A 208950-nucleotide genomic window follows, 5' to 3' on the forward strand; every position below is an offset into this window, starting at 1 on the left:
TCAGAGAATCTTACAGGACTAAAGCCAAAGCATCTGCAGGACGGGTTTATTCAGAAGGCTGTAGATATAAATCCATTTGTTACCTTTTCCTAGTGTACTTCCTCATTTAAGGCCAAATCAATTTTTGTATTTTGTCAAACTGTTCTCTCCTTTTTCTGCCCGAGGCCCTCTCTTTTGTAAGAACCTTTGTGATTATATCAGGCCCACCTGGCTAATCCAGTATATTTATCCTGTCTCAAGATTCTGACCTCAATCACATGTGTGAAGTTTCTTTGAACATAGTCACAGATCCTGGCAATTAAGGTGCAGACTGGTTTGAGGGGGGTCACATAATTCGGCTTGCCACATTCAACAATACATATTTTATTTTATTTATTTTTTAATTCTATTTTTGCTGTTTTGGTGCTAAACTTGGGGCTTGAACTCAGGGCCTGGGCACTGTCCCTAACATTTTGTGCTCAGGAGTAGCACTGTACCCTTTGAACTACAGCTCCACTTCCAGCCTCTTATGGTTTACTGGAGATAGGAGTCTCACAAACGTTCCTGCCTCGGGGAATCTCTGCCTCTTGAGTAGCCAAGATTACAAGGATGAGCCAATGGCACCCAGTGATAATAGACATTTTAAAAATATGACCCTAAATCAATTTGGGGGAATAGAGAAGAACATGCTATAATCACACCAACCAGTCATTGCTTGTCAAGATTATCTTCTTTATTATTATTTTTTATTATTTGTATTAGTACTTTCTCTGTCTTGTCACTTAAATATCTATCCAATCCGGAGAAGGCATGAACTTTAAAAACAACAACAACAATGGGTTCATTTCCATAACTGAACTTGTGTTGATTCATGATATCAAATCAAACTGTGTTTGGGACTTGTTAAAAAAAGAAGAAAGTAGAATTTAATCTGGAGTCCAGCATTTGCCAGAAAGAATGCCTGGATTATCCAGAGTGACAAGGTAAAACCACCTGTTACAGGCGACCCCAAGTCATAGCTGTATGGCGTTCCTCAGAATCCGAGATAGGATTGAGATTATTACGTAAAGATTTAAAATTTTTACTGCATTCTTTTCTTGTAAGAAAATTATAAGTTTCCATACAGTATTCAGAAATCATTTCTGTGTGCCTTTTACTCTATTTTCCCAACAGTGCTGCTTGCGAAACTATAGGGCAACATTACAGCCAGGATACAGATGGTGATTCAGATGAGATAAAGGACATTTTCATCACCAACAAGAGTCCTCGCATTGCCCTTTTGTAGCCATATCTGCTTCTTTCTCACATTCTTCACCTCTGGCCAACAGAGATCTTTTCTCCCCTTTGCATAATTTTCACATTTCAAGAGTGTAACATAAATGGTATAATACAGTCTGTAATGTTCTGGTATTGGGTTCATTCACACAACCTAATTATATGGAGGGTCACCAGGTTGTTACATATATTCTTTATTAGTTCTCTTTTTTTTAATTGTGGAGTAGTGTTCTGTTACATGGACATACCAGGGTTTATTTAACCATTTGTCTGCTGACAGACATCTAGGTTGTTTCCCTCCGGGGCCTATTGCAAATAGAGCTCACATATTTCTGTGTGAACTTAAGTCCTCTGGGGTAAATACTCAGGAGTGCAATCTTTAGGTTTTGTAGCAGTTGCAAGTTTAGTGATTTAAGAAATTGCCAAATTGGGCTGGGAATGTGGCTCAGTAGTAGGGTGCTTGTCTCATATGCATGAAATCCTGGGTTTGATTCCTCAGTACCATATAAACAGGAAAAGCTGGAAGTGGGGGGGAAGAAGGGAAAGGGGAGAGGAAGGGGGAAGGGGAGGAGGGGAAGGAGAAGAAATCTTAACTTGCTGGGAACTGGTGGCTCACGCCTGTAATCCTAGCTACTCAGGAGGCTGAGATCTGAGGATCATGGTTCAAAGCCAGCCTGGGCAGGAAAGTCCGTGAGATTCTCATCTCCAATTAACCACTAGAAAACTGGAAGTGGTGCTGTGGCTCAAGTGGCTTGCCTTGAAAGAACTCAAGAGCACTCAAGAATGCTTGCCTTGAGCTGACAGAGCTAAGGGATAGTACCCAGAGTTCAAGCCCCACGACCAACAAAAAAAAGAGAAGAAAAGAAATTGCCAAACCATTTCCCCAACAGAGGCCCCATTTTGCATTCCTACCAGCAGGGCATGAGTGATCTGGTTTCTCACTATTCTTATCAGAATGTGGTGTTCTCATTCATCTTTTGTCTTAGTTACTTCTAGTGGGTGGGCAGTAATATCTAACCTTCTGGCTTTAATTTGATTATTCCCCAAACCTAATGACTGTGGGGACATCCTGGCCTTTGCCATTTGCCTATTTAAACTGCTGTCTCCAGAGTCCCTTTGGTGTCATGATGAAGTGAAGCTGACACTGAAGAGGGGAGAGAGCAGACTTTAACTTCTACTTCCACCAGGGGTGCCCATTAATACCCATTTTACACCATTAATACCCACTTTACATGTTGAACTTCTGAACAACTTTATGTAAATGGTTTCCTTCGTTCAAAAACAAATGCCTGAAATCCACTTACTTTATCTACTTCACTTTTGTTTTGTTTTGTTTTTAGGAAATGAGTTCCTACAACCCTAGCAACGAGTTATGCCAAGGGTCCTTTTTCTTCCTTTACTTCTTGATAGTGGACAACATCAGCTGCCACTAATTTCTGAAAACAGGCATTGTATCATTTACTAATTTAAAAGTGGATCAAACATCTCTCATAAATTATGCATAATACTTTATAGGCAAGGCCAGCATTCCAATTATTCTTCCACATATCAGGCAGGGGAGGTATAACAATATGCCAATATTGAAGAGATACTCATAATTTCATTGTGATCCCTTACGGTAACAAAGGTAGTACACTTGTAACATGTAACATGGATAAGAAATGTATGCAAAATGCTTGCATGCACCTAGATTCTGTAGGTTGAATATCAGAATAGACGCTTTTCTTGGGGCACCTAAGTCCCCCTCAAATCTCGTCTTTTTGGAGGAGAGTTCTCATAAGGATACTAATATTTCAGATTTACCTTCCTATACTCAGATCTTCTGGCCTTCATCCCTTCCTACCTCCCCGCCCCCGCTTAAGAAGTAATGTTTTATGAGCAAGTCTGAAAAATGTGTCACCATTTTAAATTGATGTCCTGCTACATTTTTGCAGTCCCACCAGTGTGGTGGGACTTCCAGAATCTCGGTATTCCTGGAGGGGAGAGAGAAACGACACTATGTAGCCAAACCCTTGCTAACGTGCTAGTAACTCATCTGCTCCAGTGAGGCCATGTGAGGTGAGCCAGCAGCAGCAGGAGAGCCAATGGGAGTGACCAACCTCCCAGAGGGCCAAAAGACAGAGGTCACTCTGTCTCAGCTCCCAGGGAGCATCAAGACCCCCCTACTGGCTTCCTAAGTCAAGCAGGGCTCTCAATTGCTCCAGTACGTGCGTACACACAGCTCTCTGGAGGCCGCACGCTGGCCCTAGTGGAACATTTTTCTCCCATGCTATCATCTACCCAATTCTTCTGCTGGGAAATCTGTGAGAAGTTAAGGCTGGGTCTGGTGGAAAGAGAATCAAAACAAAATATTTATGTGCTTATTCCTGCACGTGGACTTTCCCCACATATTGCTCTCTCCAAAGCTATGCAGGGGAGCTTCCTATATGGTGGTCAGAAGATTCTGGAGAGATTTCGTGGCTTTCTTTCACTCTATGTGTGGTAGCAGGAATGAATGGGGACCATTCTCCTTTGGAATGTAATACTTTATGTCCTCATTGGGCTTTGAGTTGGAAAGGGTAAGTCAATGGGTAGAAGGCACATTTGTCTTGAGGTAGAGCCAGGGCTGCAGGCTGCCTGGACCCTAAGAAGGGTTTGGGTGATCTCAGTTCAGGCAGAGCCAGGACCCCAGCAAAACTAAAGGAAGAAACAGTGTGGTTTCAGAGTTAGTCCTGGCTGATTCCACTTTTCCCAAGTATCCTCACTAACTTGAACTTTGACATCAGTAAGGGTATAAAAGCACTCTCACACCCCAGGGCTGGCAAAGCATCCGCTCTCTTTGCTAATGGAAGTAAAAGGCCCTAGCACCTGAAGAAATGCAAGTCTTGAACCTGTCCCCAAAGAAGTACAGAATCAAGACAATTCTGGTATCCATCTACTTCTGCCTTCTGGCTTTACAAAATTTTCAACAATTTTCTTGCAAATGTATTTGGATAGGGTTAGTTTTTTCTTAGGATAGAACACTATTTTAAGACTTGTACTCACTACAAATCTATAAGTCACTGTTTTCCTTTAATGTTGGCATGCAGTGATTTATTTTAGCAAATGTGCAGAACTCAGTTGGCATGCTTTACTGTGTTTGTATTTTCCTACCACTAATGAGGCTCTGTGTAGGCCTGAAAATGCATGAATACTATTAAATTCATAAATTAATTTATGTATGTTCTTAGTTTATCTTACTTTATCATATGCTTTACACAACATGGCTGTTATTTTTGCATTATTCACAAGCAATTAAACGTACATTGTTAAACTAGTTTCTACTTTTCCATAAGTACATTTCTAAATACTTTCAAATTTGTCTCTTCCATTTTGGCAATCTTGATTGCAAAATATCCTTTATGTCATAAGTCATATATAACAATTTCAAAGGTATTATGTAGACTTACCTTGTTGTGGATGTGGAATTCATTTGAACCCTTCTTCCATCCCAGGTATGTCTAGGAAGTGCCAAGAAAAAAAAATAGTTAAATGGAATAAGATAGAGAATCATTTGAAGGGTAGGCGGAAAAACACACGTGATTGTGAATGGAGCCTAAAGGGTATGTTGGGGGTGGGCGGGGTGGGAAACAAGGGGACATGACGCATTCTGCTATGAGTCACAGTTTCTCCATCAGTGTGCATCTGCGCCATTAAGAGAGACATGGTGCTAAACGTCACTAGAATCTTCACAATCCAACAAAGGCCAAAGAATTTATGTAGTAGAAACATACTGCAGCTACACTAGTAGAGGCTCAGCTTATAACTCAGACACGTACTGGATTTTGAACTCATCAGCTTAACTTTTTTTTTGGGGTGGGGGCCTGAACTCTGGGCCTGGGTGCTGTCCCTCAGCTCTTCAGCTCAAGGCTAGCGCTCTACCACTTGAGCCACAGCGCCACCTCCAGCTTTTTTCTTTTTGCTTATGTGGTGCTGAGGAATCAAACCCAGGGCCTCATGCATGCAAGGCAAGCACTCTACCACTGAGCCACCTTCCCAGCCCCCAGCTTAACTTTTTTAATTCAGTTTCCTTGTCTTAAAGTTAAAACAATTACTTCTGAGGCCCTTTTTGAGACACTAATGGGATTAAGTGGAGATATCCAGGGAGTTTGATACATCTGGGCCTTCCTCTAGAGTTAGCTTCAGGCCCACTCCCAAATGACTATCAGAGGAGATATCAAACAAGATTTTTGTAGACCTTAAAGGGCCAGTGTCACAAACAGGTCCCCTTCCTTTGAAGATGAGAAACTTTATATTATATTATAGTTATAACATAAACTTCCTTTGATTATAAACTTTAAGATGCAGAACAATTGCTGCTTTAAAGACTTGAGGCAAAAATATATAAAGGAGAAAAACATATTCCCAAAGTGGCTTCCATCAAAGCAGAGGACAGCAGATGGCACCTTCAATTCCTGTACCAACTGCCTTCTAGAGATAGCCCCGCTGATCACACTGAATTTGGAGAGAAAAAAAATGGCTGAAAATACAGACTCAAAATACAGTTGGAACCATCAAGAAAGTGTGAATGAATTTTGAAGAGCAATTTTTTTTATTATGACAAAAGCTTGATTTTTGATTCCTCTCCAAACTCTAGCTTTATGTATCAGAACTGTCACAGGCTCACGTCTGTCCCATTGGTGTAGAGAAGGCTGCCGTGGCCCCTTCCACGCAGCTGTTATTTTCCTCTGGTCTCATCGATTTCAGGCTCAGCAGTATGTGACAGATGATGACAGATTTTCCTACTGGGAACCGAGTTAGACTTGCAGGAGGGTCTGACTGACTTATCAGTTCACGTTTCTCTTCTTCTTTATGATCATCTCAAATCTCCTGTGAAGATCTTTGTTTCCCAGTAATTCTTGGCAGGTGATTTAGCATCATTTGCCTGGACCTCTCTTCCATGCCATATTTGTCATTTTTGTCCGCTGGACAGCTTCACACAGGTGTGGCTCTTATCTCATTCTTCCAGATTAATGGCATTACTACTCTCTCAGCTACACAGGCTCAAAAGCTTTGCTGTCCCTTGCCCCCGAAATGTAAGCAGTTGCTATATGTTCTTAGTAGGCCACCTTTACAAAACCTTCAAATTAACTCCTTTCAATGTCCACTTTCTGCCCTACCTCGGGTACCCATTTTCTTTCAATAGGACTGTTACAATGACCTCTTAAAGATGACAGTTCCATATCATCTTACACAGTCTGCCAAAGCACAGTTCGAATGAGCTTTCAACTCTTCATTGCATACCAAAGTTCCAACCAACTCCCTATCCCACATCAAAGTTTTCTGCACTAGGAGTTCAATCTTGTCGCTCCTTATATTACAATCCAAACCCTTATTGTTTTGAGGGTTGCTTGGCTTGCTTGCTTGCTTAGTCTGGCACTCTACCACTTAAGTCATACTTTTTGCTTACTTACTCTATAGAGGAAGGCTCATGAACATGTTTTGTTTAACCTGGCTTTAAACTGTTTTCCTCCAGATCTCAGCCTCCTAAGTAGCTAGGATTACAGGTGTGAGCCACTGGCGCCCAGCTAGGGATTCTTTTCTGATGTCCCCCAAATGATGATGTTTGTCATTGTCCTGAATAGCCACCTGTCTGGCATTTGTCGTGAGTGGCTTCGTTATTGGCTTGAGGAGTGCTTACATCTTTGTCATACTTTTATCCCCTGCCTGAGCCCCAGATGTGGATCATTCTAGATGCTTAATGTTAGAATGAGTTGTCTTTCAGAGAAAATACAGCATCAGTGTCCCCCAAACAAGAGCACAGATTCCTTGCATTAAACCACCTAAAAATCATGGTGGTCTATCCGTCTATTGAAAAATCAAATGGGATACAAACAAGGAAAGGTGTTTTCCTACACATCACCTTCTGATGTTTAATTCCTTGTTTAGATTATACATTTGAATAAGATAGATGCTTCATTAGATCCGGAGTGCAGTTACTGACTACTTGATGTTTGTTCTAGAGCAATTACTCATTTCTTGTTTTGTGCAAAAGGATCATGATGGACTGGGTGCTTGTGGCTCACACCTGTAATCCTAGCCACTCAGGAAGTTGAGATCTGAGGATCATGGTTCAAAGCCAGCCCCGGCAGGAAAAGCTGTGAAACTCTTATCTCCAATAAACCACCAGAAAACCAGAAGGGGTGCTGTGGCTCAAGTGGAGCACTAGCCTTGAGATGAAGAGGTAAGGAACAGCACCCAGGCCCAGAGTTCAATGCCCATGACCAACAGAAAAAAAAAAAAAAAAAAAAAGAAGCATGCTAGGATACTGGCAATAAAATGGATACTTTTCTAAGTCCATGAGAAGCCAGTCACCAATACCTTGCCTGAGTTTATAAAAAATGGAAGTTGGAGTATTATTATACAACAGTGAAAAATTAAAATGGAACCAATAGTACCTAGCAATTCTATCTCATGTGAAATATACACAAGTATATATATCCACAAAAAATGTGTGTAGGGCTGGGAAGGTGGCTCAGTGGTAGAGTGCTTGCTTTGCACGCATGAGGCCCTGGGTTCGATTCCTCAGCACCACATAAGCAGAAAAAAAAAGCCGGAAGTGGTGCTATGGCTCAAGTGGTAGAGCGCTAGCCTTGAGCTGAAGAGCTGAGGGACAGCGCTCAGGCCCAGAGTTCAGGCCCCACAACTGGACCCCAAAAAAAAAATGTGTGTAGTATTACTCATAATAGTCAAACAGTGGAAGTAACACAAAAGTCCATTAACTGACAATAAATGAACCAAAGTAGTATAAACATACAATGGGGTATTATTTGGCAATAAAAAGGAGTAAAGTACTGATGTATATGGATACATCATGGATCAGCTGTGAAAATATTATGCTAAATGAGGGGTGGAGATGTGACTTAGCCATCAAGTGCCTTCCTAGAAAGGTTAGGGCCCTGAGTTCAAACCTCAGAGTGGACAAAAACATACTAGGTGAAAGAAGCCAATCACAGCTCGGCGCCTGTGGCTCATGCCTGTAATCCTAGCTACTGGAGAGGCTGAGATCTGAGGACCATGGTTTAAAGCCAGCCTGGGCAGGAAAGGCTGTGAGGCTCTAGAAAACAGGCAGTGGCACTGTGGTTCAAGCAGTAGAGCACTAGCTTTGAGCTGAAGAGCTCAGGGACGGCACCGTCAGGCTCAGAGTTCAAGCCCCACAACCACCACCAACAACAACAAAAAGCCAGTCACAAAAGATCAGATATTGTCTGATTCCATTTATGTGAAAAGTCCAAAGCAGGCAAATCTATAAACACAGAAAGCAGTTAGTGACAGCCTAGGGCTTCAGGAGATGAGGATGGGGAAACTGCAGAGTGACTGCTAATGGATATGAAAATGTTCTAAAATTAATTGTGATGATGCTGGCACAATGCCAAGGACATAACTAAAAGCTACAACTGTATACTGTTTAAAAGTTAACTCTATGATGGAGCGGTGATTCTGAACAAGACACATTATATACATAAATGGATATGTTAAGTAGAACTTCCCTTTTGCAACTTGTTGGAGATAATAAAAAAATAAACCTGATTGTATGTACATTATATCTCAATAAAGTTATTCAATTAAATTAATTTATTGACTGTCATTGGGCTTGAATTGAACCACGATGCCACATCTGGTTTTCTAGTGCTAAGTTGGAGATAAGAGTCTCCTGGACTTTCCTTTCAGGGCTAGCTCTGAACTGCAATCCTCAGATCTCATCCTCTTGGGTTGCTAGGATTACAGGTGTGAGCCACCAGTGCCTGGCTCAATAAAATTATTTTAAAAAGCTACCAAAAAGGATATCCAAAGCTTATTAAGGGATGGAGTCAAGCTTGTCAAAGGCCACACAAGCTGCAAAAAGCTCTGTTTGAAGGAGGAAATACACTTGAACAGTCACCTACCAAAAGTTCTCTTTCCAGAAACAGGCAATCCAGAAGCAGAAGAGATGACTTGGAAAAGGCCTTTCCCACTTTGCTCAGTCCCTGGGAAATCTTACTTTTATCTGAGATTAAACTTTGGTTTCTATCAGTCAGGAAATACTTCTTCCAGCATATTTCTATCTCTTAAGACAAAAATGAGTATGTTTATCCTTTGGCTAATAGGGAAGTTTTATTTTTAGCTCTGATATTAATTTTGAAAGGCACTTAATATGCATGAGTATCCCCCCCCCAGCCCCGCCGCTAGATATATGTGTTTTTAACACAAACAATTTAAGACTTATCTAAGCACAGTGAACAACTGGGCTGTATGTGTAGGCTATAAAAAAGCATCTGTGGTGCTCATGACCGCTCCACTCGGCCAGCCAGCTGCAAGCTGACTGACAGAGCTGGACCACAGAAACCCTGACAGTGAATACCACGGGAAACAGTCTATAAATAGGAAGAAAATCAATTATTTGCCAAAACACACAGATTCTGGGGTGACCACACAGAAAGGAGTAGGAGCACCCCTCAGGATTTCTGACAAGTGGAATGAACCCTGGACACAAAGACAGCAATAAAGATATTATGTTCTCCTGAGCAGATGTGAACAACTAACTTAAACCCCATCACTCCATTTGGTTACTTTCCAGCTCTCCAGAGGGAAAAGCTAGGCCTGGGAAAGTGGGAGGTGTGTGTGGGCCTTGGCATTGAGCTGTTTTTCCTTGTGCTTCTTTAAACCAGTGCACAGGAACAGGGCTGGTTTGCAGAAACCATCTGCTGACTTCAGAGATGCTGGAAGAGTCTTTGGGAGCAAGAGGGTCCTGCTTGTCCAATGAGCATTTTGCCCTTCTTAGTCATTTGTTTCTGAGTGTGGTGCCCCAGGCCCTTTGAACACCTCCTTCACTGAAGTTCTTTCTCATCATTTCAAACTTTACTTGGTACTCCTATATTTTGGCACACACTAGTCTTTTAGTCAGAATTTCCCTCTTGTTTGCCTACCAAATTCCTACTCATCCTTTCAAATTCACCTTTTCTCCTTGGCCTCCCTCAGGCAAAATTAGTCATTTCCACCTTGGTACTCCAAAAGCTAACCCTGTCTTAGCTCTTAAAGAACTCATGATTTGCTCTCCCCAGGGAGTGAGTGTCTCCCTCACAAGGATTATAGCTGATACTTTAAAATCTCCATCACTAAGCGTGTCTGGTATAAAATAAGTACTTAATAAATGTTTGTTGAATTCCACTAGATGAGATCCTGAGATGTGGGCTGAGGATATGAAGTTGAGCCAGCCAGCTTCTTGGCCTAGAAAGAGCAACAAGAATGTGTGTGTGTGAACAATGTGTGTCTTACATGGTAAAAACTACTAAACTGAATAGTTATAGCCAAAGGACCAGCAGTCTCTACTGGAAGTATTTTGGGCACAGAGGTAGGAGGGGGGGTATAAGTGTAAGTGTGTGTGTGTTCATGGGTGTGAGTGCATGTGTGTATGTACACACATGTAAACCACATGCATTTATGAGTGCATGTGTGTTTGTGCTCCCCTGTGTAAGTACAAGTGAATGTGTGTTCACATCTGTGTATAAATGCATTGTAGGTATAGGTCTGTTCATGTCTTTGTGTGAGTGCATTGCAAGGGTTCACATACATGTGTGCACATGTGAGTTCACACATGTGTGGACACATGTATATTCATACATGAGTCATGTGTGCATATATGTGAGTGCCTTGTGTGCCTGTGTACTTGTGTCTGTGTGTGAATGCACCATGTACACATGTGTTCATGTCTCTGAGTGAGTTCATATATGTGCACATGTCTCTGTGTGTGTGCATGTGTGTGTAAGGGGTAATCGTCAACCATCCTGCAGTGGATGTATTAGCTTGCTATAACCATAACAAAGTACCACAGACAATTGACTAGTTTAAACAACAGAACTGCATTGACCTTGATCTTTAGATCTAAGCAATGTTGACAGGGTCCCTTTAAGCACCGTTAGATGGTGATTGGAACTGGCAAATGTAAAACCTGAATGCTAACACAGACTCTAGCTCTTCTCAGCACTGCACTTGATGGAGAGACCTAGCTTTGGGGTCATCTCACAGGATGACAAAGGGTCATGTCTCTGTCTGTAATTGCTGGGCTGCTTCGTAGCATAGAGAAGAAGGCCATTGGAAATGCTCTTCCAGCCTTAGCTATAGCTGCATTCTGGGTTAGCAACACAGAACAGCAAATTAGATTAGAACCCACGCAGGAGGGTAAAGAGGGAAATATAGGCAACTCTGCACCTTCCTCACAAACCGGGGCAGCCAAAGATGTCCATCCCTGGGCTGACTGGAAGTCAGTGTGCTTGTAACAGTATAGAATTTGGCAAGTTTCACTTCAGAGAACAAGGACTCATCATACTCTTCTCAAACTCCTGGAACGAGCAACAGGGGAATCATTTCCCACAACAAACTGTGTTTAAAGTTTACCAGGTTGGCACTCCGTTGATGTTCTTCTTTTTTCTAGTTTCATTCTTTTCTGCAACTGAAGCCCTAGTGCTCTTAGGTTCATAATCAGAATATTCAATCAGATGCCCTACGTTGTGCCAGTTGAGTCAGAATCTCTGGGTAAGCCAGGAATTCTTTATGTATGCCACTGACTTAGTGACTTCTTGGAAATGTAGGAGAGGCACCCTAGTTCTGCAGGTGTGTGGCTTCGCAAAGTACTCAGCCTCAGCTTGGGTGTGGTGAGGCTCAGAGACCAAGACCAGGCCTGGTGTGGGAGGGTCAGGTTCCATTCAAGCAACTCATGATTCACCCTCCAGGGATCTTCCCACTGTTCCATTCACGCTCTCTCTATTCCTTTGTTCTCTGAAGTCACAGCTTGAATCAATCCTCATTTTTTTAAGTGCCAAAAAGTTTTAGCTCTTGATATTGCTCAACACTGATGGTAGCCAGGTTAGAAAATAACTCTTGTAACCAGCTGCTGGGGTATAAATTGGCATGATCCTTTCCAGACAGCTTTTATGGTAATCTGTAGCAAGAAAATTCTGAATTCTATTTCCAGAAATGAACCCCAAAGGAAAAATGAGAGTTTCTGTCAAAGATTTGTATTTAGAATATTCATTAGAGCCTTGTTTATGATGTGATAATGTTCAACAGAGGCGTAAGTCATCAAATCCACGAAGTTTAAATGTTAGATAGTCATTTAAGATTCTGTTGTTACAAAATGCCTAATGGGTTGGAAAATGTACTAAATGTACTGAGCTTAAGTAAGTCAGGCCTAGGGAGACAAAGGATGCATATTTTCCCTTAGATGTGGAAACTTAATTTAGCTTATAAACTTAGAAGTAAATATGTTGGATGGTATGCAAATAGATACAAACATATTAACAGAAATACAGTATATTCAAGAGAGAACTCAAATAGTGTCATTCCTTAGAAAGGCAAAGGCAAAGTTCAGCAAAATCAAACACCAGGAGTGGATACTGGGAAGGACTGAGGTGAAGTCAAGGGGAAAAGGGGCAGTAAATGAAGAAGAAAAGGGAGGGCAAATACAGTCAAGAATTCTATGTACAGCCTACAAAATTAAGAAGAAAGGGAAAGAGGTAGGTAGGTAGGGGAGAGATGGGTAAGAATGTTGAAAGGGGTGACATTGATTAAGATATATTCACTAACTGCTTTGTTAAATGGCAACTCCTTTGTACAACTACTTAAAGATAATTATAAAATATTTCTATATGAAGATGACAATGAGTCGATTGACATAGCAAGTTAGTTAGAATTAAAACCTTCACAGGAAACAAACAAAAAAATCTTTCTATATGCCTATTTTCAAAACATGCTATCTAATGAAATATACTTTGTTGTTTTAGGGGGATGGGAAAGGCACAAACACTGAGTTGCCATCACTAAAATTTTCAGAAAAGTTTCACTAAGTCATGGCTTTCTTCCCTTAAGCTGAGGACAGCCAGTTTGGGTAGTTTTAGAAATCCACATTTGAGCTGAGCTAAAAGTTAACAATAAAAAAAATTAGCAGTTCTGATGAGCCCTGTTAGAATTAATTTTGACTTTTTTTGATTTTTTTTTTTTTTTTGGTGCTGGTCCTTGGGCTTGAACTCAAGGCCTGGGTGCTGTCCCTGAGTCTTTGTGCTCAAGACTAGTACCTAGGCCAGAGCTCCACTTGCAGTTTCTTTTTAATTTGGTAGTTAATTGGAGATAAGAGTCATGGACTTTCTTGCTCAGGCTTGCTTTGAACCACAATCTTCAGATCTCAGCCTCCTGAGTAGCTAGAATTATAGGCATGACCTACCTTGTTTTGAGTTTTGATTGGTCTCTTAGTATTTTACAAATTTATATTAAACAGACTTCCTTTGGAAGGCACAGAGTAGTGAATAATAAGAACTGCTAATAATAAATATGTCCATAAACAAATAAGCCATGTTTCAGTTAATTGAGTGATACTACTAAGCTTTTTAAAGCTCAGATGTGATTCTTCAGAGCCAAGCTTTTACAAAGTTGTCAACAGGGTATGAATTAGGATGGCAGTGAATTTCCAAGTCTGTCTCTTAACTGTTAATTGGTTCCAAATTGTCATGCAATTAAAGGGACTCCTGAGGTGTCACCTTCTCTTTACATTTTCATTTTCAGAACACATTAATATGAAAATCAAAGCTAACGGCTCTAAGAGCTGGTGGGTTTATCACAATTTAGAGTGCTTACATTAGATTAAGTGATGCTTCAATATTTTTCTTTAAAACAGAACCTTGTATGCTTAGCCAAAAATAGATGGTTAACATTCATTTATCTCGTATTAGAGCTCCACAAAGACACCAGGTTACATGTTGACATCAACTGGCACTCTTCACTTGAAACTTACAGTATCTGACTTCTGGTTTTCAGAATGAATGAGAAAAATGAAAACCAAAACAAACAAAACAAGAACCCTAGGTTCTGGGTAGCACGGCTAAGAGCACAGTCTCTTCAAGGATTGTCCGCAGGACCAGATTTGGTGTCCTTAACTCTGTTGGCTTTTCTTGGGACAAATATCCACCTTAGATCTGGGGATTAGTGACTGACCATCTTATGACATTTTGAAGGGCGCTAACAGACAAAGAGACATGGACATCAGGAACCCAAATTTGTTCACTGCCATATCCTTAAGGTCCTGGGAGTTCCAGTACCATTCCATTATTGGACAATTCTTATAGAACTAGCCACAGGCTCGGTTCTTATTTCCAGACTGACTTTGCTGCAAGGGAACAACATAACGTGGAAGACAAAACAAAACAAGTTGGGAAAATAGCAGTATCTTTTGTGGATTCTTACACGTTAAAAGCCTAGTTTTTAATTTTTTTAAATTAAAATTAATTTTTAAAAATTATCTGTAAGTAGTTGCACAAAGGAGTTTCAGTTCAACCAATCAATGAGTATAATGCATCTTGATGAATATCACCCCTTCTATCCATCTCCCCCATCTCTCCCAACCCAGCCATCTCCTCAAGTTCCTTGGTTCCATTTTTACATAAGTATGTTGAATATTATGACTATATTTGTCCACTCTTCCTCTCTTCAAAGCCTAGTGTCAGTCAAATCTTGATTGAATCTGTGTGATCTTGATTCCATTTCTAACTTTCCCTGAGCCTCAGTTTTCTCATTTGTAAAATATAACCAAAAATATTTCAGTAGGCTTCTGTTATTTTTGTAGAGAATGCTTATTGTAGAGCCTGGCCTTAAGAAATGGTGGTTGGAATTATTAGTCTAAAAGCAAATTCTCAAGTGCTAATGATGGGAATTTATAAGGTCATATTTCATTAAAGCTTAAAGACATAGCAACCATATGTATATTCTTGGGCTCTAAACAACCAAACCAAGTAACAAGGTGAGTGATGGAAATTCACTGGTACTACCGACCGGTACTCCCTGTCCACAGGTGTGCACGGGGCCTTGTCCACACAGGTAGCTAGGGTTTACATTTGATAGCAATTGGGCATCAAGGCAACATGCTCATGATGAAGATTCACTCTGGCTTTTTCTTTTTTAACAAAAAGATTTTCTCCCTGGTGACTTGAACACAATGCTATAAAACATCACATTTCTTCAGAATTTCAATGATATCCAATTTATCTTGTGTCTATCTTTTAACAAACTGGGGCAGTTGCTATAGCTCTAGGGTACATCCTTGTGATGACGTAAGTACAAACGAGTTTCAGGCCAACATTGTGTGCTGGGAATTAGGAAATCAAATGCTTCTGGTAGCAACTCTCTAAAGAAGGATTTTTATCAGGAAGAATGACTGAAGTCCGGGGAGAGGATCCCACTCACTTAGTTCATCACAAGCACTTAATTAGGAATGGGAAATGGGGGAAGGAACTGTTTCTAATTCAGATTTACCAATTATCCTGGTGTGACCAGAGTTATATCTGGGGGTAGGGTGGGGGGAGGCACCCAGAACATTTCCTTCCTGTGGAAATTGCCAGTTGCAAAGTTTATCCTTCCTTAACTACCAGCAACAAATGCCAGCTTTCAAAAGACTCAGCGTCAACCCTCAAAACAAAACAAAAAAAAAAGCAACAAAAAATGAACAACTCTCCCAACTTAGAATTTGTAATAATGAAGGAAACAGAAAGCATTTGGTGTTCACTGACCTAATTTTTGTTTTCATTACCTTGCAGAACCGATTTGAGGTCCAGGATGAAATGGGTAATTCCAGCCCTGAGACACTGTACATTTGATGTTGGAAGACATGATGTAAACACACAAAATCCTAAGGCCAAGAAGAAAATCAGTTCGCAATGAAAACTCATTCCTGTGAATCACAGGCTTGTTGGAGTGGGAGAGCTAGGGGTGGTTAAAAAAAAAAAAAAATCCCTGCTCTGCTCAGCTGGAGATTTCAATCAGTGAGTTGATTCTCACTTAAAGGAACAGGGTCCACATTTGTCACCAGGCCATGTTTGAAGGAACACACACACACACAATTTGTTGAAGTCATTTCGGATGCAGGAAATCCTGTGTTTATTACTCTAGGAAATACTATATAATATTGTGGATTTCCACCCCCCCCCCCAATCCCTCCCTGGAATGCCCTTTTGAATTGCAACTTGGCAAGGGAGTCACTACTGATAAGAATGTTGCTCAGGAAATGACAGTGAGACCATAGCAGCTCTTACAACACCAGCCCCTCTCTCTTTGCTTTTCCCTCAGGTTCTCTCCAAGTTAGAGACAGGCAGCCCAGCGACTCCCAGGTCCATCCTGAGCCTTGTCCTGTCCCCATGTTAATGCTTTCAGACTGTTGCCATCTTGTTGGAACATCTCAAAGGAACAGGAGATATATGCTTTGAAAATGATTCTAGCCGTTAGAATGTAAGGTGGAAGACGGACAGTGTGCTGCTGTACACTGCAGGCTGGGCTGCCTAAGGAAGTCAAGGAAATGGGTATAAAATAGGCATTGCCTAAATACCACACCAAGTAAGCAACAACGCCTGAGGTGGTGATTAGGCTGCTCCCTCTAGTCAAAAAATCAGGAGTTGAACCGTTGGGCTGGCCTTACACAGCATGACAAAGATGTGCAAGAAGAGTATATCTAATGGAGAGCCATCTCAGCAGAAGATGGTGACGGATACCTGCAGGTGAGTGGAGGCTGAGCTTTATGTAATGCCGCCAGCACTGCCCAGCAGTCAGAAGACTTCAAGTGTGATAGTCCTATGTGTTATTACTAGACAGAGCAAGCGTCCTCTTTCAAATCATGTTAGTTGGGAGAAATTCCTTCATATTCTAGTTGTCTTTGTTTTTTGAATTTTTAAGTTAAACATTCATTCACTTTTAGTATTTCCCTCACACCCTTCCTTCCTTCCTTCCTTCCTTCCTTCCTTCCTTTTTCTTTCTTTCTTTCTTTCTTTCTTTCTTTCTTTCTTTCTTTCTTTCTTTCTTTCCTTCCTTTCTTTCTTTCTTTCTTTTCTTTCTTTCTTTCTTTCTTTCTTTCTTTCTTTCTTTCTTTCTTTCTTTCTTTCTTTCTTTCTTTCTTTCTTTCTTCCCTTTCCTTTTTTCTTCCTCTTCTTCCTCTTCTTTTTTTTCCTTCCTTACTTGTTTTCTCTTTTTCTTTCTTTCATGCCTTTTTCTTCTCTCTTTCTGGTACTGGGGCTTAAATTCAAGTACTGTTCCATAACTTTGTTTAAAGCTGGCACTCTACCATTCCAGGTCTGGTCCACCAGAGAAGAATGTCATGAATTTTCTGAGATCCTTAGATCTCAGCCTCCTGAGTAGCTAGGGTTATAGCTGTCAACCAGTGGCTCCTGACTTATTTCTCTTTTAAAGAAATGAAGTCAAGTTCTAGGCCAGCCTGAGCTATATTGCAACTGTTCTACCTCAAAAGAAAAAGAAGTGATAAAAAAAATACCTTTAGCTAGGCACTTGTGTAATCCCAGCTACTCAGGAGGCTGAGATCTGAGAATCGTGGTTCAAAGCCAGCCCAGGCAGGCAAGTATGTGAGACTTTTATCTCCAATTAACTACCGGAAAACCAGAAGTGGGGCTGTGGCTCAAAGTGGTAGAATGCTAGCCTTGAGCAGAAGAGCTCAATCACAGTGCCCAGGCTTTGGGTTCAAGCCCCACAACCAACAAACAACAGCAACAACAACAACAACAAAAAACCTTTGGCCTATGTTTTCTATGTATACAGTTGACTGTATTCTATGTATAATAGCTTTCTTTTCACATGCTATAAACTTATATCCATTATTTTATAAGTTAAAACAGTCAAATTTAGGATATAAAACGTAAGAGCTTCAGTCAAAATACAATTTGAGGTAGACAAAAATACATTTTTTAGTTTAAGTTTGGTTCACTTATTTTATTGGGCATACTTAGACTAAAGAAATAATATTTTCTTTTTATCTGAAGTATAACTAGGATCTTCAACTGGAAGCCCCATAAAAGTGGACACAAAATTGTTTTGGGTTAACTTTTTTAGAGAATTGTACTCTCAAATGATGACAGTATTTTGTTGTTGTTGTTGTTTAAACTCTTACCTTTTCTTTTTGTCGGTTGTGGGGCTTGAAGTCAGGGCCTGGGCGCTGTGCTTGAACTCTTCTGCTCAAGGCTAGCACTTTACCACTTTAAGCCACAGCCCCACTTCCTGTTTTCTGCTGGTTAATTGCAGCTGAGTCTCATGGACTTTCCTGCCCAGGCTGCCTTTGAAGTGTGATTCTCAGATCTGAGCCTCTTGTGTAGCTAGGATTGCAGGCGTGAGCCACCGGTGCCCACTTAACTCATATTCTTTCTGTGTATGTGGTTTGAGGAAAAACCACACCTGAGGGGTCTCAGATGGGGTGATTTTGCTACTTGGTTGTCACAATGGGCAAGGGGATGTTGATCTAACATCTAAGTGGCAGAGGCTGCTGAGACTGCTGAACACCATCTCCCCAGCGAAGACTTACTCCGTGGGAAATGCTGTAGTGGCTGCTGAGAATTCTGTCCATAAATATTTGAAGAGTGAAACCCCTCTTTTCAATTCTACCTTTGTCTAAATGAATATATTAAACCAACACCATCAATTGTATTAGTCACATGCTCTCTTTTTTTCCATATTCAGTCTATGATAGAAAGAGACTCACAGGTTGCAATCATTTAATTCAAAGTCAACACACACTGACCGAGATTCTCCAGTATGTCAGCTATTGTTCCAAATGCTGGGAAGGAATACTCAGGGAACAAAACAAACATTTTGTTCTTCATGTATTTTAAATGGAGTAGGATGTATGGGGTAGGATCAGGAGATTTAACTAACACGATGCAAAATATGCCATCAGTGTTACACGCAAATACCACAGGACTGAGAACAGGGCTTGGTTCTGAGATGGACAGGAGTTGTGGTTATCATTTGGGTAGTGGAAAAGTTGGTACTGAGCAGGGTGCATTAGAACCAAAGCCTGGAAGGAGATGACAGAGAAAGTTCTATGGTATCTGAGAGAATCATTTTAGGCAAAGGAAATAGAGGTGCAACTCCCAAGTGGGTCCGTGCTTGGTGCTGAAGGAAGAAGATGAAGCCAGTGTAGCTGGAGCAAAGGGAGAAAGAGGGCAAGAGGTGAGGAGGAGTGGGGGTTGGAGGGGGGCAATGGTGCTGGGCCAGTGTCCAAATCATTAGGAGCAAGGAGGTCATTGTGAGAACTAGGACATTTCTAAGTGAACTCAGAAGACTCTGGAGAGTTTAGGCAGAGGAACATGTATTCACATGTATTTAAAAAGCATATGTTGCTGTTAGAATTAAGAATCATGTGTCAGGTCCAAGACCAGAGAGGTCAGTTTGGAGGCCACAGCAAATAGTCCAGGAAAGAGATGGTGATACTTTGTCCAGAGTGGAGATATGGGAACAGAACACCTTTGTACAAATTCTGAAGGCAATAATTTGTATAGGAGTGGGTCTGGCTTATGTGAGAAGGGAAGAGGGGGACTGGCTATTATTTTTGCTATAGTAAACCACAGTAGGAACGAGTTTGAGGCAGTGGATTGGTTCACTTGGGGAGGTGTTGAGTTTGAGATATCTAGTAGACTTCCAAGGGAAGAGCCTGAATAGGATGCCAAACACAAGATTCAGGAGGCCTGGACTTCAGATACACCAGAATGTGAGCTGAGCATCTGGCTATCTCTCTTGGTCCCTTCCTCCCTCCCTCCTTTCTCCCCCCCCATCTCTCTACACATACATATCTATGATGGAAAACCTCATATGTGTAATTTTAGCTCTACTAATATAGAAACCTTAAATTAGAAAAAAATCTTAGAATCTCTAATTTTTAAATTTAAAATTAGGAGCCAGGTGCCAGTGGCTCACACCTGTAATCCTAGTTACTCAGGAGGCTGAATCTGAGAATCATGGTTCAAAGCCAATCCAGGCAGGAATGTCGTGAGACATTTCCAATTAACCACCAGAAAACTGGAAGTGGTGCTGTGGCTTAAGTGGTAGCACGCTTGCCTTGAGCTGAAGAGCTCAGTGACAGAACCCAGGCCAAGAGTTCAAGCCCCATGACTGACAAAAAAATCAAATAAATCATGATTTTCCAAATATTAAATATGCCAGTGAAGAAAATAGATAAAAATCCCTGTCCTTGAAGATCTTGAACTCTACTACAGAGAATGGCAGACAACTCACAAGATATGTAAATCAATGACATTAGCGTACAACAAAGTAAATTAGTATAGCAAACTGTAAGGTAAATATGAGATTGGGCCTCCCTGAAAAAGTGTCATCCAGAGGAAGTTATCCAGAGTTAACCAGAGGAATACTGCAGCCCTGGGGACTCATCAGTGCAGAGACTTTGAGGAACACACATTTGAGTGACAGCAAGCAAGCCCTGTGGCTAGCGTCAACTGCCTGAGGAGAAAAGGCACAAGTATGTCTTGCGGTGTGTATGAAGCAGGAGGCTAGCTCATGGAGGGGCTTGTCATTCATTGTAAAGCCTTTGGCTTTTACTCTGAATGAGTGGGGGCCTGTTAATTGATGAGACGGGAGCCATGGATCACTATATCAATGCATTTATAAAGACAAAGCCTCTTAGCTGTACAAGTCTCTCCCTTTGCATCTCTTCAGTAGGCCTCATTACATATGTGAATGATGACATCATCTCTGCTTAAAAGTGGATCAGATTCCAGGAGATGGTAAAATGATCATACCTGTGTATGCTGGGATGCTTAGGGTACAAAGAACGTCGTATGATCTGATTGCTGATATTCTTTTAACCTTTAAGAACCAAGAAGGTTCATCAAAATAGGTAGGCTTTTTTATTTTTAACCATTTTACCTTTACTAAATAAATGCCTTAGTTCTACTTGATTTTGCTTTTCCTCAAGGATGCTAATTACTACCATGTTGGATTTCCACTCTGTGCCATTCATTCCTATACTCACACACCAACACACACCAACACACACACATACACACCAACACACACACACACACACCTCCTTTCATGTCACATTTACCTATTCAGATTTTCCTAACCCTTTGTTAAAGCCACTTTAATATGTACTGCTCTTACTTGCTTAGTTTTGTTTCTTACCACTTGTAAAGAATTTAATTCCATTATTTAGATTATATGCATACGGATACATGCATGTGATACACACATATACATTTTTCTGTAGAAACGGTCTGAAGCAAAGATTGTCTGTTTCTACATTTCATACTAAAATGAATAATAAATTCCTTGAAACAGCAGCAGCTGACTTCACAGTCGAGTCAGAATAAATAGAAGATAAACCTGGTACCTTCTGTTGTGCCAAAAAGTTGCTAATTATTATTTTTTTATTATTATTTGGAGCATCTTACAAGGACATAGAAGCATGCTTGAGGGATCTCCTTGCCACAATTTTATGCACAATTTGTGCATAAAAATAAGTAGTAAGTTATAAACTAACACAAAATGGGAATTTGTGAGCTCATACTGATAACAGTAAACTAATAGAGGGAGTGGGAAGGTTCTTGCTTAGAACCAACTGGGAATTCCTAATCTCAGTCTAATAAAAAAAAACATCAGGCAAACAAGGAAAATTGAATTAAATCTCTGTGTCTATGTGTGTGTATGTGCGTGTAGTAGGGCGTACTTGCATTAAATGACTCCTGTATCTACTTCCATCTTCAAAGACAGAATAAAAAGAAATTCTATGACTCCCATCTCTGTTCCTGTCCTCGTCTCTGACTTGGATTCTCCTCATTCCCTATAAGGCCCTTTAGATTAGATAGGCCATCTTGGCTAATCCAGAATAATTAATATATCTCAAGATCATTAATTTAATTAGATCTGCACTGTTTCTTTGCCTCATGAAATAACTGACTTCTTCTAGTGATTATTAGGACCTAGAAGTCCTTGAAGGCCATTATTCCACCTACCAAAGGACTATTCCTAGAAAATATCAGTATCATAAAAAGTAATACTAGAGGTGGATATGATACTAAAGAAATAGGATGCTGAGAGTTGGTGGCTCATGCTTGTAATCCTTGCTTGTCAGGAGGCTGAGATCTAGGGATCACAGTTTGAAGCCAAATGATTAGACTTTTATTTCCAATTGTCATGCACTTTCAGAATTGTCCTGTTACTTTTCCTTTTCCAAACACAGTGAGGAGTGTTTTTCTGTGGTGGGCACTTTAATGAGTGTTAAGTAGTCAGGGGGATAGGTCAGTCAGGGTCTTTTTCCAGTCTAGTGAAGGAAAAGTCAATGGCAGTTGAATTTAGTAACATCATTTTTTCAGGAAGATCCTTCCAGTATGTCAATAGTCTTGGGGCGGGGGGGGGGGGGGGGGGGGGGGGAGGGGCGGTGCAGTGGGATAGATCCCTCACTCCTAGCAATGCCTCTTGCTCACACTGAAAGGCTCAACCTTTAGTGTGAACTCACTAGCCATAAAAAAATGTCAGGTCACTAAGCAGCTGCTGCCTTTCAGGGTCAAATAGCTCACAATTAAGGCAGTAGAAAACCATTTTCTGCAAAAGGCATTTTGAGAGAATCCCTAATAATGAGGTCTTTTGATGTAGACTCACTAATGAAGCTGGGAAGGAAGAGAGGGGGAGGAGGGGAGGAAGAAGGAGGGGAAGAAGGAGGAGGGAAGAGGGAGGAAGGGAAAGGTCTTCTCGAGAGCCTTCTAATACTTCAACTTGCAAAACCTGTTTTGAACTTCCTAAGAGTGACTGGCTCATTAGTCCTTTTAGTTTGCCCTCTGGCTTCTAAGGAGCTAAAACATGGACAGGAGAGAGGAGAGGAGAATGTCTGAGCTCTCTATTCCAAACCGAATACATTTTGGTGATTATTATAGTATGTCTTGTGGTTAGTATCAGTTCTCCAACTTTAGTCTTCTTTAAAATTATATTAGTTTTGTTGGGCATTTTGCCTCTCTACAGAGACTTCAGAAACACTTTTTTGGTAAACACAAAATAATTTTGTTTGGATTTCATTGAATCTTTTGATCAAATGGGTAGGAAGTAACATCCTAACAATATTGAGTCTTCCTATCTGTGAACATGAATATCCTGTTTGCTATTTCTTTGGTTCTTTGATTTCGGTCACCAGATCTATGTAGTATTCCTCCAGTAAATTTTAATTTCATTAGATTTATACCTATGTACAGCATTCATCTGTGAATGACATTGTACTTTTAAGCCATGGGCAGAAGAACCTCTGTACCTCCCCTCTTTACAGAAACATGGTCCAGTATCCTCTCTGGTTACACCTTCTTATCCTGAAAAACCAAACAAATGAACAAAAAACCCTGACAGAAAACAGTATCCAACCTGATCAGACTTAGAATGAACTGTCATAGATGAAGATGAGACATTAACAAGAAATATTTATCACCACTTGAGGGACTGTAGGGTTTTTTTTGTTTTTGTTTTTGTTTTTGTTTTTTACCACAAAATGTCTCTACATGGCCATAAGTGGGTGTAAATAAGACAAGCAAATAGTACTGAAAGTTAGCACATAAAATTATTGCCTTTCTTCCTTTTCTTGGAACTATAGGCTGAGAAGCAGAGAGAAGACATACTTTATCCAAATGTCATAAAGAAATCAAACTTAGGGATTCCTAAGGCATTCTTCCCCCTGAAGAACCAAAACATATTAGGGCATGATAATAAAGGTCTCCTTCTCTCAGGAGGTCCAGGCAGGTGAATTCCTCCTGGTTTGAGGCCAGTCTAGTTACATAGTGAAGTCCAGACCAGCCTCAGCTACATGGTGAGACTCTGTCTCAAAAACTAATACAACAAAACCAAAGCCCCCAAAAAGCCCTTATGTCTGAAATTTCTGGTGTGCAGTCTTGTGTTCATGTGGGAAATGTAGTTGATTGCAGTCGGTAAATGCACACCAGGAAGGAGACCAAATAGATCTGATGTTTTCCTCACAAGGTAGATACAAAATCATTGATTGACATGTGCTTTGGAAATTAAACTCATACACAATAAACTCTTCCCTCTAAGAGTTCTATACTTTTTTCATGATAAAGAATTCATAGATTTAAAGTCATTCCTTAATTACAAACTTACTAGGTCTGTAGATTTGAGTTTAGATGATCAAGGTGGAATAGGGCTACAAGACACGAAACAACGTACAGACCACATGGAAAAACAGAAATGCTCAATAGTGTGGTAGTCTAGAAATGACCTGACGCAGGAAGCCCTTGGCCCCTGACTTTAAATCTGTCTGCACAGAATGCAGCGAGTCTCAAAGCTAGTGTTTATGGAACTAAATGATACCAGGAGGTTGTTAAGTCTTGGGAGTTCATAGTTTTATGGTTTCTACTTGATAGGAAACAGCTGATGTTATTTTTTCCAAAAAAGTCTCAGAAAGTTTTCCCTTCTAGAACTCTTTCTGAATAAGTGTCTAAACTTGTTAAATAAAGGTTATCAGTTCACCTCATATAAACTCACTACAGGTTAAAGAATAGGGGGAAAATTCTGGATGGGTCACATAACTTACTTTGCTGACAGAAGCACATTTTCTCCATTGATGACACACTGGGGTTAATGGAAGACACTAATCCTAAGTGTAATAATCTGCAAGTTCCATACTTTCCTATATTGCTATCAATAATCAAGGTCAGCTGAGGATCGACATGGTGCTGTATATAACTGCGTTTAAATCTACAAATAGGCAATGGTGCATTCAGTTTATGGGATGGAATAAACATCTGTCTGACATGTAAAAGAATCTCCTCTCTGAATGTCAGCTGCAGAGAATAATTTTAGATGCTTTAGATGCTATGCAGTTATCAAGTGACTTGATGGAAATCAAGATGGTTAGCAATTAAAAGAACATTCTAGTTCCTGTGTCCATGCCAAAGATAGAAAGGATTAGTCTGTGGGCTGTTTAGACAGTTTGTTTATAACTTGACCTCAAATTAGGTTGAAGGTGGCTAGGCAGCCAAAGTATAGAATCAATGGGAAACCCCTAAATTTCAGGGTGTTTATAAAACATAGATCTTGATCTAAGTGATACTGCCCATATTATTTATTATTATTTATTTTCTAATTGATTGATCTCATCTATGATGGGAAAGTGTTAGGGTCAACACTGACTTACAGTCTTAAAACTTTATTTTTATTGTTTGTGCTGGACCTGGGGCTTGAACTCAGGGCCTATGCAATGTCCCTTAGCTCTTTTTGTTCAAGGCTAGCACTCTGCCACTTGAGCCACAGCTGTACTTCCAGTTATGGAGATAAGAGTTTCACAGACTTTTCTGCCCCACTGGCTTTGAATCATGATTATCAGATCTCAGCCTCCTGAGTAGCTAGGATGACAAATGTAAGCCACTGTTGCCTGGCTTTAAAACTTAATTTTAAAAAAGGAAATCATTCAAAATGAAAAAAGGTTCTTTTCTATACTCCAGCTGAATAATTTCACCAGTACCTCTACCACATGTAACACAGAATTATAATAACTCAAACATAAACCAAAGTACAGAAAGAAGTCCTTTATCTTGGCCTAGACATAGTAAATGCTGACATAACAGAAAATGAAACCCATCTAGATGTGTTTTGCACAAAATCTGTATTTAGTGATTTAGGGGACAATTTTCAGTATTCAAATTCAATAATGGAATGAACAAAGAAGTTTAATGATGCTATTTTAATAATTCATAGAAAGCACATATGTACACCCAATGAAGTCATCTTTATTGCATATTGCTATTTTCTTTTAAAAAATGTACAGTCTCATAACACATCTTTTTTTTTTTTTTCTCTTGGTACTATACCAATAGTCTTGCACCTAAAGACTAAGTGGTTCCAACTACTAAGCTAAGAAGATAACAAGACATATAATTAAGTTTACAAATTATAATGCATTTTCTTTTTGGCATTAATTTAAAAAACAAACAAACAAACAAATTTAAAATACACACCCAAGAGAGAAAAGTGGCTACTTACACCAGCACCAGTCTAAAAAGTAGTTTATAATTTTGTTTTCCTCCAACAATGGCACATGGAATTACCTGCACACAGTTTTCAGGGAAAGAACCAAAAGTGGAAATGGCAAAAGAGGCCTACCAGGATGGCCGTATCAAAATGACGGTGATTAAAAAAGGGCAAGAGGGACATATGACACAAACTTGCTCCTTATTGTGACTCTCCTTCCACTGGTCCATTCCTTATGCTGTAAGACAAAGTCATTTTCAAAATACAGTTCCAAAATGGAGCCAGACCAAATTTCTCCTGCTATAAATAGAAAAGAATATATATAGAGGCACTTTAGTTCAGGAACAGAGAAAACCATCATTCTATCCCAGTCTTTCTCCTCTCCAGTCCTGTTTTGGAACCAAGTCTCCATCTGCACCTGAACAAGGTGAAGATGCAGACTTTGGTTCACTCGGGGTTGGGAGAGTATCACCTCTGCTTTGTATTTATAACTACTTTATTTGCAAGAGTCCTTTACTTCTATATAATGAATAGAAAGTCGCTAAGTTTGCAACGAGGGGAAACAAATGTAAAAACCACAGCTCTTGACAACTCTTAGAGCACGATTTCACAGCTTTCACACAGCACAGATACCCTGCCATCTGTACCACGCATTAGAGTTTATACAAATTACTTCTAAATATGAAGATTCCTGTATAGCACAAACATTGATATTACTCTATTCATACCTGAAAAACCCCATCAGAATGAAAGCTCCTTGGGGGACAGGAAGTCTTGTCTTGCTTACCACTGTAGCTCTACTGTGCCTGGTAAACAGTAGATTCTTAATAAATATGAGTTGATTGAGAAACTCAATTTAGTGAGTAAATAATGTTTGAGTGCAACAGGAAAAACTACTCTCTCCACAGGAAACCCAACCACAACAGTATAGATGGAAAGAGAAGAGAAAAATGATAGCCCCTCCCCCCACTACAAATAAATAAAGCCAAAGGAAAAAAAAAGTAACAGTCCTCTTTATATATCATATAATTTAAGGATATTAGGAGTTGGTAGGTTAATGGTAAGTATCTATATCTTTATTTTCTAATGTTCATTGTTTTTATTCATTTTTCCCTGAGAGCTTTATTTTTTTTTTTTGGACTGAAAATTTACAGGTAGCTTTACTGACACACAATTTAAAATGACAACATATAACAGCAAGCAAACCACTTCAATATTCTTTGAGATAAATAGATGTAGGCATCTCTGAGGACATGGTTGACACTTTGTGTACATTCTTGAGTGTCTTTTTCAGTCCAGACCTGTATTTACAGAAGATTCAGCTTGTCCTATAAAACTGAAAATAGAAAAAAAAAAAAGGCACCCCATAAAAAAATCTTAATTAAAAAAAATAATGTTTATCCCTTCAGGGAATCTTTCCTCTAAGTCTTGGGTGGGGAATCTTATTTTGAAGATCTATATATCTATATTGTTAGCGCCAACAAGCACATTCTGGCATGGGTTGCATTTAGAAAGTGTCTTGTTTTCTTTTTCCTAAATTGTTTTTCTTTCCAAAAGCAATTTAAAGAAATCATCAAGAGCACTTGGCAGAAAACTTGATGAAATTAGAGTGAACAAATTGATGTTCAAATTTTAACTATATAAAAGAATTCTGATTGACATTCTACATAATACAAATCGTGTGCAAGATGTTCTCAATAAACATTTACGGACACTATCCCTACATCAACCTCAGGGATGCTCAGCTTGTTCTGTTAATTTAATTAATGTGATGTCCCAAGCATCAACTGTTGGCCATTTAAGACCATTTTAAATCTATAATTTACCAACTCCATTTTCATTGATAAAAATAATTTTGAACTATATCAAGCTTGGGAAATCATAAAATATTTCACAAGCCTTTGTTTTTTTTTTTTTTCTATCCTTTTTTCTCCCTCTCCCCCCATTTTTGTAAGCTAGGGAATGTCTGTTTATCTCTTTTAGGAGATAGTATTGTGCTTCTGAACAAATATGGTGTTCAGGGAAAGAAAATGAGCCACACTCAATATGAATGAATACATGAAAGGTTTGTGAGCACATACATTAACATAAACATTTTAACCATACATATAGGTCTCTAGACGACACTCAGACTTCTATATACATTTTATATATATATATATATATGTACACATACATTTACATCCACACACATTCACACGTTCACTCACAGACGAGGGAAGAAATTGCCACTGTTTGGATTGCAAGGCAGTGTAATGAAACAGTCTAGTCACTTCAAAGGGCTGCTACTGAGCTTTCCAGGAAAGGATTTTAAGGAAAATTAAAAATTCAGTTTCGTGATTGGTCTTTCTCTGCTGCTGTCCGTCACCTGGTTGGAAATGCGTTTCCGGTTCCGTTTCAGTTTAGAAAGGTCTTTGTCAAACACTTCTCCTGAGCGCAAAGCTGAAACAAGGTCATCAAACTCTCCGCTTTCTTCACTGTTCTCTTTTGCTTTTCTCATTCTCCTTTCCCGTTCCCGTTGCTCTTTGAGCTGCAAATAGAAAAGGAACCTCTGAGACAAGGGTTAAAATGCTGTGCTTGTCTACCAGGGAGAAGACTTGTGAGACATGATAATGACTCAGTCACGCTAAAGTATGTTCACCTGGGGCTGCTAACTTCTTCAGATGACACAAAAAAGGGCTAACTGGGCAGTGACCATCATTGTCACTTGGTAAATCTAGTTATATTCTCATTGGAAAAAAAAAGAACAATTGAGGCAATTTATGTTTCTTTAAGAGATAAAAGAAAGTATGGCTAAGAGAGATTAAATGGTCATTAGGCCACTCCCTTGGTATCAAAGGCTTACCCAGGCCGGAACAGCAAAATAATGCACATACATTAGTGAAAACTGACAATTCAGATAAAAAGGGGGGAAAATCCTTAATTCTAGTATCAAGAGATGACCATTTTGAAGCTTTGTTGATTTATCCACTCTTACTATTATTTTTCTCACTAATTTTTTTAACAAACTTTCACACAGAAATCAATTTTATAAATTTTGACAAATGACTAAATATTCTAAGACCTGTCTTTTGACAACCAAATAAATATCCTATTGTGCAGCGATTACATTATTTAGAACTGTTATTTTCAAGATTGGTTTTAATAAAAAAAAATGCTGCTGGCTTTGTGCAAATGTGTAATTAGTTCTGTAGAATAACTTCTAAGAAATGGAGCTCTAGATCAAAAGGTCATGGATTATATCTTTCAAGTCTTCAGAGACACACTGTCAAATTACCCAAGAGAAACTTGATGCTAATTTAAACTCACAGCAACATTCTAGAAAGCATGGCTGTGTCCTCCTTTTGCCAGCACGTAAGAGTGCTGTCACTGGGGCTGGGGCTTTAGCTCAGTGATAGGACGTTTAGGCTAGCATGCCCAAGGTCTTGGGGTCCTGTCCAGACAGCTGCTGAGGCAGAACTGCCCCGTGACTGTGTCGTACCTGTGCTTCCATGCGGGCCCGCCGCTCCTCCTCCTCCTTCTTCCTTCTCATGTTCTCATTCTCTTGTTTGGCTTCTGACACAGCTTGAAGAAACTGGTCAAAGATGCCAAAGAACTCATCTGGCTGTATTTTGCCAGCCTCTTCCCCAAAGTGCTTCACTGCTTTAGTAAACTAGAAAAACAAGATTTTAAGAAGTTCAATGTTCTGAGAGAATTTCAACGAAGTTCTTTCTAAGAAGGACTAAAGCTCAAATGTAGTCAAGTATAACTTGACGGATTTTACTGAACCTATATTTATCTTCAGCTGCTGAAAACATCTATCAATCATTTCTAAAGTAAGAATTTTAATATTCATCCACTTTTAAGACCATTTATTCCTGTCTACTTTGTTTCAGCTTAACATCTATGATTACCTCCTGTGGCTTTTTATTAACGAAACAATAGTAAAAACAAGAAAGCAAGTATCATAGAGCAGAACACCCAACACACAAAAACTAATAGCAAACTCAGCAGGGGTAGGAAACCTTGTACTTTTAACTTTGCTTTGAAGTAGTTTGACATCGTTTATTGGTGCCATATGGTAAATATCAAAAGCAAATGGGATTCAGTACTTTTTTTAGCCTCTTAATCATAAGGATTGTTCTATTTCTCAGGCCCTAATTAGAAAACAATAAGTAGTTATGGAATCATTACTGCAATCCAAAATTTTGACTGACCGTTTCTGTGTTTCAGAAACCCTTTCAATACCTACCTTAAATATAAAGTATATGATATACCCAATCTAGGTTGTGTGTGTGTGTGTGCGTGCGTGTGTGTGTGTGTGCGTGCGTGTGTGTGATATGTGTGATGTTTGTGCCAATCCTGGAGCTTGAACTCAGGGCCTAGATGATGTCCTTGAACTTCTTTTGCTCAAGGCTAGCACTCTACCCCTTGAGCCATGGCACCACTTTTCAGTAGTTAATTGGAGATAAGAATCTTATAATCTTTCCTGCTCAGGCTTGCTTCTAAATGTGATGCTCAGATCTCAGCCTCCTGAATAGCTAGGATTACAGGTGTGAGCCTTGGTTGGTTGGCTGTCTCTCTCTCTCTCTCTCTCTCTCTCTCTCTCTCTCTCTCTCTCTCTCTCTCTCTCTCTCTCTCTCTTCCTTTTTCTCTCTCTCTCAAGTTGTGTTTTGACTGGGAAAATTGAAGGGAGGGGCTGGTTTCAGAAGGATGGGAAAAAATTATGAAAAGTATTGTCAATCAAGATGTACTGTATTTATAAACTGAATGGTGATCCCCTTTGTACAACTAAAGGTAATAAAAATATAATTAACAACAATAATGGTCTGATTTTAGTTCTTCCAGTGGTTATCAAGTCAAGATAGCACATATTCAATCATATGTGACTACCCAAACAATGATCAGTGTTGATCAGGTAGTGGTCAGCATTAAGCTTCCTTTCTAATGCTGTTACTCCTCAACGATGTATCACTAGATTCAGAGTCAACTACTCAACATTTTCCAGACTTATTTTCTTCATATTTAGGCCATGACAAAGTCTCATATTCCTCCTTCAACACCATAACTTCTAACTGATTTTTATCTTACACTGCTTTCATTTATTATGTGGTTAAGTTGTTCTGATAGTTCAGTAGTACAATATATTTTAAATAATATTTTCTATATTCACTAATACAATAATTTTGGGCCAGTTGTCAGTAGCTCATGCTTGTAATCCTACCTGGAAGACTGAGAGATAGGGGGGATTATGGTTCAAGGCTGGTCTGGGCAGAAAAGTTTGTAAGGTCCTTTGTTAACCAACAGCTGGACCTAGGGGCATATGCTTGTCATTCCAGTTACTGGGAAGCTGAAATAGGTGGAACTCAGTCCAAGTGTGCTTCTGGGCAGGAAATTAAGCCTCTATCTCAAAAATAATCAGGGCAAAGCACAGCTGAAGGTATGCTTAGCAACAGAGCACCTGTCTAACAAAATCAAGACCCTGAGCTCAGTTCTACTTCCACCAAAGAAGAAAAAAAAAACGGGGGGGAGGAGGCTGAGAAGGTGGCTCAGTGGTAGAGCGCTTGCCTCGCATGCATGAGGCCATGGGTTCGATTCCTCAGCACCACATGAGAAAAAAGAGAAAAGCTGGAAGTGGCGCTGTGGCTCAAGCGGTAGAGTGCTAGCCTTGAGCTGAAGAGCTGAAGTGCCCAGGCCCAGAGTTCAGGCCCACAACCGGACCCAAAAAAAAAGAAAAAAAATGACATAATGTGTGTGAAGGATATTTTATTGTTATTTTATAATTGTTAGTTCATATTTTAAAGATTATAGTAAAAAGGTTACTGTCATTTTTCTCTTAGTAAAAAGGTTACTGTCATTTTTCTCTTAGTATGGAGTTGTTCTCAATGCTATACTTACTTGGAAATCTTCTTTTACAAAAGAGAATTCTTTAGAAAAGAGCAGAACATTTTTCACACACCACATTATAGTCTTCAAGCCTGCTCCATGCTTTTATGAGCTAATTTCTAAAAGTTTTGGTATGAACAAAATAGCAATAAACAGTCTACAACTGAATTTCTAAAATATACAAGTTCATGCACTTCAAACCATCCCAAATGATCTTTTTATCTAGGAATCCTAGTGATGATGAAGTCATGTATATTTTAGTCTTGGAAATCTGCTGCAAATGAGTGCCAGATTAAAGTTCTCACACAAAATATACAAAAAGTAGATTTTATATATGTCTGTTTAAATGACAAATAACTGCTCAGTGGAATCCTTAAAAATATCTGCGCTCCACGGTGAGGTAGTTACTGGGGGTGGGGAAATCCACATAGGGAGGATCTCTTCTTTGCAAAGTGATGGGGCCTACCAAAGACATGGATGGGGCATGCAGGGTAGATGTTTGGACTATGGCTGTTGAAATCGCTCGACTGATATCTCTTGTGGGATTTCAGAGGCTGGACCTCTAATGGCGGTCATTTGGACATATATTGCCTATCATTTGTTTAGTAAGGCTGGAGAGGGAGTTTAATATTGAGATTAGCTAATGCTAACACAGTCTACTTCTGTAGACTTAAACTAGTGTGTGCATAGTTTTACATGACTATAACTGAACTATGTACGTAACTATAATCAAACAGGCAACACAGAAAAAATGATATTAATTACTCAATTTTGGAAAAAGACAAGAACAGTGTGGTGGCAATTTGGAGATGGAGATTGTGGAAGCAGGGTACAGGCTTCATAGTATTTATAAACAGAAGGGAAGGAGAGAGAATGCTTGCATATATATATATATATATATGTATACATGCATATATATATATATATATGAAATATATATGAAAGAAGATGTAACAAAAGAAGAGAGTGTTTAAAAGCCTCGGTCATCTGACAGCCAAAACTTTACCTCCCAAGGAAAATGAAGTTTTAAATAGCAAAATTTGTAAAACAACAACAAAAAAGAAATCTCTTACTAAAAAACAGACTATTTTTAAAGAGGCTGTGAAGTAAAATATATGTCATTTAATAACTTTTGCTGGAGATTTACAGAGCTACTATCCTGATTCCCTAAGGCTCTGTCTCAGCCAAGCAGATTACATATGTGGTCTTACTACACCTTCTGGCTTTCGTAATCTACTGAAGTTCCTTGAGATGAACACTTCAACCCAATAGTAACTAAAGAGAAACTTCATGGTCTTATTAACAGTCCAGTTAGACAACAAGAGTGTTTTGATTAATCACAGTCCTTTCATGGGTGAATATATAATTATGGTGTATAAAGTAACAATTTAGAAAACAATTATATGCAACTTTATTTCCTGACTATGATGTTTGGATCCCATTCCTGCCATTTTCTGAAGAGTATAATATTGGCTCCAAAGGGAAAGTATCAAATAAAAACCCAGCCTACTCAAACAATAGTGTTAGGGGAAATTTACCAAGTCTTTAGCTTCTGCTAGAAGGTCTTCAACATCAGAGAAGCTGAAGCTGGCAACGGTGATGAACTGGCTCACAACAGATACAAACTTATCTCCGGGCTGTGGGGGCTGAGACTTCTGATACTCTAACTCCTGAAACACAGGAAATGGTTAATGGCAGTGTAGGCTTCAAATACAGGCACATGGTGTCTCATTCCATAGGCCTCAAATAGAATCATTCAGATGGCAAACATATCTACAACATCTCTAGCAAGAGCCATGCTCACAGGTACAACATATCTGAACATAGCAAGTCAATTAATTATCTGAGTAAATATGACTTCTCATTCCAGCTTTAGAAGGTAAGCAAATTAACATTTGGCTAAAATTAATAGAAGTCAAATAAACAGGAGGAAACTGGATTGAAAGAATTTGTGAGTAAAAGACGTTGATGGTATATATTCTGATCTCAGAATTTTGGTGTTTTGAATTTTTTTCCCCAGCTCTGCTAAGTCTATGGACATCCCAAATCATGGATTTCAACTACAACATTTGTCCAGCAGAATCACCTACTCTTTTTCTTCTTATCCATGCCCATACGTTTTGGTGACTAGATAAGTAGTAGAATTCATTTGTTATTAATGTCTCATAATTTCCATGGTGATGACACACATAGTTCAAGTAAAAATTCAATAATTATTTTCAACTTTTGCCAATGTACTTTCTGATTCAACATTTAACACCTCTGACTGAAGCATCACTATCTCCATGGCACAGACATAGATGAGGGTTAGAGAGATTGAATTTCTTCACCCAAAGATTTCTGGAAGCTCAGTAAGTGATAGAGGCAGAATCTGAACTCATGTCTGCCTACCTGCAGAATATCAGTAAAAATTATGCACTGTACCACCTGACTTCAACAGATCACCTCATTTTCCTCTACACATGCTTTGGCAAACATAACTAATGAGCCGGAGTATAGCAGTCACAGGTTGTGGCTTCTGACCCAGATCTACTGCTGACTTGTTTTTTAGTCCCTGGTAAATCAGTCTGGGCCTTCACGTCCTCACATTTGTAAAGGAGATCAACATTCACATCACTATGACGATCGAATTAACACAGATGAAAACTCCTATTAATGAAGTTGGCTCTGATGAGAAGAAATTGCCCACTTCTAACATTTATGAGTGTTTGTGTGGTTTGGATGCAGGGAGAAGAAAGTTATTTTACAGTGCTTCTTGAAGGTATTATTTCATAAGAATTCTCTTTTTGACATTTCATTCCATATAATCAATTTGGGCAAAGCACAATTACAACACATGTATATTTGTACAGACCAAGCTTTGTCTCCCGTTAATTTCTTACAAGGCTACTGTGTGTGTGTGTGTGTGTGTGTGTGTGTGTGTGTGTGTGTGTGTGTGTGTGTGTGTGTGTGTGTGTGTGTGTGTGTGTGTGTGTGTGTGTGTGTGTGTGTGTGTGTGTGTGTGTGTGTGTGTGTGTGTGTGTGTGTGTGTGTGGCGCGCACTAGGCCTGGGGCTTGAACTCAAGACGCTATCCCTCAGCTACTTCTGCTCAAAGCTAGTGTTCTACAACTTGAGCCACAGTGCCACTTCTGTTTTTTTTTTTCTAAGTAGTTTATTGGAGATAAGGGTCCTATATACGTTCCTACCTGAGCTGGCCTCAAACTGTGATCCTCAGGCCTCAGTCTCCTGAGTAGCTAGGATCACAGATGTTAGCCACCAGTGCCAAGCTTGTTTTATAAAGCTAGTATTCGGGCTTGCACTCAGGGCCTTGGACTCACTTTACTTGCATGCTCATGGCTGATGCTCTACCAACCTGGCTTTTCGCTTATTGATGGAGATGGAATCTTTTGGATATTCTACCTTGGCTGGCTTTGAACTGTGGACTTCTGGTTCTCAAACTCCTGAGTAGCTAGGATTATAAGCATGAGCCCCTGATACCCAGCTTACAGTGATGTATCTTGACATGTCAGCTGCTGGGGGCCTGGGAGGAGGAAAAGCATTTTTGTAGGCCTTTCTCTGATGAAAAGCATGCATGATTCAGAAGCACATTTTATGACCCAGCAAAACTACTCTTTAATAAACCAAAAATACAAGATGTCTTAGAACATGGGCCTCCCAGGCCCTGTCTGGCCTTGATCTGAGCTGACTCAGATGGAGGGGTCAGAGTATCCATTACTAGGCTTAGAGATGTCACAATCCCCATGCTAGTGTGAAAGGAGCTACCCTGGGAAACAGGATGTAGTGGAGGTTACCAATCCGGCCTTGTCCAAAGTGCCCTGGTCCAGCCTGGGTTCTCTGAGAGCTGTGGAGGAACATACAGGTGTTCTAGGCCTGTACGTCCACTAGGGCTGGGAGAAAGAGAATTTATACAGTGACTTCCTCGCCTATCCGGCCAGTGTCCCAGGTGAAAAAATAACCTTCACATGCTCCTAAATGTACAAGACACTGGGATTTAAATTTCATTACGAATATGTCTTTAAAGAATTTAACATGCTATATGGTATAGTTTTGTGATTAAAAAAGAAAAAAGAAGGCAGTGTCTGTGGTCCTACTGATATATGCTCTGTGAGGACAAACTGCCTGAGCATTAGGCTCCTCCACCAAGCTCACCGCAAAGCTAAGCCTCCACTCCCAAGCAAGGCTGACCACAGTTTCTGTGCCTGCCAGCTGTGGCTCATTCCTGGTCCTCCTCTGCCCGGTTGCAGCGTTCCTGAAGTCCCCAAGGGCACCGCATGGCACAGTTGTGCTTCATTATTCCGGCCCCTCTATCTGTACTGATCAGGGGCCACCCTCTTTCCCGGGCACCTAAGTTTGTCCCATTTTACTTCCAAGTTCTTCTCCAGAAGAGGTGCTGCCTCTTGGACATGCCCATCATTCCAAAACCTCCAGGCCACCCTTCCTCAAGGCATCTCTGTAATCACTGTGCTGATTTTCACACGGCCATGCTGAAGATCTGGCTACTCTTGACTATTTCAAAACTGGAGGGCAAGGAGTCTGAATTATCATGACCCACTCTTCTGGAGCATAGCTTGTGTATCCCAGTGCTTGCTGGTAAATTGTCCTCAAAAGACTGACTCAAAGGCAGCGGAGAAATTTACTTTAGTGAAAGTAAAACAAACATTAGTACACCAAAGATACTGAGGGGGTTCTTGAGAACTAGGAAGCCCCTCCCACTCACTGAAACCAGGTCTGACGCCCAGGTAAACAGGTGACACTCCAGATCTAGCTCCCACTCTGGATGCAATGACCCACGTATGATGTCTGGCTGCTTGCAACTGAGTTGCCAGGCTAAACACAACATGCCCTTGCGTATTGGTGGTTGGGTTTTTTTTTGAATCAACAGATGTCTGACCACATGCCAAAGTGACCAGTGACTCATGGCTAGAAGTTACCAGTACTAGAGATAGTGAAGAGACTAGGAATTAGAATAGGAAGCCAATACTCACTGTCTCCACTGCTTTCAAGCCACTTCTCAAGGTACTTATTTCTTTGTCCAGCTCAGTCATGCTGTTGTAAATAGCAACATGTTAGCACATCAGCACATGACTTACATGCATTAAATACATGATAGTTTTAAATAGTTCATGCTTGGAAGTCTATACAGTTTTGTGTGTGTGTGAGTCCTGGGCCTTGCACTCGGGGGTGGGGGGAGGCATGATTTTTTGCTCAAGGCTAGTGCTCTACCACTTCAGCTAAAGCTCTACTTCCAGCTTTTTGGTGGTTAATAGATCAGAGTCTCATGGACTTTCTTGCCCAAGCTGGCTTCAAATGGTAATCTTCAGATCTTAGTCTCCTGAGTAGCTAAGAGTACAGGTGTGATCTAACTGGCTGCCAGTTAACTTTAAAGATTAAAAAAAAAATCTTCCCCATGCTCAGAAATCACAGACAATTATGGCATTTTAAAGTCATGGAATTTAGGTTTAGAATTACGTTTTTTTTTCCCCCCACAGTCAATAGGTATATTTTCCAGCTTAAAAACAACAGAAATGTCTCCCATGTGTACAAGTATTTTGTTTCAATCTCATACAAACTTCACTTCAGTAAGTTACTATATACAGAAATACACTTCTTGTCCTACATGGTTCTCTGAGAAAGTAAACAAACAAACAAAAAAAGAGCCGATCTATAATCACATTCACATAGCACTCTTCCTAAGTAGTATATTGCTTTTTACTCAGACTCTAATATATGAATATTACAAAGTAAGAAGTCATTACTTTGAATCATCAACCATTTTTCTTAACGTTGAACAAAACGAGTCTTGGCTGTACAACATTACAGATTAAAACATAGTTCTCACAGATAGATCATAACATATAAAGAACTTTTGTGCTGATGGCTCATTCTTGTAATCCTAGCTACTAAGGAGGCTGAGATCTGAGGATCACGGTTTGAAACCAGTCCCAGTAGGAAAGTCTGTGAGACTCTTATCTCCAATAGACCACTCAAAAACCAGAAGTGGACCTGTGACTCAAAGTTTTAGAGCGCTAGCCTTGAGTGAAAAAGCTCAGGGACAGTACCCAGGCCCTGAGTTCAAGCCCCTATTCCCTCCTCATCCTACCCCCCAAAAAAGAAAGAAAAATAATATATAAAGAAACTCACCAGTTTCTTTATTTCAGTTAGTTTATTTTTTTAATGCAGCACTGGGCTTGAACTCAAGTCTAGCACTCTACTACTGAAGCCACAGTTCCACTTTTGGCTTTTTGAGTAAGAGTCTCATGGACTTTCCTGCCTGGCCTGGCTTTGCCCTATGATCCTCATATCTCAGCTACCTGAATAGCTAGGATTTATTATAGGCATAAGCCATCTGTGCCTGGATCTTTTAACTTCACATTTTTCATTGTAGATTTCTACTAAATTCTACAGAGGGAAACATTAGCTGCTCATCATACTTTTCACCCTTACTGCAAAAAGCTTACATACATTCATAATATATACACAAAGACACTGTCAAAGGAGGAGGAGAAGACCAGCAAGGAAAAGTGCCTGTTCCCTAGTCCTGAAATGCAGTGTTAAGTCTGTGGTAAACGTTTGGCAACTTTCCATTTTATTTTTAGTTTCTTAATTTGCATAAGGACTGCTTTTCATTAAAGGGTTGCCTTGGTTTTAGGGAGAGTGTGCACATGTGGAAATTATAAGCAACATTTTACATTTAAACCTTGTATTTATTTTCTTAACCATGTATCCTCACTTAACTCAAGGTGCTCTTTTCAACCTGTATTTGATAGAATTCAAAAGCATTAATGGGACAACTTTTCTTTCCTAGTCTCTTAATAACTCAGAACACATTAGGTTTTGTGAAAGTTGCATGTAGTAGTAAGAATTCTAAAGGAATTCAAATACGTTCAAAACCTTGTAACACTTTTAAATGACTGAGATGTAATTCACACTTTATTTCATATAATGTTCAGAGGAAAACCAATCGAAGGACCCACTTTATGCACTGCACTTCATAAAATGCCAGCTAACAACTTCAACGGCTAACCTCTAGTTCAAGTGATCTGACAAACTCAAACAATTCACGGTGAGTACTTACTTTACTTTTGCTGCTTGAGGAATATCCCTCAATTCTTCATTTAGGTTGAGAACCTTGGGGTATTTATTTTCCACGATGGTGATAAGATAGTGCAATAGGGTAATGTTCCTATAAAGTAGAAGGGAAAAATATTCAACCTGAGCAATCTGAAAGCACCTAACAAGCAGACCCAGGTGGAATAGGAAAGGAGTGAGAGATGTTTAACCCCCTAAGGGAGAAGCTATTTTCAAACCTAAAAGTAGTTGCAATGCTTTTCAAATCTAAAAGTGCTTAAAATACTTTTCAAGTTGAAAAAGCAACTCACTGATGACAAGTATTGATAGTTCTTGAAGATGAATCTGAAGGGTGGGCAGAAAGCAGAAGGTCCCATGCTTCAGGGCTGACGCTGGAACTGAGCCATAACTGAACCAGTATGTATATGGTGTGCTTGCAGCTGTGAATAAACTTCTAATTTTAGGAACACTTCAGCTCTTAACTTCATGACCCTTCGCAGTTACAACAGTTGGCTGTGCTACTCCCTCTCGGGTGGTGACAGGGCTGAACCCTGACTGACCTGGCTTGGAAAGTGGGGGTGTCTGATAATACCATCAGGCAAAGCTGTGTTAGTCTAGTCTTGTTGTCACCATCTCAGCCGCAGAATGTAATCACCTGGACTCCAGATGCCTGAACCAGCCCCTGAGATTCATGTAAGTGGAATGGGGTGCGGCGGGGGTACTTGTTAAAATTTCCTGGTGATTCAGACATTCAGCCACAGGTCAACAACTACTAATCTATTAAACTTACCCAAATCAGAAGATACAAATGTGTTTCTCAAAAAAAAAAATTCCGTAATTTAGGAAGTATGCTACAAGGTTAAACTATAAGACAAAAAAATTTTCCTTTTTCTTCTCAATAATTAGAACATGATAGCCTAGCAAAGAAAATCAGTGGGCAATATGTATGTTCCTCTGCGTTCAGTTCCACCCTTCCATTTCGAATTTTGCTATTCACAGAACCTTTCTGTCTTTCCACATCTTAGCTAAAGGGTAGAGGGAAGGAACAAAATACCAGCTACCATCATAAGAAATTGCCTCAAAAATCTTATTTCCTTTGTCATTTTAGAGAAACGCTTTGCTGTTTAGAGAGAATTCCACTAACTTAACTATATGTGCCTTTCTTACTGTACAAAGGCTTAAAGCCAGGTCAGCCACTGCACATTTGTTTGCTATCCAAATAACACCTCATTTGGCTAAACACAAATTTTTGAAGAATGAACAACTGAATGCCACATATTTGGTTGGTCCTGTCCCTGGTGGTTACCAGGAACTTGCATCTATCTTCTTGCTGAGTGAAAGCCCTTGTGTGCTGACTAATCCAACATTTATGCAGTTTGATTGAACAAGGGTTGAGTGAATGATGAGGTATTGGCAAGGCACTCAGCTAGGCACTGTGGGTTTATATGCATTTGAGGACCCAACATTCTCAGGAAGAAATGAAGAGGGAAAAGAAAGATCAGAAATAGTTTAGATTTACTCTTTTGGAGAAGTACTGAGATCTGCAGTGACCTCAATAAGTAGATAATCATGTGAATACTAGGTTATCAGTATAGGGAGTAGGGATTTACCTTTGTGTTTGTGTACTGCAGATGAAGCTAAAGAGGACATACTCTCTTTAAAATGGGGCAGTTCTTTATATGCAAAGAAGAGGCTGAAGTCCCATTACAACCTCTAGATAAAATCCACTGTTGGCAGGTGTAGCTGTGAACTGGCCAACAGAACAGGTGTTAATATACCTATGAGGCCAAATGCTTTGCTTGTGACCTAAGAGGAGCTAAATGAATGAGTTACTTAACAGTGTCTCAGTTTCCTTCTGTTGACAACAGGTGATAATAGATTTGGCTTGTGTCCTTCACAAGCTGCTGTGACAATCAAATGTAGAGGTGTTCTGCATTTCAAGGTTCAAGTTCAAGGGCTTGCATTAAAAGTATGATGGTGAGCCTATACAGCTGCTCTGCATCACTCTTCCTTTCCAGGGAGCAAAACTAACGGCTCAGCACATCGCTCATTTCTTCTAACCCTGTAGAAAATACAGGGTTACAAAGCCTCATTAGCTAGGAATAATTAGAGTGAACTTCCAGAAGGAATTTAGGTGCAGAGTTTACCTTAGAAACAACTGCACAAGTTCTTTTGAAGCCAGTGAGAACCCTGGGAAAATAAAGCTCCCAGGGAAACCAGGGTCAGCATGCCTCGTGACCCTACCTGTTAACGACATGGGAGCATTTTCACATTCTTACCAGAATCTTTTCACCTAAGCTCTACTTTGTATACTTTCTAGGAAGCATTTTAATGAGTCTTAAAGTGAATAGCTGAATACCAACTGCCAAATGCAAGGATCTAGGTGTTAGCTCTAACGTGTGAAGAAAAAGGAAATCTAAAAACCTAGCAAGCTTAACACTGAGGCATCAGTTCAGTTTTTCCTTGTCCTTTGAGCACAGAAAGGAAGTGACTAGGAGGTTGCTGAGTAGACTTCCAGAGAGCTGGTTCTTGATCTTGGTCATACAACAGGGAGTTTAACTTGTCAACATTGCTCAATCTGTACACTTATGGTTAATGGCTTCACTTTGGGATATTTTACAATTAAAGCTTATTTCTCTCCCTCCCCACCCCCCCCCCCACCCGAAAGAAAACCTCACAAAGGCAGGACCAATAAAAGAAAACTTGAAATAGATGGTATCCTGATGCATTTAAAATGGGAAATAGCTACAGGGGCCTTGTGGATAACTGTGGTGGTGACAGAGAAAAGAAGAGTCGGTGTAGGAGTGTACTGAGACAGAAAGCTAAGTTCAGCCCAGAGATTGCAGTGTTATGGAGGCTGAGGGGTGAGGGGAAGAGGGACAAGTCAAGCTCATATGAGCAGCAGATGCTCTAAGAGTTGGAAGATTCCACACTTACTTGTCAATACTAGATTTTGTGTCTGCAATCTTGTTGAGGCTGGAGATCTTGAATCCATAGGCATTGCCTCTTTGGCCTTTATTCATGTAATTTCCAAATGCCAAAACCACCTCTAACAACTGTTTGAGAGCACCACTCCTAAATACTTCCTCTGAGCCGGAACGAATTGCTTCAAAGCAAAAAATACAAAAACACTACTATTAGGACCAAGAATTTCAGTGATACCCATCCTAAATTCAAGTACTTCACAGCTATTGGAGATATGATTGGGTCATTACACTTCCATAGAGCACTTTCAAAACATCAAAAGTATATGCCTTTAGTTTAGGCGTTTGTGGTTGAAGATTTCATCGATGTTGGCAGATTCCTCTCCCTTCTCAGCCCTTTTCTGGGCTGACTCACTAACACTAAGCATTTAGGAATACACAGAATGGCAATTTCATGTCCAGCATTCCTTTGTCAACACTCCCTTTCCTGGTGTGTGTCAGATGAACAGAATTACTGATCAATTGTACTGATAGAGAGCTGGTCAAATTTATTACATGTTATAGCTTGAAGGTCTATCAGGGATCAGAGGTCAAGCACTCTGATCCTAGTCAACATTCAGATCAGAGATCAAGCACTCTGATTCTAGCCAATATTCAACAATGATGTTCTTTGCTGGCTTCACCTACATTTCAAACATGAAAAAAATTAACAGCCTTAAGTCCACTCCTTGAAATATCCAGTCAGCCCTTGTTGTAAGAAATCTAATTATAGGTTAAATGCTAGTAGCAGCAAAATTCATTCCTTGGCTACACCCATATGGTCAAAAGGCCAGCCTTGAAGAGTCTAGCCCAGGCCTGTGCCAGGTGCTGACCTTAAATAAACATTCATCAGTATTTCAAAAAGATTTCAAGTAAAAACATCACCAAAGGGATCCTGTTTAGTCTGTGTACTTAGAACAAACTCCTACACTAGCACTTAAGACAAACACCATTTCCAAGCTAGGCGGCTTGACTTTACCTTCTACTTTGGGCTTCACTTCTGCCACACGCTCTGCAAACTTCTTTTTGAAGTACAGCGATTGCAATCTTTGCTGATAATGATTAATTCTGTAAAAAGCAAGCACGGACTGATGAACATTAACTTACTGTGAAAGCCTATTTTGGTCTGGCCTGCATGGGGTATTTGGATAATTGCTCCAGAGCCCTTAGAAACCCCTAAATCATACAGCTGCTAAAGAGAGAGCCAGTTTCTGTTGACTAACGTCCCCTTCCTTCCCATGGGCTAGTAGCTCTTGTGAACAGAGAGATGAAAATGAATAAAGATGTAAACTCCACAGGCTTCTGGCAAAACTGCACAGACTTGATATCCAGCATCTTCTACCCACATCATCCCCTCTTCCTTGCTGTCCCCAAATCTTCCTTTATCTTCAGTGAGCTCTGTCGTCTCTTCCCCTCAGGGCTGGCAAGCATTGCCTTCCCCATAGTGACTGGAGAAAATGGATACACGCTGGCCTCTGGTCAGCATTAAGCCATGCTGGTTTTGTTGCTGGGGATTACAGTGGCCATTCCCACCCAAGCTCCTGAAATCAATGTTTAAGCTGCTCACTGTGCATGCGTCAGTTCAGTGGGACACTAAATGTATACCACGTAATCAACCAGACCTGGGTTTGCAAAGCAGATGCTCCCCTTATTGGATAGATATCTGTGAACAAGTGTCATATGGAAGAGAATAACCTGCTCCTTATAGTTCCTGCAGGCAGGGCTGACTGGGGGTTAAGTTGGAAGGCACATACAATGATCTAGACACTTAGGAAGTGGCAGCTACTTCAGATGGCCATTTCTCTTGTCTACATGGAAGGCGACTGGGTATTCCTGTGAAACTTTCAAAGCCATTCTTTGTTCAACAGTCGTATACAGAATGTTAAGTTGTGAGGGAATAACAACAAAAAAGTTAACCTAGATGCTGTGAGTGGAGAGTGAGAGGCCTGTTCTTCTTGGCTGCACCAGCAGGTTTTTGGCACTGAGGAAGAGAAAGCTCTGCCCTGAGGGTCATTTAGAGTTTTGGGACCACTGGTCCTTCTCTAATGAGAATCAATTCACTAGGCCTGGAATGGCAAACAGGCTCAGCTCACATGCCAAATTCAATTATGGAGCAGTGGCTGCCCCAGGGCTTTCTGGAGAAAGGCTGAAAGAGCCAGCCAAGACTGTGACACAGGTGCCACTATTGATTAATGATGTCTGCAGGTGTCACAATTTGACATCCAGACCAGTTCTGTTCAGTTATGAGGGCTCAAGGCTCACATGAGCAGTCTACCTTTTACAAATATTTTTTTCTTTTCTTTTTCCACTTTTGCAGTATTGGGGTTTGAACTCAGGGCCTTAAGCTTGCTAGACTGGCATTCTATCACTTGAGCCATATCTCCAGCCCTGTTTTATGCAAGTTATTTTTGAGATAGAGTTTTGTGAACTTTTTCTACCTGAGCTGACATTGAACCATGATCCTTCTGCTTTCTGCCTGCCATGCAGCTAGTATTACAGGCTGCCCTGACCTGGCTTATTGGTGACAGGAACTCACACGAACAAAATAAACAAATCCACACAGCTTAGACTTATTCAGATTTTAGAATCTAATGATGCTTTAGGTCAAGCTAGGTTAATTGGCCCAGCAATTTAACATAGACAAAGTTAAACTTTTTTAGTAAGCAAAGGGCATCTTGTATTTTTTTTTTAAGCATTTTTTAGTATTTTTCAACTTACCGGCTCATCTCAAAAAGGAATCGATCTGCTTTGGCCATCCGATCCAATTCATGCTTATGCTCCTCCAACAGGTCAATATCACTTTTTTCAGGAACAAATTTCAAAAGCTAAAAGGTACACACAAATATTAAAAGTGAATTTATAACTTACATATTCCAGTTTGTGCTTTCCAGCTAGTTGACATAAGATAAAAATTTTAACTTCAATTTATAAGCTCTGCTCACAGCTGACTAAGTCAATACAGAAATACTGAAAGATTTACATTTTAACTAAAAAGTAGCTATCCTATAGACCATTATTAGATGGACTTTAGAGATCTGAGCCTCTCGAGAGATGATAGTATGACCGAGGTTCAGAAAGATTAAGTAACTCACCCAGGATTGCAAAGTACATATAATCAATCATCAGAAATAGAACTCAGGTGTCTTATGCCCTTTGTCTATTACATCCTGATGGAATAAAATAATTTTATTCTATTTATAGTTCATATTCAATTTCCTTCCTTCCTTCCTTCTTTCCTTCCTTCCTTCCTTCCTTTCCTTCCTTCCTTCTTTCCTCTTTTCCTTCCTTCCCTCCTTCCACTTCACATAGTGTTAAATGAGAGGAACACAGTGAGATCTAATATATTTGATTCTACATCATATTTCAGAGGAAGAAATTAGTCATAGAATAAATATGAATATTTAAAACTGAGAAAGTACTTTTGTATGTGTCTGAGTGCCTTTCAAGGTATATACATTCATATGTATATACACAGGGCTATATATGAATGCTAAGTTCTGGATTAAGTAACCTTGAATTTTTTTTTTAGACTATACTAACCCTTTGAACTTTGACAGCCTCTTTATAACTTGGTCTATCGATGACACCAGCAGAAAAAGAGAACTGGAATTATGGGGAAGGAACTCTGGGAAATTATCGGGAAGTATGATAAAGTTGGCAATATATTCTAGGCAGACTGTGAACAATGTGCTGGACCTGGAACAGACTGCACATTTATGCAGACAAAAGTGTGAATGTAATGACAGTCAGAGGGAGAGGGTGGGGTGGATAATAGCAGGGAGTGGCAATAGTTTTATGAGAAATTTAGACTAGCTGGGCACCAGTGGCTCACGCCTATAATCCTAGCTACTCAGGAAGCTGTGATCTGAGGATTGCGGTTCAAAGCCAGCCCAGGCTGGACAACCAGAAGTGGCGCTGTGGCTCAAGTGGTAGAGCACTAGTTTTGAGCTGAAGAGCTGAGTAATAGCTCCCAGGCCCAGAGTAAGAAAGAAAGAAAGAAAAGAAAGAAAAGAAAGAAAGAAAGAAAGAAAGAAAGAAAGAAAGAAAGAAAGAAAGAAAGAAAGAAAGAAAGAAAGAAAGAAAGAAAGAAATTTCCGTCTTTATTTTAAGAACATTGGGATATGCCTTCAGAATCTTACGTAGTAGAGTGTGAATTTGAATTTTTCTTTTTTTTAAATTAATTAATTTTGGTCGGTCGTGGGGCCTGAACTCTGGGCCTGGGCGCTGTCCCTCAGCTCTTTACTTCAAGGCTAGCGCTCTACCACTTGAGCCACAGTGCCACTTCTGGCTTTTTCTGCTTCGAACACAGGGCCTCAGATATGCAAGGCAAGCACTCTACCACTGAGTCACCTTCCCAGCCGTGAATTTGAATTTTAAATGATCATGTCTTTATAGACTAGAGAGTCAGGAATCAAAACTGATAAGGAGATCATAAATTAATATAGTTGGAATAGTAATCCAATTGGAACAGAGGATGGTGGCGTGGATTAAGTTGGAAGAGGGATGGGAAAGAAGTGGAATGACTTTAGTATTTGAAATAATTGCAAGAGAACCAAGTAGAAATCTCTAGTAGCAGTTGAACAAATGGGTCTAAAATCTAGAGATTTATTTGGAACATGAAGTACTGGACATGGGTGTGAGTGAGATACCAGGAGAACTGCTGAGAGAAGAAAGAAGTAGGGCTAGAGAGAACTGATATTCTAGGAAAAAGGCCAAGAAGAAGAGGAACCTTCAAAGGAGGAAATGGAAATATAGCCAGAGATGCATATGACATTGCAAGACCAAGAGAAGAATGTGGCTACGGGTGTCAAACACCACCAAGAAATCAAGGAAGATAAGGACTGCCAAGTGTCCCCTGGCTTTGGTCACAGGGAAGGTATGTGTGTCCTCAGTGAGAACAGCTCTAGGGAGATGAGGGTGACAGGCTGCAGTAGATTGATGAAGAGTGAATAGAATGGAAGTGTGGACAACCTTTCAAGAACCTCGGCTGTATTAGAGAGAGAGAAAACAGTAACTGTGTGTGTGTGTGTGTGTGTGTGTGTGTGTGTGTGTATGTGTGTGTGTGTGTGTGTGAGAGAGAGAGAGAGAGAGAGAGACAGACAGACAGACAGACAGACAGACAGACAGACAGACAGAGACAGAAGCTGAGCTGATGAGGTGAGGTAAGATCTAGGGAAGGGGCAGGCAATCCAGATGGGCCCCTACTAGAAGAAAGGGATGAGGCCAGAGCAGGTATAAGAGACAGGTTCCCTTTCCTAAGTGGATGGATTGGAGAGCAGAGAAGCAGACACAGGGCAGTTCATCAAGTCTACTGTCTGGGTAGCTCCTAGGTGTTTCATAGTCAAAATGCATCACTGCATAGGACATGTATCTTTTTGTTTTTCCTCAGTACAGGAAGGGAAGGAAAGGAAGCTGGTAGGGCAAAGAGAAAGAAGAAAGAAGTGGAAAAAATGATCTGTTTTACCCTCACTTTGTTTGAATTTTTACCTACTGGGCCAAGAAAGGCAGTTCTAGTCTCAGGGATCCTTTTGCCAATTTGTACAGCCACCACCTCCAGCTAGTCTTTGTTAAAGCAAACACAGTCATCTTTTCAAAAAATTTTAAGAGCTCAAGTCCTTCTAAAAGGAGAGTTGAGTAACAATGAGCATGGATGGTTTTTAGAAAGGAAGGGGGAGTTAGGTAAACACCTGGGAATAGGAGAAAGATATGCATCCCAAGGATGAGGAGGAGTTTATAAATCTCATCTCAGATCTGAGCCCGGCAGCCAAAAGCAGCAGGACAGGAAGGAAGGAAGGAAGGAAAGTAGGCCACAGGCAAATCACATAAGGAGAAAAGAGACACTAGTATCACACTTGCCTGGGAAGAGCAGTGCACAGAGGAGGAACAGTACAACAGGGAAGAAAAGTAAGAGCGTGGGAGCTGACCGTAGAGCAAGATGCCCACCGAATTATCAGGAGAGGCAGGTCAAAAATATCCTTCTTGGCTAGATTCTGCATCAGTAGACGGATTTTCTTACTTGTGTTTATTTGAAGTACATTCTATTTGCACTGCAAGCCCTTTTTGGCAAGATTTTGGAATCCTTTCCCTCAAGGAGGAATTTTGCTGGATGCAATTTCACAGTAAACAGATCTTGTGGAATGTTAAACATACGACCTTGTCGATAGGGGCTGAAGACAGAAGGACTAACACAGCTTTGCACATAGTTCTTCACTCTAGGTTAGTGAAGAATTAGAAGGCAAGATCACCTGGGAGTTGAGGGGGACTGAGGGAGCTGGTTCCACTCTCCTAGCACACATTCTAGTTTTGGCTGGCTTATTGTGAGGAAGAGAAAAGTGTATGGAGAATCAGAAACACTCTAAAAAAGATCTTAAACGATCCCATCATGGCAGACTTGAAGACAGTGTCACGGAACTATCCTGATAATTAAATCAAACCTTCAAGGACAGCACGAGGAGCTTTTCTACTAGTAAGTATGCAAGTCCTCACCCAGGACAACTCCAGCAATAAGTCCACTTAGCTGATGATGCTGCCCACTTAATTCCTCCTTACCCAATGTTTGAGATCTTCTAGGACATCAATAGGAAGCCTGGAAAATGTGCATGTAGATAGACAGAAAAGCAGAGAACCTTCACTATCCAGGCCCACAGAATACCTTTGTCCATGTTTTTGGCGCTGAGCAAACATACACTGATGAAACCTGAGTCTAGCTTGGGATCATGGTTAATCATGACAAATATCAACCTTAACTGGATCTAGCTCTGACAACCCTCTTGACCTGAATCACTCATGTCTGATTCTGCCTCAAGGATGTGAGACAAAAAGATGGGATAACTTAGAGCATTCCGAGACTATTACTGTAATGTTTAGGAAAATGTAGGTCCCACACCAAGGGGCAAGAGAAAAGCATGTGTGCTAGCTCAACAACACTGTTTTGGGGGATAACTGGAAAAAGTTGCTAAACACGTGGCATGGATGGAATGCCTAAGCAGAAAGGTAGAGAAATATTGCTGAACAGGAGTGGTACTCAGTGGGCACAAGGTTAAAAAGAAAATGAGCACCGGTGGCTCACACCTGCAATTCTAGCTACTTAGGAGGCTGAGATCTGAGGATCACAGTTTGAAGCCAGCCTGGGTAGAAAAGTCTGTGCGAATCTTATCACCAATAAACTATGCAGAAAAAGCTGAAAGTAGCACTGTGGATCAGTAGTAGAACACTAGCCTTAAGGACAAAGAGGCTCAGTGACAGTGCCCAGGCCCTGAGTTCAAGCCCCAGGACCAGCAAAACAAACAAACAGAAAATGAACTATACAACTTGTGAGTGGGAATGAGAAGGAAAAACTGGGAGAGAACAAAGGAAGGGGTAAAATCCCCTCCCCCCACAATGATTTCCTTAATAATAACATCACCTTAATAATAACAATTTTTGAAAAAAGGAATATTGCATGAAGACAGAGCAGGTCAGTAGATTAGACCAGCTGCTTGGCTGTATTATATGTATTATATGTAGATACCACTATTAGCCCTGGAATTGAAATGGACTGCCATTTATGAAGAAGATAGTACCATGGACAAACAGAGATCAGACTTGGCCCACCCTCCATCCCCCCGCCAAAAAAAAAATTGATCAGTCACCTAAGAACATGGTGATGATTCTGAGGTTTTACAGTGGCTTTTATAATAAGCCAGGACCAAAGACAAAAGTTGTACTAAGAATTTAGCAATGAGTCAGTTTATGTAATACAGTTTATAATCTCTTAGTGCTGGTGAGATTCTCAACATTCCTACAAAATGTAGATTTGTTTTCTACTAAACCCAGCATATATATATATATATATATATATAATGAAGATATAGTCATTTAACTGCAGCTTGAGGAACAGAATCTGGCACCGTGCGTGCCCAGAATTTGGCTAATTTGTGGTCTGTCATCTTACTCATCATTTTGAGAAACTATGAGAGAATAAAATCATTGTCTCCTAAGGAGCAGCATGGAACCTTGGCTCAAGTTTTTCAATTGAGACATGTAGAAATTATCTATTAGCAACAACCAGAGTTTCTTAATATCCTCCTCCTGTGAAAAGTCAGCTGTCACTTAGGCTGTGAGAAACGTCTGGCAGTTTACCTGTTCCAACATGTCTTTGGGCAGATCTTCCTGTTCATCCATGGTTAGAATTGCCCGCTTGATTTCATCATTGGATAATTTCAACCTGGAGAAAGATTTTTTTTTTTGTCATTAACAATATTGGCATTAACATTTTATGTAAGATAACTCCTTTTACTACTCTAGCTGCTGACTTTCAAGTATGGTTCTACTCAAAACTCTCAGTGAAAGCTTATTTCCTGACAATATAGGATTTGGGGTCTAAAAACAGGAATTCGAAACTGCTTTAACATTCTTTCATGGCTTTGTAATGCACTGCTAATGCAGAGAACAAGGCTGCTATGTTCTATCATTTAATTTCCTAAAGCAAGGGTCTGGAATATTAGAAATAAGGGAAAACACATGTAATTGTTTTCTTTTACACACAGTACCCATGAATTGTAAGTGAGATGAGAAAAATTAAATTCCTGGCCTGATTATGTTAGGAGTATTCCAAGTTTGCTGTCAGGCTAAAAATGACCTTGAGAAGGTCAAAAATCACAAGTTACTGTTAAACAGTTTAACAACAGTTAATATACAAAATAAAGTTCAAGCTTCAGGCTCTCTCTTTTGATTGTTCTTCTGGATCTCAGCTTCCTGAGTAGTAAGTAGCTAGGATTCCTGAGAGGAGCCACTGGTGCCTGACTCCAAAGGATTTTTTAAACACAAACATTGCTTATCTAGCTAATATCTTAAAAGGTAGAATTTATTTAAAAATACTAACCTGTTTTGTTTGCCATAAAGTTAAATGATTTTTTAATTTAATTAAGGTTTGTTGTGTAAAGTCAGAACAAAATGGTGTTCATTGTAAAATATAAAGGTCATGAAAGAAAATAGACTTGTAAAATGTGTTTTTATTAGTTACAACAATAATGATAAAGGAAATGATCTGAATCATATTTTCAGCTATGACAATGAAATCCCTTTTTATCTGTAAGGTACGCATACTTACTTTTTTTTTTTTTTACATCTTTATTCCTTAACAACTTACCACTCTAATAATATGGCATATTAACATTATCTAGCCTGTTCTTTAGTCTATGCTTTTTAAGAAGAATCACATCTAGGACTTGGGATAAACACACAAATATAGGGCAAGAGGTCTACAAGACACATGCAATGTTTGAAGGTAAGAGCATTAGTATCAGACAGGCTAGCCCTCAGATACTGGTCAGTAAGATTTTAAAATTTATCAAACCTCAGTTCCTCATGTGTAAAACAGGGGCAATAATAACTATATAGAATATTGTGTGTGTGTGTGTGTGTGTGCGCGTGCGCACACACGCGCGTGCACATGGATTAAATGGAAGTGCTTTGCATAATTCCTGGCCATAGAGAGGGCCCAATAAACTGTACATAAAGTAGTATTTTTTAGACCTCAATATTCACATGCTGCTGACAAGTCATTATAAACACTGCTTGATATGGTCATCGTGAACATGTGGCAAGGTACTCAGACCCATCATCACACCAGACTCTTTCTTGTGTAGGACATTAAGACTGGGAGAATCAGAAGAAGCATCCTTATTTTTAAAGGTTGCATCTCTTCAAAGCATAGTTTCCTAAATCTTTGGGAGAATTAGGTGATCAGCAATATTCAAGACCCAGACACGTACCCAGCATGTCATAGAGGTGAGTGCAAGTCCTGAATGAGTGGACCGGACAACTCAAAGGCGATGGAAGGAGAAAGAGCTATACCCTAGGTACAGTTGAACGAGACCCACTCCACTGTGGACACAGCAGCTTTCCTCTTCTCCACACTTTGACATGATTTTGTTTAAATCATTCACCTTACTATTTAAACTACATGTCGTTTCATGTGTGAATAAGGAGGAAAGAGAAGGAACAGATTTGAGGATCCTATTGTACTAACACCATTTTCATCTAGTTCATGTTCTCAAATTCAAAGGTAGTATCCAGGCAAAATGCCAAGCTTTCTGTGTTAACAATGAAGCCTCTCCTATTCGCTCACCTCATCTGTGGAGTCATGATAACCTCTATGCTGGGTAGGGAGACCCTGGCCCTGGAAAATTACGATACAGAAGCCCCATAATTAAATGGAACAAGTTAGCTAAGTTGGCCTGGGTATACAACAGGAGGAAAATGGTGTCACAGCTTGTGATCTCAACTGTCCAGACTCTGAGTACCCCTAGTCCAGATTCTTGAGTCAATTTAAGTGCCAACACCTTGGTGTAGCCATGCAAATCCAAGAAACAGCAACACTAGCTGTGACTGAAACTGCCACTAATGAGAACTAACCAGCTGTGATCAACCCAAGAAGAGCTCTGTTTATAAGGGGGAAAAAATTAGTTCTGTGTCCTTTTCATACCAAGTTAAAGAAACCATATTATATGGTGTAGTTCTGCTGAGTCCCTCTGTTTTACATTTAAAAGAAAAGGAATTGAAAATCAGAGTGAGAACAATACTTGAAGTATCAGATTTGCATTTCATTAGCTTCCCATATGGAATGCAGAACTCCTTGCTTTTGAAATTGTATATATTTATGTTCCTCACTCCCCAGAGGCTGTCTGGATAAAACACCAGCTCTAATTTGTAGCAATTCTGGTTTCTCTTAATGTGACACAAAGAGACTGGAGACTTTAATGGATAGTACTTAAGAAAATCTACCTGTCAACATAACGCCCTGCACCCGCCTGTTGGATCAGACAAAGAAACCCTACCTTAGAGGAAAGAAGAGAAGGGTAATTCACCCTCTAGGGCTATTCTATAGGTTGCACAGTTCTTAGTATCATCTATCATCCACAGAATGAGCTTCTAATCTCTGTAATTTAAGGACCCTACAGATTCTAGCCGTTTAATTGCTTTTAAAGGTTGGCAGTACTTTGGTGTGCAGAAAGGTGGGAACTTTTGACACATGACTTCAAATTTATTTATAAGGCAGGAAACAAAGCAGTCATCTTTTTTTTTTTTTTTTTTAGCTCTATCATGCTGCACTCAAGTATTTAAAAAAATTGCTAACAGAATTGCCACATCCAGGTATTAATTAAAATAAGCTAAAGATGGATAGGTAGACCAGCCTTAGCTCTTGCCTCAAAGGATTTAATGACAAATCTCCTTTTTGTAACACAACTTTTAGTAGTTTATAACACCCAAGCTGCCATGTCAAGTGAATATCTGAAAAAGGAAGGCAAAACACTTAGGAAGAATGTATTTTAGATGGGACCATCTTGCAGTATAAACTTGCTTCCAAGTTCCTTCTTTTCTTAGTTTTCTCTTCCTTCCTCTCCTCCATCCCTTCTTTTTCTTTGGAAGGGAGAACTTTCAAAAGTTCTGTATCTCTTTTGGGGAAAAAAACCCCTCAATTTTAGATCGCTATATTTCACTTATATTCAAGCAATAGAAAATGTTACTTGCTCTGTGAAAGGCCTGGTTTTTAAGAACTCGGATTAAGTTGAACTTTAATAGATAATATAATCTAACAGATATAAGGCAGATATTAATGGCTTCTGGAGCCCACTGTGTCCAAGTTTGCAATAGGAATGGTCTTGCTGCCATCAAGTTTCCCATTCAAACCCATGTCTTCAATTCTGTCTGAGAGCTTAAAGTGAACTTGACTGTTCAAGCTATAAACATCCATTTACTAAGCATGAGGAAAACTGACTGCTTGGCTCCAGACTGAGGCCAAAGCAGGTTCCCCTAACCAAAGCATCCCATAACTTCTATAGTATGTGAAGAACAGCTTTAAAGAATAACCAAACACTGTGGACATATATGGAATATGCCACAGGCTTTCATCATGGTAGACTTTTGCATAATAAATGATTTCTGGGTAGTAAGCCCCCCTACTCATCAAATAAGAAAGTAATTAGTCAACCTTTAAGAATGAAATAGCAGGAAAGAAGGAAGATAACTTTGAAAAGGTCAGAAATCTTGATATCACCTTTGGAACATTTCTATTCTTTGTCCCCAAGCACTAAATCAGATGTCAAGTCCAATCAAGGCTTCTTCATTCCTGTCAGTTCCATTCCTTATCAGGTCTCACTTAACCAGAGAAAGATACTCCTATCTGATGGCTGGCCCTTTATTCAGTTCTTGACTCCTTCCACCTTATTCTGCAAACCCAAGACTAAACTTAAAACTAATTAAAACAAACACATCTGAACAAACTGTATAGTTCCCTGATACATATCCCATGATACATACACATAGCCTATACTCTGAGCAGCTACCATGGATAGGTACCTTGCTAGGGGCTTTGTGTGAATTAGGCTAATTTTCACAAGCCCCTACAGAACCTCTACTTTTTTGTTTTTGTTTTTAAATACATTTTTTATTATGAAAATACTGTACAGAGGGGTTACAGTTACATGAGCAAGGCAATGAGTACATTTCTTATCAAGCGTTGTTGTTACCTCCTTTGTTTTTCCCCAGAACCTCTACTTTTATGCCCTTATAAAAGCCAAAAACATGCTAAGTTTCATTCATTGCAACTGACAAATTGTGAGACTGCTGTAACAGCAGGTCTCATGCAGCAGGCTTTATTGGCTTCTCCAAGCCTCCTTGGAAATGCCTCCCTGCTCCTCTAAACTTGTCACAGTGCTTGTTTGCCCTTGGTGGCCCTCTTTCTCCAGCAACCCCTGTTGGAGCAGCCTTGCTCCAGCATGAGCTCACACAGCTGAGGAAGGCAATAAACAGAGTTCCATGTGTCCTTCCAGTAAGACTAATGTAGTCCCTGAGTTCTTCATGTGTCTTCTCATGTACTACATTGCTTATTCTTTTTCAGTTAGCCTTGATCTTTCAAAGGCAGCAAAAATGTGTTAGTTTGCTTTACTTCCTTGTAACAAAGTACCTGACATAAGCACCTTAGAAAAGGATCAATGTTGGGCAGGAAATGTGGTTCAGTGGTAGCATGCATGAAGACCTGGGTTCCATTCCCCAGCACTATATACACAGAAAAAGCCAGTGGCACTGTGACACTGTGACTGAAGTGATAGAGTGCTAGCTAGCCTTGAGCAAAAAGCTCAGGGACAGTGCCCTGGACAGTCCCAGGACTGGCTAAACAAAACAAAACAAACAAAAAACCCAACCAAACAAAACCCCACCAAAAGGAAACCCAAACAAACAACAAAAAAAAGGATCAATATATTTTTGGTTCATGGCTTCAGTTCATGATCCCATTGCCATGGTGAGGCACAGCATCATGGTACAGAGGGCTAGCAGGTCAGAACTATTCACCTTATGGCAGCCAGGAAGCAGAGAGACAGACAGGAAGGGACCAGAAACAAGGTATAATCTTCAAAGGCCTACTTCCTCACCTATGCTGCCCACCTTCCAGTTTCTACCACCTTCCAACAGTCCATTGAATTATGAATCCATCACTTCTAATCCATTGATTAGATCCAAGATTTCATGTTACAATCAGTTTCCAAAAGACTTTCCTTTAAGCACTGAACTGGGACCAAGTCTTCAATACAGGAGCCTTTGGAGGACATTTCCTATCCAAATGACAATACCATTTTAAGTTCTGGTATAGCCTATGGCACCTAGCACAGTGATAGGCAAATAAATGCTCCAAAATGATGACTAAGAAAAAAGCACTACACACTTTCATAATCTCTTCCCCACTTAAACCCTTACTTCCTTTTGTATGTAATAACTGTCTGTGAAATTAAGAGAATCAAAGAATGCTAATAGGCTTAAAAATTAAGTAAAATACAAATTAAAATTAAGTCAAGCTGGGTGTGCTGGTGCACACCTATGATTGTAGTTACTCCAGAGGTGTAGGTAGAAAGATTCCAGTCCAAGACTAGCCTGGGAAGAGATCCACATGACCTTACATGAAAAAGCAAACTAAAAGAAAACAGAAAGACTAGGGTTGTAGTTTAAGTGGTAGATAGCTTACCTAATAAACATGAAGCTTTGAGTTCAATCTCTAGTACTGAAGATGAAATAAAATACATAAAATAAATCAAGTTTCCCATTTACTACAACACATTTAATTTGTCAATATGTGCTGTCCTAATGGAAGCGTGGAACAATTGATTACCAGGCAGAGTACCATATGATACTGAATCTTCTGTGAGACTGAGGGTTTTAAACCCTCACATTGGGTCAACTGGTATTCCAAAGTCTTTTGTTATTTACCATATACTTTCAATTGTGATTACTGAAGTCATACCTATTCATTACATTGTATTTTAATAGACAATCTAACAGATATAAGCCAACTTCTCAAAACTGTCTCCAAGACAGTTTAGACACATATAAATTCTATGACATTTTTGAGACAACAAGGCAATTACATACCACAAAGATGAAATCATTCCTTCAATAATGGAATGCTAAATTTGCCAGAAAAGAGTTTTAGCTGTATCTATAACTACCTAAAATACCCTGACTGGCACTTAATATTGAGAAAAATCTGTCTATAAAGGAACTAGGTCACAGTTTTAGCTAGACATAAATTTTAACACTATAGAAATTAAAATACTTCTTTCACCAAATTGTTTTAATGGTTCTCATCTAGACTGCAAAAGCACATAATATAGGGATTCTGAAATTTTATTATTTATTTATTTATTTTTATTGTGAAAATACTGTACAGAGGAGTTACAATTACATGGGCAAGGTAATGAGTACATTTCTTATCAAGCATTGTTGCCTCCTCCTTTGTTTCCTCTTCCCATCCCTTCACATCTCCCACCCCCCACCCCAGCCAAAGTTGTAAAGTTCGTTTTTTGACATAATGACTTGTACATCTCATTGCTGCAATGGGTCCACCTGTATCACTATTTAAACGATTTGTTTTTTCCCTTCCCCTCCACAAATTATACCAACATCAAATACAGTGAAAGCAGGGATTCTGAAATTTTAAAATTCCCCTAATCTTCATTATTTTTGAAATTAAGAATGTTATTTGTATGCCAGGGAATGGTGACTTATGCCTGTAATCCTAATTAGGAAGCTAAGATCTCAGAATTGTGTTTGGAAGCCTGCTTGGACAGGAAAGTTCATCAGACTCTTATCTTCAATGAAGCAGGGGGGGAAAAACAGTTGATAGTTGAGCTGTGGCTCAAGTAGTAGAGTGGTATACCACCTTGAGCAAAAATGTTCAGGGACAGGCTCTGAGTTCAAACCCAGAACCAGAAAAAAAAAAAAAGGTATTTCTAAAAAGAAAACAAAACAAACAGTGTACATTGTAGAAGAAAATTGAGTGGCTCTTCAAGTTATTTTCGTTGGTATTTTCTCAAGGCAGATAGATATTTTATCTAACCTATGCATGGTACCTGAAGCAAATATGACAAGAAATAAAGTCAGGTGCCGGTAATTCACACCTGCAATACTAGTTTACTCAGGAGGCTGAGATCTGAGGATGTCAATTTGAAATCAGCCGAGGCAGAAAAGTCCATGAAACTTTTACTAAAATTAACCAGCAAAAAGCCAGAAGTAGAGCTGTGGCTCAAGTGGTAGAGTGCTGGCCTTGAGCAAGAAAAGCTAAGGGACAGCACCCATACCCTAAGTTCAAGTCCTAGTACCAACAATAAACAGTAAACAATAAAGAAACAAAAACCTACTCCCCCCCTTCAAAAGAGAAACACAAAGCCTGCCCATTCACATAACCTCTAGATAGAACAGAAATAAAATGTTAACAGAGTGTATAAACTGTATTCAAATATAAGGACTTCACTACAGTTCTATTATCTCTTTCATGAAAAGAAACATCTGCTCCTCAAAGTAATAGCTATCTGGTCAAAAATCAGGCTTCCATGCTGAAAACCAAGTACCAGCATTTTGTGTTAAACAAATCACAAGTGTAAGCTCCAGTACGTAATGGGGACCACTACTTTTCATCTTTACCCTCCCCAAAGGAGAGTCACCTTATACCAACCTCAAAGCAAATACAACTTTCCTTCTAGAACACTGCAGCTAATCTCTAATGCTCCACTCTCAGCATTCTTTGCATCTTCACACACTTCGTAAGTATTAGGTGGAAATCTCTTTTAGAGAAAAGAAACTAGATACAGAAAAGCTACTTGAAATGCTCGGGAACAACCTGACATTATCTGGAGTACAATCAGATCCCTGGCTCCCAAACTTCCCTTCAGGTTTCTGTGAAGGTACCCTAATTATGAAAAAGACTGCTCAACAGAGCCAACCCTGGATAAATTAACATGTCATTGAGGTTTGAGATTTATATATAATTTAACCATAAAAATGCTCAAAAAGACCATGATATCATATGAACTTGAAATGTAAAAAAAAAAAAAGACATCCGAGAGCAGAAAATAGAACCATCAGAGCCAGGAGCTGGTGGCTCACACCTATAATCCTAACTACTAGTAGGCTGAGATCTGAGGACCATGGTTCAAAGCCAGCCCAGGCAAGAAAGTCTATCAGATTCTTATCTCCAATTAATGACCAGAAAGTGGAGCTATGGCTCAAAGTGGTAGAGTTGCTAGCCTTGAGCAAAAGAGCTCAGGGACAGCACCAAGGCCCTGAGGTCAAGCCCTACAACCAACAACAAGAACAAAAAGAATCATCAGCCAAGTTCTGATTCTGTGACAGCATTACTCAAAGATTAAAGTTCATCTGCAGCTAAGAAATACAAACATAAAAAATCAAGTCTATTTTACAAGTTTTTAAGGAAGAAAAATCAACTTAATAGTTGATTTGGCATCAAACTGATTCATTTCTAGGGGAAAATGACACCCAAAGTCATTCTTCATGGTAAACAGAAGGGGAAAGGCCCGTACCTAATGAAATAACAAGCATGTAGTTTGAAGCCACATAAGGGAAAAACTGATCCTGTTAGAAATGTTTATTCAACACCAACAGTACCTTGACAGAAGGATGTTGCAGTTTTGAGCTCTCCGGCCATCAATCACTGACAGCTCTTTGACTTTAAGTTTGGAACTCAGTGTGTCATCAATAGCATCTGCTTCTTTCTGTAAAGAGTACGAAAGAAATCCATCAAAGTCAAGCAGGGACCCTCAGACTTCAGCCATTTTCTTTCACCCACCCCCACACAGCACACACAATGTGTACATACACACATGGGCCAAGCTGAGCTGAGAGGTGGTGGAGCCCAGGGAAGGTGGTGGGACTGAAACAAAGGGTACGATCTAGTTGGCAACAAGAAATAATAAGAAAAGCTGACCACCCACATTTGAGAAAGCTTTATTTGGAAGAACAAAGTACTTCCAAGTGAAGATGCTAAGTGTGAATAAATTATCAATAGTGATGCTATTCTTTTGTCCCTGAAATCCCTATGGACAGCAGACAGAAGAACTGTCACCATGAATCAAGCTCAGTAGAGGCTTGCCATTGCTGGTCTAGCCATTTGCAGAGCCTGTTCACCTCAGAACCATTTACATCATTGGCACTCAAGAAAGCTGAACAATAAGACCTCTCAGATGTCTTCCGTGCAATAGGAAGTTCCCAAGGCTGATGCTACCTTTCATTACCCCGGAGCCTGACTACTCAATACATTTTTTCAGTTACCCGAATTGACAATTAAATGCTACCTGCATATTTTATTTGCATATTCATTCCTGGTGGCCAGCCATAATTATGTAACACACATAAAACAATAGCAGACAAAATAAAATTTGAGTAAACTGTACATCAGAGGTTCTGACAGTAATAAAAAGCTCGAGATTAAAAATAGAAAAACTTGAGTAACAAGTTTGATTTCATGAGGAGGCTGAAGAGGTCTGGAACTGTATCATGGTTTAGAAAACAAAGGCACTATGGAATGTATAATATTAATTCTGTGAGATTAAAGCCAAATGATTTGTGTTGGGTTGGTAGATTTTCCTGTAGGTACTCTATTAGAATTGAAACCCAAGGAGGAATTATCTAGGCTTTTCATGAGACTAGCTAAAAACCAGTAACAGCATAATCAAGAAAGGAGGCAAGAAGCTGTGTCAAGCACCGTTTAGGTAGTAGTTCACTTACCTGTTTGGAGTTACTGTTCACAAAGAAATCCTACAGCCATGGCAGAGGCATGGGAAAGGCAAATCAGATACATGCAGTTCAGAAATCATAGCAACAAGCAAGAGAAAGTCAAAGTAGCTAAGGAAGTCAATGGTGCAGGTTAAGACATGATTTGTGTGTTTCGGTAAACATGATGATGTGAGACTGGCTGAAAGTACATTGAAGGGCATGGAACAAAGCATTTTGGATAGAGCAAGGCAATGATATTTGTTGCACATAATTTTTAAATGGTAGCAAGTAAAACTCAGAGAAAGGGTTTAGAAATGCCCAAGCTAGAAAAGGAACAAAATCTCTTTGAAATAAGTACTAGACTTCCACTTATTCAATGTGTTGATTTTTCTTGTTTCTTCCTGACCCGTCCTGTCTGCCCCAATTCCCCATACTGGGCCTTGACTTCTCTGCCAACTCCTTGCCAATTTTTACTTGATGTTGGAAGATTAACAATCACATTTATAAACTTATGGATGCCATTATCACTGTTATGTACTGCAAAAATTATGGACGCCATTATCACTGTTATGTACTGCAAAAATATGTTTTTTTTGTGGAAATAATTTTCCTGTCTTCTTATATTGTAAGGAAGGTTTTTAAAAAGTCATGTGGAAGAAACTAAATCAGTACTATTAACCCTCATTCTGTCTAGAGGGTCCAAATCATGCCTGTAGGTGTAATGGGTAGGAATAAGGGAAATCAGGAGGCAGACAGTGGCTCACAGGCTATGTAGCCACAGGTGGCCCTATCCCAACTACCTTGGGCCTGTTCAAGAATATATAAGGTCTACTGCGTTTTAGTGAAATAGCATTTTAAAGAAGGTGTGGAATGAAGAAGGGAAAAAAAAAAGAGTTGACACTTTGGAAGCTGCTAGGAGTAGTGGCTCATGCCTGTAATCCTAGCTACTCAGGAGGCTGAGCTCTGAAGATCACAGTTCAAAGCCAGCTCTGGCATGAAAGTCCCTGAGATTCTTATCTCCAGTTAACCACCAGAAAACTGGAAGTGGCACTGTAGCTCAAAGTGGTAGAGTTCTAGCCTTGAGCGAAAAAGTTCAGGGACAGTGCCCAGGCTCAAGTTCATGTCCATGACCACCACCACCAACAAAATGAAAACAGAAAAGAAGAAAAGTGATAGCTTTCCTTGCATATTTCTTGCAATGCTACAGTGAGAAAAGCACTGGAGTAAACAAAGCTTTGGTGTGCAAAGCACGCTCCAGCAACATGTACAACTAGCATTTGCTCAGCAGATTCCTTAAGATCTCGCTGGTCTCCACAGCACTGGCAAGGCCAATTTTACACAGATGAGCTGTTTCACACAATTCTTTTAGCGAGAAACAGAGCATGTCCTCCTTTTGCTCTCTTTTCAAGAATGACATTTAAAAATAAGTTGATAACCACAAGAAACTTTTCTTCCTCTTTCATACCAAGTTTTCATTTGCCCTTTTGCCCTTGTTAGAACCATGAACTTTTCTACTCTGAGGCTTCTTAAGACTCCTCTAAAAAGTAGTTTCAAGCACAGAAAAGACTTTGGTATAATATTCTATGAAGTCACTGTAACCTATTTTTATCATTATTGTTTTGTTTTACAGAGAAAACTGATACTTGACTTTAGCTCCTGCTTATGACTTCCTTTAGCAACTCATTCCACATCTTAAGTTCTATTGTCAGGAAATTTATTTCTAAGATAGTAGCAAGTGGAATCAGCCAGCTGTCTTTTACTGGCTATGTGGTTTGTGGCTCAGTTTCCTTATCTGTAAAATGGGTTTAACAAATGAGTTATTATGGGATGATGCATATAACACATTTTATACAGTACCTGATACATATTTTGTGAGATCAATATTGGATGGTATTACAACTGTTTTATCTTTCAAACTGACAATCAAATCTACTTTTGTTCTTTTCTCTGCCAAACTGTAGACCAGCTAGCTGCTAAGGACCTTCTACTTGTAATCACCAGGAGCAGTAATAGTGAATAGTTAATAACAGCTAAGTAGTATATGTTATCTTTCCAGAGGTGCGAGTGAGAAATGCCACGGGAAAGTATTGCATTGTTCATCTCAAGACGGTACTTCTTTAAAGACCCAGTACTTAGCACATTACAAATAAAATTACAAAACAAAAAACCAACAAAAAATAAAATTACAAAAATGAGTTGGGGGGGGGTATGCTAGAGATTAACAAACTTCTAAGCTTATTTCAAAGAAGATTCTTTCTAAAATCTTGAATTAGCCACTCAAAAAATGGAGGGAAGGGGCTGAGTAAAGTGGTAAACACCCACAATTCCAACTCACAGAGAAGCATAGGGAAAAGGAGGATCACAGTCCAAAGATGGTTCCAGGTAAAAACATGAGAGATTATCTGAAAAATAACTGAAGCAAATATGGCCCGGCAGCATGTTACAAGTGATAGAATGCCTGCCTAGCAATTAGGAGACCCCTTTAAACTCCAAATAAAAATCAGAAGGAAATATAAAAAGATATTTCTAGTTGGCTTGAATCAAATATAATAGAATTTCCTATATTTGGCTTCACTTAACCAGATGTCTGATTTTTCCAGATAATTTCTAGTGTAGGGCTTAGGATTTTGAACATAAAGTTGGTACTTGCATTTTCTTGAACCAGTACTAATAAATTGCTATGAAAAAATAATGACTCAATACTTCATATGAAAAAATAATGACTCAACACTTCATAGATATGATCATCCTTATAGAAATGATTTGTAACCTCTCTGAGGCTGAAATACCTTGGTAAATTTGACAAAAGCTGGAGACCCCTCTCCAGAAAAATGCACACACCAATATTTACATAAAAGCCTTCATTTGATTAACTCTTACCATGAAACCCAGTTATCAACCTTTAACTTTGCACTTCAGCCCATACTTTTCCCTCCTGCCTCCTGCCTTCATGTGCTCAGGCAATGGACTAAGATTAGTGAATAAATTCATTAAGTTATACACATTTTCAAGGTTACAATTAGATGTACAGAATAATGGCAATGGTGAGAAGAATAAGAAAGGAAAATTTGTTGGTCACTTGTAAAAAGCCAAAATATACTACTGAATGTTCCAAATGGACTCCAGAAATAACTTCCATACTGCATATTAATAGTAGAGGTCAGATAGATTCTAGAGCCCAAGACAATAGTTTGCCTTTGTCACTTACGTCAGAAAATAGAGGCTTTGAAGTGTTATTTTATACACTGATCATAAGATCCTAAAAGAAGGGCTGTTCTCAAGCAAAGGGCAGAAAGGAAGAAGAAACTGGTCTGTGAGATGCCGTTATAAAGCTGTGACTCCCTTTAGGTAAATGTAGTCTCTCATGCTCATTTTTAACTCTGTTCAATTGCATGGATAGGGAGAAATGAATTTATAGCATGTCCAGATGGAATTTCTCTTAAAACAGACATGAATACTGTTTTATTGTATCTGAAATAATTCTGATATACAAGGTGCTATATTAGGTATTAAAGTAAATCTTTGTGGCTGACCTAGAAATTGTGTCTAATGTTGTTTCCATGAGGAAAAGAGTGCTGAGATTCAAGAAACTGACTTTCAAATGAACTCTTGGAATGTGAATGGAGGTTTAACTACATGCTATTAAATTCCATTTCATGTAGCACATAAGCTTACATAATCTCCTCTGCACACCTTTGATATATGCACCGAACAAAACCCAAATAGGAGTGGTTATGCTCAGACAACCGAGTTAAAGAAAATCCTCTACAAAGTCTGGTGGTGAAAATGAATAAAACCAGGGATTAGGAACAACAACAAAAATAAACACCCTAAGAAGTATTCTGCTTTAAAGTCCTTATTGTGCCACCTGTTTGGCTAGCAAATGCACACTATGCTATATTTTTTAAATTATGCTATATTTTTAAAATATCTTTATAGCATTGGGGTGAGTATTAAGAAACTAAAGCTGTATGTTGGGGCTCACACTTGTAATAGTCAGTTAAGAGGCTGAGATCTGGAGGATGGCAATTTAAAGCCAGCCTGGATGGAAAAGCCCATGAGACTCCTTCTTTAAAAAACAAAACAAAACAAACAAAAAACCCCACAGGCTTGAAGCATAGTTCTAGTGGTAGAGAGCCAGCTAAGCAAGCCAGCAAAGTGACCATGAGGCCCTGAATTAAATATCCATGATAAAAAGAGAAAAGGAGTAAAAGCTTTGAAGGAATTAAATTTTAAGGTCAATAAGATTAGGAACTGAGTATATCATACTCAACAGCAGAAACGTTATTTTAGTTCATATTATACTTATTTACAGATTTTTCATCTCTGCTTTTTGGTGAGCATATGTAAAAATTGAATGCATTCACATCTTTTGAAATATCTCACACATAAAGCATAGCGTAGGCTGGCCTTAAATAGTGCAATCTGGTCTTAGGCTTGCAATCCTCCTGCCTCGGCCTCCTGAGTGCTAGGACTATAAGTGTGTGCCACCACACCTGGCTAAATATTTTATTTTACTAAAGTATAAAATTGATAAATGTAAGTGTGTATAAGTAAATGAGTGTGCTTATGTATATATGTATGTATATAGGTACATATATATGTGTATGTATCACCTAAGTGCCATTTTATTCATCTAAATTATTCTTCTTAGATATTTCTAAGCTATCTCAAAAATCTTACTCTATGTAGGGTTCCAGCAATAGTATTCATGTTTTTCTTTGCCTCTGAAAAATTTATTTAGCCAAACAACTGGCCAGGATTTTATAGGTCTGGAGGGAGGAAAGAAGAGACACCACGGGGGGTGGGGGGAAAGTTCCCAGTACATTCTGGGATAGAGAATAGGGCAGCTCAAATGTGGTGAAAATTATATAATATACTGCCAAGACAAATGGAAATGCCATGGTCTCTTTGATGTTGCCACTAAGAGATGAGGGTCATTCAATGACAGGCATTCATTTCCTTCATTCTGTTCTACATGTTCCAATTAGAATGTCTCCATCTTTTGATTTTCTGGCTCTCAGCATTCAGTAAATTCAATAAAATGGCATAGATTGCCTTCATTTGGAAAATATACTAACGGTTTAAAAATGCTCATCTTCAACTCTTACACCAAAAGGGGAAACATGTTTGAATTACTCAAGCTGAGCAGGTGTGTTGAAACTTTTCTTCAGGAAATATTGCTGAAAATATGATCACAACTCATTCTACTTACTAGTCTACTTAGTGTTAAGTAGAACCAAAATGTTCCGGTCTAGCCTGCCTGGAATGACTACTGATTACTTAAACAGTGTTTGTTGCTAGGAGACAATTGCCCAATTGCTGGGCTTTCTGCAATCTTGTCTCCCAGAGCTCTTGAGAACTGTCCACATATTTGTCCCAGAGCATTTTGGCAGCATCCTTCTGCACCTTCTGCTGAAAGCAAGTTAATTATGAGTCTTGTAAACTTGGGTCTTTCAACCACCTGCCTTCACAATAAACGCAACCCACATGCTCAGGCTTGAATAGCATCATTTGCTGTTTTCTGTTCATTTAATACACTTCTCCAAGTTCCCAAACCTTCATCTCAGACAGCCAGCATTAGCAATTAAAACTGAAGTGGAAAGCAATAAGATTTGTAATCAGGTCAGAAGATGACCTTACTAGGATATCTGCTTTAATGGTCTATGAGTTTGTGTCAATGTCCAGAGGACATTTTCTTGGGACAGCAGAGAGAATAGAGACATAATGTAGTTAATAATGAGAATCTACACGGTATGACTCTAAATGCACCTTTTGTCCCCATGAAGCTAAGGTATCTTTCTACTGGACAATGTTTTACCTTTCTCTTAATTTTTCTTGATTTGGTATGCATAACATTGTACAATTTGCCTTTTTGCTAATGGAGGGGTGTATATGTAGGCTTGTGTGAACACAGCAGGCAATTACTGTTATTTTTGTACTTTTTAAACTACCACAAAAGGCATATTTTTGCTGAGCTTTTCCCCCTTTTACACCAAAATATTCTCGCTATAACTGGGCACTAGTGGTTCGCACTTGTAACACTAGCTACACAAGAGGCTGTGATCCAAATATTATAGTTCAAAGCCAGCCCTGGCAGAGAAATTTGTAAGTTCCTTATCTCCACTTAGCAAAAAGCCAGAAGTGGAGGTGTGGCTCAAGTGTTAAGAGTGCCAGCTTGGAGCAAAGAAGCTAAGCAAGAACACAAGGCCGTGAGTTCAAGACCCGTACTGGCACACACACAAACTATTCCATGACTACACTGGCTAAGTAACGCCACTCCCCTGCCCTATTTCAGATGGATCCCTGACTAGCTTGAAAAAATCTCTTTGGCTTTCATTTCTCCCAGCCTCAACCCATCTTCTGCTATGGTGCTTAGCGTTTGTACTCTGAGACATTTTTTCTCAGGAAACAAGCCAAGGAAACTGACTAGCTGCTTGTGGAGGATACTCCGCCCTGGACATGATTCATGCAGGAGGTGAAGAGCCTTCCAAGACACTCCAAGGGAAGCCCCCTGTACAGATGCCAGCACGCATGTCCTCCAGTTTAAGATACAATACACTCACGTCGCCATTCCTCTCCGTTAACAATCTTTAACAATCTTACTTCTCACTCTCATGGACTCTATTTTTTCCATGCCTGGGGCGCTAATAGATTGTTTGGGCATCACCTTTTCTTTCTTCTTTTGGACTCTCCACATGTCCACCTACCTTCCTGTGCCTAAGAGAGCCCTACCAAGAAGTCCTCCAGCCGGGCGCTGGTGGCTCACCTCTATAATCCTAGCCACTCAGGAGGCTGAGATCTGAGGATTGCAGTTCAAAGCCAGCCTGGGCAGGAAAGTCTGTGAGACTTTTATCTCCAATTAACCACCAGAAAACCAGAGGTGGCACTGTGGCTCAAAGTGGTAGAGTGCTCACCTTGAGCTGAAGAGCTCAGGGACAGTGCCCAGGCCCAGAGTTCAAGCCCCACAATCAACCAAAAAAAAAAAAAAAAGACAGAAAGAAAAAGAAAAGAAAAGAAAAGAAGTCCTCTAGAGGTACAAGAGGTATCATGGTGTGGACAGGCCTCACACAGTGATGTTGTCTGGCCTCATCAATATGAATTGGTAGCAAGGGCCAAATCACATGTTCAGTTCACTTCAATAGATTCTGTAGTTCTATATGCATCATTGCCACCTTTACTTCCAGCTTGTACAGCCCCACTACTGAGCCTATCATGTTTATCACATATGGTGGCATTTTCTCTTTAGGTTCTGGTTATCACCAATCTTCATACTTCTAAAAAGTTTATCACCAAGCACTGGTGGGCTCATGCCTATAAATCCTAGCTACTAAGGAGGCTTACATCTGAGGATCATGGTTAAAAGCCAGCCTTGGCATGAAAATCCATGAGATCCAATTAACTAGCAAAAAGCCAGAAGCAGACCTGTGGGTTAAGTGGTAAGAGTACTAGCCTTGAGCATAAAAGCTCAGGGACAAGAAAAAGAGAAAAAAAAAAGAAAAAAAAAAGTTCATCTATTCCAAAAGGCTTGCTTCTGATAGTAACTTCTCGATATGTACTTTTTCAACTCAGATAAACAAAATGGCATATATTATATATATATATATATATATATATGAGTTATTTAAATATATATATGAATTATTTTATGTAACTGTATTTTTTTCCCCTACTGATCCATTTTGACTATAGCGGTGATGAAAAGATACAGAGCTCTTTACAACAATGGAGACATGGTATGATGCTCCCTAACAAAGAGCTCCATTAGCTTCAACACATATACACTAACAAGTACTCACGTGGACACAAACTCTGTATTTCTTTGCAGTAACATACCAGGGGGTACCAAAGAGCCTAGTATTAAAACAGCTATCATATCACACGATAGCAGATGGTCCAGGGATCATGCACAAACATATGATTTATTTACTATTTTGGTATCTTAAGGTCACATGTTGTTTACCTGCTGTCTTTGGTAGGCAGAGAATGTTCTTTCCAGGTCTTCAAGGTCTAGAATTTTGAAGACTTTTGTATCATCAATTTCAGTCCATACTGTTCCTTCCAGTTTGTTCTAGAAACATCAAGTCAACAAGTCCTGTGGTTTATAGTTATACATAAAAAGAACAAGTATTTTTTTTAATGCTGCTATTCCAAATTTTTCATTCTATAAGGCCCTCAAAGTGAGCTGGCCTCATGTGTCATTATTTCACAAGTCTTATCACTTAATAGATGAACTGGTGAGAATCCTGAATCCCCACAATAAAATGAAATAATTTAGCGGTGGAGGCTGCTTCCCCTTCCATGATCTACACAATGAGCTGCTGCTGCTATCCACTGATGGATCAGTGGGAAAGGAAACACAAATGTCTTACCTCAGGCAGCTTAGACCAATTGAAGGATTTCAGGGCATTTGTGGGCTGAGGAATGTTTTTCTTCTTGAGTGCCAGACCCACTGGAGCACCAGGAGGTGGCATGATGCCCCCTAAGGGAGGAGGCCCTGGGGGAGGAGGAGGACCACCAGGAGGAAGGGGTGGGGGTGGGGGAGGAAGCATTCCACCTGGCAGGGGTGGGGGTGGTGGAGGGAGAAGTGACCCAAGCCCAGAGGAAGGAAAGGGACCCCCTGGGGCTCCAGGTGAGGGTCCTCCTGGGATGGAAGCACAGACGGCTCTCTGAAAAGAGAAAAACAGGAAAAGTGAAGATTAATGGGAGAAGAAAATTAACTGGATGATTCCGAGAATCTACAATTACTTTGCCTAAAGCATAGGTTACAGAGAAATCCACACTTCAGAGAATGTAGATTTGTGGGGCAGGCAAATCAAATCGTCTTTTCAGGGCCTTTATGGACTTGGTTTAGTCATCCCTCTGTATTTTGACACTAGAATGTTTGTCTGCCAAGCATTTATAGGTCTTTTGCTTCTTCCACCATCATATAGTTTGGTTTCCATGAAGTCAGTTTTCATGTTAACAGGTGAACTTAATCTGCTTGGATCTTAGCACAAACAAGGTTGGTGCTAAATACCCCTTGCCCAACCCCACTACACAACCACTGTTGCTGCCAAACCTACATGATGGCAGACAGAGCAGGTCATAAATACGGCAATCAACTGTGACATCTTGGATTTGTGTCTCACATCAGAAATTGTCTACTCTTAGGGATGAGGGAGTGAGGCCTTGACAGCAGACAGACAGTGTGGACAGAAGACACAATGAATGGCCCTCACCCTATTGAGCTCGTGGAGCTGTGCCGTGAGATCTGCCACCTGCTGCTTGACTTGCTTATGCTCAGTAGTCTCCTTTTCAAGTTTCTCTTTCATTTTATTTAAGGTCTGCATCATTTCTTCCTTCTCTTGAGTTTTGGCATCACATTCTCGCTCTTTCTTCTCCAATTTCTGTTGTAGCTCATTGTGCTCTACACAAGGAAACAAGTGGATATGGAAACAGGAGATGCTTCAAGGGTGAAATATTTTTCTCTATAAAGTAAATCAACTGAAGATGATGAGAGAGGTTGAGATTCTTCATTACGGGGAAGGATCATGCATTACTGCTGTCCACTAAAGGGCTAAACAGTGCTCATGCTGGGAAGGGACTTCAGATGAACAACTTCATTAATTATATCCTATAAAGACCAAAGACGGAACCCTCTAAGGCATAGTTCAGAAAGTGAAACAAAAGTTTGAGCAACTATCCATGTAGGAAAATGGTGACTGTTTGGTAAGGTAATTTAGAACACTTTCTTATAAATGGACAATTTACTCCACTAAGGAAAATGGGAATTAACAGAACCTCTTCTCATACATTCGAAATGGGATGGAGAGAAGTCCAGTTTGGCTTGTGTCCACAATTAGAAGGGCTGAAAGGGGAGGTCTCATGCTGTGAGGAAGCTCTGCTGGCAGATCCAACATGCATCCCAATACTGAATCATGTTTTCAGTTACCCTTGGAAAGCTATCTTAAGTATTTCATGCTTCCAGCGAGCAATTATTAACAATTGTGGAAGCAAATCTCTTATATTAAATATCTTAAGAGCAGTAATGTGGATGAGCATGAGAATCAGAGTAATATGGGAGAAAAATATTAGTTCTCAGTTGTGTTTTTAATGACTTCTCCAGTCCTGCTATAGGGAATAGGGCATCCAACTTAGCAATTTAGTCACTGTGTCAACGAATATAAGCTTGCTGACAGGAGTGATGAGCTTTGGAAACAGAAACAATGATGTAGATTTTTAATTCAAATATGTGACCCCAATTCCTATTTTTTATATTAATAAATTCACTAGAGATATAACCCACTGGGTCTGAGCTATACAGAGCTGGTCTCTATTTCTGAATTTGTTAACATACTTAAATTCTTTGTCTCTGACCTCTCTTCTGTGTTCACCCTACTCTCACCCCAAATTAGGATTTCTAGGAGGAGTCTGAGCAATTAGCTTTTGGGTTTTTTAACCAGGCTTGGAGTTAAGGTAACTTCTATCTCACTTCTATCATTTTGTGGATGCCTCTCTGATATCTACAGATCTATATTGAAGAACTATTCTATTGCATTCCATTTTGCTGCTTCTTCTGTTTTTCATTTTTTGGTCTGAGGCTCAAACATGGTATCTGATGCTTTTGCTGATGCTCCACCACCTGAGCCAGGCCTCCAACCCCTATTTTGCTTCTTTTATATCCATTCAATTCCTTATGCAAAATTAAAAAATGAGGAATGGGGGAGAATGAAAGGGGCTAAGAGAATAATAGAGGTGTGCATCTATGGAATTATCACAATAAAACTCCCTGAAGAAAGCACACAGGTCACTTAGCGTTACACATATTTACCTAGCTATGTCTCAGAATCATCTAAGAAGGCTTAACCAGCTCCTCCCAGAAATACACTCAAAAGAATCTATTCTATAGGGTCTGGGCAGAGCTTAGGAAACTGATTTGCAAACACTCCTTATGCAATCCAGATGTAGTGCCAGGTTTGGAAAGCTCTAGCCTAAACACTCTCCATACATGACAACCATTCATTACCAGCCATTCACTAAGCGTTTACTGAATACTTCCTAGGAGTGATATACTCCAAAGAGAATTACCCCACAACTATTCTACAGTTTTCATGTCCACAGAAGCTGTTTCCTCACAGCCTCCACCTGCTGACTATTTAGCCAAAATGTGCTCTCTCAAATGTAACCATTGAAATGTCCAAAGAAGAATTCACTTTATCTACAGTTTCTCTTTATACCATGCTCATGACTTCACTTCCAACAATTCTGTCCCTCCCATCAGCCTAGAGATTTTATTCTATACTACATCACTCACCAGAACGCTGTTAAAGTTATTTTTAATAAGTGTATAACTCATCCGTGTTCGTGCCATGCTAGTATTATTCTACTTGTTTTTGACTCCAAACCTGATGTCCCACATATCCTCCTCAACATGCACACTTGAGTCTCCATGCTGTAGAATGTAGTGCTAAAACACTGACCATTTTCTCCTTAATCTCCTTCCTCCAAGTTTTAGCTAAGGTATCTATTCTTTCCATTGTAGTCTCTGGAATTTATTTATCAAAATACACATTTAGCCTCACTTATATCAAAGGAACATGGATATATATGAGGGGCTTGCAATAGATTAATATTTCACATTGGTAATTTTCCCATGTAAGGCCCTTCTTTTCTCTCCATGGCAATGGACAAATGAGTGAAAAGGAAATGATTACACCTTTCTATGTTTAAATACTGAGATGAGGATGAGTGTTACTGTATTTCAGTTCACAAGTGTGGTAAGAAAATGTTGGCAGGGAATATGAGTGTCCTCACAGAGAGGCCAACTTAAGGTGCTAATATTCTGGAGGAGAAAGAAGGCTATACACTTCTGTGACTGGCTGGTACCACAAGGAACATCAATGTCTGTCACGGATATTGAGTGATAATATCAAAGACACATTCAAATATTGACTAATTGCTGGCCTGTTAATGTTTAACAACATCTATCTCTACAATGGTCACTGATTTTCTGCATGGTTTCTCTTTTTTTATGACTGGTGCTAAATTAAGGTCAGGAATAAAACTGGACTGGCATAAACCAAATAGCTTGCTCTACTCTTAAAATTTTGGTAAGCCCTGGAATCCTTTGTTCTATTTCTTAAGACCTAGTGTGATTTAAAGTTATGGTGCATAAGAAGAGTTCAGCTGCTTAGTATTGTAAAACCTTGGAATTAATGAATACTGAACAGCAAATGTTACAAGTTTTTTAAAAAAATTATTGTAATAAAAGGATTAAATAATTGGGACTTAGAATGACAAACTAAAATAGCTTAATTTTTTAAAAGCCAGTGAAAAATGTCTACAACGCATGGAAAAAGAAAGGCTGCTTGATGTTCATAAGTCAACAAGAAACACCGGTGCAAATTTCCAAGAGGTACAAAGAGCAGGACCATTCAATAACCAATCACAAAGTGTCTTCTCTTGTCAGCACTTGATCATTTACCTTTTCTCATTTTTTCTGCTTGTTCTTTCCATTGCTTAACTTCGTTTTCATTAACCAACCTATAAAACAGTAAAAGGAGATCTCATTACAAAATCCAACAACCATGAAAAGCCCACTGCTAGATGCATGCTTGAAGCCTGTTTAAACCGGTGTTACTTAGATATATTGCATGTGCTTTTATAGAAACTCATATATGTCCAGTCGAACATGTCAGTTCTTCCAGATGTTACTTTGAAGTAGTATAAAATATCTTACATGATCATTTTTCATAGGTAATGAAAAAAGAAGAGACTTACATTCGTACAACATTCTTAATATTAAAGTTCTCCAAGGGTGTAGAGTCAGGGTCTTGTCCTTTGTCATTTTGGATAACTATTTGCTGCACGATTCTATCCAGCAGTAGCCAGTACTGAACAGTGTTCCCGCTCCTCTTATCTAAAAAGAAAAGGAATGGCAGAAAAAAGAATCTTCAAGTTCTTTGCAAACTAGGATGAATGTTTTTTTCAACAGTAGTCACCCTTGAAAGCCACAGAACCCAAGAAATGTTTGTCATCTGTACCAATCCAAATGCACTTGAATTTTGACACATGATGATCACTTTTTTGTTTGAGAGGCATTTTGTCAGCTCTTTCTAAGTGCATTGTAAGTCATGTGTTTATTTTTCAAATCAAAGTGAATTAGCTGAGACTTGGGATCCATGATGTGAATCCAATCTAGTCATGCCGTTCCAAAGACAGAGCTGTTCCAAAGACAGAGCCCTTCGGAACAATGTTCAAACACTCAGCCACACCTGTGTAGGGCACACTCACAAGGCATCTGGAGGCAGTGGTGCAGGATGGACATAAAGTGAGGGTAAGCTTCACTGTGAGTCAGCCTCTTCCTGGTCAGCTCAAACATCTGAGTTGCGCTTTTTGTGTCTATGTGAACCTATTTTACAGAAAACACAAATCTAAGTCCAACATCCAAGTTCCTAAATTCCCCAATGGAAGGAGGGGAAATCCAAGGCAAACAGAAACTAATCCTGCCACTTAGGTAACAAAACAGAACTTTGACTTCACTCATGGGTTACATTGGTCCATGTCAATTCTATAACATACATTTCCAGAGGAAAATCTATGAGCTAATGCATCAAGTCAGAATAATTGTGAGAATACATACCAGTTCAAATCTTTTAGCAAATTCTAGTTCATCTTCATTTCGGAGCATTTCAAAAAAATCTAAATGTCTAAAAGGTAATTGAAGAAAAGTTACCAAAAGCAAATTATCCTCCAAACAAAATACATGAGATTTGGGACATTAACATGGACTTTCTTGACTATTTAGAGATAGCTCTAAAAGAAACCAGGTAATGAAATCAAACGCCTTGTTTAACTATCTTCTTTCTAAAGAAAAAAAAATACCATCTGTGTTAACAAGCCCATATAACCACACTTGACTTGCAATTCCATTAAAGATCATGAAAGAAATGACCATGTCATTCATTTATTCATTCAAATGCTTATTAACCACCTACCATGCATGCATTCTACAGTCTAGGGATGATACAGTTCTATGAAGTCAAGTGTAACAGGGTAAAGGGAAGGAGAGTGAATCTCATAGTAATTGGAACAGCCTCTCTGCAGGGAATAAGGACACAAGTAATCTGGACATCTGTGAAAGATTGTTTGATGTTGAGGAAATAGTAAGTGCCTAGGCTTGTAGGTCCCAAAACAGAAGACCATGCTGAGTTCGTGAATGAGGGAGAAGGGTGGTAGGGGGACATAGACAGGCCTAACGCCAAACCATGTTAAGTTTTCTATACAACACTTTGTTTCCTTCATCAGCAAAGTTCTTACAATAAGAACATAATTAGCTGAATTAACATGCTGCTGTTAGCTCTTTAGGTTATAGATATGTTAAGGCTGACATGTGATATGGTATGCACTACACAAATGGAAAAACAGCACAGACTATCTCAAATTGATAGCAATCTTACTTACCTATCTAATGTTGAATTTTCATGTTCCCGTAATTTGTCTATAACAGGTTGGATTCCTAACATTAGAAATTCATAGCGAAGATGAAGTCTAAAGTCCAAACTCTCCTGAAAATGAAAGGATAATAAAAGATGTATTCATATTTTTCATTTCTCCTTCCACCCCCCTCTCTTTTTGTGGTGGTGGGAACTGAACCCAGGGCTTCATGAATGCTAGACATGCTAGACATATCCCTAACTTTTTTGTTTTTGAGATAGAATCTCACTAACATTGACTAAGCTACCCTTGAACTCACTACTCTTCTTGGTTCTACCTCTCCAGTAGTTGGATTATAGGCAGGGACCACTAGGCCCATGTTAAAAGTATTTTTAATGACACATTTTTTGAAACTAGTTTTCTTACCACTCCTGCGCCTTGGCTTAGCACTGCATTGATGAAGGACATGATGGCAGTCTTGAGACTCACTTCATCTCGGTATCGTCCAGTGCTTTTGTCCAAGTCATTAATTAATGTCTGTCAGAGAAACAAATATAAAAACAAAGGACAAATCAGGACTAATCTTTTTTTTTTTTTTTTTTGGCCAGTCCTGGGGCTTGAACTCAGGGCCTGGGCACTGTCCCTGAGCTTCTTTTGCTCAAGGCTAGCACTCTACCACTTTAGCCACAGTGCCACTTCTGCCTTTTTCCATTTATGTGGTACTGAGGAATCGAACCCAGGGCTTTGTGCATACTAGGCAAGCACTCTACCACTAAGCCACATCCCCAGCCCATAATAACTAATCTTACATTCATCTTACATTTTTATAATCGGAAATTAACTTTTAAAATCTTGTGATTAGGTAAAAATTATATTGATCCATGGAAAGTCACCTTTTTTCTTTTTATTAGTACTAAAAATCTCTATTTTTAAGGTTCTTACATCATTTTATATGCATGTTTATATACACATGTATACAAAATATAAAAGATTTTTGCTTTGTTTCTTCTGCTTACTTGTTACATTTGAGCAAAAATATAGTGGCATCATCTCAGTATTCACACTGATCCTAACTCAAGAATGGCAACCTGTAAAATTTTCAGGGAACACTCCATTTAGTGAATTCTACAGACATTCTATATAACATACAAGATGCAGGACTACATTTGTGAGCTTGTAAATCTAAGGCCCTGCATTGACCAATTATAGAAAGCATATTCTATTTTTAAAAATTTATTGATTTTTCCTTTGCCAGTTCTGGGGTTTGAATTGAGGACCTGGGTGCTGTCCCTGATTTTTTTTTGTGCTCAAGGCTAGTGTTCTACTATTTGAACCACAGTTCCACTTCCAGCTTTTTGGGTAGTTAATTGTAGATAAGAATCTCCTGGACTCTCCTGTCGATGCTGGCCTTGAAATGAACGCTCAGATCTTCTCAGCCTTTGGAGCAGCCAGCATTACAGGTGTGAGATACCAGCTCCAAGCTCCTATTTTCTGGTTTTTATACTTAAGAGCAAGGGAATGTTGGAAGTCACAGTGTGAGTTAATCACCACAGGAAGAAATCTCAAGTGATATGCTGGAAATGGCACCTGCTTATCCCATGTCAAGGGTGGGGTGAGTAAAGAAGGTGAGGGAGTGCCCACCTGGAATCGAGTTCTCTCACTGGCGTATTTCTGGTAGTGCAGCATGGCCTGCAGAACTTTCTTGTGGCCCCCGGGAACCAGGCACACGGCGCCCAAGATTTCCAGCACGGCCACCTTCGTTTTAATGTTCTCTGTGCTCAGACTCTGAGCAATTACATTAATACTCTCAGAATGAGCCAGGACATGAGCCCGGCCTTGAGAGTTGTTCATTAGTGCCTTTATACAACCAATAAGAGAGGTATGTATTCGAGACTCAGAGGTCTCATAGTCCATAGTCTTCAGAAAGTTAAGAATACATGACAGGCCATCCAAGTCGATGAATCTGGTTACAAACCTGTCAAGAAGAGAAATGCATCCAATTTAGAAAAGTCTGAAGGGCAAGAGAAGGGAAGACTTAGTTCCTGAAGTACAAGGCTTACACTGACGAAGTCTTTACGGTCATTGACTCGTCCATGACACAGACCTAATGGTCAGTACTATAAAGAAATCTCCACTTGAGATAAACATCTCAACTGATACAACCAACTGATATTAACAGGTCATATATTCATAAAGGCCAGGAATAAGAAGACATTCAAAATACTTATCTTAGGGCAAAGTCATCTGCCAGTGTGAGTTACAGTAGTACCCAGTTCCTATGTACTTCTGTGTTAGCCACTGACCCTTGCCCCCATCAAGAGAAGTCAAAGAGCATCCTTCAACTTTAGGATTTGTTCATAAAATGATTATCCAAGGTTTCACAGTGAAACCCTTCTTTTTTTAAATGGTGTGTTAATGGAATCCCAATATACAAAAGACAAAAGCAATACTTTATTACTCTAGTTTTTGTTAATATTTATAATGCTTATCATAAAGTCACTGAGATTCATGAACAATGCGCACGTGCATGTCAAAACCTATGTAGAGATGATATGAGCTGTCTGACTAAGCCAGTGACTGCCAAATTTATTTTCTATTGATCATTAGCATTTGAGTGTAGAACACACTATAAAACACAGTTCTAATTAGCATAAGCTAAAAGTACTCTTTCAACTGTACTATATTTTTTGATAATTCAATAGATTTTTCCTTAACTATTTATTTATTTAATCTGTTGTGCGGCTTGAACTCGGGACCTTAGGCACTGTCCCTGAGCTCTTTTGCTCAAGGCTAGTGCTCTATCACTTGAAGGAACAGCTCCACTTGTGTTTTTTGAGTGGTTAATTGGTGATAAGAGTCTCACAGGGACTTTTCTGCCCTGGGTTGGCTTTGAACCACAATCTTCAGTCCTCAGCTCTGAGTAGTAAAGATTATAGGCAACTTTCAATCAAAGAATCATTATTATTAATCATTATTATTGGGTTATTCTACTTAATCATAAGATTCAGATTTATCCAAACTCATTGAACCAACTGGCATAAGTCATAGCACCTGCACTAATAAACTGTGCCTGTGAGAAACTGAACACCTCACCAAATCCTGGAGGGCCCAAAGAAAACTGAACTGGAGGAGACACATTATGGAAGCTGGTAACTAGAGAGGAGTCACTGTTGCCTAAAAAAGACTGTCCTTTCCTTTTTTTAAAAAAAAAATTGCCCTTTTATTTTTAATAAATCTTATTGACATACAATCCAATTGTGATGAAATTCATCATTTTAATGCGTATTCAATCAGTGGTCAAGCTATTTAATCGATTATGTGACTATGCCACTTTTTATCCATTCATCATTGGATGGACATGGGTTATTTCTACTTTTTCAACTGTTTTGGAACAATGCTGAGATGAACATTTGTACACAAGTTTCTTTGAGTGGCATGTCATCAATATAATATCCTTGGGTAAGTTTATTCCTTGGCTATATAACTAGGAGTAAACTGTTGGTAGGCCACAAGACAATACTATGTTTAACATAGTATTGAGAAGCTGCCCAAATATTTTTCGAAATGATGGCACCATTTTCCATTCCTAAGAACAATGCACAAGGATCTCAATGTGTCCACGGTCTTGCTGTCTCTCATGCTGGTTATCCTAGTGGCTGCCAGCATGTCTTAGTTGAAGATAATCAATACATTAGGTGTTTAATGACCAAAAGTAGCTTATTCATGGCTCAGCTGCATGTTTTAAACTGAAAACTTCTGGGGAAGGTTTGACAATGACAGAAAAAAAAAAGAAGAAGAAAAAAAAAGTATAGAAGAAAAAGAAAGATGCTACCCAGGGAGAAATTACCTCATTGGCTTTGTTCTTAGTGCTGTTTTTAGACTCTCTATAGTTTTACTTCTTTCTTCTTCTTCTTCTTTTTCTAGAGCCAGCAGAGATTTTCTCTATACAAAGAAAACAGAAGTTTTATGTCTTTAAATTCTTTTTTTAGCCGTGCAGAGATTTGAATTCAGGCAGGGCTGTTGAGGTTGGAGCCAGCTCTTCAGCCCCTTTATGCATTAGTTATTTTCCAGATACGGTTTCACATTTTTGCCCAGGGTTGTCTTCAGTCATGGTATGTAGCAACATGCCTGACCTCTACTTCAAGTTCTATTTTTAAATTATTGAATAAGGCAAGCCCACAGATTGCATGCTATTTTAACTTTTAATAGAAATAATCAATAAACCTATGGGATTAAGATTTACTAAAAGTAAAAACATAAAGCAATATCATCAAGAATTCTATAAAATTATTTGTCTCTAAGCCAAGCCTTTCAAATTTTAAATACTAGGAAGTGTCTAGAAATTTTAGTTGAGATTATGTTGCTAAAATTTTCGTATAACTATTCTATTACTAGACCTTGATGTAGATATTACTATCTACATTTAATGTGAGTTGAGAAAAACATTCTGACAAATGAACACTATCAAAGAAAAACAGCAGCAATTTTCCCACACTATTTCTCTCATTTCTCAGTTAAAAAGTATAATTGAGATCAAAGGGATTACATTATATCAAATTATGTTTTAAGAGGAACACTTAAATTGGTCCTGATACTAAGAGGGATACTTCTTTCAGAAGTGATTCGACATGATTTAGAAATCATGGAACATGCTGAGTATGTGTATGCGTGCGTATGTGTGTGTTATGTGTGGGTTTTTCTTACCCAGGAAGAAGCTAGAGCAGTGCTTCTCAAGACTTTAATGTGGATATGAAAAACAGCTGGGGATCTTGTTAAAATGAAGGCTCTGGTATGGTGAGTCTGAGATGAGGCCAGAGACACTGCATCAAAATCTCCCAGGTAATAGGCTGCTGCAGGAACAAGGCTCTAAGTAAGCACATTTCCACTGATCATAAAAATAATGTAACATAGGGCTGGGAAGGTGGCTCAGAGGTAGAGAGCTTGCCTTGCATGCCTGAGGCCCTGGGTTCGATTCCTCAGCACCACATAAGCAAAAAGAAAAAAGCTGGAAGTGGTGCTGTGGCTCAAGTGGTACAACGCTAGCCTTGAGCTGAAAGGTTGAGGGACAGTGCCCAGGCCCAGAGTTCAGGCCCCATGACCGGACCCCCCCCAAAAATAATGTAATATAAAGTTATGAATGTAATACAGTCTTTTCACCCATCTCACTCCATGATCACCTCGTTGTACTAAAGTGTTCCCAGTCTTATATCAGGAGCCTATATCCTTGGAGCTAATGGTCCTTTCTTTTATCATATTCTAAGTCATGCTTGTTTACTCTCCTTCAGTTTATTAGCTATCCAGTCTGGTTTTAAGACATGGGTGGAAAACAGACAGTGGTGACTACATTGGGTGGGGGGGCTGGGGGAGGCTGGGAAGGGATGGGAAGGGGAAACAAAGGAGGAGGCTACAATGCTTGATAAGAAATGTACTCATTATCTTGCCCATGTAATTGTAACCCCTCTGTACAGTATTTTCACAATAAAAAAAAAAAAAAAAGGAAGAAAAGCTAGATTCTTAAACATCAGCTTCTATGGTCAAGTTTCTCCCTTTGTTTCAAAACCACAATGATCAAAAGAAGGTTTTCTTTAAATAACATCAGCATGAAGTAATTAAATGTTAATTAAAACTTATATATAACTTCATAATGCAAGGCAAGGCCCAAAGCAAATGAATGCATCAGTAGGATCACGTAGAGCAACCAAAATAAAAACCAGTAGTCTTTTTTTTTTTTTTTTTTTACCAAACTTGTTTTTGTTTCTTCTAAAGCTGTCTCTCTTGCTGGTGATGTGTCTAGACAGCTGTCACCCGAGGACAGTAGGGGAAGAGGCTGTGTAGGCTGTGTGCAGAAATAGTTACTAATTCCTCCACAATGCTGAGATTCATCCTCTGGAAAATTCAGCACAACTCCAGCCAGTGATGTCTAATTTCCAATGGCACAGCTGAACATAGGCGTTTTAACCAATCACATTGAATCTGTAGTACAGGATCAGGCCTTTCATAAACATCACTCTTTGTTCCTAGGCTTAATCTTACATAATAATCCCTAAATTAAAGATTACATTTTTTAATTTACTGTGGGTCACTAACAGACATAGGGGTATTTATCCTTGTAGCAATCCTAGAGATGACAGAATATCTGAATAATAGCAGAGTATATTAAGTCCCATACTTAATGAATCTCATGGGAGATTCATGAAATGCCACAAAAAAAATTGAATCCAAACTTCCTTATCTAATATAAGGACCATTACCTTTCCACTCAAAATAGAAGAGACCATGACCTTGTCTGTATGTGATATGATTAGATGTGGAGCTAAAATTGCATTTATTGCTTGAAGAAAACTGAGAATATGTAGGGTAGATCAACCTAAAATCAAATAATTTACATAAGGTCTCAAGTTTTCAAGTTCTAAAACCTAAGAAGAAGTAGGGAGAAATGCCTACATTTCTGAAGATAATCTCTATGCCAAGCAAGTAGTATGTACCTTGGCATATACAGAACAGGCCTTTTGAAGACAACTCTTGCATGTTCATATGAGAAGTGGGTAAAAGATGAAACACAAACCATCAGAGGGTCTTCTAGTCAAAGCCACTAAAGGTATACACTGGAACATGAATGGGGCACAGAAATCACTCCTGGCTACCTGAACTAAACTCCCATTTGAAACATTTCCTTGGTGTGAAATGGATAAGCCAGGCCATTAAACACACTGAATAAAGTTCACCTCACACCCTCTCCTTGAGAAAGCACAGAAATGCTGTGATAGTGAAGCTGTTAGACTGCCCTCTATCATTATAGTGTCTTTCACCCTCTAAAAGCCAACAGATCACTCAGGGGTCCTTTCAGGAACAAAGAATTCTTGTTATGAGGCTTGCATAAAGTAACAACATTTGCTCCACAAACGACTGGCTTCACAGACCAGTAAGAGCAATGCTTCTGGCCTGTTTATCAGACTCTTGAGGCATTAAAGGAAACAGATGCCTGCCTTCCCTCAGAACAACCCATGGCGTCAGCTTGTGGGGAGAGGAATAGGGTTGCTAGGCCTCTTTCATGTGCGAAGGGCTTGTAAAAACCAAGTGACTGAGAGGCAAATTGGAAGTGGGCTTTGGCTCTGATGGACAGGTTTAAACTTTGTAATTAGATGACCACTTTCTAATTAGCTGGCCTTGGGCAAAGCAACCTTTTTAAAATAAATAAATAGCACCTTCAGCTTTGGTGTTGGTAAGGATTTGAAACAACATGTAAACTGCCCATTGTACTACCTGTCACATGAGGCACACTCAGTAAGAAGAAACTGACAGTAACAGAGCCTCTTCAATAATTTCTTTTCTTTTTTTTTTGTTCGGTAGTGGGGCTTGAACTCTGGGCTTGGGCGCTGTCCTTCAGCTCTTCAGCTCAAGTCAAGCACGCTGCTGCTTGAGCCACAACACCACTTCCAGTTTTCTAGTGGTTTATTGGAGATAAGAGTCTCACAGAGTTTCCTACCCGGGCTGGCTTTGAACATCCATCCTCAGATCTCAGCCTCCTGAATAGCTAGGATTACAGGCTTGAGCCACCAGCTCACGGCCTAACAATTAGCCAACAATATTTTTGTTGTTGTTTTTGTCTTTTGTTGGTGTGGGGGGTGGAGGGGGGGGTCTTGAACTCTGGGTTGGGGCCAGTCCCCATGCTCTTCAGCTCAAGGTGAGCGCACTACCACTTGAGCCACAGCACCACTTCCTTCAACAATTTCTTAAAGAGCATCAAAGAGCCTAGCTGCTGGGCCAGGAAAGGATCTTAAAGAACTGAACACCTTTCCCTTCCCTAGGGACAAAGTGTCAGGGGTTTCTGCTATGTGCTGAGGGGAATTCTCTCCAGTGTAGATGTCAGTGAGATTAGCCAGAAATGTGTGCGAAGGTGGTAAGAAAAACAGAAAACCTGAAAAGGTTTCTGGTGGCATCAGGTATCCTTGGTCTCTTTATAAGTAAACAGGGGTTCTGAGGCCTGTCTAATTCACAGTTAATGTTCTTTATCTTTGACCCTGAAAGATATCAACTCAGTCCTAAAAAAAGAGCATTAGGAGGTTTTGTTAGGTGTTTGACACATAAAGGACAGCAAAAATCATACAATTTAACAGCACTGGATGGGCTGGAGAAGGATTTTAGATTAGGAGCCAAAGATAATTAAAATGTAGAACATTCAAGAATGTATCAGAGTTGTCTAGCCAGTAGAAGGGAGGATCTTGAAGAAGGGCCACAATGGCATATCACAGATCCTGTATGTCAGGAATGAGCCAAGTCCATTCCAGATAAGGTAGAGATTAAGGCACTAAAAGACAAATTAATATAAGTATTCTAATATTTGAAGAAAGAAAAACCCATAATACATTGGACTTCTCTGTTTGTAACAGGGAATTTAACAAAGAAACTTCTCGTTAGACATCAAACAAGGCTGACTTAATTACCAAAATAGGCAGTGTACCTGACAATTCTTTTATTACTAATAGGAATACAAATTCACAAAATAGCTCTGACTACAAGAAATGTTAAATGGCTCCAACTTATTATTGTGTGGGTATATACACAGAAAAATCTTTGGTGATCCTCACAAATCTTACATTCATATAAATGCTGAGATCATCCTTTTTTCATCCTCGGCATTGTGTATGCTATATTGAATAAATAAAGTTTGGTGGTTGTTTTCTGTCCTTTTATTGTTTTTAGACTAAAAATCCTTGAGGCAAAAGCTCACACAATTTCTGCTATAATTTATATAGCCCTCTTCATGTTTGCCTAGCTGCATAACAGCAGAAGAAGTATCTTCAAGGAAAATTATAGAAGTTACAAAAAGTCAAGGCATCTCAGAGTTTAGCAAAAGTGTCAATGAGTTACATGGTCTAATATGTTTTTAATTTTCAGTGCTAGCAAAATACTAGACAATTCAAAATATTTGCTTTAAGTGGTAAAAAGTTTAATTTTCGCTAAGAATTCTGGAAAAGGCATGAGAGAGAGAGAGAGAGAGAGAGAGAGAGAGAGAGAGAGAGAGAGAGAGAGAGAGAGAGAGAGAGAAAGAAGTACTATGGAAGCATCTGCTTGACTTGAATGTTAAAAACTCAAAGTTGAATATAACAGATTGGCTCTTACATCATGAGTCTGGTCCACTAAAGCAAAGATTTGGTAGCTTTCTTTTTTTCTTTTTTTAAATCAACACTAACAGGATTTAAGCTTCTTCTTCTTGCTGTGAATTTCAATTGTGATCAATAGAGGTCCTGCTAACTGCTTGCAATGATAACATCATAGAGGTATCTTGTGATCAGGATTCACAGTTCAGAGAATACACTTTACATGTTAACTGAACCAAAAAGCCATCTACCAAAGTTTTGCCAAGGAGCTGTGGGCACTATTCTTATGCCTTTTCATTAAACCACTTACTTCCTCCATGGATCCCTTACCTATTTTAAGAAGAGAGAGCATTTTTGGCCTCTTATTTTAAAAATAAAAATCAATAAGCCAGCAAGAATCTAAGTTTCCAGTAATAGAGTGAATAGGACGAATATAATAAAAGAATAATTAAAATGTTAGTTAAAAATGGTTTAAACTATTTTTAAATGGTATTAACTTTTAGGATAGTGTTGCAGAACTCTAAATGACCAGTTATAGCAAGTTGATTACAAGCCAGGTTTCAGATTATGTTTCTTCTTACACCACTAAAGCCAATTATATCTTAGTTTGTATCAACTTTATTTTAAACATAGAAGAAATATCATTTGCCCTCTTATTTGCCCCTCTCTCAACACAGGGAGTGTTTGCAATAGGGCTTGGAAAGGTGGTATTTGGTTAAGTATTCCTTATTGTGCAACTGTGTTCTTTGTTACTGGATTTTAAACTGTATGTCATAGAATATAAATTATACCTACAGCAGCCATGGAATTGAGCTGATCAATGTAGAACTCAGGCCAACTTGTTGCTCCCTTGTTTTCTTCCTGGTCCTATAAGAGAAAGAAAAGGAAAAAAAAAAATGACACCTTGCCAAAGGTCCAGATGCAGCAGAATATCTGACTTTTGGAGCAGCCGGACAGTGGCCTGCATAAACCACTAGGAGACATTAAGAAGGAGATATTTATTTTTAAATGTTGGCTTTAAAATACTGGATCTTCCACTTAGCTAGGAGGGTCTCCCCCGGTCCAATCTCCACAGAACATGCTGAAGTCTCAGTTGTGAAAACTACCTCATGGTGTTGTTTTGTTTGTTTCATTTGTTTTTCCTGTAGAGATATAATGTTGAGAAGGACACAAGGCTATGTCACACTGCGGATGGTCGCTGCTGTACAAATCTAGATGGAATTCATGAGAGAAGGAAGCCTGTCTTAAAGCTGACATAGGATTCAGACTGTTAACCAGACTTTCTCAGTTTACTCAGACTCCGGAAGATAGTAAAAAATTTTGAAGTAGTATTTCATTTGATCTGGCCAAGACAAAGGAAGAATAAAACCATTCTGCTATTTTGCTTGGTTTTGGTAGAAAATGTAGTATATCTGAACTGAGGAATTGATACTGAAGAAATTCAGAAAAACATTCCTGACCCTATCTTGATTTCTATAAACCAGGGCATCTGTGGATGGAGATCCGTGTCAGCCTAAATTCAAACATAAGAAAGAAAGAAAAAAGAGGAAAGAAGAGAAAAAAAGAAATGGAGGAGAGGAGAGAGGGGAAAAGAGAGGGAGGAGAGATAGAGGGAGGGAGGGAGAAGGAAGGAAGGAAGGAAGGAAGGAAAGAAGGAAGGAAGGAAGGAAGGAAGGAAGGAAGGAAGGAAGGAAGGAAGGAAGGAAGGAAGGAAGGAAGGAAGGAAAGAAAGAAAAACCAGTTGGCTATAGTCCCTAATGCACCAAAGCACTGAGCTTATCAAAGATGGCTGCTGTAGTTAGGGATTTCTCTTCATTTTTTCACACCTATGTGGTTACTAGTCATTTCTGTGATCAAACAGGGCCCAAAAGCAAAGTTTCGGCTGCTGTCTAGCTTCATATTGGAGAAGATGCTGGATCATCGGCATACAGCTGCTGCAGCTCATAGGTGAATTCTCTTCATTGGTAGGAAATTGGATCTTTCAGTTTTATTTGTATATATCAACCAAACGCTCTAAGCAAAGCTTTCTAAGCATGTCTACCCCAATGCTATAAAAGAACTATAATTTCAAAACTATTTTTTAACTAGTCATGACAAGGGGCAAAATAACCTATCACTTATGAGGCCTTCAAAGCTGGCAGCAATGGACGTCTGAACTCAGGCAGTTGTGTGAATTTCATCTGGAGATGGTACGAGCCAGATGATGGGGACAAAGGTTACACAGCGGTGGCTTTGAAGTTGGACTGGATTACACTTCCATCATGTTAAAAAGTTTAGGAAATCTGATGAGTTCTTAGAACGGCCTTTGATTATAATTTAGCATGTTAATAAAATAGCTATGGTGGTAGTATAAATGCTGAACCCTGCTTTCCTCTTAAAAGGGAGCATTAAAATTAGCAAAATCCTGCTGTTACCAATGTATTTAACAAGCCAAAAACCCACAGTGATATTCAATGGTATTTGAACCTATAAAATGAAATAGAAGGTGCCAGATCTTTCTATTCTCCCCAAGCCAGGGCAAAATTCCAAAACAAACAAAATCAAGTCCCATGTCCAAGATCCTACAAGAGCCTGTCTGTTGAAAGCTTAATGTCCTGGTTACTGAACAGAGATCATTTGAGAAACTGAAGACTAGTACACAGAGAACAAACTTTACACTTTGGAAATGCTTTATGAATGCAAACAGATCAGGAATAGATACTTTCTAGTCAAAATAAGAGAAAGAAAACAACTTGAAAAAAATGTTCACATGCCTGGGCTGAGAAAATCAAACACATTGAAGCGTGTGAAAGCTTCTTGCTGTCCTAGTTGTTATCACTCCGTTACTAGGAGATAGGGGATACTCACAGTTCTTCATTTTGACAATAGCATCTCTAGCAGACCCTGTGCAGTCCTTAACCTCCCATACAGATGTGTGCTGTGCTAGCCAAGTCAAACTCACATCTTTGAGCCAACTCTTTTGCTTTTGTGTGGCTGCTAGAGTCTGCAATTCTGCAGAGGTACAGACCAGAAAGAAAGAAATGAACCACTGTGTGTGTGTTAGGGAGGGTGGGGTCCATGAAGAGCATAGGACACTGAAATATGCCAAAGGAGGGACACTTTCTTTAGATGCATAATCTTGCAGAGGGTAACTGGGTCATATGTATCAGAAGCCTCTATATTAGTCTTTGAGCCATCCATTCATCTATTTCAGTTCTAGTTCTTTGTCTTAGGGAAGCAAGTGGAAAAAGAATAACCAAGATTGTGTGAATATTTGAATTGTAATGGAAGCATCAGGTTTTACATAGCTTGGTCAAATATGGGTCAAATACCATGCTAAGAATCATACTCTTCTTTTAGTCTACCCTATGAGAAAGGTATTGCTATTATACCCGTTTTTTTGTTTTTGTTTTTTTGAAGAGCATATAAGCATATATGCTTTATAAGCATATAAAGCTTAGACAAATTGCTGATGGTCACACACTGTTGAAAATTCAGAGCCAATGGGACAGAATGAAGGTAACCTCTGTGCTAAGAGTAAAACTCCGTCATAATCACATGCAGTATGTATTAAGTGTGAAGCTGGCTTCCATTCTGAACCACTTCACTGTAAGAGAACTCAAACATGGCTAGTGGCCAAACATGAGTTCACCTTTTATAAACCCCTTTTGCTATTTTTGTTACATTCAACACTTTACCCCAGGTTACCTCTAATCTCCCCTCTATAGATTCTTTCTTTGGAAGCCTCTTTGCTCCTGTCTTTATACAGCCACACATAGACAGCAGTTAAAAAAGCTTTTGTTCTTGTTAAACACTTCAATCTAAAGGCTAGCCACATAGGGGTTTCACAAGAACACTTGAAAGTTAGCTGTTTGCACTGAGCAGTTCTGGACACTGGAATTGCAAACATATACCTCTGGCCCTATTTTTAGCTACTTTCTTCCAATTCTATTAGAACTTTTCTCTAAGCAAGAATATTGACTTTACTCTATACTTAAAAGATTTTTTCCCCCTCCTTAAGATAGATTATTAACAGTACTGGGTATATAGCTCAAAAGGTAGAATGCTGGACTGGGAAGGTGGCTCAGTGGTAGAGTGCTTGCCTCACATGCATGAGGCCCTGGGTTCAGATTCCTCAGCACCACATACACAGGAAAGGCCAGAAGTGGCGCTGTGGTTCAAGTGCTAGAGTGCTAGCCTAGTGCTGAAGAGCTGAGGGACAGTGCCCAGGCCCAGAGTTCAAGCCCCATGACTGACCAAAAAAAAAAAGAAGAAGAAAAAAGAAAAGAATGCTTTCCTAGTAAGCACAAGGTCTTGAGTTTAATCCCCAGTACTAGAAAAGGAAAAACATGAAAGATTGCTGGCAGCTATTGATGACACCTAGAAAAAAATATCTAATGGAGGTAAGAGATTGTTGGCAGTATTTAATGACATCTAGAATAGATTGTCTCTAGTAAAAGATATTATAGAAAAAGTTGTCTAGTGGTAATATAAATTTTAGCCTTCATGTTAAATGTTCTTTTTAGTTTGCCTATAGAATGGATATTCTGTAGTCTATATTAATATTCATATTAAAATCTAGTTTTGCTTCTTCTTGAAAATGTTATATTTATATTTATGAACATATCTTCTCAAGGTCTATCAGATAATTTTACTAAAATAAATATTTTGCTAATTAAATTCTCCACTGACTTTTAACTGTTAAGAAAATTTTCATATACCATTTCTTTTTAAAGAGATGGCATGGTGGAAAGATTACCTATTAGAGAATTCCAGAAGATAAAATTCCAGTATGTAGTTTTTGATCAATTAAGTTGACATAAGTTATATGTACCTTTGGGATCTTTTTTTCTCTCCAAAACAAAAGGGTTAGATCAGACTATTCTTTTTAACAAGCCTTAAGATTCTATGTAACTCCAACTGTGAGATGTCACAGGAAACACTATCACTACTGTACTTAGATGACTCAGTTTCTAAAATTATTATTTTTTATAAACTTACATTGTTCAGCGGTTCAGTTACAACATTATTCATTTTCAACAGTCATGCCAATAGTCTTTCAATTGTCATCCCAATATTCATTATCTTATTGTTTCTCTAATCCAGTTTTTCCTGTTTCCTTCGGAGGTTCACAGCCATCTATAACATAATATTCATGGACAAAACTTTCTGCTGGGTGAAATTTACCTCTGATACTTTGTCTCTGCTTCCCATTTTAACTTCTTTTTCCCTATTACCCAAAGTTAAGTGGGTGCCCTTACTAACAAAAGGAACTATGAACCAGGCACTGGTGGCTCATGCCTGTAATCCTACCTACACAGGAGGCTGAGATCTGAGGATTGTTATTCAAGGCCAGCCTGGGTAGGAAAATCCATGAGACTCTTATCTCCAATAAACAACCAGAAAACTGGAAGTGCAGTCTGTGGCTTAAGTGGTAGAGCACTTGGATTAAGCTGAAGAGCTCAGGGACAGCACCCAGGCCTGGAGTTCAAGCCCCTCAGAATAGAAACTTGGTTTTTAATTTTTGTGGTATTTTTTTTAACCATCCACAATAATTTAGAATAATTTAGTCTTTTGAACCTCACTTTACCTCCAAATGGCACATTTTTTCATTCTAAACCTCTTGTCAATGATCAGTAAAAATTCCCAAGAAATTCTCCTTTAAAAAATTACACAAAGGTGCATTTGCTTTTCCCAACACCACTTTGCTCATAAGGATCAGTTATGCATTGTTTCTTACTTTTCATTCATTCCCACTGGGACAAACATCACAATACTATCTTGTATTTTGATCTCTTGCTTTAGTGTCATCTCTATTACCTCAAATTGACCACATTCTGCTTTTCTCAAAATTAACAGACATTCACTGCAATTACCAGTCACTTACTAGCTATGTGACTTTTAGGTAAGTAATTACATAGTTACTTTGTGACTCAGTTTTAGTTTCCTCATCTATAAAACAGGTGCTTGCCTCACAGTATCACCATGAGAATTTTTAAGGACAAATCAACTAAGGAAAACACTGAAAACAGTACACAAAGAATATGCTGAATAAATGTGATCTACAATATTGATACTGTCTCCAGTTATAACTATTCTAAGTTTTTCTAACTGTAACTATAAAAATTTGTAGCAAATTTTGGCAACCATTGGTCATTTAAAATAGATATAGCCTTTGACCTTGTAAATCTATCTTTAGAAATGTAGCTCATAACTGTATATTCACAACTGAGCATATACATATCACAAATGTTTTTCACTGAAGCACTGTTTGATTTAGCAAATGATTTTTTAAAAGTGAAATAAATATGTGGACAGGGAAATGTTTAAATAAACTACCAGGTAGCAGTTACAAAAAATGCAGCAGGGTATGAAATAACATAAAAATAACCAAATATTGAGGGGAAAAGACTTAAGAATATTACTTCCCATCTGTAGGGAAGAATGTATGCACTCCATACACCAATTCTAGAAGTATATCTAACAAAACTTACTGGTGATCTCTAGGTAGCAGTAGAGAAAGGCTTGTTGATTATCAACCTCTATACAATTCAAACCTTTACCTTATCAAGAATACATACTATTTTCACAATTAAAATAGAATTAAGTTCTAAAGCATTACATATTCTATTAGGATAAAAGCTTTACATTTTCTGGTGTTCTGTGTAAGAGACAATGAGTTAAGACCCTGAATAGCACAGGCTGCTTCTGTCTTCTCTTCCAGGCACTCCTCCATTTCCCACACCAAATAACTAAATATATTTCTCTACTAATTGAATTCTCTCAGTGGATTTCTATTGCTAAAATATGCTCAAACTCCAATATCAGCTATTTAGGCATACAAACTGTTATTTGGGACAAGACTCATCTATCTAAGCCGTGGTAAAATTTTCTAAATTTCCACTCTAGCATATCTGGAAATTTGTATGACATATAATTTTGGGTAGCAGCTGAAGTCCTTCTTTCATATAAGGAGAACTTAAAACGCAATTATAAACTTAAAGGTTTCAAGAAAAAAATTAATTTCTTTAACAAAGTACTATAGAATCCTTTCTTAAAGGATCATTTCCCAGTAATAATATGGAAGTCCTGGTGGAGTTTGTATTCAGTTTAAGATGGTCTAAGGCCCAGAATAGGCTTTGTAAAAGGTCAATCAATTGTAAATAAGTGTTCTGTGGTTATTCACTAGACCACAAATCACAGATTAAAGCAACATTTACTTAGTCAACAAAAGCCATAAATCTCCATGTGTGCTGTCACACAGCACATGAGTTCTTAGATAATTTTGTCAGGACAGAAAGGCACATTCTTTCACTGACTGGCTAAAAAAAAACTTTGTGCAATGCATATAGTATCATAATTTCAAAAATAGTAGAAACATATTGAAGTTTAACCAAAGAAATTTCAACGGCAAAAGGGCATAATCCAAAGTAAATTTTATTCTGATACTTCCACTACAAGGGAAAACTAATTAATAACTAATGGAAACCTGCTGAGTTTGCAAAGAAAATGTTACTAGAAAATTTATCTTAGGTGGGCACTGGTGGCTCACAGCTATAATACTAGCTTTGCAGAAGGCTGTGATCTGGACAAGCATGGTTTGAAGTCAGCCCAGTCAGAAAAGTCCATGAGGCTTCATCTGCAATTAACCAGCAAAATGCTGGAGTAGAGGTGTGGCTCAAGCGGTAGAGCACCAGCTGTGAAAAAGAAACCTAAGGAGATCATGACGACCTGAGTTCAAGTGCCAGTACCAACACATAAGAAAAAAATACATTAAATTGCTATCATTATTCTGGATTCCATAGGTCCAGCCCTATATACTAATGAGTATGACAAAAGTTAAATAAATCCATTATATCCACAGCATTTTTTTTAAAAACCTCAAATGAATCAGGGGGAACAGATACCAATGCCATGAAAAGATATAGTGTGGGAAGCCTGGTTAGTAAATTCTGTTAATTTTCACATACTAAAAATGCTGCCAGAATTTTTATTATAAAGATACTGTACAGAGGGGTAACAGTTACATGAGTAAGATTAATGAGTACATTTCCTATCAAGCATTGTTACCCTCTCCTTTGTTTTTCCCCTCCCTCTCCCCCCCCCAAAGTTGTAAAGTTTGTTTTCAACATAGTATCTTGTACATCTCATTGTTACAATGGGTCAACTGGTATCTGTATTTCAGCATTTTGTTATTTCCCTTCCCCTTCCCAAATTAGAAAAACGTATATACAAGGTGTGGGGCACCACAATCAAATACAGCCATAGCAGGGGTTGTACCATGGGGGAAGAACATACAAGAGAAACAAACGAAAGTATAAAAAGAACAGCAAGAAAGATAAAACCTCTCGTGTCCCTATCTTGGGGTTCATTTCGCTTAGTATCATCTTATATGGTCATATGTACATATAGCTTTTGACCTTTTCTGCTTGTCCTAGACATATACTAGTTATTGCAAATAAGGGAAACCATGGGACCTATGTTTCTTTGGGCCTGGCTTACTTCACTTAATATAATTTTTTTCCAAGTCTTTCTATTTCCTAACAAATGGGGCAGTGTCATTCTTTCTGATGGAGCCATAGAATTCCATTATATAGATATAGATATCTCTATCAATCAATCTATCTATCTATCTATCTATCTATCTATCTATCTATCTATCTATCTATCTATCTATCTATCTATGTATCTATCACATTTTCTTGATCCATTCATCTACTAAGGGGCATCTGGGTTGGTTCCATTTCTTAACTATGGAACACACCCTTTCTTTAAAGGACCAGACAGGTAATATTTTAGACTACGCAGACCACAAAGCCTATTATCAAAATTCAACTCTTTTTGCATAATGTGAACACAGCCAGGAATGACATTTAAGTGAACAGGTATTGCCATGTTTCAATCATTTATCAGAACAGGTGACTGGCCAGATATAGCCTTCAAGCAGTAGTATATTAACCTGTGTGCTAATTTGAGCTTGGCTCAAATATACCACATTGGGGAATATGCCACAATCCTTGAGTGCTCACCAACTATATTTATGTTATTTCCTCTCTCTAAAGCTACTTTACCTCTTGCAATCCCAGCCATAAATTAGTATTGGCATCAAATGTTTAGAATATGTCTGATCTCAGCTTTTTTTTTCTAGAGAAATAGCTCATTGCTCCCTGAATATAGTCTAAAACTACTGTTAAAAAAAAAACAGTATGAACCCTTATCTCAAAACCCATGTATTTACTCCCAATTCTTTCTAGCTTGCTCTTTCATGGAGAAGAAAATCTGGGTTCCTGAAATTGTTTCTTTCATTTCTTTCAACACCTGCATTTAACCCTGAGCAGTAGGCAAGAATACTATTCTAAATCTGAAGCTTTCCCAAGGCAGGCATTTGGCTTCAGAAAAGAATTTCTATGCTGTTACAATTCTAGATACTCATGTGGTCACTGAGACTGCCAACCCTGGCTACGTTTTTTGGCCAGTGCCACAATTATACATCAAGTGCATCTGTTGCCAAAATCCGGTTGGGCCCCCACAAAGAAATAATTACAGAATAGTGGCTTCATCTGCCAGGAAATCCTGCATCTCTCCCTAAGCCTCAGAATGTCAGTCATTCTTCCAGAAGACTCAGGGATGACTTGCAAAACCCATGACTTTCACATTTACCATTTGGAGCCATTGAAGAAAGAACAAACCTCCTCCATTTTTCCTCATGTTATAAAATATTTCTATGTTTTGAAGGCAATGCACCACAGAATTACGTAGCTGGCCTTTGACCCTGGAGATACTCAAATCCCAGTTTCCCCTCACAGGAGTCCCTTATTGAAAAATAAGATCAGGAGGCAGACCACTATTGAGAAGACTTCCAGAAATCCACAATCGTTTGGAGCAAGCACTTTTGTGAATTGTTAGAGAATTCCCCTCGTACCAAATTGACAGATGTCTCTTTGTAACTTCAAGCACTTGTTGGCTTTAGTGTTGCCCTTGGGAACTGCATAGAAGAAGTCTAATCTCTCCTATGTACAACAACCCAGGAAATATTTAAACCATTTGAATGAAGTGATTATATGTTCTCTCCAAACCTTCTCTTTTCCAAGCCAAAAAATTCTCCTCTGGCTATATTACACAGTTTATCTTCTTTAACTCATAAATAAAGCTCAAATTTTCCATAAATCCATCAGACTTGCATGTCTACTATTCACAGAGAAAACACCAACAAATATCTCTAAGTTCCCAGAAAAGGCTCTCCTCACATATTTGTATCTATGATGTACCACTTACAACAGATTACTGAGACTAGAGGCTTTCTGACTAAAATCTTGCTTCAAGAGGAAACTGAATAAGCATTCACTGTCCTGAGGGTCCCCAACAATAAGTTTGGTACTTAAAATAAAAGAGAGCTCATGTGAAGTGGAGGTGAACATATACAGTCCTTATTTTATTCCGTGTCTGCTTTTACAAAGTTAGCTGTAAATTAGTAACACTGATTTTATTATTACAAAAATAAGGAAGTTTTATCTCTGAAACAAAAATCTTAAATTGGCTAGCAGGGAGTGGATCACCCTGGAATCCCAGCTACTCAGGAGGCAGACATCAAGAGGATTGTGGTTTGAGGCTAGTGCAGGCAAAAAGTTAACTAAACTCTATCCTAACAATCTGGGCATCGTGGTTTGCAACTGTGATCTCATCTGTGAGGGAGGAGGAAGGAAGGAGGATCATAGTCTGATACCAGCACCAGGTAAAAGCTCAAGATCCTACCTAGGAGTGGCAGAAAATCTACCTTGCAAGCATGAGGGCCCAATTTCAAGCCTCAGTATTTATTATAAAAACAAACAACAAAAAAAGAAAACTTAGCAGAACTGATCTAGGCTTATTATCTGCCAAGAAATTGTGGGACATTTAAGTTACTTTAAAGGAATTCCTCTTACTTCCAGATTACATTTTTTGCTGCCTCTACTCTTCTGTATATCCACTCTTTCATACATCTAAAGAATTTCTTCCAAGCATGTGAAGCTGGACATTTCTCCTGACTTCTAGAACCCTGCTTCTTCCTGTTTTCAGGTCTCTGAAGATATGAAGTCCAGTGGAGCCTGCATAAAATGTCACATCTTCCCATACAGCAAGCATCCCACTGGCCTATTACATACTCTCAAAATAAATATTCTTTAAAAAGTTCATGTTTGCCTCCTCTTTATTAATTCTCCAACTTAACATTCTATACAGTGATGAAGATTTTTTAAGGAAAAATAATGGCATAAACTCATGTCAAAGACTTTAAATGAAGATGGTAAGATGTTATCCTTGGTTCAAAGGAGAATCCAGTGTTACTGTGCAAATAGATGCAAAACCAGTCAAGAGGCTATCCAAATACAATTTGTATTTCAGTGTGTAAGAATCATGTGAAGTAGCATTAATTTGTTTTAGGTTTCTTTTTATTGATTAAACAGGTATTTATAGATTTGTTAAGAAGCTCAAAGCCAATAAAAAGACAGAGCTAACTCTGAAACAAGATCGGGATACTAAGAGAAGGACAGGATATTAAGTTCACTACCCCATCCCCCTGCTTAGCAGAATAAAAAACACATAAGCAGTATTTCCTGGATGAAGAAGATGCAATCTATAATATGGACGGTACATTGAATAACTAGTACTCAAACTTCTCTTTACATGTACCTTATCTAAATGCTCAAACTTGCCCAAAGCTCTTGCTCAAGAACTTCTCTCCCATTCTGACCACTTCACTCAATTCTCTTTCCATTGCCTTGTCTAGACTGTGTGTCAAGGTTTCTCTCCATGCATCAGTCTCTAGTTGGAGATCACTGTGCTCCTGACCATTCCATCCCATGTTCCTTGGGAGGTCTTAGTCTCTATTCAGCTCCAGGAAATTTGTGGGTCATGTATTGAGAGACTTCCTTAGGCAGTCAACAAACAGAACTTTAAGCTTGGTGAGTTTGAACTCTGATCAGAAAGAAGACTCCATCCAACTATTACAGCTTGGTCTGGAGCAGATACTGCATTAGAGTAACACAGAGTGTACCAAACCCCCAAGGATGTGGAAATGTTTTAAAATTTTAAGTGTCTGTGTAGAAAGCCTAGTTCTGCAACACCATTACACTATACTGCTTGCTGCAGGGTAGGGACAGAGTCTCTCTTTTTATCATGTTCATGATCTGCAATGATTTGAATCCAAGAAGTCATCTAGGTCCCTTCTCATTCCTTTACTCATCCAGCAAATATTTATTGATCTCTATCATGGACTTAGCACCGTTCTGGGTGTTGCAATACTGGAATAACTAAGTTCCCTGCTTCCCTTGTAAGGGATCAAGGAATGTGAGACATAAGCAACTAGCAAGTCCTAGATTGCATATTTCCAAACTTCTACTTGAAAGGTTCTTAAGAAGTGGGGTGGGATCAAAGTCTTTGTAAGTACTGCTACCAAGAGCTATACCTATTGATATACTTCACTATAATTGATCCCTCTGCATTCTTACTAAGCCCCAGTGCTTATTGCTGTAACTTCTAACTTCAAACTAAAGATAAATTCCAATCAAACATGAATTCCACTAGTAAAAATGCTTTGAAACAGTTCCTCAATAGCAGAAAACATTCTCAAAAAAAACCCATTTCTCATATTTTTCTATATGTTCTATTTCTATAAGAAACTATTTATACTGGTAAAAGTCATTAAAAACTTCTCAATGGCTCTAAACAATATGGCACATAGTAATTCAGGCTTAGGTCCTCAAAAATCCCCTTAAAATAAAAAAAAAAAAAAAAGCAAGAAGTGTACCACACAAAAGAGATCTACAAAGGAGAAAGGGAAAGGGAAAAAGAATGATAGGGGGTGGATAATTTTGAGATACACTGCAACTATAGATGAAAATAGCATAAAGAATCTCAGTGAAAGCTGTTGAATGTGGGCTTGAGGGGCAGGGGGCAGAGAAACAGGCCCTGCTATGGGGTGGGTAATAGTGAGAGGGAGCTGGGCACAGGATGATGACAAAGCATGAATATGGTCAAAATAGATTGTCAACAAGTATGAAAATAGAACAATGAAACCTGTTGAAATTGTATTAGGAAGGGGAAGGGGAAGGGAAATGGATGAAAGAGAGTACATTGACTAGAATATGCATGGAAATATCACAATGAAATCCTACTTGTACAGCTAATGTATGCTAATAAAAAGAAGTAGCAGGGGAGGGGGAAGAGGATGGGAGGAGAGGGAGAAGGAAGGAAGAAAGAAATCTAGTCACTTCCTAGGGAGCAGCAATAGAAACAAAAGGCAAGATAATGACTACATTTATTTTTGTCAGTCCTGGTGCTTGAACTCAGGGCCTGGGCACTGTCCCTGAACTTTTGTGCCAAATGCCAGCATTATACCACTTTGAGCCACAGTCCCACTTCTGGTTTTCTGGTGGTTAATTGGAGATAAGAGTGTGTGTCATAGACTTTCAACATGATCCTCAAATCTAATCTCTGGAGTAGCTAGGATTACAGGTGTGAGCCACCAGCAGGCATGATAATGACTACGTTTTTGAAAGATTCAAACAGTCTTCTTTCTTGAATAAGCCTCTATGGATATGAAATCTTAAAAGTCATCTGCAACACAATTCAGAAATGCATTTAATGTGCTGGTATATTTAAGAAATAGCCGCAATCTTTTCCTAGAACTAATAGCAGAGACTTCACAGTCCCTTTCAAACTATACAATATTTATTTTATTTTAACAAGTCATTTCTTTGGCAAAGCACTTCACAGCATGGAATATGACTAAAGGCCTAAAACTCTCAAATCAGTACAACCCCAGCATCTGAAACCAATTTTAACTGACAATCTCCGCCCCAATTTTCATGACAAAGAAAAAGAAACATTCTCCAAATATCATTTTCAGAAGTGATACAAACCTACCATCCCCAGCAGCCAGATACTTTGCCCACTACTACACAACACAAACTTGTGCAAAAGCAGGAAACAAATGGCTTTGAGGTTCATTGCTTACTGAGTCAAACCTTTGACCCACATGTCACCATGGAGTGGTGTCTAGGTACAATTTGGTCTAGTTAGGTTGTAAATTAACATGTTTGGACACACATCACTAAGCCCTTATGCAGCATGGAAATCTAATCAGTGGTGTCAATGGCCTTTGCAGCCTCACATCTTGCCACCAGATTTGCTGCTACTACACTAGCTTTTCAACGTGTCATAAAGCAGGTTTTGATGTTCAGAAACCTGCTCTTGGGAAAACAATCAAAGTGCATTTATGGTTTGCAATATAATGCTTAATATGAGCTATAAGGGGCTATAAGGAGGAGACCCTTTGGAAACTACAATTAAGCTAAGAAAACAATTGGGGAAAAACTGTAAGCACATGAAAGTATATTCCATTTGGGGAAGCATTCTCAGGATGACTGAAGATAAACTGGTAATATAGTTAGTTATTTGTTCTCTAAAAGAGTCATAACTGTATTCCTAGTTTTGAACTACCACTGACTGTACAGTATACTATAAAAAGCAAAAAAGAAAAGATTAAATTAGAAAAGATGATACTTTACCAAAAGTCTCGACAATGGGGGGAAGTGGGGAGGTACACCTTAAGAAACGGAGTAAACCAAATGATTCCTTCTCTATGGGTGCAAAAGAAAAGGCAGCATCTTAAGTCTACTCAAGTCAAATGTTGCTCTGCACTGCACTGAATAATAGAATTTAACACACTATAATTTAAGGGTTGGTACTCTTTAGTAGATTTTCTGCTGTAACCCACTTCTAGTGCCGCAAATTACCAGGTTCCTGAATTGTGAGGAATTTTGAGAACTCCAAATTAGAAGTATTAGTGACAAATTCTAACTTCCACTGGAAGTGCAAAGTTCCTACTTTCCAAGGAGGAGATAATCTGCAGTGGTATCAGGAATACTGGAGCTATTAGTGAAAATAAAATACAATTTTAGACCAGAAAGACACAGTGTGATATTTTTGTTTTGCCTTTCATTATCTTTCTGTCCATCGATACCATTCATAAATTTATCTCCTGGAGTTGGCAAAATCAGGTACACTTGGAGCAGTCTGATTATGAAAGTAGGAAAGTACTTGCAGAAGCTGCTGAGAACCAGGGAGAGGCACAAGGGAAAAGGAACATGGACTATGCTTCATAAACCTGACTATAATTTGGGCACAAGTGCCTTGTTTAAATGATGTCAAATATTTGTTACATATGCCACGTCTACTTATCAGATGATAGGTGAACAATGCTAATCAATTACCACACTGTTTCTTATTATCATGTCTGAATCTTTCTCAAAGTGCTCTAGGTCTTCATTCCCACTTACTCAGAGTCAGCAATCAAGATAAGACCATTTTTTTTCTTCTGCAAACTATGCTTGAAGTTATTGGTAGCTCATCTAGCTAATTGGGACAGAAAACTACAATCCGAAAGAATGCCAAAATGTGGAGTGAGCACTGATCAGCACATCTCCTGTGATATGCGCCTTGGTGTGTGTGTGGGGGGGGGGAGGGGCAGGAAATAAAGATTGTGAATTTTCAGATATGAGATATAGTGGTATCCCTTTCCATCAGAGATGCAGTTGTCATTAAGACCATTTGCTCAGATTACCTAATCAAACTCACCCAGTTCCATGAGACATTGTAGCAGCCTGTGTTTCAGGTATGAAATTCCATACCCATCAGTGGCAGAATTTTGGAAATAAAATGGAGTTGTGCCCATATGCTTTCATATGCACAGGCAAGGGGCTTGAAAGCCCTTACACAATCACATTTAGAATCTTAAGTTCCACAATAGCCTTTTGAATAAATGGCCTATGAGAAGGATGGAGGGGCCTCCAGACAGTCATCAACCCGACCCTCTGCAAGTGACACAAGTGAATTTGTCTTGTACTGAAGCTGTGAAAAGGAATCTTCTTAAGAATGAATAATTTGAGGGTCAAAAACAGCTGTTCTGTGGCAGCTGAGAACCCCTACCCTCCCGGGATTTTCATTCAAACCCAAAGCTTCAAATCTCTTCCAGTGACTGGAGCTGAGGCAGGAGCTCTTCCCATAGTGCAGCGCCAACGTAAGCCTGAGTGAGAAGTACTGAGTGACAGCTGTGAGGGCTGTGCTCTAGGTTCCAGAAGCAGAAAGAGAGCTTCACAGGATACCACGTCCCTGTATTCTCCACTGGCCAAGATTCCCAACTAATATGCTGACACACCTTCATTTTCCTAAAAATTATTTATTGCTTACTTATTTTTACAAGGATGTAATGACAATAACTTATACACTGAAGTATCAACAACTTTCCAAATTCAAGGATTAACCTATACAGAAGAAGGACCTCAGGCTTTAGGTATGGAAGACAAGTGAAGTGCTTCAATTTCTGCGTACCTAGAGAAATCAAGGAGTACACGGAGGAGGAAAGACTTTCAAAATGTTTATAAAGAGGTGGCTTGGGATCAAGATGCTGGCTCTAATCAGAAGAAGAAGAGAATGTTGTGGAATTTCCAGCCACACCGAGTCTGCTGTTTGTGTACATGCGCCGATTCTGCACCTGCGTGTTAGTCACCAACCAGGGAAGTGGCAAACACCTCAGGGGAACTTCCTGTGTTTGGTGATGGCATAGATCAGTCAAGAGCTTGCTAAAGATGGAAACACAATTTTCCTGAGTCTGGAACTGAGGGAGCAAAGAGGTCTAGAGGGGAGGAAGAACAAACCACACACAGGAAAGTTGCCTCTGTAGTTAAACCAAAAGAACCTAATCCTCAGTGCACTGTCCATTTTTATGCACTTGTAATAATTTATATTTTTATGCCGCTTTGTGGGCATTTGGATGGAATGTTTTTCATTTTCTGAACTCTTGAGTGTTTGTTTTTAATAAGTACTTTCTATTTTAGTAATTTTTATTTCAATTTGACTTGTGAGACATATGAGGGAAACTGAAATATTTTAATGATAGCTTCTCATACCAGAAATAGTCAAACTTATGTAATGTGACTGAACACAGACACAAGATACTAGAACTGTTCTCTCATGGGACCAAACCGTCAGCCCCCAGGCTGCTGGTAACTAGATTATTGCAGGTATAAATTATTAGAACTACTTTGGAGAAGAATTAAATGTGAAACTGTTCACATCAGACAACTCTAACTGCATGTCAAAATGCTTGAGCATATGAAAAAGCATATACGCTTTAAATTATGAAAATTATTGCAATACATTTTAAAATATGAAAAACTGAAAGTAGCCAGGCACTGGTGGCTCACGCCTGTAATTCTAGCTACTCAGGAGGCTGAGATCTGAGGATCATGGTTCAAAGCCGGCTCAAGCAGAAAAAGTCTGTGAGACTCTTATCTCCAATAAACCACCAGAAAAAAAAAAAAAAGCAGAAGTGGAGCTGTGGCTCAAGTGGTAGAGCACTTGCCTTGAGCTGAAGAGCTGAGGAACAGCACCCAAGGCCTAGAGTTCAAGCCCCATGACCGACAGAAAAAAAAAAAAAAGAAAGAAAAGAAAAGAAGAGAAAGACTGAAAGTTTCCCTCATATGTTTCACATAGCCTAATATAGATGATAAAAACTTAGCATTTTAATAAAAAGGGAAACTACATAGCCATTACAATGAAGAAATACAATCCAATTGTTTATGGATATATGCATGCAGAGAAAGGGGAAAAATACCATCTTCAAAACAGATGATCAGATTTATTATATTATTACTTTTATTATTACTGCTAGGGGCTAAAAGCAGGGCCTATTGGATCTACACAAACACTCTATTAGTAAGCTATATTCTCAGCCATGGTTTGTTTGCTTATTGATTTGTTGTTGTTTATAAAATCTGAGTCAACATGGCACAACATTAGCATCTGTTAAACATGCGTGTGTATCATACTTTGTAGTTTTCTTTATTGATTCTTGTGGCACTGGGGATCAAACCCAGGGCCCTGCACACGTGAGGCAAGCACTCTACAACTAAGCTAGATTCCAAGTCCCACAGTATATTTGTCATTTGAAATTTTCATGACAAAAAAAAATTAAATAACCAACTGGTTTAAACCCACAGTTTATCCTGTGTCTGGTGTGGAAAGTTATTAGAGGTTTATCAATTTTCTTTTTTTGGTAATTTCAGAGAACACGAGTTGAAAGAAGTCCAGAGTGTCTGCTCTGGTGATTAGGTTTAAGAGTTATAACAACAATGGCATTTGCAACTCTGGTGAAACATTCTTTTATTATCTCCCCAACAATGTTTTGTTAACTTCAGACATGATTCAGCTCCAATGCACTCTTGAATTATATGCTGCAGTTTTGAACAAATTTTGTGGCAGAACAGAGCACTTATAAATTGCCTCACTTTAATCTCGTAAGTTACATATTTGTGAAAATTACCAAGCATAATGGAACCTATTCCTGCTATATTTTATGAAGGGATTTTATCCCTACTTCAAACAATTGTAGTAGCAAGGTTCTCGTTTAAAAGTACTTGTTGGTCCCCTTACTTCAAGACCAAAGGTATTCACTGCTTCTCAGGGAAATACTGCAGATAGTACAAGAATTTTAATGTTATTTTAAAAATGCCATGACCCGGTATACATGCCTACTTTCCAGGCTTGACTTCTGTTAATACTGACAGTTGCTACCGAGGCAAACCCCAACAAAGTGAGCTACTCCATGGCCCAGATCTGGTCAGCAGAGCACTGAAACTCTAAGTTACATGGCTGAGAGGAAGTGAAGTTTGACTTTTTCTGGGCCTCACTTTCCAGGCAAAAACTGAGGATGCACCTGAAATCACGTTTTAGGCCCAGCTCAGAAGCTAATAGACTTTACTTATCACTGCCCTGGTTATTTTTTACCACAGACTGATTTTTTTTTTTTTTAACCAATTTCTAGAGTGAATAATAAGGATTGTTTTTGTCTCTTATTTATAATGAATCATTCTACATAACCTCTGCCTCTAAAATAACAGTAGGGAAATTCTCACTTCTCTTCTGAGGAAAACAGTTACCACTATTGTTAGGTACATGGTGGCCATCATTATTATTGACCATTGAGAGTAGCTAACATTACAATGCCCCACGTTCTTTGACAACTAATTATTATCTTAATTTTCACAACACTCTATGGAATTGATCTAATTTCATGGAAGGAAAACAGAGGTCTCCAAAAGTTGCCCACAATAGGTTAGATTTAATTCATTTCTCCTAGCACAAGCAAGGAGGACAAGATAGATATGTTTTGGTTCATCATGGGCACATTCACTGACTGCTTCTTCATTAATGATGCTGTGCATATTTTTCACTAACCAGAGCTCAGCATTATCACAGATTCTACAAGGCAGAGATGAGAGATAGCTAGAATGGCAGTATTGGTATGAATGAAAAGCATACTCAAAATTGGTATATTAAACCAAGCGATTACAGAAGGAGACAGATAAATGAGCAAGAACGACTAACTTTTTTGGAATACACCTCTGGTTTAAGGACCATCAGAGGCAGAAAACCACTGAATGAACAACAGTATTTTATGTCAAATCTAAAATCTGGTGTACATCTTTTATAGCAGGTGAATTTTCCAAAAGCTTTGCCCCTTATAGATTTCCGAATAAGTCCTGTGAACTGTAGTAATAATCAAGTAAGGTCAACAGTTGGAGATTGTTGAAGCAACAGTAAAAGGGATAAAAACAAAACACAAAACAAGAGGGAAAGGGTACAGTATACATGAGCATTGTTTGAATGTTGAACGGGAGGTAGTTTCTAGACAACAGGATGAAAGCATGGCATAGCTCCCTAGCATGATTGATAGTTGTGGAAGTGGTGGGAAGAGTTCAATCCCACCCCAATGGTGGGTCATCCATTCCTCCGTGCTCCAGAACCTGTCTGCTGCTCTTGCTGTAGTGCCTATGACAACAACTCGATGATCACTTTATGTGCTTCTCCTACCAGAACCACTCACTCCAAGAAACTAAGACTTACTTGTTGAATCATCCTCAGAATTTAGGAGAAAGTCTTCCTAGAGAAAACATTCACACCACTTTCTCTTTATCAATTGTATCACTTCATTGAGTGGGACACCAGATACCTGGAACTTGTTACTTCTTATTGCTTCCATCAGGGATTATATATAAAGCCTCATCTCTCAATGCCAGGAAATACAGAGACAGAGAACAGGGAGTTTGGGAATCTGCAGAATCTAAAGATGCTTGTGATGGGCTATATTTCTCTCACGTCTTCTTTAGACAGTCAGAGGGGGAAGGAAAGGCAAATCTCTTTTCCTCTTCCTTCTACTCCTCCCCAACCCCCTGCCCCCAGTACTGAGGATTGAACCCAATGTCTCATAGCACTTGAGCCATGCCCCCAATCCTTTTATTTTATTTTGTTTTTGAGATACAATCTTACTGCCTTTGGCTGGGTTGGCCTTGAACTAAAGATGATCATCCTGCTTCTGCCTCTAGAGTCACTGGGATTATAGGCATGTATTACCATGCCTGGCTTGGCAATTTCATTTCTAATCATAGCTGCTTCTGCCAAGTACACAAATACCAATTTTACCCATCATCAGGTTGGTAATTCAATAGCAGGAAACCAAACTGGTGTTTTTTAAAGAAGTCTAGAAATAAGGCTGGAGATGTGACTTAAAGTGTTTGCCTAATACCCATAAAGCCCTGGGTTTGAGCCCCAGCACAGCATCACTAAACAAACAAACAAAAAAAGAAAGAAAACAAAGTAAAGTCTATTTTCTCCCTTCACTGGCTCATTCACCAAAATCTGGCTCCCCCTCTCCCCCATCCCCACCTCCGTCCACCCATGGCAGCTTCTCATCAGGACATTGGAATGGCTAGAGGACAATGTCTGTCTCATCTCTAGCCTTGTTTCCCAGATGTTTGTTTGACAGATGAGTAGGAAATGGATGACTCCTTTTGTGTTTAAATTCATGACTTTAGCATGTGTTTCTCTAAGTCTTGTTTTGATCAAATCACTTGTTCCCGGCACTCATTATACCACCAAAAATAAAATAAAGTCATGAAAGGCTTTCCCAGAAGGCATCAAACCTCCTGCTTTGTTCTTCCATCGTTTACTAGTACTGTCTCCCCCTTACCCCCCCCACCCCCATGAGCTCCAAATCTAACTTCACCACCTCCAAGAGATAGGCAATTAATTATTCCAACCACTAGAAGGCTTCTCTAAGCTGTGATATCACTTTATCATCACAGGTGGACCCCAACTCTCCAGCAGCTGAATAAACTGTTTCCCAATACAACTTTTATCTACTTGTCTGTGTGATAAAGGGAGAACTCCTTCTTGTGGGAAGGTGTGGGGAGTTGATCCAATTAGGATATACAAGCCAAATAAAAGGAGCAAATAAAAAATATGAGTCACTTTCCCTAGGGACCTTCTAAATGTACCTTACACCACATGAACACTTTGCAGAAATCACAACAGCTGACCTGCAGCCAGGATAGATAAGATTCTTGAATGATTTGATTAAAGCTAGAATAAAACACATTCTCAGGATGAAAGTAAAAATTCACCTTTCCCAAAGTAGCCCTCAAACATATAGAACTGTAACATGAGGAGCCTAACGTTATTTACTTAAGAGCCGCAACTTCAGGGATTAGGAATAAGAGAGGAAAAAAGCAAGGCATAGTGTCAAATCTTGATCTTTGCCTCTAACATCTGATGTCATTGTTGCTGACAGCATCTATAGCCCCATCCTCTTCCTCTGTAATCCAGAGAAAGGCGTAAAAGCATTTCTGGATACTTAAAGGATTGGTTAAGTAACAATTAAAGATTTCTTTCTGCAATTGCTGTCACCAAAAATACAGTGTATATACTACTTTACTTTCACCTCTCTGAAGACCTACTCCTTACTTTTCCCAGGATTTAAAAATCATGTTAACAATAAGCAAATACAACATGGCCAGATGCCTTTCGTGGTCAAATGGTTCATTGTTTAAAAAGCTTCAGTTTAAAATCCAAAAGATTGTTAACAGATGCAGTTTCTGGCTGGAAACTGGGAAAAACCTCATTTAAACAAAAGAGTATGTTGTGATTGGAACTAAAAAGGGAATTACCTTTAAAGATAAGAACCACAAACATTTCCTATTTGAAAATACCCCCCAGCTCCACCAACAGGACCTTTTTTGGACTGTTCATAAGAGTTAAAAAAATTGACAATGGATTGCTATCTGTGACAAGCTAAGGCCAACTAACCAGCCCCATAACTGTTAGACATTTGTTTGGACTTTCAACAAGGCCACAACATTCATCTCTGACTCTCTTCCAGATTACTCAATTAGGCCAAATTACAATTCATTTCTTTTCGATCACTGTGGCCCCAGAAATACTTGTGCTGCTTTCTTTTGGCTCTAGAAATAAATTGTCAACCAGTGACTTAGATAGAGAAGTTTCTTAAATGAACACAGAGTGATAAGCAGATAGCCACTGCTGGGACTCAAATCGCTGTTGGATGAGAAACAAGCAGTTGGCTGAGCGAAGCTTGGCTTTGTGCTCAGGGCCCAGTCTTGTTTGCTTCCACTTCTGTTCACTTTTATACATAGAGCCCGTTTTTCACCATCTCCTGTGGTCTGTTTCTGTTGGCATCTGTGGGCCTTTGACTCTATGGCTTCACTATGTGGGAGAATGTATGTGATGCCCTGGGTTCTAATCTTGAAAAATGGGAATTTTTCAAGAGCCATGGGTGTAGCTCTCCCTCAGCCTGAGAAATGGATGTGGTTTGGCTTGATGGTGATAAGCCTGATCTGAAAAAGCTATACAAATATGTTCCAAGGAAAATAATCTGCTCTTAGGATCAAGGATGGCCAACATTGACCTCCATTCCGAGAGACATCTCATTATCTGAAGAAGTAAACACCATATCCTTTTGCTAGTAAGATTTTTTTTTAATCTTTCTCTTCATATTTCTTGATTTATGGCAGTATCTAGAGTTCAGTTTCAGACCACGGATATAGCATTGTTTTAACTGCCTGAGAAATTATAATCCAGAGAAATTCTTAATTGAGGATTTTAAAGTGAGGCAGATATATAAGCCCATGGGACTCCCCAAAGAACTGACCTGATTTTCCCACTCAGCTATGCCATTGCTAAGTCACATAAAGAATCCATGCTGCTGGAGGGAAAGCTAGCAAACACTGCATTCCTTGATATCTGTAAAATCTGGCCAGGTTACTAGCAAGAAGGGCCATCTGTCATGCTGTGGGATTCTGCAGCCAGTGGCCACATCCACATCCATCCTCCCACGACACGCTCAGCCCATCATGTACACTTCAGATGGGGCTTGGGAGGGGATCTGATAGGCCTGGAAATTGAAAAACGAGCAGCAGCTGTGAGCCCGAGGTCATTGCTATCCTCCAGGGCTTGCCTTCTCTAATGTAAGGAGCAGTAGTTTCCATGATTAACTTTCAATGCTGTCAAGAGTGTAATAAAATCTGGGAAAGAAGGAAACTTTCCCCTTTGCAAGCTGCCCCCATTTCCCTGCCTTTTCCCTTCCTTCAGTGCATGTTCTCAATCCCTACTTTGCACTATTTCCTAATTTTGAGGAAACTGTGATACTAGGATGAACCAAAACAATGTCCTTTATGTACACAGCACTAGAAGATTTTTCTTTCTCAATCCCAGTGGCAGGCCTTTAAAATGGCAGTATGAAAAATCTTTTGCTTCCAAAGACCATATAACACCATCAAGGACAGGACTTGATGCTTTTTATTTGTGTTTTCTTTTCCCTATATTATATGTTTGGGCCCATCTGATGGCAGCTTAGCCATCATCCTCTAACAAAAGCCAATAGCACCAAATCTGAAACACAGTTTTACTAACTATAACTGCTCAGGGGGAAAATTATGTATGTTTTAAATTTTTTGACAGTATATAGGTATAACACTTCAGAAGTCCAGTCTTCAAAGTACCAGACACTCGAGGTGCAAAGATGACCAAGTAAGACATGGTACCTCATACTAGAGGCCTTGTGTTGAACAGGGGAGGGATACATACAGGCTCAATGACCGGGAGGGACTTTATGGCAACATGGAAGTTGATCCTGGAGGATGTCATACCAGTGACACACACAACAAAGAGGTGCTGAGACTCTTCTGTGTGGGCAAAGGAAGGTCTCAAACTCTGTAATGGTTGCCCAAGAGAAGGTTCTCAAAGATACTAGTGGTTGTAAGAAGAGTCTGAATTGTCACTATTTCCCTAAAGAGGTAGCATTTCTCTTGGGTGCTAGCTCTGTCCTCCCTACTTATTTACTCAGTTTGCTTCAAGTATCTATTGAAACAGAAAGAAAGGTGGCCATGGGCAGAATTAGTAAATAAAAGATAAAAGTAAAATAAAATGGATATAGGAATGGCCTAAAATTCTGCCACAGGCTTTAAGAGATGGCAGAGTGAACTTTACTTCATGAGATGCAGTCCACAGAGCAATGCCTCGTGCCATCGACACTCAGGAGTAAGCATTCAGCAGTTCCGCTGCCTCCAAGGTCCATTCTTTTCCATCTTTTAAGGTAACAAACCTAGCTTTTAAGTAGTGAGCACCTTACCACAGTAAAGACTGTTTATTGAAGCAAGGTATAATCACACACCTAAGAATGGTATATGAGGTGATGGGAGGTATAAAACTCCTGATATGTGTCCCTAAAAGTGGGTACAGGAGTGTCTGTACCTTTTCTCCCTTTTCTCTATCCTTAGTTTGGAATGTGAAATGGCCAGAGGTAAAACCATGAGGATAAGACCATACCTCAGAGATGGAGAAATGTCAAGTGGCTAGAAGACGGTCACCACAGGCTGGAAATCTCTAACACTCATCCTGACCAGTTAAGTAACAGGAAGGCCTTCCTGTCTCATGTAAGCCAGTCTTCATTTGAGTCTCAGTCACACATGATTATGAATAACCATTACAGGGGCAAAGGAGCCCAATGGTGTGTTGATAGAAACAATATTCAAGGAGCTAGCACTCTGGCCCATGTAAAGCCAAGACCACACCATGACATATTTAATCTGGTTTTTATATCATAAAGAGTTGTCCAAGTTCTGATGGTGAATTGGAGGGAAAAGGAAATTAAAAAAAAAACCCAAAACACAGTTTCTCCGTTAAATATAATCACAATGACTTTCTTACCTTTTTCTTGCTACAGTATATTTGCCACTTTTTCTCAGCTGGAAGTGCAAACATGGCTTCCCTATGTTTATCTGTGAGGTCAAGTTCATCCTGAGAAGAAAAGAAAATAATTAGTATTTCATAGATTAAAATTATTCTTATAAAGAATTTCATCATCATCCAAGGACCAAAACACATATTTAATGAACTTGAAAAAGATCAAACTATGTTTGTGCTATTGCCATTAAGACAACACACTGGCACGGAGCCAGGCACGGAGTACAAGGAAGATAGACAAAGCACAAAGACTGTGGAAAATTGGACCTAGAATCATCTTGGCCAGAATCATCCCAAGTAGGTGTCAATGGCTGTGTTGGGTCTACTAAGCAGTAAAGGCTCTCATACCATAAGAGATCAAAATTAATCATATTAAAATGATCTCAGGGGATTTAGACATGATAGGGAAGAGTGTAACTTCCATAGTTTTGATTTTGCTTCCTGGCTATCAGGTGTTTTTGCTCTGTTACAGGGTCTGGCAATGATATGCTACTTCATCACAGGTCCTAAAACAAAGGAGATAATTAATCGTGAATTGTAATTCCCAAAATTATGAGCCAAACACAAACCTCTGTTTGTTCCTAATTGTCTTAGGTATTTTGTTATAGTGACAAAAAGCTGACTAACATAGAAACAGAAATAAAGGCCATGCTGGGGTAACCGATTAGTACACTAGCAGATAATTGCCAGAGACCAGGTTATGCACAACCTTATTACGTGAAGGTTTGGCATGTGGAGCATTACCACTTTGTAGAAAGCCTTAAATGTTTTCTTTTTTTTTTTGGGTCCGGTCGTGGGGCCTGAACTCTGGGCCTGGGCACTGTCCCCCAGCTCTTCAGCTCAAGGATAGCGCTCTACCACTTGAGCCACAGCACCACTTGCAGCTTTTTTCTTTTTGCTTATGTGGTGCTGAGGAATCGAACCCAGGGCCTCAGGTATACAAGGCAAGCGCTCTACCACTGAGCCACCTTCCCAGCCCTCTTAAATGTTCTCTTACATCAAGGTGAGTCAATGAAGTTTTGAGTAAGAGTATGGCATTGTCCTTGTCAAATTATAGCTCCTAATATTTCCGAAGTACTTTATGTGCAGGCATTTTCTCATTTAGTTCTTTCTCTCGGTGACCTTAAGAGGTCTACTCACTGGATACTCATTGTAATAATAATCCTCCTTAAAACCTAGTTAAGGGATTTAGGCCCATGACCACATACCTACTAAATAATAAGGCTCAGTTTTAAGCAAAGATATGACTTCAAAGTCCAGACACATAGCTAGTTACATCAGTATTTAGAGACATTAAATTTATAGTGGTGTACAGCTTAGATCAGACACTAACAGAAGGCAATTTAAAGGTATTCATTGGAGTGGTAGAGCAAGAGCCTTGAGCTGAATTGCTGAGGGACAGCTCCCAGGCCTAGAGCTCAAGCCCCATGACCGACCAAAAAAAAAAGAGAGAGAGAGAGAGAGATCTTTCATGCGATTGTTTCTAACATATTTATAAGATTATATCTTTGTTGCCTTGTATGTCCCTCCCCCATGGTATAACCCCTGCTTTCATATATATGATATTGGTATATGTGGAGAAGGGAAAAAACAAATTGTTAAAACAGGCATACAGAAGGACCCATTGCAACAATGAGATGTACAAGTCGTTATGTCGAAAACGAACTTTACAACTTTGGTGGGGAGCATGGGGGGGAGGATACGAAGGGATGGGAAGGGGAAACAAAGGAGGAGGCTACAATGCTTGATAAGAAATGTGCTCATTATCTTACCCATGTAATTGTAACCCCTCTGTACAGTATTTTCACAATAAAAAAGGTATTCATAACTAATGAATATCAACAGTGTGAGAGTGAATGAAAAGTGTTTAGAGAAAAGTTCTTGGCATTTAATAACTCAATCCATACTCAAGATTGTAATTGGTATTGAACATCAGGTACATTTTCTTTCCTACAGGGAAAGTTATCTATCTGAGAGTGGTAAATCAGTGGGTGTGGCTAAGATACAAAAGCTATAAATCAAGACATAATTAGGTTTCAATCAATGAGGAGTATGATTTTGCTACTCCTCCTCACCCCTTACCCCATGAGTTTGTGCATTTCAACAGTCCTACCATACTCGTGGACATGCAGACAGAGTAGATTGGCTTCAGATCCTGGATTCCTACCACCATAAGTCATCAAGCACTATTACATCTTCCTTGAAATACCTCATGATTTTGCCTTTGCTTCATTCCCAGTGGATCCACCCTAACTCACTTAGGCCCTAATAACCTCTCCCTTGACTTCTGACACAGCCTCCCACTGTTCTTGTTTTTCCAATCCTTCCTATTCAATATAATTCTCTTAAAGCAGTCTTTCTCAACTTGAGCTAGTATCAGAATCACCAGAAGGACAAGTGTCTCTGTGTCTCTCTCCCTTCCTTCCTTCCTTTCCTTCTTTCTTTCTCTCTTCATTCCTTCCTTTTTTTTTTTTTTTGTACCAGTCCTGGGACTTGAACTCAGGGTCTAGGTGCTGTCCCTGAGCTTTTATACTCAAGTTTAGTGCTCTACCATTTTGAGCCACAGCTCCACTTCCCATTTTTTTTGGTAGTTAATTGGAGATAAGAGTCTCACAGGCTTTCCTGCCTGAGCTGGCTTCCAACTGCACTTCTCAGATCTCAGCCTCCTGACTAGCGAGGGTTAAAGGCATGAGCCACCAGTGCCAGAAGAGCTTATTAAGTCATTGATTGCTCAGCTTTTAGGACTGATCAGGGAAGAGGAAGTGGAAGCACGTACATTTCTTTTGTTTCCAAAAATGTGGTCTGAAGACCACATTTTACAGCCACTGCCTTGAAAACAGAGCACCTGTGCTGTTCCCAGCTACTTGTTCAGAAAATGTCATTACTTCTAATTTTTTAAAATTAAATTTCCATTCCTCAGTCTGCCTCTTGGGATCCTCCATTTATAACCCAACTTACTTTGCCAGGTTTCCTTCTAGTTATTACCGCCCAACATAGTTCATTAACACCTACCCCTCCAGAGCCTAATACATGCTAGCTTCCCCAGAGGAAGTTCTCAGTCTCCTTAAGCCTCCAGGATGACCATGTCATATCATTTCTCTTGCAAGGGTTAGCAACACTATCTAAACCTGTACCTGATGAAGGGTGGCAAATGTACTAGTGTTATTTCTCTCATCATTTGAATACAAACCAGTTGCTGTTTTCTCTTAAGAACAAAGTAAACAGCTATGTTACTAAAACACATGCAAGTGTAAGGATGACCATACACACCTTAATATCCTAACCATAAGACTCTATCGAGAATTTCAACAATAAACAACAGGGAAGGAATGAGGCATTTTTTATAGATAATTCCATTACAAGAGAATATGATTTTTGGCATGCAATTATTATAAATGTGAAGTAATTATTTTCCTTCCTTTCTTCCTTGTTAAATTTCCTGTAAGTCACACATGGTCTCACATACGGAAAAACGGGGGAAGTAAGGGTGACATAAATCACTTCTCAACAATCAGCTCAGTTAATCAAAGAGCTCAATAAAGTGTTGCTTAGCTTGAGGAAAAGGTTTTTCATTTATGTGTGTGTGTGAGAGCAACACTGTTAATAGTGTGTTCTTTACTACATTGTAACATAGCTTTTGCTAAATGAGCAGAGGTGTGAAGAATTGTGTGGTCCTAAAACTAAAAATTTCACAGTCAAGTATATTAATAGTACTCAATTTTGCTCTGAAGGTAGATAATTTTTGCTTCTTCAGAGATACAGAAATGAACAATTTTAAACTGAGAAAACACAGATCAGCTAAGACTTGGAAGCAGATGGTTTCAGGGAAGAAGAGAATGTTCATAGAATAGAAACATTTAAAAATCTGTAAGGTCCCCTGTGTACAGCATCTTTACAATAAAAATTTTAAAAAATCTTAAAGTGTCTAGATATAATTTTGGATTACAGTATGGAAGTGGGAAAGAAATGCAGCCTTGTAAGAGTAAGAACTAGCAAATAATGAACAATTTCTGTGTTCCTAATAGTAACTAGAATGCTTTAGATAGATTAATTTAATTCTTAAAACTATCCTACAAAGAGGTAACATTATTAATCCCCCCTTTCTGATTCAGTACCATACTCAAGGCAACAAACCTAGTAGACAGCAGAAGAGGAACCTAAGTCCAGAATGTCTGGTTACAGAGTTCATGTTCTTAGCCACAACATTTTTCATCTATTAATTGACCAACAGGCAGGTAGAATAATGTCACAGATATAAGCATGAAATGGCATCCATTAGCTGAGTGACTGTTAGCCCAAGAGAGCTGTTTTGTTGGTAGCCATCCCTGGGTTCTAAGTGTGGTTCTTCTTGATCATATGATCACCTGAAGACAGAAATCATAATATGTTCCTGACAGTTACATCACAGATTCATTCATGCAACAAAAATTTATTTTTTGCTGAGTACACAGAAAAGAACAAGCATTGTGATAGACACAGGAGACCCAAAGGCAGATGAGAAATGAAATACTCCTTCTAACAGAGGGACAACAGAGTAAGCAGTTCAGAGAGCCCACTTATGGAAAAAAAAAAAAAAAAAAGAGATAGTGAAAGCTTTCCAAGCAAGTGAAGCATGAGCTTACAGAGAAACAGGAAATAGATAAGAAGCACGTGAGACAGTGAACAGCAGGTATAATAGCCACTCTGAACTTTGGTCTTTCTCTTCCCAGTAATCAAACGTCACTTATGGTTTCTGAGCAAGAAAGGTGACACAGATTAAATTATGTGCAAGAATTATTACATAATTTAATTATTATATAATTATTACATAATTTAATCTAAAGAGTGCCTATATACAATGTCCAGGATATAATAAGACCCTTACTTCTCCATTCCTGAAGACTCTTTGCTTCGACTTGTTCTGTTTTAATAATGTGTTGAATCGAGCAAGCAAGACTTGAAGAGACCATCATAATCTTAAGTATTCCACTTCACGCATTGTTCCATCCATTCAGGATCAGGGCCAGACATTATAAGAGTACAAAGATGAATAGCACACTTTGATTTCAGGGCATTTATAATGTAGTTAGGAAAACAAGATGATAGAAGGCTTCAACAGTTCCTTTTCTTTTCAGGAGATATTCTGACCTGCCTTACCTCCCCCCTAGACGTACCTTCCAGCACTCCTGATCACAAATTCTAAAACTCTGCACATGATGAGATCCTTTTCCAAAGAGACTTTGCATGGTATCTAAGAGGGCAATATGATTTACACACACGCTTTGCCAAGGCATCAATTACTCCCCGCCAAGTTAACCCATTTTGACTTTCTCCGGATACACATTTCTGTGCTTTACAGATTCATCATATGGCTACAGTTCTATTATTAGCTTACCCCACCCCACTCTTTTTTGTTCTGGTTCCTAGAATGCACTTGGTTTTTTATCATCTTTACATTAATTACCCATCCCCAAAATATTATGACACAGAAGGCCCACATCAACAGGAAACCAAAAAGCAAAAAGCAACAAGGTAGGAGGGAAGATGCGAAAGCTGAGAGAATGGGAAGGGATGCTATAAGATACAGTGATAATAAATGCTTTCTTCCCCTTTTTAAGGCAAGAAGTATGTACAGTGAACTATGCAGATTTTGAGAATACCATTTCTGAGCTGGCAAAAGCATATGCTGGAAGTAGTTGCAGCATTCTATAGATGGTACCATTTCACATTCCCGTCAGCAACATATGGCATTTCCAGTTATGCCACATTCTCACTGCATGCTGCCATGCCTTTTTAATTTCAGCTATCCTAGTTTATCTGAAGCACCTCTTCCTGATAATGATTTTGAATATACTTTTATCTGTGTTTACTGCTTGTTCATATGTGCTCTTTTTCTGAGGTATGACTATTTTTATGGAGTTGTCTGTCTTTGCATTTATTTTTATTTTAAAGTTCTTTATTCTGGATGTACATCCTTGGTCAGAGGCATGTACTGAGAATATATCTCCTGACCTGTGGCTTGCCTTTTCATTTCAATGTATTTTGATCATAAGATTTTTTAGTTGTTATTTTTTATTGTTATTATAAAGGTGAGATACAGAGGGGTTACAGTGACATAAGTCAGGTACATTTCTTTTTGGACAAGGTCACCCCTTCCCTCCTTCTCTCCCAGTTTTTCCCTCCTGTTTCTGCCCATAATTTGCATAGTTCATTTTCAACATAGTGTCCAGTGAGTACCACTGATGCATTTGTTCATTCTATCTCTCCATTTCTGTGTCCTCCTTTACCCGCTTAAAGATAAAGGAATAAAAAAGACCAAATTTTTTAAAAAAATTATTAAATCTAACTTGTCAACATTTTTTTCTAAAGTTCAATGACTTTAGGTCTTCTTAAAAAAATCTTTGAAGAACTTAAGATGTAATTTAATCAAAGAGTATTTGTCTAGCATGCATAGCTCCCTCGGTTTGATCCCTGGCACTACAAAAAGCAAACAAAAGGCAAAACAGGAAAACAAGAAGAGAAAGAAAAAAAGAAAAAAGAAATCACTGCAACTCATGTCAAAAAAGTAGTTTTTTGACATGAGTTTCTGTGGTTTCTTCTGGAAGCTGTTTATAGGTCTGCTTTTAACTCCGATATTTGAATCTATAGTTCATCAGGCACACCTCATTCCTGGATAACATAAAGTATTTCCGTAGTTATAAAACAACTAGATTGATTTCATCTTCCAGAGAAGAGTAACGTACATACATTTCTGGGTTAAAAAAAATAAAGCACAGTTATTGAAAAAAATTAAAAAGGAAATACAAAACTAATTTGAAAAATCATTCTGACATGTTTATTTAAGCTTTAAAAATACTGTCAGTTTCAGGAGATTTTTTTCTTTGATAATTAATTTAAATACTGAAAGAGGCAGTCATGACAAGTACATCAGTTAGGATCACTATATCTTAAATAGTATCCTTTAATGTGATTTTTTAAGGCGAAAGTAAACCTTACAGAGTTACAAAGATTAGTGTATGCAGGGGCAGAAATGGCTGCAAATGAGCCTGAGGATAGGAAGATCTAGGGATGTTCCAAAACTATGGTGGTGATAGTCACACACCTGTATATAGTTACCAAAACTCAGGCTGTATACCTACAACAGGAAGACTCCATGTCCTGTAAAGTATACCTCCATAAAGCTGTTAAACTTTAAAAAAAAAAATCAATGCTGGAGCCCCTGGGAAACAAAGTTAAAGAAAATACAACACTGAGTACACAGGAAGGAAATGAAACTTAAGTTGACAGGTAAACTAAGGAGTTCATTTAAAGGAGAAACTGATCAAGAGAAAAGTGTGTTAAAAAGGGAAAGAAAAATTGTACCCCTTTAGAGTAGTTTTTGACAGCACAGATCACCTTCATCCCTTCTTGGAAAAGTTCTGTAAGTTCAAATAATGTGTATTCCACTAAGGCCCAAAGATAGGCAATGTTCCCCTCAAGGTCATTTAATAATTAATTTAATAATTTAACAGTTGAATTAAGTGATACATTAATATTTAACAAGAAAGCCTTCAAAGCCTCCTTGTGTCTGTGGGGTTTGGAGTTTGGATGTCTTCCTTGTGGTGGTGCCACAGAAGTGTCCTGGCTCCTGAATATACTGACAGCCCAAGTTTCCACCAAGAAGAACAAACAAGCAGGGTTAGCTGAGACCCAGGAAGCACCCTGGTTGACTCTGGATCTCAGATATGGATAGGCAAGCTCCTTGCTTTGGCCACAGAACTTTTGTCATAGAGGTGTTTCATTTTTGATTGTTGTTTTGTTTTTATGACACTGGACAAGTGCTCTACCACTTGGGTCATGCCTCTAGCCCGCTTTGCTCTGGTTATTTTTGACATAGGTCTCACTTTTTATCCTAGCCAGCCTGGACTATGATCCTACTATTTACGTTTCTTGCCATAGCTGGGTTGACAGGAGCAATCACTACGCTCAGGTTTGTTGTTGTTGTTTTTCCTGTTGGGGTGGGGTTTTTTCCCTTGGTTTAACCTGAAACATTGATCCTCTTGACTTCAGCCTCTTGTATAGCTGGGATAACAAAAGTGCATCAGCATACCCAGCTATCTGAATAGGTTTGAAAGTCAATTCAAGGAAAATGATTTTAGCAAGTTAGAAAAGAAGAAATCTTTGCACTCAGCACCATGCCATGCCAAGGAGACTCAAATTTAGGGAAAACAAAAACCAACAAACAAATCCTAAAGACTTCCTTCTTGAAGAAGATATTACACTTTTATATATGTATAAAACATGTATCTTACATATAATTTCCTAAAGGTATTAAGGATCTCAGAGGAAAGCCAGCTGTGGGAACAGCAGCCCCAGGCTTCATTGCTAACAAAGCAGACTATTAAGCCTCACATCTAAAAGATTCTAGACAAAGAAATCTCACCAGTCCTACACTGTAAACAAGTAGCTAACTATACAGAAACCTACATGTCAGAAAACAATTGGCACAGTACAAATCAATCTAAGGAAATGTATTGATGTGTTAGATAGAGCAAGGGAAGGACTTTTGAAATAATACACAATAAGGGTCTTGAATGAGTGGAAAGGTTAATGCTTTGTAACAAAAAAGCTTTTCCAGAGGCTTTTAGTTACTGAACTATGAGATTTTTTTTTTAAAGATTCTCCAAAGCAATATCTAAAGCATTTATTCTGTGAAAATCTATCAAATCAATAGATTTCAATGAGCCAATAAGTAATTTCCTGGCTAACCAGAGATGTCTCTTCATTTAGGATTCTGCTTCTAATACATTAAGCTAAGCACATGCAAACAAATATATATTTAGACAAGTTAAAAAGATATATAAACAATACCGAGGAGAATGGAGAATAAATGAGGAGGGAGGAAAAGCTAAAACAAGCCCTTTGAGATACTACTGCTCAAAGACTCAGCTTTGTGTGTTGATGTTTGGAGGTTTGTTTTTTGTTCTGTTTTGTTTTTTCAGTAGTCCTTGACAAGCTAACCATCCATCTGAATCTATGTGGAGCACTCAGAGAATTTTCAAACCTCCTATTACTCATACAAGTCTCGTTTTCCTCCTTCAAATATGCCCACAGAAAATGGGCCCAGTTCACCTAGATTCACCCCACCCAGCAGTTCCCCACAACACTCACAGATTCAAACCCTCTGGGTTACCTCAAAGTTGGACCAGTATCAGCAGGGTCTTTCTTCTTCCCTTTTCCCATCCCATAACTCAACAGCACCAAAAACAAGTTAAATCCCCAAATACAAATGATCAAACCACACATCAGAAGACATGGTGATAATTTCAACATCAAGTGGCAAAAGCCAGACAAAAGCAGTTAGAAAACTGAAGGTGATATTTTGGTAGCCAAATAAAATTAAAAAATATTACACTTCTATTAAATAAAAAAAGAAAACGTGCCATTAGGCTGCAATAATTCATTAAGATAATGAATATCTAGCCTCACCAAAGGAAATGACCATCCCATCCTGAAATATGAATTGCCTTAAATTTTAACCACAATGATCCTGAGAACAGTGCTTTATTTTCATGGTGGTAGTTAGCAAACTGAATGTTAGATAAGATTTTTGTCAGTTTAAACAGAGATATATTTAGTGAATTATTACCTGTACCTAACCAGTCAGGAAGACCAGAAATGGAACACAACATACCACTTAAGCTCAAAAAGGATGAGTACACACAACAAACCCTGAAGATTTCTCGCCTAGAAGTCTTCTGCCAACAGTCTTAGTCACTACAGAGAATCCACAGTGACTCACCACCACCTACACAGTAATATTCTGTGTCTGACAGACATGTTTTCGTGCTACATATAAAAATTAGAAATGAGAAATCCCACAAGCAAAAGCTGACTAATAACTTTTAGCTTCTTACTACTAATGTAATGCCTTGTGCCATCTCCTTTCTTTCTCTTAATAACAGGCAAAGCAAATTATATTTTGTTTGCTAGACAGCCTGCAGCTAAACCTACAGTTTTCTTAATCAGTTTTTTTTGGTAATTCAACTATAAACTCATTAGAGTAACCTTAATTTTTAATTTAATCTGAATCACCAGTAGTTTCCCAGTCATTTAAAACAAACAACTCTTGTTCTAAATATCTAAATCATTTCTGGATGGCCACTGCCTACCAAAATTTCAGTTTAGAACTTCTTTAATCTAGTACAATTTTAGTTGCCAAAGTTTAACAGAATTACAAAGTAGTGTTTTCCTAGTAAAACACTAGCTGTAAAGTGACAGGAATAAGACACCTTTAAAGCCTGATGAAAATTTATGAAGTCATAGACTTCATAACTCCCTTCTCAAGGATATTACTACTTCTTTCCAGCCTAAGCCCTTCCCACACCCTCAATAGACTTTCTTGACATATCATCTGACACATCTATGTTTTAATTGGGTCAAAAGACAATCTTGCACAATAAGTTTCTTCTCACAGTGCAGTTATGTCTTCACCACATTAAATAGACAGTAGAGGCTTTTAAGAGTAGAGAATATTTCTTAAAAGTCATCTTTGCTGCCCTGCATGTGAGCTATGTGGTGCTCCCATAGTAACCTAACATTCATCCGAAGAATGGATAAAAATTGATGACAGCAGATGGGTGTGGTGTACACAGGGTGTAGAGATATGCCCAACCTATCATCAGTACTTTGAAAATTATTCATAATACAAACCTGGGGGAGGGATTCACAAAGCTACTGGGAGACTCAGCAACCATCAATTCATACACACATGCACACATGCATTATGCTCCAGGGTCCAGCTAACCATCCACTCATGTACTTAGGATGCAAGTACTTACTGATCACCTACGCAAGGCTAGGTACTGTTCCAAGACCCAGAAATCCTGAAGAGGATGGAAATAAATGCCAGGCATAACACCTGAGCCATTTGGCTCTCTGAAGTGCAGATTTGCATATTCATAGTGGATTTGACATAATAAGTTTATTAGTAGAAGAATAAACTCAAGGTGACTATTGAAAAGAAGGCAAAGGACTTTCTGACTCCTTCTAAATCCAATAAATGCTGACCTCTTCTGAAAACAACCCATGCTATCCTAAGTTAGCTTTTAGTCATTTGATTAAATGTAGTTGCTAAGGATTTCAGTGTATCATAAAATAGCTAGTAGTTTTAGTATATTTCTAATAAATTTAAAACTGGACAAGAAAGGGAAAAAAGGGAACTTCTTGGGAGATCAGGAAAACAACAACAAAAAAAATAAACAAAACAGTTCTTCATTTATGAGCCAGAAAATTGTTAACTAAAAGATGTAGCCAGTCACTGGTTCCTATAACACTTAAGAGTCTGAGATTCCAAAGGAATTCTAGAAATGGAGCACTGAGTACAGAGGAATCCAAACACAGCAGGTAAAAAAAAAAAAAAGTCAAAGATAATTTAGAGCTGAAATATACCATGTATTGGACATTTATCTCCATTCCACATATGTTTTATGTGACCGTGATGGTGTTCAGATGATTCCCAGATGATCAAGATATACGCTATGTGTAGTTTGCACAAACTACAGATCTGTCTAGCTATCACAAAAACACATTTTCAGAATTACACTTAAAAGTTTACCTAAACCATATCTCTATTATTCCATATGAAGAGAAGGCAAGTCAGTACACTATACTGTCTGTATAATTTATACCTGGGGGACCTAAAAACCAAGTTCTATAATCAGATTTTAAGCTATAGCAAATGCTAAGTAGGTGCATCTCATTCAGGGTCTCTTTAGAATTCATATTAATGGAATTCATCAGGACTGGGGAATTCATAACCATTTTCTCAAAGGCATTATTAACTTGGATTGCTTTTGCAGTATTTCTATTTTAAAAGGTTTTCTCGTTTCTTTCCTCCCCATCTCTTCCCACTCACTTCATCTTCTTGAGTCTCCAAGAAACATTCTTAAATCAATTACTGGACTGATAACAAAGGATGTAACATGCAGACAAAATCTAAACTTAATAGCTTATAGAAAAGGACTTGGAATGATCTTAATAAGATTAAAAAGCAAACATATTTAAAACTTTAAAAAAAAGGCTTTGCTTTAAACTTTAGTGGATCAGAAGACCAGAATGAAACTTACAAAGCCATTTTGAGCATTTTATTGTTTTTAAGCAAACAGAATCTTAGCCAATACAAAGAAATGTGTAATGTCCATTGAGATGAAAATCTGATGTCAACCCTACTTTGATTCTTAGAAGCAACACCATGTTTTATTCAAAGCACAACAGATATCGGCAAAACTACTCTATCAACGTTAGTCCAGTAATCTGGGGTATAGCTCAGTGATAGAATGTTACCTAGCATGTACTAGGTTCTAGCTCAAAGCCCAGTACACACATGCATGCAAACACACACACACACACACACACACACACACACACACACACACACACACACACACAGTTTGCATGTGCATGCACACACATACACACTGTCTTACAAACCATCAGTCATTCTTAAGACCCAAGTAATTTAGATCAAACTCTGGGTTTGATATCATTCTGTCACCTTTAAATTGTATATTGGTAGAAGCTCACTTTCATAACATAGGAATTTTAGCATTGCACACACTGAAGCCCATGTATACATTCCTTCTTCCTTTTGTGATGTTTTGCATATTTTTAGACTGCTTCAAGCATTTTCTATGAACTCATCAAGGTGATTTGTCTGAAAATACTATAGTGTCAATTATAGACAACTACTCAATATTTTTTCTTCACTGCCAATTAATTGTATCCTTTAGTTGTGCAGAATTTTCTTTTGACCTTTATCAAGTAAAAATAAGCCTCATAGAAAAAGAACAACTTTAATATAAATTCCTTCATTAGATTGATTTTTTTTTGTTTCCAGACAACTGAGTATACTGAAATTATTCTAGATCAATCTTTGAAGTCTATATACAGTCTGATTTCCTCTGCTTAATTACCACTTTTAATTTATACTGCAATTAAGAAGCAATAGGTTAACACCATGAATCCTTACAACCAGTTTTATTTTTCTTCTATCAGTTTAAAATTAAGTGTTCCTGGTACCCAATTTTGTCGTCTTTCTTGAAGACAGATAACTGGATAGCTCCTTAAGAAGCTTTCTATTCTTAGTCATAGTCTTAAAGGCAAAGTTTAAAAATAAAGAGACAAAACCTGATGTAACTCTCCATTGATTCTAGTGTTAATGGAAGAACTTTATTATTAAAGAGTGCTTAAAAATAGGCCTAGTAATAAAAGAAATTATGCTGATAGCCTATAAAAAGGGCTAACAATTCTCAAGACTAATAGAGGAACAAAAATTTGCCATGGTAAACCCTTGTGACAGACTTAGATTCCTATATTGTTTCATACCAAAATGATTTTGGAATAATTGAAAAAAGAAGAGATTAATTGATATGTCCCCAAATGAACTTATTTGGCATGATGACTGAATTCATTTAAATCTGATTCTCATTCCTACTATCTTCATTTCTCAAAAACTCTGTGCTGATTGCTTGATACTTAATAAAGTTGACCTACAGCAATTATATGCACTTATGACTGTATTTTGAGAAAACAAATATTGTCCTATCAAATGAGTATGTTTCTACATCATTAGTTTTCCACTGAGATTTGTACTTTTCTTTGACAATTTTCAACAGTATAATAGTGCTTTAGTGATAAGTAATGGATTTTTGCACACAACTCCATTTCCAGGACAGCAGAACACTCTACATTACTACTGGCCGAATAAATGGAAGACTAGAAGTTTGATTAGAAGGCAGATTAATGAGAAAATGATGTGCAGTAAATTAGTAACATGTCACAATTTAAAGGAGAGGATAGAAATGATATTCTAGTAAAACCGCTTGTGAAAAAAGGTTATAAAGGCATTTGCCTAACAAAATGTACTGGTTGAATGGCACTAAGTCACATTTGATATGGCTGCCTGTCTTTTCTGTTAGACCTACAGCTCAAATTTCATCGAAGATTGAGTCTTATCAGCTCAAGAGTTGGGACAGGCACTAATACACACTCAATCTGAAAAATGAATCAATAAATGACATATTCATTTGTTTATCCCAAAGGGAATCTGCTATTGTTAATATGGAAATGGAAAAGTTACTTATCAAGGACAATTTCTAACATTATCATGGGTAAATCTCTTGGTTGGAATAATCTAGATTCTATAAATGCTTATAGAAAAGGGATGAATATAGCTGGATATTATTTTAAGGGCCAATGATAAGTTTTGGATTAGTCATACTCTTTATTTGGACTAAGACAGAGGCAAAGAGAAAGACATGGAGTAGGAAGGAGGAGGCAGGGGTGAAGAATACAATAGAAAAGAAATGATGATTAAAGAACATCAAATATATGGCTATTCTACTACTCAGAAAGCTGATATCTGAGGATCATGGCTCAAAACCAGCCCAGGCAAGAATGTCTATAAGACTCCTATCTCCAATGAACCACCAAAATAAAACAAATAAAAAGCTAGAAGTAGAGCTGTGGCTCAACTGGTAAAGCTCTACTCTTAGGATGTGTAGAATATCTTTAAACGTATCTGGTTGAAGGCTGGGAATGTGGCTTAGTGACAGAGTGCTTCCATAGCATGCAAGAAGTCCTGGGTTCTCAGTACCATATAAACAGAAAAGGCCAGAAGTGGTGCTGTGGCTCAAGTAGTAAAGTGTTAGCCTTGTGCAAAAGCAGCTTAGGGACAGTGCCCAGGCCCTGAGTTCAAGCCCCAGGAGTGGCAAAAAAAAAAAAAAAAGTATCTGGTTGATTAGCTAGGGAAAAGTCAGTAGGAACACATGATAGTAAAGATATTGAGAAACTAGAACCCTCCTGTTTGGCTGGTAGAAAACAAGCATTTGATAGTTCCTCAAAAGTTAAATACAGTATTGTCTTAGGATTAGCAATTCTACTTCTAGGTATATATTAACAAAAGTTGAAAATGTATTTATATGCAAAACCTTGAATATAGTTACTTATAGCTGCATTATAGCCAAAATCTAGTAAAATTCCAAATTTTCATCAGTGATCAATGGATTGAAACATTGGCATAACCACACAATGGATTGTTATTGGACAAGAAAAAGAAATTGGAAACATGACGTTAAGGAAAAAAGCTAGGACAAACGACCGTATATTGTGTTGATTCCATTTATATCAACCATTCAGAGTAGGCAGATTTTCAGAGTCAGAAAGTAGATTAATAGTTTCTAGAGGATGGTAGGGCTGAGAATGTACAGAGAGTGAGGGAGTCACTGATATGAAAGTTGTATTTTAGGATAATGAGATGTCCATAAACTGATTTTGGTGATTGTTTCACAATTCTGTGAATACACTAGTAACTAATGAGTTGCACACATTATGTAGATAAATTATATGGCATGTGAATCATGTCTCAATAAAGCTGTCAGTGTAAAAATTAGTCAGAGTATAGGTCAAGGCTCTCCAAAAACCACTAGGTCCTCAGATTGAGATATCTCTATTTCTCCTACATGTAATGAAGAGCTGACTAGATGGCCAAGGTTCCCCTCACCAGTCATGTTCTTTAAAGATTCACATGGCTGACCTCCTCTCCAGGCTTACATTATTTATGAAATGGTTAGGTTGCAGTAAGCAATTCTAAAAGAAACACATTTGGTATCACTTTTTTTTAATGGCATATGAGTGAGTTGATGAAAAGGAAAACTAGCTTATAACAACCAGCTCTGATGGAGTGCTTCCCAACAGATGCAGGAGGAAAGTGGCCTGCAAGTCAGGACCTACACGGGCTCACTCACAATGAGCAGGTTGGCTTCTAAGTGAAGAAAAGCCTGAGATATTTGTTAATGGGTGCTGTGCCTCTGAAAAGACCCAGATTATACCCTATCTCTCCTGCCGCACTTGGCTGTGGGAAGTAGTCCATTTGTTAGGTACCAGCCTGTTTAAATAAGTTATTTTCTTTAATCTTCACATCTACTCTATTAGAAAGATGGCATGATTCCTATTTTACAGGGAAAGGCACAAATTCAAATTCAAAAAGACTCTGTTTTGAGGACAATTTCTGGCTGAGCTAGCAGCCAGAAGCACTGTCTGACTCTAGAGTCCAAGTACTCTGCGCCACTATCCCCTCTTTTGCAGGAGGGCACAAGCACAGTTGCTTTTGAGACTGCTCAGGAGAACCTAGAGCAGAAGCTCTTAATGGCTTTGAGCCCACCTCTCTTACCCCAGGCCTCCTCCAGCAACTAGAAGGATTTGTGGTCTAAGTCCCTGAAGTCAGAAGTAGACAAAAATCCATCGTCACTCACCAGGACAGATACAAACCTCAAGATAATTTGTTTTCCAATGGTTTTGGCTTAAAGTTCTGGTTTGGCATTGGTTTTTTAACAACTAACAGCTGTAGGCAATTTTCACACAGAATAGAGACATCAATAAGGCAAAGAGAGTGGAATTTTCTCCCTTCTGAATGTAGAACAATGAGCTGTCTTCAGAATGCATATGGGGCTGCCACTACACAGGCTCTTGCTAGATCCCATTTCAGGAGACTGACAGATATGACTGAAAGGACTGTGGTGGATATGGGATGTATAGGATACTAGCTCTGACCCCTGGTTCCATGACCAGCAATGTATTCAGCAAGAGGCAACACCTATATCCTTAGGCTGACTTTGTTTTAAAGTGCTTCAAGTGGAAAATAAAACCAAGCTTGTAAATGTATCATTACTATCCTTCTTTTTTTTTTTTTTTTTCCGGTCGTGGAGCTTGAACTCTCAGCCTGGGTGCTGTCCCTGAGCTCTTCAGCTCAAGGCTAGTGCTCTACCACTTGAGCCACAGCACCCTCCTCTGGTTTTTTCTGTGTATGTGATACTAAAGAATCGAACCTAGAGCCTCGTGCATGTGAAGCAAGCACTCTACCACTGAGCCACCTTCCCAGCCCCATTAGTATCCTTGACAGTCATGACAGCACATGACTCACTGCCCCTCCCTGGGAGAGGACTACGTGTCCTCCACCCAACTCAGTAACCTCAGGCTTGGCCATGTCACTTAGCGTGGCAATCCCTATAGTAGGATGGTACCTCTTTTACCTTGTGTGATTTCAAGTATGGTCATGTGGTCAACAATGGCAATAAAATGTGATCACAAGTGACATGCTATTTACAAGCATAAGCCTGGAGTCTATTAGCCTGTCTTTCCTCTTAGACAAAAGATGGCAAAGAACATCACTGCTGACCCACAGTAGTTGAGAAGAACTAGCATGAAATGAGCCTTTGCTGTTGGAATGATTGAGGTTTTACTATCTAGAGATGACTGACATGGCCATTGACACGATCCACTCTGGTCTCACCCTCTGATGACAGCTCACTTCCTTCAGAAAGTCTTCCCTGACCACATTCCTCAGCACTTCACTGTATACCCCAAAAGACAAATACACATATACATAATCTGTGAGATGTATTATTTTTCATTCATTCCTGTGGAAGCCTCAGATCTTCCTAATGATTCATTTCCTTCTTATTATAAAACTGTCAGATCTGTGGGAGTAGGTTCTAGATTTCTATCTGGAATTCCCTAATACCTAGAATAGAATTCTACATGGAGAAAAGAGAAAGAACAAAGTCTTTAAACTCTGAAAATATTCAACATCATGGACTATGACATGTGGTCTTAAGTCACCTCTTCTTTTTCCCAACCAATTCTGATTAAAAATAGGCCCATGACTCTACCTAATGAGCCAGAACATCTCAGCTTTACAGATTCTCTTATATTGGTTCTTCTTTTTGTTTTAAAAATGAATTCCTGTCTGGAAGAGTTGACATGACCTGGTCAGTTTTGATATTATACCTGGAGAATAGTAACACAGCCTACTCTCTTGACTCAAGAAATGATAGCACTCCCTAATACATGTTGAGATATCTAAATGGTTTGATTAGAACTAACTACAAATGTCAGCAATGATCAAAGGAGGACATAGGAATCATGCAACATTTATTTTGCACTGAGCCACTTCTACTGAAGATTGCTCTTATTTAAATATTATATCACACCAGACATTGGGCACAGGAAAAAGTAACATTTGTCTGTACTTATGCAGATAAAGTTAGAAAAGTAATTTGAACTAAGCCATCTCTAATCATTATGGTAGCAGCTTTTAAGCAATGCCACCGTGTCCTCTGAAACAGAATGGGAAGAAACACCAGTTTGGGCAATTCCTGAGAAGTGAGCTTGAAGAATCCACCTGCACCTCTTAATGAATGAGTATTGCATTAAATACATCATCTCATTTGAGGGACAGTGCCCTCAAAAACATGATGATATCTATAAAAACTTTCCCACAAAATAGTTATTATTTCAATCCTATCATTAGGCTAGCTAATGGTACTGTACTTAAGTAATAATGTCTTTCACCAAAAGATCAAGGACCAGTTGTGAAGTATGACACTTTTTAAAAACACGTCAATACTGTATTCTAGGGAATCTTAGAAGGTATGAAGTCAATGAAGGAATTATTTATTTTTATATACAAGTACAGAATCAGAGTAGAATGGAGGAAATATTAGAAAGGGCAATTTAGGATAAAATACTGTAGCATATTTGAAGACCTGAAGGTCTAAATCTTCCCATCCACCTAAAGCACCAGCCAAGTATTAGGATATGTTAATGCTACCCTCTTCTACCTGCTCCTTCTCCACAGAGTCAGTGCTGATAGTGAGGGTGCAGACATAAAGGGTGAGTGAGAACCATTTCACCGGAAGAGGAAAAATTCATAGCAAGTAAAACCAACCCACAAACATCACTCCTCTTCTCTCTCTTCCTGACACTCCACAAATGGCAACACAGAAATCTGGGACTCACCACAAGTTCACTGAACATGACATCCAGCTCCTCCACAGGGGGCATGGGTAATGCTGGCTCCATGGTTTGAAGAGCAAAGTTGCTATCATTTCGCAATCGATATGTGATTTCTGGGTGGTCGTTATTTCGGAAACAGCAAAAGATGAATGAAATTCCCCGACCACCTCTCTTCCTTGGGGCCATGGCTGAATTCTCTTCTACTTCTTGATTTGACTAAAGTCTGTGAAGAGAAGACAGTACACAGTTAAGTGTGCAACAGACAAAAACAACATACTGAAAAGTCAGATCAATTCAAGGAAGAGCCACCTATGCTGGTTATAGACCATGCAGACAAAGGCAGCCAAAAGGCTGGGAGTCCACCTGGAAAGGGAGCCCATGTTCTTCATTTCACTTCTTAAATGTGTCTATGACCAACTGCTAAGCAAACAGTACAACCCTAGTCACTTCATTCTACAATTTATGCTCCAATTACATTGAACTACTGGTCATTCTTTGTACATCCCGTTCTTTTTCCTGACAACCTATTTTTTCCTTTGTACTATCTTGCAAGAATAACCATTTCAAGCCAGCCACTGGTGGCTCATGCCTGTAATCCTAGCTACTCAGGAGGCTGAGATCTAGGGATCATAGTTCAAAGCCATCAGAGCAGGAAAGTCAGTGAGACTCTTATCTCCAGTTAACGACCATAAAACGAAGTGGCACCGTGGCTCAAGTGGCAAAGCACTTGCCTTGAGCTGAAGAGCTAAGGGACAGCACCCAAGCCCAGAGTTCAAGCCCCACAATCAACCAAAAAACAAAACAAAAAAAGAATAGCCATTTCAAGGCAGATGCTGTTGGCTATTCAGGAAGCTAAGATCTAAGGATTATGGTTCAAAAAGGTAGCCTGCATAGGAAAGTCCTTATCTTCAATTAAAAACCAAAAAGCCAGAAGTAGAGCTGTTGTTCAAATGGTAGAGCACTAACCTTGGACATGAAGGTCAGGGGTAGTACCCAGACTCTGAGTTTGAACCCCAGGACCGGTACTAAAACAAACAAACTAATAAAAATCACACACACACACACACACACACACACACACACAGAGAGAGAGAGAGAGAGAGAGAGAGAGAGAGAGAGAGAGAGAGAGAGAGAGAGAGAGAGAGAGAAGAGAGAGAGAGAGCTATTTCTTCCTTACCCCCTAGGAGACCTCATTATTTAAAAATTCAATTCTCATTTCGTCTTCACTTTTCCCAAGTGGAATTAATAATGCTATATGTATGCTAAGGTACATGTATCAATTCCAGCACATCCCATTCTAAGTTATTTGTGCCTGTCTTCTGTTAGATTGTGATAATTCAATGTGCGAGGAAGGGGCTATGCACCAAAGTACTTTGTGCTCCAATGTGCACCAAGAAAAGAAAAGGCACTTGGACAATGTTGATCCTGTTAAGTAAACTCAAGACTGAGTTAGAAGGATCAAACACTTTCAAAAAGTTCCCCAACAGGGAAATAGTTAAATAAGCTATGGAACAAGACCCCTAGTTACTGTCACCATGCTGACAAAGAAAAAGCAGAGGCTCACATCTATGCTTGAATGGATTTCAGGACTACTACAGATCAGAGCCGTGCCATCTCCCACGCAGAACGTAAAGCCGATGGAAGAGGCTAGGGGAGATGTAGCAAGGCTGCTGTCTGTGGTGAGACTAGGGTTTAAGGAGTCCTGGGCTCTGTCATGTCCAAGGCATAAAGGGCCATAACCATTGCTCCTAGCACTTGGCTGATGCTGATAGGCAACAGGAACAAGGAGGACATTTTCAGTAAGTGCTAGGTGGGTTCTCTATCCAGCTTTGATTCCAGCAACTCTGCTTTCATCTTCCCTGAGTACTGAAAAACTATCAATCTTCTTTCATAAAATCCTCTTGTTTTTGCAATTACAAAAATACAAAAAAGGCATCCCAGGGTGCACGATGTGATCCCTAGAGATGTCATGAAGATCACTAGGCAGACAACTGCTGACAGACCACAGTGTGTGTCCTCACAAACAGGGCAAACACCAGAGCACACACTTCCTAAAAGACAAGAAACAGCCCAGGGGCCTCCAAAGCCTCCACAATCTGGCCCGTTTGTCTTTCCTTTCAGCTCTCTTTGTATAAGTTACTGTATTTCACATTGACTGACTCCTGCCTCGGGGTCTTTATATCAACAGTGTCTGTGACTGGCATGTTTGAGCCCCTACATGTGCAGGGCTGAACCTTCCTCATCATGAAGGCCTGCACACTTTCTCAGAAAGGCTATCCTCAACCACAGATTGGCAACAGAACCTGTGTGATGGTCCCCACAGCAGCTGCCACTATTGAAATTATCCTATTCGATTATTTCATGATGGCAGGGGTCTTTGCTTTGTTGCTCACTGCTGTGTCCCTGGCGTATGATACCACATGGTATATAGATACACATTTACTAAGTGAATATTGAACTTCAAAATCTCATTTTGAAAGGGGCTGTTAAAAGATATGAGGCATGGAGATGAAAGTCAAGAGGTTAGGAGTCTTAAGTTTTACTCTCAAGATTTTGGGCTTTTAAAGAACACACATTCCACAGAAGACAGCCTGGAAGCAGTGTGTCAACATTCAATAAATAGTGGTTACTTTTGGAGAGTTTTTGTCTATTGTTTCTATCCCTAAGTTTTAAAGTAGGACTCAATCCACCAATATATGGCATCTTCCTAAACTCAGGTCTAAAATTTGTCACTAATTTCTTGGTTTAGTAATTAATGTTACAGATTAAAGTTCTCATAAGCAATTAATATTACAGGTTAAAGTTCTCATAAGCATCTAGGGTTCGCAAATACTTCTGAAGTCAAGTGCTCTGCTTGCTGAAGAAGGATGTGGTCTGGGAGTTAGCAACTGGAAATCTCTGGCATGGAAAAGGAGGGCAAGGTTAAGAACAGTTACCACCGTGGAGTTTGTATGATGCATTAACTGCCTCTGATATGGGCTGAGACATCCCATTATGTTGACTTATGGTATGCTTATACAAGGGCTTACAAGACATATGGCAGTACTTCTGATTCCTTTTGCAAATGTGTATCAATATACGGATGTATTGTTTGGTATAGGTATGTACCTACCACTATGATAATAAGCATCAGAAATGGGACATTGGGAACTTATAATCTCATTAAGAGAGTATATCAAATTATTACAACAAAGGTGATATAATATTCCCTATCAATAAGTGTCCGGTAAACATGCCGGAAGCACCTACAGGGCATCCTGGTAGTAATCCTTGATGGCTGAGTAGAGTGTTGATAGACTATGGAAAGCAGCGTACGAGGCGAGAGAAAGTACAAACACAGGCAAGAGGTAGGAGGGGCACACAGGATATAAGAAACAACTGGCATGAAGCAAAATGAGCTGTGTATCTCCATCTTCCCACAACAGAGCCTTGGGCTCTAACTCTCACCTCCTGGGAGCACACAGGAGTACAATCAGACTCTCTGGAAAATGAAGAGAGTAACAGCTTTGTTGTTGTATTTTCCAAGTTGTTTCACATAAACTCAAGTTATGTTAAAACCCCATTGTATATGGAGACCAAGGAAATAATGTCAAAACCATTCCAAAACATTTTCTCAGTCTTAAAAAGAAAATGTCAACATGTCTATCAGCAAAAGAATATGAAGAAAAAACAAAATGCTTAAATAGGGATACAGGTAACAATGAGGTGTACAAGATACTATGTACATTGTAACAATGAGATGTACAAGACACTGTGGAAAACGAACTTTACAACTTGAGGGGAGGGGAATTGTGGAGGTGGGGAGGGAAGGGATGGTAGGGGAAAAACAAAGGAGGAGACAACAATGCTCCATAGGAACTGGACTCATTACTTTATTACCTTGCTCATGTAACTGTAACCCCTCTATACATTATTTTTACAATAAAAACATACAAAGATAAATAAAAATAAAAAAGAATATGAAGGTGGCCAGGCACTAGTGGCTCACACCCATAATCTTAGCTACTTAAGAAGCTCAGATCAAAGAAAGTTCAGGCAGAAAAGTCTATGAGGCTCCATCTTCAAAATAACCAGCAAAAAGCAGACACAGTTCAAGTAGTATAGTGTCAGCCAAGCCAGCAAGCTAGAGGCCCTGAGTTCAAACTTGAGTCCCAGAAGGGAGTGAAGGGGGGGATTGGCTAGTTTCTAAGATAGGCAGTAAGTTACAAAGCCTAGGACATTTTGAAACCTCATTGAACTAATTTGTAAGGACAAACATTTTGCCCTTGACAGGCAGTTTGTATCTGAAAATCTTGGTAAAGCCCAAAGACAAAAACATCTTATGCTAGCACCTCTGTGGAACAGTAATTACAAGACCTTTGATTAAACCCATCCTTTAACTATTGATGATAGCATAGAGGCTGAGATTCCCAACTAGAAAACACTAATACATGTATTTGCAACTCCACCGTTCAGAGCCTCGTCTCTCAAACACAGGCAAAAACAGGAAGCAAGTACACTGGCCCACTTGACCCCTTAAAGGCAGTAGCTGCTAGCAGCCAGCCCTTCTAACCTGTTCTGGCACTTCATTGATAATGAGTGGCCCCAAGCACATCATATCCATCGCTTCTTACCATTATCCTCATTTCACAGAGGAGACTTAAGAGGAGATGAGCAGTGGGGGAGGAGCAGCAAGTAGGCAAAGAGAAGTCTAAAGGAGACTTTATTCCCTGGTAAAAAAGGAGCTGTTCATGTGGAGAAGCGTGGCTGGGCGGAGGAGCCAGGCAGCTTGGTGGATGGAGGTCAGGAAACCTGCTTGTTTAGTTGGACTGGAATCCGTTCCCCACCCTCTCCAACCTCAGGGCCATGTTCAGCCTTCCCTTTACCTCAGTCTGAATGACTACAGCAGTTTCTTTTCCCTGTCCCTGATTCCCCAGTCTAGGGATTGGCAGACTTTTCCTGTAAAGGGCCAAACAGTAAACACTGTAGGCTTTGTAGGCCATTAGGCTTCTATTGCAAGTACTTAACGCTGTCATTTTGCCATGAAAATAGTCACAGATATCTGTAAACAAGGGTGTGCCCGGCTTCCAATAAAATTCTAGTGTGGACACTAAAATATGAATTCCATATAACTTTTTAATGTCGCTAAGCAATATCTTTAAATTTTACTTTCAAACCATTGAGTATGTGTGAAAAATCATTCTTAGCCCATACATCAAAAAACCAAGTGGCATGCCCATGTGCACTTTTGGTCTGCATGCAAGTCACCAATAGTTGCCCCACTGTGTCATATTTATCCATGTAGCCTGTGAAACTACTTTAGACAGCATGATGAGCAAGGGCCTCCCTTGATAGGTGACATTTAGCTGAGCCCTGATGGATAAAATAATAGACTCAACTCTTCCAAGGGTCAAGGAAAAGGATTCTAGACTGAGGGCAGAGTATGCACACTGGACTGGAGCAAGAAGAGATATGGCACATCAAGTCATAGACAGAACACCAGGAAGCTGAATGGCCAGGAGCCCAAACTAGAAGGGCTCATACCAAGAAGTGCTAGGTCCTGGTCTACTTGATTTTCTAGTCCTCATCTCCCAACATCCTTAACATTGCCCAAGCCTATGCCCCATATACCCAGGTGTGCATACCTTGACAGTAGTTGTACATCTAAGCCCACACATAAACATAGGGCGTTTTCCTTCTTTATACTGCTTCTGTGGGTCCTACATGTCCTAGGGTTGGGCACATATTTCTTGCCTTAACTCTTATACCATGTACATACTGAGTATATTTTTTAAAATCTCTTTTCCCCATTAGACTATGGGAACCTAAAAGGAGAAACTAATTTTTTTTTCAGTTCCTGACACAGTATCTTCTCATTATGTGCTTGTTGAATGCAAAAGCATAAATGCCTAAGTGAGCAGATGGCTTCACCTCTGAATTCCGGGCATGTGACTTGGTGTTCTTCACATCGTTTTTCATAACCACCAGAACATTTGAAGCCAACTGGATCGCCAAGTACTCCTAAGCTACTTGTCAAGTCTTTTTGGTGGTTTTTTCATTTTGTTTTGTGTTTTTGTGTTTTTTTTGGACACTGTCAGTAGCTCCATGGACAAATTTAGCCTTAGGATACTTTGCGGTTTTCTTAGAGCTTTATCAGCTCCTTCTCAAGTATGTTTCACTGACATAACTTTTCAGCTATTTTCCCAACCTCTTACATCCAGTGAACACATTGCTAGAGAGAAGATTCATTCATTCAGCTGTCCTTGCCTGGGCCTCCTCAATTTTCTAGAGACACAGGCATAGAGCCATCTGGGGAGAGGAGCTTGTCTTTCTCCTGTCTGATGAAGAGGGAATGTGTATTTCCTGAAACCAAGGGATGATGTTGCCATATCTCTCTCCCTTTATAATCAGCTCAGCCTGAAGGAAAGGACTAATGCTGCCATGACAGCTGGGTCCTGAACCAGAACACACTAATAATCTCAGCTTCTGGCACTGGCACAGAGGAAGAAGTCACCTCTGGGACATGCAAAATGCAATCCATCTATATCATTATAGATGACTACTGCTATGTTGTGCACACGGAAGCAATTAAAAAGGGACTTAAGATTCTGGAGCAGGTGCGTTGTGCTTAGCAAAAAATAAGAAATCCAATCCATCTGTGGCCTAGCCCAAAGTCACAGTCATTTGTACTGCTCTTTGACAAAACAAACAAGACTCTGAATGCAGCAATAGTCAAAATATTAAAGCCAAGTTTTAGAGAATGTAGATGATGATGATTAGGATGATTAAAAAAAAGAAAAACCACAATAAAGCAGCTTAGAGTCCTCCTAAAAACCCTTCTTAGCACTTTTCCTTTGATGATGCCAAGTCACAATGCATGCAATATGTAGTATTTGTTTTCCATAGAGCAAAATACAACCAGCATCTAACATATGGGGAAAATTTGAAGGTTGTGATAGCAAAACAGATTCATCGTGAAACATACACCATTTTAATTGGTTCATCAGGGACTTCTGCCACACATTTATAAACTGGTTGTCCATAGTGAGAGAGCTGAGCACTGGCTAAGTGACCAAGATTCCTCTAAATGGTTACAGAGGAAACAGCAGGCTAGATATGCTGGGGAAAGGGAGGGAGGAAGCAAGAGATAGTGAGTCCTGTTACAGCACAACTTGAAAACGTTGACTTTTCTGCATGTATTCACTTATGCAGTTGTCATATTTGTTGTCCCTCACTTCTATAATTTCAGTCAAGACAGTCTTTCCCACTGAAGTCTCCACACTAAAATCCAGTCGTTGTTAATGTATTATAAAAGGTCTCTGGAATGTCTGAGACAAGGGACTCCATGTCACACGGATAAAATGAGAGACAAGGGAGAAATGTATGGCTTAAGAACAACTTTAGGAAGAAAGATTGGGGACCCTTGGTTTTAGAAGCCATACCTATTGCTTTCGGAGTAACAGTACAGCTCGAACTGTACCGTTTTCCAAAGTCCCATTATGCACTTTGGGTTCCAACAACACAACGATGTTAATCCAAAGTCTCTTATCAAGAAAAAATGTGAAAGGAAAAAAAATGCTTTGCTTCTTTCCTTGGCCTTCTCTATCCTCTCTCACATTCCTCATGTCTGGTTTCATTTCCCAAGTACATCAGATGCCAAATGCTATTTGGAGTTTTAAGAAATCCTGGGATACAGTCTAAAAGTTGCAGAAGAAATATCTGAAAGAAAATTGTGTTTTCCCCACAAGTTTCAACATCCTCTCTATCAGGAAATGGAAGGGTGTTTCTCAGTAAGTATATCCAGTGGGTAGACAGCTCTTCCCACATGCTTGGTCCCAAAAGGATGTTCTAATAGGGCACTTTTGGAGTGACTCCTGGAAATCCACCCAGCAGTCAGTACACTCAAACCAGTAGCAACTCTTCTAAGGCAAGAGGCAAAAAATGAGAGCACCCTTCCTGTCTCTCCCCTCCCCCCCACCCCTGCATTGACAGGGAAACCACACTCCAAACATCCAAAAAAAAGTCACTAGAACATCAAAACACTTCATACTCAGGTGACTTCTGGACACCAAGGTAGGCAGAGTGGAAGGCCCAACCCATCCCCTTCCTCCCCTACTTCCTTCATAGATGAGGAAGGAAGGAGTCCCCGTGCCCCCAGGAAAATCCTTAGGCCATGCCAAAGTAGAGCTGTGGCTCAGTTTATAAGAGTTTTGAGCAAAAAAAGCTCAGGGACAGCTCCCAAGGCCTGAGTTCAAGCCCCAAGACTGGCACAAAGACAACAACAACAAACAAACAACAACAAAAACACCTCAGGCAAGACTAGTCTTCAACCAGCACATAATTAACCATCTTTTGCCAACCCCAAGCCACAGAATCCTGCCAGAAACACTAACCCACCCCACGTGTAAAGAGCAAACAAGGGCACCTCAGGATTTTCACCCTACAAAACTGGCAACAAACTGCTGTGTGTTATGACTCAAGACTTTAACCACAGGTTTAGAGTATAAATCCTTAAAGCCAATATAATACGGTCTCTAGTTAGGAAGCTGGTGCTGTTCATGTGACAGAAACCAGAGTCTGGAAGTCAGGACATCTCGTCTCGATCATCTGGGAGAAAAGCCAAACCAAAAGTGTCACTGGAGCTCCCCACCAAAAAAAAATCCCAGCCTCAACACAAAGCTGGGCCATCCCACTGCAGAACTGTCGCTAGCCTGCGAGTTAAGTCAACAAACAATTCTAAGCTGAAACCAAAAGAAATGCAAATCATTTTGCCCCTTTGGGTCCTTGTCTTCACTGCCTCTTAGGGGATCCACTCCAAGTCTAGACAAAAATACATTTAAATGTGGGAGTTACAAAAGCATTGCACGCTACAACCCGAGGGCCATGACCTGTCACATCAAAGCTCTCGCTTGTCTAGGATGCTAACTTTTGTTCTTTAACAAGCATGTATAAGAGTGTAAGTTTTCTGAATCGCCTAGCAGCTCTTCCATAAGGCTGCAAGAATAAGATCATTCGTTACTAGAAAAGAACACCTGTAGGTTGCATTATAATGGCAAACACCTATACTCTTGTCCTCAGATGGAATGACCTCCTGAAGTCAGGCTTCACAAATATCAGAGCATATGGCTGCCTCCTAAAGTATCTCCCACCCTAATAATCACACTTTAGGTACTAAAGCTTTATGAAAACCCTTTGGGGTCATCCACACCAGAAATGTGCATTGATATTCAAAGATAATAGTATTCTTTAACTCCTTTACAATGGAAATAATACAGGTAAATTAGGGGAGAAGCAGCTAAACAGACATATTATACTTGGTTTCAGCAGCTCTTTTGCAGACAGATGTTCCAAGTTGACTAGGAGTTGAAAGAATAAATTGAAATCTCTACCCCCATAGATGGTACAACGATGTTAGGTCCCCTCCCACCCCACCCCACCCCCCAAAAAACACAGTAGGACACATATCCCCCAGGGAGAAACTGCTACTGGCTCTCATGGCCTCCAAACCAGATACTACTCAATCTTATATATATATATATATTTTTTTTCTTTTTTGCTGGTCCTGGGACTTGAACTCAGGGCCTACACGCTGTCCCTGAGCCTCTTTGTGCTCAAGGCTAGTGCTCTGTATCACTTCCGGCCTTTTCTGAGTGGTTAATTGGAGATAAGAGTCTCATGGACTTTTCTGTCTGGGCTGGTTTTGAGCTGTGATCCTCAGATCTCAGCCTCCTGAATAGCTAGGATTACAGGCATGAGCCACCAGTGCCGGGTTCAATCTTGATCTTTATCAAACACTATAACTATGGTTTCTCCAGACATTTTATTGCCTGTAAGTAGATATCATAATTATTTCCACACTGGCTTCTGTGAAGAATGATGACTGCTAGCATAGTTGGAAAAGGAGAGTTCTCTTGACTGAAAATGAGAGATTTGCCCAAAGGATTTTTATCTTCATGTTTACTAAAAGCAAAACTTAAATCTCACTAATTACCTTCCTCTTTTGGGGCTTGCTTCTGACTACATTAATACCAAGTTACTTAAATGCAATTGCAAGAGGAAATCATGAAACTAAATAGAATAAAGATACTTGGTTACCACCAGCCTCCCACTCTAGTAAGGATGAAGAAGCCCGGATCTTCCTCTGAGCTGATGTCTCCGCTTTCCAGCTAGGGAAAAACTGATTCAGACTAGAGCTAGGAACAGACAGCAGTGAATTGTAACCAAACTTCAAAGACTCATTCCACCACTTCTTTTGTAGAGTAATTTCAGGAAGGACACTTGACTTTACTGACTCCATTTTATCATCTATAGAAATGATGTAGCTCTTACACACTCATTAAAAGAAGCAGATAATTGTATTCCCAATAGAAGATTCCTTCTTAGCCCTGGGAGAAACTGTACAAAATGGGCCGATGTGGGCTACCTCCTTATATGGTTAGCACCGCCCAAGAATTCAGTAAATATCTGGTGGACGACATTAAAAACTTGAAGGGATGATATAGATTTGTTAACGACTGTTGGTGGAAATATGCTAACCTAGATTCCTTCTCTGGCATTCCTGTGCCTATCAGCAGTGTAAATTCCTGGAATGAAGTTAGCTTCATCTCTACAGGGCAGTTGTCATCACTAAAGCAAGAGCTCTGTAAGTCAGTCAGCTTAGCTGCAACTTGTGGGAAATTCCCTGAGGTTAGGGGCCAGTGTGAAAAGGAGCATAAAAATAAAGCTTTCTTGACTAGTTGGAAGAATTCAAAAATCAATCCAAATACTTGCTCACAAACTTCCACAGGCCATACCCAATTTAGTCCCTGCAAGGATACTGACACTGGCAATTCTGCTCTGATCCCTCTTTTAGACTCTCCTCAGTCACTGAGCTCATCGACTAATTATTTTATGTTCTAAGTCTAAAGGCATCTTCTCTGGCTAGGAAAATATTTGGGAATTGGTCACCAAGATAGAAAATGTACTGTAAACCCTCAATATAACAAATACACAGGGCCACTGGCTTTTATACTTCTACCCCAGAAAGCTTATTCTAAACAGACGTAGACACAGGCACCATTTGCCATTACAAATGTAAAAAATGTTTATGGAAACTTAAGTATATGGTGTTACCTGAGTTTCAAATTACAGTGTCAAAAAAAATTGTGTTTTGCAGAGCCCCAGTCTCTCCACAACCCTGTAGCTCAGAGGGGCTCATTTAGGGTAACATGCTGAGGCTCTGCATGGGGCCAGCACCACGCCTATGTTAGGCTTCTCCTAATGAGTCCAATTCATAGCCAGGCTGAGAGAAACTCCCCAGAAACCACCAGGGCGGAAGATTTCAGTCACAGTCTGAGAACTAGTACTCCCTTCTGAGGAAGCACCCTGCCCTTCATAAAACTTCTACTTATGAGCCTTATATTATAAATCTTCAAAAGCAGCTTATGGAAAGATGGTGAATAAAAGCTTCATTTGTATGCAAATAAGGCAGTAAAGAAATAAGGCACTAATGAGGACATTGGGCTACTGGTTCTGTCCTGTTTCAGGTGTACTGACTCTCCAACCAGAAATGACCCAACCCTTCATGAAAGATCATGTATCTTCTGACATTTACAAGTTTATAAGTAGAGGTATTCATTTTGCCAGGTCAGCCTTTAAAACATTTTACAAAGCCATAGAATTAAACAATAACAACAAAAGACTTGGAGAAATAACGCTTTCATGTGGGCCTTCCAACTTCCATAAAGACTTAAGGGTGGAGGGGGAGGGGAGAACCCTTCTCCAAATAAAAACAAAAACAGTAGTGGGTAGAAAGATAGCCAGAAGGAAAAATCTCAGCCCTGCAATAGACAGGCCATTAAACCATAGATGGGAAAGCCAATTGTAACACCTTACTGGAAGACATTCTGACAAGCTATTGTTGTTTTAATGTTTTAATGGCTCTTTAATCCACATCTAACACGAATTCTTAGACTCCATATCTAATAATTTAACTTAAAGATAGGCATGGAAATGGGCATAGAAATGCACTAGAAAGAAATTTACTGTGACCTTATAATAGAAATCGGGACTCATGATTGGTAAAATGAATCATCCAAGTGTCCTTCATAACTGAAAGTTTGAATGATGTTCTTATTTCAATGCTAAGGCCGTATCCCTTATCAACAAAATCAAAATGTCTGGAACTAGAGCCAAGGAATGAGTCTTGCTCCTTGCTCTCCAGATGATTTTCACTGTACAGCCAAGTTAGAGGACTAGTGCTTGGAAACTTATGCCTAGCATAACAAAGACTATGTCCAGTCTGTGACTGTCAATATGCACTTTTAATCCATTCAGAAAGAAAGACAGACAGGCAGAAGCCAAGCAACATAGCTAAATGTATTTATGTATGTTTATGCATGTAAATATGCACACATGCATATGTCTCACCATTTATGTTAAAACTGAAAAATTATATTTGTGGCAATATGTGCACATTTTTAGATATAAATTCCTTCCCAAACGCTGTACTATCAATGCACAGAGATCATTCCAGAATTGTTTTAAGTATTGTCACCTAACTAAAGTCTTTAGCTAACTACTTGGCACATGGAAGATACATAATAAATGATAAATATCATTCCTGTGTGTGTTTGTCTCTATGGACCCTATAGAAAAAGTTTTAAGTTGAATCAACTATCCAAAGTGTGTGATGCAGTTGTTAGTATACTGTTGACAGCCGATATTTGTAAACCTTCTCAGTAACCTCATTAAAACTCTATATACACCTGAATATCTTTTGCCACTCTATTGGTCTTTTTACAGCTTGCTTTTTGTGTATAATTGTGTATAACTGATGCCAAGAAATGCTGATTTTTTTTTTTACAGATAATATAATGATTTGTAAATCTACCATAATGGTCTTGGTCTCCTTGTCCACCCTACTCCAGCCCACCCTCAATACTAGGGCTTGAACTCAGGGCTTCACACTCATGTTCAACTCTACCACTTGTGCCATACCTTCACTTTCACCTTTTGGCTAGTTATTTGGATATATACTTTTCACTAGCTCTGAACTAATTATCAGATCCAAGCCTTCCAAGTGGCTAAAATTTAGCCTAGGATTAAGCAGGTAGGCCTGAGCCACTGGCGCCCATAAAAGACTTTTATATAAAAGGCTTTTTATATAAACTAACAAATTTAAAATTTCGAGGTAACACTAGAGGTAACCTTGTGAAACAAAAAAGCGTGCTCCCAAGATATCCGAAGCCAGATACAGGCATAACAATATAACAAACCTTCAAACAATGTTTAATTTTAAATTTACCACATTCCAAAATATAATTTATGGAGTATCTCCAGCCCACAAAGATCATTATATCACAAGTTCAAAACGCTCAGAACCAGTTAAAAGAGCACATCTACTGTTTTTTTCACCTTTCATTTAGCTCTGGTTTTTATTATAGCTCTATTGTGGGCTGAAAAATCCTATGGATTTTACAAATCTATCCCCAAATAATTTTTAAAACTTTACTGCCAGGTACTTTTTTAAAGTATATGTAATACATATTTAATAATTGGACACTAGTGTTTGGCTGTAGTAGCTTTAAAATTGGTTTCCAGGAATGTTCTCATTCTTAAGTATATGCTTCTGAGGCTCCATCTTGAAAAGGTGAGATATTTGGGGTCCTCTTCTCAATAAATCACCAATGGAAAAATGATTATATGAGCTTAAAAGGTAAGAGATGGTCTTCAAGAAACTTTCAAAAAGTGAGGTTCAAATGATGATAATGGCAAGTTTATATGCCCAGTTCAAATACTCAACTTAGGTAGCTGGAAAGGAAGTCAATGGCTTTGTGGACTCCAAACTGTTAAGCAATATACTAATGCCAATCACAATGAAATAGTTACTATTACTTGGCAGGGGGGAAAACAAATAGTGGGCTTTTCTAAAATTGTTATGAACTGCTAGAATGCAACTACATGTTGCTCAGAGCACCACAACCAGGTCTGAATGTCACTGCATCATTCAAAGCACACATGTGCCTCTCACTGTGGAAAATATCTAGGAATTTGTTCTGATACCTGTTATTGTTAGTAGGCTATTTTGGCAATTGAATTCCAAGTGACTTCTAGAAATTCCAGGTGACCTAGGAAGAAGTAATCATTCTCTTCTGGGAGTAAAGAAGCCATGCAAAAGTAATCTTGAGGAAGGAAAAATCGAAAAGGTGTGGCTTTCCTCTTAATACCCACTTTTAAAACAACCTAAACAAAATAAAAACAATGCAGACCTAAGGTGGGGGAAGGGCAGAGGAAAGCTTTATGAGCTAGTGGGCAGCTGCTCAGAGAGGAGAAAAGCACACGTATTGAGTGGGTGAACTGGTGAACACTTACCATTTCTTTCCATTAAACAAAGCTAGCCATCAGTAGATAGAAATAAGTAGCATTTACAAGAAAGAGAATGTTTTCTCTTTCCTCTGCATAGACTAAATATCCTTGGTAGGTTATTCACAGAGTTTACAGAAACACTTCTGAAACTATAGGAGCCAAACAAGTAAAGAAAGAGCTTCACTGCATTTTAATTACTATAAGTAGGTTACTACACTCCTATTTTGGCCTGGATCAAAAATAAAGCAAAGGAAAAGGACTCCACAGTCATCAAGAGAAATGGAAAGGAAGCTGACATTATCTAATGTGTCCTCTCTACCAACTCTGTAATTTTCTAAATAATTAGCTGTGAACACTAATTGCTTTATTGGGTGACCCAAAAAGACGAAACACTAAAGAGACTACAGCTCTTGCAAAATTTGTTCCAAATGAAATAATATGAAAAGCTCTGTTTTAAATTGTTATTCCTACTCCTTTATCAAGCCTGGAGTATTTGAAGGAAGGTTGTTATTTAGACTTTGTTTTCTGAGGGATAGTGCTAGACAGCCAAAAGTTATCCGCGTCTAAATGAGGGAAGCATGAATACAAGGATGGTTAAACAATTTAAGGTAGTTCAGAGTGAAGGATTCTAAACTTATTAATAAAATACATATACTTGTAAACAATAAAATTTTTAATTGTCAACTATACCTTAATGTTTAAAATGAGATATTATTTGACACATTCATTGGTTTAACTCGAGTCAAAAATTGCACAATAAGCATTGTATATCAAATTCAAATATGCAAACAAACATGATAAAATAATAGATACAAAAACATATTAAGAGTAAATGTTTGCTAGGTGCCAGAGGCTCATACCTGTAATCATAGCTACTCAAGAGGCTGAGACTTGAGGATAACAGTTTGAAGCCAGCCTGAACAGAAAAGTCCCTAAGACTTATCTCCAATTAATCATGGAAAAGGCTGGAAGTGTTGTTATGACTCAAGTGGTAGAGTGCTAGCGTGGAGCAAAAGGAGTTCAGGGACAGCTCCCAGGCCCAGAGTTAAAACCCCAGGACTAGAAAAAAAAAAAGAAAAGAAAAGAAAAGAAAAAAGGGTGGATGTTTCTGGAGTAGTATGATACGGGAGACGGACAGAAGGGTAAGGTTAGTTAGGATTCATGGAATACATATGTGAAAATGTCACAATGAAATCCCTTTATACAACTAATGTATGCTAATTTTTAAGCTGTTGATTAAAAAAAGGAAAGAAAAGACAAGTTCCTTCTAAAGCATGAAATGAAATGGAAAAAGAAGGAAACTTGTTTTCTCTCAGTCCCTTTGGTTCTAAAACTTTTTAAACTGACATTACATTTTTTTGCTTCTCAATTATTATTCAATCTCTGAACCTTTGGAATATAGTAACAATCTCTGCTTGGTCTTTTCAAAAATTAATAACACTGAAACTATGCATGGTGGCATACACTGATAGTCCCAGTTATCTGGAGGCAAAAACACAGGATCGCAAATTAGTAGCTATCCTGGGCAAAGTAAGCTAGAGATTGTATCAAAAACAAAAGCAAGGGGCTGGGAAGGTGGCTCAGTGGTAGAGCACTTGCCTTGCATGCTCGAGGCCCTGGGTTCAATTCTTCAGCACCACATAAGAAAAAAGCCGGAAGTGGCGCTGTGGCTCAGGTGGTGGAGTGCTAGCCTTGAGCTAAAGAGCTGAGGGACAGCGCCCAGGCCCAGAGTGCAGGCCCCATGACTGGACCCAAAAAAAAAAAAAAAAAGCAAAATAGCTGCAGGCATGGCTCAAGTGGGAATATGCTTGCCTACAACATGTGAAACTCTTGAGTTCAATCTCTAGTACCACATAAATAAATTTAATCAATTAATTCAATTCCAGAGGTGAAAGGCTTACATACTGAAAAACATTTCTGGAAATAATTTTAAAAGATACATGGATTAAGCCTTTAATTGGAGAACTCAGCATTGTGAAGATATCAGTAATAACCAAATCAATCTATAAACTCAATGATATCCCTATTAAAATCTCAATGACATTTTTTTAAAGGTTAAAAATAAATCTATTCTAAAAGTCAAATGGAATCTCAAAAGGTTTCTGAGTAGTCTAAATAATATGGAAAAAGAAAAACAAAGTTGGAGGTCTTATACTTCCTGGTTTCAAAATAGTACAAAGGTGAAGTAATCAAAACAGGATAGTACCGGCATACTGGCAGACAAGGAAACCAATGGAATAGAGCCCTGAATAAACTCTTACACATATGATCAAATGATCACTGACAATGAAGCTATGGCCATGTAGTAAAGAAACAACAGTCTCTTCAACTCATGACTATAAGGAAACTGAATATCCACATGTGAAAGAATAAAGTTGGATGGAATTGGTGCTGGGGCTCAAAGTGGTAGAGCAAAAGAGCTTGAGCAAAAGAGCTCAGGGACAGCATTAAGCCCTGAGTTCAAGCCCTAGGGCCAACAAAACAAAAACAAAAACAAAACAAAATAAAACAAAACGAAAAGCAACTTTTAAGCTAAGCATTGGTGGCTCACACCTGTAATTCTAGCTACTCAGAAGGCTGAGATCTGAGGATCATGGTTCAAACCCATCCCGGACAGGAAAAGTCTGTGAGATACTTATCTCCAATTAAATCACAGAAAAAGCTGGAAGTGGTGCTGTGGCTCAAGTAGTAGAGTGCTACCCTTGAGGAAAAGCTGCTCAGGGACAGCGCCCAGGTTCTGAGTTCAAACCTCAGGAATGGAAAAAAAAAAAAAAAAAAAGATGAAGTTGGAGTTGGGTACTGGTGGCTCATGCCTGTAATCCTAGCTACTTGGAAGGCTGATATCTGAACCATGATTGAATGTAGCCCAGGAATACATATGAGACCCTGTCTCACCAATAGCTAGGCATTGTGGCATACATCTGTTATCCAGCTAAGATGGGAAACATAAAATGGAAGGTCTGGGTTCAGACATGAGCACAGGGAAGAAGTAAAATCATATTTCAAAAAAGGGCTGAAGGTGGTTGGGCAGTAGAGTACCTGCTTACTAAATACGAGGCTCTGAGATTAAACTCCTCAGTATTGTGAAGGCAGGAAAGAAAAAATAAAGTTTGATACTAGATACTAAAGCTAATGCAAAATAAAATGAAAAGCTAAAGTGAATCCCCTAAATACCCTAAATTATGGTAGAAAATTCTGGTAGAAAACTCAGAGGAAAGATCCATAAAATTATATTGGACAGTAAATTTTATATGACACCAAAAACATGGGCAACAAGGGCAAAAATAAACCAATAGGACCATGTCAAACATAAAAACCTCCATGTATCAATCAACAGTGAAATGGAATAGGAGAGAATACTTGCAAAATGTGTCTGATTAAGTATTAGTATCTAGAACTCCTACAACTCAACAACAAAAACACAAATAGGTAAAGAACTTAAATAGATATTTCACCAAAGCCAGCAAACAAACAGCCAACATATATATTTTTTAAAAAGCTCATTAATCATAAATGTAAATCACAGCCAAAATAAGGTATCACTTCATACTTCACTACTACCAAAAGAAACAAACAAATAGTACTGATGGGCCCATAAAAAAACTAGAATCCACACAAAGATGGTGGGCCCGTAAAATGGTAAAACCAATATGGCGACTTTACAAAGAGATTAAAACTAAGATTACCATATGATTCAGCAATACTGCTTCTGGAAATATATCCAAAGGAATTCAGACATTATACTGAGTGAAACAAGCCATTAACAAAAATACAAATACAAATCCATTTATTTGAAATCTCTAAAATAGTCAAATCCATAGACCCAAAAGTATAATGGTAGTTGCCAGGAACTAGAAAGAGGGAAGAAATAAACATTTAATTAATTTATATGCATATAAAGTAAATTTATAAATTAATTAATTTATATACATAATTGGCACAGAATTTCAGTTTTGCAAGATGAAAAAGGTTTGGAGACCTCTTTTACAATAATATGAATATGCTTAATACTGGTCACATGAAAATGGTAGAGTGGTAAATTTTTAAAAATAAACAACATTTACTTATCAATCCTTTTCAACTTCTAATATACTTTATATCTATTTATTACCTTGGGTAGCCTAAGAGATAAACAATGAGTCCTTAAGGTTTTCTAAGGTCAAGGCCTATCTATCTTCTGACTATGATTTACAGGATGCCTTCATGTCTGAAAATTTCCATTTCACTATATGCAATCCTATCATTGTTTAAAAAAATCTGTTCAACAGTAAAACACTAATATATTCAATGACTTTCTCTCTTTAAACTTGTACAATTCAGAAAGAGGTGATTCTAAATATCAGTGCCATCATCCTAACTCATCACTATAGTCACAAAATGTACAACTGCTTACTTTAATCTAAATTTTATAATTTCAAATCTCAAACTGTACTCTTCACAACAGAAGTAAATTTTGATATCTTTATAATGCCCGCTGCCCAGTTAGCAGATCCAAACATTACAAACAAGACCAAAAAATATCCATTTAAAGGCTTTTTTATTAAATACTTAATTATTAGGAACTTTGTCCCAATAGGAATGAATTCACTTCATAGTTTCAAGTCTTGCCCTAAAAGCTGATTCTAACATTATAAAAATAGAAGTAAACTATATCCTGTTACACTCAGGGTTTCTGATCCAACCTTAAATAAGTGCTCAAATCCCAAAATGGAAAGTATAAATTATAAAAAGTCACCAAATGAAAACATTATAGCTGGTTACAAAAGATAAAGACAGAAGAGGGTATGCTACTAGGAAGGATAAAGAAGGATGAATATTGTCAAAACAGATTATTTGCAACTATGAAAAGATAAAGGCAAACATTACTAACGAGTTTTCAAAGGATAAGAAAAGTAATGACAAAATCAAAGGTAGTATATAATTAAAAGAGACCTCAAAATTGCAAAGTAAAAAGAAACCACATTTCAATCCACCTGATAGAGAAAAATGCTTACCTTTTATTCATTTGTTACTTCTTGATTTTTACATATATATTATCACATTTTCCCCAGACCTCATCAATTGCCCCCTGCTAATATCAGTTACCTTACAGATACTCGTTTCCATTCCACAAAAACAAATCACCCAGGATGGTTGTTCTCATTAGGTCTTCCTCCTATTTGATAGCATTAGAGAGCCGTGACAAATGTTTGTGCTAACCTGGCTACTGGCAGTCAGGATTTTTCCTCTTATAAACACTGTCCTGCCTTACTAGGTAGTGTCACATACAAACCACTCCCTTTGTGGAAAACATGGTAGTTACAACTGTAATTGCTCATACTGGAAAAGCAACCGGAACAGATATGTCCACAGATACTCCATCAACCTGAACACAAACATGCACATCAAACTGGTTTTTCTTCATACTTACACTTCATAGGCAGCCAAAATCCATCTACTGCCCACACATATACAAATCCCAAATTTGCAATTCAATAAATATATAAAAATTGAACATTTCTATTCACTCATTCATTCAAGGACATAATGAGCATGCACCCTCTCCCCATCTTGACATATAAGGTAAACTAAACAGTTGTGGACGTTGCCCTTACAGGGCCTAGTTGGTTCACAGCCATATGAACCCTTGGCTTCTCTAGTCTCCAGATGTTCTCTGGCTGTGTGGGAAAAGAGATTGGGGGGGAGGGGGAGGATGTGTAGGGAGGGGCAGATTTTCTCCTCAAGTCCAACAGGCAAGAGTAAATTCTTGCTTCAAACAATTCACCTTGCCAGTAACCTCCTTTGAATATTGGAGTACTGAGGATAGGAAGAAGAAAGAAGCAGGGGGCAGTGCCTCCTAGGGTGCTAAGTTTTGGAATTTCAGACAAGACAGCCTCTTCCATCTATGAAGGGTTGACTGCTATAGGAACTGCCCTTCCACTACATTTACTAGAAGAGTGGGCAAAATATATGAAACAACTGTATTCGGTCACTGAGTAAAAGTAATACAGGACCGTGATACTGAAAAAAGGCAATATCCAAGGCCAGCCCAATTTACTCCCAGTGCTCATATGGGAAGAGGAAACTCAAGCAAAATGCATGGGTCTTACAGAGTCGGGAGGTCAGAGGTAAAAGGTCAGGAAGGCTCAGACTACTTACTACAGCTCAGGAGGAGATACGTAGAGACCACCCTTAAGCCACAGGCTAAATTAATACTGATCTGCATGGACCTAGCATCACACAGACCCCCATTAACTTGAGTAGAAAGACTGTAGTCCATTAAATATCAGAGGAGTCCCTTACTCTGGGGGAAAAAAAAATTCTCAAAAGGTCTTCACTGATCCCAGTAAGAATGTACCCAACACTCCCATAAGGAAGTTTTTCAAATGAAAAACATTGATAACAGATAGAACTCAGTGAAGAATGCTAGAATGGCTACTCTATAGATAATAAACATACAAGTACACATGGTCCCTCAGAGTTTTCCTGGCCACCAACATCTAGGCTATGATTCTAACTCGCAGGGTCAGAAGCTCAAGCTCAAAGTATTACCTAACTCTCCCACTAAAGCTCCATCAGTCTCTTTAAGCTCTCCAGATAACTGTGTCCTCAGAATAATACTATGCCCTAAGACTAAAAACTGATGGATCATTTGGGTAATCCTAGCTATGCAAGAGGTGGAGATCTGAAGATCATGGTTCAAAGCCAGCCTGTTCAAAAAGGCTGAGACACTTATATTCAATTGACTACCAAAAAGAAGACAGAAATGAAGCTGTCAAGTAGTAGAGTGTCAGCCTTAAGTGAAAAAGCTGAAGGACAGTGCCCAGGCCCTGAGTTCAAGCCCCAGTACCAGTACACAAACGTACACATACACACAAGAAAAGAAAAGGACTCCACATTAGAATCTAGAACTTCCAAATCTAGAATCAAAAAACGAGAACAGCCCAATTATCTCTACCAATTGCCAGGCAAACTACCATTTCGATTTTGAGAAACTGGGAGTAACTCCTCCACGTTCCAATGTTTGAATTACTGCCAGTGAAACAGAATTCTCCCTAGTCTATAATTACATAATTGAGAAGGAAAATGGTAATGAACTGCAGACATTCCTTATACAGGAGAAACATAAAGAAATACATAGACAGCTTCTTTCTTTCACCCAATGTTTATATTACCATGCATAACTGGTATGCTATCTACTACAAACCCCAAAACTCACAAAATTAATTGGCTCAAGCCTTATAAAACACAAGAGAATTTTAGTCAAGTTTCAAAAACCAATGGTTTCCTTTTGCTGATAGAGAAAGTATTTAATCTTAAGAGAATCTATGGTGGTTGCTCCAGAAATCATTGAAAAAGAAAATTTTCCACTTCCCCCAACATTTTGTAGAAAATATGTCAAAGATTTTGCAGAATTTTATAAAATCCAAGGCTTCTGTTAATTTCATTGGAGATAACATGTTGTACAACATTAACTTAGAAAAAATATGTATCATTTATATACAGAGAGATCATTTGCAGTGCTGTGTGTGTTCAAAAGGAAGTTCTCAGACCTTCTGCAGTCCACTATGGGTCTATACCTCTAGTTTAAAAGCAAAAATAGGGCTGGGAAGGTGGCTCAGTGGTAGAGCGCTTGCCTTGCATGCATGAGGCCCTGGGTTCGATTCCTCAGCACCACATAAGCAGAAAAAAAAACCGGAAGTGGCTCTGTGGCTCAAGTGGTAGAGTGCTAGCCTTGAGCTGAAGAGCTGAGGGACAGCACCCAGGCCAAGAGTTCAGACCCCATGACCGGACCCAAAAAACAAAGTTTAAAAAATGAAAATAAAAATAAAAGCAAAAATAAATAAATAAGTAAGGGAGATTTTAGAAATAGCACCATCCAGTCACTTTCTTTTTTTTTTTTTAATTGTGAAAATACTGTAGAGAGGGGTAACAATTACATGGGCAAAGTAATGAGTACATTTGTTATCAAGCATTGTTGCCTCCTCCTTTGTTTCCCCTTCCCATTACACACACACACACACACACACACACACACACACACACACACACACACACACACACACACACACACACACACACACACACACACACACACACACACACACACACACACACACACACACACCATCCAGTCAATTTCTCAACAACAATCCACAGCCTGAAATTTTAATCATTCATCTCTAAGTCTATCCCTAACAACAAAAGATAAGACTATAGGGCAAGGGAAGGAATATAACAAGGACAGGGGAAGTGGGATTACAGCAAATCAAGGGAAAAGTGTCAGGAAACTGAAAAATTGTACCATCAAGCCTGCAAAATAAAGGGCACAGGAGAGGCATCAAACTTGTTGAAGAAGGTGAGAAAATGAAAGCAGGAGTATGGAGAATAACACTTAGTGCTCTGTTCCTAGAAAACACACACACACACACACACACACACACACACACACACACACATTAGCTTCACTTCTCTGTTTTCTTACCTAGAAATAATTAAGCATGAGAAAGAAGAAACTATCTTACTATCCTTTGGCTGGGCATAGGTGTAACATGTAGACCTAGAGGCCCCCAGCTGAGTAATTACCAATTGTCCTAATTATAGGTTGATCACTTTTAAGTACAGGAAATATAAGTAGTAAAGCCACAGGGCATCACCTTATTTCATAACAATGTGACAATTTAGCTTTCTAAATACTTTTGTATGAACAACATCATGTAACATTCACAACAACCCTTGACAGTGAAAAGGAACTAACAATCAGATATTGGTTTAATTTGTACTTTATAGATAAGTAACTACCTTTGAGCCCCTAAATTGCCACTCAGGGTCAACCACTTCTAAGTAGCATAGCAGAGGCATGAATCAATATTCTTTACACCAGCCATGCCATGACAGAATTATCTAACAAAGGGGGAAAGGTAGGCTTCTTCCCTGAAAAGCTTGATGGAAGAAATATCATTTAAATTATGTTTGCAAAAGATGACTTTAGTGTCATCAATACATTTGAATACTTTAGAAAGCAGTACTTCCAAGATGAGTCTATAGCACAAAAATCATTCAAACGGAGTTATTGAAGTATGTTGTTGGGGCAGTTACACTTCCTCTAAGTCTTTTGTTCATCTAATTCCAGAGGTAAACTACTTGTGAATTTGTGGTCCTCCAAATATCTGAAAAAGCTTACTAAGGACTCTTCCCACTGACTATGTGGTTCCTCATGTTGGGAATGGTATGGTGTGGAAAAGAGGGAGAAGGTCCAGAGACTAGCAACTTCATTGACTACTAGGGAAGTTCAAACACATGATAGTACCTTAATGAAGAAAATAAGGACTGTGCCAATCTACTTCAACACATTTTATAAACTCAAATTTGCAAAAGCATACCCAATGGCATAAGTATCTTTGAGTTTATTCTTCCTTTAAAGGATAAAAAATTATATAAAGTATTCCATGATCTCAGATCATCCCATTTCTAAATTTAATGCTTACATAAATCATTCCATATTAGCTTAAACTAAATCCTATGTTGGCTTGGCTTGGCCAAGGATAGTCAAAATAAACTTTTTAACTTTTCATGCTCCCAGTATTTCCATAGTATTTGACCTGTTCATATTTTTTTTCGTCTACAGAAGAGTCTCTAAAATGTGATCTATCGCCTGTGGGATGTCTCTCTTCTGGAATTTTCCTATCATGCTACAAATAGTTTTCACTACACATCTTTTTCTAGCAGAACAGGAATAAATATATTAACCCCAGCTGCAAACCAAGTGAAGTGAGCCTCAGGTTCAGACAGCAACTCTTCAACCCTATACCACATCAACATTCCAAAATGTACACATGAAAACTGGCTGGCTCTATACTAGAGATGGGCAAACTATAGCCATGAGTAAAACAGCTCTCCACCCCACAAAAAAATACTTGTCCATAACTTTTACTGGATCCCTGTCAGGCCAAATGTGTATATATTATTTATGGCTTCTTTCAGAGTAGTTGTCACAGAGATCTTTTGGCCACCAAACCTAAAACACCATTTAGATAGCTTAGAGAAAAAGTTTGCTGACCCTTGGTCTACATTCAGAACATGAAACAAGAAGTTTCAAGGTATTTTTTTTGCATGCTGAGTGACAGTAGCTCATGGCTGTAATCCTAGCTACTCATGAGGCTGAGATCTAAAAAAAAAATCACAGTTCAAAGCCAGCCCAAGCAGGAAAATCAATAATGCTATTTTCTCCAATTCACCAGCAAAAGGTTGGAAGTGGGCTGTGGCTTAAATGGTAGAATGTTAGCCTTGAACATAAAAGCTCAGGGATAGTACCTAGGTGCTGAGCTCCAGCCCTAGTATCACGGGGGGGGGGGGGGGGGGGCGGGGGGAAGAATACTAATTGCAAACAAAGTACTACATTCATTTTGCAAGCATATGTTTAACACCTTCAGGCACTGGAGTTATAGTAATGAATCAGACAAAATGTCTTCACAGAGGTCATAGTTTAATGAAAGAACATAGACAAACACACTCTAATTTCAAATAAATAAAGTTGGATATTTAGCAAGTGGTCAGGAATTCAGAAGGGTAGTGATTCCTTAAAAGATGCTAAGTCATGAAAATGACATCTGGGAAGATACTATAAGAAATGGATGATGACAAGCCAGCCATGCAAAAAATCAAGGCAAACACTGTTCCAGCCAAAGATAAAAAGCTTGAAGAGAGGAAAAACTAGGCATGATCAAAAACCAGAAGTGGCAAATGTACTTACAGCATAGTAGATAAGAGAAAGGGCATTAGCTGGGCATAGATAGTGGCTCATACCTGTAAGTCCACTTCAGAGGCAGAGACCAAGAGGATTACAGTTCAAAGCTAACCCAGGCAAAAATTTTCAGAACTCCATATTGACCCATAAGAAAAGCTGGACATGTTGGCATGTGACTGATATGCCAGCCACACAAAAAAAAAAGCATAAATAGGACCATGGCTCAGGCCAAACCAATCATCAATGTATAACTGTAAAACCCTATTTAAAAAATAACTAAAGCAAAAAGGGCTGAAGGCATGTCTCAAGTAGTAAAGCAGCAGCCTAACAAGCAAAAGGCCCTGGATTCTAACCCCAATATGAGAGATGAGAGGAGGGGGGGAGGAGACAGGGATCAAGATAGGGGAGAAGCATGAGAGGTGGTAAATGGGAATAGCAAGAGCTAGGACATAAGTGATAAATGATGAGCAAAACCATAATTCAAATGCTTTATCATCTCTAGTTATTAAATTACTACTAGATAGAAAAACTAATATTCTGCTACAACTTCTTTTTGATCTGCTAAAAATTACCTAAAGCTTCAAATGCTGAGTAGCTCAAGAAAGAACACTCTGTTAAGAGATAGTTTCTGCTACAGGCAATAACCACCCCCCACTTCCCTTCCCCCAAAATGACTCAGTGTACTTCTCATTGCAAAAGACATAAAGTGACCATTTAAAATGAGATTCTTTTTTAAGAAAGGGAATTTCCTGTTATTAAGCCTAATTAAGCCCATTTTCCTAAGTCTGCTGGATTATTCACTCATGAAGTGAGGTCTGGCTCCACCTCTGTGCGCCAGCTGCACACATGCTCCACTCAAGCTCTTTCAAAGCAGTTAGCTGGCCTGGATGAAAATCAGTGTTCCTCTAATGCCTGCAGAGATATACCACATGGCTCAGTTGGCCACCTCCAAACTAAATGGAGAACTGTTTCAGGGTAGAAAATTTCAACACGATGGTGACTGGGCTCCTTTGTTTAATGCCCTTTCCCCCTTTGTAGGGGATTTATGAAATCTGGAAAGATAACTTTCCATGTTTAGATCCAAGAATAAAGGAACTCAAAAGCATTATGAAGAAAAAGACAAAAAGACAGTTTCTCTGATAAAATCAGGGCTCTCAGGAAGCAGCCTAAATTTAGGAAGAATCATGATTCGTGGAGATTGTGGAGGTGAGACATCAACTAGCCTTGACTAAAACAGAGCTTGCATCTGCAGAACAAGCTCTCCTGATGGCAGAGCTACATGGTAACAAACACAGAAACTTATAACCCGATTGTAATGAGCTCCAGAACGAAATGCTGAAAAAGATGCTGAGATGCTGGCCCATCTGCAGCAGTATTGCTGGAGAAATCCAATGAATACAGTTTTTCCAAGAGAATTGACTATCAGGTTCCTTCCCGTTAAAGTGAAGATAAAATAGTACAACTCTTGTGTGGGAGCACATTTTGTGAAGCACCAATTAAACAGCATCTGTATCCATGTAAAAGTGCTTGTCACGTCATGTTTTACTTCCCTCCATCACCATTAAGTTACCTCCCAAAGGCCCCATTTTAAAGAGTATCATGCTGAGATTAGGATTTCAACCTATGAATTTTGAAGGGACATAAATATTCAGCCCACTGCAATGTTCTATGGACATGCTTTCTTAGACCTACTCAGTGTTAACTAATAATACAGGAGTGGCTAAAGCACTGAGTTCTTCTAATGGATTACCTCATCAAATTCTAACTAGAAACCCATAGTATGGTTTTTATTACTGACAATGTTTTATAATGCGAATCTGAAGCTCCAAGTATACTTGCCCAAGGTTGCACAGTTAATAAATGGTGCGAGTGAAATTTGAAGACTGGCTGGCTCCAGAGCCAATCTCTTAACCACTAGAACCATTTCCTTAAAAATAATAATAAATTTGTTTTTAAATGTGGTTTCATAAATTGCCAAATAGCTGGACATGCCATTAACATAAGACTTTCATTCCCCTGCAGCAACAATTTGATGCTCAGGTTTGTTTGTTTGTTTGTTTTCATAATAGTTAGGCTGCTCCCTACCCTTTCTCCACATCAATGACAGGCCAGGGTCATTTGCCATGTTTCATCATTATTACTTGCATTTATCTTCCATAGAGAAGAATTAAGATATATATCATGGGCTTGTGATTTATATCAAAAGTAGATGATGGGGATTGTACTTCAGTGGTAAAGTGCATGCTTAGTACATGCAAGACCCAAGTAAAGTTCAATTTCCCATAAAAGAAAGAAAGAGAGGGACTAGGAATGTGGCTCAGTGGTAGAGTTCTTGCCTTGCATGCATGAGGCCCTGGGTTCGATTCCTCAGCACCACATAAGCAGAAAAGGCTGGAAGTGACACTGTGGCTCAAGTAGTAGAATGCTAGCCTTGAGCTGAAGAGCTGAGGGACAGTACCCAGACTCACAGTTTAGGTCCCACAGGCAACAAAAAAAAAAAAAAAGAAAGAAAGAAAAGAAAAAGAAAAAGAAAGAAAGAAAGGAGGGACAGAAAGAGGAAGGGAAGAAGGGAGGGAGAGGGAGGAAGGAATGGTAGTAGGGAGGGAATGAGGAAGGAAAAACAGAGAGAGAGGAGAGGCAAATATAAAATGGTATATTACATGTCAATTAGTTGTATTTAATCATTCCACATTATGTGTATTTGTGTGTATATATATCACATTGTATCCTATAAATACAACCAACTATAATTTGTTGTTTAAAATATTAATTTTAGTGGACAGTAGTATACATTTGCAGAAAAACAGGAAAAACATGGGAAATAATACCTTTGTGCTGAACATGCAAAGAAGGTGAGTGCTTCCCTTCCCATGCTCAATTACATCATGAGCCTGCTAGAAACATTTGAATTAGATTTGTCTAAACACTATAGCATTTAGTTTGCAAAAGAAATGTTAACAAGTATACAGCTGTTCAACAAAAAAAAAGTTAACTTCTGACAGCAAAAATGATGAAAGTAATCCCACAGGCCATACATAAAATGCTCTTAAATTCATATCATTTAGCAGTCCCTTGTGAATGTAATTAATATTACTGTTTGCTTTTTATCATTCAAGCGTTTAATTTGCTTGGAGAGAAAGACCTAGGCCCAAGAAGGACACACCACTGTCTCCGGGATAAAAGGGACCATACGTTGTAAAAAGGCACCTAAGCCACAGTTACATCCTCTATTTGTACCCTGGCTTCCAGGTACACCCTCTACTTGCCACCCCCATCTGACTTCCAGTTGACAAAGACTACCAGGAGTCTAGTTTTCCGATGGTCACCAGAGGAGACTCATTTGAAGTCTACTTGGATACACGCTCTTTCATAAGGGGACCTATATAGCGCATTTGTCAGGTGGTCTAGTTTATCTACATCTCAGCTGAAATTCTACTTGTAAGACTACAAAAGTTAATTAATGGTGGGTCTTAAACTTAAATTTATGCTTGTAGAGGAGAATTACAAAATGTCATGTCAAAGCAAGCTTTACAATGTCGGTGTGGGGGGGGAGGGGGGTATGATTGGGTGGGGGGGAGGGGGGAGGCTGGGAAGGGAGGTGAAGGGTAAGCAAAGGAGGAGGCTGCAATGCTTGGTAAGAAATGTATGCAATATCCTGCCAATGTAATTGTAACCCCTCTGTACAGTATGTTCTCAAATAAAATAAAATAAAATTTTAAAAAAAAATTTATGCTTGTAGGACTATGGGTACTAAATTTATTTGCCCTATCACTGTTTTATTATCTCAGATATTTTACTATTAAAATGAGTGCTGATAGAGATAAGTTTATTTTGCATTCATTTCAATGAAATACTCAGTGAACTGGTATTATAGTTATGATTGCCTGCTAGGATGAAAGCTATCACCAGAGCCATGTATCACTGAAAGGGTCTCTGAGAGCTTGCTAAGAGCAGAAGTTATCCAAAAGGATGCAGCTAAGACCCTCCTGTGTGTAATTTCAACCAAGAACTGAGAAGATTTTATGCAATCTTATTTACTGTTACTGTTTTTAGAACGTAGGATGATATCGTCAATCATCTCTTGGAGGTAAATGAAGAACTCTTTCCATGGGACTGATTTCAAAAATGAGAAAATACATATGCAAAAGGCCAGGACAGATTATAAGTAAATATGGATTCTTTGAATCTTATTTGCATGTCTTTATTCTTGGTTTTACTCTTCATGTCCCACTCCTTTAAGAGCCATATGAAGTGAGTTTCTAAATCAAGGATCTTATAGACTTTTGAAGATACTAGTAAGTTATGAAGACAAATGACTAAATAACTGGTCTCTAATAAAGTTAGAACTTGCATGATGAAGTTATAGTTCAGGCCTATAGAGATACAACTCAAAACAAAAGCTAACCAACCAACAGACTGGCCTCAAGAAAGTCCTCTAAGTGTACTAGGAATAAAAAATACTGCAAAAAAGATTGTGTTCAACAAAGATGAGTAACTTCTAGTTAAATGATGTATCAGCTTAGACAAAATGCCTTATATGTAAAATACAACCTGAGAAGAATCTTTGAGGTCAGTCTATTCACTCTTTCTTTTGAAAACTTGAGAAATAATTGTTTGGACTGAACTACACTGACTCCAACAGAAATATATGTTATGTATAACATATAATTGAGTTGAACCTTTAAGGACGCAGATAGATCCCCAAACAGACCAGTTTTTCCTGAAAACCGATGAGTCTACCTTAGTTGGTATAAGGAAGTTTCTTCTGCCTTAATCCTTTCTAAAAATAACCTAAAGATGGTTTTCTAATGTTTCTTCCATTCCCACCTTACAAGCCCCTCTACAGCTATTTGCTCAGCGGGTATGAGCCCAGCTACTCAGAAGGTATAGGTAGGAGGATTAAGGTACAAGGTCTTCACCAGATCCTATCTGAAAAATAACCAAAGCACTGATAATAACAATAGTAATTAATAGTAATGGGCTTGAGGGATGGCTTAAATGGTAAAGTGCTTGCCTAGTTAAGCACAAAACTCTGTATTCAAACCCCAGTATCTCTCTTTCTGTGTGTCTCTGTCTCTCTCTCTCTGTCTTTCTCTCTCTCTCACACACACACACACAAAATGGATGCTATTATGAATGGTACAGAAAAGCCATTACTAGATCTATAACTAAATATGTTACTTTTGTATTTTGACTTGCTAGCTAATTAGAGCTATAAATATCCATACATAATCCTCATATGAAAGGAATTCATTCAACTACTTCTCTATTGTTTCTAAACATAAAATGGAAAATTAAGGTGTTTGGAGCTGTGAGGAAAATGGAAACAGAATATTCCACAAATGGGCTGCCATAATAATAACCAGGAGAAATAGATTATGAAAGCCTGAGGTAAGTTCAAAACAACCTAACCTTTTTTTTTTTTTTTTTTTTTTTTTTGCCACTGGTAAGGCTTCAACTCAGGGCCTGGGCACTGGCCCTGAGCAACTTTTGCTCAAGGTTAGCATTATACCACTTGAGTCACAGTGCCACTTTTGGTTTTTCTGTTTGTGTGGTACTGAGGAATCGAACCCAGGGCTTCATGCATGCTAGGCAAGAAGTCTATCACTAAGCCACATTCAGCCCACAACCTAACCTTTTGATCTCCAGCACTTGGGGAGAGGGCAAAAGAATGAGGCAGGCAAGGAGCATACACAATGTATTCAGATTGTGAACTGACATGTGTACCGAGTATGCTGGCTTCCAGGTGGTTCTGGTAAAGAGAAGAATATGGAAAAGCCATCAAGCACCATACACAAATAGGACCCTGACCCGAGGGGGAAATATTCTGAGTAATGAAACCCAAAATAGGAGTACAATCTAAAAATAGCCTTCTGCTTCTACAGAGGTATTTTCCTTTTAGTATTCATTCAAAATGTGTGGGAAGACAAAACAGAGTTAAGTGAATTTCCAGATTTCTTCAAGAGCCAACTGATGTTCTGAATCATTTTCAATCAATAGTAAAAATACTATTTCCCTTTCCTTTATATCTTTTCCTTATAAATTTTCAGCGAACAATACAAAACTGGGCAAGCGTATCATTTCTAAATTTTATGAGAAGCTGATATATCTCTACATAAAACATATTGATGTGTAACTTAGGGAATGGGAAGCCATTAGATTCGGAAATTTTTTTGAGTGAAAAACCACTGCATTTTTTTTTCAAAAAGAAAGATGAACAGAAATAATGACAAAATGTTAACCTGGTGATGAAATTTTCTTACCCTGCTACAAATTTAGAAGATTTCCATATTACTACCCAGGATTTTGCCCCAATACTTTTTTAAGAGGTGAAAACAAAACCAAAAAAAAAGTGTTGAAACACATTGTAATCCTAGCATTTCTTCAAATAACTAAATTAGAAGGTAAACCTTGCCGGGCACTAGTGGCTCACACCTATAATCCTAGCTACTCAGGAGGCTTAGATCTAAGGATTGTGATACAAAGCCGGCCTGGGCAGGAAAGTCCATGAAACTCTTATCTCCAATTACCCACCAGAAAACCAGAAATGGAGCTGTGTCTCAAAGTGGTGAGTGCTAGCCTTGAGCAAAAGTGCTCAGGGACAGTGCCCAGGCCCTGAGTTCAAGCCTCACAACTGACAAAAGCCACACCCCCACCTCCCACCCCCACCCCCCCCTCAAAAAAAGTAAACCTTGTAACCTAGTGGTAAGATAGAAAAGACAACCAATTTTCCACATTACTTAAGATCACACAACTACAATGGTAGTGCAAAAGTACACACACACACACACACACACACACACATATATATATATATATATATATGCAAACACATAAAACTGATTTTTAGAATATATGCCAAACAATGTCCTTTGCTTCAACACGCAGAAAGACTACACATAAACATTAAAAAACCACAGTCCTGCTCCCATTGCTGGCAGAGCCAAAGGATGTTGGTAAATGACTGGAGGTAAGAAATCAGAGTCCCACTGTAATAGCCTAACTTTGGAACAAAGAGGACTAATCATTCATTAGTCTTCTACATCCTTTCCCTCAAGAAGAGACAAGTTTAAGTCTAGCCTACAAGCTGGTGGGGACGGGAGGGAAGTAAAGTGGAATAAAAGTTGAGGTTACAAATATACAGATGAGACATAGAGAGAGACCAGGCCTAGAGTTGAACCATCCCATTTTTCTGAATGCTTAGAATAAACTGTAGAATAGCGTAGAATAAACAGTACAAGAATGATAGATATAAGAACAAATTAGCCTTGCAAATTCCACTCCTAATACCTGGCCATCCCAAACAAGTCCTTCAAGACCTTCAGACAAACAGATCTTGCAATCTCATAGCTAGCTATCTCAGTTAAACTGTGTAAGATAGCTAGATGACCTACATAGCTGGTCTGTAAAGGACAGCCTGAAACTGTTCCCTTCTTTTCCCTGAAAGCACACTTTCAGGAGTAAGGACCAGATGACAGGAAAGGAAAGGAACAGTTATACCACACCCTCCGTGTTCACATGAACCTATTTATACACAGCAGGTTACCTTTAAAAAGTAGACCAATATTTCTAAGAAATATATAGAAGTGGAAACAGGAATATAAAAGAAGTACCTTAAAGATACATCTACTTTCGTTTGATTCCAAAGAAATCAGCATTTTAATTTAAAACAGTGGTTGGTTGTTCTACTGGAAATTTTACAGGTCAATGTTAGACACATTACTTAAAACAGAAAAGCTGAAAAAGAGCCTGACACAAACAGTCACAGATAAGGCAAGGTAAAATAACTTCATATCCCTGAAGACACCATTTACCCTGTAGCTTATGTGACTGGCGTTGGGTAGTGCCAGCTCTGCAGCACAGCAACCCATTGTCCTTTAAAATGATATCGTTTCATCTTATTCATGTATTCAGTACAATAGGTTTGACCAAGCACAGAAGAAAGGAGGAAATGGGGAAGGAAAGAAGAAAGGAAGGAATCTCAAAAACAAAAGAAAATTAACTCCCTTATATAAATGATGCAACTTAGTTAATGTAGGGTTCAGTGAGTCCCATGTTACTATCAGCTGTGTTTAAATCATGTGTGATCTGTGGGTTCCCTGCCCTTGATTTTGTGAAAATCTGCCTCTCAAAAATAAATGGTATCAAAAAAAATCAAGAAAAATGAATGTGCTTAATTAAAGTGCTAAAGTGAAAAATTCCAATTTGTTGAAAGGTGGTATGTGTTTAGCAAAATCTGGGAGGCAGTATGGGAAAAAGGAATCCAGCATCCAATCCTCACTGAGCACTTGAAGTTTTTCCTCAACATCAGTCATTGGAGACCATACACCCAAGGATTCCAAGGGTATACTGGAGGTATGCTATTGAGCACCAATGGCCTATGGCCAGCTTCTATAGAAAAGTCTCTCATTGTATTTTCAAAGTAAATGTCTCTCAACTGAACAATGATCTTTCCCTGTTTGATCTTTCCCTACTTATACTGCTCCTCTATTAGAAAAAGAGCAAAGAGCCTTAATCCATGCTGGTAAATAAGCAAATTAAATTGCATCTCTAGTTCCAGAGAACTTCCAATCCTGAAGAAGTATGTTGGACTTGCTTATCTACCATTCTGATTTTATAATGATACATACACACACACACACACACACACACACACACACACACACACACACACACACACACACACACACACACACACACACACACACACACACACACACACACACACACACACACACACACACACACACACATATATATATATATACCTCTGCAACTCTTAAGTCTTTGAGACTCAAAATCAGGGCCTGTGCTTGGGAGAATAGTGCTACCAGTTGATCTATGCCTCAGTCTTTCTGCATTTCTAGTTTGTTTTTCAGATAAGGTCTTATGTTGTGGCCCAGGCTGACTTCTTGTCCTACCTCTTTTTCCCAAGTAGATAAGACTACAAGTGTGTTCCATCCAACATATCATTCAGCCCTTCACTTCCTTTGCTTGCACTGTTTTCATAATCACTCTTTCCCTAATCTCATCAAAAATATGTTGGTACTCAGCACAGAATGGATGCTGAGCATAAGATGAGCTGAGTAGATTCTTTGCCTAGAATCCTAAATCCTCAAAGCCACTGGTGTTTTCTAGCTTTCCTTATAGATACCAGCACTATCCTGTATTCTTCTGAATATACCTTTGTTTAAACTTTCCTGTAACAAAAATATTTCTGATACAACAGCCAGTAAGAAAAAGAATGCTTAGTGCCTTCCCTGAGCTCTTACAAAAATACAAACCTAGTTATCACAGACAACAGATGATCAAGGAGCTATGTACGATTGCAATAACCCTCTAACAACCGGAAGTCCTGATTCTTCCAAAAATACACGAAAGGAAAATATTCTGAGCTCCAGACTCAAATTACTTGAAAGTATTCAGAAACACCAAGTTGGCTATTTAATTATCATTGGGCAACTAAAATATTTTAAGCATATTACCTTTAACTCCTTGTCATTAAATGCTCTTAGTTCCCCAGTGCCATGAGGATTGAGTTTCATGACACGTCAATAAGAGGGTTAAATAAGTATAAATATAATCTGCAGGCAATGCAGTTACCATTTGTAACAGCAAGAATTTCATAGTTTATAGCACTATGCTAGATGATTCTCTATATGACTTTTCCTTTGATCTTCATGATCCCTCTCTAGGAAGTCCTAAAAGACAGATGCTTTAATACTTGTTTTACAAAGAAGGAAAATGGATCAAACATCAGACCTAGCAGTGACAAAGCTGTCCCAAGGACAGGCTTAACTCAGGATCTCTGCTGCCAAATCCAGCCCTACATTGCATCTCCCCCACCCCCAGCAGATCCAGAATCCTCAAACCCGTAAGAGTACTCACCAGCTAACAGAAGTAGATAAACAAACTGGTAGAGTTGGGGTAGGGTAGACAAGAAGCTAACAGAAAGAAAAAGGAAGACGCCAAGCTATATTTTCATTAGCAAGAAAAAAAAAACTATTTCAACAGTGCTGTGTCACTAACCACATTCATTTCTGGCTTCAGAAGGAAAGCAATTAATTAGTATCAATGGATCCATCATAAGCATTTTAGAATGTTCAGCCTAATACAACAAATTACCTTAGACTGAGTAATTTTTAAACAAAAATTTATTTCCTACAGTTCTAGACATTGAAAAGATGAAGATCAAGGTGCCACAGATTTGTTATCAGATTAAGTCAACCAGGCCTTAAAATGGTTCATAGGATGGTACTTTCTTATAGCTTCATCAGTGGTGGGAGAGGAAAGGCAACAGCTGGAGGCATTTTATAAGGACATTAGGATCACCACCCGCAGATACCCATCTTCTAGTACCACTACCTTGGTGACTAGGAATGCACATGCATGTTTTTGAGGGACAAATTCAGATCGTAACATTCTACTCCTGACTTCTCAAAATTCATATCCTTCTCTGATGAAAAACACACACCTTCCAGCTCAACAGACTAAAAGTTCTTAACCTGGTCCTACATCAACTAAAAAATCTTAAGTGTAGAGTCCCATCTAAATATCATCTAATCAGATATGGGTGATTCAGAATCAGTCATGGTAGTGCAAACTTGTAACCTCAGTCCTCAGGAGGTTGAAGCGGGAGGATCAAAAATTCCAGTCTCAGCCAGGGGTCGGTGGCTCATGCCTATAATCTTAGCTACTCAGGAGGCTGAGAACTGGGGATCTTGGTTCAAAGCCAGCCCAGGGAAGAAAGTCCGTGAGACTCTTATCTCCAATTAACCATGAGAAAACCAGAAGTGGCACTGTGGCTCAAGTGGTAGAGCACCTTGAGCTGAAGACCTGAGGGACAGCAGTTCAAAAAATAAATTTATAATAATAATTATTATTATTATTCAGGTCTCAGTTACATAGTGAGAGCCTGTCTCAAAAGAGGGGTGTGTGTGTGTGTGTGTGTGTGTGTGTGTGTGTGTAAATTCAAGGTATGATTCATTCTAAGGGAAATGGCCTTCAGTGGTGAGCCTATGAATCAAACCAGTTATGTGTTAGCAAAATAAAATGATGGTGAGAAGGGCAAATGCAAGCCATTAGAACCACCTCTATCTGGGTAAAGAGTAGATCAAAAGCAATACTGGATTTCTAGACAAACTGAAGAGAGATGTCAAATCAAGGCTATGAATGATGCACAGGTGGTAAATGGTACTATAATCCTGTTCAACTCTCCTATTAAGCCTAAAAAAAAGATAGAAGGCTCTTGGAAAATGAGAATAGATTACCATAATGTTCATGAAGTGGTGATCCTAATGGCAGTCACTATATGGATTCATTGCTTGAGACCATTAACATTCTTCCTGGTACTTAAAATGTAGCTACTTATCTGACAAGTACCTTTCTCTCCACAATACCCAGAAGGCCCACCAAAAAACAACTCACTTTCAGCTGGTAATGTACTTCTACTTAGTGACACACAGCCCCCAGCCTCATGTTACAGATTAGTTTACAAGAATCTCCATCACCTTCCCTTCCACAAGCTATCATACTGTTCCATTACATGGATGACATTCTGTTGGTTGGGTCTAGTAAGCAAGCAGTAGTGGCTACTCTAGAATTACTGATGTAAACACTGGCATACTAGAGAATGGAACACAAATATAACACTCAAGGTGTCATCTACCTTAGCAAAATTAGGGTCCAGTAGTGTGTGGCATGGTCATGATACTTCTTTCTAAGCTGAAGAATAAATTGTTGCATCTGTACCTCTATTGGGATTTTGGAGCCAACACATTCCTATTTGAGTGTTACCCCAGTCCACTAAACAAGTAATCTGAAACTGCAAGTTGAGTGGGACCCGGATTGTGAGAAGGCTCAGCGACAGATCCAGGCTGCTGTGCCAGATGCTTTGACATGTGGGACATTTTGAATCAATAAATGTAAAAGGGTCGGAAGTGTCCTCAGCCGACGATGCAGATGCTCTGGAACCTTGGGAGACTCCATAGGTGAATTACTTAGAGCAAGGCCATGCCATCACATAACTCTCCTTTTTAGAGACACCTTTTGGCTTGCTACTAGGTGTAGGTAGAAAACGAATACTCGACCGTGAACCAACAAGTTACCCTGTGACCTGAGCTATCCATTGTAAACTACTAAACCATAAAGTTGGGTGTGCACAACAACCCTCTATCACCACTGGAATTAATAAACACATGATGGGCTTGAGCAGGCCCTGAAAGCACAAGTAAGTTACATGAAGAAGCGGCCAGCAGTAAGTTTACCCAGTCACTCTATCAGATCACTACTGACTCCCTTAATGCTCAGGATTTCAGACTCAGGCTGAATAAAACAACCTCTAGCTTAGAGAGGGCATAAATCCCCTCCTACATATCTATATATTTCCTGTTGGCTCTGTTTCTCCGGAGAACTCAGACTAATAAAGAACTGTTGGAGGCAATAACAAGTAAGGCTAATGAGAAATCATACCGTAAGCCAGTTCATTGTTCAATAACAGGCACAAGTTATTTTAATAGAGAAAATTCAACTTCTAGCACCTTGAAATGTTAACAAAAATAATAAACAAAAAATTACACAGTACATGTTTGGTCTAGAGATAACTAATCATCCAAGAAGACAACAATGCAACAAGAACCAGGATACTCACCAAGTATGCCACAGGGCTCACCAGAGGGTTGGGCCAAGCACTGGTTAATTGCTATAGAGTCAGTTTTTCCAGCCCTCAGGAAAAGATTTATGAAAGAAAGAGAGAAAAGGGGGAGGAGGTAGAGAAAAGGAGGGAGGGGTCAAGAGAGAAAGAGGGAAGGGGAGGCAGGGAGGGAAGAAAGAAGAGCAACTGGTAGGGAGGGAATGAAGGAGGAAAGGAAAGTGGGAGGGAGGAAGGAAAGAGAGTGGAAGAGAGGGAGGGAGGGAGAGAGGGATAGAAAGAGGGAGGGAAGAAAAGATAAGACAACCTACACAACAAACAATACCTACAGGGTTTCTGAAAATAGGCTTGTGATGAGGTAGGCTCAGGGGATATTAAATACATCTCTAGCATCACACCGTAGTTATAGAATAGGCGTAAGTGTGGAAAGGAATTTACATACAAATTCAATATAGGCACTATTACTCCAAACACCAACATTAGAATAGACACAAGTATGTATTCCCTATACACTGAGAGTTATTCAAGTTAGTGAAAATGAAAGAAAGAATACTGACATAGACAAGACTCTTTCTTGCCTATAATTGTCACTTCTCTGTCACTCTACTAGAAACTTCTTTGAATACTAGCAGGTTATATGTCCATATCATATGGTCTGCATAAAGTTTTAGACACCAAAAAGCATTAATAACATTGTAGTTGTGGAGATTTGTGTCCAATTATATAATTTAATTAAGATAGCCTTCTCTATTACTTTCTCTTTGTCCTCCATCCCAAGCCCTTACTGATAACAGCTTTCACTGAGATTCCTTATGCCATCTTTGTACATAATTGTTTTCTAAAATTACTCACCCTCTATTCTTCTTTACCCCCTCCATTCCTCATCACTCCATTAAACAGTCACATAGTTAGAATCATGTTCTATGGATATACATCTATTTATATATACATTTATCTATCTATCTATTTATCTATATATGTAAGAACATGTCTGAGAATATTTGTCCTTTAGGTTTAGTTTCCACAAATTAAAAAATGTGATAGTTGGGTGTCTTTTGAATTCTATGCTCAATTCTTTTGCTTATAAATTGGTAACTTATAAATTCCAATTTCAACACAGTTTATAATTATCTAGACTTAAAAATCTCTAAAGTACTAAACCAATAGACATATATTAAAGTCAAAAGGAAATCTAACTCCCCAACAAATACATGTCTATATTACATGAAACATGATCATACATTTATGCACTACAAGAGATAAGGCTAATAATGATAATCTAATCTTAGCATAATTTTAATTTATCTTCATCACACTCTTAAATATAGAATTGGAAGTATCAATACTAATGAAAAGGAATGGTAGATTATGCTATACAGATGCTCCTCAATTTACAATGAGTTTACATATCAATAAACCTAGCTTCAGTCAAAAGTTTCATAGGTTTAAAAAAAACATTTATACCCTAGTAAAATCAATAACAAAGTGAAAATATCATAAAACAACTCATTATAAATTCGGGATCATCAATATTCTATTTCAGAGTATTTAACTTGCCTTTGAATATAGAAACAAGTCTCACTACTGAATATTCACAACCCTTAAGAAACAAAGAAAATACAGCAAGGGAACATTAATCCAGTGAAAACGCCATGTCCATTGACTATTCTCATTCTATGCTAGGAACAGATAGCACTACCACATACCTGAACTCACCTAGGCAAAACTTTTGTTTTCCTGATTAATGTCTTGCTTATAGTTTCCATAGCAGAAAAAAAATGTCTACAGTACAGTAGAACTTTCTGTGATGACAGAAATGTTCTATCCTTCTGTTGTCCTACACAGTTAAGTAACTACCAGCCCACAAATGGTGGAATAACATCTGAAAGCTGGCTAGTTCAATAAAAAAAGAACTGAATAAAACTATTTTAATTACTTTTCATTTAAATGCCATGATGGACAGCATAAAACATGTTTTATTTAAAAGAAGCATCAGACTTCTACTAACTCCTTCTATAAACTACACTGACATTATCCTGAATCCATCAAAAGTGAAAATGTCCATAAATATTTTCTGTCGTGCAATAACAATCAAAGTGCTCTAGTTGAAAGTGGCTGTACAAAGCATTATGATGACTGGCTCTTGATATGTTCTAAATTTTTACTACCCTGTGAAATCAGTCTGTCACACACAGGGAGCTGGCTCTGAGCTTGGCAGGAGAGGAAGTCTCGGAGTCTACTGTGGTCTATAACATAAAAAGGCCCTGGAATCCTATTCACCACCACTGCCCTAAGAACCAACCCTCTTCACAATTATCTTCTCCCAAGATCAGGTTAAACACAATGCAAAATGAGCAAGTATGTTTCATACATCTGTTTTAAGAAAATTGAAAGCTGCTATAATTCCTATTTAGGAGAGTTTAGGAAGGAAATATCAACTTTCAGTTGAGTCAAGCCATGACTGGGCCAAAATATAAAAGTCAAAAAATAGGGGCTGGGAAGGTAGCTCAGGGGTAGAGTACTTGCCTGCATGAAGCCCTGGGTTCGATTCCTTAGCATCACATAAGCAGAAAAAGCCAGAAGTGGCGCTGTGGCTCAAATGGTAGAGCACTAGCCTTCAGCTGAAAAGCTGAGGGACAGTGCCCAGGCCCAGAGTTCAGGCCCCACGGCGGACAAAAAGTCCAAAAACATATATATTTATATAGTACTTATAATTGAATTATTTAGTTGCAATTGTAACCAAATGCACTAATTACTACTAAAATACACAATAAATGTTAGCCAATGTAAAATATCAAGTTTTTAAAATAGGTTTGTTTGTTTTATGTTGGTTCTGGCACTTGAACTCAGGACCTGTGTGCTATCCCTGAGCTTCTGTGCTCAAGGCTAGCACTCTACTACTTGAGCCACAGCTCCACTTCCAGCTTTTTGGTGGTTAATTGGAGATGAGTCTCACAAATTTTCCTGCCTAGGCTGGCTTTGAATTTCAATCCTCAGATCTCAGCCTCCTGAGTAGCTAGGATTAAAGACGTGAGCAACTGGCACCAACCAAAACATCAACTTTTATATTAATAGCATTCCACTGTTACATGGAAATATGAAATGGACCCTTGAAATTGATGTATTCAAAATCCTTTTTTTTTGGCCTATTCTTTAAAATAACAGGCTTAATAAAGAAGTAGATTATTCACATGAGTGTAATTAACAGGAAGATGTCCAAACCTATCACACACACACCAAACTTCATTTTAATGGAAGCAAGATACAGATACAACAGAACATTGAAAGAATGTGTCTGAGATGATCAGCTCTTAATGGAGTGAAACTAGAAACCTAGGTCCTTGCTTGATTTGAGTACAAGGAGTCTGGGAGAAGGATTCTAGGAATTCAGTGGAGATTGGGGCTTAAGGAAAAAGGAGTCAAAACAGACATAACAGTGATTGGACAACACTCACCTTCCAGACTCTAACTGTGTAGCAAAGCTTACTCATGAGAAGAGTAGCAGGCTCACAGCAGGTATATGAGGCAAAAAAGGAGAAAACCTGAACAGGATCTAAACAAACCCATCATTTACGAAGTCCTGCTTTGCAAAAAGAAAAATGGAGGGAAACTCAAGAGAGGCTGTCAAAAGAGCCTTCTTGACTGCAGTGTCATTTTGTTAAAATATATAATAATAATCATAATAATAATCAAGCTGCTTACTGTCAATGTGACCAAAAGTAACCACTACAGCTAGAAGACAGTAAGACGTAAAACATCTACATATCACAATATTTCTTGGTCGTCTTCCTAGCCTAGCCCCCCCCTCCCCCCCCCCCCCCCCCACCCAGCAGCCTCCTTTCCAGATCTGCTACACAGGGCAAAAGAGCCATGAGTTTCATGTCTGGCTGGTACACTGGGACATTTCCAGGCCTTGTTGACTAGCTTGTTTACCACCATGGTAGATTTTGAGAGGCCTTGTTATCCTGAGCCCAGACAGGAAAAAAGGCAAACCCCTTTGCCTAATTCAGGCCTTTAACAAGCCTGCAGTGGCTGCTGCTTGCAAGACATGTTCTGACGCTGGCCTGCCAAGAGCCTGTGCCAGCTGACCAGCATCCAGCCACCATTTCTTTTCCAAACACCCACTGAACAGACCTTGATTCAGCTCTTAGGTTACGCTCCGGTGAAGAACAGCTCAGGAGAAGCATCAAGAGAGTGATTTTAGAGAGATGATTCTGGGCATATACCAAATCCATGTTCCTGTGGAATTGTTAATAACTCAGGGTCCTGTATGTTTGTTTGAACTCTCTATGTCTAACAAAGGAAAATACATAGTTCGTATTTCTTTTTCTTTTTTTCTGCAGGGAGAAAAAAAGGCAGGAAAGCAAAATTCCTGGTAATGTCATATCCAGTCAAACAGGAAGGTTTGTAGGCTTGGGGCTGAGAGGCTTCCGAAACTGCAACCCAGCCAATTGGAAATCATTTATTTTTCACTCATTTCATTTCCCCCAAAACTATCATTCAGCACCCCACTCCCTTACTACCAAGACAAAAGTTTTCATAAACACAACAACAACAACAATTTAGGAGTTTAAGAAATACCTGAGATGTGAACAAATTAGAACCTTCTTTCATATCTTTCAGCAATATAAAATGGTACAGTAAATTCTAGGAAACAGTTTGGCAGTTTCCCAAATGTTAAACATATAGTCTCCATATGACCCAGCCATTCCATACTTAGGTATGTACCTAAGAGAAGTGAAAACATATGTTCACATAAAAATGTATACATAAATGTCGATAACAGCATTATTCATCAACTCCAAAGAGTAGAAAAATAGCCCATGTCCATGAATAAACAAAATGTGGCATATCCATAAAATGGAATATTAGTTGGCAATAAAAAGAAAGAAGTATTGATATACTCTATGACATGAATGAGTCTTTGAAAATACATTGTAGTAAATGAAAAAGTTGGTCACAGAAGATTATATTTTGTATGACTCCAAGTATATTAAAACTCTAGAACTGGTCAGTCTGTTCAGACCAAAAGCATATTCCATGGCAAAAAATAAGGTTGAGGCTGGCTGTGGTGGCTAATGACTGTAATCTCAGATACTGAGGAATCAGAAGTCAGAGAGATCATGGTTTGAGGACAGCCCAGGCAAAAAGTTCGTGTGATTCCATCTCAATCAATAAGCCTGGAATGGTGGTATATACCTGTGATCACAGTTACATAGGCGGCCCTAGGTAGGAGGATCATAAGCCAGAAGCCAACGACAGACCTGGGTTAAAAATGCTAGACCCTTTATGATAAATGAATGGGGATGGAAACACAGCTCAGGTTGCAAAGCACATGCCCAGCAAGCTCAAGTTCCTGAGTTCAAATCCCAATACTGCCCCCCTTAAAGAAAGAACAATTGCTTTGTTTTGCTTTGCTACGATTAACAGGAAAACACCTCTGTAAGTGACTTTCCTCAGTGGTAAAGAAGAAAGAGGCCTGTCCAGGGATTTCAATAGCAGCCAACCTTGCCTGGCTCTTCCAACTGAAAAAGAATCCAAACAGGAAACATTTAACATCCCATATTATTCCAAAAGAACTTAACTAATGAACATAGGTGAGGGGATGCCGCGTCAAGTATGGGGCTAAGATCTAACATAGTATTTTCTGCAAGCTGTCAGGAGACATCTGTACATATTTTCCTGGGTCACCAATAGCCTCCATCTTCCTGGGTAAACTTAAGTTTGGCAATATTTGGCAGAAAAGGTAGCTAAAAATACATAGAAGTATAATATTTGACTGATACTAAAAGAAAAAGGTAGCCTAAAGTACACTGATTAGTGTAGTAAGACTGATATGTTGGATGGCATGTTGATTTAATAATACCAATAGGGAACTTCTGCTGAAAAATGAGCCTTGAAGCTCTGATAGCAAAATCTGGGAAAGAGGTGAGAGATTGGCTTGGACACTTCTTAAAATAGGGACAAGACAAAATCCTAAACACTAAAGAGAGGGCATATAGGGGTTAAATAAAAAGAAGGGAACTCTTCTGACTTTGGTATGAGCTATTGTTTTAAAAGAAAATTAAATTAAAAATAGTGACAATAAGCTTCACATCCTTCAACATCCTCTAAATAATGACAGATCATATTCAACCAAAATAAACACTTATAAATATGTACATCCAGAAACCCTCTGCTCAAGAGGGAAATAAGATTTGAGTCCCTTGGTATTAAAATGTACACAATTTTTCTTCCCATATTAAATGTGTGCTGTGCTCACAGCTGGAGCTGGTGTCAGTTTACACCCTCCTTTGGTCTGAAGAAGGCAGCAGGTAGGACAAAGAGTCTCGGACTGCAAGTCTTGGGACAATCAAAGTCCTCCTCCGTGCTAGCTTCAGCTTAATTAATAAAGTAACACACACAATGTGCAGGCACTGAATTTAATGGTGTGTAAGATAACAGGAAGGAGATTATCATTAGGGTTTTTTGGTTTCCTTTTTCTCTCTTTGCTGTGAAATCCTTTATGCAAGTGAGATCTCATGAATCCATGAGCCTGTATAAAGTTGAAAGGGGTGTCAGGGAGGAAAAGGATTCCTTTGAGAGCTCTCCTGGGATCTTGAGACTCCACAGCACCCAGTAGGAAAACATGGATGAGTTCCCTGAAAACAAAAACTTGATTCAACTTTATGGAATTTTAACTGATACCAAGGGGAAAAGAAGACACTGTAGTAAAGAGTAATGACTTCTGGTTTCTATTCTTGAGAGAGAGTGGAGGGAAAGAAATATTAGAAGGAATCCTCACACACATGTGAATGCTTATTTTCCCAAATGCATGTATATAATGTAATTAATAAAATTGGAAATCACTTTTAAGTGTTACTGATTTCATGATCACACGGGAATCTGTAATTTACTTTTTGTAATTACGAAGAAATCACCACACTCTAGAAGACTGGGAAGCTTTGCTAGAAAGAAATAAAATTCCAGTTGAATTAAACAATGGAAGTTGATCTCTTAAAGAATGTTAATGATAGTCTTTTTTTTTTTTAATTCTGCTATGTCCAATGCCAAACTACTTAGATTCCAGAACTGCTAGCTGTGGCTCGGAATGGGCTTTGAGGACTCTGAGGCTATGTCCAGGCTGGATAGGAAAGAATGTCACATTTGATAAGCAGTGCTAGCTAGCATGGGTGTGCAGGGAGTAGGAAGTGGGGGAAGGGCCGTGTGTCTTAGTAACTGACAGGCCAGGCTATGTCAGACAACCATCTAAAATGTGAGGATCAGTGCAGACCTGCATTTGAACCTCTAGTCTGTCAGTACACTAAAACTCTATAGAGCTTTCTATGCAACATAAGCTGGAATATGTGGTTTGAAACTTTGCCCTTCTAACTTGTATTGTTTCTTCTTGACAACTGATAATATAAAGGCTTTCTGTTGAATACTTTTAAAAACAAAATGAAAACAACTCTCACTTTTAAAGAGCTTTATTACTCTAGCATATACTTTGTCAAATATTATTTTTAAGTTTGGGTATTAAATGTTCCTTCAATAGGACAAAACAATGTACATGTATGAACCTCAGTAAACATAAGCCAAATAGCAGCTCCCAATCTTAAAATTGAAAACTTATGAGGTTATGTTTTAGAAACTGGGTTTGAATCCATAAGTCATATATGCTACCTATAATTTTTATAGTAAATGAAGTAATGGAGACTAGTTAAATCAGATATTGTCAAAGAAGAGTTCTATATTTCTTAAACTGAAAAATCTATAACATAAGTTTATATTACCAATGTAATATAAATTCTCTCTTTCCTGATAATATCTAGATCATTTCATTGTTCCACCTTCTTTTCCTTTCAAATAATTTTACTTCAATCAAAACTACTATATTGGGGCTGGGAAGGTGGCTCAGTGGTAGAGTGCTTCCCTTGAATGCATGAGGCCCTGGGTTCAATTCCTCAGCACCACATAAGCAGAAAAGGCTGGAAGTGGTGCTGTGGCTCAAGTGGCAGAGCACTAGCCTTGAGCTGAAGAGCTAAGGGACAGCACCCAGGCCCAGAGTTCAGGCCCAACAACGGACAAAACCAAACAACACCCCAAAAAAAAAAAACTATTACGTTTATCACTAGTGAAAAAAATATTGAATGTTTTTAATCTAGAAGTTTACCAGCTATGGTGGGGAGTGGGTAGGGGCAGAGAATGAATGCTTATACTGTTTATAATCATTATTCCATTTCATTTTAAAGCTATTTCACAAGCTTTTGCCAGTGCAAGTCAAGAAAACACAGAAAAAACAGAAAGTTAAGACAGACCACTTTGTGGCCTATTTTACATTGATGATAATGTTTACTCGCAGGAGCGGTTGATGTGATGTTTTTGCACTTAACATTGTTGGAAATTTCACATCTACCATCACTTTACAGAGCCTAGTATCCTGGATCTGAATTGCATCTAGGAACTAAGGAATAGCTAGGAAGAAGTATCCATTTTCCCAGGCTAGGAAAAAGATAAATTAATATTTCAGTAGGATATAGTCATGACTTGCTCCTCAGATCTTTGTCCTCATTCCAGAGAATACTTTGTAGCAACCACTGTGCCACTGGGCCAAACCACATTTCCCAATTAAGTGAACAGGGACCTACCTGTCAATAAGTACATTCTAGAGTGTTACAGGATGTATGTGCGCATTTTGTTAGTTTTTAAATGGACAGGGGCAGAATTTCAAAACAGACTCCCAGAAAAATAAAATTTGAGGAGAACTATAATAATAAGTGTCCTTCCTTCCCTATGTGAGCTGGAAACTGCTGTACAACATTCTAATACAGGCATTCCACCTAAAATTAGTTTTATTACGCTTAGAAGAGGATCTATTTCTGCTTAAAGGTAAAACAAATCTAAAGCATGCAAGGTAAAAGATATCTCCCTTTCCCCTAATATTGACTTCTGATGCACTGACGTGAAGCTGATCAGACTCAGACAACAGCATTTTATAAAACTAGGTGCCCTACAGAGAATGTTGTAAGCATTTTAGCTAAGCATTCGAGTATCTGTTTTACAACACCATTTATAAACAAAATAGATCAGGGATAACATTTCTTTTATCACATAAGCCACTGCATTATAAACTTTTCCCTTTGTCCTCATAATATTTGGATTATTTCATTGTTCTACCTCCTTGCTCTTCCAAACAAGTTTAGTCTGATGGAAAAACCACATATCATCTCCCAGCTCTCTCTGCCTGCAGGAAAATCTTCCCTGTTAAGAGTCTAACCAACAACAGAAAACCATAAAGAATAAGAAACCACTAACACAAACTCCAGGAAATGCAAGCCAGTGATGAAATGACAAGAGCTAGTCTGAAGTTTTCCTGCTAGTCCCAAGTTTTCCTGCAAATAATGAGGCAAGAACAAGTTACGATAACTAATTATGCCAAGTTGCAGCCAGAGAACCTTAATTAGAGGGAAATACACTAGGTCATTTTACTTGTACCTAGAGAGACCTCCAAAGTATTCTTCCAGTGGATTTCTTGATTGTTCATTGTATTCCTGAAAAATTGCTAAAGACCATTGCACACTCAGTTAAAACATTAATATTTAAATAGATACATGGGCAGAAAGACCATTTGAGAAAGTAATATCGATATATGGCCTAAGGAAAAGAGTTCTGCTTGACAAAAATTCTAAATGAAAATTAAAAATAAAATGTGCTAAGCAATTACCAATTCAATTCCAGGTGAGCAAAAGAAACATTCACTTTAAGCACTGGAGAAGTAAAGAGCCACACAACCCTCTCATTATAAATACTAATAGACAGGACCTTTCCATCATGAATCATAACAGACAGGTCCTTTCTGAAGGACAGTAGCAGCACTTATCCAAAAATATCAAAATTATACACCTTTTAAACCATTTACTTCATTGCTAAGACTTTTTTCTGAGAAAATACAGCTTTAAAGAAACAATAAAATAATTGTGATAGAAAACATTAGAAAAATGATTGCCCTGTGCCAAGAACAAAAAAAGAAATAGAGAGCTGGGAATGTGGCTTAGTGGCAGGTGCTTGGCTTGCATGCATGAAGCCCTGGGTACAATTCCTCAGTAACATATAAACAGAAAAAGCTGGAAGTGATGCTGTGACTCAAGTGGTAGAGTACTAGCCTTGAACAAAGAAGCTCAAAGACAGTACCCAGGCCCTGAGTTCAAGCCCCAGGACTGGCAGGAAAAAAAAAGAAAGAAAAAAAAAATAGAGCCCTCTAAGAAGTTTAATACAGTCTTTTTGTTTTGTTTTGTCAGTGGTGGGGCCTGAACTCTGAGCCTGGGCGCTGTCCCTCAGCTCTTCAGCTCAAGGCTAGAACTCTACCACTTGAGCCACGGCACCACTCCCAGCTTTTTCTGCTTATTTGGTTGCTAAGGATTCAAACCCAGGGCCTCATGCATGCAAGGCAAGCACTCTACCACTGAGCCACCTTCCCAGCCCTAATACAGGTTTTAATAACATTTTCGTGTGATTTTTGTGCTTATGACACTGAATGGAGGGAAGTATTTAAAAAGTGTGGATAACAGGTAATCAAAACCATTCTTAAAACTTCCTAAGATTTTTCTCTATTTCTATGTATTTTCCTATTTCTTCACTTTTTCCCAGTGAGCCCATACTAGCTTTATTACTAAAAAAAAAAAAAAAAAAAAAAAAAAAATTAGGTGTTTTAGTTTCAGAACAGCCTTGAAAATTCCCCATGCTAGGCAAAGCAACATTTTTCAGAGAAAGGAATATTGTCAGGAATAAAAAACAAAGAAAGAACGGGTAACTACTATGTATCCTGTTAAGGGAAATTCAACTGTAATCTAACAGACCCTCCAAGGCTTATCTTTGACATTGACTCATGTGTGTGTGTGTGTGTGTGTGTGTGTGTGTGTGTGTGTGTGTGTGTGTGTGTGTGTGTGTGTGTGTGTGTGTGTGTGTGTGTGTGTGTGTGTGTGTGTGTGTGTGTGTGTGTGTGTGTGTGTGTGTGTCTCCCTCCAAGGCTTATCTTTGACATTGACTCGTGTGTGTGTGTGTGTGTGTGTGTGTGTGTGTGTGTGTGTGTGTGTGTGTGTGTGTGTGTGTGTGTGTGTGTGTGTGTGTGTGTGTGTGTGTGTGTGTGTGTGTGTGTGTGTGTGTGTGTGTGTGTGTGTGTGTGTGTGTGTGTGTGTGTATCCCCTAAAGCTTGAACTCAGGGCCTGGAAGCTGTCCCAGAGTTTTTCTGCTCAAGGCTACCACTGTATCACTTGAGACGTAGCTTTACTTCTAGCTTTTGGTGGTTAATTGGAGACAAAACTCATGAACTTTCCTGCCTCAGCTGGCTTCAAACCAAGAACCTCAGATCTTAGCCTTCTGAGTAGCTAGGATTCCAAGTGTAGTCAGCCATATCTGGCGACATTGACTTTTTTGTTTTTAACTAGGCCAGTGGTATCAAAGTGTGTTTAAGAGAGTAGCAGACCTTTTCAGTATGTTTGTGAGTTCAAAGCTAATTCTATAATAATTATTCACCATCAACTTTTTGTTGTTGGTGGTGGTGATCGTGGGGCTTGAACTCTGAACCTGGGAGCTGTCCTTGAGCCTCTTTGTGTTCAAAGCTAGCACTCTACCACTTGAGCCTCAGTGCCACTTCCAGTTTTCTGGTGGCTAATTGGAGGTAAGACTTTTCTGCCCAGGCTGGCTTTGAACCAGGATCCTCAGATCTCCTCAGACTTCTGAGTAGCTAGGATTACAGGTGTGAGCCACCAGCACCCAGTGAAGTCTTCTACTTTTTTTTGGTCAGTCATGGGGCTTTAACTCTGGGCCTGAGCGCTGTCCCTCAGCTCTTCATCTCATTTGGCTAGCACTCTAACACTGGAGTCACAGCGCCACTTCCGGTTTTCCCATGGTTTATTAGAGATAAGAGTTTCACGGACTTCCCTGCCCGGACTGGCTTTGAACCACGATCCTCAGATCTCAGTAGCTAGGATTACAGGCGTGAGCCACCAGCACCCAGTGAAGTCTTCCACTTTTAAAAGTCAAAAACTATTGAAACTAAGAAGTTTGAGACCCTGCTGAACTAAAACTACTTCACAGCTCTTCAGAGTTAAGAACTGACTTGAGAAAAACACACAGTTAATCGAGTAACTCCTGTCCACAGCAGACCAAAAAAATTTTGCCTAGTAACAATCCAAATGGTCTCCTTGACTGACAAGGACATTTACTTTCTTGCCATGTAAGACAGTAATCAATTCCTATAAGCCAGCACATTTATTTCAGCATTTCAGATAGGGATAGATGATAGAAGACAAATAGACAGATGTGTCTTATTCTTCAAATCCTCTTGTGAACTGGCCAAACATATTACTTGTTCCCTCATTAATCACTTAATTAAACAACATTGTTGGCCTGTGCTTTGTAATTTTGGAAATCTCATTTTTAAACTCCTTAAAAAAAACTGTTTTGATGGGAGTGGTACTAAATTTGAAGCTAGGGTCTTATACTACGCAGGCATTTTATCACTCCATCCTTGTTGTGCAGGTCATTATTGAAAGTGTCTCACTTCCTATCTATGGACATACCTGGACTATAATCCACCTATTTTTGGCTTCCTTGGTGACAGGCACATGTCATCACACCTCGCTTCTTCTCTCAAGATGAGGTCTCTGACTTTTCTGCATGGGCTTGACTTGGAACAGCAATCCTCTTGTTACCACTTTTCCATGAAGCAAGGATGACAGGCTTGTACAACCACAAGTACAAGTACTGGTTACAAAAGGATCTTGCAATATCTACACAGGTTGGCCATAATAATCCTCCCATTCTCAGCCTCCCAAATAGCTAGGATTATAGGTATAAGCCACTAGTGCCCAGCTGAATTCTTTTATTTTCCCCGTTGTGCCATTACTGGAGCTTGAACTTGGGGCCTCATGATCATGCTAGGCTCTTTCACTCATGACTGGTGCTTTACCACTTGAGCCATGCCTCCACTTCCCCAGTTGAATTCTTAAGTGCCAGCTAAGTGGAAATAGAACAGATTCTGTATAGAAGCCATAACACTGACAAAAATGAAAGAGGAATCATTAAATAATTAATCAAATTATGTTTAAAAAATTGTAAGCTATGCTGAGTCTAATGAATTGAACAAAATAAACACAATTCATCCTCTACTTTCACTCCAAGGTCTATATTCTGTCCAGTATTTATTATTTTCAGCTAAATGCATCTAGAAATAATACAAACTGAGTTGTCAAATTTCAAGAAATGAGACTTGAGTTTTAACTGACTCCTGGATTTACATTGAGCCCTTTATAAATTGAGAACACTAAGTTGAAAGGCATCTAATACACTGCACCTGCCAAGCACCATAGCTGAGCACACACAACAATGTAGAGGGTCCTGGGCTTCCTCTTGTGATGGTGAGGCTGCTTGGGGAACAAGGATTCACTTTCTGCTCAGCACTGCCACAGAGTATCAAACTATGCATCACTAGCCTAGGAAAAGGTCCAAAAAAACTAAATCAAGCCATAGTTAAATTAGGATTGTTCTCATTGGTTTTTCTTTTTTAAAAAAAAAATCATTATCCCTCCTCTAAGCAGTTTGATCTAATGATGTAGTTAGCAACTTGTATATTAATCTTCTCTCCTATTCATTTCAGGTATTTATTGGAGTAAGAGTGAAATAAGTGTTGGTATCTTGTTTTATGGATAAAGTATTTGCACTGCAAAAATGAAGTACATTATCCAAATATATAAATATATATGTTTATATATGTCTATATATAATTATAAAATCACATTATATTGAAAGAGTCTGGGGGTAGGGAAATCTCTTCAGGTTCTCCTTTTTTTTTTTTTTTGTCGGTCATAGGGCTTGAACTTTGGGCATGGGTGCTATCCCTGGGCTCTTCAGCTCAAGGCGAGTGCTCTACCAATTAAGCCACAGTGCCTCTTCTGGTTTTCTAGTGGTTTATTGGAGGTAAGAGTCTCACAGAGTTTCTTGCCCGGTCTGGCTTTGAACCACGACCCTGAAATCTCAGCCTCCCGAGTAGCTAGGATTATAGGTGTGAGCCACCGGCGCCCGGCTACGTTCTCCATCTTTATATAGTGTAGAACACATTTAAAATCAAGTCTCTTGTGGATTGCCAGTGATTCATGCCTATATTCCTAGCTACTTAGGAGGCTGAGATCTAAGGATTATGGTTCCAAACCAGCCTGGGCAAAAAAAAGAAAGTAGAGCTGGGGCTCAAGTGGTAGAACACCAGTCTTAAGTGAAAAAAGTTAAGGGACAGTGCCAAGACCCTGAGTTCAGGCTCTCAGCTTAAGCCCCAGAACACATGCACACATACACACAAAACCAAGTCTCTCTCCTCGTATCTCTCAAGTTAGGCCTTGCATACAGGCACCCACACTCTTGAGGGTGCTCTGCAAACTCAGACACTCAGGCACTGCCAAATTAGATTCATCTAAAAGATGTTTTTGAGTTACTGATTACATTTTTTTTGGTAGGTTGTGGGGCTTGAACTCAGGGCCTAGGCACTGTCCCTGAGCCTCTTTGTGCTCATGGCTAGCGGTCAACCACTTGAGCCATAGCATCATTTCCCATTTTTGAGTGGTTAATTGAAGATAAGAGTCTCATGGGAACTTTTCTGCCCAGGCTGGCTTCAAACTGTGATCCTCAGATCTCAGCCTCCTGAGTAGCTAAGATTATAGGCCTGAGCCATCAGGCCAAGCTACTGATTACATTTTTATATACTTTATGATAATATAAACGTTTTCTAAAGTCTACAATGTTTCATTAGAAACCCAGCTTTCAAATATTCCTAATTATCTGTACAATACTGTTTATATAGGAAGCATAATTATGTAACTTTTCTAAAGTGCATTGTGTTCTAAGACAGAGTTCTTTCAGCAAGCTGCTTATGAGCCAAATCTAGCACCCTGTGGTTACCAACTGTCATACCCATCTGTATACAGATGGTCTAGGGCACTTCTGTCCTGTCAGGGCAGAGTTAAACAGTTGCCGAGAACAGCATAGCCAGAAAGCCTAAAATATTTACTAGCTGGTCCTACACAGAAGAAGTTTCCATCCTCCACTCTAAGTTATTATGCCTCCCTTATTGCAAGCCAGAGTTAGCTTTTCTTCCAAAGATGAAATTTAACTACTCTCTTCTTCCAACAATTAAGTTATTCTCTGAAAACTACACAAGTACTTTTAAAAATAGAATACTCTTATGCTGAGGATTTAGAATATCTATCATGTCCTTTGAGGACAAAGAACATATCTTTGGAAAGCCTAAAAATGCAAAATAACTAGTAAAGTCCCATTCAATTTTAGAAGTCTGATTACTGGGGCTGGGAAGGTGGCTCAGTGGTAAAACACTTGTCTTGCATGCATGAGGCCTTGGGTTCGATTCCTCAACACCACATAAGCAGAAAAAGCTGGAAGTGGTGCTGTGGTAGAGCACTAACCTTGAGCTGAAGAGCTGAGGGACAGCACTGACCAAAAAAAGAAGTCTGATTATTTTCCAAAACTCAAAACTGGAGTACATTCTATATTTGTCTCTACAAGCATTGTCTCAGATTTCGTACTTAGAATTTAAAGAGAATAAATGGCAGAAAACATGCAAAAAAAAAAAAAAAACTGGAGTACATGTCTGCTTTACAGTTTTTTCAGCCAGGAGCCAGTAGCTCATGCCTGTAATGCTATGATGCTGAGATCTGAAGATCATAGTCCCAAGTCAGCTCCAGCAAGAAACACTGTGAGACTCTTATCTCCAATTAACCTGCAAAAAGCTAGAACTGGTAGAGCACTAGCTTTGAATGAAAAAGCGAAGTGTGCCAAGTTCAAACCTAGAACAGACACAAAAAGAAAAAGAAAAAAAATTTTCAAGGACAGAAAATCTATTCAACAAAAACACATAGTTCAAAGATCTGAGCAAATCTAAATCTGTATGTATGCATTTATTTATTATTTTGTGTGCTGGAGAAAACAGTCAAAATGAAGCGTGAGTGTGGGCATGGAATGTGGGTGGCCTCTAAAAGCTAAGCAGTCCTTAGCCTACCTAGAAAGGTCTTTGGCTCTTTACCTCAAGGAAGTAAATTGCCAACAACCAGTGAGTTGTTGCAGTTCCTGAGTCCCCACATGAGAACAGCAGCTTTGTGCTTAGATTTTGTATTTTAGCTGATAAGAGACTGAGCAGAGAATTCACCCAGAATATCCAGACTTCTGATGGACTGAGTTTGAGGTAAGTTCCCATGCAGCAATAAAACCAAATATGCTTAGCTAACATCTTTAAATAACACTACATATATTAAGACCTATTTTTTTTTTTGCACATAGGTATCTAATCCCACTGGCGCCAAATAAGTACTTATACACTCAGCAATGTAACTTTTAAAGCAGTGTTTTGCAAAGGATCCTGAATCCAAATGTGAGAAACTTTTAGCTACATAATATTGAGAATGAAATATTTCTTATCCAACACACACAGCTTTACAGGAAAGAATTCATACTTGAATGCTTTTTATAGAGTAAAGGTTTCTGTAGCACAAAAACCCTGGAAAATAATCAAATGGAACAAGTTTAGAGCAAATAGTAACTAAGCCAACTGCATCACCAATATTGCAGTGTATCATAATATTAAGTATAAAGGATAAAGGTTTTTAGACTCTAGTATCCTAGCTCATGATTAGAAGATATAAGAAAAATATGGCCAGGTCTTACAACAAAAATTTCTTTTTTCATGCCAGTACTGGCTCTTGAACTCAAGGCCTGGGCACTGTCCCCTAGCTTGTTCACTCAAAACTGGCACGCTACCATTTGTGACACAGCTCCACTCCCAGCTTTCTGGTGGTTAACTGGAGATAATAGTCTCACAAACTTTCCTAGCATGGCTGGCTTCAAATTACAATCCTCAGATCTCAGCCTCCTGGGTAGCTAAGATTACAGGGGTGAGTCATGAGCACCTGGCCACAAAATTTCTTTATAACCAATTCTCTATATCTCAGGTAATATTTTTTAAATGACAACTATTTTTTGTCCATGTTCTGTATCTGCTTAGGGGAAAATAAAGCTGTATGTAAAATAACTAATGAGAAAATAATCTCTCAGGCATAAAAGAATCTCTTTCTAAAGTTCTACTTAGTCTGATTATTTTTAGCCTTTCTAAAAATAACTTTAAGATTATATTATATAAATGTATTCATATAAACAGTATGTAACTTATAAAGTATTACTCCTATAACCAGAACATTTTCATCAGCCCCCCCCCCAAGAATCTTCCTATTCCATCTTTTTTCTCTGGGTACTAACAATTGAACCAGGGATTTGAACATTCTCAACAAGTACTCTCTATAACTTGATCTATCATTGTAGCCCTTATTCTTTTTTTTCTTTTCTTTTCCTTTTCCTTTGTTTCTGAGACAGGGTCTTGCCACTCTCTTTGCCTAGGCCAACCTCAAACTTTTGATCCTCCTGTGTCTACTTCCTGATTAGCTAAGATTATAGGAGTGCTCACTATTTTCCACTTATTTTGTCTTTTTTAACTGTCATTTTTCTTTTCCTTCAGTAGCATGGCAGATTAACAAATTTCTTGAAACTTGTTTCTAAAACCTTGGCCATCCAAGACTGAAAAGTAGCAGTTAAAGAACAAAAGAAGAAGGAAAAAAAAAAAAGAACTAAGGGTAGACAATTTAACCATAACCATAATACTGAAGAAAAAAAACTGGTTAGGGGATTTATATTGTCTTCTACAACTGTAGAAGCTGTAAAAACTCCTTTGTAAAAATGGAGATGCTCCAAAAAAGCAAAACATGAAACCACTTGCAGTAGAAGTAGAAAGCCTTTCATTGAGGAGACGCCTTTCTATTACACAAATAATCTGCTTATTTCAGATGCCAAAGAAAGATGATCTGAGCTTGACTAAGTAGAATAAGACATCTGTACTCCCAAGGAAAAAGAGGGAAATGATGTTTTATGTTCTCTAAAAACAGTATTCTGAAATGTCCACACCCAAAAAAAGCAAAAATGTTTTTACATGGCAAATGAACAAATGAATGACATTTAGTGTGTTGCTTCCATGCACTATAGTATATTCCACAAATTACTCTGTGTATTTTTCCTAAAAAAACAGTCACTTCATTGCTTCTGCTATGCTAGCTAAAAATTTGAGCTTGACGTTCTAGCTATCTTGGGCCAAGCATGGCGACCCCCACCATGATACTAAGGAGGCAGAGGCAGGAGAACTGTGGTCTGAAGTTGGCTCGGGCAAAAGCATGACACTATCTCAAAAACAAACTATGACTGGGTGCATGGCTCAAGTGGTAGAACACCAGGCTAGCAAACACAAGGCCCTGAGTTCAATCTCTAGTACCACCAGAGAGAAAAGGAGAAGGGAGAAAAAAGAAGAGGGGGATGGAAGGGGAGAGGAAGGGGAGGAAGGAGAGGGAAAGAAGTGGCAAAAGGGCTAGGGATGTGGCGCCTGCCCTGCCTAGCAAGCCCGAAGATCAGTGTCCAGTACTACCCAAATAAGTAAGGCATTTTATTCTATTCTCCTCTTTGGGTTTTCACTACTCTGTGCCAAAATCAAGGTTCTCTGTGGAAATATGTGGCGCTAGTGGCACCTGGCACAGACCCTGGAAGCAAACAGCAAACAAACCCATTCTATCTTTACAAACCCAAGGCAAATCTGACAGGAAGCTCACAGAGTGAGAGTTAGCTGTGCAATGACCTACATCCTTTTCTGCAAAAAGACCAAGAGACTCTTCCCCTTGCTTTGTATCCCAAGGAAGATCGCAGCATTGAGAATTTGGGATTGGGTAATTCTCTAGCTTTTTCTTTGAAATTACAGGTTAAAATGTACTTGAATTCCTCCTAGGGAGGCATCTTCTGGAAAGAGTAACCTAGAGGTTTTCCAGTTAAACCAGTCAAAACATCGTAAAACTTCAAGCTGATTGGAAATACTGGGTCCAGTGGATTGGCATACATTATCTTATATCTAAAAGATCCTTTCACAAGTTCAAAATTCAAAAATAAACAAATATTCACACAAAATGGGGGAAAGAAAACAAAAGTGAACATTTACAACTATATCCAAGATCTTTTAGTCTTCCTATAATTTCAGACTTCTGAAATGTTAGAATCACATTGGAGGAGGGGTGAGAATTTTCATGAGGCCCCAGCAATACCAAATCAGCATCCCTAGGCACTTCTTTCTTAAATCTAGCGAAGAAAATCCTGATATCCATCCAGTATAGGAAACCAAAAGAGCAGATAGAGCAGCCAGAGAAAGGTAGTAGAACCCCTCAAGGCCCCATTTCTAAGAAATTTTGGGTTATATTTTAACTGAAGCTGATTCCCAAAGCACGGTCTTTCCACTAGTTGTTTCAGAGAAATAAAGAACTTGGATAGGTTAATTAAAACCTTAAAACATGTTCACTAGGTATACTGATGAATAAGTAAGTTTGATTATTGCCAAAGCTCAAGTTTTACTGGCAAGTTTAAAAGACATTTTTGTTTGGAAAAGGAAAAAATTAAAATGGAACATCACACTGTTAATCCTTTTCAGAGCTCTTCCCACAGTGCAGATCTGAGATAAGCTGTCATTTTGAAAGCATATTGCTTTTTTTTTTTTTAAAAGCATTTGGGCCTTTGGCAATAATGACAGAGTTGGTCTTTCCTTTCCCTGAAGCCTCAGCCTCCTTGCCCAGAGATAACATTACTGACCTACCAACCCAGACCAGGGGCTTCAAAGCTGTTTACCCACTAGCTCTGGTGGGCTTACCCCAACACAGCATCAGTGTCTCACACGGTCCCCTGTTGTGACCAAGGACACGTCCTTAAAATGTGGCTGGCCTCCCAGGCTGCAGTCATGGAAGAATGAAGAAGTGACCCCAAAGGGTCTAATCCACTGACCTTTCTTTGCTCTAACCAACTGCCCAAATAAATAAAAACAGCAGGGTAGTTCAGTTTCCCAAATGAAATCCAATTTACCCCTAGATATGCAAGCCTGGTTTAATGTTTAAAGTTCTCAGGCCATCTAAAATCTGTCACCTGGCTCTCAACCAGGGCAACTCCGCCCCCAGGGAACATTTGGCAAAGTCCGGTGGAGTTTGGGGGTTGCCACAAGGGGAGTGAAACCCCGGAGGCTGCTAACCACCCTGCAGTTCACAACATAGCCCCACACAACAGAACTATCTGCTCCCAAATTTCGATCGTGCTGAGGTTGAGAAACCCAGGATTAGAACAAGAATGGGTCAGGTTGCCAGTGCCCTGCTAGGTAAACCTTTGCAGAGATTTTCATTCTATTTAATTTGGTTTAAAATAAGAATTATGCACTCAATGCCTTCAAAGACCAAAAAAGCAAAGCCCTATCACACAAACTAAGTGGCTGTGCATGTGGCACAGGGTGTGGTGAGATCTGTGACAAATCAGTATAAATGCTCACTAAAACCATTCTATTTAAAATAAAAATAACAGTATTCCGGCCAAACAAAACATGTCTGGGCTACATGCAGCATGTGGTGATCGCTACTAGTGATGAAATGCTAAAAAGTTTACCAAGTTTAAACAGAATGGAATAACCACCAGAAGACACTGACTATCTCCAGCTAAGACCAGGGTTTAGGGTCCATTGTAGCAGGAGCCAAGTCTGGAAAATCTGAATGGGAAAAACAGTTTCCTCCACTGATCTCCATTTAGATAAAACCAGTGGATCAACACTACACAAAGTCATGTGTGTAGGTTATTTCACTATTTGAACGTGACACTACTCTCTTAAATTTTTTGCTTTTACTCAGAAGATGTCTTATAATATGTATACTTACTTTGCTTTGGAGGTAAGCAAAAAAGAACCCAGGAAGTTAAAAGGAATCACCACAATTACCCAAATCTAAACCTAAAATTAACTGCCTTGTTTGGTTTGTTTTTCCCTCTATACCGGCCCCACAGGTAACAAGATTCCATTGAAGATATCAAACTTACACGGTTAAACTCTTTCCCAATCATGAGTGGCAGAATATCTACTTAGCAGATATGAGTTCTGGCATTCAATCCCCAACTGACAAAGGAAAAAGAAATCTCCTTCCCACTCAACATTAGCATGGAAGGAAGGTTAAGTACCCCAGCCCTCATATCAGATCAGGCTATAGACAAGAAAGCCAAATCAGCAAATGGAAACGTAAGAAGGAAGAAATCCCGATTTGAGTATTCCTGTGTGTATGCGTGCTTTCTGTAGGAGGAATTTTTGGCCTGAAGAGACAGTATAAACAAAGGCAATCCTGAGGGAAACAAATGATAAGATAAATGAAACCCAATAACTACCTCAGTCTTCCCTTCCACATACTTCAACTTCTTGCATACAAAAAATATACTGAGCCAGGGAGAATTAATACATGAGGTACAACCTCTCTGCTAGCACTCAGTTACTTACCCTGTTCTAAGTCAAAATGTTAAGGGAAGAAGTCCTTCTTTCCAAGGTCAGTGGTGGTGGCTCCTCGAATCCAGAACCTGGTTGATGTGGCAACTAAAGACAGTCAGGGTGATCTGCCCCCAGGAAGGCCCTGAGAACATAACTAACAAACTGCAGCCCAGGAAGCATAATAGGGTTAGGAATGGATAAAAGGTCATTTCAATCACAACATGAGAAGAAATTGAGTCAAATGAAAATTTATTTATATGTGGTTTACTTTCATTTTTAAGCAACCCTTTAAGGAGAAACTATCATAGGCAAAGCAGTTTCTTACCACAGTTCCTAGAACTTATAGAGTTAGAAGTTGTACTCACTCAGAGATGCTCAAGGCTTAAATGGGCCCTAAGAGTTTTTCTAGTGCAACTGGGGCACTATTCCTGATTGCAAAAATACAAAATTAAAAGCAAGCTTGTTCATTTAAACCTCTGAAAACACTGTCATCACTCTCAGTCACTGGCTTAAGTTTCAAGCATTTATCTGTTCTTTACCCTTTTGACACTTAGTTCAAATTACTACTGGTCCTGAGCTATGGAAGGTGGAAGTGAAGAATCTAATGCAAACCTGATTGCCACACAAATGGGACTGGAGAAAAATAGAAATGTTTTGTTGTTTCTTTTATCACCATCATCCAAATTAAATACAGTAAAGGCATAGTAATATTGGATTAACTATAATGGCATTTTTGCAACTTTATTTTTTTTTGCAACTTTAAAATGCAAAAAACATAAATGGTTTTATAAAGTAACTAAATGATTGCCTGGAATAGAAGTATACAACATTTTCTGTATCTACAGTTTCATCAGCCTTTAAGAGTAGAGAATTCAAGACGATTCTTCAAGTGGTTTAAGTTACTTACTTCCTTTCCTTTAGTTCCTTACAATAAGCTTTGTAATAAATTCTGAGGACTTGGAAGGAGACCTAATCTAACTTTTCTGTTACAGAACATCAGGTTGTAACTTAACCCACGTCAAGACATTTCGCTGCTTTGCTTTGACCATTCTCAATGAAAAAAAAAACATTTAAGCCAAGGTACAAATGAACAATCTATCTCATTTGGTAAATAACACTGATCACCATTCCCCTCAAGTGAAAAATCTGAGCTTTATGGAAAAGTAAAGCCAAATATTCAGCTATTCCTCCAAGAAAGAAGAAAGATGAAGACTATGGGCATTGGAAAAGTTTTAGAAAGCTGTCCCTAGTTCTGACCCAGTCTTTGAAATAGGACAGTTATCAGAGGCATGTAATTCCTTGGCCATCCACTAGCAAAGCCTTGCCTCTAGTTTATAGGGTCTGGAGAAACTAAGACACTTAGTGGTTCACTGATGACACTCTTATTCCCCGACCTGTAATTGTTATGCAGAACCGACATATCCACAATGTACTATCTAGTCCTTTTTTGAAAGCCAAAAATATGATGAGCTTGGTAACGGATTGTTACATACATACATACATACATATACATTATATACACATAAATCTAAGCTTAAAAATGTAATTTGTGACTCCAAAACAAAGTGAAGCTATCCTGGGTGCTTCACCTGGTTTGTAAGTTACTAATAAGCCAATCCTAACAAATCAGCCAGAATATAAGAGCCTGTCTCAAAAAAAAAAAAAAGATGGCCATCTGTATTACCCTAACAATGCCCAAAGCTAGAATCTAGGCTACCTAGTTTTATGAGTCTAAATTCAAAAAGTCTATCAAAGCTGGGCAATGTTTGCCAGCTGCACTGCGGGTATGTTCTTCAGAAATGAAAAGAACAAAGACCAGTTTAATAGGTGACCCTAATTGTGTTCCTGGCAGAAATACACGTAACTTTAAACTCCAATCCTGGTGCAATTTATAGAACAGAATGAGTTCAGGTTATTGCTAAAGGTGAATGACATACTTAAGAAGTATAACATGAATGAGGGGGGTGGGGGGAACTTCTGAAATCAACGACTGTAGAATGAATATTAGGTCTGAGTAGCCTAATGACTAACAAGCTTTTTATTTACATTTTCCCTTCCTAACAATATGCCATTAAGGCACAGATTTCTTATTATATCCCTAATTTAGCCAGTGTCTGTTTTACCCAACAGTCTTCACCAAACATTGTCAAAGTGGCACAATATTCAATGTTTTGCCAAAAGGAAAGGATTTATTGTAAGTCAGGAAATCACACCAACAACACTGGAAATTGACCTTGCTTCCCTAGTTTTCCACCTTTAATTCACAATGGTAGCCATGGGTTAACAAGAATTATAATTGCTTATCTGACACCCAAAGTGCTGCACTGTAATAAGGAAAGTTTCTCTTTTGAGGCAGAAAGGTAGAAAAGGTCATTTTAATATCTAAAGATATCCAGTATCAGATTACATTCTTATTGCTCAATTTTTATTAATTTCTTTCCTAAAGAACTTTTACAATTTACGTGAAAAGGAAGGAAAAGAGATATTGTAGGTCCTTAACAAGTATACAGGCTTCTGTACACAAGGAGTCAAACCTAATAAAAAAGGATCTCAACAAATACAGTCCATAGCAGGACAGACTTAGAGATGAAATATAAGGGCATGTCCTTTTTCAAATAGATTGGATAATATCTTTCACACCGCAAAAAGAAGAGAGTTCAAAAGTTTCATCACTTAAAAACAACATTTCTAATCACATATAATATTTTTCTTCCAGAAAAGCAGATTCTTAAGAACTCATTAAGAGGCAATTTTATGGGGCTGGGAAGGTGGCTAAGTGGTAGCGCGCTTGCCTTGCATGCATGAGGCCCAGGGTTCGATTCCTCAGCACCACATAAGCAGAAAAAAAAAGCCAGAAGTGGCATTGGGGCTCAAGTGGTAGAGAGCTAGCCTTGAGCTGAAGAGCTGAGGGACAGTGCCCAGGCCCAGAGTTCGGGCCCTCAACCAGACCCCCCCCCAAAAAAAAGAGGCAATTTTACTCTCAATCAACCCAACACATAATGAACCAGCACTGTCTTACAACTGAGAGATGCAAAGGAAGGAGTGGGTCCCCCAAGACAAAATGGATGGGAAAAAAATAACACACAGGCCAGAGAACTGAAGGCCAGGCAAAAGAGTGGTGTGGACAGACCCAGACTACCTGGATCCCTGATCTCCTCTGGTACTTACAGACTGACTGATCTCAGACTCTCCTATTCATCCATTTCTGTAAAATGGTGATAATATGTGGCCCCCACATTTGTGTAAGGAATCAATGACGTAGCCCAATGAGATAAGCACTTTACATATGCTATTAAAACCACATTAACTCCCCTTGGTCCTGTGGTTGGGGAAGAGCTCTAAGGAGGAAGTTGGGTAAAAACTGAGGGATAAAGCAGGAAAGTCTTTCTGGACACTCCAGCATCTTAGCTGGATCTGAAAGCACAAGAATTTAGAGTCAGGAGTGCTGTAGTGCAGATTCCAGATGAGAGGAGCCACTGCAATAGGAAGTCAGAGAGAGGCAAAAGCCAGCTTAACTATCAGTGAGGAAACTAAGCTTCACCAGAGCGGAGGGTGAATTTACTTACCCCAGATTAACTGGGTTTGGAGGGTTGGGAGGTTTCTGGACACATGCTGCTACGTTCCTGTCATCAAGTCATTTCTAGACACTAAATTCAAACTCTGAAATCAGCTCTGATCTTTTCTCCTGGAATAGTGGAAAAGACACCCAAAAAATTCTTACAGGAAGAATCTGCTGGAATAGGTCACCAAAATCAACTTGCTTCTTATCTTCACCTTCCATTTCAGTGGGGTACTAATAAGGTGGTCCCTCAGGTGCAATGGCATACTAATGAGGTGGTCACTCCGAGAGAGGGTGCATGATAAAACACATCCATCCTTCCATTTCTGTCTCTATCAGCAGCCTGGGCCATGATAAGTAATACAACCTCCATGAAAGACTGTGCACTTGCTAAGTAAACATAACTTCATAATAGCCTGCTTCAGCATGCTCTGCCAATCAGACTTACTCCCATCCACACACCACAACATGTTCTTAAATAGTACCTGTGCAATCAGCCTCTAAACTCCTGAGCTGTCAGAGAAACCACTAAAAACAGATGTATTTGATATAGATTTTAACCTAGAAGGTTTCTTCCATTACCAAGTAAGAAATTGTTAATACCAGAGTAAGTGACAATAGTTTACATTGTTCATTAAAAGAGGAAAAATCATTTTCATTTTTTCTGAAATCTCCAATAAAGAAGACAAGTTTGCTAACCAAAGATGGTACAGTTGCTTTACTTCATAATTGTTTTGTTGTGTCTGTATGTATGGGTGCACATGCACACACGTATGAACCTGGGCTTGCACATTATCATTTAGATTTTTCACTCGGGACTAACGAGTGCTCTGCCACTTGAGCAACAGCTCCTCTTCCTGCATTTTTGCTGCATACCTTGAGAAAAGTGTCTCATGGACATTCCTGTCCCAGATGGCTTCACTTCAAACCTTCAAACCTTCAACATTCAGCCTCTCAAGTAGCTAGGATTACAGGCATGAGCTACAAGCACCAGTCCATGTTAACTGCACTTTGGACTTAACACTTGAAAACAACAGAGCACACCTCAAAACCAGGGACAGCCCCACAGCAGTGACAAGCTCCACTGATTCTTTCCTGAGCCAAATACTTACTGACCTCAGTAGTACCAAACTTTGTTAGAAAAGCTTATTTCCTTTTATCCAACAGCTGTAACTTTTAAGAGTTTTCACACAAGAACTCAAGATTCTCAAGCCAAATCTATAACCAAAATACGCAGATGAAACATTTTCAGTCTTCACCATCTTGTTTGTAAACATGGTATTTGTTCTAAGAACCACAGTACAAACTAAAAGCAGCCTTTTAAACAAAAGTAGCTCAAATAAAACCACACACAGACACTCATTCTTAACACCCAGAACTATTCAAAGAAAGCCAGGATTCAAATTCCACCAAAGGATGTGATCTACCATGCCCCTTCACTGTGACACTTCCCACTAATTTACACTTTTGAAACCTCACAGAAACTGCTGGATGGTAACAAGATGTTACAAATATTAGACAAATGTTCCTCCCTCCTATCAGCTAGACTGGAACAACTGATCCTGTTGATAGAATAACTGCCTCACTTGAGAGAACCATTCTGATGCCAATGGTGGCCTGGTAAAAGCCTTAGTATTATCCCCAGTCTCCTGTCATACACCTTCTAGGAAAGGTATCTGGTTTGGTGTAATAAATTAAAACCAAATAAAATAATAATAATAATAATAAGTCTATGTGGGTGGGTGTATTCCAAAAGTAAATAACTATTAACTCATTTCAAACACCTGCAAGACCTTTGAGTATTGGCTTATGACAAGAGTGAAAACACTTGGCAGAAAACCTGTAAGGGGGGAGAATATTAAAAAAAATAACTATCAGAGAAAAAAATGTAGACCTTGGGCATTCGTTCAGTTCTATACTTAGTACCTATTAAACAATTGAAGTCCCTCCAAATGGACAAACACTACTCTAAATGCTGCAAAACAGAAAACAAAAAATAAAGACTCTGCCCTCAAAGAGTTTATAATCTAGTAGGGAATACAAGTGAACATTTTTCTCTTGATGATCAGTTCTAGGACAAAAATTAAAAGTAAGAGACAATTTCTGGCCTTACTTCCTCATAGGGACACAATCACCTACTTACGATGATGAGGTCAGTCACCTGGTACACAGCATTTCCCAAGCATTTGAATGTATATGCACATGAATGTATATGCAATACACAGACAGACACATGCACACACTCCCTATGTGAAATAATGTACCTGATAAAATGCAAGGAAAGAAACTCTTTGTAATTACACCTAATGTAATCAAGCTACAAATTCATCAAGACTCTCCAAATCCCCAAACCCCCCAAAATTTGAAGACTAAAATATATTTAGAAGTCAGAGAGTGGCATAACAGTAGTAGCAATATAAAGTCTGAGCCAGTAGCGTCAATAGTAATACAACTGTCTGGCCCACTTTGACAAGAACCAAGCTATATTGTGATACAAGAGACCCTCAGAAATGATAGCACCATGTTACAATGTCAGAAAGTTCAGAACTCTATGTTTAAGCCTTCATCCCTCGATTACTTTGGGGAGAATAGGAGGACCATGAGGCACAACATTTTATACCTACCATCAACTTTGGCTCTCTATGCCCCCCTCCCCATGTTACCGACGAGCCAGAGGTCCCAAAGGTAGAACAGGTTAACCTCGGAGCAGTATAGCTAGTAATTACAGAGCCAGAGTAGGACCAAGGCTCCTCCTAGTCTTGGTCATGTGTTTTTTACTCATAAGGAGTGGATCGTTCAGATGTTAAGAAACCCACAAGGGATAGCAGTAACTTCCAAAAATTCAGGTATAGATTCTCCCCCTTCTGCCACCACTTCCAAGTAAAAGCACATAGGGCAAATTGGGAATCTTTGCTGGTGTCCAGGGAGCTCACTTTATGCAGTCTACTGCGAGTGTCATTTTAAGAAAGCAGAAAGCAGACTACAACACTACTTAGTTACTAGGTTACGGGGGGGGGGGGGGGCGGGGGGAGGATGCACAGAGCCTGAAAGCGGAAAAGAAGCTGTTTTGAATTGTAACTTTCGGGAGTTTGCCTCAGGAAAAAAAAAAAGCCCCGCTTTGGAAAGGGAGGTGGAGAGATGAGGTATTGGCAAAGTGAGAGTGAGAATGATCCAAGAACGGGGTCCAAGCTATTTACAAGAGAATGGGGAGCAGGAGGCTGGGGCTGGGACAGGGGTGAGGTGGGGAGAGCAGCTGGGCCGAGGGCGAACGTTTGACCACACCCACCGGCCACGCCCTCCCAGCTGCCCGCAGAGCCACGACGAATCGAAACAGCAGTGAGAACAGTTAAGATTCCGGAGGCAGCAGTCGCCATGGCAACCGGATTCGTCTTGCAGGCAAACTCGGCTTTCCATTCACTGGGTCGTGCTCAATCTCCAGGCACTACCAGTTCAATGAGAGCAAAACGGTCACGGGTGGCATTTGCTCTCCGTGTTCTCTCTGAGGTTGCCGTGGGGGAGGGGAAACGGAGCCCGGGAATCCACTCCTAAGCGCGCTAAACCACTTCGCGGGGAGGGGGTCGGGGTGGGGGGAGGGGGAGGAGGGTGGGGGAGAGGAACAGAACACCCCCCCCCAAACCCAAGCTGTGAGCAACTTGAGACCTGAACAGGGGTGGGTGAATGAGTGAGTAAACGAACGAAGGAAGGTCCAAAAAAAAAAAAAAAAAAAAAAGGAAATGAAAATCTTGGGGACTTAAAAAGAGAGTGGTCACCAAGCCCGGCCTCGCGCACGTCTCCAGGCAGAGGGCTAGCCGATCGCGCACAGTAGTAGGCTTTTGGCACCAGCTGGGTCAACCCGATTATCCAGCCCTCCTGGCCCCACAGCGAACCTTATCATTAGATTATCCGACATGCCCACCCCACCCAACCCCCTCTTTAGGGGCAACCGGTCGCCCCAACCCAGATGCCCTTTGGCGAGCGAGCCCCGGCGTACAGGAAAGACGGCGATGCGTCCGGAGAAGGACGCGGGCAGGAGCGCAGCCTCCGCTGGCCGCTGCCCGCCCGTCTACCTCGCTCCCTCCGCCAGGCCCGAGGTTCCCCCTTCCCTCGAGAAACCTTACGCTCAGGCTCTGCCTGAATTACTGCCACTCCCTCCCTTCCGAGTGGGTCGTGCAGCGAGGGTGTCAGGGATGGCGGGGCTCCGCTCCACCGGGGACACGCGTCCCTCCTTCCCCGTCGCTGCCTCCGGGTCCAGCCTCTCGGCACCACCGGTCCAGGAGGAGCTCCCGACCGCAAGTGGCAGAGCTCACAGCCCCTCGCCGAGGTTACGATCCCCGGGAGCCTCCGACCGCCGCCGCGAGCCGGGGGGCGAGGGGTCCCGGGCCCGCGCCCCCCGCGGTCCCCGCGCCTCGGGAAGAAAGGAGGGAGGGACCCGGGTTCTCCGAGGCGCCTTCCTCGGGGATTCCCTCGTTGGCCGCCGCGCTGCAGCCATTTTCCAAACCCTGGTTTGGCAGCTGGGAGCTGTCTCGGTGCCGTTCCCATCCAGACCCAACCTGAAGGACGAGTTTCGTATTTACCTACTGGCCCCGGAGCTCCGGGGAAGGCAGAGGGAGGGCGCGCCGCGAATCCGAAGCCGGGCCCGGGAAGGAGCACGCCCACCCCCGCTCCACCGCGCGGTGCCACCTAATGAATGAGCGTGGCGGGCGAGAACGGCGAGTCCCCCTTACCTGAGCAGCCCCTGCATGCTGGAAAGGCGGCTCTGGGCTCCGGGTACAATGGGATCCGGTTAAACAGTTTCCTTCGCTGCCGCTCGTAGGTTACCAACTCGCAGGTGACATCACCCTCTCCTCGCCTGATAGGATACAATGCTGCGCCCACTGCGCATGGACTCCCCGGCCCGGCCCACAGACTTCTGGGAGTTGTATGCCCAATCCCACCGGAGAAGGCTCACATAGCCTTGCTACCTGAACTCATGTAAACTACATTTCCCGACATGACCCTCTTCCTCTCTGTCCCCGCCCTCTGGTCCCGCCCCCGATGGGACCCGCCCTCTTGTCTTGCTGGGCCAGCGGTGGTGGTTCCGAAGCTGGGCTGCGGACAGCACCAGCCGGAGGGAGGGGCGCCCTGCGGTCGTGCCCTCCGACTTGACCTTTATCCCCCGCCAGGAGAGCGGGCTCCTAGGTCTTCGGGGGGTCCCGGGCTCTAGCGCACTTGTCTAGGCATTTCTGCCCAATCCTACTCTCTTGGTCCCAGCTGGAAAGGATCGATTAAGCTTTTCTCTGCATTGCCTCTGCAAAGCAGCTAATTCATGGCACCCGCAGGACTCACTGGTGTCTGGCTTAAATGCGGTCCTGGTAACCCCCATTCCCCCAAGAGGAGACTTCTTCAGCTGGGAAAGGAATCCTCGTGCTCGGTTCATTTAATCTTTTTTCTTCTTCTTTTCCTTTTCTCCACTTAACGGAGACCCCGTGACCAAGAAGAACGCGGGAAACAGCTTCGTGGGCTGAGCTGTCAGAATAACCAGAAGGTGTCACTAATAAAAAAAAAAAAATTAATGTGGTGTTATTGGCTGGAGAGACAGTCGCCACAAGGCTAGTCAGGAAGCCTGCTGGCTGCCGCTGCTGCTGCTGCTGCAGAGATAATAGTATCGCGCGGCCATGCTTTTGTCATCCCTGTAGCTCTCAATTCAGAAGATAGCATGCTTGTCTAAAGTTTTAGTAAATTATGTATATGGGTGTATTCTTAAATCCTCATTTTTCATGCTTCGATCTTTAAAATAAAAATTAACCTTAAAGCAAGCACCGTGCCCTTCAAGGACTCTCGTCATCTTAATACACTGAAATGTTTATTTAAAGGTAAGCCAAAGGTGTGTAACAAAACTCTGAACCTTCACAGAGGTTTTGATTTTTAATGGATGCAAGATTTTTAATCATTATCCTACAAATGTTAGAGATTATTATTCTTTTTAAAATCTAACATTGAAAGCAAATCTCCAGTTGTCATACACACACAAAAAAAAAACATTGTAAATATGATCATGCTATTTGGTGTGTCAATCAGAAGGTTCAGCTCACACACCCATTTTCACCAGCAAAATCTCTGTAAGAAACCAAGGTTGACATATCCAAACAACTCTCTACCTGATCTTTTGTAGAAATTGTCTCTCTTCTCATGTCATTCTTCTGCAGCACTTAGGTTCAAATGGGGGAGGGGGGGAAATGTTGAAATAGTTCATCTTCAGGGATGGAAAAAATGGATTTTTTAATTTCTGTTTTGTTTTTCTTTTCTGAGATGTTTTAGTGCTGAATTCTGGTTTTCTTTTAACAAACCTATTCTTTGTAAACCAGACCCATTGTACTTCACTGCAGGAGGATAACTGTGAATGTTACTCTTCCGAATGCTTATGTTTCAAATATTATCTTAAATGGAGAACAGACAATGCAAATGTTCCCTGAGCCATCAGATTAAGGGCACACAGTGATAACTCCAGCTAGTGGGTAGGCTTAATGCGTTGTACAGTTCATTGTGGGAAAATATTCAGAAAGAAACTCAACCTGGGATGATTCTAAAGACTCCCAATTTTATAACTGTGCAAAGCTTTTAGATGGAAATATAGTAAGTGAGCCTGAAATTTATTGCCTCAATAAATTGAATCCTGCCTTTCTGTAAGACAGGACTTATCCTCGTAGCTAAAAGTATGGTATTGAGGCACACTTTGAGGAGTATTTTATAGGTGAAATCACCCTACAGCAAGTTCTCTTAGCACTTCAGCAATAAAGAAAAGGGTATGGTTTACCTAAAGAAAAACAAATTTTCATTCTAACGATATTATAATGTATGCCATGTGACAAAACTCCTCATATAAAGAACAGCATACACAATAGACTATAAGCACAGAAATGTGTCAATGTACACATGAGCTGTTTTTTTATATCTAATAAATATAAATATAGATAGTAGAAAACACCATGTTTCAAAATGGTGTTTTGGGATTTTTATTGCTGTTGCTTTTTCTGTATGTAGTGATGGATTTGAACTGATCCCTGCACCATGTCTTTGGTAACCAAGGGAAACAAGATGGCTCTTTAGCATCAGAAATTCAGACTGCAGACCTGGAACCAGAGGAAGCTTAAATACTTCTATGAAGACAGAAAGGGACTCAGACTTTGTGTGTCTGGGTTTGGGTCACGCTCTCTCTCTCTCTCTCTCTCTCTCTCTCTCTCTCTCTCTCTCTCTCTCTCTCTCTCTCTCTCTCTCTCTCTCTCTCTCTCTCTCTCTCTCTCTCTCTCTCTCTCTCTCTCTCTCTCTCTCTCTCTCTCTCTCTCACACACACACACACACACAGACTCACACACATGATATCTGTCACCCACAAACTCGTTTATATTTTTTACACACTTGTTGGAAAGCTTGTATTTCATTCCTTTTAGGTAACTGAGTCATCTCAGAAACTATAAAATAAAACACACAAGCTGTCTCTGGCTAGCTTAATTTATATTCTCAGTCAAAAAGGTTTCTTTACTGTGTTTTTTTTCTTTTCCTTTTTGAACAACTGCTGCTGTTCTTATAAAAGGCCCTGCCTCATCCAATAATCATGGTCTCTTAATTAGAAACCTGTGGGACTGTTGAGAATAGACTCTCTGTATGACTGGAGGGAGGAGCAGAGGCTCCTTAATGAGCACTTTGCTGAGCTTCTCAGAATAATCTCTCTCAGTTCTGATTGTAAGGTTTTACTCTAGATATTGAGTTTGATTTATTTTTACTATATAGTTACCTGTTTGTTTACTTTTGAGACAATGCAGGTTTTTAGTCCAGACTGGTCTTAAAATTATTCTTCCTCAACCTCCTGAGTGCTAGAATTACAGGAGTGTGTCACCACACCTGATTGATTGTGGTTTAAGCAAAGGAGAAAATAAGATCAACAGAGAGAATGTTTGTAGCTTTATATGTTTTTGCTTAACAGCTTGGTGTATCTTAATTAAGTATATATGTCAAACCTAGATTTGACATATTATTTTGCCATTTTGGGTTTTGTGTTTATTTGATGATGCTGGTAGTGGTAATGATGATGGTGGTGGTGGTGATAGAGTGTGTGTATGTGTATGTGTGTGTGTGTCTGTGTGTGTCTGTGTGTGTGTCTGTGTCTGTGTCTGTGTTGGTACTGGGCTTGAACTCAGGGCCTTGCACTCTTGTTCGGCTTTTTTGCTCAAGGCTGGTGCTCTACCATTTGAGCCACACTTCCACTGATGTTTTTTCCTGGCCTGTTGGAGATGAGTTTCTCACATGTATGTGCCCAGGTGACTTTGAACCTTGATTGTTAGCTCAAAGCTAGTGCTCTACTACTTGAACCATAATGCCACTTCTGGGTTTTGAGTGGTCAATTGGAGATAAGGTCTCACTGGGATTCTTCTGCCCCAGCTGGCTTTGAACCCATGATCTTCAGATCCCAGCCTCCTGAGTAGCTAGGATTACAGGTGTGAGCCACTGACGCCTGGCTGTTTTAACCATTTTGAGTCATGCTACATGGCTTAAATGTGTTGCTTATTCTTTTTGAGCCTCAGTTTCCATGTTATAAAATGAGGCCAACAAAAATACTTCACAACGTTTTGAGGACTGTATTAGATGAGGCCTGTAAAAACACTTTTCAGGGACAGGCTGAATAGGATCAAGTAGTTCACATGTGTAAAAATAGAATATGAAAGCTGGTGAAATTCTTTTGGAAAGAATAGAGTGAGATAGAGAAGAGTGATTGATGGGTATGATACATTGTATGTGTGTGTAGAAATGTTACACTGGAACCCCCCCACCCCCACCATGTAAGACTAATGCTAAAAACAATAACAGCCACAACAATAAAAAACACTGTCAACCTGAAAGTAATATAGAAATGCTAGTTTTTGTTGTCACTTACAATTTTTCCATAATGATTATGTCACATTTATCAAGCCCAAGCTGAGCCCCAGTAGATCACACCAGTTACTCAGGAGGCTGAAATCTGAGGATAGTGGTTTGGAGCCAGCATGGGCAGGAAAATCCATGAGATTCTTATCTCCAATAAACTACTCAGAAAAAGTCAGAATTGGTGCTGTGGCTCAAGTGTTAGAGTGCTGGCCTTCAGCAAAAGTGGCTCAGGAACAATGTCCAATGCTCCCTAGGCCCCGAATTCAAGCCCCAGGACCCCTGCCAAAAAAAAAAAAAAAGGAAGAAAAGAAGGAAGGAAGGAAGGAAGGAAGGAAGGAAGGAAGGAAGGAAGGAAGGAAGGAAAAGGAAGAAAGAAAGAAAGAAAGAAAGAAAGAAAGAAGGAAGGAAGGAAGGAAGGAAGGAAGGAAGGAAGGAAAGAGAAAGAAAGAAAGAGAAAGAAAGAGAGAAAGGAAGGAAGGAAGAAAGAGAGAGGGGAGGAGGGAGGGAGGGAAGGAAGGAAGGAAGGAAAGAAAGAAAAAAGAAAAGAGAGAGAGGAAGGGAGGGAGGGAGGAAGGAAGGAAGGAAGGGAGGAAGGAAGGAAGGAAGGAAGGAAGGAAGGAAGGAAAGAAGGAAGGAAGGAAGGAAGAAATATCAGGCCTAATTTTGAAATAAGTCAATAAAAACTTGTTGGAAGGGCTGGGTGTGCTGGCACAATCCTTACACTAGATATATTAAGGCAGGGGAAATCACAAGTTAAAGATCAGCCTAGGCTACATAGAAAGTTCATGGCTAGACTTCATAGCAAGACTGTGTCTCTAAAAAGTAAACCTAGGGCTGGGAAGGTGGCTCAGTGGTAGAGTACTGCCTTGCATGCATGAGGCCCTGGGTTCGATTCCTCAGCACCACATAAACAGAAAAAGCCAGAAGTGGCGCTGTGGCTCAAGTGGTAGAGTGCTTGCCTTGAGCTGAAGAGCTGAGAGACAGCGCCTAGGCCCAGAGTTCAGGTCCACGACCGACAAAAAAAAAAAAAGTAAACCTATTTAAGTAAATTCTGTCCTTAATAAGAGACTATTAGGAATTATATCTCATGCATGTATTATCTTAATCTAATTTGTAAATGCTTAGAATGATTCCTATTTTCTTGGTGCAACACTTTAAAATTCTCATGACTTTAAGTTCTTTTAGTGACAGAAAATAAAAAATTCCTATGGCCTGTTTATGTAAAACAAACAATGTATTTAGCAGAATATATTGGAAGGGTTAAACCAACTAAGACTCAGGAAGAACAGGAACCTGACCAGCTCTGGGCCCCAAAGCAATAGTAATTTTAAGAATTGTCTAGTAGCCATCAGTTTCTGTTGCCTTTTAGTTGCAAATTTCAAGTTCCTGAGAGAAGCTGACAGCCCTGTTTGCTCAGGGGTACTATCCACAGGTATGTTTCTTTTTGGGGGGGGGGGGGTCCAGTCGTGGGGCCTGAATTCTGGGCCCGGGTGCTGTCCCTCAGCTCTTCAGCTCAAGGCTAGCGCTCTACCACTTGAGCCACAGCGCCACTTCCGGCTTTTTTCTTTTTGCTTATTTGGTGCTGAGGAATCGAACCCAGGGCCTCATGCATGCAAGGCAAGCGCTCTACCACTGAGCCACTTTCCCAGCCCCGATATGTTTCTTGACAGGTAACAGCTCCTTAGAACTGCATTGATACTGCCTGAAATATAATTGCTGGGCCCAGCCTATGAAGAGTTTGGAAACGACCCTTTAAGGATGGATTCACAATTTGTATCTTAGCAAGTCCTCAAGCTGGCCCTGACTCACTTGGAAGTTTTCAAGTGCCTGGTCAATTGTAAAGATCACAAGATAGTGTAATTCAGGTATGATCACTCAGGATCTATCTCTGTGGAAGTCTTTCCTGAGGGGAAAAAAGCATGGCAATCCTGGCAGTGACCTCAATTGATGTTGGGCAAAACTCAGAACTGTCAGGATCTTCAAGGTAAAATTTGGTCTTTCCTGTGAGAGAGAAAGGGGGGGGCGGGGCAGGAGGGAGGGAGAGAGAGAGAGAGAGAGAGAGAGAGAGAGAGAGAGAGAGAGAGAGAGAGAGAGAGAGAGAGAGCGAACAGTGTGCTTTGTGCCAATTATTCAATTTAGTCTCTGCATAAGCACTTGAAAAAAATCATTTTGAGAACTAAAAAACACTGAAGGAAAAGATAAGGTAAATGAATCCAACTGAAATAAAATAATAGTCATAGTAATACCATCAGGTACAGTGAAAAATAGGGGAAAACTGGTCATATGGCCTAGTGGTAAAGGACAAACATGGAGAAAACCATGGTACAAGCATAAGACTCCAGCTTTTTGAGAGGTATAGGTAGGAGGATCAGAGTCCAAGGCAGGACATGTCAGAAAATATGAGACTCCAGGCTGGGAAGGTGGCTCAGTGGTAGAGCGCTTGCCTTGCATGCCTGAGGCCCCAGGTTCGATTCCTCAGTACCACATAAGCAAAAAGAAAAAAGCCAGAAGTGGCGCTGTGGCTCAAGTGGAAGAGCGCTAGCCTTGAGCTGAAGAGCTGAGGGACAGCGCCCAGGCCCAGAGTTCAGGCCCCACGACCGGACCTCCTCCCCCCCCCCCATAAAAAGAAAGAAAATATGAGACTGTATCTGAAAAATAACGAAAGCAAAAAAGGTCTAGTAGAGTGCTCTGGAGGCCCTGAGTTCAAAAGCCCAAGTAAAACAAAGCAAAACAAAAACCTCTCTCCCAGCCAATCTCTTAACAGTCCATAGATACTGAAACAGAAATTCACCTTTTATGTATCTTAGATACTCTGTCTGTACTGACTTCCTCATTGCTTGCTCACTCTTAATCCATCTATGAGACCTACATTGTTCAAGTCTGAAGCCTCTGGTTCCATGTGACTAGTCAAGCTAATTAAAACTGCATAAAATGTCAAAATTCAGTTTTTCAGTCATAATAGCCACATGAGACCAGTGGCTGCCATATTGAATATCACTGGCAATGTTCCATTATGTTCAGGAAGTATTATGGGACAGGTCTACGTTATAATCTCTTACTCACAAATTTTTAGATCCTTTGTCATGAAACCCACTTTTATTTTTTTCCATCTTCCCAAGTAAAATTGCAGAGAGAGAAAGAGCGAGAGAGTGTGCGAGTACAAGAGAGAGACAGAGACAGAGAAAATGAAAGGAGAGAACATTTAAAAGTAAGTCAAGTTTACCATTTTAAGCTTACCTCCTATCCTTCATCATCTGGCACCATGAAAAAGGCAAATAATACAATAGAAAAATGGCCAAAAATTTTGCACAGGCAACACCCCCCCCCACACACACACATAGTTTTAAAAGATGGCCAAATTCATTAGTCACCAGGAAAATACAGAGACTACAATTGCGTATTACTACATAGCCATCCACTATAGGGATATATTTGATAAACTATCATAAAGGATATAAAAGAATAAGCATGAATATGATCCAATGGCCCACAAGTCATAATAGCCATCACATGATTGGATGAACCTCATAAAAGTGTCATTGGATTAAAAGGCCAACACTGTATGACTGATCGCATATAAAACTTGATGAAACACAACTAACCAGGAGAAAGTGATAGGAGCAAGTATGAAGGAAGTCTCTGAAATGCTGGTGGTATTCAGATTTTTTTGTCTGGATGCTTTCCACACAGGCAATTCACTTTGTGAAAAATCCATGATGCTCACCTATGAGTTGTGCATGTTTATATAAATTAAAAACTAGGCCAGATTATCTCAAGATTATTCCTACAAGGAATGACTATGGATGCAAGCCCTCTGCAGAGCCAAAAGATGCTATTATAGCTTTTCAGTGGGGCCCAGGTAAACAGTCTCTGGGCAAATGAAAAATGTAAACAAGGTGTGAGATTGGGTTAGAGAATTTACCATTTTGTCACAGGTAGTAGGAATGGTTTCCCAAGGCACTTGGGCCTTACTTTGGAACCCTTTGCTGCAGAGGTTTTGCTGGCCAGAAGGTTGGATGACGTTGATCTAATAGCCAGGGGTGTTGCCAAGTAGACAAACTGAATCCATGTTTGAATCCATGGCCTGCGATCTGTGACCACCAACCATATATCCTGATGGCAGCTGCTACCTTCTTCTTCCCAGCCTGGGTACCTTTGTTCAGTTGAATCCACTGAGAACCTCACTTTGCTCAGTAGTCAAGTTCCAGTAATGTTGCCTCTGTTATGTAAAACTCTGTACATTGTTCCAAAGTTTCTTTGGGTAGGGGAAATCTTTGTACTTCTCCTGAGGAAAAATAATGATGTTCTAACAAATATTTGAAATATGAACAGATTATTTTATGTATTGTGATTTCCAAGTATTTTTTTTTTCTTTTTTTTTGGGGGGGGGGGGGCGGGGTCCGGTCGTGGGGCCTGAACTCTGGGCTTGGGTGCTGTCCCTCAGCAATTGAGCTCAAGGCTAGCGTTCTATCACTTGAGCCACAGAGCCACTTCTGGCTTTTTCTGTTTCTGAGGAATCGAACCCAGGGCCTCAGGCATGCAAGTCAAGCGCTCTACCACTGAGCCACCTTCCCAGCCCATCCAAGTATTTTTCTAATTACAATAGTTACTCATATTCTTTGTAGGGAATTTATAATATACTGTTAATTACATTTTAAAAATTCTACAATTCTCGAGAAATATTTCTCCCCTGATTTTCTTCATTGAATTGACCATAATTAGCATCTTAACTCCTACATAGTATTTTATTGTGTGAAGATAATTATTTTTTAAATTAGCACCTTCCATAGAAGTTATTATCTTCCTTCCTTCCTACTTTCTTTCCTTTCATTTTTCCTTCTTTGCTTCCTTTTCTTGCTTTCCTTCCTTTTTTTGTGCCAGTCCTGGGACTTGAACTCAGGACCTAGGTACTCTCTGTCAAGCAGTAGGCCAACACTCTACCACTTGAGCTACAGCTCCACTTCTGAATTGTTGAATAGTTTATTGTAGATGAGAGTTTCATAAACTGTCCTGTCAGACTAGCATTGAACCAAGATCCTAAGATCTTAGCCTTCCCACTGAGTAGCTAGGATTATGGGCATGAGCCCAGCGCCCAACCAGAACAAGTTGCTAATGTGTTGGTATTATCAATAACTCTGATGATTGTATTAGTTCAGCTTTTGTGTCCATTCATGATTATGTCTTTAGAAGCAAATATACAGGGTGAGAGCATATACATGCTTTTAAAATTATTTGCCAAATTACCCAGATTATTGTTTTTATTACTAATAGATGCTATAGTTGCTATGTCTTATTAGTTCACAAAGTTCTCATGTCTTCTCAGATACTGAATCATGTCCTGGAAACAACATAAATTGAGATAAACTCTCATAATGTCAATGGGGTGGTTAAGGGAACAATCAGGCAGGAATGAATGACCCAGGGGAAGGGCAGAACTTGTGCTGTCCATGGTTAACTCTCCGCTAGGTGAATTAGTTTGGTAGGGCTTCTTTAAGCACCATAGAATATTCTACCCTCACAGTTCTGGAGACTAGAAGTCCCAAATCGATCCCTGTTGGCAGAATTAGTTCATTTTGAGGGCTCTTGTGAAAAGCCTTTCTCCTTGGCTTATTTCTAGACTTGGTCTCTCTCTGTGACCAAGTTTAAGCTTTTTATAAAGACTCTGGTTGTATTAGACTCATCCTTTCTTCTTTTTCTTTTCTTTTCTTCAACTCATGGCCTCATCTTCTTGCTTTGCTTTTTCACTCAAGGCTGGTGCTCTACCACTTGAGCCATGCCTCCATTTCCATGGTTAACTGGAGATAAGAGTCTCACAGACTTTACTTCCCTAGGGGGTACTGCAATTCTGGGAACCTGGGATTAGGACTTTAACCAATGAATCTGGAAGAGGAGGGGATAGATTTCAACCTAAAACACTCAGTAAGCCCACATGAGGAAAATCTGGCTTTCTTGATTTCTAACCAGCATAGATGTTGGAGTATTTGAACATAATGAGGAAATAAAGATAGGATAAAAAAAACTGAACATAGCAGCCTAAAACTTCAGGAATAACAGAATCTGAACATAGAATATCTCCTAAATTCTGTAAGTTTGGAAACTATAGTCTTATTTCCAGCTACCCAGTCCTGTCATTCTTGGTCAGGAATTCTTAAATAAAATCTCACTCTAGTGAGCTTCTATTGGTAAAAATCCCCTGGCAGTATATTTTAGACAAATCACCCCAAGTTAGCTTTCAAAATATCTACTGCCAAAGGTGTGATTCAATCTTTTCCTTTTTTCTTTAAGCATCAAATCTCTGCATGGGCTGTTTAACCCTAAGATGGATAGACTATGTATGGCAAAACTTTATGTACAAGTTAAAAATGCTGGGTATTTAATGTAGAGAAAGAACTCTGTTTACTTTTTTTTTTTTAATTCTCTTTGCTGGGAATTATCCTGGCAGATGCATTGGCCTTTGTGGCAGAAATATTACAGTGTATCAGATTCATATAAGAGCCTTGTTTCACAGCGGGTTGGATTGCATTAGAATTTAGGCACTGGATTTGAAGATTAGGGACCACTTTAGTCCTGTATTACATGAGAACCTTGTGATGTGGAATTTCTCATGGAAAGCCACACTTCAGTACAATATGTCATGCCATATTATCTTTGCGAGAGTATTTTCTCTTCGCCAAACTGTGATTGTAACCTTTTCTCTCGGGTTGTCTGTGCCCTCTCTCTGTGTCTCAAGCTCTTAAAATAATATTTTGGATTGTCAGAAGACTAGCCACCCAGCAAAAGAGGAAGGAGAATCATTGGAATGCTTTATTCTGGCTCTGTTTCCCTGCAAGTGACAGGTTTTCTTCTCTGGGATTTATGTTATTGTTTTAGAAAATTATCTTCACTTAAATCTAAACATAGTTAAAGCAAGCAAAATATAACCTCATTACTTTTCACACATGTGAAACAGTGATTCTGAATAACAGGGTCATCTCCCTCTTGACTTTTGCATGGAAGTAACTAGATTTGAAGCTACACCATTTCTGGCTATAAGCCCACGAGAACTTGCAAGTCCAGTAGCTTTCAGTAAGGTCAACACTCAAATGGGAAATTCCAAAGAAACCCCATGTCTCAGAGATGAACGGGGATTTTGAGAAAGTTTGTGCCCTCCGTTCACTAGTGGCAGATCCTTAAAGCCATTGTTTCAGGAAGCCTTTAAAAATGTATATCCCTACCTGAGGTTCAGGTAAGTGTTTCCATAGTGAGTTGCTGGATTTCCATATCATTGCCTTATGAAAACTCATGGTCAAATGTCAGGAATTTGGGGGATCAGTTGTTAAGAGTTAATATTGAAAATTTAAAAAAATAACTGAGTATAGTAATACATACCTATAATCTCAGCTCTTTGGGGAAACAGAAGCAGAAGGATGTCAAGTTCAAAGTTAACATGGGCTACAAAGCAAGACCCTCTCAAAAAACCAAACATGAGTGATACAGCTCAGTAGAAGAGTGCTTATCTAACACATACAAGGCCCAGCACAGTAATAACAATAATAATAACAACAACAACCCCTGAATTGGTCCCCAGTACTATAAGAATAATAATAATAACAAAGTTACATATATTACAAAAGTAAAAAAATACTCAAAAGCTCATCACTTGTTCATTGTTACTACATTATTATCTATGTTCTTAAGGTTCCTTCTGAATCAAAAATGGTGAAAGCAAAATGTTATATGCATACATCTTCCCAACCCTGCACACATTATTGAATTATTAGTTCAAAATCATCATGGCAGGATCATGTGCATCCTAGGCATCCATGTCACCTTGCATTTGTAAGGAAGAGAATAAGTCCTGAACTTTTATGCAATACTCCTCTCCTGTGACTTCGTTTGCTGTGGAGTTAGGAACAGAGAGTCCAAGCATGTGTCATCATACTCAGTGTGGGCGGAAGAAAGGGTGACATTAGATTATGTGCTGGGAAGAGCCAAGTCCTTTATTGGATTAAGAAAAAAAACTGTGCGTTTCCCCTCTCACAGGAAAGAAGAACATGGTGATAGATTGGTGGGAGGAAATGATTTTAAGACAGGAAGAGAAGGAAATCAGCCTGGGGCTATTGCATGTACATGTCAGATGGAATGTAGGAAGAATTCTGAAATAACTGTGCTATCACTGAGCTCAGGACCATACAGAAGCTTAGAACAGGAACCCACATGATATACTTATAAATATTTTAATGAGTTTGCAAAATAGTGATAATAAGAGGGTTTTTTAAATTAAATAAAGTGTTTATTTGGGGGCATAAGCTATTCATCTCAAATCTCAAGAGTCATGATGACTTTACTAGAAATGTAAGGTTACTAGAAGAATTTAAACTCAGCTATTCATCCAACACCTAACCGATTATATATATATATATATATATATATACATACTACATTGATATATTATATTGATATAATTAACTTCATTAAAATTATATTGATATACTGCAATCAGTATATGAATCCCAAATTAATTCTGTGTCTGCTTCCTCTGTATGCATTATAAAATCATTCTTTTTCCTTATAAAAGCTTGATGGTATAAATGGTAATCAAGTTTCCAGGCTAAACAGAAAAAGCAAAGGCCTCTCCAAAGAGATTGAGCCATAGTACTGATGTTTTTGGCCCAAGATACAAGTGGCTGGGGGCAGGCGAGATCTTTGTAGGGATGAGAAACAAATAAGAACACCATTCACCTGAGACAGTAGGTGATGCCCTAGAAACTTCTGACGCAGGTGAGGGTTCTCCTTGCCATTCCCATCACCATTCGTTTTTGCTTTCTCAGCAGGTGGTGTGCCCTCTCTAAATCCTCCATTCCCTCCTGGTTCTCGTCACCTGGAACTCCTGAAGCACTCCAAGTTCCAAAAATTGCTTGCTCCCTCTTTCTTCAAATCACCACCCATCCATCCATCCATTTTTCCAACAGTTCATCTCCAGTGCCATGGAACAAATTTACAACAATGGGTGAATGACGAATGCCTCATCAATTTATTTTTTTACTTTTTAGGACTTTTGTAAACACAGATTATCTGTAATGGACATTGTACTATGAACTTAAAGAAACCCCCACAAAGTTCTGCCAGTGCTAAACCAGATTTCTTCAGATAGCCTGAGAAGATATTTCAACTATTGCATTTTCCTCTGTTCCTTTTTTCCCCTTTCCTTTGTAATATTAGTCTTTTGGTTACTGATTTCTAAGTGCTCATTTGTGATTGTGTTAACATTTAGTTATGCATTATAAATGAAATACCATCTCCCTTTTTTTCCTTTTTCCTGTCATGGGGCTTGAATTTAGGGCCTAGATTCTGTCTTTGAGCTTTTTTGCTCAAGGCAGGTGCTCTACTACTTTGAGCTGCAGCTCCACTTCCAATTTTTAGGTGGTTAATTGGAGATAACAGTCTTATGGCCTTTCCTGTCTGGGCTGGGTTGGAACCAAGATCCTCAGATCTCAGCCTCCTGAATAGCTAGGATTTCAGGTATGAGCCATCCAGCATCTGGCTAAAATATCTGGTATATTTTACTATGGTACTCATGTTTGGATTGGCAGGAGTTATATATTATAATCATGTTCTGTTTTATGAAAAAAATTCACAAAGCAGAGAAAATTTTAGAGAAAAGAATACCAAGTTGGACAGGCGTGAGAGAAGTCCCCAGAGGCTCACTTTTAGTGCATCACCTAATCCTTTAAAAAATGTTTGTGATTTTCACAAACTCTTCCATTTGACTCACATGTTTTCCTGGGCTGGAAGTATAAAATCCAAAGTTGGATTTTCGCTAATCCTTGTTCTGATAATCACCTACTGGTACAAGCAGCCCCAGAAAAACAAATGTCCTGAGATTAAACATTATAATTTGAAACCTTTTTCAGGATTTGTACATAAGGGGTTCTTGTGTGAGAGCTATGAACTTTCCAGCCATAAAAGAAGAACACTGTGAGG

At 39.2% G+C, this 208950-nt stretch overlaps 1 protein-coding gene across 2 annotated transcripts; it reads right to left on the reverse strand.

Moving 5' to 3' along the window:
- Positions 1-25661: 25661 nt before the first annotated feature.
- Daam1 (dishevelled associated activator of morphogenesis 1) lies at positions 25662-194921 on the reverse strand. Of its 2 annotated transcripts, XM_070032554.1 has the most exons (26): positions 194814-194921; positions 127437-127656; positions 108585-108674; positions 84300-84371; positions 78251-78345; positions 76045-76378; positions 74830-74940; positions 74431-74534; positions 73610-73676; positions 73261-73378; positions 72748-72886; positions 72452-72510; positions 69207-69394; positions 68358-68654; positions 67949-68056; positions 59998-60027; positions 58879-58985; positions 50062-50146; positions 44659-44765; positions 42920-43008; positions 41915-42083; positions 38985-39092; positions 36895-36955; positions 33447-33578; positions 29525-29695; positions 25662-28573 (listed from the first exon to the last, which is right to left on the reverse strand). In XM_070032554.1, exons 2-26 carry the CDS (start codon positions 127617-127619, stop codon positions 28364-28366), a joined length of 3234 nt encoding a protein of 1077 aa, XP_069888655.1. In that variant the 5' UTR covers positions 127620-127656; positions 194814-194921; the 3' UTR covers positions 25662-28363. The 2 variants fall into 2 exon arrangements, with proteins under 2 accessions (XP_069888655.1, XP_069888664.1); XM_070032563.1 differs by lacking the exon at positions 59998-60027.
- Between the last annotated feature and the right edge of the window lie 14029 nt (positions 194922-208950).

The sequence above is a fragment of the Dipodomys merriami genome, unplaced genomic scaffold (genome assembly GCF_024711535.1).
Source record: "Dipodomys merriami isolate MVZ:Mamm:240054 unplaced genomic scaffold, mDipMer1.0.p SCAF_1, whole genome shotgun sequence".
NCBI lineage: Eukaryota > Metazoa > Chordata > Mammalia > Rodentia > Heteromyidae > Dipodomys > Dipodomys merriami.

Bases quoted from the DNA above. Each gene is read 5' to 3' on its own strand.
- Daam1 (XM_070032554.1), bottom strand. From the start codon at position 127,619: ATGGCCCCAAGGAAGAGAGGTGGTCGGGGAATTTCATTCATCTTTTGC. The intron at 73,677-74,430 runs GTAAGTAAGATT...ATTACCTTTTAG, and splicing joins GAAAATTCAACATTAGATAG to ACATTTAGATTTTTTTGAAA. The intron at 58,986-59,997 runs GTAAGTGAACTA...TACTCTTTACAG, and splicing joins TGAACAGTAACTCCAAACAG to AAAGAAGCAGATGCTATTGA.